At 38.8% G+C, this 288,358-nt stretch overlaps 1 protein-coding gene across 2 annotated transcripts; it reads right to left on the bottom strand.

Annotated features, from left to right (window-relative positions):
* Positions 1-73,150: 73,150 nt before the first annotated feature.
* CA10 (carbonic anhydrase 10) lies at positions 73,151-283,013 on the bottom strand. Of its 2 annotated transcripts, none has more exons than XM_056326431.1 (11): positions 282,708-283,013; positions 281,899-282,039; positions 281,553-281,640; positions 244,038-244,112; positions 200,345-200,487; positions 121,820-122,005; positions 87,252-87,347; positions 84,904-84,976; positions 77,259-77,413; positions 74,746-74,920; positions 73,151-73,899 (listed from the first exon to the last, which is right to left on the bottom strand). In XM_056326431.1, exons 3-11 carry the CDS (start codon positions 281,611-281,613, stop codon positions 73,877-73,879), a joined length of 987 nt encoding a protein of 328 aa, XP_056182406.1. In that variant the 5' UTR covers positions 281,614-281,640; positions 281,899-282,039; positions 282,708-283,013; the 3' UTR covers positions 73,151-73,876. The 2 variants fall into 2 exon arrangements, with proteins under 2 accessions (XP_056182406.1, XP_056182407.1); XM_056326432.1 differs by lacking the exon at positions 282,708-283,013 and adding an exon at positions 282,122-282,214.
* Between the last annotated feature and the right edge of the window lie 5,345 nt (positions 283,014-288,358).

Genomic DNA, 288,358 nt, shown 5'->3' with positions numbered 1-288,358 from the left:
TAATGAAGCTGAAATTTAGAGAAACTGGGTGCTTTACCTTGCTCCAGTTAATTTTGATAGCATTAACTGGCATTAAAAAATACTACATTTCTGTTGTGTCAGGGAGTTTTCAGTTGAACTTTGATGTTTTGCAGTGGTGGGCAGGACGTGGGGACCATATGTGAGCAGGAAATGCTTGCATCCCCATCAGTGTGAAAAGCTTTAAGATGAATAAAGAGTGATGAATGTTTGATGAACATTGATTTATAGTGGGGTGCACATCTTTAAGCTCAGGGTTCCACTTCACAAATCCAGTATCCAAACTAAACCTCACAGGAGAAGGCTAATTAGCATCTTGCTGTCTGTTTTTTGCAATCAGTGCTAAGTAAATATTTTTTGGATGTGGAAAGATCCCCTGTGATCTTTGTTCGTTCTTATGTGCTAGCCCATTACCTGTAAGATTGGGATCTCAATCTTTCAATTTACTTTTTTTTATTTCCACTGCCCCCACCCTCCATGTCATTTGTTAGTTTTAGTTGTTGTTTCATGCCATAGTTGTTTAAGTCTAAAGTTAAGTGAAATTAAATACAGGCTTCAGTGCCGTACCGTATACTTGTACTGACGTACAGTGTAGCCACTGGCATGTGCGCTCTCCCATCTTAGGGAAAGAAAAAAGGTACTCGGAGTTTTTATGGGAATAAGAAAAGTGACATTGGAGGTAGTTATTGTTCACAGAAATGCTGCCTTTTTCAGAAGAATTGTGTAAAGGTTTCTTATAGTTTGTCATTTCCATTTGTATAGAAGATAGGTAGTCGCTGCTCGAAAGAAGCTGTCCACCTCTTGAGTAAATAATATTTTACAAGCTTCTATAGGCTTTCTTTCCTTTTTCTTTTAAAGATTATAAAATAGTAAATACGACAGGAACAAAAAGTTAGGGCTTTGAAATCACTGGGGTGTGACAAGCTAATAATGATAGAGCCTTTGAAAAGGGCAGCACACCTGGGAGAACACTGGCATTTTCAGGGCCAGTGTAAATACAGGTTAGTAAAACAACTAAATAATGTCATTAATTTTATCACTACGAGTGTCTTTGAACACTGGCCACAGAGTGCTGCTATGTCTTCAGTCTACTTTTTCTCCATGAGGCTTCTGTTTTGAAATAGCAATGTCTTTCATTAGCAGAAGCTGTTTTTATGGTTTGTTCTTTCAGCCTTTACCAAAGCAAAACTCCCACTGAAAATCTTCACGCCAGCCTCTTAGTTTTGAATGATATGGATAAAATTAGGTCTGGTTGTTATAATGTTTTATATAAGCCCTTTAAAGATAGGTTTTACTAAATGAGTTTTTACCTAACTAAGGGTTTGTGCTTTTAAATAAGTCTTGTAAATAAAAGCTAGTTAATGCCTGAGACACCGTATCAAATGCAATCTGACTTAAAGGTCTAGAGCTGTGTTTTTGACTTAAAGGTCTAGAGATGTGCTTTCACACACATAGAAATAGGGTTAATTATTCTCTTTATACACTATTTACACATACAGTACACTCTAATATTGCAAACAACTGAAAAAAAAAAAAACAGTACTTAGAAAAGAAAAGGAGAGGAGGATTTTCTTAATTCAGTGAAAGAAATATGCACCCAGAAGAGAAGCCCAGATTCAGAGCTTACGTGGCAGTCTGGACATCAACGTGGCCAAACAAGTGCAACTTGAAGATTTTTGGTAATCTGTACATACTAATAATGTTAACATGATTACATTGGAAAGTGTAAATGAAGTGTATCAATTTCCTTTTGGACAGTGGAAAAAGATCATAAAAGTAAAAAGGTGAATAATGTTCTGATGCTTTCAATTAACACTTTTTCTCGTTTTTCACCATTAAAATTAATTGCACCAGATATCATCCATCTAGAAAATTGATTGAGCAATCATTACATATTTTTTTACTGTTGCAGGCTTCTGCTTTGTATACTTAGGCCCATTTTATGCTCACCTGTGTCCAATGCCATACTGCCTTGGAGGAGTCTTTCGTTGTTGCCTCTTCAGGGGATGGTTATTCGCTAATTAAAGAGGTTCTCTAATTTTTGACTGCAGTTGAGCAGTTCCCCTTTTCAAGGGGAGTAGGATTGCGCCATTCCACCCCAGCGCCCACAGGTACTTGCAGAAAGGGATACCGTGCCCGTACTCTATTTGCCGGTACCAGTAGTACTGCCCTCAGTACGAAGGAAGAGAGCGGAGAGTGAAGAGCGGGTGTTTAACTATTAAAAAGAATAAATCAAGAGGCTCTGCAGTCAGAGTACATCTGGCATAACCTAGCTAGGTTCTGGCTAAGGTCAAAGAAAAGTGATTACCCAGCAATACCTATGTATTAACATAAGGAATTTGGGTACACAGAGCACTGCAAGGCACCTTTAGCGTTGGGAGATCTGGGGGCTGGTGCCGTCCTGGGCACCCTCTTGTAAAATCCTCTCGGAAGAGTAAATGAAGAAAAGGAACTGTGGTATCCAAACAGAAGAACAATGAGGGTGTGAAGAAAAAAGTGCTTCTCCGTGTCACTGTTTATAGACAATTTTACGATGACAAAAAGACATTTGTAATGGTTGATGCAATGAACCTTCCTGTTGCAGTTGTGGAAGGAAGAAATATGAACTGGTTTTCAGATGAAGCTTGGTGGTTTTATAGAAGGGATAATTATGCTATGGTTGCCTGTCACGGGAGGGGTTGCAATAAGAATAAAAAGCTTGATCTGGAGTGGCGGAGGAAAAAAACCACCTAAAAGAAAACAAATTTAAAATGCCATTCTTTTTACTTGATCTCTTTTCAGTACTATTATTTTCTCATTTAAAGGCTCTTCAGAGTTTGAATTGCTCCTAATTATGCACATAATTGACTAAGGCTTTCTAGTGTCTAGAGAGGCACCTATTCAGCATGACTTGCGGAGTATTGTCTCTTGGGATAAAAATCTGCAGGAAAAAAATACTTGCATTTTATGGTGAAATTTTCTGAAGCCGGTGACGGAGTGGGACTACATTACACTTCTGTAACATTGTGCATTCAGCATTTTTGAGCTTGCCAAATTGAAGCAGAGGGAAGTTAGGGAGGCTTGTTGAAAGTAATTCTGTGAGAGGCAGAAGTAGAACTAGGAACTGTAAAACCCTATTTCTTCTGTTTATATGGAGTAATCTTCCTGCCAAAAGCCACACGTTGCTTACAAAAGCAACTGGAGTTTCATTCCCAGTTTAGCCTGCAGGCAGTGCTCCTTGGATGCTTGCTAATGTTGGGGTGAGTACTCTGAGTCTGTATTTACAAAGCATCCCCCTCTGATGCTGCAGGGTTCATGCATTTCTCAAATTAGGGCCTTTGCATGACTGTGGATCTCTCTGTAGCTCCTGGGCTGGTGATGTTGCTTGACTGTGACGCACAGGACATGGGCACACGAAGGAGAAAAGGAATGAAATTTCCCATTGCCGTGGTGTCGTGGTCTCCTGCTGTGCACATGTCTGCGTGGGACCGGAGGAGTTTATTGAAGATGAAAGAAACAGGGCCAAGATGTTTAGTTTTGAAGTGTCAGACATTCTTCTCTTGACATTTTTTCTTTAAGAAGTATGAGGAGCTGTGGGTGTCGTCAGCTGGATAATGATTGGCCATTAAACCAAAAAATTCTAATTTTGGTAGGCTTTATGAGGTTAATAAACACATATAAACTAGTAATTAGTGTGTGGATAGCACTGATGGAAGCTACTTTTGTCTAGTGAGACACATCTTAATCCTGCCAATTTGACCCTGTGACTCCCTTGATGGTCATTAAGCAGGAGACAGCACCACCTCCCCCAGGTTTGAGCTCTCTTGGGGTAGAATATCTGTGAAGACCCTGGTACCTTTTGATGGGTTTTTTTCCTGTCTGGTGTTTCTGCATTCATTTCTAGTAAGGTGATTTTGAGGCATCACCCCTGATTGACATCTCCCATCAGAAATATGGAGACTTCACTGACGCAGCTTCCCCTTCGTTTTGTGGGAACAGACTTGTGAGGCACTTCGGGTGCTGTTATTTTTTTTTTTCTTTTTGAGCATGGGCTACTGCTTCTCCATGTGAATTGTCCCCAGACAGCTGGGCTTATTCCTTCCAATTATCAATTTCATTTCTCATTCCTAATTTACATAATTTTCTTGAACTATGAATATTTTCCATTAAGTGATGGATGCATGAGAAGTTTTTAATCGCATCTCTCTCTTTATCTTTAATGTAACACTATTTAAAGAGGGTCATGCTCAATTAATTGTGGGCTGATACTCCTGAAATTTGTTTATGACATTCTTAATTTAAAGGATTTCTGGGATGTATTTACAAGTATTTTTTTAATTGTAAGATTTTTCTACCATATGTACATGTTTGCATTTCAAAATGCTCTGCATTTAAAGAAAATAAATATTGGTTTTACACACCTTGGTGCCACATGATGGCACTCGTCTGTTCCTGTTCATCTTAATGAACTTCAGAAAAACATTTCCTTTTCACTGAAAATATTCTGTTTGGAATCAGGATGTTCTATGTTGTAAAAACAGAGAAATAACCCCCAAAACAACCACTTTCCCTTCCCCATTATGTGGTTTGTGGTTTTTTTATTGTTTGGGGTTTGGTTTTTTTTGTGTTTGGTTTTTTTTCCCCTCAGACAACAGGAAGCTATTATCCTCTTTTAGAGAAATTTTGGGAAAGTCCTTTTTTTGGAACAAATAATGATCGTTTTATGGCTGCTCAGAGTATTGGAGATAATACTGTGCTACCAGAAGTAACTTCATAATGAGAAATCTGCCCAGACTCCCTTGCATGTTGATAACAGCTTAACAGCAAAGGATGTTTGTGGCATTGTCAGAGATGGTGTGAGCAATGTGGTGCCCCTAAACACGAATCTTTCAGACAGCGTAAACGAGAGGGTCAGGCTGTAAATTGAACCCGATAATAGAGGCAGTTAATTCTTTTCCTTCGATTTCTTTGTCATTTCACTTTTCTTTCTCATTTCTGCTGGCACTTATGAGTGCACTGTTTGCTCTTTCTCATTTTGTCTGCTGTATCGTGCTGTCTGCTTTCACAGTGCCATATTCTGGGTTGTTAACCCTTGTAGAAAGTACACGCGATGTTTTACTTTCACCGCCCTAGGCATCGATGGATTAGCCGTATCTCTAAGAATACATAGCCTTGAGTTAATTTGTATTTTAAGAATGGTATTTATTCTTTATAAAGAAATCTGTATCCGAGAGGAAAAATGTTTTAATTATTCCTGGGCTATGAAAGTGAAACTGGTAGCAGCCGAATCCTTTGTAATTTAATATAGTCATGACAAGGTAGTTCTAATTTAAACTAGCTAGTCAAATTCAGCATAGACCTTGGTCCTACACTAACAGTGAATTTGAACCACTATGAAGTTGCGGCAGTCAAAAAAGCTGATCAAAGAGAGCGTTACCAAGTGGTATTATGGATTCTGTGATCAGAAAAAATGAAAAAGTCATTTAAGTAATTTCAAGATTTTTGTCACTTTTGGTGATTTATAATAACCTGGCTTTCAAGCATTGCAGTTTTTCTCTTACGTCGATGTGTCACAGACCTGCAGAAACAAACTGGTCACACACACAAAAAGCCAATTAAAGTCAGTACTTTTTCTGAGGGGATATGTTACTAGTAGCAACAATAAACATCACTGACAGTACTTCTGGTTCATTAGGGAAGGCGTTTAGTTTCTGCTTTCCCCTTCAAATCAAACAAATAGTAAATAATTTGGTGCCTATTTTCCCTCCTGAGGATATTTAAAATGCTATAGAAGCACTTAAGCTGAGGTTAATCTTACCTAACTTTAGTCCAAGACAGCTGCCTAAACTCCTTCTGCATTCGATAGAGATACCGACAGCGGTAGAAGACAGCTCGTTTTATCTACCTTAGTTGCTGGATTGCATAGCCCAAGTGTCTTTATCTGAATCAAGCCCAGCTGAGCTGTCCTCCAGCGTGTAACTGCGCCAGGAGCAGTCAGTTTGACCAGCTGATGAATCTGGCTTCGAGGATGCTGTTGAGGGCACCTACGAGACAATTTAATTGCATCTTCTGTGAAATCTCTTGTAAATCTTGACACGAGAGGTTTCAATGAGTTTGTTGGAATTAAACAGACGTGACCAGGTCACAGAGATTGCACCATGTGCAGCCTCACCGGGTGCCCCCCGCAGCTGGGGGTGGTGCAGAGCCATGCTCCCTGCAAACAGCAGCTGCTAAATAACAGTCTGGATCATCAGCTGCACAAGATGTTTGTGAACAGTCTTTGCCCCGGATCACAATAACTGCCAAAATCATGTGCTGAACCGCTGTTCTGGCTTCTGCAAGAGGGGAATGAAACTTCCGAAGAAATGCATGAAATGTGAATCAACCTCTTTCTAGCCTGTCTCTGAGGTCACGCTTGGAAGGGGAGTTTCTTGTTTCTGGACCTCTGAAAACTAAAAGTTCTATCTGTGTCTTCAGGACTTCTTTTACTGTTCCTGCTGCTTGCATTAATTTTGGAATGCATCACATGTCAAAGTACTAGACATTGCTAATCCTATTTTAGTGTTTATCTTTCTTTGATAGAAGTTCTATTATTGCATTTTGAGTGTCCTTGAGAAAGGCAGCTTATGATTTGTGTAGTCCCCCAGAGGGAAACCTTAGTGTTATCTTGTTTAAACAATACTTATTGCTTGAATTGTTGATGTGTTCATCACTTAGACGAGGTAAATGCTCCAGACACTGTGTTGTCACTATTGTAATTGGGGCTGGGGATTCACCAAAGTGCGTCTCTCTTGCATTGCTGTGTTTCTGGCCCCGTGATGCTAAAAGGCTGAGATATAATTGCAAGATCTCTGTTCCTTGGGGATAAAGTAAATGTGAGGCCGGAGGGTGGTGTTTGCTCTGATTCCAGCTGTCTGCAGCCTCCAAAGCTTGATTTTACATTTTAATTATAACTTTCTACTTGCAGCCCCTGGTTTTCTTGAACTGAGAGGACCTTTCTGGATAAAGCTTTGATGGAAGAGATCTGCTTTATTTGCTTTGCAGTTTGTGTGTTTATTTTCCTTTAGGAAGGGAGTGACTGGGCAGCAGAGGGGAAGATTGTCTTTGCCTTCCCTGGGTTGTGCTGGAGGGCAGCAGGAGCAGCCCGATGCCTGGGAGCTGCCTCCTCCCTGGGGAGGGGGAGGGGCTTTGCGGGGACAGCTGGTGCTGGGAGGTGGCCCGCAGGGGTAGGGTGCTGCTTGTCCTCTCGGAGGTGGCCCAGAAGGGCAGGGTGCTGCTTGTCCTCTCGGAGGTGGCCCAGAAGGGCAGGGTGCTGCTTGTCCTCTTGGACAACTGAAAGTTTTTTTTCCCCAAAGAACTAGAGCAGCTAAGAGGAGGCTCCAAGGCCGGAGTAAGGAGCCTGCTCTGCAAGCGTGCAAGCGCGTGGCTGGGGTAGGGTGGGGAGCCCCCTTTTAATTTCATTCTCTTGGCCAGTTGATCTGAGCTCTGACTACTGTAAGAAGTTCTTTGGTTGAGGTCGCTTGAGAGCTTTAAAGATTAAAACAGCACCTCACGTTGATTTTCAAGGAATTACCACATCAGGGCTGCTTGTGCGGGGCTGGGGGCTGAGCGCAGGGGGCTGGAGCTCGGGGGCAGACCTGGGCTCCCCCCCGTCCTCTGCTGCTTTGCCTCTGTATTTCTGAGGCGCAGCTGTAGAGAGATCTGGTGGAGAATTGTGAGTGGCTCTTTTGATTACCTCTCTTACTAGCTGCCTTTCTTCATATAGCTTTTCTTCACTTTAATGTACTGCAAAGCTTTATTTATTATGATTTTTTTTTTTTTTTTTTTGCAATGGAAATTCTTTTTTCACAATGAGCCGAATTCACACCTAATGTTTTGCTGCCTTTTGTCTGCAAACAAATTCAGTCTGATCTGAAAGTTACGGAGCATTTGTGCTGTAGGAAAGAGATGCACTAATTGGGTGGGTTTGGCTGGCTCTCAAAGCTACAAACGTCACGAGGAAGATGAACACAGAGCAGCTTGCATTGCCAACCAAGCTCGATGTGCTCGTCACTTAGGAGCTTTAGAAAAAGATGAGGAAAATGGTTAGACTAAAGCTTTGTGATTCTCCTTTGTGAACTCTGTATTGACTGCTGTTCTCCAGATGTGTGCTGGGAAAAGGAGGAGGGAAGCTGAGGTCTTCTGCTCATCTTCAGCAGTGGGAGCAGGATTGTTCGGGAAGGGGAGGCTGAGAGGCAGCGAGGCAGTTACCAAAGAGAGGAGGAAAGTCTGCGTGGTGGTTTTGTGCGTGTGTGTGTGGAGTCCTTACTCTGTTTGCAATCTGCAATCTGCTTAACTGTAGATTTTGCTCCCTCCTGGTTATGAGGCAGATAAGGGGAGTGAGTCTGAAGAACTAACGCCCTCCTGGTTTGTGCTTGGGGGATTAGTGCTGATCTCAAGAGAACAAGCTCTACCTAACCTGCTGTGGTGGTTTGTGGTTGGTTTTGTTTGCGTTTGTTTGGTGGGTTTTTTTGTTTCTGTTTTTTATTTTTTATTTTTAAATAAATAACTTGTATCCCCCAAAATAATTAAACCAATGAGTCTGTTATTTGTGTCTGAACCTTGGATGGAATAATTAGGCTTTTTTCTTTCTGAAAGCACTTACATATTGATCTGTGCTGTGAGATTGTAAATACCATTCCCTGGCTGAAAGGGTTCAGTGCTATTGAAAGATGTTTCTGTTTCTCCAGTCACTCCTTTGGAAAATGAGGTGCTAAAAGAGGCTGACTGGAAGATCCCAGGATAAGGGTGAAATAGGGAAAAGTGTCTCATGGTATTTTGCTATAGCCACAGTGGTATAAGGACATAGGTGGGGAAAGGTGTGTAGGTACTGAAATTTATTAGAAGAACTGGCATATTTGGACAAAATTAGTGAAGCTCTAGAGGAAACGAGAACTGTGGAGGAACAGATCTCAGGAGAGCTAAGGAAGAAGGATAACAGGTATCTGCTGTCTGTGTGTGGCCCTCTTCATGTAATGAGTCATTAGGATATAAATGTACTATGCTTTCTGTGTATGGCCTGATGGCGCATACTAAATTAGGAATTTTAAAAAATGAGAATCTCTTGCAGATGGATAAAGTGGATGCTTTCAGAAAACACCATAGAAGGGATCAGCAAACATTGGTACCTCGAATGGTTTCCAATCTGGAGGGCAGCTTCTAGGGGAGAAGTTGTTGGGTTTGTGTGGGGTTTTTGTGTTTGTTTGTTAAACCTTTCAACTTTTACATAGGAAGCCTTAAGGCTTCCTCTCTGTTAAAACCTGTTAGTGAAATTTAAGACTGAATTACTTTTGTCCCTTTAATGAGCATTAAAGTGTTTGGGCGATTTCTTTCCCTCGCAGTTCTTACTGGGAATCCTTCCAAGCTTCTGCCTCTGGATTTTGTGGTTGTCGGAATTACAATGTATTCATATTTCATGCTGGAGATGTGCTAAACTACACAATGAGTCTGAGAGCAGGATCAAAATAGTCAGTTGGTGGCATGGATAAAATGATGTTTTGCATGATAAATTTTATAACCACAGCAGAAAAGTCTCATTTGGTTTCAGATTTGTGGTGTCTCACTTTATGAAATACCCTAAACTCATGGCAAGACATTCTATGGGTGGTAATTTAAATAAAATTGTATATTTTTTTGTGTGATTATGCTGTGTAGCAGTGTGTGAATCCCAACCAATGTATTCTGAAATGTATACATTTGAAGAGACATATTTTTAAAACACAATCTATGAGTTCATCAAATGTAGTGAATATTTAGTATTTTTTTCAATCAACAGATGCTAAATGCCACTTGAAACGGTACGTGTACATTTTCCCAGGTGAGATGAAATAAGGTTAAAGTGTCTCATTGTCGAAATTGCTAAATCCTTTTCTTGTGGTGACTTGCTAAAGGATTTCAGCTGTATTTCACATGTCATCAAATGATGACTTTAATGGTATCATTAATGATAACAACCAGAGGCAGTTCTCATGGTCTTGGGAAAGCTCCTGCCCCTGCTGCATGTGTGCTGAAGCCATGGAGCGGACATGTGGGAGCAGCTCACCTTAATCCTTTCTCACCAATATTTAGAATCATAGAATCATTTAGGTTGGAAAAGACCTTTGAGATCATCAAGCCCAACTGTTAACCCAGCACTGCCAAGGCCACCAATAAACCATGTCCCTAAGCAGCGCATCTACGCGTTTTTTAAATACCTCCAGGGGTGGTGATGCTTGGCCACCCTTTCGGTGAAGAAATGTTTCCTGCAATCCAACCTGAACCTCCCGGTGCAGCCTGAGGCCGTTCCCCCTTGTCCTGTTGCTTGTTACCTGGGAGCAGAGACTGACTCCCCCCCCCTACAGCCCCTGTCAGGCAGCTGTGGGGAGCGGTATTGTCCCCCCTGAGCCCCCTCCTCTCCAGGCTGAGCACCCCCAGCCCTCCCAGCTGCTCCCCATCAGCCTTGTGCCCCAGCCCCCTCCCCAGCCCATCTCTGAACACGCTCCAGCACCTCACCTGAGGGGCCCAAGTCCTCTGGGACCTCCCTGGTGAGCCAGGATGGCTGATATATGATGGAGAGCAGCCTGGCGAGCTCCTCCGCCAGCTCCCTCAGTGCCCTCGGGTGGGTCCATCCAGCCCCGTAGACTTGCACGTGTCTGAGCGGAGCAGCAGGTCGCTGTTTTCTCCTGGACTGTGGTGACTTCATTCTGCTCCTCGCCCCTGGCTTCCAGCTGAGGGGCTGAGTACCCAGAGGGCGACTGGTCTTGCTGGTAAAGACTGAGGCAAAGAAAGCGTGAAGTCGCTCGGCCTTTTCCCCATCCCGTGCGGCCGTGCTCCCCCCGCATCCCAGGAAGGAGGCAGGTTATCCTTGGCCCTCCTTTTGTTTCTGATGTGTTTGTGAAAATGTTTGTTGTTATGTTTTATGGCGGCGGCCAGCCCGAGACCTAGCTGGGCTTTCGCCTCTCTCATCCTCGCCCTGCGTAACCTCGTGACATGTTTGTAGCCCTGCAGAGCTGCCCGCCCCTTCTCCCAGAGGTGCCAAACTCTCCCGTCTCCCCTGAGCTCCAGCCGAAGCTCTGCTCAGCCAGGCCGGGCTGCTCCCCCGCCAGCTCGTCTGTCGGCACGTGGGGACGACCTGCCCCTGCCCGGGTAAGGCTGCTGCTGGGTGAGCGTCCGGCCGCCCCGGACCCCTTGGCCCTTCGGGGCTCCCCCCTGGGGGCTCTGTCCACCAGGCTCTTAAACAGGCCAAAGTCAGCCCTCCAGAAGTCCAAGGCTGCGGTTCTGCTGACCTCCCTCCTTACGTCTCTGAGAATCAAAACTTTTATCACCTCATGATCGCTGGGTCAGATGTCCTCTGACCACCACACCACCCACCAGTCCTTCCCTGTTAGTAAACGGCAGGCCCAGGGGGGCAGCTCCCCGGGTGGCTCGCTGAGCCGCTGTGCCTGGAAGGTCTCCCCCACACTCCAGGAACCTCCTGGGCTGGTTCCTCTCCGCTGTGCTGTATTTCCAGTGGACATCTGGTAGGTTGAAGTGCCCCATGGGCACAAGAGCTAGCAATCATGAGACTTCTCCCAGCTGCTTGCAGAATATATCATCTGTCTCTTCATCCTGGTTGGGTGGTCTGCCACAGGATCCCACGAGGATATCCACCCTGTTGGCCTCCTGCTGATCCTTACCCACAAACACTCAATCCTACTGCCACCATTCTCCAGCTCTAGGCAGCTGAAACACTCGTTGACAGGCAGAGCCACCCCACCATCTCTCCTTCCTTGCCTATCCCTTCTGAAGGGTTTGTAGCCGTCCATTGCAGCACTCCAGTCATGCGAGTTATCCCACCACGTTTCCATGATGGCAGTTATGTCATGGTCTTCCTGCTGCACGATGCCTTCCAGCTCCTCCTGCTTGTTGCCCGTGCTTCAGGCGCTGGCACAGATACACTTCAGCTGTGCTATTGATCTCGCCTCCATCCCTGGCACACCACCCCCCCCGGCTCATCTCTAACGAGCTTCATTTTATTCCTTTCCCCCTTTGAATTTCGGTGCACAGGGCTGGGGGGTTTGGTTGAGCTGCTCACTAGGACAGCACAACCTCTCGTTTTGACAGCCAAAGCCCTGAATTATCCCTTGCAGCTCAAGCAATAGCTAAAAGGTTGCCTTTTCCAAAAAGGATTCGGTTTGGAGCAGTAAACACGGAGGAGCACAGGTTTCTGTGGCCACAAGATGGCAATCACAGAGCAAACTTCCAGCTGACACTTTTCTCTGCAGGATGCATCACATAAATTAACACTGTGCTCCTTGAACTGCTAAGATACCTAGAAAAGGTATAGAATGTAGAAAAAGGTACTGTGCAATGTATATGTAAAATGTACATGTGCTTGTTTAAATGGTATTTCTTCACTAAACCCCACAAATGCATGGTGCAGTATGTAGATAGACTGTTCGCTGATTCAGGCAATTGCTGGGGTAACGTTTTCCAGTTTATCTTCATCGCTTGAGGACTGAGGCAAGTGGAAGGCAGCAGTATTATACTAATATATGTATGATGATTCCAGCATACTGTAGTTACTATGAAGCTGTTTAATGGTGGACTTTTTATTTTAGCTCTTTTACCAGAAGCTGCCCAAATTGTCTGGTTACTTTTATACTTCAGTCCTGAGGGGAAAAAAAAATAACTGTAAAAATTGGTTTGGAATGTTCCCTGTTAAACTATTTTCATGGGTCAGAGGCATGACGTGAAATATCTCTATAGAGAAAATAACGAGTTCTGCAGTACGTCACTGTTACAGGCTCCATTTTCACATCCTGCAAAATAGCTCCTCTCCTTTCTCCCCATTTCTTTTTGCTCTGTGAATGGATATGGAAGTGTTATCAAAGTTGGTTGCGGTGCTGTGTGCTGATTTTGATGAAACTATTACAGAAACAACAGTTAGTGTTAGCCTCTTCCGTAGGGATTTGAGTAGAGAGCCCACACAGTGTGATCACTGCATTAACAGACCTCTCTCTCCATCTGAGTCTGCTTCTCTTAATCCGCAAAGGTCAGGCATCACTTCGTGCGGCTGCAGAAATGAAGGCTACGTTACGGAGGACAATATCCTCTGAAGCAGAGGCATGCTGCTTCCGAGCAGGCAGCCCTTCTGCTGAGCTTGGTTGGAAATCCTGCTGCAGCCATCAGGCTTCATGCGTGTACAGAGTCTCCTGTGCTTGTGCCCATCTGTTTGGATGGCACTGCACCTGCCTGCAGGCTTGTTGTCCCTCTGGAGATGGGATCTGGTCTTTTCGTAAGCACCTTCTCATGTAACTCTGTTCCACTTGCAGTAGAAGACCCTGGTCTCCCCGAAATAGGGATGAGCAGAGCGTCTGATACTTGGTGGTTGCCCTGTGTCTCCTGCTAGAAGAAATGGTTGCAAAAAGAGTTTGGGAAAGCACAGGGACAACAGGCTGTACTTCCCCCTATCATGTCTTGAGGGAAGATAAGGGTATGAAAAAGTAACTTGGATAGACTGGGTGCCAGATTACCTTCCAGGTGTAGGGACCCCTGGGGGTCCTGATATGACTCTGAATGTTTAACAGCACAGCTTGTTGCTACTTTCTAAGATACTTACAAGGGGGTTTTATTGGGTGAATTGTTAAACGTGGAGAATAGCCCAAGTTACCTATGACACCATTAAAATACAAAGCACCTAATATGTTGTCTAGTCTGCTTTTGTCTGGTGTAAGCTCATAGGGTAGGGTAGTGAGGACGTGACCGAGAGTGTACAAATTACCTGATGCTGGACCAGGCAAAATTCAGGCAGCTGTACTTCGGAATCAAAGTAGCGAGTGAGGGTTCTCTGCTCTCAAGCACCACGTTTGTAAATATCCTCATCATCTTGTGAGTCTGGGAAAACAATTATACAAATAAACAGCAACAGGGGGAAGTCAGACTTGTTTCTCTGGTGTTTTCATTGGCTTTGAGCTTGTACTGTGATGGACCAGCACAGAGGCTGTCTAACTCCTCTCCTTTAACTGATCTCATGGCATTGCTGTTTCTGGGGTGATTAATTTATGCAAGTTTCAACTTGTGCCGGGCTAAAATCAGGAAGAATGACATTTTCTGGTTATATGTGGGACCTGTGCTAGATAGGCTAGGTAAGCTAAATATATGGATATTTTATTCAGTAATTGGAAAAAAGAATCATGTGATGTGCTTGGCTTTGAAGTCCCTGTGTGGGTCCTTTCCTTTCAGCTGATTTCAGCCTCTCCTCTCTGCAGCCAGAAACTTGCAGCGCTGTCTTCTGCTTTCCTTTCCTAGAGCTGTCAGTCGGATGTTCTGGTCCAGGTGTGTATGGAGAGTGGCCAGTAAGACTGTAGAGGAACAGGGAGGCAGACGTGGCCTCGTGGCAAGGCAGGCATGGAACAAAGAGAGTTAAGGAAGAGAAACTGGCACTCAAGAGTTAGGATAAGTGGGTGGGATGGCAAAGAGCACCTATGGACCCCGGGGAACAGTTGAATCTAACAATAAATTAGTAATGTGCAGTAAACATCAGCAGGCCAGACAAGTGTCAGTTCTAAATACTGATTTTTTTTCTGCCCCCGCAATAAAAACCCTGAACTCTGCAAAGCCTCAATATGAACAGTAATAGTGCCAGTATCTCCATCTTATTTTATAGATGTCTCATGTTTACTCTGGTAGAATAGGAGCCAAGGCATAGCATACATGAAGGTCTTGAAGGAAATAACTTTCTCTTGGTTGGAATATGGCAGGTATGGAAAGATTAGTTTTTAAAGAACTAGTCTTTTGTTTCATTGCTTTGATTAAAAGGAATTACAGGAATAAGATATTACATGAAATCCACTCAATTTTGTGGGATCCAAATTGTAGCCAAGCTAGGCAAAGTGCAAAGCTCAGATTTAAAGCTGAGTGCAGAACATTCTTTATCTGTATCTTTCACCGTAGCTGCTATCCAGAGCACATCTCTATTTTGTTTCCTTTTTGACATTGAATATAATATGGCTTGTGCTCCCTAATATAGCTGGCACAATTTCAGGCTGATATGGCTGTCCTGGCAGTGTCAAGTCTATCTTGAGCCATCAAGGCACAGTGGCTCGTTACATACTAATTTTTATCATCTCCTGCTTTATTCTGTTGGAAGCTTACAGCAGAGGTTAAAAACATCATCTGCACTGGGACTCCTCTCCAGCTGCTAAGGGCTCATTTTATCCCTGACCGTTGAAGATACTAAAGCCAGCCTGCTTCAGCTGTCACTGGCTTGAAAGGAATCCTGGTCCCTAGACATGCTACATCATTTATTCCTGTTTGTCTTTCTGATCCTGTGGACTTGAAATCCATTCGATCTCCCATTAATAGGGTTTCACCAGATGCCCAGGAAGGGTAGGGACCTGTTGGCACCAGCAAAACATCTGACCTCTGTTGGACTATCAAATTATTTTTTTTTCCACTTTATGACCGATGATTTGAAAATAAACTGCAGCTTTGTAAAGGAGAAATATACTGTTAAGTGTTTTCAAAAACTAAGGTGGTTGCTTATTAGCTCTGTTGGATTGGGTTTTCAAAGGGCTATGTGGTAAATATTTTGTATTTAGGGCTGCTTGCCTGTGTGTACTTTTTTGGGCTAAAGCCATATTATTTGTGTAATAAATTCCCTGTTTGAAGTTGATGGGAAGAGAGGCCTGAGGCTCATGCAGTAGAGCAAGCTTAGACATTACAATAAGAATGGCAATAAATGTAGCCATAAAAGGGATTTTAAATCAGCAGTCACATTTTTTTTTTCCTGCCCTGAAAACATTTTAAGTGTTTCCTCAGTCTTCTGCCAGTACTGCTGTTTATGTGGAGTTAAGGACTTTTCCTCTTCTTCAACTTGTCTATTTAAAAGATAAATGTTAAATTTTGTCTGAGAGATCCGTCGGAACTTGTTGCTTCACCGCAAGGACTTATTTACAATCGCAATTACAGTTCTCTGAAGGATCCTTGAAAAGCTTTTTTTAAATAGGAAAATTGGCCCAAATCATTTGAGGTTGCTTTGGGTATTGCACCTGTGTTTCTGTGTTAGCTTGGCTATCTTCTCTCATTGTCTATCATACAGTCTAAGGTCATGGGAGGCTAAGCTGAGCTCAGCTTCCCCAATTTCATGTCCATTGCAGTCACCAGAGCCAACAGTGTACAGCTGTGCATTGATTTTAGAAATGCAAGTATGTTTTGAAGTATTATTTAGCATCAAGAGCAGAGTTTTAGTCTGAAGCTAAATAAGATACTTATCTCCACCAAAAGACAATCAGATTAAATTTCCGTAGTTGATAACTTTGGAGAAAATCTGGTTTGCTTCCACAATGTTACGCTCCAGATGATGACTCCTAGCAATGGATGGATTCCCCCTCGTGTCCCGAGGTCTGGACCACACTTGCCAAATGGTTTTTACTTGTATGTAGGGAGAAAGCTGAAGAAAAATGGAGCTTTTCTTCAGAAGACATTAGCCCTCCATGTGAGAAATTGATCCACAGGCCACAAAACAGAGCTTCTCTACCACATTGCTGAAGTTTGGCAACTGAGCAATGTTGCCTGTGCCTGCCTTTTCCCTCATGGACTTGTAATTGCTTCATTAGTGAAAAAACTCCACCTTCAGCAGCTGCAGAAGTGATTTCTGAAATTTTCCAAAATAATCTTTCTCAGAATGGCTTAAGGGATGTATGCTTGCTATGCACATTGGTGTCAAAAGTCCAAAAGAGAAAGCTATTGTTTTGGCTTCCAGTGCTTGGACGCCTTCCCCAAGCATCCAGGAAGAATGCATAATTACACAGCTATAAATACTGAAGCTCATGTTATAAAGGTATGGGGGCTGTTCAGAAGGTGATATGCCAGCTTTGCTGGGGGACAAATGCAAACCAGGGATGGATTAAGCTGTGTTGGCAGCCAGTTCAGGGCTACAGACACTTGCTTGTTGGCAGAACTGTAGCCCTTCACTGCAGGAATACTGTCGATGTGCATCAGCTGCCATCTTGCCCTCTACCTTTCTGTTTTGTACAAATACTGTTTGATGTTTGGACACTTCAAGTTAAGGAAAAGTTTGTTGTGTTGCCTGCCACATGGACCTTTCCCAGCATAATGTGAGGGAGAAAAAAAGGCATGCCTCTGAAGGGTTATCTTTCTTGCCTACGTTTAGGTGGAGTCAAAGCAATGTAGCTGTAGGGAATGGCGTAGAATGGGACATAGTTCCTCCTCAAAGCAACAAACAGCATCTCATTAAATGCCTGCTTGCACCAGGCGAAGAAGAGAGACAAGGCAGGACCGCAGCGTGATTGATACTAGATGGACTCTTTCAGTGACTTGCAAACGAGATGGGCTGACTGTGCTGACTGGCCTGCGAGAGCATTGGTGGACGCCAACGCGGGCTGGGGGCATTATGCAGGAAGCTGATGAAATCTCTAGCATGCCCTAACAGTTACACTTAGGTCAAGTATTTCATTTGTAGCTCAGGATGCTTTTGTCTGCGTAAATGCAATTATGTAAGATTTTAATTTCTTGCCTTTGTTCACTGGTAAGGAAGATGGTCATAAAAAGTGTCCAGGCAACCAGGGTCTAGTTTCCTCGTTAACCCCTTAACCACATTTCTTCTTCATCCTACCCAACGAAAAAGGTCTTAAGAACATTTTCAACTTTAGTAAACAGGCTATCATGAGCAACCTGTTTAAATAATCTTGCACTGCACTGTAGGAGCTTCATGGATTAAGTGAGAAAGAACAACAGGATGTTGTTGGTATAACACTGGTGATAATATGGACTTTGCTTTTTCGGTTATATGTTGTTGATGTTTCCCAATATTTAAGACTTTAAAACTCTCTTTACTGAAACAAAGGTCTTCAGGACCACATTGGGAAAATCTAACATATTATCCATTTCACTTTCTTTCTGTACTAGAGGATAATGACTTTAAGCCTAGATTCAGTAAACTGCAGGGAGGATCCTCAGGTATGCAGAGCTGACGTGTGATACTATCTATTGATACGAGCACAATTCTTTTAAATCAGTCTTTAAAGTTGAGGACAATTGTGTTCTATGAAATATTAATTATGTCTGCACAGCTCAACCAAATCTCAGACTCCCGAAAGCACGTTTACATGTTTTGTTTCAATGTATAAAAGCCTCTAGCTTTCTATACTATTGAGTTGCCACTTGAAACCAGAGATTTTTTTATTGCCTCAGCATAAACTGTAGCCAGAACTTGAGTTCAGAGGACTATTTTCTAATTGTTTTCTCTTTGTGTAAAAATCCAGATGTCTCATAGTTTAAGGGCGGATTGGACAGTCTGATTAGATTTTTACCGTGTTTTTGTTCTCAGAGTAAAATCTTTTTCAGTGAACTCAGAAATCCAAACTGACCCAATGCATCGGGATATGACATCCCTAGGGTGTCAATCTGTGTAGGTGTGGCTTGGAAGTGAACTATCGTGATTGTGGCATATCTATTGAGTCCTTCTAGTAAAGGATGAGTTCAGTTTGAGAAGCATGGTCTCCTTGAGTGTTAGCTAGCATATGGTAAATGGAGATGAGATGCTGTGATTATCCAGATTCAATGCTGGATATAGCAAATTGTCAAACTTGCCCTGTGACCATGAATGAAAATAAGGGTGTGTGCATGTGGTTTTTTTACTTTCATTTTATTTAGGCTTTGCTGTAATTTTGTAAATTCAGGGAGTTCCTGTTGGTTTCTAGGAGGAAAATCTAACTCTTCAATGTAGTATCTCAACAATGGTGAGAGAAAATTTTATATTACTAAATCACAACTTCCATCAGCAATTCAAATTTTGAATTTGAACATGCTGGGATGATGTAACTAAGCGCTGTGCATTATTGTAGCAATGTTAAATAACACGTGGAGGGCAGGTGATGCTTTAGAGATTAATGGTGTAATGTGTACAGAAAGATGTGGAAGAGGAATGGAAGGTCATACTTGATATCATGAACAGAATTCATTTACAGCGAATGAAGCCTTCAGTGCAACTCTCATGAAATGTGAAAAATTGGGAAGTTTCAGCAGATTCTGTTTTAAAGTCTGAGTAATATTAGTTGACAATTACATTGTTGTAGGCAATTTAGTACTGGTCACCTCTGCCATACTGGTACAGGTCCAGCCCTTTTCTGTTATGTGTGCATATCAGTCAGGGTTACACATCTTCATAATATTTCCTCCTGTCACCAATGACCTCATTTGAAGCAGTGCTTGATTTAGGATTTGAACCTTTTGCAGTAATTCCTTCTAGTACCAACATATACCACATTTTGAACAAAATTAATATGACTTTAGTCTACAGTCATAAAATAAATCCATATGTTATTTCCATGGCTAAGGAGTAGCCTTGTAACTTCTTTCTTCCCCCCCCCCCCCCCCCCCTTCCTTTTAACAAATGTGGTTAATCAGATCGTGCCAAGACTGAAGAATGTATTTAGATAACTTTACCTATTCCTGTACTACCTGGAGGAACCATCTCAGTGGTATTAAAAGCATTATTTTTTTATTTAAAGAGTCAAGGTTGAAGCAGCGAATGTCAAATAACCTCCAACAGCTATATATCAACTGCTAAACTGATGGGCTCTGCTAGCAAAAGGGAATTAGAATGGCAACCAGTGACGATAAATATTATGTGGGATCTAGTGGGATCCCCGCTGCAGTAAAGTGGATATTGATGCTTCTAGTCAAAAGCAACAAACTTTAATGCTGCATCTTTTCTCGGTTTGGTTCTTTCTATAACTGTTTATCTGTATTTCAAACTAATAGTCAAAATAGTAGTTAGAGGAAAGCATACAAATGAAGTAATACAAGTTCTAATTAAGACATCCGTGTCAGCAGGTCAGAGATGATCACCTAGTAGAAGCACTGGGCTGAGTTACAGAAGAAGTAAACTCAAACTCTGACTTGGTAATTTTTTTCATCTGTGACCTTGAACATGTCATTTAAAGTACTTGTACATTACATGGTCTTCTGCAAGATGGGGATAACACTTTCTTTTCTTGAAGAAATGAGTGTTAGGTTATATCTGTCAGTACCTAGGAAACACTATTGCTGTTTTTGCACTGATAGCAGGTAGCCAGCTCAGAACTCGGTGCAATAACTCAACTTTTTAAAAAAAGGCAGCAGGCAGTCACAGAAATGAACTTAACTGAACCGAGGGGAAGGAGTCTGGGACTGCATCGCTTTACCGTTCCTTGGCAGTTAAGCTGATTGCAGTGGTGGGAGCCTAGCAGTGCTTGCTGTTTTCACTGAAATCCAAGCTCCTGGAACCATGGGAATCTCAGTTTTAAATAAAAGAGAAAAAAAATAATCTAATCTTCATGGCTTCGCTTATGGTTTATAAATGTGTGGAGCTGGCTATATTGAATTTGGTGTAGCAATGTGTTCTCTTGTGAAAATGTATTAAACAAAATTTGCTTATCTCTTGCTAACTGTCCTGTTTTGTTACAGCATTGGGATTTTTTTTAATGTGCATGGGATTAAAGTTATTTTAGGACCCTAAACTGTGAATTCCTTCTTAAAAACTGTCAGAAAAATGTAGCCAGCCTTTCTTTCTGTGCTGCCAGCTGAGAACTGTTTTTTTTGATAGTTTTGATATTTCCATGGAAAACAGCCCCTTCCTGCCTTGGCAGTATTGGCCAGCTTCTCAGGTGTGTGGTGATGGTAGAGCAAGGGTTTTAAATATCATCAGTCTGATCAGTCAAACTCAATTTTTCCCCAGCGGTAGGTGTGTGCTGAGAGCATTTCAAGAAACTCATCTGTTTGCCTTTGCATATCCTGTAAGTTAGAAAGCAGTTACTCTTTCCTTATTGACTGAAGGACTTTCACACACCCAGCCACCTCAACTTGTCCTACTCCTACCACACAGCAACATGAAAAAGCAGGGAAAATATCTCAGGAGCTCAGACACCTGTGATGGAGAATGAACCTACTTCAAGAGTGCTCTAAGGCTGTTGTTCTTCAGACACTTGGTGGGTACCAACCCTAGGACAGGCTGGTTAATCAGGGGTGGGGAAGGGATGCTAGCAGGCTGGAAAATGCTTCTGAACTAACCAGCTCATAATCCTCTTTATTGTCTCATGGTGATGTAAGTCAAACTTTGTGGCGCCTGAGTGCTCTAGAATTTTAGAGAAAACTGAACTAACAAACGTGGTGTGTTTGAAAAACAAATAAACAAACAAAAAAAAACACAATGAAAAGAACCCCAAACAAACCAAACATGTAACAGCATTAGACTGCACAGCACCCTGGGCTAGGGGAAGGTGCCCCTTGGAACTAGGTCTTCCAACCCAAACCATTCTGTGATTCTCCCCACACACATTAAAAAAAGATAACATTTTAGGTGTTTGTGTCTTTATACAGGAATTGTTTGTTCTTTCTCACCAAACAGAATGTGATATTGTAAGAAGAAAATGGCCAGCTACCTCTTTAAACAGCTGAGTTTATAGGTCTGGCATTCTCTGGCTGATATTACTTTTTTTTTTTTGGAGAGTGTTTTTATAGGAGGCACATCAAACTTAGTGAATGTTTCCTTTACAATAGTAACTAACAAAACCTAAGTACACCTTACAGTTCAACCAGGTGATATCACTCCAAAAGGGTCACAGTTTTTCTCAATCAAGATCTGAATTGTGGGTGTTGTTTTTGTATTTGGCTTTCTTTTGCCAATTTATTAGTAATTTTGAAACTGAACTAGTACAGGAGGCCTTTTATGCTTTTACTTTTAGGTTCAGTGGAATCACACATTCATAAATTAGTATTTTGTGTTCATAATCCATGACTTTTCTGAAAAGGCTTATAAAATTTTGAAGCATGTTGATTCAGGCAGTTTTATTTAAAACAAAAAAAATGGAATTTGATTGAAGAAGTATGCATTGTGCAAGGCTTTGTCTAGGTTGCCTGAAGTTTTATTATGCCCAGTAAAGCACCAGAACTCTGCCAATACAGGATGCCTGTGGTATGTTTTCAGCTGGGAAATCAGACACAAATCTTGTGATGGTGACCTGTGTCTAACTTCTGTTGCTCTGCACCAAAAATGTACTGCCTTATTGCTGGGATCAGGCAAGTCACCACTGTGCAGCCTGTCACAGTGTCCAGGTGGCTTTAGAGCTCTTAAAGCCTAAACCTGAGGGATGACATTCCTAACAGACTTTGATAATGACAGTAAATGCTGAGGACTACAATGCTATTAGACAAATAATCGTATAGTTTGCATTTCCTATGAGTGCCCTACTTTGGGGATCTTAATGTGCTTTAATTATGCTTTACCCCCATCATAGTAAGGGTTATGGAGCGTTATCAACCTGATTATACAAGTGAGGCTCAAAGTGGTTAAGAGGTTTGATCGGTGGTGCACAGCAAATCCAGTGAGCCATGAAAATGACTCTCTAGTTCTTGTTCCCATTTCTGTCCTCTAAAGACCACGTTTGAGTTTTTAGGTTGCAAAAATAACTCCAGAAACCTGCAAGCACAGAGATCTGCAGCTCCCTTTATACTTCTTTCAGTGTTGCCGATCAGTTCTGAAGGTAAAAGTGGTTGGAAAAATATTTTTCATACCTGCAATAAAGGAGTATTTTATCAGTAGAATTAATGCAGCTTCTTATTGTGACCATCTGTTCAAAAAATTTAAAGGGAGAATGGTACATGAAATCTGAACTCACTAAGCTTTTAATTGGGAGTGGGGGGTAATTTTCCCTGAATAAATACATATGCTGGCAGAAGCAGTGAAACTCTCTTCTCTCCCACTGTATCTCAGAATCTTTCTCCTTGTGGGTCTGTTGTGTTCTCTTTAATGAATTGTAGGTGAGGTTGGTCAGATAATTTCTGTGTGAGCAAGTTCTGCAGAAAAGGCTTCTGACAAGCTTTAGGAGCATAGTTCCTTATCTGTCTTCTTGTCTGCTGTGGCGTCTTCTTACGTTCCTTTCCCACCTCCCCCCAGTAAGGATTATCCAAAGCCACATATTTTTTTATTTATTTTGTCTATGTGCATATGTATATACACGTGAGCTGTAACCAATTTTGGAGCAGTTAGGGACTATTAGTAGTGGTGGTCTCAGCTTTTTTCCATCATTGCATGCTGTGCTGCCACTGTCCCCTGGGCACAACAAATATCAATATGAAAAATGACAACTATGCAGCTGGGAATCATCTGCATGACTTCACTCATGAGAGAAATTTATCCTTCACAGTTTGGAAGAGTTCTAATGTGCCCAATTCTGCCAGTGCTGGGCTAACTGTAAAGAAAAACTCTGTAAGAGCTGAACCTTCTGTGTTTGTAATTCATTTACTTGATTGGTTTTGATGAATATGGCAGTAATTATAAACCCTTTTACCGAGCATAGATTTGAGGCTCTCTTAAGGGGCTGTTTTAGTGGTTACTGTTGTTTTGCTAAGCTTTTATAAAAGGTATCATCACATAATAGAAATTGAGCATTTCATAAGCTTTTATAATACTGGGAAATGAGTTGGCTGGATTTCACCTAAAGGCCTTTCATTAGAAATCTGGACTAGAAACAAAAAAATATTTCAAGGATTCGTATACATTGGTAAGCTCCTGGAAAGATGAGCAATGTTACCATGGGAGCACTAAGATTATCTAAAGCTATGGCCATTGGGAAGCCCTTAATTAAGGGGGTTCTTGCTTTAAATGGTGTTTCCCAGGGCAGGAGTGACTGAGGGAAGTGGTCGGCAGGGTGGTGTGACAGAAAGCTGCACAGGTTCCCATTTGTTCCACAAACTGCCTCTCTTTGCAAAGTGGAGGTAAAGATGTCCCTTTGAACTAAGGGAGGTAACCTGTAATGAAGCTATGTGTATCCCAAACCCCAGTTCTTTTTTTTTTTTTTTTTTTTCCTGTTCCAAAATTATAGGCGCCGGTGCAAAATTCACCCATACTATGTTGTTTGCAAGTACTTAATTTTTACTATAATATGGGTGCACAAGAGCACGAGGAAACTGCACAGACATAGCTTAGCTCTAAGCAGTCCCCTATAATACCAAGGCAGAAATACGGATGTTGTAACACACACATCTTGCTGTCCTAACCCATCACGACAGAGTTCTGAAGAGTACACCCAGGGCTAACAAATAAAAACCATTGATGTATGTCTCCAAGGAGAAGGTATATAACATTTTGAATAGACTTTTCTTCTGTATTGTCAGCCCCTCCACCTACCCCGTACTGCCCTGTGGGGTTGTGTGTACCCCGAGGGCAGTGTTTTTCAGGGTTGATGACTTGAAATTGTGCTTCAAAGTGCTTAGCTGACAATTCTTGATATTAAGAAGATACTTTGAATTTCTTTCTTGTTACAGTCCACACCTCCCCCTTCCTTTATGTTGGGATCAACAGCTCAGACACATCTGGTCTTCTGTGAACACTACTGATATGACTTATTTATTTAAACTTCAATTTTTACCAAACTGTCTTGCACTAGACATTACTGTGTATTGACTCATGATATGCTTTAAACTAGAGAGTTGATTCATAGGAGCAGAAATGTTTTTGGTTTGTTTTACTGGTCATTGGTTTTTGATCGAGAGTTTGATCTGAAATGAAACTAGAAAGTGTTTTTTATATTCAAATCAAGGGGCAGGAAATAAAAGATGTTTAAATGAGAATATAGCTCTGGAAATGTGTGCATAGAACTTGACTTCTGTATTCATAACCTGCAATTGCCCTGAAGGGATTTATTAAAATTCAAAGCATGCTGATCCCAGGCTGTTTGATTTCAAACATGAAATTGGGAACTGACTTAGATTTTATTTATATATAAATATATATTTAAAACATATGCATATATATATGTATGTATATATACAAATGCAAACCCTGAGCATGAACAGAGTTTCATCTATGAGTATGTATTTATTCATTTACACTGCACCCAGTAGAATGACTTGCAGTGATGCAAAACTGCAAATCTGGAGAACAAACAACGTCCAACCAATTTTTTAATTTTGAGTGTCTTTATAGTTGTAGAGTTTATGAAGAATATGCAGATTCCTTTCAGTACGTGTAACTGATTATGAGTAATGGAGCCCTCCTCCTGATAGCTGCAAATGTGCTGTGAATTGATGGCACGTAAAAAACTATCCCATTTCAGGTAAAAACAGGCTCAGGAGATATGTTGGCTGGAAATCCAGACTTTCAGAGTTCCACACTTGCCAGTGGTGCTGATAAAGTAATGTTATCACCCACCTGTAAATCCAAAAGCCAGACTAGCTTCAAACCTTGAACATAGTCTTCTATTACTTTTCTATACTAAATTCTTCCAAATGTGTTCAGACATGTTACAGGAAGAGATTCAATCTGAATCTGTTTCTACTAATAAATGGTATACTGAAAAAAAAAAAAAAAAGATTAAAAGACCATACGTCTTGACCAAATCAGAGAATATGAAATAACATTGGTGATACTCATTCTGTTTCTTGCTGCTGCAAAAGTTACCATGCTTGCTCAATAAATCCTAAACACATAATAAACACAGTTTAAAAATTGTGGTTCACATCTTGGTGAAAATGTGGTTGAAGGGAGCTGACAGTTAATTTCATTTATATTTAGGTCTTAATGCATTTTAATTTCACTGTTTTTGTTTTCTGTTTGGAACTTCACTGTGTTCAAGGATAGTGATATTGCAGGAAAAAAGCTTTAACGGAATTATGCATTTAAAGAGGTGCTGCTAATAAGAATTAAAGAAGACAAGTTTTCTTTCATAAATTCAAGAGGGCTTAACTAGTAAAGTTCTATTCACTTATATTTATCGCATATATCTTCCTGAGTGGGTTCACCAGAACAGAGGAATCTGTGGTATTTAAACTTCTCAGTGCATGAGAAAAGTTCATACCACATCTCTTGTGGCAGAGGTGTGTAAAACTCTGCTAGAGTGGATCAAGAATTTCTTTATGCTCAGGCTAACAGCATTTCATGCTATTTTTTTTTTTTTTTACTTGATGTTAAAAATTTAGCTGACTTTAAAGTTCTGACTCTGAACAAGAAACTGTAAAATGAGCTACCATTTCCTGAACGTAGATAAAATGTATGTACAATTGGAAACTGAAGGGCAAAAATTCTGGTGGCCTGGGTTGTGTGCACATATTTACAGATAAATTATTTACCCCTCCTTAAATATAACTGTTGCTAAAAAGATTTTAAAGGCATTCAGTTCTTTGGGTCCTATTCTAGCATCTGGTTTTGTTTTCTGCTCTTTTAAAATTAAACTTGTGAAGAATCTTTTTGAGATGGGGTTATATAACCCTTTTTATGATAATTGCAAAATATTAGTGAAAAGTACTTTGTGCCAGAGGGATCCGCTCCTTGCAATAGGCTATACAGATCAAACAAGTTGTTATTAAAAACAGATTCTTGACTGATAACATCCACCATCTGGGAGCAGTGATTGCAGATACAAAATTGGATTCACCAAGGGAGGTGGCTGTGCTGCTTGATGTTGAAATAGCCTTTGATAGAATAGGAAGAAGAGCCGTTTACGGCAGATAGAATTCCATGAATTTCTTGCATGAATCCATTAAAACTCTCCGTTTATATCCTGGGGGCAGTGGGTGATAACTGAAGATTTTCCAATATCATTTCACATTGCAAATGAGGGAAAGAGTGTATATAAACATGTATTTCCCCTTCTTATGATATTTCTTTGTTTATTATTAAAGTCCTGACAGAGTAGGTTAGAACAACCACCAGATTAATGACACTGAAACAGATCTTTCTTTGTAGACACTTTTTTTTTTTTTAAGTGCTGAATACTTAGAGCTATCAGCAGATGCTGAGCAAATCTTTGTGTGCCTTATCCTTGTTTACTAAGGCTGCAGAAAGATTTTGTAAAAGAGATGAGAACTGAGGATTTTAGCATTCCTGTGCTCAGTGCTCATGCTGCTAGCCCTGAAACCATGATATTTTTCTACTGGGGACTGTGTTGAACTGCCCTTACGTGTTTGCTTTGCATTTGAATGACAAACCTCATGGCTGGAAAAACTGAAAACTTTGGTTTGTATTTTTTAAGCTGTATTTTTATAACTTGTGCAGTTTTGGTGGAGTCAAACTTTTCCACAGGCCAAAGGTTAATAAAACTTCCCCAAGAGAGGCTGAAATAGAGCCACCAAGTGCAAGCGTGTTCTCTGGATTACATTCCTTTGCATGTAGAACTTTATTTTGCCAACATACTCGGCAGGGTTTTTCCATCTCCACACTCAGAGAAAATTTTTCTGACTTTATGTAGAAATCAAGAACATCATCATTTCCTAGTTCACAACATGATCATATTTTGATGGCTGGTCACCTCCTCGAAGGCAAAAGGACAAACCAGCACTCCCAGTTCTACTGTAAAACCTCACAAATTCATTCCAGCCTTGCTCAGCTCCTGTTGAAGGGCAAGAGGATGTATAGTTGAAGGACCTGACTAATGGCTACTGTTAAATTGTAGCCTCAGCATATGGCACACAGGACCTAAACTATGGTGCAAGCAACCGTGTACAAAACTGGTATCTCAAAACTTACGCTGCAGCAGCATTAGTACCGCAGATAATTTTGCCAAGTCCTGCTGCAAATAGCTATCCATGATGATAATCCTATAACCTGCACATACAGCAATGACAGAAAATACATCCTATAGCGGGTGTTAACATTTCTCCTGAAAAAGTGCTCACATATAACTCTGATAAATGCTTTGTTAAAACCTCATAAAATAGATTCGGGTAGAATGGTCTTGTAAGCGGACAGTCAAAATGAATTTGAACAAACCAGTATGGAACTGGTTTGTCCAGGTGGTCATACTAAAACCAGAAGCACCCATGTTGGGTATTCTGAGAAATGCTGTGTGACACGGAATGGTGTACATCTGTATGCTGTGCTGGGTTTTGCAACAGTTCTGGCAGGTCCACTGCCCTGAGCTGGCAAGACTTGGTGTAAGGATCATAAAGCAGTATTAAAAAAAGGTTGTGAAAGCGTGAGACGATCTAACTTCATCACTGTCTCTCATTTATCTGGTTGGTACTATGGTGTTTATATGAACTAACATGTTACCAAGACACCTCTTGACTTGGAATATGACAATTTTGAGTGAGTTATTAGAAATCTAAAGCTGTTTGGGATGGGAAGAAGAAGGGTGGGGAGGGGGATGTGCACAAAAAAGAGGACATACTGTTTAACAGTGATTCAGTTTCCTTGAGAGTTCAGAACCCTTATATAGGACTTATGCAGCAGAGAGATAACCCAGAAATATCAAGGTATTCACTACCTGTCAATGAGGAAAAAGACTCTATAATCGCTATGTCACCTGCAGATTGGATGACACCTGTCACCTCACATTGACTAGTGTGTTTTCTCACAATTCTGGGTTGTTCAAGAATGAGATTTTCTTTATAAAGAGATTTACAAAGAAATTGCTGTTTCCAGTGAGGGATTTTTGTTGTGATTTTATTCTTTTCTTTCATAACTATAACTATATATGTATGTATATTCCTTTCTCTTCACAACTGTCATAGTATTAAAGGAAAGGAAAGAGAGCCCACTGTTTGAGAAACACTAATGTGGGATTTGAAATACCTGGATTTGACTTTTGCTGGGCCACAGACCTCTTGGATTTCCTTAAGCAAACTGCTGGGATCAGGTCACAGAGCAAAGTGGATGTTCCACAGTAATATCCAATGTTTAGGCATCCTTCTGCCTCTGCCTGGGCTCTGCCTCCGACTTGGGTGTCGTGGCTCTTGTGCGATGCATGGCAGTGTTAACTGCTTTGGGATAAGGTGTCACCTTCTACTGCTTTGCTTTATGTAAGAGCAAATAAAACCTGTAACTGCAGACATGGACGGTCTACAGCAAAGTGCGGACAATGCCCTTTTTGAGGATTAGAGTGGAAGTGAGATTTAACATCCAAACTAGTAGACACTTCCTATTATAAGCACAATAATTTAAGAAGGATGTTTTTGTTAATTGCATACTTAGTAGCATATCTGCAGTGTACCAGATCTTCTATTCCACATTAGTTTGATGAGACATCGCTGTGTAGTTCTTCACCCCATTAAAAGCAGTCTTTGAGCTCATATCATGATGATGATTTGAAGCTGTGTGGGGAAAACAAATCAATCACAGTTTACTATTCATGAGTTACAACTTGCGAAGTCCCAAACTATCATATAATGTTCTAGAGCAAAATGTGTTGCAATAATAATTCATGTTTTATTGCTCCTTCATGCTAGCAAGGTGCCCACGTCTCCCTTCAACATATAAACCTTTGATCTTGTGAAAATGGAGTTCATTTGTTTTGCCTCCCACTGCAGAAGCAAACTGCCAAACGCTCCCTGCCCAAATTCTGATTAACTGTCAGCTAAACTGTGCACAGTGAGTCTGAGAGGAAGGCAGATTTAAGGGAAAATGCTAGGGCTAGGATGTCTCCGGTCTGGGACTGGCAGCCTTGTGGGGTCACAGCAATTTTAGATGTCATTTACAGATGACTCTGGAGACCTAATATGCAAAAAGACAGTGATGTGACATGCATGCTTTTGCTAGTGATGGTTTATCAGGCTCAGCAACTTTTTGTTTCCTTGCTTGGCAGCATTTAACTACTTCATCTCTACTCCCAGTTACTTTTTTGAGTAACAATACATGCTAGCCCTTGACATGTTTACTTTTAAAGAATTCTGGCATGTAAATAATGTAGCTAGACTAGCCTTGTATGCACTTCAAATGAGTAGATCACATAGTGTTGTTGAGTGGCATGAGCTACATAAAGGCAGATTTGAAGCATGTAACTATGATAAATATTTGAAGTCATAATAGGTGATGTAACAAACATCAGAGGACAGAAGTGGAGGGGGGGGAATATTTCTGACCTTCCCCTCCCTCAATCTAGTCCTAGCTAAAATGCATGTAGGAACACTGTGTTTTCTAAAATCTGATTATTCTGCTTTTAGCTAAAAAAAATTGTGGCACAGGGGCTACGTGTTCCTTGAACACTTACTATTTCAAAACCATTGCATAGGTGCAAAGTCAAAAGCAGTTTCATCTTTAATTTCTTGCCATAATGCTATCCAAGAACATTACCGTTTTTTTTTTCTTTAAAAACATCTTAAAAATTTTATTATCAGTTCAAACAACTGATTAAAGTTAAAGACTTAGAAAATGTGAAAAAGTAAAATTAAACACATACACAAAAAACCCCCTTCCACTGTTAGGTAATTACATGGGGAAAGCCACGGTTAAAAACCTGTAATTTATGTGTCATTACAGTCAGCTGTATCTATGAGGCGGTGACAAGGACCTCTGCATACAGCTTTACTAACAGTAACTATTCAGACAAGAAGATAAATGCTGATAACTTAGTAAAACTATGTCCTATCTTCTGCTGAAATACCTTGAAAGATTTGCAAGGGAAGAACAGGCTTGTAACTGAAATAGAGTTATCCATTATTTCATTAAACCTATGGGAAACGAGAGCATTTGAGACTGCTGCCTCTCTGCTGACTTTATTAAGGCTAACCAACAGGTTAAGTCGTTATTACAAGTACTGATAGACACACAGGTACAGTAATTGCTTAAACCTCATTTCGTTAGTAAATTAGGCCAAAAATAGACTGGAGAAACCTCTGACTGGTGAGACTTGCAGAGCTGTAGTTTTAATTTTCCACAACAAGGCCCTTTAGAAACAAATTGCATGCATCGGTGACTCTTTCCTCAGCACATAATGGTAAAATGCACGTTTCTAACCCTATTAACTTGACACTTCCCAGCTCCAACGAATATACAGAACTTATGAGCAACAGAAGACATAGTATTTGGAGCCTGAGCTGTTCTGCTGTCTTTCTTATCAAAAGCAGTATAGAGGCAGGAACTGGAACTTCCCACAGATGTTCAGACCTGCCCTGTACATGCTCCTTTGTGGGCAGGTTTCACAGAGTAATAGGATAAACCTCCAGAACGGAAAAATATTTAACATTTGCATTCCATTAATTGTTTTCACAGGTCAGAATCTGCAGTCTGCTTCTCCTCTCTCATTTCTGCTGTCGTTACAAATGGTAATGGTCAAGGATAGTGCTTGTCAAAAGGTTGATAAATAAAAAAAAAAAAATTATGGGTATACAGATGTATGGTTTTAGAGAATTTCTCATTAAAATGTTACGTATGACTGAAGGTAAACAATGCCTTATTGATTGCTTCGCATCTTTGCTTTCTTTTGGAATGACTTTTCAAGGCTATAAAGCTCCACTTAAAATCAAGTTATTTGCTTAAAATTCCTGGGTGGGTATGAGTGAATAAACTGAAATTAGCAGTATGGGTCTACACAGGCTAAATTATTTCTTGTTGCATTGAAAGGGTAGTTGATAGTAACTTAATTTGCATTATTATGTAAATGTTGGAAATGATAGCTGAGGTTGGAATAATGCTTTGTTTTAATTTTTTAATGGGTAAGTTTAGAAACCCTCTTATTTAGTGTTTCCAATTTCTGTGGCTGGTTTATCAAAATCTGTCCTTTTCTAAATTTTATAAGGGGGTGGAGTGACAGGGAAGGGGTTCCAGTCAAAATTTAGCTTCTTAACCAGCAAAATTAAAAAAAAAACAAACCCAACATATTAAAATAAACAAGTTGAAAGATTTATGGTCCACCTTTCTGAAAGTTCTAGTAATCCTTCCTGTTGAGTGAGTTGGAAACACTATGGAAATATTTTAGTATTTCTGCTTCTGGTTTACTTGAGGCTAAAGTGGTGTAGATGTGTCTAAACAAGGTGAAACACATGTGGATTTCAACAGCAATGGTACCAATTTACAGATTTGTTTTTGTGTCCAGGCTGGTTTTTATTTTTTATGGTTTCCTGCTGCAAGAAAATAACTGATTAAGTGGATACAATAACATAAGGTCTTTGATTAATAAATAAATAAATTTCTTAGCTTTCAAGAAAAGATGACCAGTAATAAAAAATAAAAATTAAAATAATAAACCGCCAAACAAACAAAAAAACCCACCGGGATTGTCAATTTGTGATACAGGTCTATCCTGACTCTTGTTAGATTCTCGATGTTCACTCGTTGTCCCTAAATAACAGCAGGAGCTGGCCCCCTGACCCCCCTAAAATTCAAAGGACTTTAAAATTTCGTATCAGTTCTTTATCAATACCAACATCTAGAGACTGTGGTAACATTAGTTTCAGATATTTTCTCTTTCTGGTTCCCTGCACACTTAAGTCAACAAGAAAAATTTCTGACAGCAAAAATAAAAAAAGAGACAAGAAAAACATGTCATTAAACGTCACATTTGAAAGCGTCTTGTAGATAGAATAATTAAAATTAACAAAGACGTAGCAGGTATAGAATATTTCTAGGCTTCCTGAAGATGTGCTTTTAAGATGGAAATAAAATCGTATTTATGAGAAAACTTCCTGCAAAGCACAAGTTCTTTTTGTGTCCCATGCTATGCCTAAGACATTTTAGGCTAAGACTTTTGGGCAGGCCCAGCCCCGGCACCCTCGCTTCCCTCCCTTCCCTGCCGCTGGACATGGGTTCCTCCTGCTCACCCCTTCCGTCACGGCCTGGTGTAGCAGAAAACACCTGGTGGGAGTTTTTCTGGAGCTTTTTTTTTTTTTTTTTTTGTTTTAATTCTCTGCAGGCCACACAGCACACTGCGTGTTGTTTCAAATGTAAAATATTGGTTTGGGGATTTACATTCTTCTGGACTCATCCGTAGCAGAAATTTGTGGGTTTCACACAGATTTATTTTCAGAGGTTCGTTGTGGTGCCGCCATCTTCCTTGGTGTGAGGAAACTGCGGGAGAAATGGCGTGGCTTTGAAGCAGGTCTGTAACCCCTCCCTGTCACTAAAAGAACTGTGTTTACTCACTTGTGTTTACCCAACAACTAAATTGTGGTAACTCCAGATTAATATTGCTCTACAGTCCAATTTTTGTGAAGTAATTATAAAACTCAGTCCCCTGCGGCACGTGGGTGAAACCGTCCCTCACCAGCTCCCTCAGGCTGGAGGAGGAGGGAAAGGAGATGTGAGTAGCTGGGTTCTGTCTGTTTGTCTTTGAAACAGCAGTTTAAACCTCAAGTTGTTCAGGGTAGGAATTTTGGGTTTGGATTTCTTTTGTTTTTAATGCTTTCTGATCCTTCTTCCGTAGTTCACCTCTATTTGAATATGTCAGTTGTAGGGGCTTTGGTCTTAACGTCTTTGCCGCCTTAAAGCACCTGTGGCAGGGGCCACGCCATGTCCTGTCAGCTCCAGTACTGCTGGGGAAAAGGGTTTGTCCCCTCGTGGCAGAGCAAATCCACCTTCAGCCACGCTCAAAAAAACTGTTTAGATGTGTGTGTGGGAGCCTGTCAGGGTGGTGTGGCCCTTTTTCACTCAAAAATTATTTTTGAGGAGAGAGGTTTGCAGGGCTTTCCCCCCAGGCTGTGAGGAGAGGCTGAGTCCGCAGGCTCCTCTTGCCCCCTCTGGCCCAGCTCCCCACTTCTCTGTGTCTGGAAGTTGTCTATCTATATCTAATTTTATATACACATGAGTACACTGAATGATTTTGGTAATTTTTTTTTATGTGGGGAAAATACCCATGTGGCTGTTGCCTGGCAGCTGGTGAAGCTCAGGTGGAGGCTGTGAGGAGCTTGAGGAGGGGCTGTGGGGGGGCATTGCCTAGCAATGGCAGCCCCTCATGCTGGGCCTGCTGCGACCACTGCGGCCTCTGGGAGAATGCCTCTCTGGAGGGCCTGCAGATGGGGCTTTCAAAACTGTAAATTAAAGACCTTTGTCTATATTCTGGCCCCCACTGTCCTGGAGAAAAGTGCTTATTATTCCCTTCTCTAAAGGAAACAAAATACTGCTTTGCAATCTCCCTTCCTTTATGCAAAAACATGCCTCGATGGAGGGCAGCTCCGTCTGTCGGGTGCACATTGACATGCGGAGGTTTGGCTTTACAGATTGTATTGACATTTTGCACCAGCCTCTGCAGCTCGGCTTGCTAAAAATATCTTTGGAGACAATTCAGCAAGGAAAAACATCAACCGTGTAGAAGCATTTTATTTATTTTTAAGGTCTGAATTGCTGTTAAATTTAATCCCTCTTTCTCATTCAGTAATATGCATTATTGAGTGCTCTGTGTAATGCTGTCAAGTATCTGGGTGCTATCAGCTAATGTGTCCTATCCAACCGTGTGTCAGTCTCTTCAGACTAGGTGGGATGGTGCATTTACTGAAGCAGAAGGGAAAAATTTGAGACAACAGAGAACATTGCCATGACAAGGATCATCGCTATGTCATTAAAAGTTCTACAGCTAGATCATTCAACATTTGAGATTTCCTCTGCTGTCTCCCAAGCAGTTACTTTCAGTAGTCTTTTCATCCTGCTCCACTGTACTGGTGTGACTTTCTCTCCTTGTCCATCCCTACAATGCATAATTAGTAGTAACATCGCTCTTGTCCTGAGCCACCCCTCCTTGGCATGCTCTTATTTTCAGGTGCTTAAATGTAGGGTTTTTCTACTTCATGAGAAACTTGTGTGGAAATACAATCTTTGCTCTGGGAAAAGTTGTAGGGGGTTGTGTGTGTAGGGGGAAGCTTTAACTGAAATGTCCCAGTTCAGCCAGGACTGGCTGTGACAGATCACTAGGGGAGGCAATAATAGAAATAGGAGCTCACTGTGGAGAATCCCCTTCTGCTGGCTGACTTGTATAGTGACAACTGTAGTGACCTCTTTGTTTTTCTTTAACAAGAACCACCTGGAAGATGAACAGGTATAATCTAAGCTTTCCCCCAAATTTTTCTTGTTGCTGTTAGGTTTTCATCAGCTGTTGATGGTGGGATTCAGGGAGGTTCAAAGTCTAATAACTTATTTTATTTGGTAAATGTGAGATGCAACAGGTCATTGCATTGTATGAGGTCATTGGAAGTACCAAGTCATACTGCCTGTAATTTGGAGGGAATGGGCTTTTGCGTTCCACAATACTTGTGATATTTCTGAGCGTGCCAATTCTATTGCTTTTCTTACGTGGGAGATGCACATGCTACTCCTGATGCTGTATAGAGCAAACTGTGGACACAGCTCACACTCCATAATTCCAAGGAAATGTCTTCAGTATCAGACTACAAACAACTTATGATTGGGTCTTCTGCACTAAATCCTCCTTTGATCTATCACATTGATTTCATGAAACCTGTTCAGTCTGCCTGTTCGGTACAATATCTATTTGATTATGTGTTTTGATGTTGCAGTATACTGTTGTATCAACTATTCAGACATTTCATCCAAAGAAAATGTCTATCCCCATCTGCCGTTTGATACAAATCACTGAAGTATGTGAATTATAATTGGATGAAATATTCAGTATGATTGTTTTACCTGAAGATGCATCATAAATCATAAGTAGCCGGTAACTTATTTCCTTTTGTGCTTTGATGAAATATCCAAATAAATAAATTGCTATCTGAGGGATTGATTCAGAAGTAGCACACAGGCAAGAGTGAGCATATATTTCCCTCTTGACTTTTAAGGACAATTGGTGGTAAATGAGTAAGTTGGGGAGTTCTCTCAGTGTATATTGTGCTGGTGGAATACAAATATGTGGAGGATGTTCATCGAGCAGAAGGAAGGCTGTATGCTCGCTATATGAGAAATGTATTGCAGTACGAAGCACAAATTATGGCTATATAATGTGATTCCTACTCTTGATTACATTGGACGAATATTGTGGCCAACAGGACTCTTGATTTCAGTGAGAGCAGAACCTGACCCATGAATTGGTCTTTCAGCTTTAAGAAACTAATTCTTTAAAGAGTCTAAAAACTAGAGGTGAGAGCAGACATATTCATTACAGAGGTCTATTTTTGTGGAGTCCATTAACACAGTTGGGAGACAATGATAATGCTATTAAACGAGTACACTTGAAAAATGCTTTGGAAAATTGTCTTGTTAACAGGAACCAATGAGCTGGTAACCTGAAATTAGACCAGTGGGACTTATTACACTTTAGAGACACTTGGAGCTAGATGCAGAAGGATCAAGATTTTAAGCAAGGAAGAATACATATTTTTAAATTCTAGGTTAGATAAAGTATAATTGCATGCATCTTTTAATACATCTTAAACTGCAAAAATTATCTCTACTTCTGGAAGACCTTTCACTGTGCCATAATGAAGATAACAGTCTTGACATCAAATATTTTGCAGCCAAGCATAAAAGACCTTTGGCACTAGGTGATGTTTATGAGAGAATATTGCAGGAACTTGCTGATTTTTGTCTGTCCTTTTAACTGTTGAAAGGAAGGCTTTGCAGAAATGGTAACTCCATAGATGTTATTTCAAGGAAAGATCTGCTGTTTGCTAGTGGAACATTCTGAAAGTTTTATGTTGGTTTTTAAAAAAATAAATTCATAGGTATATGGGATCTAAAAGTTATCACTAATACTGCGCATTAGGGCAATTTAGTGCTTTACAAATTCACAGCAATACTGAAGACACATGCTGGTTTTATACAAATGTCTGTTGAAGGGCAAATCTAATAAATCTGATTTAGCTAAAACTTCTCCTGTGGAACTGCATTTCACAAATGAATGAACATGGCTTAGGACAATTGGAAAAAACCCAACAAACCAGTAATAAATAAATTATTATTATATGATTTTTAGGGTTATTGATGTTTCAGCACAATGTTAAGCCCTATGTTTCAGGTTTTGTGAGCAAAATAAACAAGTTTCCTAATTACAGAAAATAATTGATGTTAAATCACAATTTCAAACACAACAAACCTGGATAATCTGTATGGTTGTATTGATAGGTATAACATGACTGAATAATCAAGTTGTGATGCTATATGCTCAAAGCTAATTAATATTCTTATTGGCTTAATGAAACTTGCTCTTAAATAGATAAGACCTCAACATAGTTTAAATAATAGTTTTTATTTAGATATAAATTATTATTGGGGGACAAAAGTTGTAAACTGTGATATTTTGGAATGATAAAAAGTAGACAAGAAGTACGAGTAGTAAGGTTGGGTGAATGTTTTGCATTCAAGTCTGAATACCTGGCTACTCATGTGAACCGCAAAAGCAATTCCGACTAAGCTAAAAAACCCTTTGGTTTTCCTTCCTCTGAATGCTGGAAGACAAAACCCACAATGATAAGCTCAAGGCCTTTCGTAATATCTTGGCACAACATTGCATTTACTGGGACTTTGGGAAAAACAAACCTTTTTTGGACTTGTGGGAAGGAATTGCCCCTTGAAAGGAGACAGGAATGTCATTTCTTCTCGTATAGTTGCCTCATACCCTACTGTTTTAGGAATTATGCTGCATTTTTCCTTAATCTCATGAGGTAAAGCTGTAGCTCTGTTCCAAGCACAACTCCAGACTTCTGTTTAATAACATATACAGCAAATCTATAATTTAATTTATATACCTGCAAAGGTTGTTAAGAAAAATACCCGCCCCCCCCGCCATGTTAAAATTATAATAGAGCTTATGCAAATCCCGTTTCCCACCTGAAATACTGGGCACTGTTTGTTAAAACTGTTTTGTTTTTTCTTTTTCTTCTTAACACAAGGTATCAGCTGCTTATGTTTTTAATTTTGTTGTTTTAAACCAAAGTGGGAATCAAACATAATTTCAAATTGATTTGATAGTAATTTTTTCATTTAAAAAAGCAAAACAATGAAAGACGCTGAAGATATGAATACAGTAATTCTCAAAGCAGCAACCACCTGAGCCCTTACTTGAATTTTTGAACATGAAATCTTACCTGTGTGCTCTGGTAGAGTACTGGTTTGAAATTTTGTGTCTTTATTATATTAAGTAGAGTGATGATGGTGTTTTGGCTGGGGAAAGGCTATATGGCATCTCAGACTCCATCCTTCCCCTTCTGTTTGCTTATGTACATTTTAAAACCTGTTTTTTTCCTCCTTTTTTGGGGGTGGTGGTGGTAATCTTTCTCTGAAGTTGTTTCCCTGGATACTTTAGTAAGAAAGATTTCCAAATGATCTTCTTTCCATACCAAAGGGGAAATTCAGATAGTGAGCTCAGTGGTATGGCTCAAGGCCTTTTAAGTGCCACATTGTGATAAGATAGCAAGGTCCCAGGCCCCAGTAGTTTTTGACACATTGGAAGAAATAGCTTGCGGGAAGGGTCTTTTGTTAACCCTTTGTGAAACAGGAGATGGATAGAAATACTTTTTTTATGTTTTCTTACTACTTCAGCTGTGCTCCTTTAGTTATTTTGTGTTATTAGCAGTTGTGTCTTGAATGAAAGCAATTTTTCACATTAGATTTGCAAACTGTGATCTCCTTAATCTTGGGTGGCGTAAAACATATCCTCTTTTGTAGCACGATTTCTAAAGCTAAAACATTCCTGTTGTTTTAAAGGTTATCTAATTAATTGCAAATTTATTCTTTTCTCTGTGGCCAGTATGTTGTGGGAGCTTGCTTTGGGTAGTATCATTTTAGTTTGCACTAAACTGACCAAGGTGTAGAGCTATGATGAGTGATTGTGCCCTCTAAACTGTTTACTTCTTCCTTCAGATTTGAAGAACTGAGACCCTGATGTAGTCGTATCTTGCTCTAAAAAGGAACATCTACCCAATTCAATTCTTTCTTCATTAGATACCCTCACTGTTAAATTGAAAGCTTCCTTGTGACTCTTTGTGTGTTCTGTCACTATATCTACTTTACAGACTCTATTCTGCATGGCCATGAGTGGAAACTTGTTTATTTTTTTCCCTGCTTTTATAACCTTGCATTGTTTGACAAGTGTTCAGTTAGATTTATCAAACTTTAGAGGGCACAGTTTTGTGTGAAGGTAGGGAGAAGAGTTAAGCTAATCTTTGCTGTACGTAAAGCAGTTTATAAATGAAAAGTGCCCTCTGGAGCGCTGCTCTGTCTGCTTTGTTCTTGAAAAAGTATAACTAGTTCAGGGATTCTGTAAGATTCTTATTTAATTCCTGGATTTACATTGTAAGTGAGGGATGACCAAAACAAAAAAAAGGTCAAACTGGTGAAATTCAAACCTAGATTTGCAGAAGAAGATTTGGCTTTGTTATGCCTATAATTCCTGCTGCTCTGGCATGGGATGTATGCCCATGAGAGGAGTGAGGCAAAACTGAACCTCTGAAGCTTTTGAGGTTTCCCTCTACCTCAATAAGCATTTCTGATGCTCAGCCCACCTTAGATTCAGACCTTAAATGTCAGATTTTTTTGACCGCATTTAAAGAGGTGACTCATTGTGAATGCTTTATTGTATGTTGGGCTGGGGAGGACAGATAATGGAGTTTTGATAACAAAATACCAGAAGGTAGAAAAGATCTCATTATTGCAACAGTCGGAAAACGAACATATTTATTAAAGTTCTGACAACCGCGACAGTCATCCTCACCTGTAAATGTCAGTGTATTATAAACTTCCACAGCTTCCTTCTTGTCTTTCTGACTCTTGTCAGTCACTGCAATTATCACATAAATCAAAAGTCACAATATAAACTTTCTTTACTTCTCTGCTGCCATCCTTTTAAAGCTTAGCATGTAATGGAAACTGTGATTTTTTTTTTTTTCAGAAGTATTTAACGACCACTTGCTATTCAATAAGATGTTAGTGAAAGCACTGATTTTTAAACCCTACACACTGGTCTAAATGCCCAGCCACAGTAGGTTAACACTTTAGCTTGATTGCTGGTATTGCACATGGATTTTAATAAAATATTGCAAACAGGACAGTACACAATCTTGCATAACTGACCCCAAATGAAGTTGTAAAAGGGAAAAAATATGTGTGAATATGTAAAAGGAAATAAATATGTAGCAGTTATATGATGAAAGTTAAAAAAGGGGAGAAAAACGTAGGGGAAAATTTTCATCAAGAGCGTGCATTATAAAATGCTTTGTTCAAAGAAAGGAAATATATTTTCCTGAACCCAGGTAGCCTGAATAGCCGATACATTGTTTTTTTGCAGGCTTTTCCCTTTTATAAGAATAGAACCATTTTTTGGGCAATGTTCTGGAAGACAGTCTTTTCTTATTAGCAGGACAACCCATGACAATATTCCTGCTTCCTTGTTATTCAGACATTCAACATCTCATTCTGGATGGCATGCATGCTTTCCATTACTTCTTACAATATAGTGGCCTTTCAATTTCTGATTTAATTGTTTTGAATTTTCCCTCTGTCTTTTTGGTTTTAAGCACAATGTATCTTAAGATATGTAATATAGAAATTGTGGTTGACACAGCTATATGCTGAATAATACAAATGGTGGGGAGTGAAGCCAGCAAATTACCGAGGAGGGTATAAGCAACTAGCTAAACAATCAGAAAATGGATTAAGGAAGTTTTGGAGAAAAACATCCTACTTTACCAACTGTGAAGTCATGCCCTTTATTGAAGCTGGTAGCAAAGATTGCAGGGTTGTCTGTGGGGTAAGAATTTCACCTGTGAGTTGTATTCCTGAGGAACTGTTCTCCTACCAGACTGAAGTATGATGAGAAATAATCAGAATTTCATCTCTGAAGACAACTTCAAGAACTCATTGTATTCTTTGGATTTCTTGGTAACATCATTCCATCATACATTAACATGTAAATACAGAGTATCTGTGTATACATTTATAGAGTATGACTGTATATACTTCGGTATTTATGAAAGAAGAATTATGCTAATTACTGTATCTCTACCTGAATTGCTCACTGGCTGCTCACAGTTGGGGTGGGTGTGCTGGACACACACCAGAAACTCTAGTGTGTCTTTAAGTAAAAGTGGAAGTATGGTTTGGAGCAGGTAATGTGTGTTCCCCGTCTCTTCATGCCAGAGAAGTTGCAGTACTGACCTGCATTGTAGAGGTACCTGGGTGTATGCCAGAGCTACATATAGAAAGGAAGGTGTTTTTTAATAGCTAATGCTACGCTGTGAATATCACATTCCCAACATGTTCCACTCCATTCCCCAGACAACCATCCTGCACAGTTCAGAGTAATGACACTGAAGGTCCCATACTGCTAACAATGAACATATTTATTCATTCTTTGGTATAAGGCTGCTCAGTATAGGAGTAGGCAAATCCAGATGACAATTACCTAAATTAGCTGTGCAGTGAAAAATATATCCCAACAAGAAGTTGAGCTCCTCATACATGATTAGGTTATTGAGTCTGTTCCATTCCTGTAAATTAAAAGGAAACCATTATTAAGTTAGCTTGAGAGAAAGTGAGATAAAAGGTGGGATAGCTGTTGTTTAAAAATATTTTTTTCTCTTTGTCTTGTCATAGATTCTAAAGATAGATGTTTTGTTTTGAGAAGGCATTTGTTTAGTATCACTGGCCACAGTTTTCCAAAAACAAAGAAAAGGTACTCTGGCCCTATGAGTTTGATAGGTATTTACCGTGTACATAAAACGCAGATCACTAAAACATTATGTATATTCTGTGTCACATTGTGTAGCTAAAATAAACAACGCAGTTTAACTAATAGTGTGTTGTTATTTTGCCAACATCTTGTGCTTTTTAAAGTATAATCTGCATCTTATTTGTATATCTTAATGTAACAAGCAGCCAGATTCCCTGCTTTGTCATTCAGCTGCAAAATAAAATCGATGAAGACTGACAGCCTTTCACATCCAGTCAGTGGCAATTAACTTAAATGTTTTGCTGATGACTTTGTAGTCAAAATCTTTCTTACAATACGAGTTTATCTTGTCCAAATCAAGTAAATGATGGGTAAAGACTTTGACTTACGAATGATGAAATTAGGTAATATATATATATATGCTGTGAAAAGGTCTGAATTGTACTGGCATTACAGATAGTATGCGACAGACGTCACAGCATCATCACGGTCAGGATGTCACCATGGTGAAACATGGTATGATTACAATATATGTGGCTGATAAGGCTATAATTAATGCCACCTGAATATTGATACAATGTCACAATAAATCTGGCAATGAGTAGGTTCCTCCAAAAGGGTGTCTGGCTTACTCTTCATGCCAAGCTTCACTAATCATCTTTACTAGTTCCCCAGTGTATCGTTTTCTTGCACATTGTAATTTCCTGCATTAAAGTACCACATCTGAGGGCTGCTATAGTCTAGGCTGTGCTGGCATTTTCATTACAGAGCCCATTTCTCACAGGCTTGTAACTGTTCTGTAAAAAGGAAAGTGCCGCAGGCAGACACCCGGCCATTGATACCTTCAGTCTGCCTGTTCTCAGCTCAGCCATGCAGATGGTTAGAGCCTTTGACTGCCTGTGTACCCATGAGTTCGCATTACCTTTAAAGGATTGGCCCCTGTGTGTTTGGGTGGTTTCTGTGATATTTTTTTTTCTTTTTTAATAAATATTAGAATCAATTCTGACTTCTGACACAATGCCTTTCTCTTAGGTGCATGCTGTTTATGTTTTCTGGGTGTGGGGAGAAATAACACAAAGTGAATCAAAACTACCAACCAGTTACAGGAAAGCTGTATTTTCACACTGTAGCCATCCATGTTCTCACAGGTTCTTCTGTTCTTACACAGGCAAATGTATAGTTGATGAAAATAAATTTTTAGAACTATCCTAAGAAATTATCATCTTTGCTTCCTGAACAGCTATTGACACAAATGACAACAGGGTGTAAAACTGACTTAGTTTGTGTTGTAAGATGTGACTTGTGATTTCTGTTTTTTGCTTGAAATTCTAAAGCATTGGAGTAGTAATAGACTGTTGAAAATCTAGGCTTGCTTTATCCAGTTATGCTTGCACTGCCCTACTTTTCTTGCTGTTCTTTTAGTCTGTCTGCAAGCCTGAGTAGATCCATGATATCTGTGTTCTTGATGAACCATCTGGAAACTGTGAAACTTTGAGAATCTGGAAGTGCTGGAAGAATTAATTGTCTGTAATCAATCATTCTGCTAAGCTTTATGTCACTGTGCAACTGATTAATAATCCTTTGAATCAGGTTGTTCCTATGTACTTCTGGATTATTTACACCTAAAATAACAAAACCATGTTTTATGAGGCTCAGGATATGGCATCACCTAATTCAGTGGCTGACTTACCAGAAATGTGTATCTTACAGATGCACCAAATGGGCTAACAGGGCACAGATGTTTTCATATACTAGTGAAATAGAACTTAAATATGTCTTTCATGTTTTCTTTCATTCACTCTTACGGATAGAATTTTTAATGCTTACGTTTGTATGTCTAGCCCAATGACTTGATGTTGAATTCCCTATTTAGAAAGTATCAAGTAATCCTCTTCACAGTCAGTCTCTTCTAAGCCAATACACAACATATTTTTTCTCTGCTGGGGTTATTTTTATTTTCTTCTGTAAGTTAAACAAAATCTTAAGTGCTTTGAGAGGATGATTAAACAGACCGTTTTGGTAAATGATTCTGACCTTGTCATTTACTTTAAAAACAAGTTGTACATCCAGACTGTATTCTTGTTCCATTTCACTGATGATGTTCTCAATTTGTAGGCTGTGCATATGTTTGTCTTAAGATTTTCCAGCAAATTGAAAGCTGTATGTAAATAGCTGCCCGTGGAGGAAAAAGATTTTTTTTTTTTTAAAAAAAAGGTGGGGGGCAATGAATACTTGAATACTTTTGGGAAGGTGGATCAATGCCATAGATATATATAGGAACTGTAGTGGCTTTTTTTCTGTCTCCCTGGTACTTGTACATAGTATGTTAAATTGTTCGGTAGTAAAATTCCATAGATTTATACACATGCACAGACCTTCTCATATATATGTGTGTATATACACACATGCATGCAGTAATTTCCAGCTTCAGTGCTGAAATCCAGCTTCCTGAAAGTTGATTTCATGATCTTGGATGTAACTGCCAACACAACAAACACCACCACCCCAAAACACCACAATGCACCACCACATAACAACACCCTCCACTAAAAAAGTGGTTGAGTGCTTGTGTCTTCCCCAGAAATGTTTTGTTGTTTGTTCAGGGTTTTTTATTACCAAATCAGAATTGTTTCTGTAGAGGTAAGGAAGAGAAAACGTGCTCACCATATACTTTCTGCAAACTGTTCATGCTCTGAATGTTGAGCCATTTCTCTTTATAAACAGCTAAAACGTAACTTTAAATACACTAATTGTATTTTGGCTATATGCCTTGAAGTAAAATGACACATTTCCAAAATAAATGGTTTCCATCACTGCACAAACAAGTTGTTTTTGTAGCCCATTTCCAATATGATTTACCATCCAATACATCATCTGTCAATGTGGCAGTGACAGCATTTAATGAAGAATATCAAAGGGGTAAAATTTTAGCCTTTCCAGAATTTCCCAGGGTTAGTTCTTATTTATTTATGTATATTTTTATTTTTATTTTCTTCTTGAACTTACCAAAAACTAATAGATAATTTTGTGCCGAAGGGTTTGCTTGTTTCTATGTGCTATAGTCTTTTTTGTTATCACAGTGTTGACCTCAGCACATCTTACTTTTGTCATACTTGGTGGACTACTATGTGTGCTGTTCAATAACTGTCAAATACAGTAGGATCTGATTGATGAAGGAAGAACTGCTTACGAGATCCTAGTCCTAAAGAGTGTCTTCAGTGATTTAAAGCACACTTAAAACTAGGATCAAGTCTTAAATATGTGTTCTGGGACCTTAAGCAATTGATAAGAACAAGCAGTTGTACTTGGTAAAGAGGTAACATTATTAAGCTTTGTCATGTACAGGTTTTTTTTCAGTCCAAATCTGTCCTCATCTCTGCATCCCAAAATTCAGATTTTAGGGCAAAAACAGATTGCTAGACTAACCTAAAACCTGTCATAGAGCTGCTCTTTTTGTTTGTGTGGGTTTTTTTCTTCCCCCTCCTTTTTTCTGTCATTGCTACTACTGCTGTATGGAAAGAGTTGTTGGTTCTGTTTGAAAATCAGCTGGAGCTGAAATGAACATAGTTCACCTTCTCTGCAGCCACTGCAATATGCAAATCAAAATACAATAAAAATGACATATAAAGATTAATAAACTAATTTGAATAACTCTGTGATGCTTTTGATACCTAAAACATTTGAAATCATGTGGCAGTCACCATATGTAGACAAGACTATGAGAAAGGCTTTAAAACAATGCCAAAAGGATCATTGTACCTTCATAAAAAATTTTCTTTTTCTGAAATGTATATATTCAAAATGTACTTTATGAGATAGGGGCTTTTTTGGGGGGTGGGGTGGGGTGGAATTTGTTTGTTTTGTTGGTTTATTTTTTTGTGGTTAATGCAGTCTTTATTAGGCTGGCAGTGTATTTTAACTTAAAATCTACCTTTACTGTACATTAATATTGTATGTACCGCAAACATAATTATCTGTTTATGTGTGTGTATAGGCTAAACAGAAGGCTGGGTAAATTGCCATGTTCAGAATGGTTAGCAAAGCCTGTAAGCAGCCAAAGGATTCAACAAATATTTTTAACTTGTACCTGTTTTCAGTTAATCAGCGCAGAGCCAGAAGGGCTTGAGAGGTACTGCTAAAGAGTGCTTCTTCCAAAGTTGTGTAAAACGCTCTCGTTATCTCCTGTTATTGGGAAGACTGTCAGCGCTGAGTAAAACTTCTACTTCTTAAGAGCTTTTTTGTTAAGAAGCTTAAAGCAGATGCTTTCTGACTCTTCAGCAGTGTGGAAGATTGCTAGTATCGCTACCACTTGCAAGTAAACCGACAAATATCTTAGAAAATAGTTTCATTTGGGCGTTGCAGTACTTGTCCTCTGCCCCATCTGTATTTTTATTCACAGTTATATAACTGACTAGAATGTTAAAGAGAGGAGAAGTCCTCATCTGAATGAATAAATGTTCATTTAAATTCACCACTTTTTTTGGGAAGTATTAGTTGCAATTAAGGATGCTCCAAACAACTTTGCATTAAGTCATCTGGCTAGAACTTTGGAAGCAGTTGTCACTAGTATTCATTATTTTTCAAGTTCCTTAATCAATTTCGAAGACATAATTAAATCTGGTAGGGGTTTTTTTTTGGGGGGGAGGGGAGGGGCGAATCTCAGATTTCTTCAACGAGTAAACATATTATGAATTTTGGAAGCCTTACGAATAGAGAAAGGTTATTTTTTTAAACTGTGGCTGTTTTCATGTTGCTTGCTGACCAAAACTTCAGTTAAAATGAGTGAGAATTTCTTCCTGAGCCTAGAAATCCAAAGTGTCTTTCTGCATCTAGTTTTTGGTAACATATTGTTCTACAGCTAAATTATAATTTAAGTGTCATTTGATTTTAAGAATGTTGAACCATTACAAATACTCTAGCAGCTTAGAAGATTACATAGTGTATAAGCCAGCTGGCAAAATCTAAAAATGGAATATCTGTTGGGCTGGTCTTGGAAACAGCCAAGTCCCTGTCTTGTATTTGGGTGGTTTCTTAGGATTCTAATTCCTTCACAATGAAGTGCACAAGTCATTTGAATTGAAATATTTTTACATTGGGAAATGTTTTTATTTTCCATGTTGACTTCTGAATGTTTGAGATGAGGAAAAATTTCAGTAAGTGGGCTGTATTCCCCTTGTATTTTTTTTTCTCCTTCTGAAGATGTCTTTGCATATACCCCACAGTTGTTTGGTGTGCTGTTATCTATTCAGTTTTTTTCTGTTGGACAGATCTGGCAGAGCCAGCATGAACGAGACTCACTTGAATTTGTGAATGAAAGAAATCTTATATCACACAAATGAAGCCAAGCTGGGTAGTCACATTCAGCTCAGTGGAGGCACTTGGCAAGCAGATTGTGCTCAGTGGTTCAGACTGTTCAACTTTTATTCATGGCCCTGGCTCCTTGTTCACAGAAGCGATTCCTCTGAAGTCAGTAACATTACTGGTGTGTTTGCTTTATTTTGTGAAGAGGTAAATTCTCACTTCATCCCACCGCAAGAATAGAACCTTTGCTTATTTATTTGAATATGTGGGAGGGCTGGCATTGTTGCTGCTGTATATTTGTTTTATTCACTTGAATTCTTCTGTAAATCATATGTATGAGTCTAGTTATTTGTCAGTTGTAATCCAGGCAGGTCATGAGCTGCTTTTGTCTTATGGTCATGCACAATCAATAATAGAGCGAGCAACTCCTGACAATTATTAAATGAATTTTGTCATATTTCTGTTGGCAAATTGCTTGTGAACAGATGGCAAAATTTAAAGATTTAGTCAAACATCAAAGATTTTCTTATTCTGCCACCTGAAACAAACGGATCTAAAGCCAGTTGAGTAAGTGTAAATTTACTGCCAATGTGTGGTGGAATAATTTATGCTCTTTAGTCTTTTAGATGACTTGAATGCATAAATAATACCAATTTTTCAGCAAAGGAAGATTATGTGAGAGTTAGAGTTCTCTAGCAGTTAACTTTGTGGCTGTGTGTTGGTTAGTTCAGTCTGTATTTTCATGAACTTTTATTCCCATGCTTTTCAGTTGTAAAAAAATCAGGGAGTAGTCTAATCTAACTCCTTTATCTTTAATGAAAAATGCATTATTCAAGTTTTTTTAGTGTGTATATAATTTCTGTGATAACACAAGTTTGAGACTCTGAGTCATGCTTCACAGGTTGAGTGTGATGGACAGCAAGAGAAGGGTAAATAAAGCACCCTGTGCCCTAGAAGTCCTATCATGAGCAAAGATGAAGTTTTTTTTTTTTTAAATAAAATATTTAGTGAAGTGAAATATACACTAGAGTAATTAAAACCACTTTATGAACAGAATTAAAAAACCAAAGTTCTTAATAAAAACGTAACAGACATTTTACCCCAGCTCTTTTGTAAATCAATGCATATTAACCCTACTCTTTTTCAGTGTGTTTCTAGGGCATCATTCAGACATTTATTTCTTCATACACAGTCAAAATGGTGTTCAGGGATACAGATGATGCAGCTAGACATCCTCTGCTATGTGATATTTTGGTGATGATTTTCAATAAGAAGAGAAACAATTCACGTTGAGAAGCAAACATAACACTGGCAGAGGTATTGTGCTGTATAGCAGCATTGCAAGGTGTAATGTATAAATTGGCAGCAGGACCTGGGTTCTACCTGAGCTCTTCCACTCACAGCTTTACCCAGAACAATACTCTGCAAAATTCTTCAGTGAGATAATTTTAATTTGTAAGTAACTTTGTGTGGATTTTGGAGGGCGAGTTTTTTTGGTTGGTTGGTTTGATTTGGGTTTTTTTCAGGGTTTTTGTGTTTTTAATTAGTGAAGGGAGTAGAAAACTTCTGAGGAAAAAAGTGCTATTGTATGGTCAAGGGAGAAACCAAATTTAAAAACTAAACAGCTTTTTGTTCATTAAGTACATTTTTGCATTTACATGGAATTTTATCAAAGGCCATTGTCTCCATTGCTGATTTATTATTGAGTAAGGAGTCATCTCTAAGATAATCACAAACTATGTGTAGTCGTTGAGGCAAAAGTAATACATATGACAGGTGGATTTTGATGATACTAGACTTGAAACTAGAGGCTGTATTGGTAAACTAAGACACTGTTTCAGTACTAAAGGGAAAACCAATGTGGAGATATCAAGTGAGAATTATACAAAGCAGCTAATGATGTGCATTTCCATTCTCTCTTGTTCTTCTGTGGACTTTGAGGAATCTCAGTCTTTTAAAATTCTAAGATACATCTCTGACTGCATGATAAATTTGTGATTATCTAATCCAATTTATATGGTAAGAGGGTAATTTCTTTATGCTCTGCATTACAATTCTTGTCCATGATTTGGTAGTTCCCTGTGGAGGATAGGTTCTTTTATAGGGTGCTTAAATTTGATTCTAATCAAATGTAAAATCTAAAAGAACTAGGAAGCTTATAAAAAAAAATGCTTGAACACTAGCAATAACCGTATGGATTTTTTTAAAGCAAATTGTAAACAAATTGTTTTCTGCAACACCATAATGTAATAAACATAGCACTAATGATCTTGATAAACTGTAATTTATCAAGCCTTGATCATTGCATTTCAGATGATCTGCACTGTGCACAGGAAGGTTGTGAGCAGGGGATTAGCTGACTGCATGCCCTGCAATACCCAGAAACAGTCCTGGGATCTCTTTTCCAAGGCAGATTATGAAATAAGGAGAGGGCATTGGTAGGCTGAGGAAATGGAGACAAGACCTGGCCTTGTGGATCATCCAAGGGTAGGGGATCTGGGTTTGGGGGGGAGAAGGAAGCAATATGGAGGAGTAAGACAGGGTGAATGTGAGGCCTGTGTTGAAAAGATGAACTGTTTGGGGGGGAAGTTGTGGAAGTGGTCTTGCAAAATTTAAGCTGGGTATTTTGGGGGGCTTGAGACAGGTTTGTTTTTTTCTTTTTTTGGAATCAACTATTTTTAGCACAATTCAGAGACCTGTCTTCAAGTCTTGCTTGGAGTGCTATTCATATAACATATAGTCATAGAGAACTACATATACCTGATACATCTTGTGTGCAGGGAGTTTTACAAAGTTCCGATTATGTGTGTGTTAAATATAATTACATAAAACAAATGAAACCACAGAGAGAAAAAAAAAATGGAGAAAATAACACTGTTCAATTCCCAACACAAATTCAGAGTCCGTGATGAAGGCTGCAATCATTTCCTGAAGTGCCCCATCTAGCTTTTAAGTACTACAAGGGCTTTCAAAGAGGTCACTAATCCTACTGCTGTGATTCTAACATATGGTGGAAGAAAGACCCATTATAGCATTTAATATTTTAGACAAAATCATGCTTTCCAATGTTTTGAAGTTCTTGTGAAAGAGTGGTGGGGTAGGCAACTGGAGTCTAATAGTGGTGTAGCTATTTCTGTGCCTATATCTAATGTCTTTCCCGCCCTGCTGTTAACTCCTCATGCCTTTCTGTTCTCGAGTTGTGCATCCCAGCTATAGGTATAGCTATCTATCTCTTAAAATGCGCTGAATATAGGTGCAAAGTAAGCTTGCTAGTTTGTAACCTAAACATGTTCAGAACCTACTTCTCTGTGGTCATGCTATTACTAGGCATATGCCACAGGTGAATGAAAAAATGGAAAGTAAGCTTAAATACAAAACTATTTAAATGGCAAAAAGAATTTGTAATTGTGGGGAAAGACCTTTCACTGCACAGCAGGGACTAAACTTTTGCTGGCAAAGATGTGGCTCTGTCTTAGGCACTGCTCTGAAATGCTGAAAAACTTGTAGGAAAGTCAAGAAAAACCAGGTGACTTTCTGTCTGTAAATGACTTAGCACTTACATGGAGTCTTTGGTTTGAGAAGCTCAGAGCACCTGACAGATATTAGTAAAATCCCATGACCCTGCTGTGAACAGCTGTATGGCATTCTTCCCTTCTAAAAGCTGGAAGTTCCCCAGTGTAACAAATACAAGTACTTGTTGCAGTGGGCTTCTGAGCATAGAAGTATTGAGAAACTTGCAAAATGGGTAATTCTTCAGAAGTTTTGATGTTTTCCAAGAAGTCTCTTGATTTTTCTTATTATCTATTTTTACCTCACACCCCCTCCACCCTCCTCCAGTATGTTCTAGATATTTGCCAGTGATCTTTGGTTAGCAGGGAAACGGGTCAGGGAAGAATCATGTAATATTTAAAATATGCTGTCATTTGTTTGTTTACCAGTTTGTTTCAGTGCTGGTACCAGGGTGCCAGGAAGCACTAAAATAGCCCTGAAATAGCACTTGAATAATGTTTAGTATTTGCTGAAGGAAATGTAATGATACTTTGAAGGATATAATAGATTAGGACTTAATAGAAATTTTTTGCCTTTTCCTAACATTTGTTGATCTAAAAGATTCTGTCTGTCATTGGGGATTCCTTACAGGTCTTAAGCATCTTATATTTTATTTAGGTCACATTGCTCATCCTTCCTTTTTCTGTCCATGTCAATGCAGACTCTGCTGTTATTTCAGTCTGCATACCTGAGGAAGAACTAAATGCTTAGCAGCAGTCCAAAATGAGTACTCTGTTCCATTTAATCCCATCACACAGCCACCATAATTGAACAAATGAGAGTATGTACTGTTTCTGTCAAATTACTAAACCTGTGGTTTCACTAATGCCATAAGGTATTGAAGGTAGCACTTCTACTCTTTGCTTCTGTGCTCATTTTGCCCCATCCTTTGTGCCAGCAGTGGCCTTTACTTAGGAGCCAGGTTAAAACTGAGTACATACTTTTGATGGACACATTTTAATTTGGTTTTCTGATCTAACTCACGTCTCACACATACCTCTTCAGATACAAGGGTCTGAGGCAAGATTGAACATTTTTGAGGAGGGGTTAAGTGGAAAAAGGCTGTGATCAAAGTTAAAAGCTGCTTCTAACTTTAGCATTGGCTTATGCAGTTTAAGGTGTTTCCAAAATCATTGCCTTGAAACCAGAGGAGCTGAAATGGGCCAGGTCTGTCCTGTAGCTACAGTGATACTTGCATACAGGAGCAGAGTGAAAAAGATTTGAGTGATAAAAAGGGAGATCAAAAGAGAAGCCAAAGGTGCTCTGTGCATAGAACTATGAGGAGCTCTAAAAGGGTGTCTTGATGACTGTCACTGGAACATGATCCATTCCCCTTTCTCATGCTTTTTTTTGCTGTGGTAAGAAAACTTCTTGAACTACCAAGCCAATGCTTACACATATTGACTTGAAATCTAACGTGCATGTTTGTTTTAAACCACCACCTCTGACAATTCTTATTGCATACAATAGAAAACCAGACTTTGAATTATTCCTAAACATTTAAATTCTCCTTTGCTTCAACATATTTCTACTTCCCTTGTTGTATAAACTACTTTATAAATTAATTGCCTTATTAAAGTATGCAGATGTATATAAGTTTGTTGTCTTCTTGTATCTGGTTTTGCTCATAAACCACCCTAAGTATGCTGATTTAGAAACGTGGCAGATAACTTATCAAGTATGAATGAAGCTCTGTGTTTCTGTGGGACCTGTTTGGATCATAGCAGTGCAGTAGTTCATTTAAATACATTGCTACAGTGCTATCAAATTCATGCAGTGTTTGTGGATTTCTCTTGCAGCTCACGTCTCTTTTTCTTCCTGTATGTGCTAAATGTAACCTCCGGCTGTTTCAGATGAACTGAAAACGAGGCTACAAGTGTATCAGCATATGTTCCTTAAGTGATGATTGCAGACAATAGTTTGGCAATTGTCTGTACCAATGCAATTGTTTTGAAGCCAGATGGCTATCAAAAATCCTAGCAATCCATAACACTTACCGGTCTGCAAGATTTATTTTCTAGAAAATGATCATGCTATATATTTAAAAACAGAAAAATGTTGTGGGAAATATCTACGTTTATTTAGTTTGAGACATGTTGTGTGTTCCTGTATGGAGAGTCTAATGAGGCACTGTTGAGACAGATGTAGGTACAGCACACCATCCGCCTCGGTGCGGTCATGTGTGCAGACTGTTGTGTTGCACTGCTTGGTGCTCTCTGTTCATTTAAGGTGCACTGTGGGCTCTGCTATCACATGCTGCACAGAGGCTGGCTTTGTACTGGAAGAAGCTTTACGTAGATCTTGGGACGCCTGAGTTTTCACTCTTCTATTCTCCTGTGATTCTAGGTACAATCACATTTGTATAAATAACTGTGTGTAACAAAGATGGTACAAAAGTTAGCACAAAAGGTACTTTATTAGCTTTTGGAACAGCTGAACGTCAGATTAATACATAATAAGCCATTACTACCTTGCAGTAAACCAGAGAAAACTTGATATAGCCAATTGCTATAGTTACTGCATGGGGCTTTCTATTTAGTTAATAAAATATGTTGAATTTATTATTAAAGTGATTTATAAAATGTACTTATGTATGTTTAGTAAATTCTAAGGCAATATCAAATCCCCTCTTAGTAAAGAATATATATTGAAGATGTTATGGAGTTTTGAGACTTAATTCACCAATATTTTTGTGTTTAATAGCCCTGTACGACGCATTCTGTGAGTGTCAAGCGGAACAGGATTACAATGCTGAAATGAAGCAGGGTTCAAAAGTAAAATTTATTGTGGTAGTGTCTAGATGTGTCTGTGAAATTTTAGACACATTTTTTTTAGGGACCAGAAGTTTTCCAGTCTTAAGTAGCTGTTTGTTACTGTGAAGAATTCCCTTCTGAAGTAGCTAATTAAGTAATATTGCACAGTATGAATCGCAGTGTATTTCCTACAATTACTTCTTTTGACTACTAGATACATGTATTTTCCACTTAGGAAGTCTTGGGTTTGATCTTGCTGGCCAGTATGAGTTCTACAAAATCAGTGTGATGTAAAGTGATACCCCACGTGAAATTTAAATTTCTGAGAACACTTGCTCAGTGACTCATTTGTTTTTTACAGATAAATATGGTCAAATACTACGATGTTAGCAACAGTGTGATGACATAGGCATTGGGCACGTTAATTCAAGGGCATACCTTGATGTTTTTAATAAAAGAGCTTTTTTTAAGCCCCTGCCATACTGAATGCAATTATGGTTATTATTGGCTCTCCCTCAACTCAGAATTGTTAAAGCTGTGAACAAGTAACATTCAGTTTTGACTGCAGTAAGAAAAATATTTATACTTGCTGTTTATGGAGTAGATACTGTTTGTACAGATCCCAGAACAGCAGCCAGCTTCTCTCTCTTTCAGGTCACTACTTAACTAAACATTATGTGAAAGTAACAGATTATTTCCTAGAGTTTTAAGTATTTGAAAGAACTGCTGTTTATTTCCCCCCTTACATTCTCCCTTTAAGTAACTGATAAACATTTATGTTTTAGTTACAACAAAGTAACAATTTTCTCTTCAATGGAACCTTTGAGGGGGGTGACCTCCCCTATTTTAATTCAGAGAAATAAGAACTGCATGTACTTGGTATCACATAGGCTCCAAGCACTTTATAAAAGAAAAAAAAAAAAAAAAGAAGCATGTTTCTATGCTCTTGAAAGGAAATCCGATGTTTTATACTGGGGAGAGTAAAGGTGTGCAGCTGTAATCCAAGAGAAGAGTGAGTGAGCACTAAGGAAGCTCTGGGTAGCACTGTTTCCAGCAGGCTGTTTGATGCTTTGATGACATCCAGCTGCATGCCTGAGTGTATGCAGGGCGGGCATAAAGTAGCTGCTGGGGGGGGGGTGGAGGGGCTTGGTACTTCCAATTTTACTGTGGGTTTTCTGGCTAATATAAATGAAGTGATAAACCATGTTGAGCAAGTGATTTATAGCAGGTTGGAGTCCAGCAGGGTGATTATATCTAGCACTTGAGGGAAGCAGAGGGTATGGAAATAAATGTGTCAGAAATATAATTAAATGTTTTCTGCTGCTGCCGACAGATGTATAATTACAAATACCACCATCATCTCGTACCTACAGGGAGGGAACAATGAACAAGGCTACATTTGTGAACTTCTTGCTCTACAGGAATTCCCCAGCTTTTCTCTTACCTCACAATCCTGCTGGTTTTATTTTTAATTGAAAGGGAATAATAAAAGGTTTTCTCTACCACAAATACAAAGTCGGTTCATTCAAACCTAGATGTTTTTTTCGTAAAAAAGTAAACAACAAATGAAAACACCACCAACAAGCTGTCAGCTGTGGTGAAGATGTAACTTAATGTCTGTTATTTGGTTAGGGATTATTTGTCATGGCTTTAACCTGAGCAGTGAACTTGGATACTAAACTTGAAAAGCTATCCTTGCTGAATGCAAATAAGAAGTGATACTGCCCTTTTGAATACTGAATTAGAAGACAAGCTGAACAGTGACTTAAAATTAACATCTACCTGAAAGTCCAGTCCTTCAGCTCACTAATACTTGAATACTTGAAATCTTATTCCAAGGACTTTGCTACGCTATGAATGACATTTTTTTTTCCCCGGTAGTTTAGTAGTTCAGGCAGATAGCCACAGTTGATACTCTAAGTAAAGACAAGATATAGGCTTTTGGGAATGTCTGTCTTTCTGTCTTTCTCTTCACTGTCCATCATCTATGCTTGTAATTCAGCAGTCACCCAAAAATGTGAATCTGACCTGCCATTGTCCTTGAAATAAAGATCTGTGATTATACACTGTAAACTTTTGACCAAAATGTATGTTTTACATGGTTGGTTTTTTTTTTTTTTCCATTTAGCTAATGAGGACTTCAGTAAAATTGGGATCTGGTCAATGTTTATGAAGATTTAGAAAGAAGCGTTATATTTACTATTCATAATTGCTGAAGCAGCTACTACTTTAGGGAAAGCTGGAAACATCTTTCAATTATTGTTAAATCCAAAATGAAACAAAAATGCAGCACACATACCTTTGACATTTGAAAGACAATTTATGTTTCCCACTGGCATGGCACCTTGAGTTCTGCATGAACAACGATTAATTATATTTTAGATTATGGTTAATTGCGCTAAAGTTAAGGAGATACATATGTATAGATTTTATGTTAAGTGTGTTAATACCATATAGTGGAGGTTTTAAACTGGACATTGAAAGGTGAGTAGGTCTTGTGATCCTATGCTTAAATTTCTCCGTGCTTTCAGATGGAACAGGAAGGTCTGTGTTTCTCTAGCATGGACATTTTTTCTGAAAAGTGTTTGCCACTTTGTTCTGTTTTGAAAGAGAGGATAGGTGGGATAAATAAGGTGGTTTATCTAGCAGTACATGATATTTATGGTTCATCTGCTGGCTTACCTCTTTGGACACATCATTATTTTACTTCTTAAAGAGTGATTCTAAAAGGGTGCGTAGACACCCTAAACTCTTCTCTTTCATCATCTTCCCTTTGAAGAGAAGAACTAGATCCTTGCAAACTGTGTTTTATTTTCTCCAGTAATCATTTGTAGCAATACTTCACGTTTCAAAATATGCTTTTAAGGTGTCAGTTTTGCTTCAACACCTTTTGATTCACTTTGCAGCTGTATTTACTGAATCCTTCAGCAACCAAGAAATGTTGGCTGCAGTATTAATTGTGTTATTGAGTATTACCCTGTATGCTTGAGATACCAGTAAGTGTAACTTCAGTGTATTATACAGTCGGATACATTTATTGTACAAATAAAAAATACATTGAAGTTATGGCATGCTTCAGATCCTTTAGTCACAAGACACGTTACATTTAGAATGTGAAAATTATTAATCAGTCCTCATACCTTATTTATAACCTACATTGTTCAGGTATTAATACTTAATCATTATTTTTTGCTGGTGTAAGCACCATTAGAATCAATTTGTTAGGACACAACATTCCTATTACCTTTCCTATAATAAAAATATTTCTAAAATTTATAAAATACCCCACAGATTAAATAGTGAAACATGCCATCTGCACTAGGCTGATCTGCTTGGTGAGTAGGAATGTAGAATTTGAAATGTTTGGTTTTTTTCCTTACTGAAATATCAAAACTAGCTGGATTAAATCACTCATCTTTAGCATTCATTAAAATAAGTCTGTGACAGGAATTGTGTAGCTGCTGAATTAAAGCAAGACAATTAGCTGCTGCTTAATGCTTGAGAACTTAATCCTTTTTTAGAAAAAGCAAGTGAAAAACGTGTGTCCCACAGCATGTTTGGGTGTTTAAAAGAGGCAAGATAAATCATACTCTATAGTGATTCTTTCTTTCCCCCATTTACTGCTTAAATGCCTTTTATGCTTTTGTGGTGTTTGTATTTGTTCCTATAATGAAAGAGTGATTGTAGTTCAGTAATACAAAATTAATTGATAGCCTTTGCTTCTTAGAGAAATTATATGACCCACTCTAAAACAAATGGAACTGAGTAAATGTTTACCTTGAAAAAAACTGAGGAATGCTGTTCTTGATCCCCTAGATTTTTTTGCCAGGGAATCAAGGTTGCATCCCATTGGGCTCAAGTCTTAACACTAAAAAAGGTTATGGGCATCAAATCTGTGGGGGAAATTGAGGGCATGAACTATTCTGAAAGGGAATATATATGGAATCACAAGGAGAAAAAGGAGTTAAGTGCAGAAAGCAAAGAAGATTGAAGGTCAGGCTGCTGATCATGCTTTCAGAGTATGGAAAGAAAAAGATATTAGTGGCAGAGATTTGAACTTTTCCAGAGACATAAGATTTAAAAGCCTTAATTGAAACATCACTTCTTTCCTCTACACTGAGAGCATGGAAATCCTTCTCATAGATATGCATAATGTCATCAAGAAAGGAGAGATTTAGACATCAACAGCTGTAACTTTAAAGGAACCTTTTAACTTACTTTTTAAAGGCACATTAGGGTTAGCTTAGACTACAGGGGTTTTTAATCAAAAAGAAGAGATTCGGACATATGTTGATCCTAGCAAACTGCTCAGCCTGGACCCTCTCTTCCTTTCCATAATGGGATCAACTTCTGCTGCTTTACCATAATAGAGTCCACCACATGCTCCCATGTATGACACAGCTGGCAAGAGAGGAGGCCTTTAGGATGTGGGGTTTTTTGTTGTTGTCGCTTGAGGAAGCGATTTTTGGTTTTAAGAAATGTGTTCAACATGTTTTGATCAAAATGCACGCTTGTTATATTTTGGGGGAGCTCTAGCCGTTTTAGCTCTTGCTACATCCTGTTTAGCTTAAGCTGTCTAGGTTATTAATAGTAATACAGTCAACCTGAAGTCCTTTTTCAGGTAACAGTAGCATGAAACACATTTTTCAGGCTGAAAAACAAGGCCTTTAGGGGTTTTCCAGAGATGACATTTCAATGTTGGGCTGGGACAGTGTGTGAATAGAATAATTCCAGTTGAATTTAATACATTTATTCTAAAGGAACTCACAAAAAGGTATCCACTGCCATTTCTTCTAAAAAGAAAAAACAACAAACCATTGTCACCACAGCGGTATGATGGATTGGAAGTTTCTTCATAAATATCAGCAGCTGTTTATTACAAACACAGCCATCTGTGGTAGAATCTGCCTTGCATATGTGTACAAGCCTACAGTGGTTGGTTGTTAAATGGTCAGAAACGTTCCACAGCAACTCTACAGATTTTCCTTCTGACAGAAAACAATGGTGACTGTTGAAGTCACCAGAAAGTGGTAAACGCTCTCTAGAGCTGGCATTTTTTCATGTAGTCATGGAAAATTAAAATTTCAAGGAATGATTTCTTTTAGTAGGTTTATTCTCGGGTTGACAAAAGCCTACTCCATGGAAACTGCTTCGCGTCTGAACAAATTCTGTTCCACCCCTTTGTAAATAAATGGACAGAAAATGGGAAGATTTGATTGCATCTGAAGGCTTATCCCAAGTGAGATTTTTAATACTGTTAAATAATCAACTTGATTAGACATTAAGATTATTAACAAACTATGAGTGTTTTGTGGTTGTCATGACCAGTTTGGTTTCAACTAAAAAGCTATTTTGTTATTGAATTATTGCTGCTGTTCTTGAGGACTAGCCTGCCTCCTTCTCAACTGATCATCTTACCCTAGCACCTCCTTTTGCTACCTGAGTGTTCTACTGACAGATGTTCTTCAACTCTGGTAAATCTGATGTTTAGACTCTGGTTATATGTTGCAGTGATTCTTAGCCTAAAGAGCTGTTCTGGGGAAACATCACACAAACTTCTGTTTATTGACTGGTGAAAGGAAGGAGGAATGCATACTTCTTTCTTTAGAAATTCACCCATAGTAGTTTTCATTATGGTGATATCTGTGATGGGGAGTAGTAAACCAAGTGCTAAGATACAGTATTTATAATAAAAAATCATGATTTCCCTATAGCATGGATCTCCATAGAAAAGTATCTACTAAAATAATCCATTGAGTTCTCATCTTCCTAAATCCTGGGCTGAAAATCTGGGTACTAGTTGAATGCCAATGGGCCATATAAAAACAAAGCTTCATTGGAAAGGAACAGCTAATTGTACTATAACAGAAATACATTTAAATGTGTTGTCTCCGTTGAATTTATTTTCACCTTAAAGTACAAATTATCTTTCTCGTAATTTGAAAAACTTTGAATTAACTGAGGGAGAGAAAACAAATGCACAAAAGGCAACTTCTTGACAGTCTTGTCAATACACATGTTTGGAACTGACAACATGAGAAATTAGGATATCAACCTAAAAAATGAAAATCCTCGGGGCTCTGAAAACATGAGATGAAGATGATAACATTGGTATGCCAGAGTTGTGATATATGAATCCCCCTAACCATTATAGAGTAATCAGTGACTACCACATGTATGGCACTTTGTGTGTGTGTATAAAAATTATATATAAAGTTGTAATGTTTTGAGCAGCAGGGGAAAGAAGAATTGGTATCTCTCTATTCACACTGGTTCCTTATCAAATGAGCTCACAGGTGAATAAAAAAAATATATATCTCACAGATTTAAGAGAAGTTTTTAGTCAATTTTAACTTGCATAATGCTGTGAAGCACAAGGTAATAATTTAATGAGCTTTTTACAAGCATGTTCATCTTGTACTTTAGAATGGTATGCAAAACTGTGGAAAGGAACTTACTTTAGTGTGATGGATTTAAGGAACTAATTGGAAGATACAAGGAGAAGAAAATTTGCTGTTAAAGAAATGAATGTTGTAACTTTGCTTACGGTTCCCAGCTGGACTTCAGATATGCTGGCTTTGAGGGATTTTAAGAGAGGATACAACAACAAAATGACTCAGCTGTTTGTTTTAAAAACTGGACTGCTGTTGGGTTTATGTAGTGTAGTGTGAACACTCTGTGTGGGTTTATATGGAAACATTCTGTTTCACCAAGGCTCTAAGTCTTCACACAGATTCTGCAAAGTCTGCAGGTGCCTGGGGTTTGCCATCCAAGTGTGGGTGATGCAACTTAACTCAAACTGTTTCTGTCTGATCTCTATTAATTTTTGGTTTCTGCCTTTAGGACTTCTGCTTACCTCCTTCACGTGACAGTTTCAGAAAACTGAAGAAACCCTGCTTTGTGTCCAGGCGATATGGAGTTGAGGATACAATGCTGATTCATCAGGTTTCAAGTCCCCCTACTTCAACAGGTAGTGTTGCTTCTGTCAGTTTTGGAATTGGGATTCATGACACTTTGTGGTTGAATCAAGATTGCTGCTGTACCCTTTTGGTGGGAATTGGAGAGTGCTCTGTGAAGGCTATTGATTAGGTTACGATGTCTTTGCTCTTTGACCACTTCTGAAAGAAAGGCCAGGCCCCAGGATTTGACTGTCTTAAAGGGATGAGACCACAGATATCCCATGAAAATTTGAGGGAATAAAGCGACATCAGGTTTCAGGCATTCTTGTCTGTAACCCGGCCACTGTGAACACTGGGTAGTCCTAGCTTGACACACTTTTTATATTTTACTCCTAGACTCATCAAGCTCCTTCATGAATCTGTCCATCCATGATACTTTATAAATGAATATAAGCAATATCCTGGCTTTGTCTGCAGTTTCAAGTGTCAAATGAAAGAACTTGAATGAAAGTCTTGCCTGAGTCATGTCCCTTGCTGTTGGTCTGTGGAGAAGATGAGTACAGTGTTTCTGTGACTTCTTCCAAAGGGATGTGAGGGAAGGGATGGGGCAGTGCAATGCCCCAGGTATCCACTGGGAAGGTTTCAGTGATACATGATATGTCAGTATATCAGTGCCAGCAATGAAGTCCTGGATTACTTTTTATTTGTTAACAGGAGTGACAGGAGTGTATGAGATGAGATGCATTAATTTTAGCTTGTTGTTTCTTGTGCATTTGGAGGTACAGAGTATGTTTTTGTGCAGAATCTGAGGTCTTAGTGCCAGTTTTTCCCATTACTGTATTCACGTGGGCTGAGTGTTCTCTTATAGCCCCTACATCTTGCATTTCTGTATCATCTTCCGTTCTTAAGAAGCACAAAATGGTTTACCAAGTAGAGAGGATTTTTCCAGGTGGAATCAAATGCAGATATTTCTGGGGTGGTGAAGTGCATCTAGGAGAAAGGAGTACTTCAGCTAATGCTATAAGAAGGGGAAGCAACATGTTAGGACATGAAGTTCAGCCTTGAGCAGCAATAGTCATTGCGCAGCTGCTGACAGAAAATAAAACCAAAACCAATTAATGCAGTTCATGAGAGAAGGCCTTCTCAGTCTTGTCTAGGTAAAGGATGCAATAAAACCCAGAGAAACAAATAATGTCTAGGGATTTGCAGTTACTATATATAGTAGGACAGCTCCGCTTTAGAATTACATCATGCACATGCTGTAGAGCATTAATGAAGCAATTGTTTACAGCGAGGCATTTTAATAAGTATGGTACTTCATACTTTTCATTCTTCAATAAGTTTTAGTCTGCCATTTGTATGTTATCACACTTGCATATTGTGTGGTCTCTGTAAAGTCACTATCAAAAATTGATCATTGCTGAACTTGGGCCTTCAAATACATGAAAAGAATTTGGCAGCACTTGTCTCATGGCAATGGCTCTTCAGCACAGTGAAAGATGATACAGAGGTCTGAAAAAGAGATTTCTTTGTTTCATAAAACATAGGACATTCCATACATGGTTTTGTATTCCAGTTCCCTTCAGGAAGGTGTCTCCCACTTCTTAAAAATTGTGTAGACAGGAATATATCTTAAAAGTACTGCTAATTAAGCTGAATCATATCACTTATACTTCTCATTCAACACTGAATTTGCATACTTCTTCTATGCACTGTTAGACACTGCTAGTTCTTCTGTTCTCCCCATATTTTGCCCGTATTAAACAGCATCCTGAAAGGACAGTGTTCAATGTTATTAGAAGCATTTATTGTCATCTTACTCGAGTTATTCTGACCAACATGACACAAGAATAGTTACTAATGTTTTAAGTTTCATTTTACTATCCTCTTTTTTTAATCCTTAACCTTACCTTTTTGCTTTTAAAGTACCATTTTCCTTTTTTCATATTTTGTTTATCTTGTTTGTGGATTTTATGAAAGCTTGTTTTGAGCTTTGATGAAACACACTGGTATGCTTGCTTTTTTTTTTTTTGTACATTGTCTGATCTTGCTCAGCAAGCTTTTCTGTATGCTTATCTTTATGCTCAGTATGGAGAGTGAGAGGATGCAGAGAAAAATATACAAGCAGTGAAATGGGCTGGAAAGAGAAAACAACTATTTGGAGGTGCAGCCTGCGCATAGAACTTGGTGTTTGGGTGGAATTACTTTTTTGAGTAGCCCTGTACTAGCCACTGAAGTCTACCTCTGTTACATCACCTAGAAAGAGTGGTATATAATTTTCAAGCCATCTGGAAAAGTAACAGAATTATCCAAATGCTAAATGTTGTTATCTAAACAACACTGGTTGTAGTTTGATAGCTCAGTTCTTGCTGGTCAGGCAGATCTAACAATTCTTCATGGCATTGGATGGGGATTAGATTTCTCCATATCCCTGGAGGTATCATTTTAAAAAGTGATGGGAAATATTGCACTGTTCTGGTTGTGTCTGTGCTGTGAATCTATACAAAACTTTACAGGAGCTTCCGTTACTGCAGTATCTGAATTGTTTATGTGGTGGTTCTTGTATCAACGCTTCCCTATTGTGCTGAGGTTTTATCGCATTTTTGTAGGTGTGAACAGAGACATAAGAGGGGACAGTGATTTGTCACAGATTGCAAGGACAGCCTCTTGGGTGGAACAAACATCTCACAAGCCTCTGGCTGTGGGGAAGTCCCAGAAAGCTGATTACTTCTCTTGAATGTCCATATTTCCTATTGCAGTGCTGTCAGCTTCTCATTCTGCTCAGTTTGCATTATAAATAACACTACAAATGTGGAATGTTTTAAAAAGATGGCTTCTCTTGGTGAGCTCTATTCCCATGAATAATACTGATGGCTATTGAGACAAGTCAGCCCTTTCAGTTCATTTTTTTGCATAGTATATACTCTGGGTTCTTTTTTTTTCCTGGGTTTTTCTTCCATCAATATTTCCTTTTCTAAAATATTAATAATATTTGATCTTTCAGTAGCTTTTAGGTTACTTTAAAGAGGAAAATTATGAATATTTTCATGAGTGAATGTTTTGAATTAATGTTCTCCTCACCATTAAAAAGGGTAGCAGAGGTTTATGTTTGTGTATTTATCTCTGTGTTAATATAGTTCCAGCACTTATTTTGTCTGCCAGTGTTTCTAAATATCAATTAGGAAATATATTCAAAGTGAACTTGATTTCCAGTGACTGTGCATAATAAACGGACATATGCTAAACATAATTATGTCTTTTAATGCATTAAAATTCAAGAACGATTTAGGATATTTCTACAAAGCTCAGTAAAGAACTTTGGTAACCATCTACACTAATTGCTCCATATTTAATTGTACCATTAAAGGCATGGGTATTTATATTGTAACAATATAATATATATTAGGAAGAACTTGCAAAAAATGGCAAGTAATTGTAAGTTTTCTGTAACTAGTATTATTTCTATATGTATTTGTGTGGCAGCACAGTGATATCCCTATTCTTGTGGCAAGTGGAGAAGTTCCAATAAAATATCATTGATATTTGTAAATAATTATTTTCTGGAGGCATAACATGGTTACCATAGAATGGATCAGGTTTTTAGATCTTCGCATAAGCCAAATACCCTTAGACCTTTTGTTAAAATCATATAGGGGAAACTGTCACAGAAGAAAAGCTCTGTCTGACAAGTGTTGCCAGATAACCCTTGTGTGAAGTTAGTGCTTTCAAAAGCTAAAATATAGAGGAAAAGGGGTTGTTTTGTTTCCTGAATTAGCCAGGTGTAGGACCTAGATAATAGCTCTAGAGGCAGAATCTTCTAAATTTTTCTGTCCTGTTTTGCATGGATTGAAGTGAAAAGACTGATGTTCAGAAATGATACAAAGCGGGCAGCTGCAGAGGAAAATCGGGTCAGTATTGAGCCTCTCGTAACATCTGGGTTATGAGGTTATCACAATGTAGAGGAATCTGAGCTTCAGGCTATGTAGGATATAGCGGACTTCAATGTTAGCCTTCTGAATAGAGATACTTGAAACCAAATCCAGGTAGTGGCTGGTTAAAGTATTTCAAAATATTTCAAAATACATACCTTTTGTACGTACACGGTGCATTTAATGTGCAAATAGACTCAGAAAGTAGATGCTGCCACCACTACTTTTTTAAAAATAAACTTCCATAACTTGTTTTAATTATGGAAAATAGCCAGAAAGCAAAACAAAGAAAAAGCCAATTTGACATAATTCTGAATTTCAGTAGTATGTCACTAAACCATAAAACAAACAAAAGGACCTTTGTGTCTGTGTTCTTTTAAAAACCTATTCAAGGTCATGGTTTGAATAGAAAAGTAATTGGATTTGAGACACCATATGTTGTGGGATGCTTATGACATCCCTAATGAATGTTACAGGGTACTACTTCTTCCAAAGAAATGTTGACATTAGCATTGGAATGACTGTTGACATGAAAACTTCCATTAAGAGAGACACCTTGAAGTCAATCTTGTCTGATTTTTTTCCTCTTTTTTTTCTTCCCCTCATCATGATAAGATGCCCACTCCTGAAATGCAGAGGTTTTGCTTACCTTGCTAAGCTCCATCCTGTCACAATCACTCACCAGACTTTACTACCTTTTCACAATACCTTCTGATTCACAGTGACAAATCCTAGACTATAAAGCAACTAGATTCCATTGCTGCATGTCTCTTGTTAGTCATTTCACAATATTTATGGAGCTGCTTGCAGAGAACATTATTCCTGTGCTCTTTTTTGTAAATCAAATAAAGGTAAATTCTATTAAAAGAAAATATGTATTTTAAGGTTGTAAAGTTTGGGGAAGTTTCTTTGTTTTATGTTTGCCTGTTTTCTGTGGTTTTGGCTTTGAGAAGCATGAAGGTCATATGAAATATGCTACCTGCTTCCTGTAGAGTCGAACTTTGAAGAATCCTTTATGTAAGGAACCTTAGTAGAGTTTTCATAGGACATCTTCCCCTAAATGCCCCAAACAGGCAACTTTCTCATTAACTTGTGAAAACTTATTATAAAACTGCAAGTAAATAACAAATATGAGGAAAAAGAACTTGATACAGTTATTCTGAGATGTTAAAACTGAAGAGGTAATAAAACGTAAAAAAATTTCACAGCAGCCACGCAACAAATTAGAAAAAAGCAAGCTGTTGTAGTCTAAATAATCTAACCTCATTCCTGACTTTAAGACAGTCGCTTTCTTTTTCATCCACTTGTGGGTAGCAAGATCACAGACCTTTCCAAATCACAGTGCAGCATCAAGTAGGTGTAAATAGAGCACAGTTTTGTTAGTACCGAGTACAGTTTCTTTAAACTTGAACTAGGACCCAGATTTCCCATGTTTTCTGTTTACAGGGTTGTGTGCACTGCTTGTGAATGAAAATCATGCATCAAAATAGAATGTGTAGGCTGTACTTTTGCAGAAACATTTCTGTGTTGGAAACCAAAATTCATATGTGTGTATAAGCACTATGGTAAGAGGTAAAGAAGGCCAAGCTAATTTGCTTGCTCCTAATAGTTACTTTGCTTGTCCCCAGTACCTGTTTTAGGTGTGGGCAGTAGGACAGGCCAGTGGTAACTAGCTTAGGTATTTTTCTCTCTGATCTAGCTGATACTGAAATTTTTGTGATTAAAAACTAGCATGGATGTATAGAGGCATGGAAGCAAAAAGCATGCTACATATTCCTAGCGCTGTGCCCCGTTAACAGCAGTCGGTGTGATCTCTGTTCTTTTGCTTGATTTGTAGTGTAGCAACATGGTGAATCACAACCGCATATCCATATATCAGCTTTTTGATGTGTTTCTGTGGGCTATGCAGTCAGGCTGCTGGAGACTCGCTTGCTTTCTGGCTTGCAGCCTCAGGCACTGGTCTGTGCAGATGAGCCTCCTGTGAAATGTAACTCATACAAAAGCATAACAATCCCGAATGCCAGCCACAAGGGTCGCCTGGTAGCTTGCCATGTAATGGTATCAATCCTTGCTCAGAGAATTGAGCTTACAATTTGCCCTTAGCCTGAAGGTAGCCATTGTTCGCATGTGCAGTGAAAATCCAGACAGTGCTGTAACTGCTTTATGAGCAAACTTCTTTTATCTAGTTTGGAATTTTTATTTTTAAAAGATAGGGCTAATTACTCTTTACACAGTGGATGAGAAAACAGGGCTCTAAAGAACTAGTGGGAAAATATATTTCAGCCCTGGGAATAATTATTTTGCTGTGCATGGTAAGTACATGGGAGTAGAAGAATCTGAAAGACAGGTTAATAAACTAAAGAGCTGGCTGAGCTGCCAGCACATGAATGATGGGGGGGAGGAAGGAGGCAGGCGGGCTCTGAGCTGAACGCCAGCAGCAGGCCTGTACATCCACAGTGAAGCTGTACGCCATTGAAAATGTTATACATTGCCTCCCTGGAACAGTGTGATGCAAAACCAGAGTTGAATGATAAATCTTCAGCAGAAAAAACCCGTTTATTAGAAGACTGAGTGAATTTCACCGGCTTTATTTTTTTTTTTTTCTTGGCTGTATCAGTCCACCAAAAGGTAGAGTTGCATTAACATTTCAGTTCAATCATTTAGAGACCCTACAGTAAATCTTACCAAGGGTAACGACTATGTCTTCTGGCATTTCCCACGCTTACAGGAAGTATGTTCCCTATGAAGAAGTTCTGTTTGTAAGAGAAGTGACATGTAAGGAGGTGGGGGAAGAGTCAGTCCCAAAAGTTGAAAGCTGGAATTATTCTGTACCTGCTTCATCATTTGTATTCTGAATTATGCTGGGATTCATCTAGACTTTTAAGAGCCAAAGTCCTATTGGTCTGTAACTTGGGACTGATGATTTAAGATCTCAAAAGGAGATGCTTGCTTTGGTTAGTTCACAAGCTTTAAGGAGACACCACGTGGGACAATCCATCTTGTAACTGCTTATGGTATGGCAGAGTTTCAGTGATTGAGTTTCTAACACAAGCATTTCAGCTGGCCATCTGTGTTGGAGGAATGCAGACAGCATTCGGGTGAAATGTTTGTCAAAGGAGACCCATTTCTGTAAATTTTTCTGCAGCTCATAGAACACAGCTATAAATAAATGTTTAATGAATGAGGCCTCCAGTATGGCAAAACTTTGGCATGAATGTCTGAAAATGTCACTATTATTTGTATTGCTGTCAAATTTTAAATTATGCCTGAAAGAAGGCAAAAAGTTGAAATCAGCTTGCTGCTGTATTGCTGCATCATTAAGGGAAAAATTCAGGACAGAGGGGAAAGATTGATCTTTTCCACTTGTGATTCTCCTGAATTCTGTTTTCTGCTGTTACGCTTATGACTTTGTGTGTTGTCTTAACGTACCTTCATAAGATTTTAATCACATATTTGAATATTAATATGGTGTTTCCTCATCATGTTGACATATTCCCACCTCTTTACGATCACGTGTGGTTTACAATCACTCACTCATCTTGCAAGTTAAATCTGGCTGTTATCCAAGAGCGTTTTAGGCTATAAGTCTGATGCGCTAGTGTTAAAGAGGAATTAGCTTTCCCCATCAAATGGTCAACTACTTAAAAAAAAGTAATTGAGAACTATCTTGCATAGATGTATAAATGGTACTGCCTTAATCTTTTACTTTTGGTCTTTTCATCAACTTGCTGATGATGAATTTACTAGTGCTGTTGGTAGAACTTCATCCTACCTGTTGTTCCTTTTCATTATTTACACTTTGGGGGGGAAAAAATCCAACGGCTTTTTTTATAGTTTTCCCAGTACTATTTTTTTTGTGTGTCTTCCCAGGGACTCAATCATTGCACAACCAGGTGTCACAAATTTCCTGTGACTTTTTGATAGTCCTTCCTGTCATTTCCTTTTCCTTCTTTTTCCACTGTTTCATAGTTTTTAGCATGCCAACAGATTTTAGTGTTAAGAATTTTGTTCAACTGTGTGACTGCAGCCAAAGGACCCTCAGCCAAAGCGGGGTGTTTAAACAAACCTTTATGTTTGCCTCAAACTTGCATACAGAGCTGCATTTCTCAGGGAATCTTTACATTTTTATTTTCCCTGGAGAAACACCACTAAGGTGGAAGAAAAATAGCGGGAATAAACCTTGAACCATCTGCAAATGTGGAGTGCTCTGAATGCTGGCACTTGGGAGAAGTTTGGAGGTGAGGCGCTGTCAGCAACCCATTCTATGTGCCCTTGTAAGACGTAACTGCAATGCAGGTGAGTCAGGGTGCAACAATCATATTTGCAGTGGCTTGTAATTAGGTTCTTCTTCATGATTCATATTTTGATTGCCCTCTCTTTTCTTCAGCTGATCCTACATCATTGTAACTGAAATGAGGTCTGCTTTGCCTTTCAGACACCAGCTTTGCATAGATTAGGTTCCAGGTAGTCTCAACTAAAGTGTAGGTGTGCAGCAGGACAGCAAGCGAAGCAAAGCACTGAGGTATTTCTGGCAGACTGTGATTTCTTTGCAAAGCCCTAGAGACAGGTTCACAAAATCCCTCGATACAGCATTGAGAAGGCATGTCCAGAATGGTAGTCAAGGAATCAGGAAGGACATTCTGAATGTGACTCAGCATTGCTTTCCCTTGATCAGGCAAAACCACTACGGCTGCGCATCTGATATGCCATGGATGCAAACATCAGAATGTCTCAGAAAATTGAGATCCCTTTGCTGGCTGTTGGTTGTTGTCTTGTGCTGGGAATAGCCACCCAAGCCTGAAGTTCATAGCCGTAACCTTTGTTCTTGGGCAGCTATAGCATTTTGCAGCTGTAACTTTGTTACACTTGGATTTACTTTTGACTCTAGCTCTCTCTTCACTTACAGGGTGGGTACATCTGCCTAAATTAATAAACTGTGTTTGTTTTATTTTTCTTTCTATTTTTTCTAGTACTTCCAAGGATTTTTTGCTCTATTTAAATACTAAGGGTTATTTTCCCATCCTTAGAAGATTTATTATCCTGTTTTTCATTTTCTGTTCTGAGTATGTGTTTGACACATCTTCAGTTATTAGAATAGAAGCCTGACACTGCAGGGAAACAGAAAATGTTTGCCTGCTTTACGTTTCACATTATAAATGGTTCTTGTTCTTTACCATGCAAACAGGCTCCTTGAATAATTTTATGGTATGCTGTTGAGAACTGCGGTAAGCCATTTGCTAGTAAATCAGTATTTCTTACAGCAAACTCTCTATGCTTTGTCAGCCACTACATCTAGGGAATAAAATCTAATAATAATAAAAAAACCCTCACACCATCAAACATGGAGCAGTTATGGCTGATCTCCCTGAAAAATTTATACTGTTTTGAGTATAGGAACCAAACATCTGGGATTTTTTGGGTAATGTACAGCACTAAAGCTTTGAGATGTACAGTAGAATATGCAAGACATCTGCCTTTTAGCTGCATTTCTGGTATTTACAATAAAAACATACTGACCAGTTACAGTTTTCCTTTTGGTTCTTGACTTCTGGGGAAGGTTCAGCTCCTGAAATCAGTGGCTAAGGAAAGTTTTAGCTTTATTTTCAAATTGTGATGGAACTTTAATATTGCTAGTCCTGAGCACTTTAAAAAAAATAAAAAAACTAAACACCCCTCCTCCTTAATATTAAAGATTATGAGGAATACCTTAAATGTTGGAGGGGGTTTATTTGCTTTTTGGTCTTGGCCATTTGGGTGCAATTGTATCCTGCATTCCAGGTTGTCTTCACCAACTAATAGATGTAGCAGCTCTCTTTATATTATTATTTCAGTTTTTTTTTTTTAATGGCAGCTGAAATATTTTGATTCCAGCAACAGTTAATGTCAAGAGACTTACCCACTCTTGTATTTTTATGGCAGTATTGTGCTTCTGTGAGGTAGGCTCTTACTGCGTTGCTCAGAGCTACTTATAATTTTGAAAGTGAAGGCTAGTGCTGTAAGTAGCAAGGTGTGAAACCCCCAGAAAACCATAATGAGGGGAGTAAAGGCAGGGTCTGTCTGAAGCAGGAAGCAATCTGAAGTATTATCCTAATTATCCTTTGTCTTATAACAAATTTTTTGAAAGGTCCTACGGATTGAAACACCATTGGATGCAAATGATGTTGGCTGTTGGCAGCCCACTTCCACCAAGCCCCCAGTGCCTCAGGTGCCTGACACACTAATGTTATATCAACAGCAGTTATTGTTGACATTTCTTAGGGCCAAGATGTGGAACAGTTTAGGGATGCTCAGAGCAAGCAGTGCTATTCATTCGATTTGGATGATTTTCAAGCTCTTCTGACCTTTGCTGGCCAACTTACCTTTTTGATTGAGATGCTTGTCTGAGTTGGAGTTTCTGGATCAGTATAGGGGAGCGTAGCCTTACACACCTTAAGGCGTAACTTTCCCCAGCCTTGCTGGAGGTTGCCAGTGCCTTGACCTCCAGCATCAGTTTCTCAGCACCTTTTCCCTTGCCCCCTCTTCTTTCAGAGTATATACCTTACAGAAAAGTGAGAGGTTTTAAATGGTGAGAAAGGAAGTTTTTTGATTGATAGGAGTTTCATTTATAATAAAATATCCAAGCCTCTTGGCAGATCCTTGAGATGTTTGTTTGCTGGTTCAGCTTTCAAGGCTAGAGTAGAATGGTGGAAGGACAGAAATGTGTGGTATCTATAGGTACAATTATGCTGAAGGTCTTTGCTTTCTGCTTTCATCCCACAGATCCTATTTAGTTCTTATTTTCTGTATAGAAATAATTTTTCCCTTTGATTAAAGGAAAAACTGAGCTTATAAAGCTTGGCTATTACACTTTCTTGAATACTACTTGAAATAGATGCTTTTGCAGTACTGTAAATTTGATGTTTCTCATGCTTTTGATCATCAACTGAGCTTGATAAGTTTGATACCTAGTTTGATATTCTTAACCATGCTAGCAGAAGATCATATCTGAGCATTTCCTCCCACTATTAGGTTCTTAATGTCAATTATCATCATGGTATGGCAACCTGCTCCTGCCTGTGGTGTTGATTGTTCATTGAGGACTGTTGCCGGGTTTATATTCCCTGCCAGGTAACTCATGCCTGTACTGAGCCTTATCACAAGCAAAGAATCTCATAATCTGAATGGCTCTGGCAGGGATGGTATTGAGGCCACAAATTCAACTCTTTACTACAAAGTCCTGAGTACCGAGCTCCATGTGCAGCCAGGCTTCTGGTGAGTATTGTGGACAGAAAGCACTGAAGTTGGAGGGATTACTATGTGCACACGTTACTGTGCAGCGTAGACTCTGAACACTGGAAGATTGTCTGTGCCAGCTGTTTGATACTGAAACATTATCTTTTTGCTTAAAGGCTTTGTGATAAAGTGTGGCTTTCTTTGGATGCTCAGCATCTCTTGACACAGAGATACGCGTCTGATCTGAAAAACTGGAACTAGATGTATAGATTTGAGCACTACTGAAATGTGAGGGATGTGCAAGGTATTTGATACTAAGGTTTAGTTTGATCTATTTCTATTGCAATCTATTATTAAAACAAAAAACTCCACAAGTCATGGCAGGATGGAGTTCATTAGCTCAGAAGATAGAGTTGGAAATGTGGACAAGTACATTTGTGGTGTCCCGGTATGATTGTTCCATTTCCCTATTTGCAGGGCTTCTATATTGCAGCCTCACCTAATCCAAAGCACAGCATGACTCCTTCCCAAGACTAGTCCCTTCTATCGTATCTCTTCCTTCTCTTAAATCCCTTCAATCAGCCTTCAGTAAAATAGAAAATGGGTTTTATTACTTATTAAAAGTTTTATAATGGAGGCCTGGCTTATCTTCCCTACCTTCTGTCACTGACAAACTTGGATCAACAACTGTCAGATATTTGTCCAAAAATATAGATTGAAGCATTGTGGACTTTGTGCTATCAGTAACTTTACAACCTTAACAATCCTAGGAGAAGCTTCAAAAAACCCAAACCACCCAAACAAGTAGTGGAAAAAAATCCCAATGGCACAAGTTTAAGTTGTAGATCACCTATGGCAACACAAAAAATACTAAATGTGTGTGACTTGTGTTGGTTTTTTATTAGCTAGGTAAAACTAAAGGTGATAATTTTGCTTTATTTCAGCTGCAGAATTTGACAATATTAATCTACCGTGCAATACTGTGTAACATTTCTTTGGTTGTGTTGAGGATTTTTCAGATCACTGCACAGTGTTAAGCTGTTATATGGAAGTCATTTGAAATGCTCAAAATGAAATAACTCAAGGATCAGGGACTATATATGTGCTAATAGGATCCTGAGCCAGGGTCATCAGTGCAGAATCCTGCTTCAAATACAGCATTGCTGTACCACAACCCATCTAGGCCAACCTCCACTCTTTCACCAGTGGTTTCTCTGCACCTTTCCCTGAGCAATTTCTTGACAAATTTGGGTTCCTTAAGGTTTCCATTTACATTCATGTACCTACTTTGAGAGTCCATGAATGCCAGCTCATGCATGTTATCACTTTCCTGATAAATTTCCCTTTTGTGTCACAGAAGTTACGATCTATCCAAACCCCTGACAGCAACATAGACTCAAGAATTTCCTGTCTGATGCTGCCTGCATTGTTCTTTTCAGCCAAAGACAAAACAACGCGTTTGTCATGTTAAAGCTAATTGGCTTGAACATCTATAACTTCTTTACAGTGGTTCAGTTCCCTCACACTTCTTGTAGTGCCTATTTTTGCTTGGTATAAACAATTCATTAGTCAAGCATGGTACTTTTCAGCTTTGTCTTATTTTCTGTGAACCTCAACATGTTATGTGTTAGAAAGTGAGGGTTAGGAACAGAATAGCATAGATCTTCCCCCTCACCATGTAAAAACAAAGAACAATAACCCCTTAATGTGCAAGAAGGTCAAACATGCACTATGTGAACTTGTTAAACACATTTATTGAGTTCTTGACAGTAACCAAACACAGTGAATGACCATTATAAACAAGAAAAAAGGCATTCGCTTTTACTTGGTCAGCTCCTGCTTTACCTGTAAAGAAAAGATATCCCTTTCCACCACCAATTTACGGGATTGAATCTGTTTGTCTCAATAATGGATTCAGCAGGGAAAATGGCAATTTTAAAATGAGATAAGGTTCAACTGCTTTTTGCTTTTGAGCCCAGCTCCTATTAATGATAGACCATAAGTGGAGTTAAGTTATACTAGCTTTAAGTACATTCCCAATTGCCATTGACTCAAATAGGCTGTAAACAAATAAATGAAATAAAAAAAATAAAAATAAAAAAAGAAAACCACAAATAATGCAGCCACAAGTAGTAGAGGCTTATTATTTCAGAAAGGAAAAAGTAAATCAAAGCAAATTTACTAAATTAATTTGTTAAACACATTTATTGAGCTGTTAATAGTAACCAACACAACGTATGACCTGTTGTAAAACAAGAAACAGAAAATGGATCAATTCTGATTTTGGCAAATCCTACTACAGATATGTGACAGAGGGAAATATTTCAATTTCCTTTATATTCTGCAGTGATATATTTACAATACTTATCTCTCAAAGTCTGTCCCTTTTTAAATTAAATTAACAGAAAGATCATAACCTAGAAATAAGTTTCCTCTACAGTCGTCTTGTTCTGTCTTGTCAGTATCCATTAATGATAGTGAAATAATGAGAGCTTTCCAAGGATTACTTGGCACACAGAACACAACTCCACTTTGATGCTGAACCGAGCCACCTTTTTTCGTTCCTTTTTTTTTTTTATTTTTTTTTTTATTTTTTTTTAATTTGAGGGAGGGGGGGAAAGAGGAAGAATTTCATATGTACAAAGGCTGAAAAGTCTTTCTTTGTGAAGCTAAATTAGTTCAGGAAAATTGTAATCACATTTACTGTAATATTGTCTTTTTACTTTTTTTTTAATTACCACCGATCATATGAATGAATTTTTAGTTGAGTCTCCAACATGGCAGCTCTTTTCCTACAGCACGTTTGCATGTGCTGTTGTGAACCCAAAGAAAGTGAGGTTGGGTGCATTCTAGATTATGTCAACTCACAGTAGTAGCATTCCACCGAGGTTATGGGTTCTGCCTGCTCTGTCTTACTTGAGGAGCCATTCATTTACTGAAAGGAAAGAGAAACAGAACAAAAACAGTTATGCTTTAATAAACTCCAAATACGAAACTGTCTGGATTTAACACTGTATTAGGCATTTAAAATGTCTTGAAAAAACCAGGAGGTTCAGTTTCCTCCTCTTTCTGGAAAAGAATTAACTCTGACTGACTGTTTCTTTGAAATATTGCAACCCAGGCATCAGTCTTGTTGCTGAAAATGTGCTTTCTTTTCCACCCTTCGTTTGTAGTCCTTCATAACCATATTATTGGTAAGAAGGCACTTTTACACCATTATTTCAGGTAATATAGCTGTATGTGCATAGGCTAAAAGACACATAAGACACACTACAGCTCAGTTGCAAGCCCCCCGCTGTGGCAGTGTAACGCTCTGGTGTAACAGCTGGTGACTGGGTTGGTTCCTTTGTTTAACATCCATTGTGTAATACAACCCTTTCCAATCTGGGTGTTATGGTGGTGCACTGCCAAAGTGAAATTTATTCTTTTGTTTGAAATCAAGACTCACTCATCCCCCTTTTTCTTTCTGAGGTGGGTAAAACAGAGCAAAATGCACTTCGTAAGGTGAGAAGACTTTAAAATGAGGCTAGAAAAATGGAGGCCTCTCCTATCTGCTTTTAGGAAAATACCAGATGTCCCAGACTGGTTTTTTTTGTCATGCCTTTCCTACATGTTTCTGGGCAAGTTTCCTCACCCATTTCAAAAATTGACTCTTACCATTAGACCCCCAGATCTGGAGTTTCATCTGCTTTTGTTTGTATGCTTTGCCATGCACTTGGGTTTCTCAAAGAAAAGAGCTCGGTGTAAGCATAGAAAGGATTATCCTGGAGGTAGAACGTACCTCTATACTGTAGTTTCTGTGCTCTATTGTTTGGACAATCTTTTCCCTGTAAACTAAAGTTGATATTAGTTCGGATACATCGATTGTTGAGAGGCTGGACTGGTCTGAAATTGTCGCTCATGCTCAGAAATATCTGTGATGGCTGATTCTGGCTTAGCAGTCGTAAAGAATGCATCTATAGAAAATACAAAACACGAAACAAAGATTTTCAGTGCTGGTCGTTCCTGTAAGTAAACAGCATACAACACTATTAAATATACTACTTAATAAATGAAAGTAAAACAGAATTTCAGTGATTTGTAGTCAGAGGTGAGTTGAAAGTTGTAGTCAGAGGTAACTTGAGATAAAACTGTTCCTTCTGTGGTCCTCTGTTTCTGAGCCCCATTTTAAACAAAAGTAATTAGTTTTGTGCGGAGTAAATGAAAATGGTATGAGGTGTCCTTGGCCGATCAGGAAACAAATGGAATCCACAGTACTGGGTGGCAGCAGCTGGTGCAGAGAAAATGAACTTGATGAATAACAGGAGCTTATTTCCTAAGTTTTGTAGCTGTTAGTGTAGCTTCCAGTTGAAAAGACACAGTTTTGGATGACTGTACTCAAGAATCAGGTACAGCCAGTCAGGATGCAAAGGATAACTGACAGTCATGCTGCTGAAGTCATGAAATTAATGATGTTAAAAAGTGAAAGTCTCTTTCCATTGACAGGTCTGTCTTGATACTGTCTGTGCCGTCTATAGTGGTCTTATGGTAGACTCTGGCCTTCTTTTGAGGTGATTTTACAGATCAGCAGAGAGGGAATTACTGAATCATCCAGGATTTTCAGTGTACCCAGAAGTGGTTGGATGCAAACTACAAGCAGGCAGCAATTGTTCTTATGATGACTATACAACTGTGCTAAAAGCATGTTAATTGGTTCAAGTCAACCAAAACCTTTCAAACTTTGTACAGGAAACTGGAGAGACAGAGGGAAAAAAAATATCTGCCACTTGTAAATCAGAAGCACTCAAAATATTTTGGCTTATAAATTTTAAAAGATGGTATTTTCCATGGCGGTGTACAATTTAAGAGGTTTGGTTGTGGTATTTAATGCTTAAATGGGGAAATCCAGTAGCTGGGGTTTGTGTACTGAAAATCTTTAATAGCTTCCAGGGAAAATTTGAGCTGTGCATTACTTTTTCTGTCTGAGTACACAATGTAATTAGTAAGTATTCCATGAAATCAATTTGCAGCACTAATAATGGAGGATGTAACTAACCGGTAAAGCATGACAGGGAGTAAGTATCGTGAGGTTATGACCCACAGACTCCAGAAGTATTTCATTCCTTGTTTTATACATTAATGTTGCAACTAAAAATTTTGCTTGTAGGAAAACGTTCAGGTCCCCTCCTTGAAAAGTTCAGAATGTACAGCATGTTTGCCTGTGTTCAGCTGTGTCATTCTCCCAAATTACCCATTTTAGAAAAGAAACAAAGTGCTCTCTCTGCATCTAGACAAAATTGGACAGAAGGAATATCACAAAGATAAAACATCTCTCAGGCTTTTTAAAGTCATCTTATTTACAATGTTAATATGATTTTAAATCCCAAAATAATATTTAGAGTTGTTTTATGGTTCCTCATTTAATTTTTCAGGCCAGATTGCTTCTGCTGTATGCTTGGGATGGGCAGATGGTGGTTCAAGTATTCCTTTGGGATTCTAGTACACAAGAGAATAGTTTTAGCTCAGCTCGCAGCTCTGTAGAGCTGACAGAAGCTCTGGAGAAGACTGCAGTTGGTGTTAAATTTTTTGTTTTCTGATGTTAGGCCTTGGATTGTAAGCAAGCTGTATAGAATGTAGTCTTTATGATTTTTCCGCTGGTGTGTTTCCCCAACAGCATAATTTTGACTATGAAATTAATTGTGTTTGCTTTTGGATAATTTATCCTGCCCCTTTCTAACAGGGGCTTCAATTTGTCAATCTGATTTTTCTGAAGATATTTGCAGTGTCTATCCTGTCATCTTAATTCTGTGCCAGAAAGCACTAGCTGATTATTTTTCTTCCAAGGCCCTGTGTATTGGATCTCTGTCACATTAATGGGCTGCCTACATGTATTTAAATGGCCACAAGTGCCACTCACAAATTCTCTATTTCTTTCCGATCTGAGAATCATCTCTGTTATACATAATAACCTCAGTTATTTTTGTACAACACTGCTATATGGGTCTATTCACAGAATCATAGAATAATTTAGTTTGGAAAAGGCTACTGGAAACTGTTTGGTTCAAACCCTCACTGAAAGTAGGGCTCACCTCAAAGTACATACATGTGTGTATAGATACGTTGGGAGCTCTAAATAGTTAATATTTTTATTTTAGCAAAAAACTCTTCAATGCTTTTTCAAACTGTATAAATTGCAGGCAGAGATCCCTACAGCAAAACATTGAATCTAATTTTGTATGTAAAACTACAAATGCGTATGTTTAAAATATTCTTTTGTACCTATACTAGATCAAGTAATTCTTTTATTATTCTTACCTGCATCCTTGTTATGTAGACAGGTTTGTTCATTATTATCCAGCTTGCTGTTTCATAGCAGGGTGGAATTGTCATTGACCCATCATAGGTAATGAAACTAGATGTCTCTGGATAAAGTTCCTCAATATTTAGCCCCTGTAGTAAGTATGCGTCATCTGGAGAATAAAGAAGGAAAACAACTGATACAAAACAGTAGCTTCACAAAAAAAATATCCCACTTTTTTAATATATAATTCTTATTCCAGAACATCATAATCAGTTTCACAGAAATACGAAGTGTAATGACTTCACTTTTCTGAATGGTCCAGTGGTTTGGACAAGAACAAGTAACATGAGTTCACTAACCCTGCTTGGGTTGAGTTCTACTCTTAGATGCCCGTGAGTACCTTCTGTGAGTTTAGCACAAGCATTCACAGTGAAACTGAATCATGTTTAAGAACTGGAGTTCAAAGCTTCTTGAAGTTGCAGTTATTGCTTTAGATGCAGAAGTCTTTGGAGAATGTCAACTTACCATATTTTTGAGTGATTAACGATTTTTGCTCAACAAAACTTTGGGAAGGCCAAGATTGTTAAAACTTTAATTGCCCTTCTACCACAGGAGGAAGTTAAGGTTAATGCATGATAATAAAGCTGCTCAATGAAGCCTGCTGGCCTTTCATGTACACAGTGGGGGTGGATGCAGTGCAAGCTCACTCAGAATGCTAAAATCTGGGTCGAAAAGCATGCCAGTAAGCAGCTTACTAGGGGTCCCTGCTTTTATCATAAGTCTCCCGGGGAATTAATGAGGTATCCCTCTGCAACAGAATTCACTCTGTGGACATGTATCAAAGTATAATGAGATATGGTTATATCTCAAAATTCATCAACATTCCTCAGCCTTTCCTATACTGTGTGCACTATTTCCCTTGGGTAATGCTGGCCCTACAATATTTTTGGAAGTGCTGTCAAAACGTGAGCTCAGATATTCCTGACAAATCTTAGGTTGTGGAGTTCCTTAACAGGAAATACTCAGGGACATAGACACTCTACTTCTTACATGAAACTGCTATCGTGTATTTCAGAGAAAGCTGGGCTGGTTATGAGCTGTAAGATTGTGAAATCTTTTTGTGTGCTTTCACTTGCATGTAGTGTGTTCAATACTGTTTGTTTGCAGAGCAAGCACTAAAATGCAGGTGAGGAAAGCTGTGTATTTAGGCATGTTTCCCCTTTCAATACACAAGATGAACTAGCACTGATTTTAATGGAAGGCAAGGAAGATAGAAAAAATAAACAAGAAGATAGTGCTCAGACTAAAGACGAATGTTGAAGTGCATCTTTTAAATCAATATAAATAATTTAGGCATTTCTGTTGGATTCTCTGAAGTTTTTCATGTACCATTCACTCTAAGTTTAAACAGTTTTTGGTTTTGTGTGGTGGTGGCTTTTGTTTTTGTTTTTGTTTTTTTTAAGCTGATAAATGGTTTCTTAGCCATCAGGAAAAGATTGTAAATGGAACGAAGGAAAGAAATATGAACGATCAAGGAAGTGTATGAGGACTAAAAAAAGAAAAGAGTAATTTAACTTGAATTTAACATATAGCTGAAGGACAAAACTTAGATGAGCAAAATGCTTGTCTCATACTACCTAATGGAAAAAGAAAAGGACTGCAGACTACTGTCTTGGGTAACAGAAAATCAAAGAATACAGGCAAAATAAATGTGACTTTTTTTAAATTTTGACATAGTACAGTCAACACGCTACAGGCTTCTGGGGTAGCAATATTAGTGGCTATAGCATCAGGTGTATGTCAAGTCAGAGTGTAACATTTGTACCACATTGACCAGTGTCTTACAATTATTTCACATTTTAAGTGTGTGTGTTATTTTAAAAAATATAATCTTGGCATGTCCTTTCAAGTTTGTCAGAAATACAGCCATCTGCCATATTTTTGCACATCGAGCCTGGGTAACTGCCATGGCATACAGCTGGATTCTCAAGTAGGGGGGAAAGTACTATTAGTGTCTTGTAGGTGGCTGACTGTCACCTTTTTTTAACATGCTCAGCCTTCATTGGCCTATGGCCTGGGACACAGATTCTTTCTAAACCTAAAATTTTCCAGACAAAAGTGCGAAACCATTGCTATAGTATTAGAGTCAAAATGCTGCTAAATTTTAACAGCTAGAGATGACTGAATACACCTGTGTCCTATTCATTAAAAACATTATTTGCAGTGCAGTGGTAATTTTGCTAGAATTACGTGAGAAGAGAATGAATGCATTTTTTCAAGCCAGTGCCTCTTTTCAATGAGTCATCACACATTTTTCCCTTTCCCACATGAACATCCTGTTCATTATTTATGAACCATGGAGAGTGGTGTGTTAGCTCCAAATGGCACAGAGTCAGTCAGAATAGATACTTTCAAACTCTAAGGACCAAACCTGCTTTCTCGCTTCCATGCTGACTTTGGTTGGGCTAAAATGATTTAAGCAAGGTAGGATTTGCCCTGAAATGTTTACTAGGAGATGGAAAGCTAACTAAAGATTAATACAGATAAGGGATCTTGATGATATATATTGTGTGCATGCCACATTCTAGTTGACTAATTTGTATTTAGAACAGTGCACAGATTATTAACTATAGGACTACTTATCAAAAAGAAGATACAGAAACATATTTACGGCCGGCATTAGTGCAGGTAGTCATGGGGGTTTGGGAGTTGCCTCACATTGCTTTAATAGAGAATGCAATTCACTATTTTGACATGGATTTCTAACTTTTATCTGTGGATTTGCAGTGTTTAGTTATTCTCAGAACATAGTAACACTCCAGGGATGGAATATGGCATGTAACTGTGTGGGAGCAGTGTGGGGCACAGTCCTCCTACTCATTCAGGCAAGCCTGATGTATGCCTGTGCTCTCAAGATCAGGAGAGATGCTCTTCTTAGCCCTACTGATCTTCAAATTAACTCTTAGGTTACCTTGTTTGCATACTGAAGACCTAAAAAATGTGTGGCCATCTCCCCCACCAGCACCCAGCAGTGAAGTGGCTCCAAACCTGGTTCTTTGCCTCTTCCCTTGGAATATGTTTAAGGAGAGACAGCGCATTATGCCAAGTGTCAAAATTCATCAGGGGTCATTAATGGGAAACTGAAGGAAAATATCACTTCAGGAAAAGGGGAAGACAGGGGTGAATGAAAGAATGAAATACAAGAGTTTGGTCAAGTAAAAGCAGTATTTATTCTTGCTTGTATATGAAATATACTCCCACGGGAAGTCACATGACTCCCTGAGAAAAGACTACAGAATAAGCATTTAGTTATAAGCATATTTTTCTCACGAACAGCTCTGCTGTTTTCCTTTCCCCACATCTTGATAAAGTTTCTCATTCTGGAACTGAAACAGAACTGGTGGGTTTGCACTAATACTCGACTGCAACACTTTAATGTCTTGTCTTATGTTTTTTGCAAGTATGTAGTTCAAAATGGTCAAAATCACCATGTGTGATCTCTTGCCAGTAATAAACTTCCTTTAATAAACCCATTCAGTCTTTACTAGATTCTCAGCATCATTCCTATCTACAGCCCACATTCTGGTTGTCTTGACTGCTTGTGCCTTAGGGTGATTTCTGAACTCATGAACCCGTATCTATAGAAATCAGATTTCATTAGATTTCATATATATTTATAGAAAGGCCTTGACTGACGATTTTCTTAGCAAATGATGGAAATACTCTTATTTTATCCCTAGATTTGTAACAGGCATGTGGAGTCTGCTTTCACAGCAAATTCTATGTACATTCTCTTTAAAACAATAGTATTTGTAGGGAAGATACTATTTACTGAATGAAGGAATGTCCATTTGGTTTTGAAGTTCATACAGTGATAATCCAAAAAGGGAAAGTACATCTTTAACTAGATTTACAGGGTAAGGAATGTAGAGATTCTCAGCTTTTTAATCCTAAAACAGTTTCTCCATTTCCCAGCCTTCACAAGTCACTTAGACCCAGGCTGACAAGAGACTCATTTTGAATACCAGGGTTATCCCTTGGGGCCTGTTTGAGACTGCTGAGCTTTTACTGCTTATGACAGAAGGTGCAAGAGCTCAGTCCTTCAGAGAATGCACTGAAACATGAACCTTGAGAAATTAATAGTCTTATTTCCAGAATTCTGAATCTTCAGCTTTTTCGAGATGATCTCTTAAAATCAGAATAGTTTTATTCACTTGTGTGTTATGTATAACATAGCTAAAGACTGAATTTGAGGAAATTCAGAATTTTACAGCTTTTCTGCCTAGCTGAACATGTGGCAGTATTTTGGTGGAGAATGGCGAGCCCAAATTTTCATATGGAATTTTGGGAATCTAAAATGTTACTTCTTTCCAATGTTATGCAAATACTGGGTGAAAGCTAATGTAGCGTACCTGTTCTGAAAGAAAGCTAACTTATCCACTCAAATGTCATACTCAGAGGAATATTAAGGCAGTTTTTCTTTAGAGATATTCACATGGCCTCTGACTAAAGCCTGTTTGAAAAAACACTTGTTTCAATAGTTCACAGTAGATTTTTGTGCTGTGATAACAGAATAAAGTAAGCCTTTAAAATCTGCTTTAAAATTCCTTGGGGTCCACTTCACTACACTGTAGCCATTAATATCGAAGAGTAGAAATTCCCCTTTTAATGCATTTTGCCCATGGAAATTTCATGCAGCAGCAGTTAGCTCTGAATTTTGTTGCTGTTCTGCAAAAAAAAGTACTTTAGTTATGTTACTAACTGTCCTGACCCTGAACCTCAGCTTAATCATTCGCTCCACACTCCTTTTGAGCACACTGGGACTGGTCATTTTGTTGGTAGCCTGCTGAGTATTGACTTCAGGAGTGGACCCCTAAAGCACAAGCTAAAAAACTCCAGCTGCTGAAGGCAGAATAGAAATCCTCACAATCTAAGAGGTAAAATTAGTTTTCAGCAATGATGCTATAATCCATCACGTAAGACAACTGCAAAATTACTTTCAATAACACGTTCACATTCCCAATTTACACGAAAAATTCCCAGTCAATACTTGTTACTACAGTAAGTAACCCAATGCCCTGCAGAATATTGTGTGCATCGTAGCTACCAAAGATTTCATTTTAACAAATAAACTTGTTAGTGATAAACAATGGCTAAAAATTAAAAGAGTTCCGTTAATCATTGATTTTGCAGCTTATGTTATGGGCTCATCTTCATGTGAAAGTTCATTTAATAAACCCAAATTAGGTGTGATTGTAATTGCATTTTCCTTCTAAAGAGGCAAAACAACCAATGAAAGGTTGTAGGATGCTGTCAGCTCCAGACAGGAGGAGTGCCCGCTTGTAAACACAGCACACAAATGAAATATTTTGTATTGGGAGGCTATGCTTGCTTGCTGGTGTGGGTGGCAGTTGCATGCTTACTCACGCACCAAGGGAGAGATGCTGCTGGTGCCTTCCCACCCTGTGGAGCTGTATATCCCTAATCATGGCCTCTCCTCTTCTCAGAGCCACCAAAGATGCCCGATCTTTGACCCTGCTGGCCAGCCATTGTAGCATGTGGGGCCAAGGACTACAAAAAAGGCTGTGACACTCATGGAAATGCATGAGATAAAGCTGCTGTGATGGGAAAAATGAGGCAGGGGTCTTTACTTGCTCAGTGTGTGAGACCCAACAGGGCTCATTGTGTGTATGTGGTGAAAAGCCGCTTTTCAGTGGTACAGAGATCTCCTGGCTGGTCCCCAGACAGAAGCCAGGAATATGTAATCTGGGAGCCTGAAAAAGCACATACAGCCGTAATGATAATTTCCCGTTCCCAGGACGCTCCAGCAACACTGGTAGGCAAGAAGCTCTTACAGAACAGCATTGCTGTGTTTTTGCAAGAAATCAAGACAAGCAGTTTAAAAACTGGGTTAATCTCCTGCTTCTTCCTTGCAGAGAATACGACATTTCATACTGACAGGACGATCTGGAAAAAAATATTCTGAAGGGAACACTCTGTCACCTTCCTTTCTATAGGTATTGTGGAGAACAGAGTTTTATCGTAATAGAAGCCTCTTATTTGGATCAAAGATGTAACAAGATTTGTTATCTGTAAGGTCAAATTAGAGAAACATCAGGGGGAAGAAAGGTGTGTGCTATAGGAGAGGACAAGGAACCATCTACTTCAGAATGGGGTTGGATTGGCTCCGTTATTCAAAGTCTGCAAGGCTCAAAATCTTTCTAATGTTCCCTTGTTCAGGAATTAGTGGGTAAAATTCAGTGCTTTCACTTCACATTAGCCTCAAATCTACACTCTTTGTTTTTACAATCCTGGCTTTGCAGGGATGGGGAAAAGATGGAATCTTTGGAAAGAAATAAGACCGTATAATTTAGGGACATGTTAGAAATGTCTCCAAACTTTTCCATCATAAACCTGAAGTTCAGTGACTTTTTGTTGAATTTAAATGGATATTTCAGATCTCTGGAGTTTCAGATGCAAAGTTTTCCAAAATTGTTGTAGAATATATAGTACAATATACTTAATTTACAGAGAGGTAAACTGAGGCAAACCCTAGCAGAATTGTGAACCAAATCCTGGGGTCCTGACAACCAGTCTCATTTCAGTTATCATGAACCATTCTCTCCCAGCTTCTGTAAACAAAAGCAAGATTAATGAAGCTTATAAAAAATGTCAAGTCATTGTCTACAGAGTAACAAACGAAGGCTGAGTTTTACAATACTTATTTTTTCTGTTTGCTGTATACTTTCTGCAAGTTTAAGTTCTGTTATTGTTTAACTTACTTTATTAACTTAATGGCTGCTTGGAATTCAGTGAGTATTTGACAAAGTGAATAAGGTTTCCAGGAGAAGAGGTTTAATTTGTTCCATTGAGATGCATGTATTTTTTATGACTTTCTCTAAATTAGCCTAATTTTCACTGACACTTAAGCTCCAGTTTTCCACAAGTTCAATATACTAGCATGGAATTATCAGTTAAAGGCTTTCCAAATGTGAATACAACAAATATACATGCTATGTTAATGACCTCTATAAATATCCACTAAATGCAGCAATAGTTGAATAGAAATGTCATAACTTTTCTGTACAGAAAAAAAGCATTAGTGAATACTAAATCTACAGTTAATGATGCAGCATCTTGACATAACTTGATTTGGTATAATCCAGGCTGCTCCACATGTTACTTTTATTGCTAACAGTAGGCAGTTTCTCCTGAGTATTCTGTGTGAATACAGTATATATATTTATCAAACATAATTTCATTAATTTATTGCTTGTTCAAACATAAAATAGACTTTGAAGTTCAAAATTCGTTTGATGAACTGATGACCTTACTAGATTTTTTTCGGGTTGCCAAAGTTTATCATGCAGAGTGGCTGGCAATACAAACTATAATTTTTGTCCATAAGTGCCTCTTGCTTCAGTGCCCGGAGCAGCTGTGGGTGCCCCATCCCTGGCAGGGCTCAAGGTCAGGCTGGACGGGGCTGGGGGCACCCTGGGCTGGTGGGAGGGGGCCCTGTTCATGACAAGGTGGTCAGAACTAGATGATCTTTAAGGTCCCTTCAAACCCAAACCATTCTATCATTCTGTGATTGCTAAACACATTATCTGATGCTAAAAGCATACAGATGTTAGCCATAGTAAATTAAAAGAAACTTACTTTTATACGTTATTCTTGTTATGGTGTCTCTGTTAAGCATACGATTTAGAAATGGATTTGATGATTCAGATACCTACGAAAGAGAAAATGTACAATGTCAAAATCTTCTCAAAAACATTTCCTTTCTGGAAGTGTAGCTGTTCTGTGTGTGCATGCACATGCATACTCATTCTCTCTCTCCTGCCACCTCTCCAAACTGTTTCTGCCTTTTTTTCAGTGTTGCGGGAAGACGACATAATTGTTGAGATATTTTTCTAACAAAACTTGTTAAAAGTTGGTATCTAAAAATAAATCTAAAAAACCAAGGATGGCAGAATATGATGAACAGAAATGAATGCCTGAATGCAAGTGTGAGTACAGGTTTCTTCGCCCACAGCTCTGATGCAATTTGCAGGTGGTTCATGTAATTAGGGAGGATTTTCATATAGTAGTCTATTATTTTTCTGTTTATTGGGAAATACAGTTTCCTTGCAGCAGACTATTTAGATTGCAAATAAAATCTGTCTTCCCTTTGTTTTATATACAGGTATGAAATGCCAAAATTTCACCCACATGCACTCAAAAATATGTATGCATACATGTATACATACACATAAAATGTTCAGTCTACATTAACATAAGCATACCTGAAAGAGATTTAATTGTGGGCTTGGAGGCGTTGTTGTTGTGTTGGGTTTTTCTGGGGGTGGGAGGGTAGGGCAGTGGATGTACTTTATCAGCAACATAATTGTTTATTACCAATGATAATTTAATGAGAGATTTTATTGCGCTGCAAATGGCAAAATTATTATTGGTTAGCAACATAATTAGAGTCACTTTTAATGGAGATATTTTAGTAACTTTGTAGCTAGCCTTCTAATATCTTACTTAACTTCCAATTATTCTGTGACACTTTTTTTTTTATCAGACACTGGATGCTGCTGTTACACATCTAGCATTGATCCAGAATGAAATCAAGGTATTTTGAAAATGGAAAACGTCATAAAAAGTTTAATTAAGATTTAGGAAAATAAATGGACTATTAGTCAAACTGTAATCCAGCTTTGTTTGGCAGGTAGCCTTCAAGAAAGTTCAGTTCAGGTTCTTTTTTGTGGAAGATCAGATAGTTATATCTCCACTCAGAAAATTTTCTAACTACTTTGGACATTTAAAGTAGAATGCATCTTTTCATGCCAGTGAGAGAGGCCTAGAGAAATATATGGTGAGGCAGATACTAAATTTTATTGCTTGTTACAAGAGTTGAGCAACTCACTCAGCAAGTCCATGAGCGATGCACTATTTAGACAAAATTGGCATGCTGGGCATTTTGAAGGCTTGTTTCAATTTTATCCTTTTGCACCAATTCAAGTCAGATCATTTGCTTATAATAGAATACATTTTGGATGAAAAAAGTAACCTAAATATCTTTCTTAAGTATTAGACCTGTATGAAAATTGCCCTTTTACATAAAATTAGTCAATAGGCTATGTGAAATGCATGTTTTAATTCTAAGGTTAACACTTTATCAGGAAATTTATGAAATGGGATTAGAGAGTACTAAAGGGAACCGATACATATCCAATACATAAAGTCTGATGATTAAAGCGATTTATTCCAGCATAAAGCACTTACTCAGAAATATATGCTTGTTTAGACTGATGACACAGAGATCACATAATGGCAGAATATGAACAACATTTTGGGAGGAAATGCATTCTTCATATAAAATGAGAGCAAAGGTCTCTCCAACGTAAGCAGGAAGGTTTGAGTAAACTATTAAGTCTCGAGTTCAATGCTAGATTACTGTAATTCATGAACCTAACTATGCATCTTGAATGCAACAGAACGGGGCCTTCAATATGACAAAATATTCACATGTCTGGAAGATATTAAGTGTCATGCTTTTAATGTTCTTTCAGTTCTGATAGTTGAAGATGTTTTAAATAACATTGTGAGAAAGACTTATGTTGCTGCCTTTGAAACATCAGCATGTCTACAAAGAGCAAATGTGCCCTCTTTCCCAGGGCCTCAACCTATTAGGAGAGATTCACTTTTAATTGAATGAATAACATTTCATGAAGAAACACCAAATCTGCAAAATTAGTAGCTTTTGTCATAGCTACTAAAGTGTTACGAGTGATGTTTATGATGTAAGGATTTCTCCCCTGCTTTCCATTTTCCTTACGTTAAACTGTAAAAGCTTTGGAGTAGAGATTGTGTGTTCAGTTCCTAGGATGATGCTGCCTCTGGATTTCAGATCAGAGCCTCTAGGCATTGCTATAGTATAATGAGGAGTGTAATTCCTAGATTTACAGTTCATGGGAAAAGTCCATTGTCTATATGTTGTGTTGATGATACTGAATACTTACTTTCATAAATATGGAAACTACCACCAGCCCATTAGGACTTTTTGCAGCTTCTGTGACATTTGTGTACAGCTCGTGGTTATAGTGGATTAGTTGAACCTAGAAAACAAGAAGGGAAAGATTACAATTAAACAGTAGCAACTCATACCGTACACTGTTTGCAAATACTGTTTATACACTAATTGGTTTGTATTAGGATCCCATCTATGCTTAGGATATTTTGTAACAGTGCAATTTTTCAGAGGTTTGCAACATGCATGATTTTAATAATTTCAGTCACCATCTGGCTCCAACTGGCACAGCACCAGCATGTTTTCTTCTAAATTGCCAGTAAGTGAATTTACCCACATCAAGTTATGAATTGCACTGCAGGGGTTGACATAATTTCCCTGTTGCAACAGCACTTGCCATGGGCATCAAGTAATCTGTACTTTTCAGCCTCAAGCCAAACACAGAGGAGTCAAGGGTTGAAATATTTGAAGAAACATATGGGCTATGGGTTTGAAGCTGTTTAAACCAGCACTCACAGAATTCAAAATATTAATATTCAGATTTTACAAACTCGGTTACAAAAGCTCCTACAGTTAGGCACTTACTGTATTATTGTTAACCAGGTTCTCCTTAGCTCCTACAGCTTTCCTTCTGCTTTTTAGTTTTATGATTTGCTGGAACTTTTAAATTATGAAGAAACAGTTCACCTTTCTCCCTGCATATATACATGTCTTACCCAAAGCAATGGTATTTGATTTGTCTGGGATCACTGGACACTGTTACTATTTGCATTGCGATTTGTAGCCTCAATTTATTTAAAAGATGAATGACTTCAATGAACTTGTGAGGCAGTTAAGTACTTCTAAGAATTTGAAAGACTAAAGATCTCTCTTTTAGTTTTCAGATGTCAATTAGAAAAATAAGGTGGTTGTTCTGGCATTTTCAGAATTATAGCAGCTTGATATTTGTATTTAAAAATTAGGTGTGTTTTCCATGTGCTGGCATAAATCTAAAGGCTGTCCACTGAAATTTCTGGACTTACATACTATGAACAACATCAGTATTAACTTGATCTATGTCTGGTAGTCTTTTTGACTGTACAAATAGCCAAGGACTAATACTTCCAGTAAAGAAATTTCATCATAGTGTGTGTTCCATGTTTATTATTAGGAAAAAAAACCCACCCCAAAAAAACCACTGAGATGGGGTTTAGTGCCAGCATTGGTGACTTTGTCTTTTGGATGAATGCAAAGTCTGGCGCTTCAGTAGTGAAATAAAACTGCAAAGATTTTTTGCAAGAGTGACCTCCTTATATGATCTGCAGTACACAATCAAGTGACAAAGACAAAGCCTTGCTTTGCCATCCAAATATGTATGTCCACCAACACGTGTACCAGTAGTGATCTGAATTATAACAGCACCCCAATTCATGTGTAACCTATACACCATTATTATCTCAATCTATGATAAGTGAGAAATAAGTGATGCACCCGAACTCTGGGAGTGTTCAGACAGTTCTATTTCCTACACTCTGCTCTGACTGCATAATTTATCCTTCCTATAAGTAAATTACTCAGAATCAGATCTTATGAGCTTTCCTAATACAAAAATCCACCAAGCACTGTCCCTCTTCACCCCCAAAATCCCTTAGTGGTGCTGTTTTAGTGCTTAGACATTGGTGTAAAAAGCAGTAGTGGAAATTCTGAAAAGAAAGAGAATATTTGCATTGATAAGGTTAAAAGATCTTTGGCACATAGCTTTACTATTTACACCTAACAGTTCACAGACCAAAGAATACGGTACGGGTCAAAATTACTGCTATGTGTTAATTTCAGTTAGTTTTGTCCTGTCTGGATTGGGAACTATTGGTTGTCCTTTTTGCAGTTCACACAGTAAGCATTTTTTAAGGCAAGCAAACAAACCAAACTGGAACGAAAAAGTAAAAATGTCAAAGTAGGCAAAGTCATCTACTAAATTCTGACAGCTAGGAAGAGGATGAATGCAGTATGTTTCCTAAAGGTCTTGTAAAGAATTAATGAGAGCATTTACTCCACAGCACACAGAGGTTATAGGCTCATTAGTCATCACTTTGTGGTACTACTGAACTTTGATAACATCATGGTTCTGGGTACTGTGCTCTCACTGAAATTTTTAGGCTTAGTAACGTATTTTTCTTTTTATGTACAACAATTCAGTCTGGCAGACAAACTAACTTGTGAATTATCAAGAAAATAAGTGATGAAATGTGCTTTAGACTAAAATTCCCTCTGTACAAAGTCCCAGAATAACAATGACTTGGTATCATGGTTTAACCCCAGCTGGCGACTAAGTACCACGCAGCCACTCACTCACTCCCCTCTACACCCAGCAGGATGGGGAAAAGTATTGGGGAAAATGGTAAAACTCATGGGTTGATATAAGAACATTTTAATAATTGAAATAAAGTATAATAATAATTGCAATAATATTTGTAATGAAAAGAGGAGAGAAAGAGAGGAATAAAACCCAAATGGAAAAAACCTCCAACCCCAAGCAAGTGATGCTCGATACAATTGTTCTCCACATGCTGACAGATGCCCAGCCAGTCCCCAAGCAGCGATCGGAGTCCCTGGCCAGCTCCCCCCAGTTTATATCCTGACCATGACTTTCTGTGGCATGGAATATCCCCTTGGCTAGTTTGGGTCAGCTGTCCCGGCTCTGCTTCCCTCCCAGCTTCTTGTGCACTTGCTAACTGGCAGAACATGGGAAGCTTGAAAAGTCCTTGATTTAGAGTAAGCATTACTTAACACACTGATGTTTTAGTTGTTGCTATCAACGTTATTCTCGTACTGACTCCAAAACACAGCACTGTATCAGCTACTGAGAAGAAAATTATTCCAGCTGAAACCAAGACACTTAGATTAACTTAGTTTATCTAATAAACCAAAATGTCTACTACAGGAATGGGTAAAAGTAAAGACCAAGTTCTTGCACACATAGAAGCCCTGAGTCAGTGTCAAACTCATTTTCACTGATGGGACTTACGGAAATAAACCTCCTAAAGTATATATGACCACATATAGGAAAGTATGTATGACCATATATAGGATATTTGTCCCAGCCTCTCTGGAAGGAGCCCACTGTTCAGTGCAGCTCTAGTCTTGCATAACGCACTGTACTGCAATAAGAGATATGGGCCTCAGCACGTAATGCTGTCTTTATTGGAGACCTCTCTTCATGTCAGAGAGAAACACAATTCACTCTGCGCAAAACTCACACCCAGACTGCAGGCAGTCAATAGGTATTCGTGGGAATGAGTTAACAGACTTGAACTGATTAGAAATTAGAACAGTTTTTTCCTTTGGTGATATAGAAATGATCTCTCCACACTGTATTGCACAATCTTAACAATAAAAGTACTTGTCTGGGAACTGGCATTCTTTACTGTGCTTTCAAGTGGGTTTGGCTTCAAGTTTCCCATTCCTGCAGGTTTGTATGTCTCTGCCCCATTCCTCCTCTCCTTAACCCATCTCTGTTTGGTAACGAACCATCTTGGAGAGTGTGCTTGAGAGATTTTCCTTTGATATAGTTTGAAAAGATCCCCTTGCCTTCTGCATTATTGTTTCTCAAAGATCCCAGAGCCGAATGAAGACAGACCTTTTTTCTTTTAAAACCTGTCAGTTTCTCTGTGTTAGAGTTGTATCCTTCTTCCCTGCACCCAAATTAATTTTAAAGCTGTTTCCATGGCACCATGGTCAAACTCATTAGGTTTTTCTTTTTTTTTTTTTTTTAATGTAAGAAGACATCATTTTCAGAGTTTCTCACATGGAACAGACTAATTTAGAAAGCTACAAATGAATAAAGATGTCTTAGATGTAGAATATTACATGCAGGATAAAAAAATGTAATACCCTATTAAATTCCTTCTTTTGAGAATAATTTCTTTAAAGTTGCTTGAGATACCTGTAATCTTATAGTCTGTATTAATATTACTAGAGTCTCCCATGAAGGTAAAACCACACATAACTAAAATTGCTCGTATGTGAAAATCTCAGTTTTCCAAATGATGACATGGCATTAAAACCAAAGCACAACAAGAGCAAACTTGTGGTGCTGAAAGTACCCTCTGATTCTAGTTAGGGTTTCAGGGCTCAAACACTATCCAGAATCTTGTTATAAGCTATTGATTTTCTTTGGAAGATTTCCCCCTTTAAGATTAATTTGCCACCGAACAACTGATAGTTCTTTGTTTTCCTCAAGCTATGAAAGTTGTATTTTTCAGGAAGAAGAAGAGAATTAAGATTAATTACTCTCTTTTAGCTGATGAAAAAACAGAATGTGCCCTTGTTCCATCACCCAAGTATGTGCCTTGGACCAGGAGCAGACACAGCACTTTTTAGATGCCTGAGGTGGTTGTTGGTGGGAATGTCAGCAAGAGCTGACACCAGTAAGTTAGGAGTAATCTCCTCAGACTGGTAGGCTGTGTCCTTGGGGAAAAATAATATAGATAGGCTGATATGATGGCTCGTGTTCAGGCCACTGCAGGGAGAACACCTGATTCCCTTTCCCAACACATATGCATGTATGTTTATAACGGTAATAACCTGTTCTTTGCCTGTAGTTTGTTAAAGTTCAGCCCTCTACTCATAGTACTCATATTGCTTGTGCTGTTTTTCCTCTGCAATGGGTTTGGCTGTTTTTCTTGCTCCTTCACCCAGGTGAAATGTGCGTCTTCGGGCAGAGCTAGTAGCAAGATATTTTCTGTGTGGCATTTGACCAAGGTTCTTTGGCTAAGCAAAAGGAGGCAGTTTGCTGTGTTGATGGTTGTGGGTGCCAAAAATTCCAGGGACTCCTTTCAGCAATTTTTTAGCAATTTTTTAACTTAGACAAAGAGCTCTGTGAGTTACAGAGCTCTGATCTAATGTGCATGCATAACGCTTTTACAAATGTCACATCACTGTGAGATGTTCTACCATAGTGAGACATGGAGAAATATGAAACAGGGAATTTAGAGTATCACAGTACTTTACATACACATGTTTACAGAGTCCTCTTGGGAATGATGGAATACCCTTTATTCTTATTTCTAACTGTTTTAATTGAGTGAATAAACATTTTGATTTGACAGAGGATCTAAACCATGAAGTGAATGGCAGCTAGGAACAGCTAATCTGCAACTATAATATTTATATTATGGGGTGCTACTTGATAAACCGTTGGGATACCTGACTGACAGCAAGCAGAAAGCATGTTTCTAGCACAGCAGGGAATAAAAGTAAATGAAATAGCCAAAGAAGACAAGTTAAAGGTTTGTTTTGCTTCAAAGTCCTTGTAAAAAGTGACTAAGATTTTTTTAAGGAAAAAAATTGCACTTTTTTGTTGATCCAAAGTTTAATAAAAACAGCAACAGAAATGTAATTTCTGCTTGGCAGGAAAATAATTTTAATGAGTTAAAACCTACTGATATCAACACTTGATATTCCAGTGTTAAAATATAGTTGCTCTTACAGGTTTTGTAAAACCCTTTGGAAAGAGCAGTAATGTCATATCACCTGAGAGTTCTTTATGGTATTAATTTTGTGTATCTGAATAAGTATGAGAATTGAGATGTTCGCTGTTTTGTTAAATGTCACCTGGTTCTAGGATGTGTAATTTGTATGGCTGACAAATTTGTCCGATTTCTCTTAAATTAAATTAAATGAACCTCTTGCTTCATGGAGAGGTACAGCACCATCTGTGCAAACATGCACCAGGCTCCTTAGAACCCGTGGTCCCAACTGGACCAATATCCGGCAGTGATGCAGTGGAAATTTTCCTGTCTTTGGCAAGTGATGAATAACTTTTTATGATGTGTTGCTTAATAATAGGCCTAAATACCACATGGGGTATTCAAGGAAGAAAAAACCCCAAACTTATTTTTTTTCATAGTTGCTTGTCTTTTCCTGAGTTCTTATACTGACCAAACTTTGTCAACACACATGCTCAAGGAGAAGATTGTAAGTATCTTGGTGGATACTCCTGAGCTGCTCAAGGCACAAGTTACTAGTTTTCTCATGCACAGGGCACTCTACGACGAAATGTTAGGATCTGCCAAGGTAGTATTACCCTCATACTTATTAATTAATCCATAGATCTACCTCAGCAGCGCTACCACAGCAGTGAGGTACTCTTACGTTGTCGGTAAATTGGTAAAATAAATTTCACATGGCCACCTGTATTTCCAGCAGTTTACTTAATATTTTAGCAACCTATTGTGGTTTTAAGAAGATCAGCTATAAGGATTAACTTAGTTTAATATAACAAAGGAGAAATGCAAAAAATGTTTCTTTGAAATAATTTTAAATCTCTGACTCTCTTTGACGTTCTCTCTATTAAACTGAGGTCCTTTAGGCTGTTGCTGACATATGTGGTTTGTGTTTTTGGGTTTTTTTTAATGCTTTTGACAGTTATTTTGTGATTTTAAAGAAATGCCTATAAAATGCTGGTTTAATAGAAAGGCTCATCATCCACATTTATAGCAATATGCCAGTAATTGTACCCCTGATAAATAAAAGAGATTATAATTCTTTTTTACTTAAAAGAATGCAAGGAAAGAACTTGCGTTTTCTCCTGCTTCTGAGCAGACAGCTGTATAAAAGCAACAGAGAAATGCAATAATGCATCATGCTGTATAGTGGAAATGCAGTCAGGAGTTAACTATACTTGGCTTCCAAATCTACTTTACCAGAAATAATGGTACGCTAGGAATTAGCATTTAAACTGCAAGTGTTGTCTAACTCTTCATTAGACCAGTTGGTAACAAGAAATAACTTGCAATACTTCTGTTCAACAAATGGTGTTCAATGGCAAGCTTTATCCAGTTAAGCATTACTTAGCATGGTAAGCAGTTAACACTGTGTTTTATTTTCCATATATTATGACTCTTAAAAAAAAAAAAAAAGTAGCATAATCTGCCTGAGGTTTATAGTTGTTATCTCTAGATGCAGGCGTACAAATGAAAGGCGAGTGAGAGTCAAGCTTTCTGGGGCATCTGTTCTAAGGTACTCTCACTGGCTGTTTAGTAGCAATTTGAAAAGAGATTGGTGAGAATCCGATATGAAGCAGGACAGTCATTTTGGCTGCTCACTTGGTATCTCACACTGATAAGGCTAATAACAGAGCAAAACATACTTATTACTTGTTTATATGCAACCATAGCAGCTAGAAAATATGAAAAATACGACATGAATAAAGTGTAAATGATTTCAAGGTATTTCTCTTTAATATTATTATGTTCTTATTTCTTTTGTAAGTCTTTAATTCACTTGCATGTGAAAAAACGGTATTTTAGACAATATTTAAAATTTAATGTTTCTTTTAAAAATCCACAGGACTACAGTAAAAAGTACAAATTACCAGCTTATGAGATCAGATTGCATGTGCAGGTCTTGGAATTTGCTATTAGGATTTTTCACCTTTCTGCTAACACCAAAAAATTAAGTAAATGATAGGCTGAAGAAGTAGATGTGAAAGGTGATGGACTCCTGCCATCCAAATGCTGCTGCAAGTGTTGCAAGTGTCACAATCATTTGTACTGTCTTCCAGATAGTAGAAAACACAATGAAGGAAAAATCCAAATTGAGCCCCAGAGGTACAGAGATGTGTGTGATGCTGGTTGCTGTGTGACTTAGGAGAATTTTTGACAAGGCAGTCGTTTGCTGAAGCCTTCCACCACCGATCACTCTAAACATGGGGTGTTTTTGGCTGACCTGCTAGTCAACCACTCTTGTCATTCATTGTTAGCAGATGAGCAAGAGCTGGATAAACATAAATAAATGACACTCTTCTGCAATTCACTTTGTGTGAGGATCAAAATGAAGTCTTAGACTCAAATGTTTAATGTTGATTATGTCTTGGCTAATGCAAAATTTCATTGCAAGCTGTAATTTGGCACCGACCCAATCCATCATCTACAAAAGTTACATCTTAGAGAGAATAGGGGTAATGTAGGAAAAAAGGCTATTAGATGAGCCTATCATCATTTCTGGATTCGTGCAGGATTTTCTGACTAAACACTACATTTAAATTGTTTTCTCATTTTAAATACAACAGATGCTCAGGCACCATGATGATGAATTCAGTATAAACGCTCCATTTGTGAGATTCAGTTATATAACGGTGCTCTGAATTTCTGGGGGAATTCTGTATTTCTTTAGCAATCAGTCCAGAAAACAGCAGAAAATGGTTCCTGCAAGTCAGAAATGTGATGAAGTAGACGATTGATGCTATTTTGGTTGTTCACTGTGTTACCCTGAGACATCGAGTCAAAAGGACACACGTGCAAGGTCACTGAACGGTGCGACAGAGATGCATTAACATTTCGAGCCTTCTCTAACAACATGTGATGCCACTACAGCTCTCAGTCTACCTTGCCAAAGTACCATCTGTAGCTACATCTCTGTTCAAAGGGTGGGCATGATGGGCAACAGCAGACAGTGAAATATCACAGACTGATGAATAAAAGAACAAGCAAAAAAAGTGAATAGAATTCGAGCTAGTGAAAATCTAGTTGTTGATGTAGCCCTTATCCCTTTTGTCCTCATTTGACAATCTAGTAGGAAAAGGAATTGTCAAGCTTAATATACTTGATATTAACTAACAAGCAAAGAAAAGGTTAGTGTTAGGATTACAAACCAGAAGCAGAAATAAGGCAATTATCAGTTTTACCTGCTCTCTTGGATATGGAAGTGTACTCTTAAGAATATAATTTTTTTGTGGTAAAAATGAAGCATGGGATTTTAGGTTCTTAAAAGCACAATAAGGTGTATATACGAGGAAAGCACAGAGTATCATTGAGGGTGTATTTCAAGAAGCTCTTGGTGTGGCCCATCTGAGGTTTGTGGAAGTCCTTGTCCATCCCATTTGGGCAGCAACTCCTGCCTAGCTACCCGAAGGCTCTCTTTTGTTGCCTGATCTCAGCCTAGTACAGGCATCCAGTCTGTCATTACCGCTCCTGCCACAGCGCATGGCCTGGTGACCTCTCCTTCCCTGCTCCCTGCTGGCAGGTGTAGCGTGGGAGAAGAACTTGGCACCCGATGTATGGAAATTGGCTGCTATTGAGGGAGGCGGGGAAAAGGGAGGTGGTCTGCTTGCCCTTTGGGAAGGGAAAGCGGTGTGTGAATATGGAGGATGGCCATAGGCACTTGGTGAGATGAGACTTTCTGTTTTAAACCAGTGGAATTGTAAAATATTAGTAGTATATCCATGGCAACTGCAGAATAACCGGGGGATCAGGCCCAGCCAGTGTGGGTTTATGAAAGGCAGGTCCTGGCTGACTAACCTGATCTCCTTCTATGACAACGTGACCTGCTTAGTGGCTGAGAGAAAGACTGTGGATGGTGTCTACCTAGACTTTAGTAAAGCTGCTGACACCATTTGCCACAGCATTCTCCTGGAGAAACTGGCTGCTCATGGCTTGGATGGTTGTGCTCTTCACTGGATAAAAAAGTGGCTGGGCGGCCGAGCCTGAGGAGTGGTGGTGGATGGAGTCACACTCAGCTGGTGGCCAGTCACAAGTGATGTTCCCCAGGGCCCAGTGCTGGGGCCAGCCCTGTGCAATGTCATTATCAGTGATCTGGAGGAGGGGATCGAGTGCACCCTCAGGAAGTTTGCAGGTGACATCAAGCTGGGGGAGAATGTTCACGTGCTGGAGGGCAGGAGGCTCTGCAGGGGGGTCTGGACAGGCTGGACTGATGGGCCGAGGTGGTTCAACAAGGCTGAGTGCTGGGTCCTGGACTTAGGTCACAACAACCCCACACAACGCTGCAGGCTGAGGGGAAAGTGCCTGGAAAGCTGCTCGGTGGAAAAGGACCTGGAGGTGCTGGTTGACAGCCGGCTGAACATGAGCCAGCAGCATGCTGGGAATATTTAGGTTGGAAATTAGGAAAACTTCACGGAAAGGATGGTCAAGCATTGGGACAGGCTGATCAGGGAAGTGGTGGAGCTACCATCCCTGGAGGTATTTAAAAGTTGTGTAGATGTGATGCTTAGGGACATGGTTTAGTGTTGGACTTGGCAGTGCTGGGTTAACAGTTGGACTTGATGATCTTAAAGGTCTTTTCCAAATGAAACAATTCTATGATTCCTTGACACATGCTTTTCTTTCAGGAGTGTCCTTCCCCTTTAGTGATTGGGTTGCTCATCTATGACTTAAGAAAATTATGTTCAGCTCCTTCTCTGCCCTTAAGCAAATCTTCCTACCCTTTCTACCCAGCTTGCCATCTCTGATATGGGAATAGCTGCAATTCTCCATTCACAATGCTGTGAGATGCTCAGATCTAACATTAACAGTGTTGGAGAAAGCATCTAGATAATGTATGTCATGTTATGAAGTTCAATTTATGTTATTGATCCATGACAATCAGTGACACATCACCCATTAAAAGCACAAAAAGAAGCTCAGAATAGTTTTGGCAGGAGACTGTGGGACACTGGTTTCCAGCACCTTAAAGAGTGATAACAGGAAAACATTTAAAGCGTGATAAAAGAGGAGAAGAACCTGAAATAAATGTAATTGCTAGTGATTGTAGCATTAAATCTTTGAATGTAAGTTGATGGCTCAAACAGAGAAAAGTTTGAGGAAGCCCAGCTTGACTCAAAATAGCTAAAAGCATTTCTGGAATGAATGTTTTATTGAATTATTGAAGATCCTTTAGGATATTAATGCTGCAGTAGGTGAGATGATATAATACAGAGTCAAATTTTTAGAAATCATTTGAAGAATTCACACCAGGATTTCCTGTTTAAGGTGCAGAGTCAAAGACTGAGAGGAAAGAAGGAACAGATCTACCCTATAGGCAGAAAATAAGGGTGGGGTTTTTTTTTTTGTTTGTTTAAGAATATACTGGAAGCTTTTTTTAAAGCTAAGGGAAGTACAACTGCCTTTAGTTGTTTATGTAAATTGCATAAGAGTTTCACATTTGTAGTTTAAAAGGTAAGTTTGAAGCTGAGAAATAATGAGCACAGACGAAACAAGGCGACATGAATTATCTAAGAGTATGACATAGTACAGCTTAAGGCAGACAACTATTAAATTATCTTGTTTCTAAATGAGTTGACTGGCATTGCACTCAATAGGAAAGATAACTAACACTTAGAAATAACTAAGCCGGTTATCTAAAGTAAGCCTTTTAGCTCTATCTGCAGATTTGGTGAAAGCAAGTAGGATATTGGCAAACACTACTGAACAAGTGCAGTACAGCATAAATTAAAAGGGCACGAAATTGCACACAGCAGCATTTGTTTATCATAAGAACACATTCTTCTGGGTACCTTGCAAAGGGCACTGGAAACTGCCACGTGGTAAGAGCAGTTCAGTAGAGCCACACACCTGCAGATCAGTGCCATTTACAAACAAGCAGGAGAAGATGATGATGATAATCACAGAAGCCTTTCCAGTAGCCTTAATTATAATGCAGTTGGTTGAAGTTCACAGACCTAACAGTGGTTTTCTTTCTTAAGGGTATTTTTTGCAATTTCCTGTTCTGTATCATCCCTCAAGGCTGCTTCATTACACCCACAACAAATAAATGTCTTGGCTTCATGTAGACAGGAAAGGAACCTGTCCTTTTCCATTTGCTTCAGAAACTTTCTCATTACATATTTCAGCACAGTAGCAACCTTTTTCTAACTTATTGGTGACTGTTGCCCAGACTAGCTAAGCACCAACGACCTCTGTTTCAGTTTGTCTTGTCTATAGAACACGAATGCTTAGAAACAAGAAACCCTCTGAAAATCCCATCTGAACATTAGGAAGTAAAGCCGAGAGTTACCTTTGTGAATACACCTCAGAATTACACTTTTATTCACAAGTTTTTAAAGTTTGTAAGTTAAGGTCATTGAAAAATAATGAAAACCAATTGCATCTCCAAGAGAAATATGGTACCTGCCATGTCTCTGTGGGCTGTCTGAGCAGAGAGATGTAAATATTAAATAGACAAAAGGGCAAAGAAAATGAGTTACGCAGACAGCACAATTGTAAAAAAAGCGAATAGTGCTTCAGTTAGGAATTAGACGGAGGGAAGAATGAACAGAGGGTGAAGCCATGGTCACCATCTCTACCCTTAAAAGTAGATCTGCCTAATGTGATTTGAGGTTTGTGGAAGGGAGGTTCCTGAGCACAGAGTGCTTTGGGGATCCTGTATGTCAGGGTTCAAAATGTAATCCGGCTCGTTATGAATCTGGAATCTTTTAACTGGTAATTCAGCTCTTCACTGGATGGGGTGGTGAGTGCGGCAACGGCACTTCAGATCAATACCGCAAGTGTTTTAAAACATAGATGAGTCCAGAGTCCTTTTAGTACTGAAATTATACCTCTTGGACATGATGGTGGTGAAAGGGGCAGTAGTACAGTCACACTTGCAATTTGTATCAGCAGGCTATCTGCATCAGACAACAGAAGTTAAAGCTTTTTTTTCCATTATAAAATGCAGTCTGTATTCATTTGCATGTTAATTTATGTAGCTGAAATGGTGAAAATACTGGCATGGAAACACCTGAAATGCCAAACAGATATTTTCCCTTAATGAAAGCAAGCCAGGGAACATGCCATGCTCCAAAATGCTGAACTCCCGAAGAAATCTTTAGTCAATCAGACTTTCTGCAATTAGAAAAGGTGAATTTGGGTGCTGATCTAATTAGAAGTCTTTGAAATTACTTTTGTCCACATACTAAACTATTTTTTGTTGGCAGAAAGCCTGGCCTCAGTCAGCCTGTGAAAGCAGCTCCTTATTCTTGCTGGCAAAGGGCCTGGGCTTCAGAATGTTTCTGACTGCCACGCAGATTCTACACACTATTTATTTCTTGCTGCTCCCAGTTCCCACTGGAAGAGCTGTAGATCCCTAAAAATAGTAACTGAATGGGGGTCTGCAGTGGCACTTCCATGGGGAATTAATGTCTGAATGAAGTGAGGGATTGTGAAAGGTACAGCTGCAGCCTTGCAACAACCTGCTTTCAACTTGCCTCATCACAGCACTATTTCCTTGAGTGGCATTGCTGATCATCGGGGAGGAGGGGAGGCAGAGAACAGTGATGGTGCCTGCCTTCCCATCCCTGACAGCGGCCACCTCCACCTGCCGAAACACCCTTGGGAGGATGGTTGCTTTAAAGAGCGAATTGTGGGTGCTGCTATCCCCACACAGTTAGGGAGCTGTGTGCTCACAGCGTGGCTGTAAAGCTGGGCTGTGGCAAATACTGTGGTTAGCTATGAATTCATGCTAGTCTCATAAAATCATGCCAATATTTACCAGTGTTGGTGCACAGTGACTGGAATGGTATTGCTTTGTTAGATGTGCAAGAAAAGTTCTTGTAATACAAGCAATGTCTCCTGTGGGTTTTGTCTTGTTTTTCCCCCATGAAATTACTATTCACAAATTTGACCAGCTGTAGTTTCTTGTTAGTCCTAACGTTGTGCCTGCCACTTCTTCCTTTGTTTAATTTCTTTGTTATGTACGTTACCCTGTGGTATGGCTCTTGTACAGCAAAAGAGAAACCTTCTCCTAGTGCACAGATGAAATGGAGCTGAAAATTACAGTGGATAAAAATCCAGCTCTTTGAACTGTAATGTTAAGAACTCTTCAACCAAAGTAGACACCTAATTGAAGATGTTGACTCTAAATACTACTTTATTACTTTGTCAACCTTACATCATTAAACATGTATTTGATTTCATTATACTGCAGTAAACAGTTGTTGTAGTCAGATATGCTGGTTTGTAATGTCTGTAGGTAAAGCTGCATTAAACTTTAAATGCAGATAGTGCCGTCTTTATGGAGCAATAGTGTAATTATCCTGCTACCTTGCTAAAACATCTAATTATTTGTCAATGATGTGAAAACCTGAGAACTTAAATTGAGAAATTATAATAGAAATGTAGCTATTCTTTTTTTCGTTGACATTTTAACAATATCAGTTTGCTAGGCTGTTGTGAGGAATGGATCCCATATAAAATTATGGTAATGGGGACTGCATATCTAAAATGATATCTAATAAAAGATTGATTTCTGATTTTTAGTAACTAGTATATACACAAAGTATGTGTTTAGCTTTATAATTCGTTTAAATATACATGATTATGTTTTACTGAAAATTATGTGCTACTATTACTCTAGCCTTTGTAAAGCCCATTACTACAAGTTTAAATTGAGACAGACAGATAGAAAAAAGTTAAGGAAAAAGCTAGTTCTTCCTACTTAATAATAAAAAAAAAAATCATTGAACTGTGAGCTCAGTTTAAAGTCAGAATTCAGTCCCCAGTGTTCCCTGATCTCAAGAAAAGAAGTTTCTGAATTCTATTAAAAATTGCTGGTTTCTCAGCAAACAGCATGAAGAGGTTTTCCTAGGAGAAAAGCTTTAATAATTAAAATTAGTCAATACTGAAGCGCAGGAGATTATTTGATCTTGTTCAGAAAATGACACTTTCCAGAAGGGGAAAAAAAAATGCGATCTCTCTAATAAATCACTTTGTGCAGAACTGGGAGTCAAGTAGAAGAAATTTGCTGCAGAAGAAAAGAGGGCAACTCACCAGGGAAATAGGTTTGCTCAAAATAATTGTGAGTTTGAACATCAAGGTTGAGATTTTTAGGACATTTCCAGAAAAAAATCTGTAAGATTCTCAGGATGAGATGTAAAAATGCATTTGTTAGTACTTCAGGGCATTACATCTCTCAAACACATAATATAAAGTTGCTGTTGGCTCTTGTGCTCCAGTCCAAATTTCAATTTGTCTACTTTCCCCCTGTAATTTCAATAACACTCAGCTGTTTTATCAAGTCAGTCTATATTTTGTGCAGAACTGAGGATGCCCACCTTCATTTAATAGACTTGAATTTTGCTGCAATAGCCCCTGTCAACTTTGGTTACTGCCAGCAGATGAAGAGATGAAATCAAAAACATGCTAGTGGATAAATGTGCCCAGCACAGACTGGATTCCTTTCGAGCCATGCTCATTATTATGCTTTTCTATAATGATGCCTGTGCCATATCTATGACGTTTTCCTTGCCCATATTCAGACCCATATATTCCACTTCTTTTATGAAAACCTCTCCCCTGCCCTTCTCTGTCCTGTTTCTTCCTGTCACAATCTGTCATTCTTCTAATGTTAGCACTGCTATCCAGCCGTGCCATTCCTCACTATGCATTTCCTAGAGAAGCAAAATGGTCCTTAAATATACCCTAGTTTCCTTTCACAGTGGTGTTCAGAGGTTAGTGAATATATGTTTGAAATCAGACTGCTGCTTTTTCAAGGGGCCATCACTGTGGGAAAGGGCAGCACTGCTGCTCTGCTGTCTACATCATTCCAAGGATGTCACAGGTTGCTCTTGCAAGTGTTTCTGAAAGCACAGAAAAATAAGTTCAGATGCTCTGGTGGGTTAGAGTATTGCACCTTTTCTTTGTACTGTCAAACTGTGTCTGCATTCCGTGTTTTAGCTTTGATGTTCCATAATTAGAATCACTAAATTTCAAAAATTCAAAAGATCTCAAATGTTTCATTAACTTAACTGTGTTTTAAAAATATTGTACTACAGCTTGTTATCATATGAGGAGGGCAACGTTAAGTACGACCTAAATGTACAGAGTGATGCTGCAATTCAGAAGAATCGATGGCTGTGGCTGAAAAATCCCCAATGTTATGAGTTGTTTTGACTTGTTTGATTCACCCTGTTTGATCTTTCGTTGTGGCAGATCAAATGAGATAGTGAAGAGGGAGGCAAAAAAAAGACTGCATGGACAAGCAAACTAATGCAAGCAAAACCAGCTTTTCTGTTCTCATTTCCCAATTTTGGAGCCCTAAACTTTTACATTCTGTAATTTTTTAGTTAAGTTTATTCTGTGTTATCTGAAGCACTACAAAGTACCTATGCTGTTTGAATAAAGAAAAAAAAAGATGACACAAGAACTGCCTTTAACTTAGAACATAGCTGGATGAACTGCTATAGGCTAATCTGCTCATACTCTGAGTTGTGATGTTAAAGTATTTATACTTCAGATTAATGATTTGATGTCCTTACTATCTTTGATAGAACTTCTAAGTTTTTAGCAAGGAACAATAGAACAGAACTTATTTTTTAGCATCTTTCATGCCTCTGCTGTACTTTACAAGTGAAGTATTTAACACTCAGAAGTAGAGGAACACCTTGGAGTTGGGGCTTAGCATCTGGCAACCATCACAAATTCTCCTGATATCAAGGGCAGTTTCATGGGTGGAACAGGGACAAGTTATTATGCAGGCCTACAAGACCAGCAGTAGCTGGTCCCATTCCTGTGCAGCTTTATTCCCCCACCATACATATGCTGTTCTCAGCCAACTGAGTCTGGTGAATAAACAGTTTCACAATGGATGAGAATTGATCTACTTTGACAATGTAATTCCTACTACTTAAAAATACCCAGATAAAACACTCTGGTCCCTTTGGCTGAGGTTCAGTTACAGGTCACTGTTGCAGAGTAGATGAGACAATGTCACGTGAGTGATGCTATTGAATAGCTCCACTGCCACTGACTTCTGCAGTCATCTGCCTGTATTTCCCAGAAACTGCATTTCAGTGAAGTACCTTTGACCATACAGATCCATCCGCATTACAAACCCAAGCTCTAATGTCAATGCAGACAAAACTTGAGAGCAAAGCAAAGAATGAATGAGGCTGCTGCTGCCACGACAAACTCATCTGCAGTCAATGAGCCAAACGGATCGAAGACGGGGGCAACCAGCAGCTAGGGTTCTGTCAGCTCCTCAGACACACTCGTTTCCTTCTGGTTCCTCCATGGTTAATATTGAACGGGGAGAAGGGTAAAACTACTAGCAGCAATAAAAGACTAGCAATTCCACAGTACAATCTACCTAAAGAGAAGCTGTTCACATTGCTTCAGAATAGGAGGAGGAGGAAAATTTTCCATGAATCAAAACACCGAAGACAGCTTCTCAAGCAACGAAGGAAAATATTTTCACCTGGCCAACTATTTATAGCAGATTGTTCATACAAAACAGCTCAGCATTCAATTGCTGCTCGTTTGATCTCATATATATATATACATATCTGTATGCATGTAGTTAGTCTGTAGCTCTTGCTGGGCTGACTACTCAGACCAAAAACTTGAAAGCTGACGCATCACAGCATGTCACAGACTTCTGATTACAAAGGCTATGCTGTTCTTTCTCACGTTATTGGCAATAGTTTTACTTTCTTGCAGCTGGAGTTGTTCACACAGCCATACATGGCTTTTTTACTTTTACACATAGCAGCAGTGCTGTAAATTAGATTTCCAATATGAATTAAAATTAAAAGGGAAGCCTGTCGTTTTGCTGTTGTTACCACAGTGCAGTTTGTTTTGTAGAAACTAGTAAGGCTCGACTTTCCACACAGATGAATGGTGTAAGTAACGTATACAAATGAAATGTGTGCATGTTAAGGATAAATTGCTCTATTTGCTTCATTAACAGCAATTTGATAAGCAGTTATTCAGTTACAGATCTACTGATTAGAATCAATCAACATCTCAAAGTTTGAAGATGTCAAAATAATTAAATGGTTCAACAAATTTGAGACTATATATCCAAAGAAAAAATACTAAATATATTTAGAGACATTTTCAAAGATACTTACCGTACTAGCATTCTGTGAACTTTGAGGATATATCTTGTAAATTATTTTCACTGCTTCATTGACTTTTAATACTGTCAATGCTTACAGCCCTACTGCAACTCAGGAGAAAGTATTTTGAGACCTACTTAGCTTGGCATATTTATTGTACAACAGCCTTCTGTTTTTGGCATTGTTTTTTATCTGCCTCTGTGGTGGTTTGACCCCGGCTGGACACCAGGTGCCCAACAAAGCCACTCTATCACTCCCCTTCTAACCACACAGGGGAGAGAAAATATCATGAAAGGCTTGTGGGTTGAGATAAGGATGGGGAGATCACTCAGCAGTTACTGTCACGGGCAAAACAGACTCAACTTGGGGAAATTAGTTCCATTTATTACCATTCCAATCAGAAAAATTCCTTCCCCCCACCCCTCCCTTCTTCCCAGGCTTAACTTAATTCCTAATTTCTCTACCTCCTCCCCCCAAGTGGTGCAGGGAGATGGGGAATGGGGGTTACACGTTCATCATATGTTGTTTCTACTGCTCCTTCCTTCTCACACTCATCCCCTGCTCCAACGTGGGGTCCCTCCCACAGGAGACAGTTCTCCATGAACTTCTCCAACATAAGTCCTTCCCATGGGCTGCAGTTCTTCACACACTGCTCCAGCGTGGGTCCCTCCCATGGGGTGCTGTCCTTCAGGAACAGAATGCTCCACTGTGGGTCCCCCCATGGGTCCACAAGTCCTGCCAGCAAAGCTGCTCCACCATGGGCTTCCCACGGGTCACAGCCCCCTTTGGTCACCCCCTGCTCTGGTGTGGAGTCCTCCATGGGCTGCAGATGGATATTTGCTTCACCATGGACCTCCAAGGGCCAAGGGAGATGGCCTGCCTTGCCATGGGCTTCACACAGGCTGCAGGGGACTCTGCCCTGGTGCCTGGAGCCCCCCTGCCCCCTCCTGCACTGACCAGGTGTCTGCGGAGCTGCTGCTCTCACATAGTCTCACTCCTCTCTTCTGCTGGCACAGATATTTTTATTTCCATTCTTAATATGCTCTCCCAGAGGTGCTACCACAGTCACTGATGGGCTCAGCCTGGGCCAGCGGTGGGTCCATCTTGGAGCTGGGCGGCATTGGCTCTGTCAGACATGGGGGAGGCTTTTGGCATCTTCTCATAGAAGCCCCCCCTGTAGCCCTCCCCGCCCCCCCCCTCCAAAACCTTGTCATGCAAATCCTCTACAGCCTCTTTTGCTATATTTACATTACAAATTTGGAAGTTTAAAAAGTAGCTGGTAAAGAAAGAGGTTCAGGTATTGATGATAAAAGATTTTCTGGGTGGCAGAATATTGTGCATATACAATGGAAAATTCATGATGGTCCTTTAATACAGCTGGAAGTTGTACTCTGCACAGTGCAGGGTGATTAACTTTCGCTGTAGAGGTAACAATGACAAGACTTGCCTATTTAAGATATCCATCTATCACTATGAGTGATTTTTGAGAAATCAGGCAGGCAGAATTTCTGGGACTTTGAAAACACCATGAAATCTCACGTTCTGGTCCTCACTATGCCATGGTCTGTTGTCATGACTGCAGTTGACTCAGTCGCTGTCTCGGTCTACCCTTTTGTAAAACTGGCAAAATAATTACACTGCAAGGTAATTGATAGTTAATGGCAAATGTGTTAATGACCGTAAAGCATTTCACAAAAAGCATTACAAGGGGTATCATTAGTGTCTGTTGTGAGCAGCTATCAGCAGTTCTGAATATCCAAGGGGGCCGCGATGTGACTGCTTTCAAACGCTGGACATGTCTGAATTAGGGTTTTGGTTCAGGCCCAGCCCTAAGCAAAACAACAAACTAAAAGGAGACAGATGGTCTCTTCCAGCTCTTCATTGCACTTTTATTTTCCTCTTCACAAACATTAAAGGACAGATTTTCAGCTGATATAAGATGCTACAGCTAAGTAATTCTGATGGCTTTCTAGAATTCCCCATTTTTTAAATTTTATTTTAAACCATGTACATCTTTAGATTTAATAATGGTCATTCACTTTGAGTTATAAGCTGCCACTTTCGGAGCACAAAATAAGGAATACCATCTCGCAGTACACAGGTAAAATCGATCTACTTCAAGCTGCCCAAAGGTTGTTTGATGATCACAACCAAAATATTGATGAGTTTACAAGATCATTTGAAAGATGGATGGCATCACAAAACTGATGTGTTCTGTGCTGGTAAAGAAGTCTGTGTCTTTTTAAAAATTCTGTTTTCATTCTAATCACTTGGTGATTTCTGCAGTATTAGCCATTTCTAGATACTTTATTATTTGGTACATCAAATAAGAAAAAATGAATGTGAAGTTCATATATGAGATCACAGTGGAGCCAAAACATTTTAAATGTGGATGGATTTAAATACTTTACATCCTAGACATTGCATCCTGCTCTCCTTGTATTGTGGCCCAATGTATTGTGCTCCCGACAGAAACAACTGCAATGTAAACACACATCCTACCTTACTTTACATTTATTGGCAGGCCCATGGTTTCATTTATTTCAATGGGGCCGTTAATGTATACAAAGATTTGTGGGGACAGGCCTGAACGTGCTGCCTGAAAGCTCAGAATTCTAACAAAAGATTTCCAACTTTCTTTGAAGTATTTATTTCCAGTACTGAGTCTATCTAAAAAGAATGTATGTATTTTCAAATAGGCCACAGGAAAAAAGGCTTTTGGAGCTTCTGATACTGATTTTATTTTATTTTTTTTTTACCCTGTCATTTTTTCTTTCAGCATTTTCCTGGATTTCTAAAAGAAAATCCTATGAGAATGGAACAGACAGACGTTCATTAGAATATTAGAATCTGGAAAAATAAAGGTAATTTTTTTATTGCCCCCCCCCCCCCCCCCAATTAACTGCCTCAAGGAATAGCTCTACCAGTTAGGAGGAAGAACAGTCCCGCTATTGTGCCTTTTGTGACTTAGAAACAGTAGACGGGGAGGTTTTAAGCTACAAATCAAACAGTGAAAATCCTCTTAACTCAACACACCCTTGGGCTTCACACAGAATCAGGCCTTGCACTAATCATAAGCAGAACTAGTTGGGATTTTTTTTTGCTGAAACAGGGTTTTGCTGGAAAATGCTTACATGTCAAAACCAAAGTACCTCATGGAGGGAAATTGATTTCAAAGAAATTTTGCTGAAATACAAGCAGAGGCTATCAGAAATCTGCCTGATTTCCTTCCAGTTTGTCTTGTGATTTAGCCAAGAGCCTGGAGACCTGATGTCTTCATCACTCTAGTTTATCTTACAGTAATTTGTGGGTTTTCCTGTGATGTCCCTGTCCTCAGCAGGGCTGTAAGTGTGTATAAAGTTTTGTTTGTGGGTACAGGCAGATGGTCAAAGGGACAATCTAGAGCACGGGAACTTTAAAACTTCTATAGAGAACTATGCCTGAAACCACAACTCCTAGAGTTAGGCTTTAATTTGCAGCCTTGGATGTGCGTGGAAGTATTCCTGTCTGATACCTCTCTTATGGCACTAATCATGCCTAAAGCAGGAATGGTCAGGACTGGACCATTCTGCTTAAAACCACAGCAGTACCATTCTCCCAAGCTTGTCCATTAGCCACCTCACTGAAAATAGCTCAGTGACCGCCGTTCTGAAAGTAAAAATGGAACAAAATATGCCCAAATCTACCTTAGCTGGAGCAATCTTGGTGTAGTAATTTCTATTTTGCGTAAAACTGGCTCCACAGGTCAATGCCACAATACTCTTTAGAAACAATCCACAAACCCCAAAGCCACAAAGTAATTTCACAACCTGCAGAATTGGGACCAGAGCTCTGACTCTTTGATTATTAGTTTCTGTCTTTGAAGTATAGGCATGTCCTGCTAAAGGAATGTGTGGTAAACAGGGCTTTAGGTTTCACCCATGATGGATTTTTCTGCAAATACTTTATGTATTTTTAATTAGGCTTTTATTGGTAGCATATTTTTATGATATTTTATTGACCCTTCCTTGTTGTTTTTATGTGAAGAAAGCAAGTAATGAATAAAGTAATGAATACTACCTGTCTTCTCTCAAAGCACTTGACTGTACTACATTTAGTACTGTGAAGTCTTTTAACCTTTTCTGAATCAGAATTCCTTATTTCAGATGAGTATGCTAATTCATCATTTATGCATGTTACCAAAAGTTTTTTGGTCTCTCAAAAAATTAAAAAAAGAGTAAAGGTTTCTTTCTTGCTGCTTCTGGAGAATTTTAGCAGAACCCACAATTTGAAAGCCATGCTTCGCTACTGCTTTATATAAATGAATTTTAGTGCAGTGCAACATACTGCATTGATAGTTTGTTGGATTGGAGCAGCTGGAAGAAACTTCTGTCTGCCTCAGACAGGGTATTGCAAATGAACAACCTCGCCAGGGTATTTCAGACTTACGTGGTATGAAGCAAAAAAGCAGCAGGCAATGAGAATTGGGTGGCTGAGCTCCTGTAGCCATGGATGTTGTAAGATTAAGTCCTGTATAAACACAAAAAATGATGGGCCTCTTGGGACCATACCTACATGCTGTGCTTTGGACACAGACCTCAAAGTATCAGGCTGGACTGGGGATACTGTGTAGGATTGATAGCTCAGTCTTTGATCGCTTTGTGCTTAGATTGTTGGAAGAAATGGGAAAGATATTGCTAAAGGTGAAAAAAGCAAAAATTCACATAAAAAAATATGCCAAATGTATACTGTTCACATTGAATATGCCTTGAAGAATAAAAACCCCCACTTTTTTATTGATAGGAATTATGCAACTGAGACACTGTGACAGCTGTTTCTGACCAGTTCTATACTCAAGGTTAAGCAGATTAAGACTATGTTGCCAACTGGTTCTGTTATTAGCAGAATTTCCAGAGACTAGATGGCAGTAGCATGTTCATATTTTGATAAGAAAGAGTAAATAAAATTTGAGATGGTGGAAAGAGATAGGCAGTAATGGACTTGCCCCTTCTAGCTAAAATCCAGAACTCTCTTTGCTTTTGATAGAACTTTCAGAGTAATAACTTGTACATGGTCCTTTTCTAGTGTGCCTATGGCAAATAGCCAGTTAGAAAATGTTTTCATGGCTGTTAGATTAAAAAAACCCAACCTACCTACTGAAAAGTAACTGAACATGTTGAATTAATTTCTACTGAGTTTTAAATCAGCAAATCTTGGCAGGTGTGTGCAGTAATGTCCAGTTAGTTTATACAGAGATAAGAGTGCAGACAGATAGTGGTGGTGAGATATTAAAAGATAAATGGAAAGGAAGTGGACTTCGAAGGAATGTGGTTTAACCTTGTTGATTCTGATTCTCCGCAGTGTTAACACTGACGCTGTTGTGCCAGCTGTCACTCACATGCTATTTTAAAGCTAGGTAAGCCTAAGAAACTGATCTAATTGTAATAATTTTAGAAATATATGCTTATGACATGATAACAAAAACTTGTTTGCCTCCCTTTATTGTTTCTAAAATATCCTAACCTATTATCTATCACAGTTTTGTCTACCGTGAACAAGATTTAGAAGTATTTTCTTCTCAGTCTCTATTGAAAATATCAATTACCTAGATGGTTAAAATACTTTAAATTGGAGGTATTTTGTTTTGACTTCTGGGAGGCAGTGTGTGCCTGTGTCCTTTTAATTAAGGAAAGGTCTACAGTGATGGTGGAAGGTCAAGTCAGTATGCTAAATGAAAACTGTAACTCTGCAACCCCACAGTGTTCCCTGAAAATGTAATAAAAAGGCAGCTAGAATTGACATGATTTAGTTGGCTTTTTACTAAGATGCTAAAATGTCTCATAAGCAACTATTAGACATAAGGTAAGGGACAAAGACCAACCAAAGGAGTAGCTGAAGCTACAGAAATAAACTGAAGGTTAGACAGCTAACAGTAAGGGCTCACAGCTGTCACCATGTATTAGAAAAGGTAATTATTATCAGGGAGGAGGGAGACTTCTGAGCTGGAGCTCCTCCTGGGCTAATTCAGTCCTAGGAGGATGTGGTCCCTCCCACCGTTCAGGTCCCAGGTCCCAGCCACCAGGGCATCCATGTAGGACATGGAAGAGCTTTTACGCTGTCTTGGCTGCCTCCTTTGCCTGATTTGGACACGGGTACAAGCCAGGCACTCCTGCCTCTTGCAAGAGAGATCTACCAACAAGTATAGACTGTTCAAAATCAGGGTCACATTTGCTGTCTGAAGCTCTTCCGTTTGTACGTGGATGATAGCTTCCAAAGTGAATCCTCACTCTCTGGGCTACAAGGGCCATGCTTGCTCTCAGAACTTAGTTGGCTTTGACTCCATTTAGGCTTTAAACAGATTGCTGCAGTCAAGACACGCGTGGCTGTGTGAATGCTCAGCACCAAACACAAAAGTGCCTGAGGAACTTCACTGTGTTCGCTGGTGACTGATCAGTATTTTGAAAGTGTAGCATCTCACCTGTTATTAACTCTGGATTCTCCCGTTTATGATTGATTGCCAGCGCTCATCCTCCAGTGCACAGGCAGCATCACTGAAGAGAGACTGGGCTAAAAGGTTATTATGGTTTTTTGCACTCTGATGTCTGTGCATCAGATATTGATCAGATATTGATAAATACCAAATCATACAATTTTACCTCAGGCTAAAGTCCATTGCCTTCATGAGAGTTTTTTTCCAGGGTGATGTCTGCAGTAATTATTCACTGTTTTTTTATTGTTTTGGTAAATTGCACAGATAATAAAAATTCACGTATGCTTGCTTTTTCTTTTCTTTTGTGGTTGTCCATAATGGCTGCAAAAGCTTTTATATAAGAAGTTAGTCTGAGTCCTCCTTTCTCTGTAATGTTACATTAAATACATTTTTGGGAAAAGTTAAAATTCTCAAGAAGTGTAATGGAAAAATCACTACCAAGTGAAAAAAAAATAATTCAAAGTGACCATAGTTTTTCATCTGCAGAGGTAAATTACTCTTTAATTAAGGAAGAATCATCCCGTAGCAAGTAAAGGCAACCCAAGCAAATGATAATAATTTGGAATGAGGCAGAGCGAATACTTCCAAAGTGACACTGGAGGTTTAGAGTGCTGAATGTTTTAATGCCCCAGTGGTTTAAAAGAGCAAATCCTACAGCTGCTACTCTAAGCAGAAAAACTCCACCTTATTGCTTTATGATGCTGGATTTTAAAATTGAGGCACCAAAGGGATTTAGATTATAGTCAGTGACAGACTGTGCTCTCAGTACATTGACACTCTTTTCCACTTCTCCCTCCCCCCCAAAAAGAGAACAGTTGGTAACTGAAAAATAAACACGTGCAAAAATGTATTTATTATTAAAGGGATCTGTTTCACTCAGTTTCAAAGAAATTCAGTATTTATTATTTCACGCAGTAGATATTTTGCCGTGTCACATGCTGCATTAATATAAGGTTGCGATTTGTTTGGACAGGTCCTACAATTCTGCTAATGGATGGATCGTTTATAAGATTGAGCAAAGTAGTTTCCAAAGAAGGAAAGTTTTCTGATAAGGAACACCCACGTATATAGATAATGAAAAGGAAGAGGGGAAAAAAACCCAGTATTTTTGAATATTTGCCTTGAAATATTTGCCTGTACAGTTTCTTAAATTTCAGTATATAGCAGACAGTATCTATGGAGCTTGTGTCACAAAATCTCCAGGAGGTAATACATAGAAGCAAAAAACCCTGGGCCCCAGAAATGGAACTCCTTGTATCAAGCATCCAGAATTTCCTATACAGAATCCAGGAAGAATAATGTGCTTTGGTAAAGCATTGAGAAATCTAGGGAATCTGGATGCTTTCAGACTTAGGTGATAGATAAGCAAATATTTGCAAAAACATTTTTGATTCTTGCTATAACTGACTTGAGAGTAGAAGTCCTATTGCACATCAGTGGAAATAATGAAGAAAACGTCAGTGCCATGTAGCAGCTGGTACCTAACTTAACAGCCTTTCACTCATTGCTTTAAGAATGACTCCCTTAAACCTTATATATAAAATTTTCAAATACTTAAATTTTTAATAATGCTTTCTAGAAACCAATTAAGAATCTACAGAAATCAGGTGATTTCTGTATAGTTCGTTGTCTGAAATGTTAATGTATTTAATTATTCCAGAAAGACTTAATGTGATTTGTTTCAGACAATTTTACCATGTCAAAATAATCAAAATGATGGCATACTAAAATATTTCTGTAAAGGTCCTTCATTTATCTGATGTGACAGTGAACTGTAATTTTTCACCTGCAATGACTACAAAAAAACCTCAGTAATCTGATAAAGTGACAAACTGCAAGCCTAAAACAAAGATCAAAATCCTGCTTGGGTACCTGAAATTTAGTCTCAAGTTTTGTAAGTGGTTAAACACTTGTTCTAAAGCATCATTCAAACTCCAGATGGTATCTAATGAATGTTTGGGATTATAAAATTAGATGACTGTTCCTTTCAATTATATGTTATTGTTAGTCTTTCTGCTAAAAGTAAATATGTAATTTTCCCCCCATATCTTTTTCTTAGTTTGTATTCTACGAAGAGCCATAGCTGTATCCAGGTCCAATCCTGACTCCCTGTTGGTGCAATAACTAAACCTCTGTTGTTTATACACCAAGAGAAACATCCTATTACTGTTTGCTTCAAATAAAACCATTAAACTTGTGCAGTTTTATCTCTGCTATCATAAAACGCACACTTAGGTCTACAGTGTGAAGTGTAAATTCTTCCCCTTGCAAAAAAACAAGTAAAAAACCTCATTTGTATTTCCACTGGTAATCAGGTTTTAGAAAGGTGAAAAAATAACATGAATGATATTTATGATATGAGAAGCTGATTATACATGAAGTAAAATTCTTTATTGCTGATACAAAGTTCAGACATTATATAACTTGATTTGTGTAATTAACGTTTTTTCCTAGGGGAAGGATAAAACAGGCTATTTCTAGAATGCAATTTTCCTTTAAAAATGGCAGTATGACTACAACAGCACTAAATGTAAGACTATGACTGCAAGAGTACACTGGCACTGCCTAGCAATGCAGCCATTCATAGAAAAATGAATTTTACTTGCTGTGTATTTTTTCTATTTATATATTTATGATCAGTGATTTATAGCTGCTACACCTTCACTTGATTCTATAACTTCTCCTGGCTATTGAATTTTGGGTTTTGTTGTTTAACAAGCATGTATTGCCCATGACTTCAAGATGACTGTCTAGCAAAAAAACACAGGAAGGAACATAAGTTAAACGTCAACTATTCCACTTCAAAAGTGTTAAAGATGAAACTTCTCTTGAAGGTTACTAAGGATTAAGATACATTTTTAGCACATAGCTAATGTAGGAAGTTTACTGCATTTTGATGTAAAATACACCACTAAAATTTCTGTTCCATATTCCTGGAAAGCCATCTTTCGTGTGGTTTCCAGTTGAGTAGTTCAAAAGGAGAGACTTCCTTGCTACAAAACACTGACTGCATTTTAAATATTGCCCATTTGCTGCTTTCAAAATACCTGGATGCCAACATGTTATTCTGACTGGTACTTTAAAATTGTTATTACTGCTGTTGTAGCCAGGGATGTTTAGACGGTTCCATTCCTGCCTGGCTTTCCACCCATTTTCAGCTTTTGCTTTCAAGGAATCACTCGTTGTCATCTCCTGTCTGTAATTCATATAAGTGTACATAATGCTGAAAATCTCACACCAAAACCCCCCTACAAAAATCTAATGGAACATGAAAGCAAGTAAATGGAATTTGGCACAGCAATTAGTTTGCATATTATCTTCAGACCTTGTTTCTTATCCATCGACAAAGTAACAGTTAAATATGTATAGCTCAGATGCTTTGAATTCTTTAAGAAATGTAAGTACAGAAGGGTCAGAACAAAATAACATGAGACATCTGGGAATTAAAACGTAGCATTCAGTTTTTCAGTATTAGATTTTGAAAAATTATTTGCAGTAGCTCATGAAACCTGCAGAATTTTTTATATTTTGTAGCTTGTTCCTTTATATAGTCCTGTGTAGCAGCTGGGGGATAAGTTTATTTCTTCAGTTGCTATGTGCCCCAAACTTTTCTGTCCTTATTCCCATTGAAACTATTCAGGTTCAGGTGGAAAGCTGGTGCTGAGCTGGCTTGCAGAAGTGCAGGAACGTAACTGCATTGCAAGGTACTTGCACTCCACAGAGCTGAGAGGCATCGTGTGCCTCTTCCTCTGAGAGCAGAGAGCAGCCACAGATGATGTACCGGTACATGTGTCAAAGGCTTGTTTAAATGTTGCACTTTGACGGGGAGCATGAGGGATGTTCAGGTTTTCTGCTTTGCTCGGGAGACTCAGAGCATTTTGATCTCCCCCTCTAGCTTCTGCCTGCTCTCAGCTACAGTCCTGGAAGGGAGGCCACAGTCCGGCAGTTTAACAGGCTGCGTAATCTAAATTATACGTTTGCACAGACTATGGTTAATTATTGTGTATTACTTCATGCAGTGGTTCTGGAACAGTATGATCCATACCTGACAGAAAAATATACCATAAATTCAAGCATTACCTTTTATTTTCCCACTCCATTTATAGTGTCTTATTGTTACCTCTGTTTTATTGCTGGTTTCAGGTACAGTAAGTGTTGTATTAGCCTTAGCACCTTAATGACTCTTTAGTCAATAAAACTTTTGCTTAGAATCTGCACTTATAATTTCATTTTTCTTTGGGAAGTATTTTGGGAATATTTACAAATGTTTTTGATAAGTTTCGCTTTAAAAAATAGCATGGGTTTCCAAGCATGCCTCCCTGCAAGCTTTGCTGTCTAGATTACCTCTGCAGTGTTCTTCCTCGGATCATACTTTTTCTTTTTTTCCTATGGACCATGCTTTTAAATCCAAAGGGCTCTGCTGACCGGAGGGACACCCATTTCATATCCACAAAGTTTTACAGGGGAGACAGACCAGACAGCCTGCTACTAAAACACATCTCTGCTGAAGAGCCTAATTTCTTTATAAAGTCACTAGAGAGTGGAAAGGAATTTCCATTGGATGATTCAGAGCTCTTAAATTAGCAGAGGACAGTCAGGTGTGAGTATCCCTCAATCTGCGTTAATATATTGTTCAATCCTATTTTGTGTTATATTAACCAGCAATAAAACCCCATTTAACTGTAAATATAAAATTGATTTTGGTTTAGAAAAACACAATAAGCGTGTGATGATGAGTAAGTGTCTTTTGGATTCTAACTCTGCTTTTTGTGGATATGAATATTTTACAAAATTTCGGGTGACACCACTTGTAATCTTTAGGATGGACAGAGGTGCATTCTTGTAACTAATGCACATGTTCATTTCCCACTGATTTTGAATTACTCATGTGAACAGTCTCCTTATCCTGTAGTGATGACAATACCACCACCTCTTCCTGATTTATATTCTGTTCCTATAGCAATTTAATTCATTATCCCATTGACTTTCTCCTCTGAAGCTGAACATTAATCTGAAGGTTATAGAGATTTTACTAAACCACCCTTCCATTAGACATGTGTTCTCTCATCTGGTACTTTCCTCAGAGGCTTATTTTTCAACATTAATAAGCACCGGAGTACAGTAAACTTATCTTCTGGCTGAAATACTTAAAAATGACCGGCATCATTTCCAATAAAGTCTCCAAAATGTAATACAGATGGCCTGTGGCAACTGACAGATCTGAATTTCAAACTTCCTTCTGCAAGCCGTTGGCAGGAGTGCCAGTGTTCTGAGGCATAGTAGGGGCTGCTTAGAGCTAGGTCTGCTTTGGTGTTGCAACCACCTGTAAGGACGCGGTTACGAAGGAGCACGAGTGTCCTGTCCTCCCTGCTCAGTGGCATCACTAGCTGATTTAATGCTCCCTTCCTCAGGAAGGACTATGTGCTAGCAAAATCTGATGTGAAGCCATGCTGGACTCACAAATCCTCACAGCAATGAGGCTTCCTATAGAGAACAAACCAGAAATCAGACCTGGGAGAGGAATCTAAATATTGGGTAAGTGTAGGGAACTGTGTGGAGAAAACAGGAGGGTTTGTGCAGAACTGACCCATAGGTTAGAAAGGTAGGCAAAGCCTCGAGCCAAATGGCACGTGGGAGGCGCAACTGAATGGTCACCTTCTAGGGGATGAAATTCCGTGGAAGAAGACAGGGGCCTTATCAAATAAAAGGAGATGTAAATGGCTTGTAACAAGCAATGCGATATAGTGTTGGCCTGTACTTGCTGTTTGTTGTGACATGTTAATTGGCCACGACTTGTTCTGCTTTGCCAACGTAACTGAAGTCATAGCACATATACCGTACTACAATACTTTATTCCAATAAAGGTTTTTTTTGTTTGGGTTTTTTTGGGTTTTTTTTGTTGTTGTTTGTTTGTTTGCTTTGGGTTTTTTTGGTTGTTTGTTTTTTGAGTTGTTGCGGTTTTGGTTTGTTTGGTTTTTTTTGGTTTTGTTTTTTTTTATATAGAGAATACCAACATTAGGGTTTTTGGGGAGGCTGTTTGGAACCACACAGGTAAGTCAAAGGTGCACAGAAGGTCTCAGTGACAGAGCTGCATTTCTGATTTAACAATTCAGACTAATTCTGCAGCAGGCTGGATTAAATTATTCCAGCTGGCTGGATGCTTCTCATAGGCTGTCTGTCCGACAGTCCTGCTTCTAAAAATATCAGAAGTTGGATTTGCAACACTGATCCCTGTGATAAGTAATCCTTTACTATCACCAGAAGTTACCCACTCACATTGAATATGACTGCAGTTAAGAGAAATTGCAGTAGTAGGAGAAGGCTGATGTTTCAGAATTTCCATCTTCCCCCTTTGATTCCCATTTTCTTGAATTTTATTTGGTTTTCTTAGTGGCTTTTAGCAGCAGCAAAAATAAATGTCAGTTCCAAGCTATGTGTATAGCTTGCAATATGTATTCATTTATCTAGATACTCTTCTGCCTTTTATTTTACTTCTTATGTAGTGGATGAAGTAATTGTGTGTTTATAATCTCTGTCAGAAGAAGAAACATGGTTTTTTATGTGTTGTGGGCTATGGTCTGTTGTTTGAAAGTCTCCAGTTGCTGAGTTTGTGAAAAGTGCATAACCCCAAATAATTAAGCTCCTTGACTTTCTGCCTTTACATTGATAAGGCTACTATAGTGCACAGCCATAAAGTCGTTGGAGGTCTTGGCAGCACATTTTTCATTATTCTGCTTGGGGGGAAAAAAAAAAAAAAAAAGGTATGGGTTTTTATGACTTTGTCACATGGTAAAGTTAACAGGTCCCATTTCCACCATGGACTTTTTGGAAGTTGTTACCTTTTTATTTTAACAAGGTAGACAGAGCTAGAACAGCAGCACTCTGGTAAATTCTGCTGTAGTTTGTACTGCTGCTGTCTGAAAGGAAGATCGTCTTTCTTATTAAATTATATGGACTCTGAAGCATTAAAACCTGTTTTGCATAGTGACATTAGGCAGCAGACACAATTGATTGGTGTCTTAGTTGGGGACTTTGCTTGACCCAAGATTTTCTTTTAATCATTGTAATACAGTAGGATGCTTATGCAAAGAGCAGGGAATTAAACACACTTAAGTATGTATCGGAGGGACAAGTAAATGCTTGATGTATTTATTTAAGTATTCCAATGCCTGCCTTTCTTGCTATGTTAGCAGTGCCAAACATATTGATGATAATCTGATACACAGTTTTAAAGCCCTTACACTCAAACTACTTAAGCATGAGTTCAGTTATTCTGCCTACTAAAGTGATAATTAGGGGCTGAAAGGTAACCAGATTATTGTAGAGATCTCTCTTGACAGCCTTTAACACCTAGTTAAATGTTAAAGTCTGTAAATTACAAGCCTCTTAGTATCATTCAGACCACAGTATATTTTGAAATAATTTGCTGTTTCTAGATTGGTTTTCATGCCATGGTGCCACTCCCATGCTGTCTAGCCTGCTCTGTGTGCCTGCCCACTTGCATAACATCTTCACTAGGCAAAAATAAGTCGCTAAGAACAAACTGCTTGCTTAGTAAGGCTGTTAGGTGGGATTTCCAGATGCGTAAAGAACATTGCAGCTGATTCAAGATACATTGGGGCTGTTTAAAAGCTTCTGCCTTGTCCGCACTTGGATTTAATTTAGATTTGTTTGAGCCAATCTGATAGTTTCCCAGTGCTGTGAGGGAGAGGCATTGCTCCTTCCCCTGACTCCTCCCCAGGTTCTCCTTGTCCCTCTGCAATGTGCTGACTTGAACATGCCTTGGAGACCTCAGTGAAAATGAAGGGTCAGATCTGGGTGGGAGTGGAGGGAAGAAGGAGCAGGAATTATCCAATTGTGATCTACTGGAATAGTTTGCACTTCTTGGGTGACTTCATCCTTGGGTATTGTTTCCATAGGAAAAAAGAGGTTTCAATGTAAAACCTGTAGTGATTTTGTCCGACACAAATAAGAACAGCAGTAACAAGGCAGTGTCATGGGAGTTAGTGTGCAATTAGCAGTCAAACAGTGTAATCCTGCAATGATTTTTCTCTAGTTGCCTACAATGGCTAAAGCCTAAGCCAGCAAATATTCGTTGCTATTCTTACCTGCACTAGCTAAATTAAACTAATGCACTTATACAGTTATTTTTCTTTATCCCATCTCCTCTGACAGCATTAGCCAAAGCAGAAGTGAACAGTAATTAGCAGCAACAGTCTTGAAAGCATACGTTACATTATAAAGACATGCACTCTATCATAAAGTCAGCTAGCTTGTTTACAGTTTTCTTACTATAGTTGCTGGGAGCTGTAGACATTACATTTTCCAGAGCTGAGAGCTTATCGAGAATCACTTACTTATACAGACAGCACTTGTACAGGTGGATATATATTCCAAGAACACCGTCAGCTGCCATCCTTCACTGAAAATGTGCAGCCATGCTATTCAGCACGATTGATTTGAATCTGTGCTTGTAATTTGGAAACAGTATGTGTTCTGTAAATAAGACTTAATGGTGCAGATGCAGGTTCAGATTAGTAATTAATACTTGATCTTATTGGAACTTACCTGTCCAAAACAACTATCTGAAACTTTGAAAAACACATTCTCAAAGGCCAGAATTCATCCCACCACCTGAAAAGGAGGGGTCTAGTCTAAGGTATTTGGCCTGTTGTTTGTCTCTGCTCTGTCGTCAAGGGAGATGCATCTCCACAGAGTGATTTGTCCTGTCCTACAAGATGCATCTCTGGCCCTCAGGAATGATCATCCTCTGAAGATGCTAATCTCTTTCTATTCACTGTAGGAGGCATTCAGATAACTAGATGAATCCTGCATATGTGCATGACTGACTGACAGCAGTTTCCACTTAGCTAGGTTTGCTGCTTTTATTGAGGAAAAACTGAAGGTCTCTGTTAGCAAATACCAGACATTACCAGTACTTCAATACCACTTTCAAAACCAGGGAGCTTAGTTAGTTAGTATTGCAGAACAATGCTCTATGTTTTTACCTTTTGTTGCAGTCTATGACTGATGAATTTATAGCTTAAAACCTCTTAAAAATGATGCTGATACATCATATCAAGTGCAACGGTATGCTTCAACCAGATTTTTGCTTTGTTCTTCAGTCAACTTGCTTTTGTTTGAATATTGCTCTTCTGTAAATTGGAATAGCAAAGCAAGGACCTTATTTACTACAGCATTCTTAACTTTCAGCTTGTAAAGGAGTAATACATCATATGTTCACTTATCACAGAATTTAACGAAGGCAACCAGCAGTCAAATGTGTAAGACATGAATAATTTCATAAAAAAGCTGGCATTATTATACATCTATGTATCTTATAAAACAAAGCAAATTATTACCATCAATTATAATACCATCATTTGACAACTCTGCAATTAATTTCCTACTCTTAAATAACTGCTGTTGCACAGTGCCAAAGAAAATGCCATGCATTAACTGACTCATCACCAGAGTCTGTGATAGATAGTACAGATGGTAATTTGATTATTCATCTCCAAGAAAATAAATGCTTTATTATGAAAACCTATTCATTTAGGTCTTCTGAAAGAATGATGACAGGGATAACTAGAGTGTCTTTAAAAATAATCCCTACAGGAATATACAGTTATTCTGAAGCATTATTTCATTTGTTAAGGTTTGTGGAGTAGAGTTGCGTGCTAGATAGTTCACAGACATGTCACAAAGCTGAAGAAAGTCTACAGAACCCACGCATCTTTTCTATGTAAAAAAGTTCCTACGTATGAAAAATGGAAAGGCTCTGCTTTGTCTACTAGAAAGTCTGAAAAATTTACTATACATCTTGAAAAACTACTCCATATACAAGACTAAAATATTTATGCAGCAAGAGTAATGGGCCATCCTGCAATAGCTAGCAGGATCATGAAATGATGGTCTTTCCTGGGACTATTACAGACATGTATTTAAAATACAAAGCGAGTACCAATTCTGCCATGGTTCACTTGTGGATTTAACTTTATTTCTTGAGGAGACCAACAGACTTCTGTAGAACCATCTCTAAAATTAAGTATCACCTTATTTTCACATGATTCAAAGACAGAATGATACTCAATGTAAAGTGTTACACACCAGTAAGTAGCAAAAGTAGCACTTTCACAAGAATTTGAAGCACTTTCAGTATTACTTTGTGGTTAATCTTGTATTTGCATTTACTAGAGATATAAAAGACCTATCAAAAGATACTCCATTACTTTGTAAGTAGCGCATATGAGAATATAGGCTTGCATATGCATACAATAAATACAACAGTTTCATTTTTAGATATGTCACACAATTTTCAGTGCATAAGGGAAAAAAAAAAAAAAAAAAAAGCAAGTCCCCAATTTTCAGAATCGATAAAGGGAAACAATTTTTATGAGTGCAAATTAGTTTGTAATTTGTAATACTAAAAAAGTACTCAGGCAGGAACGGAAAGCAAGTAATTCATACTGGTTCATTTGTAACTCCAAGTATGTTGACATACCTCCCCAGAGAAAGCCTGTCCATTGAGTAGGTGCTCTGATCCCTGGCTGTCTTCACTTCCAAAATGTAACCGGATTTCCTCTAAGCGGTGACTATACGTCATCGGTCCTCCAGAGATGTTGACCAAATGCTCTTTGTCTAATCGTAGAGATACATGTCTCCCTGTATTATACATTGTCCCACTGACCTAAACAAAATGGGGGGGGGGGGGAAAAAAGCATTTTTTTCAAAATAATCTGTAAATCCTGGAAAGTAGTTATACATACTTCAAGATTTTGCTCTTTACACATCTTCATTTAAATGTAGCAAGACATCTTATTGTTGTGAGATGATATACACAACCTGAGGTTATGCTTCAACTTCTGCTTTGAATCTTTTACACTATATTCAAATATTTTGCTAAATCCATATGTACATATTTTAGCCAGGGGCACATGGTTAATACAGTGAATAGTAATATTACACTTCTAAGCAGGCTTTTAAATATTTTTTTATGCAAGGTCTGAATAATGGCTTCATTACACAATTTCTGCACTGAAAATGGGAACATTTCAGCTGACATAAATTATTTAAATACACTTGAACAAATCTGAAATTTAAGTCTTTTTTCCTTCTTTTAATATTTACAACAAAGTTATCCAAAACTAAAGGTGCTGCAAAAAGCAGAGATATAATTATTCATAAATAGGGAGCCCTACTCCTACTGGAGCCGCAGGTAAAGAAATTCATTGTTGTCCTCTGGAAGTCTCTTTGTTTTCTTATGAATATTTTATGTTTACAACTGCCGGATATTTTAGCCATAGTAGTACAGAATTAATTACAATTCGATCATGTATATCTCTCTAGTTCCTACTACACCTCACATAGCTATAATGCTCTTAAAGATTCATCTTTATTTTTAAAAAGACTGGATGTTGTGCTTCATTTGCAAACTGATTTACAGCTGCTGTAAGGAAAAAGAAAATAATTGTGGAAATTTTTCATATGGAATATAATTCTGTCATGATTTCCACTGTCACAGGAAAAGTTCCAAGAGCAAGAGATTCCCTAATTTATGCCATTAGAAAGTGAAATATGCCAGTTTGAATTAAAGCAGAACTGTGATTTATTTAAAAACATTCTGCATGGATACAAATGGTACACTTGAATAATATTCATTTCCTTTAAGAAGAGGAAGCGTAGCAATAATATGCTTTGTTGCACTTCAATTTAAAATTAAAGACATGACTATTATGTATTATATCCTATACTACATCAGTGCTATAGTAATTAACATTGCTGCAGTGTCATTTTATCTGTAATACTAATTACTGAGTTTAAATGACCTGTTTTCTTGCACAGTATGTTGTAAAAAGTTACACTGAACAGACTGTGCAATAGAACTAAATGGATGAGATTAAACAGCCTTTGATTGTTGCTTTTTAAAAAAACTTTGATACAGATGTTCCATTTTTTGTGTTTATTCCAATTCAAAATAAGCAGTAATAAATTTCTTATGAAAAGTAATAAACACAAATAATCTTATTCATTGCAAATAAAACACAATGATCTTATTTATAAATGCTGCTTAGTTTTTCTGCTTGACTTTGCATGCATCATAATTAAATACCAAGTTCAGTTTAATAGGTGGAAGGTCAGTTTATTGAATTCGGTTTCAGTACACTGCATGTGAATGACATAAAATTGCTAATCATAAGTAACAAATGTAGATTAAAAACAAATAGGGGAAAATGGTTTAATGCCTCTTACATTTGGAAACTCATGCTTCACTGAACACAGTTAAATTTAGCAACTATGCAAAATATTCAGAATCCATTTTCTGACTTAAATTGGTACAAACCTCAAATTAGGTTACCATTATTTTCTCTCTCAAGGTAAAAGTGACCCAAATAACCCCTAATATGAATCAAATAACTCTCTGCAGAGCAGAGAGGGGAAATTATAAGAGGCAAATTTATGAACAGGAGTAACATTTGTCTTTCTCATTTCTCCCCTCATAAAAATGCAGTGCTTGTAATGAGGCTGCATCGACTGTTCTAAAACAGAATTTCCCCACATAACTGCAGACGAAGAATACAAGTAGTGCAAGGAAGGATCTGACATGCCTCATTTCTGACCTGCAGGGAGGGAGGAACACTTCAAGGGAGACTCTAAAAATCTCCTCCATGGACACACAGACTTGTCACCACGTAGGACAAAATCCAAGAATTTCCATATAAAAAATGCAAGACCTTGCCCTTTCATCTGCCTTCTTAGGTTTAAATGAAGCACTACTATTCTTGTTGTCAGTGTGTGCCCAGGGGAAGAGTAGCTGCATATACTAGTCCAGATGCAGGACCAAACTGCACCCTCAGAACATGCCCAAGCCCATTTCTTTTCTCGAGTGTCAACAGACACCACCATTACTGGCAGCTTTTAATGGGCACTTCTTTCATGGGCATTTGCTTACTACAAGAAGAACAGAAGTGTCTTATATTTGCCAGCTACTCAGATTATATCTGAATGAAAAATCAAAATATTTAGGAACATTTTTTAAAAATATATTTCTGGAGACTTTCTGACTTGTATGGTAGGCTGTGCTTAATTGTGGGAAGTACCACCATAATGCTATGTAAAATTGTTTATTGCAGTTCAGGATACTGTCTGTTTTATATACAACCCCCAAATTTTATCACCTTTAAAAGCGTGCATTTCAAATATAACCATTTACAGTTGTTAGGACACAGTCACATAAACACAATTCCTTTCTCTTTGTGAGCTCAAAGTGCACAAATGCATTATATTCAGTAGGAAAGTGTCATGCAAAAAACAATGCAAGAAAAAAAGAAGTTTGTCTTCCATTGTTTTCAGCAGAAAACAACACATTGTCTTTTCACTATGCAGTTTCAACTGCTACTGGAGAAAAAGAAGGTTCCAATCTTATACACTATGTGAACCTACCGATAAAAGAAAGATTTTCCATATTTTACGGTACTGAGCCTTTAAAGTAATGGTGCACCCTCATTTTAGAAGATCAAACTGAGTCAGTTTTGTTGAAAGCAGTTGCATGTGGTCTTGTAAAAAGCTGCAGGCACAGAAGTGAACAAGGAGGTATTTCCTGTATTTTGTACGTTCTCCTACAGCAGTATGAAGACTGGGGTACCGTCTGGGAAAGACATTGACTCTGCCTGGTACTGTCAGCAATATCTACTACTCCAGAAAGCATTGCATTTATTTTTTATAGCATTCTGTGGACTGGATAAAATGTTATAGGGTAGTTTAAAAGGATAATAGAAAAGATCTGTTAATATCTATATAACTATTTTCCTAATATGTCAGACTAATCTTTGGTGCTAAGTCCTTCATAGTGATGGCCTTTGTGTTGCTTCTTGCTCTGCTATCTAGTAACCTTTTGGTTCTGTAAGTTATATAAAGATGTAAACACAGCAAACAAACTTGGGGAAAAAAGAGCACTAGATCCTATTTTTCAGAAGGATCAATATTCACATTTATCTTATGCACTAGAAATGAGACTGCAGTAAAGAAAATATATATTAAAATGTCAGTAAGACCCTGTCTGAGAAAACAGCGAAGACCAACATTGTCAAAGTTAATGATCATATCACACTCTCAGTTGATCCCGTTTTCCTCATGCACTAAGAAACATTTCCAAACAGGTTATTTTACCTGTGGCAAAATCCCCACGTAGAACAGAGCATGTTGATGGGCTTCAACCTTAATTGCAGAACAGTTCAACTTTGGTAGACTTTAATTAAATTATTAACATATTCCTGATGTAGTTATTTTCTATTTAATCTCACTACTTCTAATTCTTGCTTCACAGAGCTTTGTGCACATAATTCCCCAGCAGCATTATTCTCTCTTTATCTTGATGCAAGACAGCCACACAGGCGCACGCTGCTAATATATTCTATACTACGTTTCTAAGTAAGATCTGAATACTCATGTGGTATCCGTGTATAACTTGCTGGCCCTGTGATCACAAAAAAGCCCCAATTCTGCGCTTTGAAAGGTGGAACACAAGCAATGTCAATACAAATGCATCCCTAATAAACACAAACTCTTTGATGCATGTTTATCTTGAAACTCTGCAGACTTTCATGACCATTAGGAAAAAGAATCCCAACACATTTTTTTGCCTAATGATGTTCTTTAACCCTGCAGCTGTGGAAGTATTTTTGTTGTGTCCTAGTTAACTGTACGTATTGTTCCCTTCATCTTTTCTTCCACAACTAGTCCTGAACTAAATATTTTTCAGAACTTTGTGGCCTACATCTTCACATTACAGTGTGTGTTAAAATAGCCTTCAAAACCCTAAGCAGGAGAAGTGACGGAAAAAGAAGCCTGTTTCAGGGCAAAGCCATGCTAGAAATGTGCGCAGGGGATGCAAAAGGAAAGGAGAGGGAGCTGAGGTGGCTTCTTTGCCTTTCAATCCCACGCTTACGTTAGCAGTTCACTTGCATCTTTCTTCAAAGGGTAGCACAGGCCCTCTGCTTTCTGAGGGCCTTCACAACGTAATGAAATAGTGCATTGTGGATTTATTCAGGTAAGAGTGGTCTGAAGATTAGTTCCAAGATCATTTTTAAATTTGTATCGGTCTCTACCAGTAGAGCAGCACTGAATGTAAGGAAGCAAGAAAATCAATTGTGTATGGCTGCCTGCTGTGGTGTCCTTGGATCTTATCTGCAATATTAGATGTTCCTTTCTTTAGGATGAAAATAGATACAGTCGGAAGAAGGCCTAGTACTGTGTAGGGAAGCAAATCACCAAGGGCTGAAAAGTGTTTTGAAGGTGTCGTAGTGCCCCAGTTTTATGTCCTGCAATAACCAAGTTTCGATTATCTGCCACCTGGCTTCCGTATTTCCCTCCTGGAGCCCGATGTTGCAGCAGAGCAGGAAAGCAGCTCTGCTGGCTCAGCGAGCGGTGGGCTTTCCTCCCCCGTTAGCAGCGCCTGAACTGCTCATGCCACATACTTTGTCATTACCTTTGCTTTCTGCCATTCAGTATCAATGCAGCAGCAGGCAGTGGCTGGCCTAGGGAGCACAGCACGGATCCTGTAATGCGCCGCAGGGCTTCTGCTCAGCTCTTCTCCTTAGCAGCTTCATGGAAGCACCTGGTGCTCCGTGGAAACACTAAAACATGGACACTAATACTAAACTGAGCATCTGCCATCTGTGGGTCTCAAGAGTTTTTTTTTAAATGCTAAAATAAGTCTGCAATTGTTTTTTGTCTCACTAGGGTAAGTCAACATTAATACCAGGTGGTTTTGTTTTCTTCTTGACACTTGGGACAGGTTTGTCCTACGCAAAATTCCACTCTGTAGCTCAGGTCACCTGAACCTGAGTTCCTAAGTGCAGTGATAAACTCAATCATGTTTTTCTGAGTCCTTCAAGCAAGTTCCTTTCATTTAATGTTCTTTTTGGTAGTTGTTCATAGAATCTTGACCAGACCATATTATGTGATACGAAGTACCATTCTCATTGATTTAAACGGATTGTACTGTAGTAAGTACCTTGTACCTCTCATGTGCAAAGCAACGACTTCACAGTTTGAACACAGAGTTTACACAGACCTCAGGGCAAGTCTGTGATTTGAAATCTGACTTTAGGGACAGTGACAAAGCATTGCACCAAACTAGAATTTCAAATGTAACCTACTAAGGCACGCTGCTTTGCTTTCTACAGCAGAATTACATTCCCTTAATTCAAAGCAGTGGCTATAGAAAAACATTTATTTTCTTAATATTGTGCTTATGGCATCCAGTTAGTTTTACAAGTACTTTTATGCTGCTGGCTCGATTTTCTGGCTGCTGTTAGAGTGGACCCAAGCTGGAACATAGAAGGATTTTAGTTTTCTTCTTAGTTACTCAACAGTTATTTAAAAAGGTTATTCTTGTTCTTTAAAGTCTTCTCTTAAAGAGGAGAGTGATATAATCAAATAGAAGACAATTGTTCTATAGATTTTCCAAACTTTTGAGAGCTCTGTCCTTGTCCTGAAGTTTTCTGTGTGTATATACACAGACGCATGCACAGACCTAAGAATTTTTTAAATTGTTTTTAAACAACTGCTATCTGCAGATCATTCAGTTTTATTTAAGTGCTTTTGATGAATACTTGTACATTTGCATAGTTAGTTTTCATAATAATTTTTGCTTGCCTTTACCTTGATGCTTAATCATTTTATGCAACAGTATGTAAAGAAATTATGGGAATGCTGCTAGTACAACATAATTTTCAAAATCATGCTTCCAATAAATGGCATGCTTCTTAACCTTGTAAGTTATGGTCTTCTATAGATTTGCCTATAAGCGTCTCGGGGCCTTAGGCACAGACACACATTCAAAATATTTCATGTTTTATTTTTGAAGGCAATGTTAAGGCAGATTCCAGCTGTGCGTCCTGCAAGCTTTCCTTGCTGCCAGCAGAGAGCACTGCTGACCCATCCCAGGCAGCTTCCACCTTTATTCCATGGGGACTTCCACAGCCAGGAAGAAAATAAAAACTAATCTTTTTTGTGTGACACGACTGTAATCCGTGGCTTTAGTTTCAGAAGTGGTGGTGTCAGCTGTAGGACTCTCAGAATTGTGGGCTCTGTTGCAATAAGCAGGTTTCTTGTCTACAACAGAGTGCTGGCGGGATGCAGGCTCAGCAGGTTGCTTGGAGGCCATCGGATAAGCAAAATATCCTGACTGCCTTTCTGGCAAGAATCCAATAGATCTTATGTTATGTTTATTAAAAAAAAAAATGGAAGGGAGGGAAATAAAGATAAGGAAATACCAGAGTTTTGATACAGTGCCACTCACTGGGAGGGAACTGCAATATAATTGCTGAGCTTTTGAAGAACAACAGGCATCATCATCAATATTTGATTAAAAAAGGCCTGCGTGAAAAATGTAAAATATAAGAGAGAAGTGTAAAGACTAAAATAATCTTTTCATCTTCTTAGTTGAAAAGTTTTAAAAAGGATATGATGTTAATGAGTCCAATTAACCCATTTACCTGCCTAATGTAATGTGTTATGTATCAGCATATGGCACGACACACTTTTTTTTGCTTTTTAGAGCACCATTTTCAGTAAGCATCTTTCCCATTCACTGCTGCGCAGTTTTGCCTGTTTACTTCCTTTAAGTGACTGATCTGTAAAAAACTTGGAGCAAACCTCATAAATTAAATATTCAGGCTTACTGGCTAATGAGCACAATATGTCAATTTTCAGTGATCAAAATAATGTGCTTCAATAATGTATACACCATTCTGTAACAAAAATATAATTTTAATAGAGGACCCGCAGGGTCATGGTTAGTCTGAGATAATTATATGCCACAGGATGTGAACGAATGAAACTGCTCCTAGGACATCGGTAATAGCCCACAGAGTCTATATACCACATGCTGCCTTTTAAGGGATAATAAAGTGCTTTATTGTATTTCCACTACTCTGTTAATGCAGTGATTTTTGCTTGTTAGTAACTATGGAGCCTAAAGCAGATGCAGCCAAATTTATGGTGTTGACAGCGTTAATAATTGCTGGGCACGCTGACTCTAGCTTTACAGTAAATTCATGCTCAACCACAGGTAAATCATACAAAGTAGGTGAACTTCATCCCAGAGCTTTCATTGGATTTTTTAAATTAAAATCAAATTATTGAAATAGACAAGCAGAAAAATTGGCTTCTGCGACTGGATAAGGGATCGGCTTGCACCAATGCTGGCTGAAGGCTGGAGGGACCACAAGGATTTGAAGAGGGGGATATGTCTTGCTGCCAAGAGCTTCCTGCATGGAGGGATCCATTACGTGCTGTTTGGGTTGGAAAAAAGAAATACTGAAGAACTGAAGAAGGGAAAGCAGCCTGGATCTCCATGTTCACCGCTTCTGTTATGTAGTAGTATCTTGAAACCTACAGGCTAAATATTTGCAGGCAAACTGAAGTATGGAAAAGGAATGTGTGAAAAGAAGTTATGTGGCAATGTGACCTCAAGGGACTTCCCATACAGCAAGAACCATGCAGCACGCAGTTACCCAGCAGATAAGGCAACAATAATCACAGTCACCTTCAGCCCAGTTAAATGGTGAAGGGATTATGAGACATTCTAAGTTATTTGTGATTGTATGTAGAATGGGGCAGAGACTCCATACTGAGATCACTGTCAGCTTTTGGGTTTTTTTTAAATAAATAGTATTAAGGCTTAAACAGCAGACATGGATGTGTCTGCACTGTGGTAGATTCTGGGGTGACTTTGGTTTGTTAGCAGAGAACTCAAGTTCATTGTGAGGAGCCTGTGCCGTGTTAGTGTTTAAAAAGGATCTTTCAGGGTGTTCTACACGAGACTTACACCGTCCAGTTGCAGAACTAGACTCAGCAATTCGCAATCCTGTGTGTCTACAGCCACCTTTTACCACTGATGGCAAGTCTCGCACTGTGCTGTGACACAGTTGCAAGCAATGTATGAAAGAGGGAAAACTTACATTTGCGTGCTCCTTTTAGTTTATTAACCTTATTTAGAATTAGGCTAAGTCAATAAGTAATTGAGAGAATAACTGAGGCTTGGAGAACTCATTACCCTAATTTAGTCTAGCAATCTGTACCAAGATTTTAGTTTGAAGAATCTGCACTAAAAACTGTGTTAGGGATAATTTTTGTCTCTGATAAAGGCATGTCAAAGGAGCTGCCTTTTTAAAATCTAAAGGCTTACATAAATTTTCAAAAGGTTGTAAATGGTACAGAAGCCTACAAACTTGTGAGAAATCCAGATAAATGAAAAATTACTCTTTCAATTTTTTATGTGGGTTTAAAATGTAAAATTGAATATATTAAAATCCTGAGGGTCTAATTGAGTCATTTTTTAGTGAGTGATACTGAGATGCACTGACCTTTGGTAGCTGCCTGGATTTCAGAGCTCTTCTTTCAGAGAGCTCTTTGGTTGAAATGCCAGAGTTTTTTACAATGGAATCCAGATCAGATGGAATTTATAGGACGTATACTGAAATCAGCATGTTTCACTTTCCTTATGTTTTTCCATATAGCAAGAGAGACTTTAGGCATTAGTTGCTCAATATCTCATATGATCAGTTGCATACTAATAGATGTATTCAAACTTTCTAATATCTTTATTTTGCTTGTACATTTTCTTCAATATTTTTGTTCCCAATGCAGCTTTTAAAAGAAACTTCCCTGCTGAACAGATGAGATACAGTATCTTCCTGGGATACTGGGAAGTATCTTTCAAGCTAAGTACTCAAGTAACAGTGTGGTGTTGTGTAGATTATTAATATACTCACAACTTTATTTACCTCCATCTATATATCTTTAGATGTATATACATGTATCTATATATGTGCGTACATATATACATACACAGAAATAAAATCTTTTCTTTTTTACTAACGGCTGTGAATAGAAATTGGAAGGAAAATGTCCTCACACACAAGCCTAAATTAGTAAGTCAGCAAAACCTTCTTGCTGTTGTGCATCCAGAACATCAGGTTGCTGCCTGAAGGACAGAGGAGCATACAGCTTTCTGAGCAGGGTGAAGGACGCCTGTTCAAAGTTCATCTGTTTTGCACAGCAATAAAACACACTGTTATTAAGGTTAACGATACAATTTTACAGGAGCCAGAAAACCCCATTTGTTGTAGATCTTTATTTCTCTAGTTCTTTTGCTTCCAGGAAGTTCTAAATTTCTACACCTATTAAGTTTTCATAAACCCTCTAAAATAATGAACTGCTGCTTTTTGAAATCCTCTGGCCACTCTAGCCATGGAGTTCCAAGAAGGAGCAACGTACTGAACACTGCTCGAGGGAAACTGTAGTGTCTGCGTTGTGGTGTAGCTGGAGAAGCATGGTAATAGTAAGTCAGTGGAAATGTGGAGAATCTATAAAGCTCAGCTTTTTAGCCATGAAAGGGACAAAAGTTTTATCAGCTTTTTTAGCAGAACTGTAACAAGTTTTTGAAAGTAGTATATTTCACAATATCAAGCTGCTTCCCAAATCACTGCCAAGGAAAAAAATGCATTGTTATTGCAAAATAATTTCCTGAGCCCTGTATCTCTGGAGGTAAACTAGTATTTAGATAACTTGAAATTTGACCTCAATAAAATTCATTATGTGTCAAGGCAAATCCTTTGTGGCATGCAAAAATCATGAGCTATTCTGCCTAGTAGCATATTTCACTGGTGCTTTTTTGAGCAGCAGAAGAGAGCTGTTGTGTCCTGGCCTGCTTTTTCTAGTTCTTTAAAGAAGGTGAATAAATTAGCCTTTCCAGTTACAAATATGACTGCTCCTGTTTAACAGGGGATTGTTTTACTTTTTTCGTTTTATCTGCCTCAAAAGGATTTGTATACCTTTTTATGTTGAGAAAACAGTGGAACTGCAGTAGAGGTAGAAATAAAAGAAAAACAAACAAACAAGCCCTATCCTGAACTTATCTTTGCTTTTCCTGACATTTCACTCTCTTCCAAAACTCTTTTTTTTCCCCTGATAATACACTTTAAAAATCCACAAACCCACTTTTTTTTTTTTTTTTAAATAAAAGCTCTCTAAAAGCATCAGTTCTAGCTTAACTAGAGGAATCTTCTCTGTGTCCCAATATGCCTCTAATTCAAATGTGCCTGTGAGCCAATGTGCACGTTGAATGGAAGACTGGGAAACTTGGGCTACAGCATGAACTTGAGCTCCAGGCTAAATGACAGCATAAAGACAGACCTTGCCCCTCCTGATGTTTCCAGACTTGCTGTTAAGTGTGCACATCATCAGTCCAGTGGATGTGCACACTGAACCCTCTCAACCAGAAAGCTTCCTAAAACTTCACTTATGAGCGCTCTTCTGCTAAAACTTGGTCAAGAGATGTTGTGTGTATTCTGTTGGGGTTTTTTGCTGGTTGGTTGTTTTTTTCCCCCACTCCATGCTACCTGCTGTGTTTATAGATTGCATGGCTATGTGGGAAGAGCTGTTTCTTTTTTTGGTATTCTAATCTGTACAGCTCCATGTATACTGGAGTTGTGTAAATGAGAATTTTTACAAGTAATCAAAATGACACAAAGCTCTGAATACCAAGAAGCACTATTTTCCTCTTGCATCATTCCCAAGCATGTTTATTCCATACAGAGTGAAAAGACACTTTTCCACTAGCTCAAATCAGGAAGAAATGGTGAGAAACTATTCTGAAAAAGGCTATTAGAAAAACTGATTTTCTATCATGCCAATTTACCACCAGTTCCCTTCTGTTTTGCTTGGTCACCGTGCTTACCAAAATATGGATGTATCTGGCTTTGCAGAAAAGTCCATAAGGAAAAGAGAAAGATGTTAAGGGATAAAGTTAGCTCAGGATCAGCATATGACGAAGCGCTTTTCCAATAGGGATACAATTTAGACTTGATAGGATCTTAGCTTTCCAGGCATAAAAGACAAGTTCATTTTTAACAAGTGTTTTATCATATATATTCTAAAGAGTTTCAAGGATGTTTAAGTTGTTGAAACAATAATGTTGACAAGTCCACCTTTATTATCTTCCCAGGAAGAATCTTTAAAAATAGTAGTTGATATTCGGTTATGGATCAGCACTCCCATTTATTAGTAATTGCTTTTCCTCCTATTTTTTATACCCTTTTCCTTCTCCGTGGCATGCCAGCTGGAGGCTGAATGCTCCCAAATGCCTGTGATGTGGTACCTTTCCCAACTCTAGGTGTTTGCACACGCACTTGAGTGTTCACATTCCCATTTGTGATGAATTATAGCTGGGAAGTTGAAAGGTACTGAGCATTTTATTTACAGTGTAAAGACAGCCTTGCGCTCTTTATCCTGGAGGAAGATGAGTTTTAGCGTTCATTCTCACACTCAGATTTGCTGCTCTTGCCTGCAGTAGAGGAAAATACTTTAAATGTGCTTATGTTCTTACTAACTAGATAGAACTTAGGCAGAGGTTGAACAGGAGCTTTCAAAAATTAACTCTTGCAGATCAGAATATGTATTTCCTACATGACGTTCATGAAAATTTCAGCACGCTTAGTATTTTTAACAATTTTAAATGCACAGATTCTGAAAAATGGTTCTGCCCCTGAGCTACTGAAATCTGTGAGAAGTACCGGCTTTTAATATGTTATTTGTGGCTGACACAGTCTAAAGTAAAGATAGGAAATGCTTTCAGGCCTTCACTTACCGAAAAATACCCACTCCCTGATGTAATTGAAAGATTTGTAAGTCTATTGTGGCTTATGCCTTATTATTTTCCTACCAACTACTTCTGAAGTCTCGATGATGCCTAATAAACAAGTCCTTTAATCATCTTTAAAATGACAAACCTGTTGATAAATTGAATTTTCTCCAACAAGATATTGCTATATTGATTTTAGTACTCCATTTTTAATAAGCAGAGACCGTTCAGAATTGCTTGCTATGACAGTCTTGAAAGTAGGGCATCAACTGACTTGGCAAATAGCTGAATTTATAAGGGAAGTTTTTGCTAGAACTTTAATCCGTTATCCTTCTATTGTTGACATTCATTTGCAATAAGGACACTGGGCCAAATCTGCTGCATATAAAAACCAGACAGGCATGACTTCCTAAAATTTTCTGTGGTAGATTTCCTCTTTTCAGAGGTGATTTCAGTCACCAAACTGAATTATGCATACAGCCTTAATGACAACTTCCATCGCTAAGTACGGGCATGTTGCTGAGTGAAGGGCTGGAGCTGTTTAATGGGAGCTTGGGTGAGCACCAGCAGTGAATGTGCAGGAGTTTCTAGAGGCAAGCTAGGATAGCAAGGCTGCAGAAAGGCAATGCTTTCTTTCATAAGCCGGAGTTGACCCACCAGGGCAAGGGAAGAAGGATGATACTTTTCTTAATTGCAGCGTTTCCAACAACTGGTTTCTTCACGTATAGCAGAATAACTTAAGTGCCTTCACCATTTAACAGGCAGAGATGTTCCTACCTCTGGTCTAAATCATTTTGCTAAGGAGATACGGTACACACAATGCTTCCAGATAACATTGCGGCTAATTACATTACTCAGAGAGGAAAGGTGACAGAAACCCAGTGGCTAGGGTATGTAACATTTTAAAAGATGCCTGTAACTGCAAAAGTCTACCTACTGAAAAAGGCTTATGTACCTGAATGACTACTTAGATTCCCCTTTGGTTAAATGGGCAGAAGGTTTATATGATGATAGCATGTCTGGTACTAAAGCACGCAAATACAATGGAAACAACACACAATTTGTGCACACATTAGACTAACAAAATACATGTAGGGGCAAATATCCTAAAATATTTCCATCTGAAACTGAAAAACTATTTTTGATATTCCAGCTTCCACCTCAGCAGTGACTGTAGCTTGTGTATTGAAATTGTGTTTTTGTATATATGAAAATCCATTCTGGGACTAAAAGCATGTACATAATTATCCAAATACGTAGATGCCTATTTGCATGTCTTATTAGTGATGTGCTGCAATGCCAGCTCTTTATACAAAAGCATTCCTTTTTTTTTCACTTTTCCTACCAACTTATGCTTTCCTAGCACAAAAAAAGACTTGCAACATAAATTTAGAGAATAAAGCATAACAGAACCACCCAGGGATTACTGAACAAAATGTGATATATACAAGCTGACAATTGACAAAGTAGTAATAGATATTGAGTAAAAACCTGAATAAAAATATTATGGCCAAATCACCTTTAAGGGTTTTTAGGTTTCCAGTTTAAATACTGTGGCTTGTTGTCTTTTTCATTTATATACTAAAAAAAAAAAAATTAATACTCCTAAATCCCTGTCTTTCATTCCTTGTATGTCTTGTCACACAAAAGCAAACCAAAATCACACCAACAGCTGCCAAGATAAAAATTCTACACTCTAGGCTGGTGTTCCTCAAACTCTGGGCCCTGATGCCATCCCACTGAAATGAGGAGGCACAAAGTGACAAATGCCAGTAATTTAATTCCCCCTAGATGTGAGACTGCCAATGACCTTCACTAGCTGGCAGCAGCTGAGCCCCTTTGAGGCAGTGGAGTCCATTGTAATGACCTGCAGACACACGAAGACTGATGAACCAGAAGTGGTCTACACACGCTTAAAGTCTGAGAAATACTGATCTAGGTCAACTTTTTCCACATCTAGGCACCTTAGCAGACATGACCTCGTTCTCAGAAGTGCTGAATAAACAGAATTCTGTAAGTCATTACATTTCAACGAAGAGGGTTGCTTTTAATAATCCTAGTTAACTCCTAAATACATCCCTTAGGCTATCAGGAAAATGTTAATCCTAATGTTTTCATGTGCAATTGTGTAAACTGATTTTTTTCCCTTCATCTTTCAGTGATTTGATTAGTTTCGTCTCTTTTTTACTGTCCTCTATATATGGGCAGTCAGCACAGTTATAGTTGTAAGTCTGCTTTTCCTATAGTACCTGCTTCTGTGTACCTCTGCAGTTAAATACAAGTGGGAAGGTTCCTAGGGGCTTCTGCTCTTCTGAGTAAAACCATTGTCTGCTCTGCATCTCTATTCTTCCTGATGTTTGCAGAACAACTTCTGAACGCTTTCTGCAATTTGCTGTCTGAAAGATACCTAAATCCTGAAAAAAGCATGTAGCACAAGAATGCGTGTGTTCTTCCCGACTGAAAATGCTCAGTAAATGTTCAGCTTTTCATTTCCACAGTGCAGTGCTTCATCCAAGCTAGTGAACATATTTTTCTCCTGATCAAGGCTGTGGGACAGTTTAGAAATTCTTATCTAAATGTGCATCTGGTAGTGCTGTAAGAGCATATGACACAGGAACAATTCAAAACACATCGTCAGCACTGACCTACCTTCACTTCTGAGTCTGAAAGGATGAACATACCATTCTGCATCTCTACTGTTGTTACAGCCTGATTATTATCCTATAGGAATCAGCAGAAGCAAAATCAGGTGATAGTTGTCCAGATAGTTGTAAATTTTACTAACTCCTTATTAAAAAACCTCCCTATCTCTGTGGAAAATTCCTATTTGCCCGTAGGGAAATCTAGAAGCTTCTCTAGAAAGCACTGAAAAAAGCACATTATGGTCCTTGTATAGGATCCCGAAACTGTTTTGCTACAGAAGTTTATAGGGACAGAATTCTCTAACATACTGTTTCAAATGTCCCAAACTGAGAGACCTCAGTTTCTGCTACACGATATCTGTATGAAGGAGGGCATTAAAAAAGGTCAGTAGAAAAGATTAATATTTGTCTTATTAAGCATATAGAGTTTCACCATTCAGCATGCACTGCTGACTGACTGTCTTACATCTGTATTTATGTTAGTAGAAGAGGCCTATCCATTTATTTTCTGTACTCACATCATCAATTACAAGACGCTAAGCCATTAACTAGTAAGGAAAAAACCCCCACCTTTTGATTATAATTGGATAACCGATATGTTACAAATATAAAATATCTACCTGCAGTATTTTTGTTCTTATTCCCAAAATGTGCTCCCTACCCTAGTCACCAGGTACTCGGAAGTCCTTCTGCCCCTGCCCCAGCAATGCTATATGCAAAGTCTAACTCTGGGATAAATGCACATACAAAACAGCACCAGCTATGGCAAAGAGATTGAGCAAACCCTTGTAAAGCACAGAACAAAGCATGGACTAAAATCCTGGATGACTGGACCAACTTCACATACTTTTAATGAATATTTTAGCTGAATATATCAGCCCAGACGGAATAATCCTGTGGTATCCCAGCACAAGGCTGCAGTAATAGCTAACCTACCAACATGCTGTTTCTAGCAAATCAGAGACCTAAGGCTTAATCTACATCATCTAGAAAGCATGTGTGCAGAAAATGTGTAATGCCAGATCTTCCTATGAAAAAGAAGATTAAGGCTGAAAAAGGATTAGAAATTAATTAAGGAGCTTCTTCATGTTTCCTGATATCCTTCTGATCTGTGACCTGCCTATCTTCAGGGTTTCTGCTACTGATGCAGTTGTTAGCGATAGTTCGAATCACAAACACTACAAAGGATTATCATTACGCTTTAGGAAGAGCTGTAGCTTGGTGGCATGGGGTTTATTTCCCAGTTCCACACTTTCAGATCTATTGCAAGGATCAGTGGGAGAACCACAGACTAGAAGCTCAACTTCCAGGGCTCACTACTAGGAGCAAGCCGCCCTTTGATGGTGGGCAGATGTGGGAAAGGGGTCAGAACCGTGAACTGGCTAATGGAACAATGGGGAGATACCAGCTCCTCTCTGATCAAGCTCTTCCGTTTCCCAGAGTTAAGCAAAATTGATCCAGGGCTCAGCTTTGCCAGCAGGACAGCGATGGGATGGTTTGGCAGCCTACGGCATAGATACACCATACAACAGCAACAAGTTAGATGCTAACGTGAAAAACATTACATCTTGGGAAGTTGCATTCAAGCTTTGCAGTGTGCTCACTGAAAGTTTTAAACCTAAGTGCTCCACTTACAGATTAAGAGTATGCAGCAGGGAAGAATTAATTCTGATTGATACTAATTAATTCGAGTTACTATTAATCATTTTGAAATTAATTACAGTATTCACTATGCAGACCGTTTCTCACTTATGATATGGGGTGTTTCCATTTTCTGGACCTTGATTATACTCTAAAATTCAACCTTCACCCCAGCAAGGGAGAACAATTATTATTTTGTTTGGAATTCACATCTTAATTTCCACACAAATGGAATTAATATGGCATGACTGTATGAGATATTCTATAAACAGGAGCCTCATCTCTTTTGTGAATATACAGCTATAAGCAGGTTCTGACGTAGAGAGTATCATATGCACTGACAGCATTTATGAAAGCAAGTGGCGATAAAAGAGCAGTAAACAACTTTTAGAGAAAGATTAGACAGTTTGGTTTCAAATTAAAACTCTAGAATTGAGCATGGAAAAGCTGGCTTGTCAAGCAGAAAGATTTTTACCGATTGTGTGTATTCTAGCACAAACACCACTCTCCTGAAGCCCCCCTAAACTCATGACATTGTCAAATTAGACAAAAATGAAGCCTTGAATATTAAATGGTTGCTTCTAAAAACGTTAATGGTATCTGAAAATTACTGTTATTATTATGTGATGCGACATGATTCAACATGAATTGAGACAAAATCAAAGCATTCATTTCTTGTTACAAAATTTTAATATATGAGTAATTCCATACAGCTGTCATGCTCAGCTCTGCGGTATTTAGTACATTCCTTTTTTCCAGCACAAATTCACAGCAGGAGGAGCCTATTCTCTCTTGCATACATCTTAGGAGTTGCTTCAATATCCATTTGCAGCTGCAGGTTACCACATTTCCATATTGCTATGGGCTGGTTTAACAGAGCTGAGAATTTCTTCTGTTCTAACTTCTCTGTCACAGAGTCTGGGGGATAAAGCAGGACGCTTCTTTGCATCCACACTGACACTCTCAGCAGATCCCACAAGCCCTTCATTCTCTCTTCCCTCTGCGTAACTCACTGTGACTAATAGGTGCAGACCACCGTCTCCAGCCGAACCTCAACACTGAAGCCTTCAGGCTGGGTTTTCACAAGCTATCAGCCCCAGACTTACTCTGCTTCCACTTAAACTGCAGCGTTGCAGTGAAACAAAATTCGATCAGTGGTGAGATGTCTGCGCTGCCTTATGTCCTCAGCTGCAGAACCTGGAGCTGCTGCTGACAAGAGGCAGTCCTACAGCCAGAAACAATATGATCCCACTGGCAGCTAATTGGCCCTAGTGAGCTAATACTAGAAAGCTGTTTAAAAACTGTCTTTGTTGAAACCTGTGCAGCCATGGATTCATACCGTCTCTGACATGCAAGAGGTCTGTTTTCAAACTACTGTCAAGTTACGTTATTTTCGCTGAGCGCCCCAATATATGAGGTATTCACAATCTGTGCAATATGCTGCACTGATAACTAGTGAATTTCCTCTTTATTGTTTTAAAGCAAAATCCTATTTTCAGCAAAAGCTGTCATTTCACAGAATCCACAGACTTCCAAAAAGACAAACCTTTGCTTGCTACTAAAAATATACGGGAAAGGGTAACTTCAGGGAATATCTAACAGTGCCTGAAAAATACAGGAAGGGACTCAAATCTGGTATCGGTATCACATTGAAATTCCAGTGAACTTCTTACTATGGAAAATACAGTTAGCAGCTGTTCTTCTTTGTCTTCTGACAGTAAATTAGTAATAATTGTGTGGCATGTGTGTGCAAATATTTATTTATCATTAGCTTTATGATTATCTTTCTTTTTTCTTACCGCCACAGCTATTCAGCCTCACTAAGTCTTCTAACAATTACATAAAGATGCCATTTGGGAACTCTAAACTGTATGTTTTCTCCATACGTGGCACACCCAGCCTCCTGTTCTCACATATACATATAGATAACTGCATCAAATTATCTTGTATTTCATGCAGTAAACCAGATTCTAAGAATTACCATATAAACATCAGGTGAAATATATCACAGCTTAAAAGGGCCTCATTAAAATGTATTTATCAAATAACTTTTGCCAACTGGAATGGACTCAAGGAGGCTTCTTGCCATTTATTTACATGGAGCCTGGTGTTCTTTTTATCGATGTCAATGGAAACTGAGTGATTCTTCTCTCATGTTGGACTTATTGTAGTATAAATCTACTGGCTTCAGTATAGCTACTCCTGATTTACGCTGCTGTGAGAAGAGAATCAGATCTAGAGTTTATAGCTGAGAATTTGTAAGTGACCATTGAAAAGATAAAATATTTGATATGCACAGGGAAGGATGCCTTGCGAAGATAAGTAGTCATTCTTTATGTATAGTTCACTTGGTTTTCTGCTTTGAATATCCAGTCAATGATCATTTACAGCAGAGTGCATATAAATCAGGCTTATGAGCTATTAAATCAGGTTTACGGTAAATTTTCAACTTGCCCTAACTAACATAGCTGAAAAATGGTGGGTATATTTACTTGTCCAAGTCAAGTGGCTACTCACTCCTTTTTAGTACATGTGCACACAAGATATGAATTTTTGCCTAAAAACTGTGGAGGGCACCTGGTGATTTGGTCCACATACCTAGAGTTTTATGTGAAAAAATATTTCATTGCATCCAAATGTTTTGCTTTTAAGATTCAAAACTCCTTGGTAATTTTTTTTTTTAATTTTAGATGAAATGACAAACTGTCTCCTAGCAGTATAGCAGATTGCAGGATTATTGGCAAATGAAGAGTTTTGCAGATCTATGCAATGTTTACAAATTCGCAACAAGCGAAGTAACATGCAGGTTATCCTGTAATAAAATTCCAGGTTTTAGACTCAAAACCATAGCAAGATCAGCTCGATTTAGGCTATTTCTACTGGGAAAGAGGCACCACCCTATCCCAAATTCTTGTGAATTTTTTGGCTCTCAGTAAGGCTTAAGTTCTTATTTGGTTTTGACAGAAAGACTTCTTCAGTTAGGCTGAAATGCCATCATGCCATCTCAGTAACAAAAGGCCACGTCCAGCAGCTAGCAGTGACTGGAGGTACCCTGTCTGTGGGCAACAGGAACATCAGCAAAGTTCCCGATAGAGTGCTCTTTGTAGGACATCACAAAATGCACAACTTAATGCCCTGAATGTACCCCTTTGTGAGCCGAGGAGATGACAAGTCTTGATCTGTTGCCTGGGTGACGGGGTCCTGATCTGAGTTACATTTGAATGCTAGACCTTTGTATTTAGAGTTTCAGAAAGTGCTATACATGCGAATAAATGTATATGTCAGTGAAGATGTAGCACAGCTATTGTTCATAGCTTAAGATGTGTAATTTTACATAACCATGTGTATGAACAGCACGATACAGTTAAGTTAGCTTCATATGGGGAGAAATCTGTAACGAGTGGGAAGGGTGCACCAGGTGGGGTAAGGTATGCATGGGAAACAACTCAGCCAGGCATCATTTAATGAAAACTCTTGGCACGGCAATCTTGTTCACAGTTTGATTTCCCTTTGCCTAATACTCCTCTGCCTTCTGTGCCCTGCCAAATTTAGAGCTCTTAAAAAACACTTTTCTCTTTCCATTTTGTTTCTTGTGGGCTCCCACCATTTTTGTATTCCTAAAATATAACATACATATATGTGTGTGTGTGTATCTGAGAAAGACTTGGTTATTTTTAAAACAATTTAATTAAATTGCTACGAGTTTTTATCTGGAAACTATGTAGTAGTTTACATGGATTTATTTTTAATTGATAGAGAAACAAAATACAAGGCAGATAGATTGTGGGTTAAGAGAGGCCATTTCTATGTAACAAAACTGATTTACTGTTAAATAAACCGGTACAAACTGCAGTATAGACTGGACCTTCAGATGTGGAGTTCTGCCAGCATCAGTGGGAGCTGGGGAAGTTTCAAGCCAGGTCTTTTTCACTCAAATGATGACAGCAGAGGCACATATAATTTATTTTATTTATCAAGGGAGATTTTAAGAGGCCTGATCACTCAGAAAATGCAGGCCCTTGTCCTCAGCTGTACTGAATAAAATGAGCCTTCACTGAGCTGGAGCATCATAGTATAGATGGCTGGAGATTCCCCCCAAATGACCACAAACCTTTCAAAAGCTGGCAGCTCACAACACGCTGCTCTCTAAGGCAGAACATTTGTGTTTGGATTCCCAGATGGTCCTTCCCTACCCGTTCTCTTATTCAGGGTATATTTGGAACTGCCAGCAATATTCACAAGACAGCTATCTCTCCAACAATAGAGACAGTGCTACTGGGCTAGCTTTTCAAGTCCTGGGAGACATCATAACAGCATCTCTGTCTTGCCTTGTTCCAGGCAGCTGAATAGAGGAATATAGCGGAAAAAACAGTCAAAGAATCAGAATTTTACTACCCAGTGAATGGCTTTAGTCACCCCGTGTAGCATGGTATGCATTCTCAGAGACCTTAAGGGTACTACCTCTGTTCCTAAACACTCGTGTGATGTCAGTAACCAGAATACCTAACAAGCTATTGCACCTTCAAGCATATTAATAAGTTAAGGTGACATGCTCTGTGTTTGAAAGACTCCCCTCCAGCTAATGTGAGGGAAGAATTCACTAATGATCTGAGCAGTTGCAATGTCATGATTTTAATAAGGTTCATATGGCTAAAAACTTAAATATATGCTTAAAACAGCCACGTAGGAATGCATGTAATAGCAGTGGTGTGGGGCAGAACTAAAGGATTTTAAGGAAACACTGCTGTTTTGCACGGTGCAGAGGGGAAGCCTCTAAGATCACCCTGTGCACCAACACGTAGCTTTCGGGGCACTTGTCCACTGGAGTCTCAGCTGCTGAAGTCCAGCCCAGCTTCCCCCCCCCCCCCCCCCCCAATCCCAGCAGGGAAAAAAACCTGGAAGGTGGTCCCTCTCCTGTTTCTGGAGGAATGCTTCCCTTCCTGCCCATCTCCAGTGTCTGTAGAATATCCTCCTAATGTGTGCTGGGCTGACAGTGACAGATAGGACCATCGACCATAACAATTATTTGGATCAATTTTTTCCCCAATAGTAAAATGACACTGCAGAAGAAAAGACCTTTGGTAGATAATTTAAAATTGAAATGAGGCTAATTTCTTTTATGCTACAGAACTTGTATAGAATAGTCAGGTACATCTGACAATTTACAAAGATACCGGTTTTTGCTTATGCACTCCCTAGGCAGCAACTTATAATAATCTAGAAAATACTCTGGAAGTGTCTAAGCAACAGAAGAGAACTTGAAAACATTTACTATACAACTAACTGCATTAGAATAATCAAATTTCCCTAAATCAAGAGGAAGAATTAAATTAATGGAGCAATAGTTTGACAAGTTTGGCTTCAGTTAGTAGACATAAGCAAAATCATTACTTAAGCATATTGTTAATTATGTTTAAATCAAGAATAAATTGAGTGATAGCTGTTAATTAGGCTTGTGTGCACAAGAAAATAAGCAATAACATTACAGCAGGCTATAAGTATCTAAGTGTGTTTGCACAATAGTTTTATCCACATGAGATGTGGGTGAGGGAAGCGGGGGCGCACGTGACTGTGGGTGCAGGCAGGCTGGGAAGCGGGCACCTCGCCTGCTTTGTTTCAGGTCGAAGTTGTTTTATTGTTTAATATAGATGAATGAACAGAGGCTCCGGTTCTGCTGTCAGTTCACTCTGGGCCACTGATTTACCCATTTTTCAATTAGACATGCCACTGAGACCACAAAGAGAAGAGTCACGATCTTTATGAAGTGCAGCCCTCACACATACTGCTACAGCCACAGCCAAGGGTCTCAGTTCCACAGAGCTGATGGCCCAGTAAATGGGAGGAGGGGTGGGTCATGAGGGGGTAGAATCTCCTGAGTATGTTGGACCCTTAAACATGTTGCATCCTGCAGACTCATATAAGGCCACGTAGGTGTTCAGATGGCATTAAAGTTCTCGATAAAGGAAAACTATTTGGGTCTGAAGAAATATAGATCAACTCATATGAAGTATCTTTGTATCCCTGGCTTATTTTCTAACCTCTAAGTCACCCACAAAAGCACTCGTGTCCACGTACATAGGTGGTCAGAAACAGTCTTGGAAATGAAAGACGAACTTACATTAACTGATTGATTCTGTGAACAAAGTCGAACCACAGTGCTATTTATATATACAGACTTCGTAATTCAGCAGTTTAGCTAAAAGGACAGAATGGTACATGTGAGCTTGGCATGCTGTGACATCGGCGTAATCAGGTAGACATCAGCTGACCTAAATCTGCATGTCAGCATCACTGTACTTACAGTGGTCAGGACAGCTCTGCAGCTAACGTCATCTGTGAAAAAGGTCTTAAGAATTTTGCATTTGAATTGTTAAAATTTCAGCCTGGGCTGACTCTTAGTCTGTGTAACAGTAAATCAAAAAGTTACACACTTTTGTACCTTCCTATGTCGTTTTACCAAATCCGGTGCAGTGGAATTTCACTCATGGTAAGGGATAATAGTCCTTCCATTGCCAGTTACAAAAATGCTTTCTGATGCTTCCTGAACAGTTCTCCAGTAAGTTATAATTCAGAAAGTTGGAGTACAATTTGACTGCACAAAATGAACCAAGCTTAAATACATGAATGGGCTGGTATTAGCCTTGGCAATGCACCCATGGTAAAAATTACCTCCTTCGACAGAGAGCGAGTTTGTTCAGCCAACACGCAGCATTAGACCTAAAATCCCAAACCTTCCTCACAGTGAACTTCACTGAATGTGCACAGTAATGCAGAAGTGCAATTGCACATGACTGCCAGGTCCTTCCTATCTGCAGGCTATTCATGAGACGTAACTTAGAATGGGAGACAGGACCAGCAGCATGATTTGGAAAGTAGTGATATTTAGTTACTCTAAGCCAGTGCTTGAATTTATTTCCAAAGCCAAAGGTTCCTGAGACTCTCTGCTTTTAGAGCAGTCATGCTCAAACCACACATAAAAATCAGACCAAGGGGAAAAAATGCAAGATATGGCAAGTATGGGGGCCCCATTTAAGAATTATTTGTTTTTCCAAGGTGCAAACAATTTCATAAAAATGGAATCTAAAGCACTTATTTATACTAATATTTCAAGCAGATATTGGATCAATCCTACAGAATATTTTCTGCACTGTACTGTTAAACAAAGGGACCCAAAAGTCTCAGGTGATCAAACATATTGATTGAAATGGCTTCTTTTCTGTGCCATAAAAAACTACTACACAGAGAACCTTTTTTGTATGTGGACAGGCAGATGAGTAAACGGGCTATTCAGAAACAGTTCGGTCTTCTAAAAGAAAGCTCAGAAACTTCAGTTCCCACCGGTCAGTGGGACATAAAAATTCTTAACGTTTCTAAAAACTAGGTCATCAATCTACAGTAGAAGAGATCTTACTCCATACAATAACAAAAATATTAATCACACACAAACTGGAGTGGTTACTGTAGGAAAACAAAATGTTGACAATCATGCATTAAAATTCTCACACATTATAGTGCATGAATGCACTTTTTACATTCTTCTGATAAAAAGTATTTCTTAATGCCTGCAGTTCTTATTATTTTTGTTGCTTCCCATTACATTATAAGGGTAGAAGATAATTAAAGGTTATCATTAAATTGCACAAGTTACAATTTAAAGAAAATGTCAGTCAGTATTAAAGTGGTTTAAAAACTGAATAGACGTTGATAACTAAATTATTATATGGAAACAGTGTTTCTGTGGAGAAAAGACAGCTTCCTCCTCCCCAGCCTCATTAGGCACACGCTCCATGTTACTTGTGACTTCTTTTCGCACAGTCTCATTTCTGACCTTTCTTTGTCAAGTGCTCATTGAAGGTGAGGTTTGCATTTATCTACCTGCTGGGCTCCATCTGCTTCTCAAAAAGCTCAGACCTAGACATCCTTCTAGTCGCAAGCCTGACAGACACTGTCAGTTTTTGCATGCACTTTGTTATTTATTGCAAGCAGTAGCAGCCTGTAACTATTAAAATAGTCAGGACAAGCGACCAGATTTGAGTGTACCACTCAAACTCTTTCATGTGACAGAGTTCAGATGCTGGAACTGTAACTTAGCCTTAGTGTCCACTTCCCTGTCTCGCTGACAGCACGGCAGGTCCCAGTTAATGTTTATGCCTTTTCCAGTATGCGGACATTACCTGTGCTCTGATCAGTTTTGAGAGATAGCCAATGAGGGCTGCATTTTCAGAAGGGTTTTGAACGCAGGAACTCAAACTGAGAGCAACAGAAGCTACTGGGGGTTCAAAAAGTGTGATGGTTCCTGTATTTGTTAATTGGGAATGGAGCTACTTTGAAAATCCAATCAAAAAACCAATGCACCCAAAATACATGTTGTTATCTGTTACAGTAAGACTGCTAAAGATAACACTCGGAAATTCAAAGGGCTCACCTACATATTAACCTAAGAAAAAATAAGACACATTTAAGCAGCTATCACTTATTCTGTTGATTTTTTGGCTACTCTAAAGTATTCAAAACTCCCAAGAAACAATAATGAGAGTGGTTTAAGAAATACATGGATTGATGCTTCTTTTAACATATGACTTTTACTGTTTTCATATCATATTTCATTTTTCCCCATATATCTATTGAGAATAAGCACTTCTCTTAAAATACTGAAGGCTACATTTTGTATACAGACCAAACTGCAGGACGTGCAGCAATTACATGGAATTGGGAAGCCCTGTTATAGCAGGCTCGTGCACTGAGGCAGGGAACAAAAAAACCCCCAAAATTCCAGTCTGTACTCCAGCTATTACTAGGAAAGTTTCTCCATAAAATAGAACACAACTTTAAAATAAAAATGTGATCAAGGATGTGACTAATAACCTCTAACATTCAAAGCACAACTTCAATAAGCAGTAAAGTGAGGCAAAAACATTTAAACCCAAGCGTAGCTCTCTTTTCCCCTGTAAAGAACCAAGCTCAGCAAAACTAAATTAACTACACATGAGAAAAGAAAGGAATATCAAGATTGGAGGAAAAAGTAGTCATAAACTGTAACATCTACTTAAAGTCAAATGTGAGGAAACAAAATTTTGGTTTGAATGTATTCAGTGTAAATGTGAATGTCTCTTAAAGAGATCAGAAGGAAAGTAGAATCTTGATTAAATTGTGTTAATTAATGGTAATGGGTGGCTCTCTTCAGGAAGAAAACAACTACAGTTAAACAATGGAGTTCAATTAGTAATTACTATCCAAGGTTTATAAACATCATGCTGTCTTGGAAATGCAGATTCATGGATTCTGATCCCTGTTACCTTAAGGTAAATACACAGTAACTGCAGCAAAATTACATGGACTCAGGCAGGCATGACTGAAAGTAGAATTTGGCTGTAATCTATTACTGGTAATTCCCACTGAGTTGATTGTGCTATTTCAAGCTTAATCAATGATGTGCTAAGAGGAGAGCCCTATAAAAATGTCAGTGCAAACAAAAAGAAAATCAGGATGATTTCCCCAGTGCTGATGGAATTCCTGATGCTCCAGATGCTGCTCTGCTAAGCAGCTAAAGACTTTTCTTTACTACATGTAAAGGAATTTCTAAAGAACAAATATTTTGCTACAAACTTCACAAACTGCACAAGATGGCAGGCATTTCGAAGGCACTTCCCAGGGTGGTCTCTCGCCCAGGAAAGTCATAGTTTTCCACCTATTTGTTTCAAATTGCACAACACCTAAGTATAATAATAGTATTTGGAGGAATGTTTCCAATAGATGTGCTAACCGCACACCATTTCTTTGTGCTGCTGCACGCTGCCTGCTGGAGAGCTTACATCAAGCTCAAAAGGAAAGTGGTTGAAATAACAGGAGCTTGAAACCGAGGGCACATCTATACTACAAACTGTAGCATCGTGCTCAGACATCACTGAGGGGGGGTAGTGAAAACTGCCCAGCCACAGCAGCAAGTATCTATGAAGTATCTATGCATTTCCAAGACAGCATGATGTTTATAAACCTTGGATAGTAATTACTAATTGAACTCCATAGTTTAACTGTAGTTGTTTTCTTCCTGAACTATCTATGTGAAGGTTATTTTTAAATGTTGTTTCAATTCATATTTTATCTATGGGATAAAGTTAAAATCCAAGGCAAGGCACCAATCTACACAACCCAGATAAAATGTCAGCAATAGATTTATGATGGCTAAGAATGAGAAATTGAAATACTTCAGAAGTTATTCTGCTCTCTTTCTCAGAATGTGTCTGAAACATATGTCTAGCTATAGAGTAGCTTCTCCTAACTGAAAGACCTTGAGTGAGAAGACGTGCTGTCCCAAATATCAGTAGTTTTGGATTGCTGGAGGGAGGATCTTACTGTGAGAGGTGTTTTCAGATGTCTCTGAAACCCCCTGCACAACTGCACATATCCTCATCCTTACTTTTGCCTACACACATGCAGTAATGTTAGATTTTTTAATTTCTGCTATCATGTTGGGTGGTTCCCCAGATGCAAACTACATCTCAGTAAATAGAGATGAGGAGAAGACTTGCTTTGAAAGCACACTCTGGAAATAAACTGAAACTCTGAAGTAGATGTACATTTAAAAACTCCAGCTGATTTTTATAGGACTGGGCTGTGAAAACACATATTTTTTTTGCTGAAAGTATTGACCTGCTGCTTATAGGTATTAGAAAGTCTAGCCGATGCTAGCATGGCAGCTACAGGTGATTATACTGTTACCAATGGGTTATTAAATCTCCTTGAAATCAATGCCTCATCTCCCGGAAATGGATTAAAAAAGCTGGGGAGGTACAGAAACACCCAAGGGAATTATACAGAAGCCATCCCATATTTTCTAAAAATCTAATTAACTGTAAAGTAATTTCACTCCACTGAGACCATAATAGCAGAGACGTAAGAGAAGGAGCATTAATTTGCTTTCGTGCCTATTGATTTCTGGAATGTAACTGAAAGAGGCAGGTATTTTTAGTCCATCTTAAAAAAAAATAGTTTGTAAGTGAAGCTTTTTCAGTGCTCAGAGAGAAAATCTAAACAACATTTAAATGTCTTGTTTTGCTGCATGCTCTACTCATACTGTGGAGTTTCATCAGTAAGTCGGAATAGTTAACAGCTCTAAAAATGGGCTGGTCTGTGCTTTGGACTTTTCCTTCTGATCCATCAGGAATATTGACTTTACACCCCCACCCACCTTCCCACTACTATAGTGCTAGACTGATCGAAGGGAGCTCTGCAGGCTTGCCAGGTCACCTACGGAGGCATGCGGGAGTGCGTTTCGCTCTTCATCGCTCCGTCTTTTCTTTTCAGTTAAACTGTCACTATTTTGCAAGGAACACTGAAAACATCTGCCAGCGCTAGTACCGGTGGGAAGGCCTTTCCACCCCGACCAGCCGCCTGTCTGTTTGACAAGGATGTTCCAGCACCCGCACAGCAGCCTGGCGGAGGGGAAATTCCAGGAGCACTGAGGCACGGCTTGTGCTGGCCACTGCCGCCGCCGCTGAGTGCTGACACATCCTTTCTTGCAGGGAACGGCTGCCACGGGGTAGCAGGCTCTACTGAATTTTACATGAACCTGTCAATATAGTACATAACGTTACAATTTTGGTGCTCCTCAGCAACTGAAATCAGCAAGACATCACCTCATAATTTACCGTAACAATAATACCTTATCTGGTATTATCTAAAATGTGCTCTTGTTTATGCCCTGTTGGTTTTGTTTCCAGAATGTTTCATATACATACAACAGGAACATTGTTGCTGTACCTGAGCCTGCTCCTGGTAACAGAGCAGCAAGATTGATTTGAACAGCGGTGTTCTGGCTTTCCCCGTGTCTAAGGACATGTGTAAAGGCACAAAGTTCAAAGAATGGAATCCTAGTCTCAAAATAAACACAAAATCCCTATTGATTTCATTCTGGGATTTAAAAGCTAGAAAGATGTAATGATAAAGCACAACATGAAAGAGGACTTAGTCTGGGCCAGTGCATCTTTTTCAAGACTTGAACCAGAAACAGGTTGTAGTTTAGGCTCCATGGAAGAATGGGACAGATGCTTAAAAGTTAAGAGATGGCTTGACTGGACCAGCAGGTCAGTTTTCAGACAAAGCCCCTAGTGTGAGGGATGTGGTGTTTCTGAAACATCATGTAATGATGATTCAAAGCAGATATTTCATTAAAAATATATTTTGCAGAAAGTAGGAAAGTTACTTCTGATCTTTTCTGAATCAGGATTACAAATACAATTGAACGAGAAGATTTTACCAAGTTTTAACCATCTTTCTTTTGGTTTGACCACATCTAGTAACGCATCAGTTGAGCATTTCCTCTTCAAACAAAATGAGCTTTGCAACTCGGTGTCATACTATCCTTGGTTGTACTGCAACTGTAATTCCAGAAGAAAAATTCTGGTTTGGTTATTTCAAAAGTCACCTTCTCTCTGTTACATTAATCTGCCAAAGTCCAACTGCTGCAGTTAAACTCACTCCCACAATTTATCTCACACATGCACACAAACACACAGAGTCTCTCTCTCTGTGTCACACACACTACTCCAGCTGGCTTATTTCTGGAAAGTAATAGATCTTCCTTCACACCTAAATCTGTGTTTTAATTTTAGTTCACTCTCTTCAAAACCAGAAGCCTGCATTCTCCGTAACCCTAATTTTTGTTCCATCTGCATCTAAACTGCAAGGTAGATATTCAGTGTTATGATAAAGTGAAGCACTTAAGGAAAAATTCATATCAAAAGTCTTGTTTCTCAGAAGTAAAAGCTAATACGCAGTTTTGGGAAAAACATTACAGTTGCAATCCTGTGCACCTAATGTGACTATTTATCATTGTTGGGCACTTCTGACTGGATGATTCAAGATTTAGTTCATAGTTTCAAGACATTTACAAGAAGATAAAGGAGAAAACATTTGGTAAAAGATGATCCCATACGTTATAAATAATGACTTCTGCGGTGTCACCATAAAATATCTTATAATAATGAACCAAGGTGAATAATTCACACAATTTTCTATTGGCCTGAAAAATTAGATTATTTTTTAGGAGCTAAGTGAACAATAAATTCCAGTTCCAAATGAGCAGCACTGCAGATAGTTTGCAACCCTTATGCAAATACCCACATGAGTAAGGGAAATAAAGGCCAACAAAGTGAACACTGCTATACTCCACTCACATATAGTATGTCAAAGCAATATGACCACAGAAGTCACTGGCAGGGTATGCTCCACCAGTTTAATAATTTTTAAAGGCTTTTACAATAATTTTCAAATGCCCCTAAAGTGGTCTGTCCTTTCTGTTAGAATTATAATTACTATTCCAATGACAACTTAGAGCACTGCAATCAACTGGTTTGCTCGTGCGTTCTAAACTTCTGCTTCATTTTTCCATAGAGGGTTATTTTCCTCACAGAGCGGTTGCTGCCCTAAGTCGTTCAATAAATTTGAAGATTTGTTACTGCATTCAGTAGCAAATACATTATTGTAAAATACACTGTAGGTGCAACTAAATAAAGGTAAAGGCTGAAACTCTCCCTTTTTATTGTAAGCAAGAATGACACGGTATATGGAAAGCTCAGAGGTTAATACACTAATAAAAGCAAAGTCAACCCCAGTGATTTGGTCTGATACATTGTCTATTAGGTCTGTGTAACTCTATCCAGAAATAAATACCCTATTTGTTGGAATAACGAGTATTTATAGCAGTGTCCTTGTGACTTGTTATATACAAACATGAAACTGCCCTATGAAAGACAAACAAGGAACCTAAAGAAGGAAAATTCCTGTCTGTTTAAATAACCTTCATATTCATAACCATTCACGCACTCCAAATGTGGAAAAGAAGCCTACATACAATAAAATGTCAGTCTACAAAATTAAAGGAAATAATTTTTAAGCATTATCTGTTCATTGTTCAGGAAACTTCATTTTAGCCTGCTGCATTCTGGAATTATGACCTTCAGTCTTTAGCACTGGAGAAAACCTAATATTCACTAAGCAGGCATAAAGCATACATTAACTTTGGTTCCCTGTCACGCACCCTCCAGCCACTCAGTGTATCTAAAAGTTTCCAGTGCACAGGGATGCAGGCTTAGTCCCCAGGGATATTAAATATTACTTATGACTTAAGCAGATAAAATGCTTTCTAATAGTGAATAATTTCAGTCACTAAACATTGAGATACAAGGACCAAATCAGTACAGGAAAACTAGTCTGGGAAGATCAGTTCTTCTGATGCCTCCAAAGATCTTGTGTTTGGGTTACTACTCAGATCTCATGTACATTGTCCAGCCCAAATTTTAGGCATAAAACATATGACAAACTTCTGTGAAATGGTGTAATTTATTATTGAAAGATAAGTTTAATACTTTTAATATGGACATGCAAATTGAGGCTGCTTTGGGCATTCTAGGGCGGGAAATCCTTGCAATTCTGCTTTACATATGTTGAGCTTTCATCTTTCTTTCAACTGTAGGAGTGATTGTGTATATTGTCCAGGTAAAGAATCTTGCTTCTAGTTTCATCACTTGACTTCACAGATTGCACTAGCTGTACTGATAGTACCAAAACAACTGTAATATGTTTTTCCAAATAAAGAACGTGTTTCAAAAACATGCTGGTGCAAACATGTGCCCGGTGCTACAGGGTTTACACCAAAATTCCTTTGTGATGTTACTGTACATCAGGTGCTACTTTGACAGAATTAATTTATGCCACATCATTGTGAAGAATTCAAGAATAGGTATCAAAATATTTATTATTCTTTTAACCTCTTCTGATAGCACAGAATACAGATTATTCTGTGTTCAACTGAAACAATAAAAAAATGGAATTACAGAAAACCACTTGGAGTTTAAACTTGCGTAACTATTCTGTCATGATGGAGAACCCCTTAATACCACTGAGCAAGGGACAAGAAAGATTATTACAGCTGGATTACCAACTGTGTTAGTTAACATTGCTGGTACAAAAGCAGTTCTTGGTCACCGAGTTGGCATGCCAACTCCACTTCAACTTGTAAAATGGGCTTTTTCAGCCAGGAAAAGAGGTATTGATGCCAAATAATTTCATAGGGTCCTTAGGAATGTCATTCTTCCTTGTGGCTTTGGAATCTCTCTGCTGCAACGTGGTTGGAGCTGCAGCTGCTCCCAGTGCCTGGGGAGCCAGGTGCAAGACTGCCATCTGCTACTGGGGGGGACAAGAGGCTCCTTTGCTTTCTCTTCTCAGTAGCACAGAAAACAGGTTTTTATTCTTAATATTTATCTGGTTTCTATGTAGCTGCAAAATATACCTACCTGACTCTTCGTGTTTGAGGTCTGCTTAGCTTTGCATCGTAGATTGGCTGGAGGAGGGATAGAGACAGTCAGAATTTCATTTGTGCAACCAAGCCGCTCACCAAAGTGCATGTCAGTATACGGCAGCAGTTGAGCCGAGCACAAACCAGGAGGTGTAAATACCACGCACACCGTGGCCTCCAGCAACAGCGAAGCCATTTAATGACCAGCACGTAAAGCTGCACACTATGAGCTCTCAAATTCCAATGTTGCATCAATTACTCGGTCAGTAAGTAGTATTTGGGTTAGTAAGAATATCAGCTAACTGACCATGAACTTTGATTGGGATGCAAACCCCTTCCATAGGGCCTACCTATGGCTCTTTATACATTTTTATACAACTTTATTAACTCTCCCTCTTCTGAAGCCGTCATTACTAACATCTTATTTTGACATGTAAACTTGTATCCATGTTTAGGTTTCCTGCTAAAAAAGGAGTCTCATTTCCTCAGCACTAGGCCAGAAAACTTTGCAAGTTTCCTTTGAAAATGAAAAGCAGAAGTGGTTTGCTTGAGATACATTCTCTAGATCTTGGCTTGGCTACAGAAACAATTCCAGGAGAAACAGCCTCCTCCCCCCCTGAATCTAACACTTGACAGTAGGAAAATAATTCAGTACAAACAGAAGCTTTGTAACCACCAGGAATGAAATCCTGGCTTCACTGAAGAAAAAAGAGACTTCTGCCATCGATGTCATTGCAGCCAAATTTTCTTTCCAGGTCATTTGAATCCATGTCTCACAGCTGGTTGCCCAGTTCTAGAAGCACCACAGAATGTTTTTTGGCAGTTGGATGCTACTGGAATACCCAGCGTCTGCCTGCTACTTTGGCCAGTGAATTTCATCACGGCAGAGCTGGTATCACACAGAATCAGGCTGCAGTCTGCCAGCACGGAGAAACTGCCCGTCCAGAAGAGGACCTTTCCAGGTTCATGTGCTTTACCAATCTGTAGTTACGGCTGTTTGTGCCTGGAGTCCCAGTCCAGCGGCAGCTCGTTCTGTTGATGAACACAGCATCTGTGTGATGCACAGCTCCTCTAAGGAACCACCGCTTTGTTATTTAAATAATAGTAAAGGTAAACACAACTGCTCACAACTCTTATTATTTACTGACCCCAGGCATAAAAGAAAGAATGTTTTCTGTGAACATGGTAGGAGATTACCGCAGGGTTTATGTGGAACATTTCTACAATCACCAAGTGATTTTTTGTTATCTTTTTCAGGAAGAGAAGTGGTTAGTGTTAACCCAAAAAAGTCAGTAAGCCTTCTGTTGCTTTTAGTTCTTTAAGGTGTTGGAACTATTAACCATTTTTACAGATACTAAAACTGAGTTTTTCACATGATCCCAAGGAAGTTAGATATCATTGAACTTCAGGAGGGATTTGGCATCCAAATTTAAAAAAAAATCTAGCTAAAACACATGAATTTTTGTGACTTGGAAGTCTTGTGAAATAGAGGCATCTCTTTTATCCTAAGAATATAATGATATCCTAGATGCACAAAATTATGAAGCATCAGGACAGATCCGATAACTTCAGTAGATGTTCCACAAACTATAAGGAATATTTCCAACACATTGTTTCTCCTGCAGTATTTTCTCTTTTTGGACTTCTTTACATCTCATTCACAAACCTTTTTTCGTACTGATATCTTATCCTTCTTCGCATGAGAAAAAACCCCACCCTGACCTGTGTGCAGTGACTAACACTAAACCTTTCCAATCACTTTACAGACGTTCAGTAGTTTAATTCCCTTTATCATCATTGCTGGTCATTAAAACCACTGTCCTATTGTTCTGCAACAAAAAGTACATTCAGGCTATTCATGCGTGCACAGATACTATTTGCTAGAATGTTCACCCTGTTATTTCCCTGTATAGAATACTACGAGGAATAAAAATAGTTCCAATAGTCTGTAGCCCAAAACCTTAAAAGAGATGTAAGAAAATGTGTGTGTGGGATCAAGCTACCAACGCAAGAGTCTGGAATGACTGTGGGCTTTGAATCAATGGATTTTTTGTTGCTACCTCTCAAGTTCAGAAGCTTTTTCACACTGCGAAGTGTTTTCCTTTAATTAAGTTAGGACAGGTTTTGTATTTTTTGGAAAACTCTCAGAAAACAGGATTTGGAAAGATCTCTTGAGTTTTCATGTTAGGAAGTTTATCAAAATAAATTTTTTCTTTATATCCATTTTGTTTGGTAAGTTATTGTGGATGACCTTGCCGAATCACATATTTTCTACTCCATACTTTGCAAAAGAAATAACCATTTATTGTAGAAAGAATATAATGTTTAATGTAGTTGGATTCAGTGCTGCTCTGGCCCTTTCCCTTCTCATTCACTCTTTTGCCTACAATTTCTCTGTAGACCTGTATAGACCTGATTAATAAGCATAAAGAAAAGGAAACAGAAAAGCACCTTGTCAAAATCTGAAGTTACTGCTTACAGCCTAGCTTTGGCTGCCAAATACATGAGGTGCTGCTGGAGAGTCCTTGAAATCCATCAGGATTTCTGCAACCATTACTGAGTTTAGACAGTTTAGATGAGTTTAGACACTACAGTGATAGGTGGCTGCGGAGCTACAAATAGAGTGCTGTGCCAGGAGAATTGTTTCTGTTCATTTAGCCATCATTGACTCAAGATTTGGACACTGAAAGGAGCAAGCTCCTCAGCTGCCATTGAATTTCAATTAGAAAATGGTACCCAGCTCCCCCAGGGACTTTTGACCCTAACTCAGTCTAAATTGTTCAGACCAAAGCCAATGAGTGGTCAACTGCGCATCAGCTGCTCTGGAAAGCTCTAAGCACCTCTCGGAGTTCTCAAGTACATTTCAATGTACTCCTTCGCGTGGACCTGTGCAGAGGCAGAATCAGCTGCCTGTATTTACTGAGCTCCCTGAAGGAATTTGTGAATGAACTGCATTAAGAGGCTGCTGATGCCTTGTGGGAAATCTCTGAAACACATTTTGGTTGGAATTGATTCTTTATGTGCCCTGTAGCATATTTTCTCTGTCTCTTTTCTTTTGCACTGGAATCCTTATGAGAAAAGTTGTTGTCTTTTTTGGGGCAAGATTTCCATTACTGTCTCATCTCAGACTGAATTTCCATGTTTAAGTATATTCTGTTTGAAGCAGCAATTAATGCAAGCTCTATTCCCCAGAAAGAAGAGGTTGGATTTTTTTTTCTCAGGGAGGATGAATGGGAAGTATGGGAGGCTTGCATCTGCTTAAAAGTTCTGTTCGCTTACCTGACGAGGGTGCAAGAGAGACATAAGAGAATGAGCAGAAATCGGTTCCCTGCCTTGTAGATCCTAGATAGGAATTTTCTAATGAGGAATTTCAGTATTTCCCAGGATGACTTAAGAGGGTCTGAAAGTAAGGCTGTATACTGCAGTATTGAAATATGACATAAAATTGACATTATTTAATTTATTTTAGGGTTTTTTTTACAACACAGATAGCATAGCACAGTAAGTGCATTAGACATTTTGGGATTCTACCATCTCGCATTTCACTGCTGTCATCTCAGTTTATCAGCAAAACAATATTTTAATAAGAACGAGCCAAGAATATTGGATGGGATCCAGGTCCCTAAATGAATTTTTCCTCTTTCATCTGACTACAAATGCTATGGATGTGGCCAGACAAGCTATGTCTTCAATTACACATAAGCAAGCCTATATTCTTTAGATTATATTCTGAATTACTGTCAGAAAATATTAGTCCTCCTCAGTGTAAGGTGGCGGAGGAGTCATGTGCACGCAGCCCATGGCAGTGTTTATGCACCGTGACAGAGAAGAAGTTGGGGCACCGGTCTGACAGTCACGGGCACACAGGCTCGGCCAGCTCTCCACAAGTGCTGTTCAGGAAAACTAAATCATTGATGCTGTAATTAAAGTTAATACAGAATCAGGAAGATACACTTAAATCAGGACTAAACCCTTACCACTTAAAACTTCATTTTAGAGGTGAAACACTTAATAATAAGGATAGAATGACACAGAGGACTACAATTTCTTAAAGTTTTGGTGTTAAGGGTAACAATGACCGCTGAAGAAAATAATGGCAATCGCCGTACAAAGTCAGATATGTGCGTATATTTTGGAACATGACATTTTATAGCTGGAGCAAAATCTTCCCTTGCACAAAATACACAAAAGAATTATGATAACTTTTAAATGATGGAAATTTTAAGATTAAATTCCAGTCTTAAATGCAGTAGATAATACCAGTGATTTGGGACTGCGTGTAATTAAAAGGAAAAAGATCTTCACTTTCACTGATAGCTGTTAGAGAAAATCCCAGGTGGTAGCAAGAATAACAGCATTTGGCACTTTGTAACTGTGAAGTCTAATAAAGAACTGCTTTATCTTGTATTTACTACAGAGTTTCATAAAGCTGAACTGAAAGCTCTAGTAGCTTTATGTTTGTTCAAAAATACCACATGATATTTAAAGGTGTGTTACTAGGACTAAGCTGCTCCTGTTGCCTAATGCTGCACAATAGCTCCCACTGGAGCTACTATTGAAAAAAGACCATTTTCTAAAATAAATGAAGAAAAAATGCATAAAAACCATTAAAGCATATGAAGCTAAACCGTTTCCGTTGTTGGAGTATTACCTGTATAGCTGATTGCCCAAGCAGTTAAAGATTTATGCCTTCATTTTGAAGTTGCTTAGTACCTTAAGTGTTACTGTGTGTTTAATAACGAACGCCTAAAGCCACTGGGGGACCTATTTGCACAGCTACCGCAGTGATTTTTACCCCATCCTGGTTTTACAAGGAATTTCAGTGTTGCAAGCACATGCTGTTCAGATAGACTGAAGTGCAGGAGTGCCAAGTTCAGAAAACTCTTATTTTCCAACAGGTACATATAATCCCTATTTAGCCAGTGATTTCCGTTTTCACTGAGCTTTTACGCTGAAAATATTTACCGTTTTCGAACCATTACTTTGCAAGAGTGTAAATGATAATTTTGAATCATTCATCTGCAATTAATTCAAGCTTTTAATTTCAGTTTTTTAAAAGGTTACTGGTCTCCAGTGACCATAAATATTAATTCGATTTTTTACATACATATCTGAGCCTTTTCAAAACATGGCAAGTGTAAGGACCTCATCACCTATAATCAACACTCAAGAATAAAAAAGTGGTCCTGAGAATGTACTAATAATTTAATCTTTTTAAAGTATTTTTTCATTAATAGAAAGACAGATTGTAGAAACAAAAATACGGATGCAAAATTAAAAATTACTGTAAAAAGGACAGAGAAAGGGGATGAAGAGGGTGAAAAAGGACAGAGTGGAAGCAGGGTGACCTGAGTCACAATTCCAGCCACCCGTGGACGGCTCCACGCTGCCTATGGCCACCCCGTACCCGTTACTTGCTGTAAACAGCTGCTTGGTGTGTTTTGTATACTCGGGCCTCTTTTTCACCTTTCAGATGTTTGGGGTTTGTTGCAGCTTCCTTCAGTATGTGCAGTACTTCTTGTAGTGAAGACAAAGTCCTGGGCTGTGTGACGGGACTGCTCTGCGCTCCTCTCTGCTTGCTCCAGTCATTGTTGAGCACCTTGGGAGCAATTCCTTGCTGTACTCTTGATATACGTGCCAAACAATTGTGAACTCTCCAGTCAGCACTAGATCTTCAAATGGCCTGTGCTGTGGCTGGTATATTCAAACTCCGTCCTGCTTTCACCTGTATGAGTTAGCCGAAGCTTCTCTGTCTGGGCCAAGAAGGTCCATCCATTCCCTACGTGACTGCTGTCTGCACAGCTGAGGACCAGAAGTGCTGCCCAGCTCAGTGGTTCGCTGAACAAACTTTGTAATTCTGGACAAGTCCAGATCTGGTGCAAATTCAAAAATTCTGTCACTTCTTGATACCTTCCTCCTCTCTCTGGAAGCAGTAATTAACAAGGTAGAACAGTGAAGATCTCCCTTTGCATGAACAGCGGTTGCTTTACCCTCCTTATAATTATTTTGAAACGGTATTAACAGTTCTGCAGTGTTCTCCTACCACGTGGCCATTTCTTTGTCTCCAGTGACATTATTACAGATTTTCACCCAAAAACTGGAGTGTAAAATTTTGGAAATGTTTTAGTGCCTTTGAAACATAGCTTCATTCTCAAAAATACCTGCGAGGTACATGCAGCTAGGGCTGATGGATTCACCCAAACCAGCCAAGTACCTGCTCGTGTTTTTTATCGCTTATGTATCGCTTCGATAAAGCACATCAGACTGTTGTCAGGCAAATCCTCCCGCATCCTCACCTTCTGCTGGCTCCAGACTGCACATACAGTGGAACATAGTCAAGACCAGCATAGCTGCACTAAACTCAGAAAAATTACACCAGCAATTATGTCTGTCCTTTCAGTCTGCTTTTTACTACCTTTTAATGTGATTCATGTTTCTATTTTGTTTTTACATCTTGAGGTATATTCTTTTTCATGACTGATTTAGTCTTCTATTTTAGAAAAATATAATGGCAACATGATTCTTAAGGTTATAGAAAACTACGCACAGTGACAAGCCAGAAACATGAGGCCAGAAAGCAAACATCTGAAATTACTATCTCACTTTTGAGTCCTGAGTATTACCTTCAGTCAGAAGCACTAAGGCAAGGAACCAGTGGCTTCTATTTTTCAAATAAGTGTCTTGGAGAAGGTCTTCACAGAAGAATAATTTACAAATTTTTTACTGATTATTTATGATAAATGTTTAGTGACTTTTATCTCAGCAGCAAATTCACTCTACCAGTTACTGTGGCACAATGTAAAATAATATTACAGTTTGCTGACATTAATTTATCTTGATTATTCTAATGATTTTATATTTTTATTGGTACACTGGATTGCAAAAAATGCAGTATAATTTAATTTTTACCATCATATGTGGAGAAACCACTGGAGGCATTAAACTGATGAAAGAAGAGTTATGCTAATATCACAAAAAAGGATGCAAAAATGATTTATGTTACATTCTTCTCCCATTTGCAGTTCATTAAGTCACTGTCTTCTTGTAATGACCAAGTGAAAATTAAAGTACTTCAGAGAAGAACTATAGGTTCAAGCATCATTAGAGGAAGAGAAATGGGTTCTTTGATGAACTTGACTGCAGAAATCTATAGAGCACAACTTAATCAGACTGCACATTGATCTTTGATGCTAGAAGGCAGGCCTAAGATGGAACAAATCTTTTTAATGCATATTTTTCCTTTAAAAAGTAGCATATGATGCATGAGAATGATTTATATTTAATGTACTTCAAGTTTATAAGGTATAATGGTACACTGCCCTTTCTTTTTTACTCACTGCAAACTGAAATTTAGAAAAAGTAGGTACCTGTAAGGTTAGGTATTCCCTTATATATTCTATATTACGTAGGATCTATGACTTTGGGAAACAGCATGTTGTTTCTTAACTAATGAACTCCCAATTCACTCAAAACACATAATTTACACTCCTTTGAAACAAAAGCCATGAGTTACAGTCAGTAGATAGCTGTAGATGGTAAAAATATCTTCAACTTATTAACTGTCTCTCCTCGAAAAAGATTTTGTTAACAACTTAATCAGATGGTAGATTGAATTCCATTCAGATATTTGCAATGCCTCTGATTTTGTAAAGTTACTGCAAGTCTGTAATCTGAAGAATTTGGTCCTCTGGAAAGAATACTACGGGGTTGCATGCCACACTGCGGTGCAGTGTAGTAGTGATTCTGCTCCAACAACTCTCTTGGTGTTCAGGAGAAAAATGCCTAACTTCTAAATTCCTAAAGGAATATGGAAAGTTAGAATGTAAATGTAAAAGGTTAAAAGGCTTTTTCCCCTACTGAAAGAACAAAGATTAATACTCCTCTTCCCAAAATGATCATAAAACTTTTTACAATAATAGGCCATAACATATCATAGAATCATAGAATGGTTTGTGTTGGAAGAGACCTTAAAGATCACCCAGTTGCACCCCCCACCACGGGCAGGGCCCCCTCCCACCAGCCCAGGGTGCCCCCAGCCCCGTCCAGCCTGGCCTTGAGCCCTGCCAGGGATGGGGCACCCACAGCTGCTCCGGGCAGCCCGTGCCAGCGCCTCAGCACCCTCACAGGGAAGGATTTCTTTCCAATATCTAATCTAAACCTATCCTCCTCCAGTTTAAAACCAGTACCCCTTGTCCTATTGCTACAGGCCCTACTAAATAACACAGGGGTTTATATATACTTTCTTCCAGAAGGAAACTTTAGTACTATTCATATATAAATCAGTTATCTTCTAGGGCTGTATTTCACATCTTCCGCTTGTCTGTTCCATTTCCAAAAATAAGATGTGCTAAACCAGCAATAACAGATTTTAATGTGTTTAAATTTCTTTTGAAGTTCAGAGGTTAACCCACCCTGAAAATGTTGTCACTACTCTAGTTCACTATTTTTTTTAATTTTTTATTGGGTGTCAGCGTAGACATGGCAGTGGGAACCAAATGCATTGCTCCTATACGTCACTGTAAAACACGTGTACCAGGACAAGACAGAGCTTTCTGAGCCTCCAGTAGTTTGTTCCAATTATGTGTCATGCTCAAGAATCTTCCTTGAGTTGTCATCTCAGAGGAAAAGCCCTCCAGTAGATCAATTAATTTCTAAAGGATATTCTTCCTTTCCTCCCATTAAACTATTATTGCTAGTCAGACAAACACACAGGAAATTAAATAACTGCTTCTGAAATTACCAACTCCTTTTTCGCTTTCAACTTCTCCAATTCCCCCTATTTCATTCGCTGCTGAACACGCCTGTTTGACAGAGCAATCCCTTCTCAGCGTAAACCAATACAGTCACGGCAACAAAGCTGCTAGGTATTAAATACAGGATGATGGAGATAATTTTTAATCAGGTTAATGTGCTTCAATTACTATAAATTAGATTTCATTTCTCTAAGCAATCAAACAGTATTATTTGGGCTATTTAAAACACAAACTCTTTCAATAGTCCAAGTCATTTAGAAAACAGATATATCAACAAAAGTACGTCATTGTTCTTGATGTGCCAGTCACTTTATGCATTGAGTAGCATTTTTCTGAGAAAATTGGTCTTACAAACCCCATGAAATTGAATTTTAATGCTCATCAATAACAAGCCTCCTAAAATGGTAAAGAAACAAAGATCCAGCATGAACAAACAGCGAAAGTGACCTACTCATGAAAAATAAAGTTCTTACAACGGTAAGTACTGCCTGGGAGCCATCCCTCTTCTATGTTTCCAGTGGATTAAGAACTGTCAGCAGCACACTGCCACCAAGTCCTCTGGTTAGATTCTCTTGGCTGGATCTTTGCACCAGTGCAACCTCTTTAATTTTATCTGAGTTCAGCAAATGCACTCCACAGGACAGATTTTTATGCCAGCAAAGGCACATTCAATGAGCAAAGTGGTTTTATCTAGAATCATCTCAACAGCTGCAATTTCAGACAACACGAAAACACTCTGAAAAGGACATTACTGATCTGCCAGTGACACATTTTGCCCCCAAAATTCCCTACACTTAATCTTTTTTGTTCGAATTAGATGTTGAAAATAGATATTTTTCCCCCTTCAAAATGGATATCCAGAACTTGCCTAAATATAAAACTAACTAAGCCTGCCCTTAATCTCAAGCAAGGGGTCACATAACAGACATGAAAAACAAACCCCGTGTGTGATGAGTTTGTGTGATAGAGGGCATAACAAACACCTTACTACAGTTTAATACAAAAATCAAATGGAAAGCTTTTGTATCTAGATAATGCAAAGTCTTGATCTGCGGCAAGCAAGATCTTGTTTTCTAGCTAAGGCAATGATAAGCCTAGGTTTTATGCACTTACTTTCATTTTGTAGATGAAAACAATGGATAAGCACTCTGAAGGTACAGAAAAAAGGATCCCCAGCAGCTTTCCTAACTGTTCTGGACTTACACGTATTTGGCACAGTGTGCTGTTAACTGAACCTTTGGAATACAAATGGGATGGGAGCAGAGAAGACTTAAAGCTCTTGCAACATTTAAACCCAAATATGTGTAAAATAAAAGTGCGGAGATGGACATGAAGTGATTTATAAACTGAGAAATTACTCTTAAATTGCTTAATTTTTGCCTGGATTCTGATAATCAGTAGTGTTGTCCTTGGTTCTCATCTTCTTCCCAACTCCTCTCTTGGTTTGTGGGAATAAAGTAAAAGATTATATGAAAATCCCTCCATTTACAGTATGTCTGAGGATGTGAAAACTTCTGAGATCTCCTGCTTGCTGTGTAAGCCTCCTCAGATTAAGTGAATTTCCAAGAGGCAGACACGGTCAGCACAGACACGGCAGTATAGCAGTTTTGGAACTCTGCTATTAGGAGATTGTATGGATGGTCCTTGCCTTTGGTGGATGTCAGTACTGTTGGTACTAGTGTTGATAGCTGGATTAGAGAAACTGAGTTAGCCGGCATGACAGGGTCACTGAGGTGAATACAAGAAGAAAATATTCAGGAGACCCAACAAGAAAATCTGGCAAGCTGAACATACATTTTTATTTTCACTTTGGCAATGATGCATGGAGGAGTATCTACAGTATTTAATATCCAGGCAGAAGAGCATGTGAAATCAATAGATAGATTGTAAGAGTATATCATGGACCTCTTGTATGTTCTCTGTCAAGTATGTTTAAATATTAAACCCGTCACTATCTTGGGAGAACTGTATCTCTGCCGCACAAGCCCTCCCTGTGATTCTATGATTCTATTTCGCTGCTGCAAGTGACAATGACAAAGCTTCCCACTATCCTTCTGCCTCCTTCCATCATCGTGGCCTCTTTGTATCTCTCTGTAACACTTCTGACTACTGTTTTGTTAACAGATTTTCTGAATATTATTCATGACCAACTGAATTTGAAAGAATACAATATTTGTATTGCATAATAAAAGAGAGGATAATTTTTATAGGTCTTATATGTTAGGTAATCAGCTTCACAGATGATCAAAGATTAACTTTAAATGGATGCTGCTAAGAAAGATCTTCAGTCTTAAATCAGCTTTTCTGCTTTAAACCTTTCTCTTTAATCCTTAGCTTCAAGTAATTTTATAAATAGATAAAATTGGAAAATCTTTTAAACTACAGAAGTATAATATAATCGGATGAGCCTCAGTGCTATCTTTTCTTTGCTTGAGATAACTGTAAGAAAACATAAGTGGTTTGTCCTCTTATAAGCAGCACTGTACATCAGCAGTGACACAAAATTATTAATAAACAAAACCTGGATCACTTTTAACAACAAACTAAATCAACATAAGTCCTTTTTCCCAGTTACATAATATTTCAGAGTTGTTTCTATGTTAGGCTTTAAACCAAGCTGTACAGTAACACCAGCACCGACCAGTACACGTGTGCCACCCAGGGAGCCATTTCGGCTGCAGCGTCCCCGGCTGCATTGCTGCTGCGCCGCACAGCACTGGTGTGCACGCAGCTGGCCCCAAGGCTGGAAGGTGGTACAGCGAAGATAACCGGCTGCAACAATTACCTTGCATGCAGCCTACATGCTCCTGCACTTCTACAAGTATCAGCCAGATGAAGGCTGAAAGATCGTTTTTCTCAGAAGAGGGTTTGACTTGTTTGGTTTTTTCAGTTTATTCAGATGTTAGGGCTCAGAGTCATCTTGCCTTATTTTTGCTATTTAATACCAAATTATCTTGCTTTAGACTAATAGTCTGGTCTACCACTGTATTTGGAGGACAGCGACAGGTGCCTACGAAGTATAATTTGTTCACCTATCTTTTACGATGATAGAGTAGGATGAATCGTAATTCTGGAAATGCCCATCTCTGCATTGATGTAGCCTAAGTGAAACTTGATGGTTACAGTTACAGGAGATTAATCCCACTTGACGAATCAGATCATTTACTCAGTTGCACTAGAATAAATCTAGAGTACTTTGAACTGCATTGCTCAGTTTATGCTGTGTGACCCACGCCAATTCAAACCTTAGAACGCTTCCATCAACTTGAAATATACAACTTAATAAGAAAAGTTTAAAACCAGCTTTTATTTGAAAACATTTCTTGAGGTGCTTGCCAATTTGTGCAGTTTCATATTCACAATAATGAATAAAAAAGGCAATAACAGTAAATTGCTATCATGTCCGTGAAAAAAATCCATATAAAATGAGGGAAACTGGGTGTAAGAAGTGTTGTTAAACGAAAAAGAGTAACTAGGATTTGGAAAATATTCCATGCCAGTTTTAATTACTTTTAGCTTTGCTGACAGCAAGGTAAGAAAAAGGTAAACAATTTTCACATTAAAACGTGATCTCTAAACCCACAGTATTCTTGTCTATTGAATTGGTAGACCTGATTTTACCGACATTTAAAATGCGTTTGCAGTGATCTCAGGCCACTAGTTTCAATGCAGTTACTCCTGATTTGTACAAGTGTAAGTGAGAATACAGTCCTACGGTCTTCTTTGTTTTGACAATATGCATATTTTTCCATGCAATTTAAATAATCAAATCCCCTTTCCTCCTTATGTATCGGTCACATCTCATGAAGACAGTGAATTCTTTACAACTCCAGTAAACAGCAGAAAAGGCATTTAGAAGAAAAACTACACATAATCATTAAAAAGACAGAGCATAAAAAACCACCAGAGCTGCAGGGCAGCAGTAATATTCACAGACAAACTCTACATTTGTATTCAGCAATAAACTAAAAGCAGATAGAAAGTGTCACAGCCCGTGCTATGTAGGCTAGACCTGCAAAAAACAGACTTGAAAGAAATGCATATAGATGGTTATGAACTGTTTTTGAAATGTCATTAATAAAAACAAAAATTGCTCTGAAAAATGCTATAGAGCCCACTTAAACATTTTAGGTTAAAACGTTCAAGATGAACATTACAAGACCTATGTTGCTAGGAAGAATGAATAAAGTGGGGTTGAGAGAAATTTCTAATGGAAAATTAAATGCATTCTGTTGTGTCTAATGGACACTGGCGTGTACCAGTGTGTTTATAAAGACTTCTCAGCTTGCAGCAACCATTGATTGGTACAATGAGACAGCAACTAATTATTTTGACTGAGTATTTCTAACCTCATGTAATAACAAAGTTAAGGAGCATCACTGATAAGAAAGCAAAGGAACAGGGGCTTCCTGCCAAGGCTATATTGACTTTCATATTCCCTCTGAGTGCTCTGGGTACGCCAGGAAAAAAGATCGGTTTGCGAGGCTTCTTTGGGATAGTTCCTCATAGAACGCTTTGTCCAGCTCAGTTTTGAGACTCTCAACTAAGAAGAGCACCTCCTGTTTCATATGGGGGACTTCTTCATAGTCTAGAAGCTTGCACTATTGGAAAGATTTTCCTGATACTCAACTTCAATCTTCTATTGATTTCTGCCTGTAACTCTAGTTATATGGTACTTATGGCTCAGCAGTGTAATCCAGGATGACAGTCTTAAAGTCTTTCCTTTTATAATTTTACTGACTTCTTATAATTAGCAACCTGCAAAATTCTCTAAGGAGATACTCAAGTTGCCTATCAGAAAAGACAAGACATTTCAGTGCCTTGGGATTGTTACCCGAGGCAATAACCTGTTAGATATTACCCTTTGAGTAAGGGTACGCTGACAGGCACAGGAGCTGCCATCCCACTTTTATAACTCTGCCCATGGGTAGCATGATTTTTTTGTTGTAATACACATCTAGGGCTACATTGGGCTCTGGTTCCCCTTTTCAGAGCCATGGGTGAACACTGTAGAAACCAAGCCACTAATCACCAGTACTTGGAGCCACTGAGATGGCTCTGAGCAGACAAGTAACACTTAATTTGACATAAACCCGAATCAGCATTTGAATCAAACTCGGGTGCTCAGAAAGTTTTAAATCCCCCCTCACAGCTTTTAACATGGGCATTTTTCTTTATCTTGTACTATCTATCTAGTGTCAGCAGATGCAGTCCACAGAAACAATAAAGGTGCCATGGCAGCTAGTTTAATTTATTACTGGTGTTTCAATCTCATCTTGATGGTGTAGAATATGTAGGACTATAAGGAAATACAAACAAAAGCAGAATGGTAGTAATTACTCATTCTGCTGGCAAGGTATACAAGTCAGGCATTAAAAATGAACAGAGCTGTAAAGATTCTTTTGCAAAACCAGTATGTTTTCCTGAAGTTCTGCATTATCAGGAATACACTTACACTAGCTGGTTTTGCTGGGGACTAAGCAAGCCTACGCCATGTCACGTTTGTCTCACTGACCCTTTGTGCGCCGCTCCCATCCTTATCCTTTCCTTGAACAACAAAGTATTCCTTAATAGAAACCTAAATTAATTATTAATGCTAGCATTTATATTAGTAAATAAAAATGGAAATCTGGTCTCCTCTTCTCAGACCTAATGTTTTTAGCCTAACACTAAACCTGTGGTACTCCAGCACTTTATTCATTAAAGTTTAATATGGTTCCAGTGCATGTTTCAAGCATTCTTTACTCAGGCATACTAAAAAGCAAGTAAGACAGCTAAGTTAAAAAAAAAGTCCCATAAAAATCCAGTTCTTGTTAAACTAAGAGCAAAGGAAAATGTCAGTGAAGATGAGCTATACTTTTTGCTTATTAAAGCCAGACAGAGCTGCACTGTAACCCATTTAGACTTTGGCCTGTTTGATTCAGACCATTTGGGTTGGGGCCAATTTTAAGTCACAATGGAAGCCTGAAAGAGAAAAATCTACACATTCATCCAGACAAAATATTGTCACTCTGTTTTCCAAGCTCCTAACCTGTGTGCTTCATCAGCAGTTTATTTCCTACTGGATCTTCTCAACACTGCAGTTATTCTCCACTGTAAAACTTTATGGCCAGGTTTGCGGCTGCCAGCCCATCGAGCCGGAGCCCCAAGCAGGGCTCCCCTCCCAGCCTGCGCATGCTCCTACCAATGCGTCTCCTTCCCTTTCCCGTTCGCCCCACAGAAAAGCACCAGCATCAGGCATCAATGCTCGTCAGGGCAATAAACAGTATTGCTGCTTTGATGCTTACGTTTTACAACTCGGTGGAGCAGGTGCAACCTGGAAACAATGCTGCTTTATCTCGGGAAGTTAAGAGTGCTTGCTGGCTTTTAGTTTTGTTATCTCAACTAATTTGCTTCAGAGATGCAGGATGAAACAGAAGGAGCAGGCAGAGCTGAGAAATATTTGACTCTATTTTAACCCTCCTAAGAAAGTAGATTATCCTAGTTTGGGAATTTCTGATAAGGATCCAAGATGAGTATCTCAAAAGGTCCTCCCATCAAAAAGCCCAACTGTTCATAACGTTTCAGGCTCAGAAGAAACTGAAGGACAGGCCCAGTGTTTGTTACTTGTGAGTGGGAATTGGGAAAAATCACATGAAAACAGTTTTGGATGGCTTTTTCTCATGTGTTTCCCTTTTTTAGCCATGACTCCAAAAGAGACAATGTGACCCTTAGATTTTATTCAGCCTTACCAAGATATGTCCGGGTTGTTTCCTGGTGAGAACCCTCCCAAAATATCAAGCTGAAACTTCTGGTTTTACACTCTGTCTTAAGAGAAGTTATGGGAATCAAATTAGGACAAGAAGCAGCATGTCTAAGGAGCCTGACTGCATGAGTATTTGCAAAAACTGCCCAAATATTACTTCTGTAAATCTTAATTATACAGTCCTTGAACCTTTTTTTTTTTTTTTTTTTTTTAATTTTTGATGATGTGTTTGTGGTCTCCACAAAGCAGCTGCTCACTATTTGTGTTTCTGTCTGTCTAGGGACTGCTAACATAGATTGGGCACCACCACTACTGAGCCAGGTGCTATGAAATATGCAAAGCTGTTTCCCAAGGAGACTGCTTCCATTATCCTGTTTTTTTTTAAAACAACTGTTAAAATCCTTCCTGTAGCTGTCTGCCATCTCAGCTCACTCTGGAAATGCATTTCTTGAAGTGATGCTTGAGACTGCTTTAAGGAATGCTCGCAGCGTACAGATGAGCACGAAGAACAGCGGGCAAAGGTCACAGGAATGAAAATTGTATTTTTACTTCTAGCCGTATAAAACTGGAGTAATCTTATTGCCTTTACGGGATGCACTAATGTGTGTAACATTGGACTCTCTAGTGCTTTTGGTACTCAGCTGTACTCCCCTTTCCTTCTTGAACACATCAGACCAGATTCTGATATCAGCAACACTGCTGATGAGAGTATCGTGACTTCACAGCACTGCAAAAACTGAGATCATGATTAAGTTCCCTTCTTTTTAATTATTTCAGGTACTCTGTGAATATATACAGAAGCTACACCTATACAAATGCATAGGAGAGCATCCTAATATATACTGAAAAATACCAGAATGGGCTAGCTTTCTGAGGAAGTAGTGATAAAGAAAATACATATAAATGATTCTATGGGCAGATCGGATAGGTAAGTGTAAGTAGCTTTTTCAAACCAGTTATTAGAAATGCAGGCTTTCTTTGTAAACACCTGCTTGGACATTTGAAGAACATATCACAAAAAGTCTGATACAAATTTAGATGAAACTGGAAGGGCTACAAGGGAATGAGAGTTCACATAGGCAACACACATCCATCTCCACTGAGAATTATTTGCATAGTAGGCCACCGGATGAATCAGACCGTTGACATTTTTGTGTGCAGAATTCCAATTAATTCTGGTCTTCATGGAGGAAATACTTGTTTTTAAAATTGACAAAAGAAAGAATATTTAGCTGATGCCTGTCAGGTGCGTGGCAAACCCAAGGATGACACACCCATGGCTTCAGCCCATCAGTACCCCTCCAGACAAAGGCAGCTGCTGTTTCATTATTCTAAGATTTTCCATAACTACCTGGCAAGTTTTATGGTGCCAAACGTATATAGTGGTATTTCTTATTTTTCCAACTAGCTCTGAAAAGTTCCCGGTAATCTTGATTTCTCCCCTTTCTTTTTTGTTGTCCATTGTGTTCCCCCCTCTGCCATTACCACTTGTAATGTGGTAGCTGCGTAGTGTGCAAAGTCATGGTTTTACTTCTCGGGTTTTGTACAGGACTGTCATGACAAACTGCTCAAGAAGACAGGGATTTGCCACTACTGTCTCAGCCCCTGGCTTTTGAGTTGTTACAGTGGTGCCTCCCTTTTCCTATATAAATATGAGAAACAGTATTGGCTTGGTTGGATTATAAGGAGCTGTTCATGCAGGTAAAAAGGGATCCCTTCATCAGGACAGTTCTTACAGCTGATTACGATGGGCTCAGCTGCTATGGCAAGATGTCTGAAGAAGTGCTTCAGAACACGGTGGTAGTAAGAAATGTACCTTGAATGTCCATCTATTCAGGTGGGAGATGTACTATTAGCACTAGATTCTTTTGTATTGTGTTACATTCTCAGATGTGAGACCTGGTAATTTCCTGTGTGGACACGGACTGAGAACTGGATGTAAGGTTTACAAGTGGGTCATACTCGCTAACTTATTTACCAGTACCTGTGCTGGTCTGCTCTGGCAGCAGGAAGTTCCAGTCCCCTGAGGTGGCTGAACATGATTACAGAGCAGCAGCTGTCTTCCAGTTCTCAAAAGGAACGGAGACAAGGGTCAGTCTCTTGTAAAGTGTTGGTGCTGGGTCTGTAAGCTTCACTGAAAACAGATGAAATGAAGGAAAAAAGAACAATTGTCCTGCAGATGGGTTTTCACTTGAGCTTCACCTAATGTTTCTTCACACAGCGAAAGATGCGGTCCCAATGCAGCCTGAATGTAAGGGGTGGGTAACAGTCCTGTTTTCCCAAATCTATTTCTACTGCTGCTTTTCCGTAATCTCCCCTCTATTTTTCATATAATCTCCTTCACATTTTCCTGCTTTCAAGGCCAGGATTCTAAAAACTGAATTGCTGATTAGGCAATAGTTTGCCTTTTCCAGGTTTGTCTTGTGTCTTTAGCCTCGACCCAAGGTGAAGACAGCAAAAACAGCCCCTGCAGTGAATTTTTAAAGTGCATGTCACTGCACCTGGCATACGGTCTACACTTTTAAGTGCTGGAGTGCTTTTGGATTGCATAACGACAACTTTCTGCAAAGGCTCCACGCAAGTGCAGGTGGAGCATGATACGTATATAAAAGTTGTATAAAGGGCTGCTCTGCTAGTCAGGCTTCTGCCTTGGGCGACAGCTGCCAGCGCAGCTCTCCATACAGCCAGCAGCCACTTCCAGTAAGCCCTTGCTCTTTTGTCGGCATGCGTGGCCACTTACAATAGCTTTCTCTGTAGTTATCTGAAAACCCATCCTGTCTTCCCTGTTTGTCTGCGTTTCCCTGCACTGTATCTGTTCTCTGTATTTCTTCATAACCTTCTCGTATGAAATGTAAACACTTCCTCGCCATTCTTCTCTTTCTTTTATGGTTCCACGTTCTCTAGTCTGGAACATGTCTCTTCTTGAACAACATATTTATTATTGACATAGTTTTCACCGTATTTGATACAGAAAACTCTGAATCTGTCTTGTTATGAGATCACAGTAACAACACAGCTATTTTTAAATGGGATAAAGTGGATATGTGGGAATGTGCATCAGGTTCACTGATTTTAAACTGGAATATTAGAGAAAAGTATAAAAAGGACAGACTATGCTGTTCTGGAAACACCTGTAGTTCCACGAAGGCACATCTGTAAGTATCCCTCTGATTAGCAAATCAGTCAATTGCCTACCAAAAAGAAGCCGAGCATAAAGCAACCCAGACGGTGGTAGGATGAACAGAGAAGTGGAACAGGTTCTTGTGGGAATACTCTAAACCCATAGATTCCTGGCATTCAAGACAGCTGTGAGAATATAGGTTTGGTTTGTGAGTGTTCAACAAAGCTGAGGTCTGTCAGCTCGGCAATATGACATGTTTAGCCCGAGCACTTCTCAACATATCTGCACTGGGAATTTTTTAGCATTTTATTAATTCAGTGAACAATGTAAACTTACAGTGTCAAACTGTAGTTATGTATCCCTGGATTTACATCAGTAAATGTCTATACTTCAGGGATTTCAAATAGGCTTAACTCATATTATGGGTTTTGTTGGTTTTTTTTCTAATTAGTCATGTAAGGCTTGGATTTTAAACAGTTTTCCCCTGAATTTAAGAGATGTGAAATGGTTCCAACTCATTATGAACCTGAAGTACAGTCAGCATACTTTCATTTTGGAATGAAGCATCGGCCAGAAATATCCCACTGTTTCTTCTGAAATATTTACGCTCTCTGGACAGCACAACTATTGATTTCTTAATCCTGTTAAAAAGAGGGTAGTGGCACAAAAGGCATGATATGTGGAAACATGTTGTTTCACAAGTCAGCAAAGATGCTTAGTTTGTGTCAAATTATCTGTGGATATACTGCAGGAAAATTTCATTTTTTCTGAACATCTGCAATACTGAGCAAAGCATCTGATTAAATTGTATTCATAGCTAACTATAAGATGGTTTTGGGTCATGTCCTGGTATTTCATTATTCACTTGAAAAATTCATTGAAATGAATGCAATAATCTGTATAAGGAAGAAAATGTGGTTTGGGCCTTATATATGTCTTCTGCAAATCTAAATATGCTAGAGTTAATTGAGTTTAAATTAATGTTGGACCCACCCTTTCAAAATCTACTCAGAGGAGTAGTTCTCCTAACACATATTACCAGTGATGCCAAGTGTGTGTGTGGGAACCATAGGAAAAACAAAACAGAAAATCCATACATTTTCCAGAAATTTCAAGAGCACACAGAAATTGTTGCCCTGACCATGAACAACTGCTAGCTTCTTTAACTTCCTAGACATGTAAACAAGTTACCGTTTTGAGAACTGCTTATGTTTCAGTGACCTTCATTGTTCTGAAATCATAGGTGTTTAAAAAGAGTATTTATCAGTCATTTTCCAAACACAGGGCCCAATCCTAGAAACATTCAGGCAGGGAGAAAGGCTCGTGGGATGATTTATCACACTTGCAAATCTGAAGCAACAAGCCTCTTCTCTATTGCCCAACTTATTATTTTTCATAGCATGAAAAAAGCACATTTTGATAGGTATAAACATCCACCTCATCCAGGTGGGAGTGGAAGATGAGGCCCATCAGAGAAAAGGTAACACACAATTCCTGTATTTGAAAGGGATATGGCTTTCTCCTGATAGAATAAGGGGTGACAAGATTTCCTTGCAAAAGTTCCAAGTCGGTTCTAATGCAGTAACGTAAGAAACAGTTTCTGCCATTTACCTTCTGCGGGATGCAAATTAACTCAAAATCCACTGCACTTAGCCTGTGAAGTGAAGAAAGGAGGGAAGATAAAACAAAGGAGAAGAACAGCCTTGACTCCTGCAGTGAAGCACAAACGCTCCTCCAATTAAGCTATACACTGCATTTCCTCTAACAATTCATCAAGCTGCTCTGGGCTTCAGAAAAAAAATTGTGCCACCTCTCAAAAGCCAGGCTGTGTGTTTCACAGGCACCTTTCGGTCCCTAGCACCTAGAGAACGCTATGAAGACTCACGTACAATGAATGAAGTAATGCCAGTATAAAGTACAACAATCCCATCCACTGAAAGGCTTGCGGTGGGATGCTGGGCTGTGTGCGTAAGCCCCTTCTTACCTCCTGCTCCATCTGTGGTGCAGGTTTCATCCCTCTGCTGACACGTCCCGGTGCAGAGACACATCAACGCTGATAACCCTACAGCTACGTCTCTTTTAGTTCAAGTCCCCAGCTCCGGTCCAGGCACGCTGCCTGCGATGTCAGCTGTCACACCAGCATTTGGCAACATTTTGACGGTGACAATTCCGCTAAGATGGGCTCTGACATTTATCCGTCGAGGAGGCTTCACAAGAAAGCTGTAAAGCCCTTGGTGAGTTTTAAAATCTATCTACCTACACCGCAAGCAATTAATACTTAATCAACATAATCTGCTTGTAAAATAGGTAAGTACTGTCATTTGCACTTCCCATAATCCAGCCTAAACCACTTCCAGTGCTTTTAGATGCCAACTAAGCAGCTCTGAAAAAGCCGTGCTGAGTCTGGGAGAGAGAATTCCTTCCTAGGGAAGCAGACAGGTTTCTTTTCACCTTTAAGTTGCTGGCTGCAAAATGCTTTGAAATTTATGCTCTTGGGTCAGGGTAGGTACCGAATGCAGTCTGCTGTGCTTGCTCCCTCTGTTCTCCAACATGTATAGGAAAATCTGGGTCAAACTAAATGTAAAATGCACTTTTCCAAATTACACACCACAAAAACAAGTGAAACTCCCACTTGCATCAAAAGAAGTTACGTTCACCTAAGCAAACCCGTAATTTGGTCCCTCCATTCCCAGGTATTAATCTCTTAAGCAGCATCTTTTCAGAGAAAAATACTGGTTTGGAAAGCTGACAAAATAATAAAAATGCATGGGAAACTCACAGTCAATATCAAACATATTTGGAAATATTCATTTCTCTCTAGTTCACAATCAGGCAGCTTATTTACATAAAAAGTGTAAAATGAGCAATGGACAAATACAGGTTAAATAAAATAGAGAATAAAAAACAATTTAAACCATACAGCATATTCCTAACCACTTCAAAATCATATAAAGTAGAACTGTGTGATGAATCACCACAAGATTCCCATTTAAAAGAATGGATTTTTTTCCTATCTTCCCATGAAACTGACTTTATTCCTCTGAAAGTGCTTTAATGAACTCTATAAACTATTTGCTTGGCAGAAAACTATATAAAAATGAATCACCAACGGTATAGAAAAGGGAAAAGAATATCGTAACATATGCAAAATAACAAAATGAACACACTTGCTGCTCCAGTAGCACATACACAAATGGGACAAGGGTTGCTGGTACCGCGCCACCTCAGACGGCTCTGGGAAGCTTTACAAGTATGTTCCTACGGTGTCACCAGTCTGCTGGAAAGGTGGGCAGAGCAGCTTTGGTGACACTAACACACTTCTGAGAGAGATGAACAATGAGCTACTGGGGATATCGCTCATTATAATTAACATGGAAGAGCAGTTAATGGTCTGGCCAAAGTGCAATGAATGGAAATAACGGGGAAAAAACCCCAAACCCCAAGTGCTATACCGACCAAAATATGTTGTTTTGAAGGAATTTATTCTAAGATGCAAGTTTCTGAGAAAGTAGAAAATATTCATGGGAAAAAGGCTTGCTTTTCATCGATGACCTTGAATGTCACTGCTGGTTACCCCTGGCAACAGCCAAAGAACAGCTGGGTTTCAATAAAAGGAAAATGCAAGCAAGAGCAAAGACCAATGTTGCCAGTGAGTTTAATTATCCACTTTCATGTTTGTATTAGTAATTGCTTTCTGGGGTGCCGTGTTTTTTTAATGTTTAATCCATATGAATGGTAATGCCCTGTGCTACTGTTGTGCCTTATGCATGGCTGAGCGTCTTTTTTTTCAGAACAAACATGGAACTTCGCAGCCACCGAGGGAGGTTTTGGCAATACCGGCCCCCTCGCCACGCCGCTGCGCGCTGCCTCTGTGGGGGGCTGCCCACCCCACCGGGCTGTCAGTTGCCTTGTCTCAGGTCCCAGCTCCATCCATCTACTGGCCAGCACAGGTAGGAGGGAAGCAGAGCATCTTTACTTGAGAGAAGGCATTCCTGTACACCAGGAAAGCCACGCCAGGACCGATACCTGGCTGGGTAAGCAGGGTGGCTGTTTCAAGGTCACTACCTGCCTATTGTGCTTCCCTTTTTTTGCCCTCAAGAAAGAATCAAATTAACGATCCCATTTCCTGGCAAACTTAGAAACTCTATTAATTTTACTGATTCATCCTAATACAGTGATCACTGCCAAGAATTTATTTCAGTGTTTGGTGTGCGGTGAAGCTAATGTAATTTGAAAATTATAACATTGTAAGATATGTAGTGACACAGGATTGATTAAAAACGCAATTTAAATGAATCACATGCTTGCTCCGCTGGAAAGATTAGTTATGGCCAGTAGAAAAGAAAGAGATGAGACTGGAAACAGCAGGGGCGTGGGTTTGAAGCAACTGAGCTTCCCCACATTGGCTTGTCACTGCTAATCCAGCCTGTAGCACATACTGTGAAGCCTTTAAATCACTGTGCATGTTTGGGTGAAGACATTTTACATGGATATGATCCGAATAACATCTAAAGAAGGTGTTCAACCGATTTGTAATAAAATCTATCTCTTCCCATCACTAATTCTACACAGTGACAAAGCCCACAAACATCTTGGTGATATGCAGTCTTAAAATTAATCAGCTTTAAGGAAAGCTGGAATTGTTTGTCCTAAACAAGTCAGTCATGTGATGAAAAGGAAACAGGTGTAAGATGCAAGAGTCAGGGAAGAGATTCTACTTTGGGTTTTTGTTTTATCTGAAAAGCCAGCCATCTCATCTGTTGCATTCATTCTCCTTTAGGAAACATTAAGCTGCACAGATGGTGAAACCTAGTAATCTCTGCTACCAGCTGCAGAGTGGAATTTTTAATGAAATGGGAATTTGAAGGTTTTCACAGAAAGCACTAGAATCACTCCTATTATTTCCCGTGCTGCCCAAATTACTTTGACTGTTATTTGACATCTACTGTACTGTAAATATAACAGCCGCATAGATTCGGTCATAGCCCAAACACAATCATTTCAGAACAGCCTTTGTTGTTTGCAAAAGCCAGATGCTGAAAGCATTTTAGTCAAAGAGAAATAAGTCATCCACCTTCAGCACATCTACCTCGGAAAGGCTGAGAAATTATAACCTCTTATTTGGAAACTTTATTTTACTTTTCTCTGAGATTTAAAATAGCTTCAGCATGTTTGCAAACTAAAGTGAAGCCAGAGATTAAACATAAAATAAGATTCGTAAAGAAAGACGACAGCGAGAAAGCACATAGTCAATACCAGTTTTTCATCCTTGTGATGTAAAGATTTTGGCTTAAGAATGTACTCCAGCACAGTCTGGACAGGGAAAAAAAAAAAAAAAAAAAAAGGCCTGATTTCCAAAGAGAATTATAAAGTAATGGTTTGGAGTAGCAATCCTAATCAATACTAACTAAATCAACCTAAACCTAGAACCAAGTATATGAATTAACAGTTTGAAAGTTGTAGTAACATAGAGAGATGAATTTTACCTTGAAATTAAGGTTAATTGTGATTTCTTTATAAGCTTATAACACCTTGGAGAATAGCAGTAAGCTCTATTAAAGAATTCCTCTAGTACTTATTTTTATAATATACTAGCTTTACAGTGCAATTAATCAGATTCACCGAAGTGAAGAGGATTTTACGCATGTGTGCAGGACAGGTGTTGGTCTCTACAATGAAAGCTTATGAATTTGCCTGTCTGATGTGTGTATTTCACCACAGCTTCCCCACTAAGCAAGTTTCCCTGCAGGGACTGCAGTGCTGCAGCCTACTGTAGGAATAGGTAATATAGTTAAGACAGAGGTTTGCATCTGGATTGCAAATAGAACACACAAAATGTACATATAAAAGCAACCACAAATGCCAGATTATTCTTGTGTAAATTTAGTTTGCAAACGTTCTGAATGAGCCATAATTCCAATAAGATAAAATCCTCTGATAACACCCAGGTAAGACAAAACTTTCTTCATTTGTGAGATGCAGGAGCATGGAGAAAGAAGAAAAGACAGATAAAGAGAAAGAAATCATAAACCATACCCAGACATACTTTGCTTATTATTTTTTAATATTTTAATTTATTTTCAAATAAAATTTACTTCTTATTTTTTTCTAAAAATAATTTAAATGCCTTTTTTTTTTTTTTTTTTTTTTTAAGAATGTATACCTAGGCTCCATTTCTGGTCATTTATTTAGGGCTTCTAAACTATTGGTGCATGCTTGAAGTAGAACAGAGTTCTAAATTGTTTCATATCGAGGAAGGGTAATGTGGAACGTCTGCTTGTGGGAGCAGAGATCCAGGCTCTGCTCCTGCCTCACCATCACAGTTACCTCAGATATTGCAGCTAAACCACTGAGCTTGTGGGAATAAAACCTTATCTTGCCTTTCTGTGTCACAAAATGGGTAAATTCAGACACGGGCGAGAGCCAGTATTGCTCATTTGACTTCAGTGGGGATGAAACCATTTATGCCAGACCTCATTTGTTCCTAGCAGTCCAGACAGAGATGAACAGGCACCGTGAGGTGGTTTGGGAATTAGACAAATTCAGGCCTAAACTCTGAACTCTTTGCTGCATTAGTATGAATACAATCATATTGTACAGCATGGTAAATACGATGATGTAAGTTAGTAAATAAGGCATTTATCCCTGGAGACTAGGGACTTGTGTTTTACCTGCGTTTGCCTGGTTAATCTGGTCAGAACCAAAAGGCCAGAAGTTCACAAAATAACCTAAGGGTAAAGTAAATAGTTTTGAAATAAATCAAGTAAATGATTTGTGTTATATGTGTGCAGCCTCCATGGCAAAGGTGCCATCAAAGTGTTGGGTCAAATCAATCAGTTAAAGTGCTATAAAATATGAATGCAGAGGGAATAGATGGGATCTTGATGTGAATAATAAAATAGTCTATAAACTACCTGAAATAAATCAATCTTCCTTTCATGCAGCAAATACAAAATGCAGTATATTTCATATTAACTGTGGCTGAAGTGAAAATATATTCAGATGAAGATACAATATTAGAAGTCTATTTAATCTAGTGGAGGACAACACTGCCTTAAGTGATCATTCACTTCACAGACGTCTAGGGCTCAGCGTTTTAAAACTAATTCAGTCCTTAAGATGCAAATAAACACTTGAAGTGAGTTTGAAAGACACAGACTCATGCTGGTACTAAGTTCTGTTGATGAAAATGGGTCAGAACATCTGTAAATCTTCATTAAGTATGTAACTACGTTAAAAATATGGTCCCAGAACTCTTACAAAGTTTCCTCTGAAGATTCTGTACTGGAAATGGCTTTATGTTTCAGAAAAAAAGTTTTAATGGAATAGCTTTATTTCTCTTGAAACATTCTTTAGCATGGTATTCATCCCTATAGTGCAGAAAATAACAGAATTCATCTTTTTAATTAAAATGAGCAACAAACATTTTGATGGGAGGTGCAATAGGGGGAAAAAGCCCTTCCAAATCTATTTCAACCAAAAAACTCCCACTGAAAGCATCTGGCTTTTCTGACTACTCATCAGGAAAGCATTCTTTTAGTTATACGTAATCTACGAGTCAAATTCGTGCATGAAAAATGTTACAGCTTTGGCAAAAATGGAGAAAATCCATTTACAAAATCAGTCTTATTAAACTCAAAACAATTTTCAAATTACAAAATGTAAGTATCCTATTCTATTTCCCTCAAACCAGTTCTCCGTATTATTCTGAGTATATTTGGAAGTATGCAATAAACACAAAAAGCTACCTGAGTATGTTTACTTCATATTCATTATGGAGACTGACAAGACAGCAGTAAATGGAGAACGGAGTATGAGGATTAACCTTTGTGAGAAACAATCCAAATCAGTCTGTGAGAGCTTCTTCCCTAACTTGAAATGGGAACAAACAACTCGTATTCCTTTTAGAGGGAGATGAGAGTTCTAAAAGAAAGTCAGTATGTTTACTATCATTAGCCTTAATTCCTGTTCCAAATGTGACAGTCGAAATCCTCAGCACATCTTCAAATGACACCTGTCTTCCCAGGAAATCCACAGAAATACTGTCAGTTATATTTTTCCACATTCAGGGACTGACGTCTCTTTCTGCACTTCATCTTTTCTGCCCTGCGCAGACACAACATGTGCATGTTTTCCCCAAATGGTACAGCACAATCTGTGGATGAGCAGTTACCTTTGAATGTATTCCAGCGACTGTAGATGAAACACATTTTTCCTATGTGTGTCTTTCCTTATGATACCACTGTCTGCTCTGAGTTTGCCTTCTCAAGGAGTCATCAGAAAACACTGTACTCCTCTGCATGCAGTATTACAGATTCTCCAGGGGCTGCCATGAACGCTCCTGCTGGCTCTCAGTGAGGCTAAGGAATGTCACCTCTCCCTGTTTAGCCAAGTGATTTGCGATTTGGCCTGGATAAATGTAACAGGTCACAATGGATAAAGATATTCAAGGATAGATTTGTGTTTCAGTAATACTGGTGCAAATCCAGATTTATACTGGATTTATATTTATCTGAGACAAGAATGTAATGTACACAGGGATTTTTTTTACAACACTATTGGAATGGTTTTGTATGCATAAATGAGTAAATATTAGTTTCCCTAAAACACATCGTTCTTTTAGAAATTATTAAAGGACAACATGAAAAAAAACCCCAACCCTCAGTCAACTACTACTTGGAATTGCTAACCAGATTTTTTCCTGACTGTTGCTTTATCTGATGAATTCTGTTTTTACAGCATATGGCTTCCATCTAAGCTAGTTACGAACTTGTATTATTCCTTTCATATTTTCTTTTCATAGAAGATACAGCTTCAAGGTCTCATTTATAAATGAAAAAGTCTGTGCTGTAATTCTCAGCAATAAACAGCAAAAATGTTGTCTTTGTGAACCACTGCAAAATATTAAATATTCTTTCCTTAGACTGTAAGTTTCCTTGCATCCATATTCATAGAAAATTACAGTCTTCCGTGAGGGTTATTGACCTATGACTTATTTTTCTGTCATGTAGTTTGTGTCAGCAGTTAACTATAGTATCACTTAAGTGTCTAACTTGCACAAATAGCTACGGTGTGTTATCTAACTACTATTATGTGTGCCAGTAAGCTGAGGCTGAAAAATTGCAAATGCAGTTTTATACACTGCATTTGATAGGAAGCCCCACAGAAATCTGCGAGAGTTTATCAAACAGCCCTCTGTTGGAATAATAAAGAGTCTCATCACATTTTAAAGAAAAGACTCTTGACAATCATGTGGTTTAGTAAATTATAATTGCTAAAAAAGGCTGTTCAGTTTTAGATAACTCATCATTAGAAAAGCAGTGCTATTTGTGTAACAGAGATTCCCTAGCATTAAAAATGTTGTAACTCATAATACTCCCGCTTCTAACCTCCGTAAAGTGGCTAAACGTTTCAGCCTCAAGCATGCTTGTTAAGAAAACTCTGAAGTGCTGGTGAAAGTAGAGGTGATGATATTGTTGAAAAGAAAAAAAAAAACCACACACACACAAAAAAGTCACGAAACATAGACAAATGCAGTAGCAGCAAGAACAAAAAAACCAGCTGGGAATGAAGGGGGCCTCTTGTGGGGTGGGCAGAGGAGGGAAGGACTATCATCAAGAACCTCCGTAGTGATTTGAAGAAGGACATTTTGCTGCTTTTATCCCAAGCAATTACACTGGAACTATCTCCCGTTACACCCTATGTGAACAATGAAAGCCACCCACGCCATTAAAAACGAGAAGGAAGGATCTATTTGGTGAAATGAAGGCAGCGCTACAAAACTTCCCAGTCCTTGCCAGACAAGGCAAAGAAAAGCTTTTATTTAATGTTGTGGCTTGTTGAGCACAGCTTCTCTTTGTGACGTGTTACTGTGCTTACAATAAACAGCTTTTGGGGTTTTCAAATACTTCAGCTTTGCTTCAGTGTGTTTAATCACCTGCAAAAGCTGTTTATTGCCTTGTATACTTCCCCCATCATGAACATTATCCTTTAAGTATAAGGCTTTATGGTGAGTCTAAGCAGGCCAAATGATGCAAGGGTACAAGGCGCTATAAAAGCTGTGTGCAAGCACTGATGAAATAAATCCATATGAGGACTACAGACCATGAAAGTAGAAAGATAAGCTATAGTAATGCAGTGCAATGATTTCACAGGCACTCAGCTTATCCTTTAAAATGCACCCTTGTTTGTTGAGAGCCACGCTGGTGATCTCATATGCAACTATCAAACAAAGATGTATGCATTCAAAGAGAGCTATGAGGGCTCATGATAGACAAAGCCAGAAAAGCTAACAAAGGGCATTTTTGTGTACTTTACTTCTGAAGGTTTCAGCTAAGGTGCTTTAAAACAGCCGCAAACATAATTAAAAAAAAGAACATTGAGAGAGTATTTAAATGAGAAAATGTGGTATTACATAGAGAACTTCCTTTATCAATAGAGGAGGGCTACGCAGACTTGTAAAGAACCTTTTCTAAAAGGATATCAAGACCAGGAAAAATTAATCAAAGGCTTTTTAATATAAAAGAGTATTTTTTCCTCCTGCGACAGGCAGAGATAGAAAGACGGTTAAATTAAATTCAGAGATCTTTAAAGGGTTTTTTTGCAGGTATTTTTGCTTTGGTTAAGAACATAATAATAGCAAGACATGCAGCAACTGTGTTGCTACTGAGTTTGGTAACACAGATAGAAAATGGTGGCCAGCATAACCTCAAACAAAGCAATGACAGCGACACATGGCTCTATTTCAAAAAAAGTCTCGTCTCACTAGAATTCCTGACTCCTCTGTGGCCATTTTTTACAGAGAAGACAGAAAAAGCCCTGGTGTATTAAAAAATGGAAAGATAAATCTGACATAAATTGTACATTGGAGGCAAAAGCTTTGGGCCAAATACCTTTTCTTCTCTTTAATGTCCTGAAATATTTCCAAGCAGAAGGCATTTTACAGCTATTGACAAGCAGTTTGCCAATTCTTACTCAGTAGAAATTACGAATTTACTACTCCCTTGTGTGGTTTTTAAAAATTTTATTTTCCTTTTGTTTAGAACTTTGGCTGTTAAGTGACTTTTCAATGCCAGGAAAACCTTAACTTCTATCTTATTTTTTTAATGAGGCTTTTGTTGTATTTTGTGTATTTCTATTCCCCCCCCCCCCTCCAAAATCATTAAATTACTGTACTCATTTCTGTAATAATTTTTTAATTTACAGTGATTTTTCAAGCCCACACTCAATGAGTTCTACTGTAGAAACATATATTCAACAGTTAAGGCTACAACTTCACTATGTTGCACTCTTTATTATGCATTAAGCTATCTTCAATCTCAAATGTGTTTAGCAAAATCAGGTTTTCTACACCCTAGAAGTATTTATACTACTTAACATATCTACCGATTCCTCAGCTAGCACCAAATATTGCTTGTTACCCCCTTCCCAACAGTTTCCTTTGATTGCCAAAAGCAACTCCATTGAATGCAATGAGATTCTATGTTAAATTAAGCAAAATTTGGTTAATGAAAAAGTATTAACACTTAGGCCAATGAGCTCTGTTGGATCCTCAGCTTCAAAAGGTCATGATGAAACTCAAACCCATACAAAAGAGACCTCATGCGTTCTGAATTAAAACTTGCTTGCAATCATGAACAGGCCAGAATAAAAATCCTACTGGCCTCTATAAAGTCAGTGCTGCTTCAGAAATTCAGGCAGAGAGAAAGCAAAAGGACTAAATCTTGCTATTTCAAGTAAAATATCACCACAGATTCTTTGTAGAAAAACGGTGAAACATTTTGTAGGTAGGTAGGGCTCCTTGAGAAAACTTTATTTGGACAATCGTGTCATAAAAAACATAATTTCAATGTGTTCTTAACTTTTAGGGATGCTCAGCAAGTAACAGCCAAAGCCATGAACCCTTAATTCATGTTTATGTTGTGTGAAGTTGCAAAAATAGTTAAATAATCCTGTTTTTTTAAGAAAAAGATTATTTTGAGTATATTCAATGCAATTTCACTGCGCTTAGAAGATGATCAGTTGAATCAGTAAACTAAAACTGGTAACGTTGAAGGAAGTAGTGTTGTAGATGCTAAATAACTGATGTAACTGCAAAGTCAGTAAGGGTTTCCATAAATTCCAATCTATTATGAAAAAAAAATTTCTAGTAAATGCTTTACCCTTTCATCTCATCAAATCCATTGAAAATTTATCTAGCTACCTTTAATTTACAATGCATTTCCTCTGAGGTGCGAAAGACAGTCTGAACTGCTTTATATTCAAGAAATAAGGGGGGAAATTTGTTTCATTAAACTGCAGGCATCTAAAAGCTACTTTTTCCTTACCCAAAAAAGCCGGCATTTCCTCAGGCTATTCTTAGGTGCCTTTGTTAAAGCAGAGAGAAGTTAGGATTAAAGCAGCCAGAATCTGTTCAAAAGATAGATTCAGCGCAATGTTGGTTGACAGCTTTCTGGAGTTTTCTAGTCCAGTCTCCTGCTCTACACAGCACTACTGTCAGTCCTGCATAAAGCAAGCCATGGCTTCGAGTCTTTCTCATGGATTTTGTGTTGAAAAGGAAAAAGCGGGTGTACCTCGCACATAGTCCGTGTTCAGACATGTCTCACTAACTTCAGTTTAACAAAGGACGGTTCTTAACCTTTTTCCCATGCCCTCTGCATGCATTTGTGAAAGTACGCGTAGATGCACACACAACTACATGAAGGAAGGTGCTGTATTTTTGTTGTTAAGGAAATTCCATAAGCAGCCACAAGTCCTTTGCCCTCAGTGACTCACCTGTCCTGAAGTCACCAAAAAGCAGGACCAGTGGCAGTTCATTTGAGCAAAACTAACTGGGATTGTAATGTACCCACAAGACTCAACTTACGTATTACAACTGTCAACTTTCAGTCACAGCTGACCTACTTTAGATGGAAAAGTTTTTTCCTGCGCTTTTAAAAAATCCATGAGCAGCACATCTTGAAAAGCTAACCAACAAGTGCTTAGCTAGTTTATACTTGTTGGCTAGCTATACTGAACTTCCTCTCCTTTCTTAGAAGTCATACTAGTAACGTCATATTTGTTACTGTATCTTGCTAGCAAATGAATTAAATTTACCACTTAACCAAGCATGAAATTATGTTTTCAATAATAATTCAATAAAAGCTGCATAAGCTGGGAACAATTACATATCTCATTGAAGAATCCAGTATCACCAAAGGTGTCCATTTCAGTCATTAAATAAAGTGTGATTGCCCATCTATAGTGTATCAAGACAGAAAGCTGATAGCCCAGTTAGCTTCAATGAGCCAACAGAGGATGCAGGTCGTAAAGCTTATTGATTGGGCTCAAAATACCATAAAAAGCTAATGAAATGTAACTTTCATTTTGCAAAAAATTGCAAAATATATCTCCTTAATGCTTTGTGGACTCTTGCTACCATGGCAAATCTTGAGATGAGAACTATCCTTCTCATTTCGGAATTGCTGTTGCAGTTTCCCTGTTGTCTGCAGGCAGTTTCTGCCTGCTCTAGTTGGGTGCTGGTCCCTGTGCTCTCTGCAATAGTATCATTCTTTTTCATAACATGTGATGCGCAGAACTCCTCTCTCTTGCTGTCATCTCATGCTATTAAAAACCAATTGCGGTCAGACTAACAGTAATATTTATAAAGTTTGTTGTAATAATTCGACATACTCAATATTTCATCTAGCACAGCTGGTTTATTCTCCCATTACATACACCAGATGCTCTAATATTGTGCCTAATTTATGCATGCAGTGTTCAGTTAAAGGCTGCTGCATACTTCTGCACTGTGCAGCACCAGCTTACAGCTCCACAGCACAGCTCGCTCTCCCCAGTAATCACCTCTATGCTGCTCACAGGAAAACGGCAGTCCCAAACCTTCTAAAGGTAACAGATGGTATCTGGCAGAGGCAGGAAGAAAAGTTAAAGTGCTGGCGTGCATTTTGTTCCTCCCAGTAGTTCCTCTTTTTAGGAATCTCTTTAACATATAGCTCACTGCACAGCCCTTTACTCGTATGCTTAGTTATGCAGGGCACAACGGTGCACTAAAAAAGGACCATCAGTACTAGACAAAGGATTTTAGATGTTGAAATGGATATGTGGTTTTACAGCTAAAGGGCTTTCAGGAAAAGAGAAGCGTAAGTGAAAGAGAGGATATGAGCAAAATCCATTGGCCAAAATGATACTTAATCCTTTCAATGAGATAATCAGAGAGCCCAGAACTGAGGAAAGAGACTGGATTGAGAATACCTCATTGTTAACGGCATTATCAGAGGTCTGAAAATGAAAGAGGTTTTTATCCAAAGAATGATGGAGATGCAAGTGAAATACTCCCTGACTTGTGATGCTTTCTGGGTTCTTACCTAATGCCTTGTAGAGGTTTTCATTAGCACGGCCTTCGATGAACAAATATATTTTTGGGTCCCTGCTGAAGACTATATTCACAACTGTGTTTCTGATTTTATATTTTTTGCTTAGTTTGCAGGGGACGAGCGGCAATTGTTATCAGTCCAGGCATCAACACATACAGGAGAGTCATCGAGAATGAAGGATTTGGCCTTTCATGAGGAGATTATGCCTTCACTTGCAGCGGTGAGCATTCAGCATGAAACTGGTCTAAGACTTCTTCCTGCTAAATAATTTCTCCCCTTCCCTTGAACTGTTTTGGGAGAGTAGAACAGGAGGTGATAAAGCAGCTGGACACATATAAATATCTTGGTGATATTTGCAGTGATACTCTAATGGGAACTGAGTAAACCTTCAACTTCAAACAGTATTTAAAGAACATGACATTTGGAATAATATCAGTCCACTCAAATATCCTGAGCTGTTTAGGCAGAAGCTTCCCCCAACCCTGGAGGTGAGTGCAGAGATGCCCACCATGGCTGGCTGAGCTCCAAACCAGCTGTGCAGGACCAAGTCAGATACCTTGTGCTCATACTTTAAGCTGAACCCCTCTGCTTGTTCTCTGAGCTGGCTTTGGTACTTTTGAGCAGATTCTCTTGTAGCGCACCTCTGGCCTGTGAGACTTGCCACATAGCTGTAGGAGGATGTGAGCTGTGACCTTGCTCGGTACAGGTACCGTAGTCCTTACACGTGTCCTTGCACTGCAGCTGGCAATGGTTCCCAGAGCGCTTTCTGATGCTTAGCGCCCTAACTGGAGTTTATCACGATAGGAACAAAACAGCATTCTATTTCTATTCAAAAGCTGCTGGATCTTCTAAAGAGAGTTCTAAAAGAATGAAAACTCCTTGGGTGAGACACTCCTTTGGGTACATTGTTAAGATTTTTATCCAAGTGATGTTACATTCCTATTAATTTATTAACATTGTTTTGCTTATAATGTTCAGTTCTTACTGCTGTACTCCCTGAAAGATACTGAAAATGATACATTTCTGCTGGAGAAAACAGCAGCCAAAAACTGATGTGCAACACAGTGATGCTAAAAGTGGCAATCTACAGGATATACAGTTTCTTTCTTTAATATACATCTACTTGTGAAGTTCCTTGTTTGGTACATAAGTACTTAGCTTTGATAGCTCCTCGCTGCACAGGCACACACTGCTTGCAATAAGATGCCTATGACAAAAGATACTGCAAATAGTTTATTATAATAGTAACAAACTGGTTGTTGACCTGTTTCCTACTTTCCCTGCACTAACTCCAGTATCTGCTGGCCAGTTTCACCCAACTTTGATGAAGAAGAAATCTCAGTGTTTTGTGAAAAATGGGTAGAAGAAAGGCCCAAACCAATTTTGTACTGAGGAACAGGCTGGTAAAACTCAGATATTATAGACTGTTGTTATCATCAATCAACTGGGCAATGAGGAGGTGCATTTGCAGGCAAGCTGGCACAAAGGAACTTGGAAATAACCACAGCGTTTTCTGCATTTGCCTTCTAACGGAGGGGCTCTGTGGAGCAGTGGAGAAGTGATAATGGGGGACAGAGGCTGTACAGAAGTTAAAATGAGACTCTGCAGGAAACCAAGCTGCACTATTTCTTCATGTTAACAGAAGACTTGTCACAAAGAGGCCTCCCAAAAGGTCAAACAAGATACAAAAATAATTTATAACCAATATGTAGACACCCCAAAGTCCGAGGACCTTTGGGTTACGGTAAATGGGTAAGTAGACGGCACAAAACTGCATGATAATAGAGGACCATTCCATCTGAAATCTGATCATAGATGCTGGCATACATCCCTGTGCTTCAAAACAATATCCTTCTGTAAATATACATATATATATATACATCTATATAAAAGGAATGTGGTGTAAGCACTATAAAAAGCCTCCATCCATCTAGTCTTGGGTACCTAATAACTTACTTGCATCGTGAAGATTTCAAATAGACAAGATAAAGTGCCAAAGTTGTAGGCCTAAAGTTGAGATTTAGAGGCATGGATTTACTGTTGGGTGGCTGATGAGTCCAAGAATCTCTCCAGTATCACTGCCTTCTGTCCACGCCAAATCCATCTTGGTAGTGAGGTTCTGGGTGCAGAATTTCTCTCTCCAGCATTCAAATCTGTCCTTGGGCAACATCAAACCCAGAGACCTGTTTCACGGTGTGTCTGTGCTTCTAACTGAGCAATACCTAGTAAATAGCCTTGTATGTGCCAAACAGGGATTTACATCCTAACCCATCTTCAGGCTATTGAAACCATGGCAGCATGTCATTTTTAGTAACACACTGAAAGAAAAGATCATGAATTTATATTTTGCATCAAAAGCTTAAGTCACTCAAAAGTAGCTATTAACGTCCATCATATAAATAATATGCTTTACAAAACTAAACACAAAAATACATTTATTTGGAAAGGCTGTGATGAAATTAAAAGTACATTTGTGTGATTGAAAATAATTCACATTTTAATCCTTTTTTTTTTCCAAAGGCTTCTTTGCTGAGTACATTTGCATGCTATTTTCGGTAGAGGTCTTAAATAGTCCTAGATGAAATAGGACTAGACTAAATACTTAGTTAAGTTTAAATACTTAGTTAAGGAAAGTATCTTCAAAGGAGCTTTTCAGTGCCACCTCAGCGCAGCTGTGCTGCCCTTGGCATAGCCCTGGAAGATGCTGTGATTTAAAGTCATATCTGTGATATACTTTGCACTGTTGTGTGGCAGGGAATGGAGGACTGCAGAACGTGAGTACAGGGATTTAATACTATCAGTAGCAAATTATGATGTTGATATGCTGCTTCCAGCTGCTGGCTAGGGCACAGAAGAAAGGATATGGGAGTAAGGGGTATACCCATTCCTTTTTACTGCACATCCAAGGGAAGTAAAGAAACACAATTTGTCCTTATTAACCCTTGCCCACTCCTTCCCCTTCCTACTCACCCTTGATATATACCTCAAATATATCCATGTGGCAACATGCCATGCAAGTTATGTATTCAATGCAACGCCCTCTTCTGCTGTACAGCTTCCCTGAGACAGGTGGCACTGAGTTGTTAAAATAAATAGGAGTGCAGTATGCAGTACATTTTTTTTCTGAGCAGTATGTCACAGGTTAGAGATTAGCACTACTTGTATTTATATGATGTAAGTTTTCACCTTGATCCAGAAGTGGCTTTGAGATAGACTTTGTGCATTCATAACACTGAAATAAAGTCATCTTTCTTGAGCAGAATTATCTCTTAATACTCACTTCAGGTGCTCCAACTGCCTTGTGAAACAATCTCTTCAGGATGTATCAGCACCCGTAGGCAGTTCCTTCAGATGGTTTCAAGTTACGATGCAAGTTATACAGATTTAAGCTCAAGATAACTTTACAGAAGCCACCCCTTTCCCTATTCACAGTATTATTCAGAGCTGGAGCTGATGCAACAGAGACAAAACATAAATTCAAAAAATCAACAGTTTGACTTTCCTTACAAATGATGCTGTTTCTTCAAACTGATGCTTTAATCAAATGCCTTTCTGTTACTCACGAGGGGATTGGGCACCCGCAGTCAGTCTGCAGGTGACACCAAGCCGGGGGGAATGTTGATCTGCAGGGGGGGCTGGGCAGGCTGGACCGATGGGCTGAGGCCACTGGGGTTCAACGGGGCTCGGTGCCGGGTCCTGCCCTTGGGGCACAACAGCCCCACACAGGCCACAGGCCCGGGGAAGAGCCTGGAAAGCTGCCTGGCAGGAACGGACCTGGGGGTGTTGACCGACGGCTGAACATGAGCCAGCGGTGTGCCCAGGTGGCCAAGAAGGCCAGCAGCATCCTGGCTTGTATCCGAAACAGCGTGGCACACAAGGGCAGTGATTGTCCCCTGCACACTGGTGTGGCCGCAACCCAAACCCTGTGTGCAGTTTTGGGACCCTCGCTACAAGAGGGATGTAGAGAGGCTGGAGCGTGTCCAGAGAAGGGCAACGGGGCTGGTGAAGGGTCTGGAGAGCAAGTCTTACAAGGAGCGGCTGAGAGAACGGGTGGTGTTTCGCCAAGAGAAAGGGAGGCTCAGGAGAGACCTTATTGCTCTCTGCAACTGCCTGAAATGAGCAGTGAGGCAGGTGTAGGCAGGTGTTGGTCTCTTCTCCCAAGTTACAAGTTACAGGACAAGAGGAAACACTGGTATTTTTGGTAGTCAGGTTTAATTTCCCTCTCTTATTTCTGTTTAAAAGCTAAAATTTCCATTGTCAGACCTACATTGATAGTTTGGGTCTGTTTCTTGTTCAGGGACACAAGCAATAACTCAATAAAGAAGCTGGAGGTAAAACCGTTCAGTTGTAATTGCTTTCGGTGGAAAGTTACATAAAACAAACAATAGTTACAGGTTCAAACAGGTACCTAAGTGACACAGAGGGCTACCACCCAGCCAAGCAATACTACTATGACCTATGATTTTCTGTCACTTTGTGTACAGGAACAACATATCCCAAATAAAAAAAGGGTACATGCAAAAGGATTATTTTCTCTTTCCAATTTCCTTGCAAGGCCTGCAATCCCATGTAATATATGCCGTCCCTTACATTAAGAACAGTTTCTTACCCCCAGTTTATGTACATTTTCCTCCTCTGCTCCGGAACCACCTACTGATGGTTTTCCTCAGCCTGTTGAGTGATACACATCTTAAATACCCCCGCTGCTTTACCATCCAGATCCCAGTTTGATGAGGAGCTGCTGATCCACAGATTTGTTTTTGATTATTAGATACAGTTCATTGACCACTGCTTCAGTTTTTTTCCTGTAAGCTCCTTTCTAGCATCTAATCCTAAAAGACGTAGATTATTTCTCCTGTCTATAAGCAAGCCGTGCCTGCTTCAATCTTCAACAATCAGAGATTAACAGGACCAGGAGGGAAAACAATGAACTTGCACTTCTCTCTAACACCATACTGCTACTCAGAATTCTGAATGGCACATTTGACTGCCACAGCAATTTGTATTTCACCCTGGCAGCAGCGTTGTTTATCCTCATCTTTTCTAGCTTACAGCAGGATTGACATGTGTCTATCTATTATAAAGCACCTACTTCAGCAGCAAGACAGGCAGAAATCTGTGCCAAATATATTGTGATTTCTTGATTACATTCAGTGTAAAACAATACAGGGACATGTGATTAAGAGAAATGTTATCTGTCATGCTGGAGACACAAAGCCAAAACAAAAGTTTCACAAGCACCAGATTTCCAATTACTTTGGGCTTAACACTCCAGCCACAAGGCAGGTTTACTTAACCTTAACTTTCTTAATTGTTATGTGAATGAACTGATGATAAGTCAGGGTGGATTTTCATTTATTTCCTGAATGTTTTCACTTACTTGGGGTTGCTGCAACCCCATGACAAATCAGTCTCCAGGCCATAGCTTTAATCATTTTGGACGAAACTGAGAGTTGCGTAAAAAAATGAAGAGAAACTTTTCCCCAGGTTCCTGAACGGCTGCATCAGGTGCCTGTTGCTCAGGCCCTGGGTCTCAGCACTCAAACTTCACAGCTGCCACCAGCAGGCCACGTGCAATCCGGATGCCTGCCGTCTGTACAACTACACAGAGAACTTTCTGGAAGAAAGCTTACCTTTCTTCCACTAACACATCTTCAGCCAAAATGCGTCTCCTGCCTAGATGGGCAGCAGACACCTAGTGTACATTATAAAATCTCCTCTCTTCACGTATAAACTGGTCTCCTAATCTACACTATGTTACAGCATTCCAGAGCAATTTTTAAGTCATCTTCAGGAAAAATATCTTGGCTATAAATACATACTTGATGGATGCAGGACATAAAGGCTGATCGGTTAACAGTCTTGCCACCGACTTAATTGATGAAGAACCAAACCACAGCCGACACACGGTTAGTGTTAGAAGCCCTATTTACTATGCAAGATACACCTGCCAGCTAGGAAGCTGTAAAGCTCAAATGTTTACTCTCACATAGGAGAATAAACTAATACTGAAATAAAAAGACCTGAACTTTTTGAATTGTTGATAAGTAATTATTTACTTACCATTTCAAAATAATTTCAAGATGGACTTATATTGATTACAAAAAGAAAAAAGCAAATGTCTTGGATGCTGTGTAAATTATTCTTAAATGCTGAAAGAAACTGTTGCAATGCTGTTTTTAAACACAGGTAATGTTAGCTACTATAGCTACGTAGCTATTTAGGGTTCTGACTATGTCACCTTCCTAAAGGACTGGTAACTGAACATAACAGGTACCTAACATCTGCTTTCTGAAAAGAAAAAAAGTCTCCAATATGCACAACCAGCGATCATAAAAACTGCTTTACAAATTGCAGCCTTTTGCCATTGAACTGAGAGCACGCAACTGTAAAATGTTGAGGCCAGGATTTACCAGGAAGAGAAGAGTGTGAATTCTCATTAGTTCTGGTCAGCATGGCAAATCTTTTGCCCCAGATGAACTGGTGGCAGCTGAACAATAGCATTATATGTGCTACCTTCTTCCCCAGATAGCTTGGCTTTGATAGTATGATTCAACTTCCATGTACAAAATAACATGGAACATCCCCATCCATTAAAGCAGGGTCTCACTTAAAAATGTTTCTTTGATATTGTGCCAAAATTACCCCATTTCAAGAAAATGTTATCGTATTTTACTAAGTTTCAGTATATCATACTTATTTTATTTTTGTCACAAAAACCACCAAAAAACCACACACCAGAAAAAAAAAAAAAAAAAAAAAAAAGAACCAAAGAATGAATCATCTGAGACCAGGAAATGTGTTTTAATAATGCTAAAACAGAAAATTATATTCCATTTAAAGCATATGGTGTTAGAAGACTTGCACACCTTTACTACGACAGCAGGATGAGTGCGAGAGAAAACAGAGTATCTTCAGTCTTTTCACATCAGTGGTTATAGCCTCAAGTACAGAATCAAGTACAAAGACAAGATATATGTTACTTTTACTTCTGCAAGGCTTGAAATAAACATTTAGGTTTATAAATAGACCTAAGTGCAGGATGAAATAAACCCAAATAAGATACTACAAAAACCATGAACAATGTATATTAGAAGATAGAAAAAGTGCATTAAGAACAAAGTTGGTATTTTTGAAAATTCCTTTGAATATATCAAACTATTTAGTAGTTGGAGGCCAGCTGCTACTCTAATCGTTTTTAAATGTACATTATTAGGAACCGAAAAGAGGAAAACACTATTGAAATAAGCAACTGAGTAAGGAAAAAAGCAAGCAATGGACAAGACCTTTGGCTAGGGTCAGCTAGCCCAGCTTCAATGATACCACAGACTCTTTTAACATTCTAATGGATCTGCTGCCCAACGTCTGTAACAGCAGATCCGCTGGATGTTTCAAGTCACATCCCTTTGAATGCGTTCCCAGGGTTAGCACACCTGCCTTTGCAAGGATACCATGAGTTGCTTTTAATTACTACACAACTGCAGCTGAGATATAGTTTAACATAGAATTAGAAAGGTATTGCTGCCAAAATGAGAGCATATCCTGAACTCTAAACCAGGGTACAATAGAGCTTGTGTGGTAAGCCCGCTGAATCACTTCTTGCCAGATCTAGGATCTCCTAGGAAGTTTCCCATGGCAGACAAGTGAGCTTGTTTTATGACACTAGACAAGGTTAAACGTCAAGCAGAGTAGTTATACTGGAGCAAAACCCCCTTGATACTATGCAGAAGCTGTAGAAACGCATTACTGTGCCTGCTCGGGACTCCTTCATGACTTCATGGGTGTTCTACTATCACAGATAATCAGAAATTCAAACCACAAGTTGCACATCTGAGTCCCCACATATTCCCAAGTGGTTCAGTCTCAAGAAAGGATCATTGCAGTGATAAGGAAACAGATGTCCCAGTATAGAGACAGACCAAGACCCCGAATGTATGTTTTTCCCCATATATCACCCATTAACAGCAAGGTTTGCAAGTACCTCTGCAATAATACTTAGCAATTTTTCCTGTTCTGAAATCAATGACAAGGATGAATAAACAGGTTACCTTAACCTGCTGGTTTCATTTTATGTTCATTTACTAACACATCTGAGAACATGTAATACTGTTGAAGTGTTAGAAATGCTGAACAATTATTTAAGCAACAGCACTATATTTCAGTTTTTCTTCATTAAAGTTTTTGATATTTGCATCAGACTTTTGACTTTCTAAAGCCACTCTAAATCAAAACATATTATTAAGCCCTCTAAAAATTCATCTCAAGTCAGTTTACAGATGACATTGATGTCTTACTGCTATCTATTCCTCCTGGACCATTTCTAACAATTCATTTTTTACATTCCTGCAGTGCTGAAATATGGTTCACACCAGTATCTGTCCTTTTAGTAATCACCAAAGCAAAGCTTGGCAGTTGTCATATATTGCACTCTTGAGAAAAATGCTAGTAATACTCTGAATTGATTGAACAGCATGGAATCAGAACTAGCTGGCAGAGAAACCATTTAACTGATTTCAATTCATAAATCTCTTTTCTCCTATCCCATTTTAGTTTAGAAACTGCTAAATATTGCCATTATCTCATGATGCACAGAGTGAGCCAATTATTTATAAAGATACTAATTTAAATAATATGTGATCGCATTCATTAATGCCCCATATGAGAAGGCAGACTTATGGATCTTACTGAGTAACTTTCCTTTATGCAGACTGAGCTAGGGAATGTTTGTAACAGTCCTGGCTGGCACAGATCGATTTATTTCCCCAGAGGTCAGCATCAGGCACCATGTCCTTCCTTGTCTTCAAAATAAAGTGATTTTAAACAGAACTTTACCTACTTTAAACCACAATTTAAGTCCCTGAACATGACCTAAGATGATTAGTAAGACATAGCATTGCTTATGTGACAAAGTTTAATTAATTGGCAGGGATGCACTTAGTGTCTAAACCACTGCTACTGTTAAGTAACATGCTGTTACTTAACATGTTTCTAGGAGAAAAAAACCCAACTAAGTATGGCCAAGAACTGTAATTCAGTCTTAAAGAATCTCAGAAATAGGGCTCGTGAAATTAAGTCTACAGAGAATCAGGAGATCAAAGGCAGATGGGCTACAGGTAAGTCAGGGGACAAATTCTGGGGGACCAAAGGGAAGAGCTCTTGGAGGAGACAGCCAGCACTGGCGAAAGCAGGATGAAATCCAGCAGGGGACTAGCTCCGTGGGAAGTGAGGTGGTTTGTTCTTGCACTGCTGTGCTCCATGGCAGTCTGTAAAACCTGCTTTGGAGACTGAAACCCATAGTGCTTGCTGCCCAATCGTCACTAGACTACACTGGGTTGTTGAAAAATATTATTCTGTTGTCCTGTTGCTGATTGCCTGGGTGCTTATGTGAATCCAAAGAAAAAAAGCAGAGAAAGTAAAGCGGTGTTTGTGACAGAGTGGAGAGGCATGATTAGCATATTAATAAGGGTTTGTATTGTTTATTAAAAAGGGCTGTTTATCTGAAATGGGCTGCATGTTAAATTCACTAAGATGGATAATCAAGAGACAAAGCTGGGCCTGAGAGAGAACTGAAACTTGGGGAGTTTCCTCGAAAGCAGCATTTCTTCTGGGGAATTTATCTGCATGTAAATTCATTAAGTATTTTGTGCTGAGATTCTGGATCTTGAAATCCAATTATCTGATTCAATGATATTCAGTCTTCAGGACCTGAAAAGCCACTTTCTCAGGAAACGGAGAGGCACACATACCAAATAACACAGCACGATTCAGAATAACATCTGATGATGCTTGAATTTTAAATCTCATGACCGACGCTGCACTGCAATCATTGGACAGCACATAAAGCGATATATTATTGCTCACTGGAACTTTTATTGTGAAAAATTGGATCAGAGAGATATAAATATTTGGCAAATTGCATTGCCATCCCATTTGCTCCTGAATGGAAGGGGAAGAATTTTCTTCTCAACCTCGGATCAGAAGTAACTCTTAAGTCACCTGCCATGTAACAAGCCACAGACTGTACTTCTTGCCCCTTGCAGGTGGGGTAGGAAGACAGCGATGTCCTTCATACTCTCACTTCAGACCATTACTTTTCTTCAGGAACAAGAAAATTATTATGTTATTCCCATGTGGTCTAAAAAATTGTAGGAAAGACTCAATCTGGTTTACTAAAATGCCTGCCATTACTAATAATGAAATAAACCATTCTCTCTAATGGAATTGGCTAGAAAGGTATCTACTTAAGATGGACTCTTTAGACATAAATTCTGTAATGGAGTGGTTTAGAACAGTTTTGGTCTACTGAGGTGGATGTTGAGAACTAAACAGGTAACTGGTTTACAGAAATTCAGCAATGCTCTCCACCTCCAAAAAGGCAGGCCCAAGAGAAACGAGTTGGTAGGGAATGAAAGAGTTAAGAGCATATATTAAATCAGTGATCATATCACCCAGGTATGCGTTATGTGCATTCCTCTAGACTGGTCTTGGATACTGGTCCTGTGGTGAACCCCTTCTGTTCCTTCTTAAGTGAATTTCAAAAGCGAAGCACAAAAAGTAGAAATGTTTTTTTTTTTAAAAATAAATATTTGCGTTTTCAAATGCAAATAAAACTGACTTTAATAGCAAAATAATTCATTAAAAATTTGAAGTTACTGTTCCAAGGCTAACTGTACTAAACATTTCCTTTCACCTAGCTCTCTCTTAAGCCTTGATTCTCCTCCCAGCTCCCTTTTCAAAAGGTGTGTAATTTTGACAGTGTGCAACTAGCTGTCTCTCTTGTTCACCTGCATGTAAGCTAGCTTATTATAACTTTTATTTGAATCCACATCAAATCCCTTTTTTATTTATTCATCATTTTTCTTAGGATCAGTTGCATAAAATCCTTTTGTGTACAGCATAATCACGGTTAAGTCTTGCCTAAAAAATTCCCAGGCTGTTACATCAATTGGTTCATTGCCCTGAAAACGGAGGTGCTTTGGTCCACATGAAACACACCTCCATTTTTAACATATAAATAACATTACCAAAAAAGTAACACAAATATACCACCTGCCAACTCAAATCCTCACTGAAGCCATAACTACCAGCAAAGATTTTTTTTTTTTTAAGGCATTAAAATTGCAATCTTTTCCTCAAAGGAGAATTTTGATTCAACTATTTTAGAAACCTCTTTAAAACAGACTGTATCACAACTAGAACAAATCCTGTTCTTGCAACATGACAGGCAGCCATCGCTGTTTGACAGCAGCAGGATAATATTTGTGAGTGTGGTAAGACCAACTCATTACTGACACAGCATCTCCCACGGTATCGGTGCCTACAATATTTTATTAATAATCATACATTTGCTTCACCCTGAGTGGGTTCAAAAAAAAAGTTGAATTCTCAGAATTGCTAAACAAGTTAAATATTCTGAAACTCCTGGCTTCGACTCCCTGACATCTTACATGTGATTTTATTCCTGACTTTCGTATCACGTCATACTGTAATTTATAAATAATCTGAAATATGTCAGCCTTTACACAAATAGCAGAGTCAAACCCCTTCTTTTTTGTATCATAATGAAAAACCTCAATGCATTTCTGCTTAAAAAGCAAAATGTATGTATTACCCTGAAATCTGGGCCATAGTTGGAAGCATTACTGTCCTCCAGTAACAGTATCACCATTTTATCATTTCTGTGATAAAGCTTACATCGATTCTGATGTATGTGCACATGTACCACCAGAACCTCAGCAGGAAGTACAGAGCAAACTCCTAACATCTCATGCTGTTTCCAGCAGAAATCTCATTTGTCAAGACAACCGGAGAAGGTAAGTCATTTTGGAATCATCTTTTGTTAAGAGTCTGTGCTTGTTCTGATACTGTAAATCACAATGCCTTTTCATCTGCATTGTTCTGCATTACAGATTGAACTAAAGAGAACTGCCTGCATGGAATAAGCAACAAAATCTTTAAAATACCCTTTTAAGCACCCTCACATAAGGGAAGCAACACAAATCCATCATGAACTAATGACTATTTCCAAGAGCGCCAACAGGTCCAAGGTGCTATATCTATAAAATAATTTTAGAACTGAAAAGTATCAGCCCTTTAGTAGGATAAACTGAACTGATAACTTAGCTATCTGAGGATTTTCCTTAAGCTTCCATACTGTGAATACATTCCTTAGTGAAAGAAAAATCATAAAGCTTAATCATTAGCATCAGTTTGGTATTTGCAAAGCTTTGAAATTACTATCTCTCTTTGAATTTCTTTTCAAATTTCAAATTTGAAATTTCTTTTGGTGCTGCACTCAAAAATTTGTCGGAACTCCTGATTTTTAGTAAGTATAATTATTTTAGTAAACATAAATGGGAAGAACGAGTTAGCACCTAACCTTGGCAATGCAGAAACTACTTTTAAGAACCAGGTATGTAAAATGTCCCTAACTAATCTAATGATATGGGCATGAGATTATTAAAAGTGAAATGTTTGGGATCCAAATCTGCTTTCATTATTTGTATTTGTTAACTTTCTACATTTTTCCACTGTATACATGCATAACATTTTCAGTTCTGCTTCTAAGTGCTAGGTCAGCAAGCACAAATGCACATACTTGGGTGTTTTTCAAATCCATAGTCATAAATTATTTCTTGTGAATTATGTTGACTTACAATGCTTCCGCATCTGAGATGCAAAACCTCATAGGAACATTACTGAACTCAAGGTTTTTACTACAATAAAATAATATCCTTGTCCAAATTTTAGCTCCTAACTCAGATATAGTACAGAAAAGTGAGAATATAATCACTGATTACCACCTATCAGCAGTATTTCTATATGTACACACACTTTAGAGAACAATCTCCACCTCTTTGCAAAGCACCATTTTGTCAAGATTATTTCCTGCTTCCACCTTTAATCTACACGGACTACCCTAGAAGCTGAGGTTATCTAGCTCAGAATGACTTATACCTCGTCTTATTAAGATATACTTTCAAAATCTGAGTAAACAAGAAAAGTTTTCTATATACATAATTTAAAAAATATTGTTGGTCAGAAATGGTTGTTAATAAACTAGTCAGCTGTGGCAGTCACTTTCCAACAAGAAATTATGGTGATTTTAGATGAGTAAGATAGTCTTTGCTAACCTCTCATTTTCATCTGATACAATATCCTTGGAGATTTACTTATGATCTACTAAAATAAATGTTGCCATTCCGTTTTCTAGTTAATATATGTGAGGACATATCCAATAAGAAAAATCCTACAATGAGTGCCAATATGCTCTAGATAACACAGAAACTAGATTACTTTTTGAACACATCTGTCTGCCTCTCCCATGCTTAGATATGTATCTCACAGTTCCTTTTATTTCATAACATAAAGAAGCTCATTCATCCCTTCCTACCCCTTAATGTGATGGCACTGCAATGTTATCCTGATTTAGATGACTAAATGAAGGTCTTGGCCAATCTTAAACAAAATAGCACCTTTAAAATGCCACTCAGGATGAACACCTAATTTAATTATAAATGTGGAGTTTCCAAGTGAGATGCTAATCTTCCAGACAGCAGAGTTTCAAGTAACAGTTAATATGAAAATATAAATACAAGTTAGAAGACACCTAAAAATGTACAGTTGTTATCTCTCCAGCAGTGATGGAATTGCGTGATACGCAAAGCACTAGGTTGTTATTCAGCCTCAGAGTTTAGGGAGATAAAAATGTAAATGCTTTAGAAATATAAATTATAGCAAATGTTTGTAAGTCTAATAACATCTTTTTTTTTTTTTTTTTTTAATAGGAGAACATGATAGAACACATACCTTTCTTCCCCCTGTGTTTATGCGAAGAGGAGTTAAGAAGGGATCAAAAATCATATGGCTGGTTTCAATATTGACAGGTGACTGTCTTTTCCCAACAGAGCAAAGATTCCAAGCTGAGTTCACCAAACCCCAAAAGGAGGGAACTGCAAAATATAAAAAAGGGCAAGTTTAAGAAAAGTCTGGAAAGACTACAAAGAAATACATGTAAGGCAGATAGCCAGATAATTAAACTTGTCGTATTGTCTGCACACACAAGCCAAAACTGAAATCAGGCAAATTCAACCAGCACTTGAAATTTAAAACTTCACGTACGGAGACCAAAACTTAATTGTTTCATGTAGTTTTGTATCAGGAAAGAAGGTTGTGGTTTTTTTCTCTTTTTAAAGTACCCAGATGCAATTATAAATAGTTCCTTTGCTGTTAGTATTATAGAATATTTACTGAGCATTAAGAATGTGACTCATTAGCCCTTACACTAATTATGCAACCATTCAATATGTTCTCAGACCAAACCCATTCCATTCTACTCAGTTTTTTTAAGTCTTCATATTTAGAACAATTCATTAAAACCCACAGAATTATTATAAAAGAAGCTCACACATTACCATCCCAGAGAACAGGCCTGCTCTCTAGACAGTTTCTTCTAATTTCTGTTACATTCACCCAAACCTTTATTTAGTCAATGTTTTGATCTAAAAAATAAATCTCATTGGAAAAGCCATACTGGTGGTGAAGAAGGATAATTCCTTCCCTCTACACGCAATGGCTTGGAACATGGAGGACCCCCTGATTTTTGACAGGCTCAGTTACTTTCTGCACCCCTAATTAGAAAAAAAAATGCGGTGACTATGTACTGCTCCTTATCAGATAACTGCAGGCTGATGGTCATAATGCATCCCATCTGCAATTTATAGACAAGATCAACCTGAACTTCTCTGTGGGTGCTGAAAAAATTTCTGACTAAATTAGTAAAGAGCAACTAACAAGATACGGGAAAGACACATTTAGATTTCTTGTGCATACTTTGTCCCTGTCTAAAGTACATAAGGCAACTTTGACTTTATCAGAATTATTCTGCAGTTTTATGTAGCAGGTGGAAATTTCACAGATGCTAATATTGATGCCTTTTTTGGCTTTATTTTTTTTCTTTTTACATGTTGTTAAAAGTTTTCATAACTTTGGAGCCTCAAACCATTCTTCTAAACTACAAACTGTGTGGAGCAAATTCCACACAGCCAGACTGGGGGAAGGAACACGTGGCTGAGTTCTTGTGGCAGGAGCACAGGTGATTTGCCCAGAGGGTGGAGTTAAAACAACTCCCCAGCTGCTTATAAAAAGCTTTTTGGTTGCTGTTAGCTAGTTGTGTGCAGGATTTTGCAGTGGGAATGCTTGCTTCTGTTTGTTGGTTTGGTTTTTTGGTTTTTTTTTTTTTTTTTTTGTTTTGGCTACTCTAGTGGGAGCTACACAGAGGTTTGGCAGAGTTTGAACCTCATGTTTGTAGTAGACTTAACCTGCTGGGAAGATATTCCTTGGAGGGGAGACAGACAGACAGAAAGTATCTTTTGAGTAGGGCAGTCTTAGGAAAATGGCTCGTCTTGGTAAGTGTTTTCCTATCATGTTCTGCAGAACAGCTCAGTTCTTTTTGCCCTCAAAGTTTGAGTATGCTTAGGTGTAAAACTTTGGTTGAGTTAACATATAGCTTCCTGTAACTTTTGTATAAAACTAGGGCTTTTCTTAAGCTATTGCTTGTACAGCAAAACTTCTGTATGAGTGTCTACACAGAAGTGATGGAAAATGATTTGCGGTTGTTGAATATCTGTCTATTCCAGTAATTCCTCAGCTATTTTCCACAGAAGTTACCTTTATTACAAAATACCTGAAAACTCAGTTTTCAGCTGAAGCTTCTTTCTTTGTGCCAGCCTGTCTGTGCATGTGCAGGTGAACTCAAACAGCTCTGAAGGGATTCAAGTGGTTCAGCCATAGCTGGCATGTTACAGCTAGCAAAGTTTAAAGTTTCCTTGCATATAGTTTTGAAGTGAACATGCATTACTAATACCTTAATTTCACTAATGACGTATCTTTCTTAGCACCTGACAGACAATCAAATCAGATCACATGCAAAGTCCAAAACTGCTCTTAGTATGTCCTGCATGAAATACTTAAGGAGGGATGATGGTGTAATGCTCTACTCTATGGCTCTGGGAAAGCAAAGACCAGGGAACAGCACCCAAAATAGCTAGAATTGCAGACGCCCCCATCAAATTATGTCATTAAGCTTTCCTTTGTGTAATAAACCCTGTGTGCAACCACTCCACAGAAGGTCAGATGGAAAGCCTCTAAAATAAGCAAAGCTTTGTGTGATCAGAAAATGAGTAGGCAGTAGCCTTAAAAATTTATTTGGCTCCTCTGTTTACCCTACCAGTCAATTCCTGCTTCCACTGGAGACTAACAAGACTACAGAAGTTCCCAGAGTCTGCTAAATGATAGCATTAATGCTTTGAAATTGAATAAAACATATGTACTGCAATCCAAAATAAAATGGAGCACACTTAACTATTTGTGCTCTTTCCACAAGAGAAATACCACAGGATTTCACTTCAGTTTTTGTCAGAAAGGGAATTCCTATTTATGCAGAGACCTGAAATAGTTTAAGTTAATTGAGATAGCCTGGTTCTCTTGATAAATCCCCCTGTGTTGTTGTTCTTAAAAAATAAATTAGTGATGAAACTGTAGAGCTGTAAGTTCAAGAGGGAAAATATTAGAAGGGAAATCTGTTGCTTGAATGGCTACTAGTATTACTAAAAAAGTCTTCTGGGCAGAAATACTCTTGGTCTTCCTCAGCAAGCTTTTAGGAAAAATAAGTAAAGAAACTAGACACAGTAAGTGCAATAAAATGGCAAGCTAAACAGGTCAGTCCATTATTTTTGACTTCACATTACTTAAAGAATTTATGCTGTAACTGGGATTGTTCCAGAAAAGCTGAAGTGGAAAAGAACTGCTATGAGACAATGTTTTATAATGTTATTTCTGTTTTTGACAAGGAAACAGTCCATTCTATGCAATACCCGTCACACCAGCCTATCGCCGAAAAGTCAGGAAGGTGGAGCTCCAGTATGGTGATGCTGAGCTGCAAAGGTTACACTTGTCACCCAAACATGTAAGTCTGATGCAATCATTTCCTTTCTAAACGCTTAGGAAGCTTCTGCTTGAGAATCTCTAATAAGTGCTTGCTGCTAGCTGTTAGGTAGGATTCTGCAAAAAGAAAGTGCAGGAATTGTAAACTCACCCCAGTGATCAGAATTACTTTGCTTATGCTTCAGCTGAAGGTTGGTTAAGGATGACTGACCTAAAACTGCACACCTAAGTTAACTAGTGGATGGGGTTATTATGCAATATTAATGTCTGATTACATCTAATTAAAGTAATTAGTACTGCTTAGGTGCTCAAAGTAATACAGAAGTATTCAGAACTGTAATGGAAAAAGTCCAAGGAGGCTTCATGTAGGAAACCAAAGCTTAAATTAAAAACTGAATTAACTGTTGAGTCTAAAGAAATTAGTGTATGAGTCTAGGAAAACATACGGAAATGTTCACTGTTCTATTATTCCAGCTTAGCTAACAGACAAGCTTCTATTAGGGGTTAAGTCATTAACGAAACAGTATCTCCTTCACCATTATGTTGTCTTTCCATAAAAATCTAGTCATGAATGAGTGGGAACATGCTGTACCTCTGTGTGCGGACCCCTGAAGCATTTTAGATGGCAGCCTGGCTCCTGCCCGCTACAGGAGCTACTCTTACAAGCTAGTTCGCATGCAGCCCACATACTAGTTTACAATCTCATTTAACAAGGTTCTCTGGCTACTGGCTATTCTGCCAAAGGTTTCTGTATACTGATCATGTCACCTCTGCCTTCATTTCCCTAAATTTATACCACCTGAGAGCTGATTTCTTGCAAATATGTTACATAGACATAAGGTGATAAGTTTTTGTCTCATCAGTGTTATGCCTTCAACATTCTCAGAAATACAATTGAATAAATTCAGAGTTTTTCCTCTGTATGTTGGCATGCTATGGACAACAGATTTTTTTTTTGCATTTGTGTTATGTGGTGAGGGGGATTACTTATATTTTATACCTACGCAAACACCTCTGACATCCTTATTCAGCCTGTATCTTATTGCAGCTGTTCTTTCTTTCAATTTACTGGGAAGAATTTATATTGAGGTATATGAAGGTGCTCTGGTATCAGCATGACACAATAGAATGAGGGATTCTGATGGCTTTTACCAAACCTATGCATAACAACAGTGAAATAATAGCAGCTAGAACAATAAAGCAAGGATTGAATGCTATTGTCCTAGCAATAAGTACCCAGGATTTGTGTAAAAAATACAAGCCTCCCCTCTCCAGAGAAAAGCAATGAGTGAACACTGTCCCGTAAGATGCCCTTCTGTAGGTACAGCAAACTCGCAGATAAGCATAATGGTGCTGTCTACAGTGGGTGTTGATGGACGTGTAACAGTCTGCATCCATGTTGTGAGAGGAGGCAGTAGTTATTTTCTATAAAATTAGATAAAATTAGGGCTTTTCTTAGGCTATATATAAATATATACATAAAGTCATAACATCTTCATTACTTGATCTTAGGGAGAAAAATTATGCTGGACTCAAAGGTTTAGGTCATGGAAGGGTTGTGGACAGTTAAGCAGTGTCTCCTAATCACCTGTCTGGTTGTCAAGGGCTGATTTATAAAAATGGTTCTCAGGGTTCTACCCCATGCTCTGTTTCTGCGTCTTGTTCTTGGCAAAGTCATAAAAAGTTTGTTGCTAGAATTTCTCCAAGGCATTTTCTGAATCCTTGTGAGTCCCTGTGATGCAGTGACCGAAACAGTTTGGTCTATTTGAGAACAGCTGCATTACGTGGGGTGGGGTGGCTCTGTGCTTCCCAGCACATCTGGCTCTGCGTGCAGAGCGCTCCTGGGGCTGGTCCTGTAGCAAAGCTGCCCTGGGCTGTGCCTGGCTGCTACGTTCAGGGCTGTGTTCTCCATTCCAAAATGACTGAGAAAGACCAGAAGGCAGTGCCCCACCTGGTGAAGGGTAACCCCCTTAGTGATCAACTTGCCAGTCTAGGGACGACTTAAAGATACTTGCATTCACTTGGAAATGTGCCTGTAATTGCAGAGTGGCTCTGCAAGGCTTCTACACCAAAATAATTTTTTTCTAAGCCATAAAACATGAGAATTTATTTTAAAAAAAATCCTGTCCCTCTCCCTGCTTTTCTCTTTATTTAAGGCTCCAATTTCTGCTTTTTGCAATGATGAATCACTGCAGGAGACATTCTTAGGTGGTTTTCACGTTTTCAAAGAATCCTAAGTTTCCCCCTCTCCCTGTTCTATCCTCCTGCTCATACTTTTGCAATACCTTCTTAGGTTCTCTCATCCTCAACTCACAGCTTACTTCTGTTAAGCTAACTTTTATGAAGTGTTTAACCTTAGCAACACACATGATTTATTACTGCTTTGGGAACAAAAGCAAAAGGCAGGCAGGTTTCATGCATGGTAGGCAAATGATTTCTGTCACTGGGAAGTTTAATATCCAGGAAATATCCCCATATTTCTCAGTATGGCTTCCAAGTTCAGGGAAAATCACAGCAGAATTTCTGTTATGTTCCTTGTGTTGTCTCATGTAAGTAGATGAGATAGTATAGCAGCAAATCAAAGAGTAAGGTGTTTGGGAGAAAAGCATGTTATAAAAGCTGTCATCCTCGGAACTAGGTACAAATGGAGACTGTCTTCCTGTCTATCTTGTGTCTTGCTGATCTGATGATCATGCTGCTTACACTGGGCACTTGGATTAAGTAGGACATTAAAATAGTGTTAGCTATACAAACCTTTCGCTCGGGTAACAACCTCTGTTTTAGGTCTGAGCAATGCAGGGACTCTGGTTTAGGAGTAACTATGGAAGCAACGCTTTGTATAATGGGTATCATGCTACACTGAGTTAAGCATCTTTTATATGAAAAGCATTCACAGTTGATTTTTGTTCAACTCCTGAATGGTGAAATGGACACTGGAACTGCCAGATTATAAACAAAGTTTATAATACTTAGTGTTTAAGGTGTTACATGTTTATTCTGAGCCTTTGCTTAAATAGGGCTAAGAAGCCAGCAAGCTTCAACAGAAAAATAAAGGGGGTGGCTATAAGTAAGAGAGCATCCCTCAAAAAATGCTGTCCAAATAAGAAAACTGAAAAAGATTATAAACTCTGACAAGTAAAATATAAAATTAAAATAAGTCAAGCCAAAAGAAGATGCTGAAGACCGATGTTCTGAAGGCATAAAAGCCACTAATAACTTCTTTCAAGTGTATGAGAGGCAAGGATCCTGCCTGAGTCTGTAAGGCCAGCTGATGATCAAGTTGTAAAAGGAGCACATGAAAGATTATGTAGCAGCAAGTTCTTTTCCTTATTGCTTACAAAGGTGCCTAGGGATGTTCCCACACAGGAGCTTCTTTTGGGGAATGAATCTGAGAAACTGTCTCAAGAGCAAGCATCAGAAAAATTACTTTCAGTATAAATTGATAAAATGAAAAAATTCATTGGTGTCAGTCAGAACTCTAGGATGAATACACAGTGACTTGAATTGCCAGAATCCTTACTTAAAATCGGCATCAGTCTCGGAGAGATAAAACAGTATCAAATCTGATCCAGTTTTTATGGTGCTTATTTTAATCGGTGCTTATTTTTCTCAAGGTATCTGCTGCTGGTCACTGTCAGTAACAGGGGATGGAGTCTAGCCAAGTAAAGTTATTTGTGTTGCACTGCTCTAAGACTGCAACTTCCTCTTTGAAGTTCGCTCAACTTTCAAAAGCACAGATTTTCTTAATTTAAGTTAGAGTTCATGAGTTTAAATAAAAGGAGTCAATTTATTTATGCAGCAGATCGTTGTTTATATATTTAAGCTTTAACATCAGCCCTGGCAATAGCATAAAATACAGAGTGTATTTGTGCAGCAATTATTCTTGCCCTGTGTAATTACTGGTCCCTCAGATAAAATCTCAAGCTACTTTATTGAAGCTGGGAATTGAAACCACAGAGAGAATCAGCTATCTATGTACATCAATAAAGCAGTCCATTAATTATTTCCACCTACTCGAAGAAAATTACCATACTAATGCCTCTGGATAACCACATGACCTGCTCTGCTTCTACATAAAAGCCAAACGTAAAGTCATAAAGGCTTTGAGAGATAAATCAGGGACACCAAAGAAATGACAGAGTATAGAATGGCATTCATGTAAGTAATTGGTCACAGAAATCTCCAGACTGCAGTAACATTAGACAGTACCACAATGGTTTCAAATTTGCGAACTGAGAGTATTCTGTTTTCTTTTTAAGAACCCGAAAGTTGATAGCTGAAATATATCCTCAAGAGTAAGACAGCATTACCATTATTCAAAAGATGGTAAAAAAATATTAAATTTTTTCATCAATAAATCTTGAAACATATCCAAAAAATGAAAATTTTGAAGCACTCGAACAGCATCATATTTCATGCCGGTCTGTTCAAATGTCATCTTACCTCTGCATGAAGGAGTCTCAATGACAGGAAAGGTTCAACAACCGCACTGGCTAAATGAGAGAGAACAGAAAACTGGAAGGGGGAAATGAGGATTTAAGATTCTGGGAAGATACTTGCTTTTAAAAGGTGTTAATTTTCTGCTGTGCCTTTAATAGAGACATTCTGCAATAGCCTCTTCAAGTTGCCTTTTAAATTATAGCTGCCTATTTCTGCCTAACTAAATGTTTTCTTCGATTAAGAGTATTACCTGCAAAAAAAGTATTTAGTAATCACCATCAGTGACTTCTAACCTTGCAAAGCTTTTATTTATTTCCATCTGCATGTTTGGGATACCAGTGTAGAAAACACTACCGCTTCTTTCATTACATTGATTAAACCAGACTAATCCACTTTTATAAATTATGTGAATCTTATGGTAAAGGGCAGTTACAACACTATGGGACCAGATTGTTGACTCACCATAGTGTGGCAGAGAAAACACATATGTTAAAACTATCCAATCAAATACTACTTTGAGGTTTCCCAAAAATATACACCAGCTGCTTAAAAGGTACTTAAAGATGCTTTTTGTATTATCTCTTCTTTTTGCATTATTTATATGGTGGGAGTAGTAAGTGGTGTGTATCTATAGGCAGAGGTATATCCAGGACCAAAACTAAGCAACCTCAGTAACAAACTTCTAGGGCCACTGTTACTACTATTCTGAAAATACAACGTACTTCTCCTTCTCTCCAATCAAAAGGATGTACGGTCTTGGGGAAAACTGTGTAATGTTAGTGAAGTTCCCGCTGCTGAAAGGTTTAGTATAACTACATCAAGAAATAGAAATGCAAACGGATTCAAGGACAGTTTGGTTTAAAGATTAAAAAGAAACCAGGATGCTTAGCGGAGTTGGCACAAGTTGCTCATTAGAATGTCAGTCTTGGGTAAAAGGAATCCTTGGTAAAAGAGCAAAAAATGAAAGACGGGAGGAAGGCAACACCCTTTCCCTCTGTTCTCAACACAAGGCACTGAGCATACATGTGGACTGGATCGGTGCCAGTGTTTGCTGTTCAGTCAAGCATTGGGCTCCCTTATTATGTCTGCCAGTGCCTGGGATGCTTGTATGACTAACTAGCTGCATCAATTACTTGCCACTCAGCTGGCAGTTTCTAATCAAGTCTGGTCAGTCCTTCAGTCATCAATCACTGCCAGGGTTCAACAGATTCTCCTTGAAGCAGGCACAGAACAAGGTGGCAATCGCAGCTGAGCAAGTTTGCTTGACACTCATTGTAATTTGGGGGGTGGAAAAAAGGGAGAACTTCCCTGGATTTAAATGTAGGCTGAAAGGGAAAAAGATTAAATGCAAAAAAGCTGCAATGGTCTTTCTGCCCTTTAAATAGGGCTTCACACTGAAATGCAGGAAACCCAGGTTTTGAGCTATTGTATGATCTCTAAAAGTAACCCTTCCTCTTCATGTTTCTTAATCTTTCCTTTTTCTGTTTGTGCTGTGGTTCACGCTGTAAAACTGGGGACTTTGGCTGTTACTATTTAAATGAGGGACTGTTCTGAGGCAGGATGAGTGAGATCTACGGTTTTAAAGAAGATCCAGGAGAAAAGCGAAGAAAGCTTCACACAGATGGAATTGGAACAGAGGAGAAAGTTGTTCAGAGAAAAGTAATTTGGAATGTATTGGTTTAGGGAAAGGGGAAAGACTGCTTATCTAGAAGATAACTTGAGGTCTGTTCTCTAGATTCAGCTTTATTTTAATGTCATCCTTTTGCTGAGAAACATAAATGAAAGAAGGAATATTAAAAAATTACAGAAGACAGCATATTTCTACCAAAAGAGCTCTTTCCGGATATTCCAGTGCCTCACAGCATACTGTTACTAAACCAAACATAACCCTCAGGCAGTAAGTTGGAATCTAACTATTTCTTGCCAAATTTGGTGTCTCTGTCTGTTAGCGCTTCCTTCATTAGGTGGAATATAATGAACATCACAGTCTGAAGGTACAGGGCACTAAGGGATTCAGTTTGGAGAAGGCAGGCACTGAGGCATAAGGGCTATGTGTAAGGAGTATCCAGTAAGGGTTAACCAGTCCCATTCTCCAAAACATTTGTGTCTGCTGTGACAGGTGCCTCTTGAGAATTACTTGAAGCTACATACTGCTTTGGTTTCCCACAAGACTCTTACAGCTAATGACAGCAAGTAATGCAGAAATGTCCTGGCCCTGCTGACTTGCAAAGACAAGTGAGGAGCAAGCGCGGAATTCACTACTGAGTGCTGCAGTTCATATCTGCAGTGACAGTTCAAGACAGAAACACTTCTGTTCTGTGCTCTGGTATTTTCTAGAGTAATCAGATTTCTCTGACCCCATTCCACAGGGCTCTGGCCTTGCCCAGGGATGCTGCTTCCACAGAAAGATAACCAAACCCCTGTAAGTTTGATTGTTCTTGGAAAGGCTAGAAGTCCTTAGGACAGCTGACTAGATGCACTTACAGGCTAGAAGAAAAGCTGTCTGGGCAATACTGATCTCTCAGAAGTCAAACACGGTGCTGCCAAACCACAACTCTGAACCGATGCGTTACTACAAAACATTTTGGAATGGAAAGAAACGATGGCCTCTCCTCAGCTGCTACGTCAAACTATTCAGCTAATTGCTGTCCAGTGACTGATCTTTCATGGAGCGATCTACTGCTTTTTCTAACAGCAGTTACACTCTGAATATCTGGTATTTCTGTTGAGGAAGATCCTAACTGCTTCTGCGATAACATGATGTACACATGGCACGTGGCACAGACTCTGCAGATAGGCTGCAGCTGGGCACAGAAGCCAGCTTCTTCACTATGTAGGAAAACCTGCATGTTTAGGGAGAATCTAGCTTTCTTGTACAGCATGATTGATTTGAAATACTCCTGGGATGTTTCTGCTACCCTGTGTGTGCAACAGGCAGAAGCAGAAAAGGCTTAGCAGGCCCTCTGGCTCAGGATGAACTTGGTTGCGTGAGAGTCCCAATAACGAAGGATCTTCTAGTGGAGTCTCACTTGCTGTCTTTTCCCTTTCTCCTAAATAAGTGTTTATCTCACTGGCCTCTACAATGTTTGACAAACTCTTTACACAGTAATTGCTGCCTGAGATGTAAGGGGATAGCTGAGTGTGAGGGTATTCTTTTAGTTCATGCCACATTATCAGATTTCTGTATTCTGTGTGCACACTGTGGAACAAATACACTGCATAGGAACAACAGATTTCTACCCAACAAATTCCTGCATCAACAACCAGCTGAATGTCAGGTGGTAACTAGTATAATCAGTGTAAGGCTGATCATTTTTGGCCTAATTTTCAGAAATGCTGAATGCATTCTCTGAATTCTGTGGAGCTGGGTGAAAATAAGAGAAGAAAGGATTCACTTTTTCTTGAAAAACTGGGCCACTTAAAATCTGAAAATTCTATCAGTGTGGTGTCTAGTCCAGAAAAATCTTGTACAAACAACATATACTGAATAGCTTGTTAAAGAGGAAACAAACTGCACTGGTGCAAGACTATCTGTAAATCTCCAGCAAACTAGAGAAGAAACAAAATTATTCCTCTTCAAGTGGCTAAAACATAACAGGAGATGGCTCTCCTGCCATTTGTTATACACCTCATCCCTTTCCAACCTGCTTCTGCTTGTTAGAGCTTCTCAAGTGGCTTTGTCCATGGTCCTACGAGCTTTTGTAGCAAATGCAAGGCAAACTACATGCTTCCTGAAGTGTTTGCATACCTATTACTCCAAGTTTTATGTTTTAATATCCTTTATGAAACTGCCATTATTAGGAACTCCTCTACCACTGGCTTAATTGCCATGTGTTGCTCAAATATGCTGCAATTTTTTTAATGGCAAGGTCTTATTTCAAACCTCTCAGTCCATTAATGCTTTCAGTTTTGAATTCTGCTGTGAATCTGAACTTCCATTCAACCTTGCTGGTCTGGCTGAGGCTGCTTTTGGACAGTGATAGAGCACATGAAACTGTTGAGTTCTGCTGTCAGTAAGGAAACATTTTGCAAATCTGTTGGTTTTCAGAAGGTTGTGAAGGTCCTTAAATACTCACCTAAACGTGTATTTAATGGTACCAGTAAGTGTTTTCTCATTTGCTGAGGTTTCTGTATTTGCAGTCAAATACAGATAAATGCTCTGCAGCACTCCCAACAGACAGGCTGGCTGGGAAGGTTCTCAAGCTGGTTTTTATGTAAACAAACAAACAAAACCCAAACCCTTCCAATTCCCCCCAAAAACAGAAGAGAGGGAATAAAGGAAGCAAATTCTTGGGCATTGCCTGGGAATGGAGAAAGGGAGGAGACTGGATGCTGGGCTGGGGAATACATATGGAGAGGACTCGACGAAGCAGGGCAGAGAGGGGCAGCAGGCAGCGTGGGGCAGAGGCAGGGTGCACACTGATGGATCCACTGCCCTTCTACATACTTTATGAAATAAGATAGCCTGCAAAGTTCAGCAGCTACAGATTCAGCCTGTAGGGGCTGAAATTTATGTTGAACTTAACACAGAATACAGATTGTGAGCTCTACTCCTTTCCTTTCACTGTCTAAATTTTAAATCTACTCTCTGCAAAAAATAGCTAAACCTGTATGTTTCTTATTTAGTTACATTACAGCTACTAGGTCTTTGGAGCCAAGAAATCAAAGCATGGGAGACCAAGACATGCATGAGTTTTCTTAATGCTTGAATTTATTTAAGAAAAGGCCTTGTCAAGTGCCACAATATATTAGTAGAGTGGCAAGTTAAACCCTGTCAAGGTATTGTCATAATTATTCCATTTCAAATTAGCCACCAGAGGGCCGATCATTTGTTCTTAAAGGGTTGGCATGTGGTGCCAGGGATCTGAAACGGGCAGTACCTGATCAGTGCCTCCCCTGAGCTCAGTGTCTTCGATCTCCTTGTAAGTGGCTCTTTGGATGGATGGGGAGAACAGGCCTGGGATTACACAAACAAGGAGCCGGTGAGGGATGAGGATGGAGGCTGTGCTGTCAGGAGACCAGTAGTTACAGAACTGAGCATCAGGTCAGAAAGCAGACCTGCAGGACAGGCTGTTCAGTGATTACTTGAAAACAGCTCAAGGAGACTGTTAGCATAAGCCAAAGTGCCAGAGCAGTATGGATACTCTGAAAAGGGCAGGGAAAGGAACTGTCTTCTCTCGGTGTTGTAGGGTGACACTGTCATACTCTTGTGTGACTGATATACTGCTGTTGCTGTTCCTAATCTGATCATGCCTGATCTCACTGTTAACACATACATGTAAAGACACAGAGAGAACCCCCTCCAAACTGCTCCGGAAGCTTCTGACTGCAGGCAAACACTCAATTCAGTCTAACAATTGAATTGTAGGATCAAATTTGCTCTGAATGCATCAACAAGGATAGGCCCAAGTAATGGGCAAGGAGCGGATGCTCCCTCTTGATGCAAGATAGGGTTTGGAGATGTGCTGCTCTGCTGTCATCAGTGCATGGAAATGGAAGAGCAGTGCCTTGATGTAGAAAGCCAACAGCAGTAACTGAGTTCTGAATGTCAGGTGTGTGCTCATGGTCAGATCAAATAGCCACTGCAAGGAGAACCCTCTATTCTTTCCAACTAGCAACCACAAGCAATGACTGAAAAGCAGTTTAGCATAGCAATAATCTTTCCAGAACCCTTTCTTAGCTGTTTTCTTATGGTATGGGTGCGTATGCATCTTCCATGCTCATGTCAATCACAGGGCACTACAAAAAATGCTGCTCATCTGACCAGTGCTGACAGGTGGCATAAGTCTGTAAGGCAATAACCATGTGACGTTTTCTTTCTGTGGCTCATAATGACTTAATTCAGCTTGTGAAAAATGTCAGCAGCAAGCACACTATGGGAGAAATACAGCAGTGCATGAGTGCCATCCAATCTGCAAAGTAACTGTTACACCTTGAAGAGCATCATAGCAACACCCAATACATTTAGAAAAGCAGTGCAGGGACTACTCAGAGGTGCAGTGCACAGAACGCAGAACTGTAAAACCTTGCACAGGCACAAAGACCATCGTCTACTTCCCAGCGTATCATGGGGAGAACAGAGGGCCCATAGCTCTAGAACACCCCTGACAGCCTGTTTCTCTCTGCCAGAGATTGTAACAGCTCAGAAGGAATGAGCATCAATTGCTTCCAAGGGAGTTGTGTAAAAGATAATGTATGTTGCCTTTTTGGCAGCAAAGATTCACTGGAAGATAGTGCCTTGGAGGCTTTATTACTTGTGACCTTCACACAGAACCGAATAAGTCTTATTTTCTGAATAATTTCAGCCTGTGGGTACGGCATTTGATGGTCTTTCTAGCAGCAGCAGAATAAAATCACACCTTGCTTGAGAAAAAGAGGCTTAGGAAGAAAAGTGTTGAATGGTTACATCCAGACAGAGTAGAAAATTTACGGCCATGCACATGGAAAAGGCTGCAAAGATGACTAAAAGGTACCTTCCTATGGATCCAAGCTCTAAATCAACTCTCAAATTTATTACGAATATAATTATCAAATACACCAGGCAATCCAAAAAAACATTGCCTAGAGGCAAAATCTGTAGTCTCACAATCACTGAAAATAGTAGTTTAAGTTGACCTCTGCGTCACAGGCTTCCTCGTATTTTCAGAAATCAAAATACTAACAGAGCAGTCCTGGAAACAGGATTAACTCAGCTAGTTAATCGTAATTCCTTAGGCTTTGGAACTACCAGCTCTTAACCTTTCCTAGCTAATTGTTTTACAAAGAAAAAAAATCTTCTCACTTAAGTTCCCACTTGATTTTTCAGTTTTAATTTAATTAGTTGAATGAACATTTCAACTGCATGCATGGAAAGTAAATACTCTCTGACCCAACATAGCAACTGTACCTGTCAAAAGGTCATTTAGAACTGTACCAGGCTGGTTCCATACATTGGTCAGTATCTTCCATCGGTGCACCAGTCTGTGCTTAACACCATCAAAAAAATAAAGTACTCCTTGTTAAACACAAATTGTAGTAGCTGATCTGAATAAGTTTAGTGTTAGTTGACATGATCTCAGTTTGCACTCTCAGTGAAAAAGTGAACACAAACTGTGTTATTCATGACCATCATGCTTATTTTCCTATGATGGCCTCATGTGTTTTAGGTATATGGCAATGTGCTTTAGTATTACTTACCCACTTCTAGTAGTAGTAGTACCCAGAAGGCTTAGTAAGTACAGATTAGCTATCTTTAGTGTTCTTGCTTCTGTTTAAACTTCCTTTAATGCAAAGCTACCGAGGTTATTCAGTAATCATAAGCCAAATTACAACTGCCCTGTACAAATACCCACTTGCTACGGATGAAGTTTACTCTCGTTTTTCCAGTATGACCTGACCAAATAAAGAAAAGTAACACCAGGCTTATAATCAAAACTTCAAAACTATATTTTTTCCTGGTTTGCATCACGAGGTTTCTGCACTGTCTTAGGGAGACAGGAAATGGAGTGATTTCTTGAGCCTTGATGGGACAAATAAGAGTTGTTGCTTCCTTTTTTTTCTTTTAAGAAAAGCTTTCTGTCTTGATCTCACAGCAATAATGTAATGATTTTTCTATCTGAGCTTTAATAAAAGTATTTCAAGAATAAACAAAAAATCATTCTACTGTGCTTTTAAAACAGCTGTAGAAATTTTGCTGAACTGTAGCGGTACATGTTAAAATAAAAATTCTTTTAGCAGGAGAGCTACAGTGGTTTACCAACTATAAGCTATATGCAGTGGCTAAACTTACTACAGTCTGCGTGCCTTTCTTCTTTAACAGAAAAGACTGAATATATTGAAGGAAAATGGAAAGTGCTTATTTCAGAAATATTTTCTAAGTAAAGAGTTGAACATGAATCAAAAGACGTTAGCAAAACAACAAAAAAAATTCTCATGGCTAGTGTTAGCAACACTGTCCTAAAGTCTTAACTGTACTACCCAGAATTACCTTGCTTATTTAGTAGTGGTGCAAGAGAAACAGGGCAGAGTCTGAGTCTCCCAGTTAGGCAATTGTCACTGGAAGCTTCACCTCCATCAATAGTGATGCTTTTTCTTTGTTCTGCACTATTAGCTGTTGTCAGCTAGGGTAACGGATATATCTATTATGCTGCCAAAGGAAACCAGCAGAGCAATATAATGACAATTCCTGGACCACTTATAACCAGCCTACTACCTAATATACAAGAGAAGTATTAATTTATTTTCTGTACCATTAACTGTGGCCAATTTAATAAGAAAATGGTCTCTATACATCATTTCTTGGGACCTGGCCCAGTGATTTGCTACTCAGTTTTAGGATGTGAAGTAATACGTTATGCTATTTTTGCATATGAGGTATTTCAGAACCATAACAATGCCTGGTGTTCTTTTTATTCCATCAATTTGCTATGATTGTGATTTTTAGCAGTAATCACTCTTTTGAAACCTCAGTGTGATGTTTTCAGTGGCAACACATCCTAAGTTTGAAAATCTTAACAGCTTCAAAAGGAAACAATTTGAGCACTGAATATTCCCTAACAAGAAAGTAGCAGCTAACAACAGTAAATTATCTGGTCTTGCAGAAAACAGTTTGAATCTTGGTGATTCAAAATGGATGCCTTTTAAATTTTTTTGGGTGTGAAAATATCCAGGTTTAGATTATTTGAGGTTCCCTCCTGTTTGTGTGTGTGTGTACCTTTCACCTTTCGTTTCCTCAGAGAAGTCATAGTTATCAAGTTATTTTCTTTTCTGGCTGAAACATTTTTATTCAAGTACAATTCATGCTTACAGTTAAGTGCTTCCATGAATTACAGATACATTCTGAATGCACATCACTTGCCAAAAGATACTAAATAATCCATGTCTGTCTTCAGATTTATGATTAATGTCTTTTACAATCCCTGAAATTTCCCCTTTAACTTCTACTTGTTGGCATGTTTCATGTATGTCCTGTTTTTGCTATGTAGCATCTAAAATCGAAATGGACACATCCTTTTAGGAAGAGGGGATATTTACACGCGGCTGAGGAAGACTCTCTATTTTTGTTCATACAGCTGTGTGCCTATTTTCAGTTTCTTTTCCTTCAAAAAAAATACACCAATCAAAAATATACAATTTGCAGGACAAAAAAACTCCAAAAACTGTAACCTCTGGGGAATTTCTTCTCTGATACCATCTGACGGTTCTTGCTGCCATCATTGGTGGAAGGATTTTTGTGATAAATTTTAAATCAAAAGTTCTTACGAAATGTTGTCTGGATGAAGTAGTTCAGATGGACTACCTAATGTACAAATCCACAGCAGTCATCACGGACCTGCCTGGCTATCTCCAAACTTGCCAATGATTATAGGGTTTCAGTGCTATAAATTTCTTGGAAAAAGTAGGAAGCACAGTTTTTGCAGCCTGGTGAGGTTTCTTTAAGATCGTTTCCCCTCAGGTAACACTTCTTGTAACTCCTTAGAAGTCTGAAAACACTCTCTAATTTGTTAAGCAGATGAACCTCATTTTCTGCAGTCAAAACAAACATACTGCTTCTAAGGCAACTGCTACTCTCCATAGGCTGAAGATGCACTAAGCTCACATTTAAAACAGGTGTCAACAGTATTAAAAACCCAACACATTCTGATGGACTCAATCTTCCTCCTGGGAACTATTCATTATGTGTTTGTTGGAGGTGGCTCTTTAACACATGCATTACCTATCTACTACTTCTAACTACTCATGATTTGCACTTCCTGGTAAAATCATGTTGGTCCCCCTATAATGGAGTAGAAGGTGCTTTTCCTCAAATCTGCTCCTAGAAATTTTATTTGCACTCTCACAAAACCAGCTGGACATTAAATCCTAGACCCTGGGAAAATTCACTTGGGTATTGCAAAGCAAATGGACACTCAACGAATGAGAAAATCACCTAATGAGGACACCCAAACCTAGGAGAAAATAATTTTCATTTCAGAGATCTGATAAGAACTTCTACTAGATTTGTGTCACAATGTGCTTTTAAGTAACATACAAGATTTAGGATGATTCCTGCAACTTGCTAGCCTGTATATAAAAAAAATCCAACTTAACTTGAGATATGCAGGATACTCATTTTTTAAGCTGAATATTCTTTTTGTAGTACTTTAAGATTCATAAAAATTTGATTGTAACAAACAGCCTGTTAGGCAAGATTTGGTGTGTTACCTGGAGGATGGATGAATGCAGATACCTTGTCTAATTCTGTCTGCTCTCATACTTACATACTCACCTCTTTCCTAACTCAGCTGTGCTATCTAAATACCCTTAAAAAGATATTTGAATGTTATTCTTTACAGTTAAGCAGTATCTGACAGGATGCTCTGAGGCTAACATTTAGTAACACTCTCACAGGGAAAATTCTCAAGAAGGAAGCGTAGAAACTCATAAATACATTTAGCTTCTCAATCTGCATGCACATCCCTGTATTTTGTCTTGAATTAATTTTAATTAAATTGAAATGGCAGAGTTTCTCAAAAGTTTTTAAATTCTTTTTTTTTTCCTAGTTCTCGTTATCCCTTTTACATTACCAGCTCTAAATTTTAAAGAAATCCTAATAAATTGTGCATTAGAAAACAAATTCCACAGATCCTGCACTTGGCAATGACTGTTCAGGACACTGTACAGGAGCAGGTGGAACTGGGAACAATGAATAGATTTAAAATTAAGTAAGCTTCTTTTCAGTCTGAACCAGGTGATGTCAACATTTTGGGCTTAGGCTTAATATAAAACAAGACATAAAATTAAGGCAGCTTCCCTGAAATATTGCTGTAAGATAAAAGCACCCTAGAGCCAAATACCTGCCACAGCTTTTAAGAAAGCTAATTATACGAACCTTCACAAGCATGTTTTGAATTACCAGTTTTACAGTTTGCCAGGACTTTTCCAGAAGGAAAAGAAATTGTGATTTCAAATTCCTCTGCTTTGAATCTCTGAATCTGGGTGTATCTGAATTTGGGAAATGTTGACAGAATGTGTCATTTTCACCTGCCCATTGTTCGGTGTATAAATAATGCTAGTTAAAAACCACCAATGCTGGCTTGCACCTTGTCCTTTAACACTTCCATGCAAACTATCAGTTCTTCACATTAAAGATACATTTACTTTTTTCAAAAGACGTTCAATCTGACTCCTAATTCTACAGCCCTTGACTTCATAGCCAGAATAAACTTTTAAACAGTAATTGAGTCATCTTTTGATGAACTGAAAGGGAGAGAAAAGTATGATGTTGCCAACAGCATGCTGTTTGCTCAGCAGTAAAGTTTATGGAGTACTGCTTTATTCAGACAAATTATTAGGTTCAGAACAGGTGGTAGGTGGATGACACACAGTCATGATGTCCAGAAAATCCATATCCATTATCTAGCAGAATCTTCTAGCCTCGAGATCTGTGAATTTACAGCTGACTTTGGAGCTATGGCCGACAGTGACATTCAGCATGGAGTCTATGTTAGCTCCCCCTGTGCGGGGCATAAAACTCACAAGTAGAAAAGATTGGCAGAAGGATCTATTCCTCTTTTTATAACTTAAAACTTCTGACACACCGGGGTGGGGTGTTGACAATGTTACTGTTAGGAGTACAGATGGGGAAATGAGATAGTTTTCTACATGTCCCCTCACTACAAGCACCCTATTTTCTTTTGTTACAGTGAATTGCGTGAGCTACTTACTCTTACCTTTTCACACTAAGTGTACCAAGATCATTCGTAAGCCAAGAATGAAGTATTTGCTGCAGCTTTTTACATCGTTGACAAACATAGCCACTGCTGAAAAACATCCTGGTGCAGTCCATTCATAACTGAGTCTTTTTGTTTCCATTTTGAAGTACTACTTGTACTACTGCTTCTCACATCATGTATTGTCTGCTAATTTTTCTGACCCATCTTTTATTTTGAATGTCACCAACAGTGTATGAACTTTAGAGTTTGAATTAGAAACTGGTTCTTTCTCTGTTGATTTTAGTGCTTAAAACGGCTGAAAGCCTGCGTGCCTCTTTGTTACTCTAAAACAAAGTACAGACACTGTATTTTTTCCTTCAGATCTTTATTTTTTATATTTCAAATGGAAGGCAAAAGGATGAAGAATGATTTAAACTTTTATCAGCAGATTCAAACTATTTTTTTTCAATGTGGACATAGCTCATTTTATGCTCCTTCAAGAGATTAACTTTGTACACCTACAAAGTATTTGCACAGTGCTGAACCCCTGAAAATCTGCCAACCTTACAGAGGTTCTGATAATGACAGCAAGTATTTCCTGATGCAGTATCAACTCAGCATTCCATTTTCTGCTGTTAAAATGCCTATCAAAAACATGGTAAAGGAGGAATACTAACTGTAAGAAAAAGTTTCCAAACTGGTGAGGCAGTGACTTTATAAAAAAGATAAAAAAGTTAGGGTTTGGTTCTTCACTATTTTAAGTTTTTTAAATGTATCCAACTTAGCCTTAAAATCTAATATATTTTTTGCAGAACTGTCTAAATCCTCAAATGGCACTACTTGGCAAACATATTGCAGAAATATTGTTCCTCCTTACACAGTACTTAATAGACTGTTCTGAGAAATTCTGGTTGCTGTCTCTTGTTTTTATGTATTGTGCTGCACTTTATAATCCTCACTTGTCCTCAAGAGACTTGATGCCAGATTCAGTACTAGCGCTCCCAACAGAATGACACCACTTCAAATTCAGCCTCTGCTGGTTTCGCTTCATGAATCGAGAAACTGAATGGTTAAGACATCTTTTATTTCCTTGGATTTCACATACTCCAGATGACAGGAATAATTTCCAAAAGGCAAAGTAAAGGGTAGAAACTATTCAGGTAGAATCCAGTCGAGTATGACTTCCTACTGCCTTTCTGTCCCCCAATACATACTTCAGAATGTTCTACAGTTCTAAATTCCTTTTAAACAAAATTTCCCTCAAACTCATGTTGTGGGCTCCTGAAACTCAGGCCTTGCTGTATATAAAAACTGTATTCCTCTGACATCTTCATTTCTTTTTTTTCTGTTAAGATTAAAAAGAAATACATAAAAAAGCATCCTCTTTATGTTTTCTCTATCATGTCATTTATTCTGATTCTTCTGACAGCTTGTAGTGCTTCTAGAGCTTATGTTTCAAAGAACTTTTCAGCAGTTCAATCTCTTTTTGGGTGCCACAGTCTGGCCTCAATTCACCCAGCTGAAACATGGCCAAGTGTTTTGAGGAGCAGCAGAGATTTATTTCCGAAGAGTTAAAGGCGGAATAAGCAGCATCAGGCTGCCTTCCCCTTCAGCAGTTCTGTAATGTTGGGCTTAGCTCTTCTGAAGTTTTTTAGATGAGGCTGGCCACAGGTTGCACTGAATGTGATATAATACCAAAGCATCGTTTTCTCAGCTTCTGCTGAGGCAGCCTCATCAGCTTCTGAGAATCAAATCCCTCAAAGGCAGAGAGAAAAGTATTTTGGAAACCATCACTATCCCTTCTCTCTTCCTGGAGTGAGAGAAAACACCTGGAGTACTAGCAGCAGCAGCAAATGGCACAGTCAGGGTTGCTCACTGTAACTGAGGGCAAGATCCTTGTTACACCTAGAAAAGCACAGACCACAATAGAAATGTTCTTCAGAACCAAAGCAGAAATTAATTTAGCATCCTTATTCTCTGACTAATGGAAATTCCTCTGTGGCAATCTATGCATCTGCTTAAAATGAATATTAAAAAAAAATACCATGTGTTTGAAAGCACATGGATATACCATTTATTGTTATTGCTCAACAACTTGAATGATCCTGAAGATGTCATCAAGAAAGCGATAAGGAACTTAACTTGTCCTACCATGATATGCTAATTAAACTGTTTAGTGTAGAGATCAGCAAAAATAAGGAATTAGCAAATAATGATGCGAGCATAGGATGATTTGTAATATCAGCACATTGATGCACTGGGCTCAGATACTGTAATTTGATTGGCAGTGCTTTATTAAGTTTTGGCAGCGTTTAAGTAGACTGGGAGTGCTGTTATGAAGCTCAAGCACATTAATCCAAGCTCCAGCTCTCGTTAATACAGATGAGTGAAGGCAGTTAATTGAATTATGTATGAAGTACTGCTGATTAAATATTTCACTCCTTGCTATAGAATTAACTCTGCTTTATTAACAGTCACCGTTGTCTCTAATACTGAATGTCATAGGGACCTTTTCTCAGTCATCCACTTCCACTTTTTTTTAACCATCTGTTAAGGTTGCTTATGTATGTACCCATCTATTCCTACTTGTACTGGCCTTTGAAAGAAATACTTTTGCTTTTCCTAAAAGTTGGTGTGATACTGAAAAACTTCTATTCCCTTATAAGAAAGGCTTCAATGAAACTTCTCAATTTTTCTCATTGACAATAGAAAAAGATTCTGCAGATTACACAAAAGCATACTTTTGACTGATGCCATCCTGAGATGAAATATAACATTAACTGACTATTTTCATTTTACTTTGTTTCTGATTTCAACTTCCTACTTTTTTTCTGCTATTCTAAGTATTGTACATAAAACAGGGACACACTGTTAATGAAGGAGAGAAAGGAAAAAAATCCAGACACAGAATCTCAGGTTACAAAGAAAATGTAAAGCCAGGCTTTAGAAAATAAACTATTATCCTTTCAGGAACTCTACTGAACAACTACAAGGACTACTGTCCTCACCAGTTGGCAGGTGTTTACAATTAATCTCAGACACCTGAAAGAGATCTCTGTTATTTAGCTGTTCAAAGGCAACATGGCAAAAGCTAATTAGGATAGTGGCAATGGTTTAACAAGAACACCAACAGCCTCTACACTGTCAAGACACAAAGGTTACTCCTGGACCATGATGTCGTGAGGCCGGATCTCAGCAGTCTTTCATGCTTTGCTAAAGAACACTATGAGTTGTCAAAAGATATTGAAATGATGTTCACTGAAGTTTGGTACTAACGTACATATTAACATGGAATACAGTATGCAAAATGTATCAAGTTGCAAGCTTCTATATTTACAAATAATAAATATTTTTAAAGTATGTAATGCTGGAGGTCTGACAAAGAACTACAGTTTCATTTTCAGTGCAGAGGACACACAGCCCTTCCATGACCAGCCTTGAAATATTCTAAGAATAAGCTTTCCAGTGATGCTCCTACTCCTGGTCGTATGTAAAAAGTTTTTGGTGAAATGAAGCCCTGTAGTGCACAAGTGACATTGACACAACACAGAAAATATATTTGAACAGTAGCAGAGATCAAGGATGAGTTTTAATACATATCAAAACACAGAAATGCAACATTTTAACTATTCCATATTGCTTTGCAATCCATTTGTTTCATAAAGACAATGGAGGAACAGTCTTTTTCCAGTGTCTTCAGAGAACAGAAAGCCCAGAGCAAGTACCTTTGTACAGATCTATTACGATACTTCTTTTATTTCCATTACTTGCACTTGTGTGTCAGTTTCTTATAATTAAGGTGATATTATAACTGGAAACAGTGAAGGAAATGTTTATAAAACACTGTTTAATGAAAATGAATCAGATATTTCTTAATTCAAACTGCAAGAATACCATCAGTTAGGATCCAGAGGGTACAGCAAGGCCTTCAGTTAAGGTCGTTCACTGCTTTGACATGATTTTTCCCTTGGCATTCTTTTAATTATGATGTTGTAAAACAATTTCAAGAATGCAAATACTGTGTTTGGAATCCTGTTTCATGACACAAGTTTACATTTTGATATTGAGATGTCTTTTCCAAAAGAACTATAATGATATCAGTGATCTGCATGTACAGTTATGAATAATGGAAACGGTTTGTGGATGGAGCACTGAACTCCCAGAACCAGAAAGTTTTAATTCCATCTTATTTACCTAAGAAGTCTTGCATGATTTGTATCATACCTGCACAGAACTGATATATTAGTTTGAAGAGAGTCTTCTCTCATGTGGGGATAAGACTTAGCCTTGTGTTAGGACTGCTGGAAAGACTTAGGGGAGGCAGGTAAAACCAGTTGAATCCGATCTGAGCTAGGGGTATGTTTCTCTTAACTCACAGTGAAATGCAGATAACAATGTCCAGATGCAAGTCTTTCAAAAAACCAGAGGGGTGTCCATCATATTAGCTAGTTACAAGACGAAATTAATCTTGAGTTTTCTTCTACTCAAATATGATGGTGCCATAGCCAGCCTAAAATGAAAATTCATCTTTCACAGCACTGTGAAAGACAAAGTTCCTTAGTGAACAGACAATAGGAGGCCCCACTCTGAAAACACTGGTTCTTTCTGTATTTTGAAGGATGGGTTCAAGGAACCCAGAGCAAAGACCAAAGGCAAATATACAGAAACTAGAGCTAGAAAACTATTAGTCTTTCAAGTTAGAATCTGAGTCACTTTGCCATTGCAAAGTTGATTTCTTTTGCTTTGGTAGATATTTTGAGGAGAGCAGGGTTCCCTGAAGACAGAAGAGACTGGATAATGCAATAAATTCACCTTGGAAAGCCCAATTGCTGTTGCTTGGGGATGAAGACTTTCAACACCAAGAACCATTGGCTAAGCCCATGTGAAAATGGAAGAAATGGTTACCAAGAAAGGCTGGAAGAGTGCACGTCCATAGAAGGTCCAGCTGGAATTTTGAACTGGCTATGAAAATACTGACTTCAGAGTCACAGACTGAGGAATGGATGAGGAGGAGGATGATAGCCACCTGTGGAGGAAGCTTTGCCTGTTTCTCATGGGTTCCAAAGATCATGAAGTGCTGTTGAGGATGCCAGCTGGCCTGCTGAGGCTTCTCTGTTCCATCAAACAATCTGGGAAGCCTGCCCATGACATCATAGCATATATCCCCAAACAAGTACCACTTGATATTTCTTCACTCTGAAAGCTGATAAGCAGCAGATTTTCTTTCCAAAGCTCAGACTTCTGGGGCTTCTCTTGACTAGTTGTGTTCAGGCATGGCAGGGTGAGTCTCAGGAGAGCTGCTGACAGTTGTACTACAAGTCTTTACTTAGGGCTTGGTGCCTTTTCTCCATTTTTTTGGCTTGCTTCCGTGCACACTTCCACATGACCCATCCCAAAGACTATGGCTGAAGAATATCTACTAGATTTATATTTTCCAGATCCTAGAATTTCTTTAGTATTGTGAGGACAGGTGATGGTTTCTCATGTTAACTGCTACCCTTCTGTTCTCTCAATCAAATAGGAATGCTTCTCCAGTAGAGAAAGAGCTTCTCCAGTTCTTTCTTCCTCCTTGAAGAGAGACCTGAACCTTGAGCCTCACTATCTGTTGTTTAATCTTTTAGTCACATTTAGTACTGCTGATTCTCACTGAACTAACCAGATATGAACTAGCTCATAACTCAGCTGAATGTGATTCCCCGGCCCCCCCCCCCCCCCCCCTTTTTCTCCTTTGAAGAAAGTTACTGGAAAAGACTTATTAATGTAAACCAGCAGAGGGCCCTGGTGTAGGCAGCTAGGCTTTAATTAGTTGATTAGGTGCAACATCCACAAATCAGTTTCAACAAAACCAAGTGGCAAGAAACCAGACACGAGGAGCTGTAGTATCTTGTGATGAGGCCATGACAGCGCAAAAATACTACTGAGAATATGATTCCAGTGACATGTAATATATACAGGCTTCCATTGCTGGTTCCTTAAATACCTCAACAATCCTTAAGTACTTCCAATACTGTATCTCGTTATTATGTGCACTGAATGGCAATGCCATGCAGAGCTGAGAAAGAAAAAGGTATCTGAAAACCTCAAACATGCAGGAAGCTAGTTACTGGTTTTGGACAGAGATGCTTTGGGATGCTTTTAAAACTAGGAATTTTTATTTCATTTCATTTAGACATTTCTAATCAGCTTGATAATGGAGATTAAAATGGAAGCTACATACCAGTGTTATGTAATTATACATAATGTGCACCTACAGACAAAAGGGTAGTCATTTTTACTGATCAGTTTTATTTTTATAACTCGTATTACTATCATTTTGGTTGTGGAAGAATCCAAAAGCAATTCCCCACACCCAGATTATTCCCCACACCCTTTATACTAGGGTAAATCTGAAGTAATAATTGTGAGAAGAGACGGTTCCACAGAGCCTAAATTTAGAATGAGAAATACCTACAGAACACTGTGAACTCAGTAGGTGATTCATTTCCTGTTGAAGATGATTCCTAAAAGCTCAAGTATCTCCAGAAGGTCACTCCCACCTTCAGAAAACATACACAACAACTTATTTTTAGAGTTCTGTAGAAATGCCTTGCCCACACAGTAAATTGGACATATGTTCTTGGATTTAGCTGCCAGTTTTGTGAAAGTTAAAAAATTCTGAGCTTACTGTTTTTCCTAAATAAAATTTTCCATTTATTTCAGTCAAAGCAAAAACCAATTTTGCATGAAACTATTGCTCACGGACCTAGCAATCAGAGTTAAGTCTGCTGTTGACATTCTTACATTTCATTGTGGGTTGCTGGTCCTCCTACAAGTACCTTCCTAACTTTAGATAGAGCAGCTGGAAAGGATGTTGGATTAAGCGCATGCTAACTCGCATTGCTAAATCAGACTGAAAATGGTAACTCTCCTCCTTTCCATTGCCACCCTTTGCACGACACAGATATGCTGTTCCTCTATCCAAAACATCCTATTCTTCCTTTGCTGATTAGCCCTAGCAGCTCTCTATTGTGACTGCACAGGAACACTGCAATGCTTGTTAGGTTAGAAATGAAAGAATCGAACCACCAAACTCCTATGATCTTCTATCAAATTAATTACTTGCAGTAGATTCAATACTAGAAAGGCATACAAAATTTCTCGTAGTTGGGATGTATTTTTGTAGGTGAAAGTAGAATTTGGCTGGTTTGTTGTTTGAGGGTTCACATATTCATGCTGTGTTTGAAACTTAAAATCAGCTCAGATCCCCAGTTCAGCTGAAACTGATTTTCTGAATCACTGAAATCACTGAGAACACTGGTTTGGATACAATACTCTAGATCATTTGCAAATGGCAATGTACAAGCTATTAAAATAATAATGAGTATTCTGAAGGTACGTGAAGATAACTAGATCTGTGCATCACTTACAGCCAGGTATTCAAGCACAATGAAACTACAAAAAGGAACAGAGTAACAATTCTTTAGAAATAATGAGAAACAGGGTAAAAGTGCCAAAGAGATGTTAGCAGTTTCCAATACAACCCATCTTTTTGCATCTAAAAATAAGACAATAGGCTTTTTCCAATATTGGTTGGCAGATAATAATGTAAAACTATATATTATGATCCTGATTTCCTGTGGCTTATTTCTAGAAATACAATTTTCCAAAGCCCAAATCCTTTCAGCAAAATATTCACATAAAATGTAAAATGTTAAAAACCATAAAAGAACGCATAAAGTGACTGCCTCTTGACAAGACAGTGCTAGAAAAAAAGGTTGTGTGATCCAATGGTTGTCTCAATTCCTAAAAGCAATACATAAAAAAAACCCCAAAACAAACAAAAACAAACCTGAAATTATTTGTGCATCTTCATGCAAAGATCTCAGCATTCAAGGAGCACCTTCTCCATCTCCACACACCATAAAAACCCACTGAATTATGCTTTGTCTTGTAGTATAATTTTCATCCGCTGTTCTTCAACTGCTAGATTGATTTCTACCATAGATGTATTATTTCCTGCTATTGTTACACAGCTCACGTAAGGAAAGCTGTAGATAAACATTTTGTATATCAAACATTTGAGTGTTAAATGTTAAAAATGTTAAAACTCTCTATAGATATAGGTGTAGATACACACATGCATGTGTCTGTCTGCACCCCAAATAGAGTGCTGCATAATAAAGAAGATGGTTCTGAAAACCCTGCTTGAAAAAAAAAAAACCAAAACACCAAACAATCAAACACCACCCAACCCAAAATCAGGAACCTAGTATCATCGTGAATAGAACAATGTTAGAGGCTAGTGAAATGTAATATTGTGATGTTCTTCTCCGGTCTTTGGTATTTTGGTTTGCAGTACACAGGAGCTGGGTCTATTTAGAGGTTTTGGTTGTGTTAGAGGGAGGAAGAACAAGAAGCAGAATTTGATCACTTACTAGTGCAATGCCTAAAGATCCAGCTATTTCTGCTTATTCTTTGGACCAGGCAGGTTTGTGGAGCTCTACCAGGTGGCTGAATGCCTCTGCTGAAGCAGTGGGACTCCCAGCATGAGAAATCTAACTAAGCTCATGAAAAGGCTAAAGTTTCATCATTTCTGTTAAGCTTATAGTGAATTCAGACTCCAACAAAGAACAAATTTGAGCATTAGCTCAGACAGCCAATGAGGAGATGTAAATATATTTGGGATTAAGTCTATTCATAATATGAAATTATCTATATATTTACCATACTTTCATGCGAAGTATGGCAGGGAGAGAATATAAAATAAACTTGTTCTGTGAGAACATTACCCATAGCCATTCAGAGGTGAGGCACAGTATCCTCTTGGGGTCACTGAAACTATCTATCGCTAGGTGAAGAGGCAAGTTAGGGAGTGAAAACAGCTATCAAATTTAGAGATTCTCTGAATAAGGACACTTGAATGTGGTTCTATTTGTTAAGCTTCTGCTGTAAAAGGAAAGTACTTCACTAAAATATGAATTTCCCTGTATTTTTAGCACTGCAATGCTGAGGACCCCTGTGAAGTGTAAGACATTTTTAAAAGTCACATCAGTAAAAACATTATCTCATAGAAAAATATGTATGGTGCTAGACTGCCCAATGCACTGTTTCTGACAGCAGATTCTGGCTATAAAAGCAAATATATCAAGCTACAGCACAGGCCATTTGGAGGCAAAGTGGAGCTTTCCTTTACTGACTCAAAACAAGATGGAAGTTCTTGTGCCAGTCCTTTTGCCTTTAGTACAGAAAAGCACGACAAAAATGTTCATTTACTCTCTCTATCTAGGGATAGTAAATGGCAGGGCTTTTGACAACCATTCTGCCTATAAAAGCATATAAAATCATATAGAATACAAAGAACCCAGTACCCCCCTTCTACAGCCCAATCCCAGAAACATAATGTTTACAGACAAGTCACATTACAAGATTTAGAGCACTGTTTCTCTACAGTAGCAGATGTTAGACAGATGATTATATTCTGTAGTTTAATACAGTTTGGGAATGCGACTGTAGGTGTGTGATTGGTAAGCAAAAATACATCTTTATAACACTTGTGAAAATATTTTCTTATTAAAGCCAGCTATCATCATTCCAACAGCTTTGTATTTAAGAGCCTGCAATGAAGAATCCCCTCTTCTCCAATTACGAACAGCACACTCCACAAAATTCTCACTGTAAATATATGGCCCAGCAACAGTATTATGTACTAAGCAGTTGAAGGTGTTTTTATGTACATTATGCATGAAAACCAATGCAAACTCATGTTGCAGAACAAGGTCAAGCAGGAAATTGAAAATTAAATGCTTGTATCTCAGTAACAGCTTCCTGAAGGGCACATTAGAAACAGTTTACCAGAAATCTTCCCAGAAGCAAGCAAGATACAAGCACATCTTTTATTTGAACCCGCTTCTTCTGCCTATACTGCTCTAATGCCATTTTAACTTTCTCTGGATTTCTGTACAATATGTGCTAGGGTTTGGGAGATGGTGGGTTAGCTAATACATCAGTTATTTATCCCGCTTTCAACCCCAGAGAGGACAGAGAACACTCTTGCAGGGACTAAAGTTCATATTTAAAGATGATTTAGATACTTTGCAACTTCACAGTCAGAGTTATGATGGTCTTCAGGCACTAAGTGATACAGCACGTGCCTCTTGGGATCTTCTCATCTTCTTGCCCAAGCAAGTTGGATGCCCAATTCCCAGAGCCTTTTGGAAGAAACTGTGTATCTTATTATGCACTTAGCTCCTTTTCCTTGGCCAGTCGTTTGCATTTTAAAGCACTTAAGTAGAGTTTGTAGATCTGGCCATCAATCTTCAAAAGCCACTGGGACTTAGACTGCTAAACCAGTTCTGAAAGTGAAAATGGTTAGGAAAAAAGAGTAGTATTGTTTATGAAACTGAGTAACTTTTTTTTTTTTTCATTCAGTATTTATACTATTCATATTCTGGAGCTCCTTCATGTCTCTGTCTTTACAATCTTCGCGGTGTTTTAGGTAGCGTCTTGATGCAAAAACAATGCAAATGTAAAGTGCTTGTTTTAAATAACAGATACAAATAAATACTCATGACTTGATGTAGCAAGCTGGGAGAATTTCTATGCTATCTTCTACAAATACTACTTTCAGCTCTGCATCCTTCCTTAAGTGTGTATTTGTGCCTGCCCAAGTGTACTGTGGTTGTGAAAAGAGTAGTTACAGAATTGGCAACAAAGGAGAAACCCCGGTAAGACAGACAGAAACCTGAACATCATTAATACAGAAGCTTCACATCTTTTGATTGTGTACTTTTGCCACTTTAATTAGTACTTTTCCTTTGGTCTTTTCCAGAGTTCCATTGTGGTTACACTGAGTTAAAGGTATAGGAAGAGAATCATATCTCTGCGCACAACTCTATCTCATTTCACATCTCAACAAATATGCAACTTTTCATCTTTTTTCCCTCTCATTTTTTTTTTTTTAACTTAGACTATGCATAGAAATTGTGAGAAAAATAATGTAAAATAAGTTGGGATGCAGTATTTAAAATTCTATCTAAAAATGAATTTGCACTGGACAGCCTTCTTAAACAGGAAATTAAATCCAAGCAGTCGACAGTGAGAATAATGTGACTATAGTCCTGAGACAGAGCCCATTCAAGTCAAGTGGAAGGGTTTCCATGGATTTCACCAGGCTCCAAGTGAGGCATCATCTTCTTACTACTATGCTATCTAGAACTAAAAAGCCACAAGTCCTGCCACAATGCAATAAGCCCATAAACATGAAATTACAATGAGCAATAACATCTTGAGAGACTAGTTTCTCTATTACTTTAATTTATACTCCTGTTAACCAATTTTAAATGCACATTAAAATACAGGGTAATTCTAAAGATGTCAGTATGTGGATAACAGGGCCTGCCAAGGTGATGCAATGTAAGTGTTTCAGCCATATCCTATTAGACTTCAGTCATTTATTTCTCCCTTATTTTAAGAAAGCCTAATGTAAGCCTAGGAAGAAAAGCCATTTAAAGATGCCCAACTGCTGGATAGCAAAAGCAAAATGGAATCAGAACTCCTGGGAAATAGCCTGACATGCACTAGTGAATGGGTATTCTGTAGCCATGGTCTATGTAGCCTAGTTTGAAAATACAGAAAGGTTGACTACATTATCTGAGACGTTTTCTCCTATGTCATGTGCTGTATTCCCTGAGTGATATGGAACAGATAAAACCTGCAGTTCTAAATGAGGACTAAAGCTGGGAAATAGCTATCATTCCTATCGGCATGTTGGAGAAGGGCAGCTGGCCCATGATGTGGCTTGAACTGCATCTGACTGAGATTTGAAGCAGCAGCTCCTCTCAGAACTGAACATCGTATGCATTCCATACCTGTTAGTGCTGTGGTAACACTAGCACAATCCCAGGTACCAACGTTTATCCCTCCTTCCACTCAGCCCCTCGCCTCCATGAGAAACAAAGGATACAGTATTACAGCATGATATCCTCAAAAAGCACCTTATTAATGCGATTGCAGTGTAAACACTCTAAGAGATGGAGGCTACGCTGCACAGCTGTGTAAATAAGTAATTTCACTCCAGTTAAGGAAGTTGGAAAGAGATGGTGTTAAAACCATCGTAAAAGGAATACAGTCTTGTAAATATTGATTACTTTTTTTAAAAAGAATCAGTTTCTGATTCCCTTATTCAAGGGATGTAGCACTTGTCTCAGCAAGCAAATCCCACTGTTTTCAGTGGGACCTATTTTCAGACAAAAGTAATAACCTAGGATTTTCAAAACTGGCAGTGGCTGGCTTTTGTAGGGACTACTTCAGCCAGACTTGCTTTCTAATTATTCTAGTGTAGAAACAAAGAAACACCTGGATTTCAGAGACATTACTAAACCTGATGTGACCGAAGTATTTCTTGTAAGCAAGGAAGAAAAATTTCATCTCCTCACAATCAGATTGAAATGTCAGTGCTTAAATGATAGAGCATCTCAGCCCTTGGGTTTGTTTTTTAAACCGACACGCAGTGGCTGTGCAATTGTCCATTACTTGGCCGGCATATATCCACCCTTCTTCCTTCCCACTTCTGAAGTTATAACATAGTATGAGATAATGCCAAAATTTTACTACAAATAATCATGTAACATGCTTCAGCTCTGTTAAAATGAGCCTTTGAAATGGAAAATCTGGTAATGCACATGAAGCAGGTACGCCAAGTGCACAGTGCCCATCCTGTTGCCTACTGTTGCTTCTCTGTTGGGGCAGCTGTACCACTTCATTTTAGTCTGCCAAAAGACATGGGTTTCTCCAAAGGATCTGCAGAACATCTTTTTCCTTTTTTAATCAACAGCATAGGGACACTAGGCACGACAGCTTGATGACGCAGGTGTCTAAACTGGTTGTTTAATTCTCTCCCAGCCTCTCTGCTGTTGCCTTGAACTCACCTTATCCATCTTTCTTTGCCCTGTATTTTATTTAATATTATTAGAATGCCCTCTCTGTGTAAAGACCTTCCTCACCTAAGCCTCCATAACTGAAGCTCCTAGATATTCAACACAGAAAAAAAATACGTTAGGGGGAGGTCATAAAAAGGTCCTAGAGAACCACCTCTGTTTGGGGGTGGAACACCTATCATGCTGTGTGCTCTGGCATCAAGTGACCAACTTCCAGTGCAACGTGGTTATTTTGTGCCACATACTTCAGTATTTTTCTCTTTTGACCGGATAATGAAAGGCTGTAGGCTGTGATGTTGTCTACATGCACTTGTGAATTATAGCAGTGCCATTTGCACAGCTGTAGTTAACGACCTGTCAGGTTTCCCATTATGATGTTATGCTGTTATTTTCAGGGTTTATGTCCTGACTATAAAGTTGGTGACTGCTTGGTCTGGAAACACTAATGCATTTTTGTATATTTTATAAATACAAAATGAAAAAGTGCCCTAATATAAAACCACTCTATTCAGAAAGGGAAAAGTGACAATTTTAAGTAATATTTTCAGTAGCAGAAAAAAACAATCAATAACATTCAGGAAGCTCCCTTCTTTGACTGGAGTCATTAACTATAATGCTCTGAGCAGGGTCAGCAGGTAGCTGGAAATGCATTAAGCAGGTGACTGTATTTTATGGTGAGCTCCTTTGTAAGAGATAGCAAACCTTTCAGTGACCACAAATAGTATGCGCCCTGAAATACCATGGTGGGTTGATATGATAGTTGTATTTTAATGTGTGTATGTAACACCAGTAAAACTTCTCCAAACAATAATTCCATGTACTTGTAGCCAGGCAGACACAGCATAAGATGAGCATGGATTTTGCTCCTGAGTGTGTTCAATGGATAAAAGTTCAGTTGTGAATTCACTGAACCACGTTAAATTGGTGTTAAAAGAGGAGGAAATTTTTACTGAGTACAAATGAGCGGTTTCAAACTATCTAGTCACTAGCAATCCCCTAACTGAAGAGCCTAAGTAATCCTGTACACAAACACACATGGCACTTTCAGAAATAAAGTTCTTGCAGGCTACTGAATAAATACTATGATAAAACAATCCTTCGATTTTGTGTTTACAATTTAAATCATAGCAGTCTATGAGGAAAGTACTTGTATATTATATGATGTGTTTACCTTTAGGTAACGGCCTTTTTTCCTTTTCTTTTTGACTTTTTTCTCCATTAGGCAGGGCACAGGATTTGACAGGGAAGTTCCTTGTGAGTAACAGTTAAAATTTCCTTGACAAACAATAAGCAGAGTTACTCTGTGTAACCATACACAGAACAGTGGTGTAATCTTACTTCACAGGAGTTTATCTTAACCGCAGATAAAGGTGTAGCTGCAGTGACCATATCCTCCTTTGCATGAAGTGGCAAATTCTACCCTAATGACACTAAATTGTACTAATGAGATGTACGAATTGAAAACCGCATGCTTTATTTATAAAAAGTCCTCTGTGGTGCTGGGTTCATCACCAATGTAACAGGTATAATCTCCCTTAAGTGACTATAATATCCCGATGTAAATAGTCTCAGTGAAATAAGAGGTGGATTCCTAACTGATAATTGCAAACTGTAATTGTAGTACTCTTAAAATACAATTCTCTTCATCAAAGCATTTTACAAGAGTATTTTTTCGTAAGTGGGATAATGACAGGAGGAGTGGTGAGGCAACCTTTTAGTGTCAATTATCTCAATTTCCACGCTATACTGCAATCCCTTGCAGTTCTATCTCATCTCATACAGATTTATGGGAAAAGTACCTAAGCAAACATAGACCAAAGCATTGTAATCCTTCTCTGATAAAGTCAAATTACATGCCACTAATGAAGAACGTTATTAGCACAGAAAAATACCATTCCTTGTTATTCTCAGTGACTTCTTTCACCACAGGACACTTATTTTACACTATACAATGAAAATCTATAAAGAAAGGTGGTGGGTTATTTTGTTTTTTTTAACGTAGGGAATGATAACTGCTACTATCCTTCTTGTACAAAAACACATGCATACACACAAAGTACTACTACTACTACTACATGGTAATTAATAGCCAAAGCTCCAAGTCCCCTCCTTACACAATCAACCATGGCAGATGCCATTACTCACTTTCAATTTGGATTATTAGCTTAGAAAAGTTCCTTGGGTGTCTGAGCAGCCACTAATTCTTTTATCAGATTTCCTTGTGCTTCAGTTCTACCCCTCTAAGATATGGATGCCATCAAAATGTCTACTGCCAAAGGGTGACAAGAACTACTAAGATATTATGTGAAGATTAGCCTGTCAAGGCATAAGATAAGATACAACTTCCTAAATATACCATTACATATACTCAGCTGCACCAATACACAGGAGCCTTGCTGTCTGGCATGTAGAACTATTCTGAATAATCCTTCAAAATAAGGATTTACAAGCTTTCAGTTATTAATGACTTAGTCACAGACCACTCAACTGCTCTTATACTTAGCTTGTCAAGATTGTGATAAACTCTTTCCTGTATATACCAGTACCTATATGTGGAATTCATTCCTTTTCTTTTAGGTCACAGTGGATATCATAAGAAAAGAAAGCTTCCTAATACTAGCCTTACGTTTTTATTGCAACCCCCAAATTTCTGTTGATACATCTAAGGTCCTGCACAGGACTGATCCTTCTTTTTTTAAACAAAAGCTTAAGAGGATGTGTTTATCATGGAATGATGAACCCTTGAATGATCACAGAGGTGGGCTTGCTGGTTTTTCACTTTTAACAAGTTCAAAGTGGGCTGGGTAAATATTTTAAAAAAATAAATTGCATTAAATGTTCAGAAAGAGCAGTTACTTAACCAACAGTAACTGCAGGTCTTCAAGATTCTGTAATGATTGTAGACTCCACAGTGTGTAGGACAGCAGATGTTTTGAATACTGCTTCCTGTTCTGTTCGAGGATAAAAATGCCCGAATAGTAACCACCATCTCTTAAACTTCCTCCCAGCCAGAAGCCATCACCATGCAGGTTGTGGTAGCCCTACCAGCTACAGCTGTGTCAAAGAATTAGTGGTATTTAATTGTTCTTCCTTCTTATAACCCATACTAGTATCACTGCAAGGTACATAGCAAACACTTCAGGACAGTGGGAAAGAGGATTTTCAGCTTCATCAAAAACTGGACCACTGCTATCCCTAAAATTGGCATCTAACCTAACAGCAAAGTGTGAGGTACAGTAATGGACAAGGATCTGAAGATTACTGCCTTAAAGGTCTTCTGTATTAGCCCATTCCAAAAGTAGTGGAGGGATACTGCTTGTGTCCTAGCAGGGGGAACCTGTGGGTTCAGCAGGAGAGGTACTAGACAGCTGGTAACACAGCAAGATCCAACGTGCCATCCAATGCAGGATTTGTTACTGGCGGAAGGCTTGACCTTTGCAGTGCCTGACTGGGGCTAGAAATAGACAGGAAGACAACCTGAATCATTTGGTCCTGTCAGTAAAACGAAGCAAAGTCCAAGATACATCTGTTACATGCAGTTTGTCTTCTGTGGATATTAATCATAACTTAGGAGGAAAAAACAGACCCAAGAAAGATAATTAGGCTGTTAAGGGAAAAGGGATCTGAGACCACTTTAACAAAGAACTGTGGTCCAACCACAAGTCTGGCAAGGTTTAAAATTTCAGATTTTCAGAATTCTCTACTGTGGTTAGCTCACCTTGCTTGCCCTCTAAAATTGTTCTGCTTTGTTGAAGGAGTGAAGGAAGCTTAAGGGAGAAAAAAGTATTCTGAGATCTCTTTCCAAAATGGTTGCAGCTACAGGCCGTATGTAACACAGTAACTTTGTTTGAAAGGCCCTTGTAAAACTGACTGCATGGGTAGGTATTTGAAGGGGTGGGAAGGACTAGATGGTAACTTTTTGAGTTCTATGCTCAAATGGTGACAAAGCAGCTGTAAAGGATGATCCCCAGTCCTGGGCTCCTTAGTCAAGTGAGAAGGGGGCTGTGGAACCAAATCACAGTGCTACCAGGTGTTATGAAGGGGACAAGGTCCATACTGCAGGCAGGAAACAGAGCTGCTGGCTTCTGAGTGTATTCCCTGGAGGCCTTCTGCCAGGACACCTCCTCTGGTCAGACTGCCTGGAGAACCACACTGCATAGTGTCCCATGGTCCCGTACACCTTCCTCTGCACTGACTCAAAGTTTTGTTACAGTCTTCTTTCACTGCTAAACAGAACTAATGGAGAAAGTGATAAAAAGCTGGAGCTATTTCCTTCTGGTTAAGACGTATTCTACCTATTGCTATCTAGTATAGAGCATCTACAGACAGTTGGTTCTCTCTGACTGTCTGTTAAGTGTGAGCTTAGATTACTCACCACTGGAACATTAAAGATACACAGGTGATAACCAGAGGAAGGACACTGACACAACTAGGCTTAACAGTCTCTATCACAGCTTTTACAATGCAATGTGGACAAGATAATGCAACTACCTGCTGACCCCATGAACTCCTGTTTTACTGCCCTTCCTCCTTTTTGTTCCTCCCTTTTATTCCCTTTCGAAAGGGAGTTTTGATAAACCTCTCACTGCCCATCACCTTTGCATCTCTGGATAAGACACCATTCAGAAAGGTGTAGCGGCAGTTTTTCTTCCTGGCTTGACAACTCACCATAGTTAGTAATTCAGGAAACAGTCTCACAGAAAGCTTCCAGGGAGATCTCCAAGTAATTAAAAGCTAGGTAGAAACTAGGAACCAATTAGAAGAAATTTTCCTGTGCATATTGGGAATCCATTGCAGAAGTGGGGTGTAGCTTAAAAAAAAATAAAAAAAAAAAATCAGCAAATTGCTAGTTAACGCAGCCATCCTTGTTCGTACCTTTTTCTAAAGGCTAGTCACTGGCAAAAGAAATGGCCCAACTGAAATTACAGCAAACTGGGCTGTCCTATCGGTTGAACTGGTTTATGCCTTTGAAGCTCATTTTGCACTTATAGATAGATGAGAGTTCAGGATTTAGCTTGATTGGCAACCTCAGAGAAGGACTGCTACCAAAGCATTTAAGACAAAGCCCTTAAACCTGCTTAATTACTAAGAGCTGCTGGACAGATGAAAGACCACTGGACCACAGCCAGATGAATGACCACCTTGTATATTCTCACCTGAACTTGCTAAGAATGTGCCCATTACACAAGCAAGATGCCTCTAGTGTACATCCTAGAAACCTAGTGTCATTAAATTGACACTTTTATTCAGTACCCACTTGTAGCATTTTCTTAAATGAATAAATTAATCCCAATTCTCACACAGAGATCTTCACAGTCAATGTCAACTTTGATTCTTCTGCCCCCACTATGATTGCTGTTGAAAGAGAACATTACAGATCAGCACTGAAACACAGTTATCTTGCATTATTTTTCCACCTATTTGTGAAAGCGAGCAGATTCACATTTGTATTTAAATCAGATAAATTCATAAAACAACTAATAGTGTTTAAATTTGCTCAAAGATTTGCATGATCTGAACTTCAGAGACACAGACTGAGATTTTAAATACACTTGCTATGAATAAGTATGGCATGGTGGTTTGGTTTTATCACTGACTTCCCAATGGACATTCATCTCCCACTTAAATCCACATCAGAGGAACATCAGAGGCTTTGTGAGGAAAATATAATCCATGAAATCATTAATCTGGAAAACTCAGCTTTCATTCATTGTACCCATAAAACTCTTTTAATAAGACCAATTGTTGACTAAACCTGGAGACCCAAATTGTATCACATGGAACTGTACTTCCTTGTGAAGGTACAATATCATGTAGAACCGCAAAAATATCCTCATATGCTAAATTCTACTTTTTTTCATATTTAAATTCAGGGACAAATCAACCTTTGAGGTGTGACTCACCCTCTAACCAGCCTCTCTACATTTTTATGGAAGATTCAAAATTACAGACTCATTCCGATAGTCTCATTAAGTACAGCACTACTACTACTGTGAGAGTGTCTCAAACTTGGTAATTTGGTTACAATTCAGATAAGGATGAGCAAGTGTTGCCATACTTGTATTAGAACTGAGGCAATCAAATGTCTCCCCTTAATAGCGTTCCTTTCTTCCAAATTAACACCAGTCAACTCATCTGTTTCTTGCTATTTTAAAATAATGAATTATATCAACTATTATTGAAAGTGAGACAATGATTTTACATTTTAATTATATTTAATGCCCATGCAAAAATATGAAAAGATCTAGTTGCCTTTTTAGTTACATGATTTGTAAACAGTCACTTTTTGCAGCATTGCCAAAGAAAGTAAGAAACCAACAAAAGATCTGGTACAAAATATATTTCCTTCAAGCTATCTTTAACTGACAACCAAAGCTGAAATATTATAAATTCTAATCTAAGGTCAAATCAATAAGTGAATGATTTCCAGAATCTATGCTCTATCACCCTGAAGAAATGAAGTGTTCCGATATATTGCTTTCTAAAAGAAAAACTGCTATTATTGTTCCAACAAATAATTACATATGGCTGGTTAATTCTTCACCAGACTGAATGATTTTGAAGAGTGTGTGGAGACTGTTTAAAACCCTGCTATAGCTCAGACAGCACCACTGTTTTCACTGACAAGAAAAATGCACCAGACAGTGAGTGATGCAGCAGCCTCCTGAAGTCCCAAAATAAGACTAGAAGAAATATTATAGTTAGTACAAAAGTAAGCAAGGCAGGAGAAGTAATCAGCAGGTTTATGGTTTGTATTATTCAGGCAGCCAAACTAAGTGATCACCCGTCTCAATGCATGAAATAGACCCCTGTGTGCTTGGAGAATGGCATAATACAAGAGCTTTGCGGAAAGTGTAAGACGCGTTTGGGTTTGAAGTTTCGTATCTCTCAGTTTCAGGCCATGGACAAAAAATTCATGGTTCTTACAGAAACCTGCCCATCAGAGGTCATTTTTGAACATGAATATAAAGAAATGTGTAGTTTAAAGGAAATCTTGAAGTGTACACAGGAGAAAATAGGGACACTTGAACTGCCTGTGTGGGCCATAAGAAAAGCACATGGTGACAGCAGGAAGTTTAAAATCAGATTTTGGCACTCGTGACCAAGACCGTCAATCAAGTTTCTTTTTCCTTGCAAACCATTACCAAATTCATGCATTTCCTCCTTGGAGGAAGTTTCTCAGTGCTTCACAGACACTGCTCATGTTGCTTTTGTCAGTGTAGCTTTGCCAGCTGGTCTATGTTAGGGCATAATCCTATCAGCATGATCCTTGCAAAAGGCAGGAGCAGCATTATCAATTTCTAGCAGTCTTTTCCCTTTTACAGTAAAATGAGTTGTGAAAGGAATGATGAACAGGGGATTTCTCATCTCAGAATCTCAGGGAAACAGAGCCTTTGATTTGGTAATCTGTAGGCCAATAATGAATCATAGTGGATGTAGATCTTTATCTGGAATTAAATTTTACAACCTTTATATAAGGAAGGAGAAGAACATTATCTGCTCCTTCAGCAAAGTTCACTCATTATTTGGTAGAGATGGATTTCCTCCTCTTAGTGAAGATTAGCACTATCACCTTGTAAAGTAACTTTAGACTTGTTAGAGTCATGAAGACAGTGTCTCCCCCAGGCAAGATACTTACACCATCGTACTAATATGCAGTCCAAAGTTTCAGTAACAGCATGGAGTTTTGACAAGTGAATTCTGTGATCACAAATTAGATTTAACCACCTTTAAATTTTATGCTTACCAAAGCCCACTTTATGACGCTATGAAAAAAACAGGAGCATTATGAAGAGAATCAATACAATCACACACACAAGAGTATCAAAGGTTATACACATCTATTTGAAGTAAAAGAAATGGTACAGAATAGTTTGAAACATTATTGCCTTTGCCACCCTGAAAAATGCTTGCGCTACTTTAATGACACAACATATTCGGTCACAGCACAACTCAGTCAAACAAAAGATGAAAAAGGCTATTGAAATGTATTTTAACTCATCATGAACTACTTTGATATTGCATACCAGAAAAAAGTCTATGTAGTGAAGTATGTAACAATATAGATTATTTGATTATTATGCAAATCACTATGCATAAAGAAAAGTATTCATTCTTCATCCTTGAACATTCCCTGAAGTTTAATTTGGAACCTAATTTGCATTCAATTAACATTTTAAAGCACTACTTACTTTCTACTTTGTTTGCCTACATGATTTAAATCGTAAGAGCAATTCTTTGCTTTTAGAAAAGGTGAGAGATGAGAGAGTGTTTTGTGCATCAGCAGTACATACACAGACCCAGCGACTGATGATGAACCTTCCTGCACTTCACAGCTCTGCACCCTCGCTTGCAAGGCTTGGCATTAAGACAGACCTGAGCCACAGTTACTGTAGGTTGAGAACCTGTCAGTCACCACTGCTCTCTCCTCTGTTGCACAGTGCAAAGGAAGTTGGGGAAGACAGTGTGATGGTTCTTGCACCTCATCTCTGCCTATATCCTCTCCTACCTGTGAGATACACATTAGCAATTGCAGGCAATTGTAAATTGGTTTACAGTGGAAAAAACCTGTCCAGATTATATTAGAAAGGGATTTAAATAATTCTTCTAAAATCTATCCCTGAGAATAGGGAGTTTAGGATTTGTGGAATGTGGTGAAGTATGGTTTGATTTTAAGAACTGCTCAAAGACAAATTTGCACAGGATCCAGAGCATTTGTTAGAACTTGACTTAAATGCATCCAAAACAGGGTATTAAGCAGAAAAACTTATGAATGACATATTCTAACCTAGGCATATTGTGATTGCTCCCAAATGCATTCTTAAGCAACTATACATGAAAGAAGTGATGGTTCGAAGAAAGACAATGACTTTGTGTTGAAGTAGGCTAAAAGTATCCACACAGTTAAAGCCGTGACAGATGAACTCTAGCAACTCATCCTGGAGTGTTTTACAATGCTATTACCCCCAATTAGTCACCTCTGTGCTGGCCATTGCTCCCCCAAGCAGCTAATGAGCTGTATTGATGTCTGTGATATAGCTTAGATGCCAGTTTTGAACTGCAGTGACAAAGTCTTGGACAAATATTCCTTTCTAATATCTTTGGGGGTGGTAACTTCCAGCCCAGGGACAGGACAAACAGCTGTGGAAAGGAAACATCTTGGCAGATGGCCACAGCTCTTTGCTTCAGTGCACCTCAGTCAGCAACTTCAGCTATAGCTCCTCAGACTGCCCTCACAGCTATCGCCTCCAAGGTGCTAATTAGCATCTCATGCAAGATCTGATATGTGACTGCTTACACTATGGATAAACTTATTATGCACTAATATATCCTTTGTGATGTGTTAGCCTGAGATGATAACCATAAAATGCATCCTTGAAATGCTTTAAATATGGTTTTCAAAGACTCCAAAATCTAGGTGCTGATGAAAAAAAATTAGTTGTTTGTTCTGTAAAAATTCATGGGATTTCTCTCTTCTGCTAAGTTTTACAGGCTGCAGAGTTGAATCTGAAAGAAACATGACAACCTGCAAGAAAGGTGCCCCCAAATTACCCTTGCTTTCTTCTTGGCTGCTTCAGTGAGCTGTTCATAACTGTCCTTCTGGACCAATTCTTGAGGATGTTGTGGTAGGTTAGCAGGACATTCAACAAGCATGAGTAATTCAGGGTTCTCTCACAAAGGAGGTGTCCCTCCACACTAAGCTAAAAGCCTTCCTTCTTGAAAGCTGAGTCATGAATGTTTTCTCCTTAATCTTCTAAGGATGTTCCCAAAGCAAATTTCTCACTGTATTAAAACCAGAATACCACAAGCATTACCTGATCACATATGTTTCTTTACATGCTGACAAATTATTTTTCTCAATAACTTTATGCGGAAATAATCAGAAAGCCTGTTAAACAAATACCTTCTACTGGGCATCTACCTGGGTTATGCAGATCAGGAAGGCTGAAATTTCTTGAAAGCAGGTGATTATGTTCTCCAGTTTTTTCCTCCACTATCAACATTAGGAACTAAATATGCGTAACAATACACTGCACTGTCTTTAACAGCCCAAACCGATCTCAAGCAAATCTGAAAAGCTACTTTATTCTACATCAATATGTAATTAAGTTCTAGGCTTGTAGATGTTGATTTTCATATGTGCTTTTCACAAGAATTTTAGTGCCAGAAACTTGTGGGTTGAAATATTTAATCTCATTTGCGCTTGTATTCCTATCAAGATAATCAGCATTTTGGATATTTTGAATAACTGTCAGATGGTAAATGCTGTCACAACAATGAAAAATATCTGATGATCGATCAAATTTAAGATTCGTGGGAATAGTTTGTACAATGGCCAAGCAGTATTTTCTAGTACATCAAAGAAATAAAGATCATGTAGCAATTTTCATGGTGCATTCATGATAGAACTTGAGGCACTATTTTAGCTTATAACATATAGCTAGTATACATAAATTAATGCATATTCATCTCAATTGCACTGAAAACATACTGAACAAAATTATCACTGAATGTTTCTGTGTATATTGAATGAAGAATGCACTGTCAAATCAGCTCTACAACTGAACAGAAAATGGAGGTTGCTGAAGTTTCCTGACTCCTAAGTGGAAACACCTAGTCAAATGGAGCAGCGAAGACCCTGCTCCAGACAGAAAGTAAGTTTGTTTGAAAGAAAGAATAATATAATATACAGAAAGGGAGCACAAAAGATCAGGTGTCAAATGTAAGTCAAAAACAAAATACAAAAATGTCAGTCAAAGAACTACTAGCGTGTCAGGCAGCTTAAATCCTGAAATGTGTTAAGAGAGATCCAGAGCTAAAAACAATCTAAGGCCTGCTCAGAGCACTTGTTACTAAAGGACTATACAGCATTAGGGGAACCAATACACATATTTTGGAGGAGTTCTGCAATACTGACCAATGCCATGCTACTGCTAGCCTGAATTTCACTTTTGCCTATCAAATTCAGCTGGTGTTGCTTATTTAGATCCTTTTAGCTGCCTATTGATTATTTACCATTTACTAAATCTTACTAAAGCCAAGTTAGGATTTAATCTTTTTTCACTCTCTATTTCTTGTTTCTAAAACAAAAATTAGTGAAACTGGCATGTTAGGTTCATGTTTCAATTAGGTTCCTTTCCTAATATACTCTTTGCAGAAATGGGATTATCTAGAAGTGCTGCATCAGAGAAGTAAATTAATCCAGTTAACAATCCTGCTTTTGAGTCCTCCCTTTATCTTTCCTATACACAGAACATATATTCACAAAGTAGCATCATATTAGTTTTACTGACAGAAACCAGGAATGTCATCAAAGCGATTTCTTTCCTGGAAAACAGCCATGGTCTTTGGATGATGTATTGACAAAAACCTTTATACACTTCACTAGAATATGATGTTGAGTACTTGTGCACTTCAAATCTTTGCAATGGATAAAAAACCATAAACCCCAAAAATCTCCCCCAAACCCAACTAGATTTAATTTCAGTGAAAAAATATTTAATAAAACTAAGTTTTTAAAATTACGCTTACCTGGAACAAAGCTTCCCTGGACCACCTCCTTATAAGCCCACCAGCCTTCATGGATTTTTGGTGAATTTTGTTGAGCTAGAAAGAAATAATAAAAGAAACCATAAAATTAAGGCAAGGCACAGGAAATATTTAATTATATAAACTTTGGAAACTCTAAACAGGGTATCAAGTCCTACAGAAGAGCTATTCCTCAAGTTCCCAAGTAATGTTTGTTCAATTTATTGAATTATGCTACACATCTATCCTAGAGGACGTTGTCCCTGTTTCTCATACAGTTAAACATGTTTGCCTTCTGAAGAACTGATCACTGAACTTAAAAATTCAGGTGGAAAATGAGGATCTACAGCACTACTGATGGTTTCTGTGCCACCCACAAATTCAGTACAGGATAAAAATGCGGAGAAAAAGAGCATGCTCATATACAGTAGCCAATAACTGAGTCCAAGTTGGTGGACTGAAAAGTAGTTCCTCCCCTTCTCTTCCAAAGCTCTCCAATAATCTCTCATTTTCAATGGAAAGAAGTGACAGAGTGATCCACAGGCAATAGCTGTGTCTTTAACTGCTTCTCCTCTCATCCCATATGCTCCGAGTTCCAAAACCATAACAGAAAGGCACAGCCCATAGCTTCACAGATATTCTATTATGCTAGAATACTAAGGCAGAAATGTAAGTTTTTTTCTGGTATCTTCTCTGTCTGCAGCGTAGCACTCACTACTTATGCCTCACCACAGTCATCCTGGTAGCCAGGCAAGATACTTGCTTCTGTTACACGTAAGTGACATGCAGCTCCCATAGAGTTGCATTTGATACCAAAGTGCAGTTACACAATGCAAGGTTTCTTTGGCCAGTATTCTGAAGGCTGCAACAATAAGTCTTTGCTTTGGGTAAGGTTTGGCCCTGATGAGATTTGCCCGTGATGTTGCTTAAATGACTTTACATTCCTGAAAAGCCAAGAGCAGAAAGGTCTTGATCAGTCAGTTTGCTACTCATAGGGTCGTTACTTTTCTTTGTCTTGGAGGAAATCAGAACTGGAGCAAATTTTGTGGTCAAAATGTAAAATCTCTGTTAATCTGAAATACTTTCAAAGGGCATACAGACACACAGCAAGACAAATGTGCTCCATAAGATAGCTGATATGCAAATATGTTCTGCCTTCACTTGTATTTTGCTTGATGTTTTCATATTTAGAACAACTCTCACTGAGCTACAGAAGGCTCAGCTACCTTGTGTATCATTTAACTTAAATTCTGGGTTGGTTTTGTTTTTTAAGATACTTTCAGTCTCTTCCAGTAGGTCCAAGAATATTTTAACATAAATATGCAGCTACAGAAGATGCTGGATTTAGCAGCTTTCTGTTGCCATTTCATTGCTAGATCACATATATACAAAAGACACAATTACCCTGGGAAAAGTTCCAGCAATATAATAAAAATTGTTGTCATTAAAAATTACAAAGAGGATGCGACATTCAGACTAAAAAAGATACAAGATGAGGACCATTACATACTGTTCTATCAGTTGCAAAACAATATTTATGATTTAACTGACTGTAAATTTCAGAAACAAAAGAAAAGCTATAGTTAATTAAATGGACTGACAGAAGGACCAACACTCTGCTTTACCAGAAATCCAGACACACTAGTGGAACGGTGTATGTGCGGATGCAGATTTCTCTTTGCAGTATTGATGCTCATTCCATTAATTGAATGGTGACTTCATTTTCAGGTTTAACTGAAAGGACTAGTCCACTGTGCACTCTTTACAGTTTGCAGATGACATTATCTTCATTTGTTTAGCTTTTTTATCATTGCCTAGAGCACTCAAACTGTGTATGGCTTTGTTGTGCTGGACTGCACTATACAAACATTTGGAAAATGGCAAATCCCAACCCACAATCAAAATATCTGAGTAGCAAAATATTCAAATCAAGTCTGAACTGCAGTTTTTTGGATCTCAGCACTGGTTTACGCAGGTTGCTTTTATGCCTCCCTGCTTTGCAACAGAAGTTCTTAAAGATTTCAGGATGCTTCAGCAATAGGAGAGGATACCAGTAAGTGAATCCCCCAAAAGCACAGCAATCATTCTTCTACTTCAAATTTCCCAGAAAATTACATTGCATTAAAGTGCATCTTGTAGTAACGTACACAGCTAAAGGTTGTTCAGCCAACCAGCGGTAGGCTGCATTTTGTAAGTGGGTGAAAAAATATTGTATGTAGATAGAGACAAGTTAAGAAGATTTCAGGGAGTATGGCTATTATTAAATGCAACTGCTTACTGTCAGCATTCATAGAAACATATACAATCAAAACATGTTTTGCTTTTGCCCACTCTGTGGCCAATCTAAATGACACATGCCAGGTCCAGAAGAAAAATGTAATCTATTATTCAGAGTCTAAATTAAACCAAAATCAAAATATGCTGGCTCTGCAAGCTCTGCTTCAGTGTGTTGCCTCAACACTTAGTAAAGCTAATTCCAAAAGGAATATCAGGAAAACTAAGATTTTGTCATATTTTTTCAAATCTGCTGCATTCGTATGGAACAGACTGCATGAGATGAGCAAGAAATTAGATTATCAAAGCTTTGTACTTAATAATTGGATGCCTGTGCAATTGCTTCAGCTGTCAGAGAAGAGCATGACCTGGCATTATTTTGCACATTCCACAGATATCAGATTCTTATCTCTTCAATACACATGAAAATGAAACACATAAAAAGGAATACAATAAGCAAAATAAGATGTACTATGGCCATATAAAATATCTAAGATAGGGCAAGAGCAATTCTGGGAGTACTGCTGATTTACAGAAAACTGAGGCCACTGAGGAAATGAAGAGGAAAGGCAGGTGGTTGTTGTGAGAGAGCAGCTAGGGAGACAGGCCCCAGTGCCACACTCTTTCTTGAACCCTGAAACCTTAGTGGGTTTTACCAGTACAGGCAGAACATCCTGCAAAATAGTGCACACAGAGTGACTGAACACAGATTTCCACTCTGTTGTACATATGAAATCTAGCTTTGTGCCAAAGATTTACTCTGATGGATCCTACAGGGACTTTGCTTAGAAAGGAAAAAGAATTATAAAGCTCTCATTTCTCTGAATGCAGAAGGAAGAGGTCTGGTAAGGCCAGGGAGGAAAATTTGTCTTCCAAAAACTTCTCCTGAACTATTATTCCAATCTATGTTATGACGTGGGCAAGAGGTCTTACTAAAGGAGAAAAAGGATTTCTCTATTTTTGAACCATAATCAGACCTGTACCTGGATTAGTAACGGAAGAAGGAAGTATAAAATTAGAAAGAACAGACATACGGACAATCCTTGCTGGGAATCCTATCTGGGACACTTACACCTGATGCACATGCAACACAGGGTCTCTACAATTGGTTTATCAATGCCCATCTGACAGAATGGCACTGTGCCTGGGTAAACAGGTTCAACCTTATGGCCAGGAATTGTTGCCAAGGAAAAGGACTCTTCATATGTGCCACCTCATCACACTGAAAATAGCAAAATTCTCTCAGCATCCTTCTTATTTCGGTTAAACTACTGTACCTCTAATTGAAATTCTGCCGCTTGAGGATCACAAAAAGAAATGTGTGCTTGCTGTGTGGATTTGGATACTCCTATATTCCCACCAGAACACTGCAGCTCCTTTTTTTGGCATGACATGACACATAAGATACTGAGGAGACAAAAGGTCTAGAAAGCAATTCTGTATTCCTAAAGAGGGTTAAATATCTTTAAAATAAATATGTAAAAAATAATTTCTGATACCTCAGAGCCTTCTCTTTCACTGCTAAAAACAACCTAGGAGTAATGCCTTTTTCTTCCAAGAAACATTGCTGCTTCTGCAAGGCATCAAAATAAAGCAGGCCCATCTGAACAGACACTTTGCTGTTAGGAGCAGGTAACCTGCACAATTAGCTCTGCAACAGCAATTTTTAGCATCAGCACTGTATTCTGTCATTAGTAGGGACAGTCCAAAATGCCACACTTGTCCAAAGTGCTAGAGGATATTGAATGACCTCTATTTGCTACAGGGTTCTTCCCCTCGGTACTGAAATCACTAGTATCTGAGATTAGTAGCTCTGCTGATATAACACCATTATGTCAGATCTCTTTCAATGCAGCTGCTGTAGAGGAGACAGGATATTTATTTGGAGCTGATATGACATGTGTTGCTTTCATTTTGTCAGATTATTGTAGGTATGTCTCATTGTGTAGCATAAAATTACAGGCCAAGTTCTGCACAGTTGCGCATTTTTGTTTCCTAGTGACTCTTCACGTATAGAGAAACAGCACTGCAGAGGATCATTAAAATGTAGAGCGAATGCAAACAGCAAAAGGTGCCAATGCCCCATAAAGTCAGCAGTTAACTATATCTAGCTTAGAGGTTAAAACGAGTAACCTTATGTTTCAAAGGGAAGCTGCTGCTCAGTCAGTAGAACTATTTTAAAATCATTAGATAACACTGTATCAGATAGCAGGTACCACCATGCAGATGCTGACTTATTTATATACAATCTTCAGCACAAAGAGGTCTTCATCTTGTTGGAATGCTAATGCTAACATAATATAAAATACTGTAATTAATACAAAATACCCCTCAGTGAATAGGCTTATTTGCAAGATATAGACAAGTCATTCTACAACTACTTATTTACTTTCTATACTTAAACAAAAGATATAAAGGCTTGTATCTGATGTCGTGGTTTACGTCATTCACATCGAAGCACAAGCCAAGAGTAGAACCCTGCCAGATCAGAATTCTCCATTCACTTTACTGCCATTTCACACAGATAAGAAATACTAGGCATGGACAATCAGGCTCACAGCAGTTAAGAAAAAAATCTTTTTTCATCTGAATTTTATTGATCTGAGCTCTTCTGATTGCTATATTAATCACTCTGCATGCTTATCCCTATTTAACTAATGTTCTAAGTCTTACTTGTGATAACCTGGCTAGTATTGCCTTGGCATTAAATACATGACAATGTTTTTATCACTGTTACCCCTTCTGCATAGTTACGAGATTAGAAAGAAAACCAGCTGCAACTACGAGCCATTAGTTTCATACTAAACTTAGTGCACGGCATTAATTCATTGCTAATACTTTGATATGAAACTCACATAAAAAAATGGCATGGTGTCTAGTACAAGAGAAATAAATCCTCAGATCTGCTATTACAATGGTGAACACTGAAAATTAAAGGATATATTTATAAGGCATTAGATGCTGGTGTGATCTTCACTTACATCCACCCTTTGTGTTCCACAGTCTGTTGTCTTTATAGGCCTTATCCTGGTTCTCTCCCAGCTAGCATGAGCTATTGCTTAGCTATGTAATAGTATTTGATTTTCCATTCAGAGTTCCATAGTTCACTCTGAGTAGCTTCATCACTCTTAAGGTACCTTCTTCAGTCATGGACAAGTAATCCAAGATGGCTGTGCCTTATGGCAGAAATTAAAATTAGAGGAATCTTCTTGTAGTGTTTCAGAAGAAAATTAGCCCTACAGAGAACAGTGCAGGGTGTTGTGTTTGTTTTTTTTTTTTAAAAAAAAAAAGCTGTAAAAAAAAGTTTATTCTTTTTTTGCTGAACTCCATTTCCAGAATCTTAGGGAATGTACATACTTTGTATTTATTTTAAATATCCCTAATTACTACATTTTATATGGGTATTTTGCACACTGTTAAACCCAAGGATGCCTGAACTTTGGAGGGAACACTGACTTAATCTAAAAAATCAGCTTCAAGATCTTCAGTCATACAAGTACCAGCTTTGGGCTCACACCAACAAATGCCTCAAAGCAAACGGAATACACATGTATAAAGCAAATCTGACAGCACGGGAACTAAGCAGATGCAATTAGCTAAAGATTCAGCCCTCTATAATTAATGCTCAGTTTGCTTAAAACAAGTCTGTACATAATTGCAGCTATTATTTAAGATGGTTTTCTTTTAATATAAAAAGTCTGCATAACCTAACACCACACACTTCAGGCATTATATAAAGCGTCATTTTTAAGTGAAGAGTTACAGGACAACAAAGGTTAGTCTGCTTATGAATATTGCAGCCTACATTGTATATATACGTCACCATACAATGAGGGAGGAAAAAGAAAACAAAGGATTATAAAGGGATCAATAAATGCTTTCATCGGCTATACCAGATTTTTTTTTATATAATGTTTTGCTCAGAAAACATGCAAATGCTCTTTCATTAAGTTGATACTTTCCAATTCCATAAATCCTTCTTCCATCATCCCCATGTGTAAAAGCTCTCACTGCTGCTGTGAATTCCAAACAGTATTCAACAGAAGCAAAACTGACGTGACCTGTTTTTATCACATCTGAGGGCAAAAGTAAGGCACTGTCATGGGAACTCTGCTACAGCACAGACACTTGACTACTCTGTATTTTCTATTTAACGTAATTTTTTCTTCTGGTAAGATTCCAATTAAAAACCTAGGCCAAAGGATGATATTTCATACAAGCAGATGCATATGTATGCAGCTAGTAGTGACAAACAATGTAGCGTAACATTACAACACAGCTAACCACTGCATCTACTGTCCCTGTGTAGCTGGCTTTTGAGGAGAGCCACCAAGTGTCCACAGTCACTAAATGCTGCTTGAAGAACCATAAACTAAAACGTTTACCAGTATTTAAGCCCATATTAGGATGCACAGCCTGCTCACAGCACTCTCACACGAGAACTCTGCAAGACTTCAGGAGTATCTAACAATAGCTCAGTTTGCAGGAAGTAAAAAGTGCGTATAAGGCTCAGCTCTGTTCAGCAGCGAGAAGGATCTTTTGCAGATTTTATTCTCATCCCTTTCAGTCACACGTATTTGTGAACCTTTTCAATAGGAATTTCAAATCTTAAAAGCCAAGGGACAGCCATTCTAGAGACCACTACACAGAACTGGCAGGAAGGACTGCAGAACATCAGTTCTTCTTCTGCTGTCAATCTTGCAGCTGACTGGGCACTTTCATTATCTACCTGCAAAAACAGGCTTGTAATACCAGTTATCATCCCATTGTTCAAGAAAGGGTAGAAATATAATTTGTTAACAAACTTCCTTGCTTTCTGACCTCTGAATACTATCAAAACAGTTTAAATATGCTTATGTGTACACAGGAACCATTCCCAATAGTGTTTATGAAGAACGTGAGATGAACATGCTAGGTAATGGCATGCTATGTCATGCTGTTAAAGGAAGCTGTATAAATACAAGGGTTTGGGTGCTGTGTCTGAACTTGCAATAAGCTATTTTCCCTAAAGCACATATGCCCGATCATGCAACTATTATTTAAGTTCTAACATAAATGAACAAAACCACAGGTTGTATCTAAAGCTTTTAGTCAGAAAAAGTTAAAACCATTTTTACTCACTTTTCTCTGAGCACCTAAGCACGCCGATGTAAATGATGGATTGCACTGCAGGATTAATTACTTTATGTCATCGCACTCAATTTAACATGGAACTCTGCATACTGTTCCTAACTCAATTTGTAGAATATCCAACATTCCCGTAAAGCGGCTGTCCTTTTAATGTGACCAACACATATGTACAAGAGTTAGACCACATAGCATGTTTGCCCTCTCCAAGTATTTTTTGCCTAAGGTGGCTGGAATGCTAAGGCAGTGTTACATTTAATGTTACTTGCTTCAATTTTTAAAGTAATATTTTTTGGTAATTTTTCTTCAGCAAATTTTATTTCTGAAACAACTGAGAGACAGGGAACCTCTATATAGCTCTCTGTGTTGTCTGGGAAAGATGAGCAGCTTTCCTTGATATGAAAGAATGCTTAGGGTTCTACCTACAAATTACTATCAACTAGGGAGCTGAGCAGCTTTCCTTGATATGAAAGAATGCTTAAGGTTCTACCTACAAATTACTATCAACTAGGGACATGAGCCTCTGTTTCCCCAGACCCCATACAAATCTATGGGATTCAAATTACTTTTGAAGGTGGTACAGTTCTTTTCCTCCTCTGGCACAAGAGTCAAAATTGCATCAAAGCTGAAGTACTGCAAAATATCAAAACAATTAATTACTGGAGGAGAAAAATACATAGCTGTATTGGAGCAATGAGAACATAACACTGATTGCAAGCAGTGTGGGAAATTCAGAGGGTAACCTTTCACCTCAGTCACTGATGGCATGCTTAGGGTTTCACGTATCCTAAACCACGTTAACACAATTTGGCTGTCTCAATGTTTTCCAGAGTCTCTGACAGCAGTGTCAGCACACACAAGAGCCTACTCTGTGTTGTGTTAGATGGGGTAGTTCCTCTCCAGCAAGTTGTTTAATCATGTCTAGATACAAAGTCTGAAATGTTTTATAAAATAACGCAGTAAGAAGTAAGATATCTTGTGATAAACTTCAGAATAGCTCTCGCACTGCATGCCCTCCACTCCCATTAATTTCAATGTGGTTTGGGGACACTCAGTAACTCAAAGAAATGGCCTCAATATCCTTGAGCCTTTAAAGTTCAATACATTATTAATGTTAAATTAATAGGGCTTCCTTTAAAAGGAAACCACTAAGTTCCTTCCTCAGAAGCACATATGATATTGACATCTCATCGGGTTTCTGACCCTGGCTGCTCTCTGTACTCTCTAAACAGAAAGTTACAGTCAGTAATAGTACAAACAGTTGGGGACTGTCCTGTTAGCTGCCACAGACAGACCTTTCTTTTCTTTTCCCAAATCTTTGGCTCCAGGAAACAGAAATTATTTCTCCAGCAGTCTTCCCATGAGGGAGCTGTGCCCAGAATTTAAGTATTCATCACTGCTTAGGCAAACTCAAGGGGAAAAAATAAAGGTCTTCCAATTAACCTCAAGACTAATGGCATGGCATCAATATTAGGTGCTTGATCCTACAAAATACACAGCAGCCTCAAATCCCACAGAGTTCTACAGCCGACAAAAACTTGCAGTCCACAACGTGATATGGAAATATTCTGAAGAGCTACATCATATGCAGAGAATTCATAATGCTTAAGTGATACTATCATGAGCACTTTCCACGGTCTTAATAAAGGGGCATACCTGAAAAAGAGGGAAGAAGACTGCCTTCAGTCTCCCTTGAAAACTCAGCAGAACTACCAACAGCAATCTGTACGTCTCGTACATATGTTACTCCAACTTCAGCCAACACTAAATGATGCATGTTCCTGAGGTAGGAAGAGTCATTTTCTCCTGCCTAACATACTTACATATAAATAAAAACAATTGCAACAAGCAACATGAAGTCATTCAAAAGCTAATGGCAGAGAGAAGACAAAATTATTTTAATTATACTCAATTGGATTCAGAGACCTAGATTTCTAGTCTCCTGGGGTTGGCAGTCAGGGCACTAATCCAGATCATGTCACAGCTCACTGGACTACCTAAATCCTCGGCACTTAAACCTTACGTCCTGGTGCTTTCTGAGATGACAAAGTACAAAAAATGTTTTTCTGGCCATATAATAACAACATTGCTACCATCAAGAAGAAATCTAATGTCAGTGGATAAGCCAAGATATGGATCCATTCCAGGCAGTGGCATCATGACAGAAAATTGAACCCATCACAATGTGGCTTTATTGCAATTGCTCTTTACCATTGCCACTGCAGTTTATCAGTTTCTTAGCAATAGTTGTTTCTTGGTTACTAGACATTTCTTAAGAGAATGGGGGGGAAAAACCAACTTTGTAGCTAATTTTTCTGAACTGATAAGTGACAGCTTTTCTTCCAGTAAGTAGCAGTATTTTCAGTCATGTTAACAAGATTGTGATGTATTTTTCAACAGAAAGCATTGTTTCTGACTAAATCAGATCTTGACTTGCCCAAAATAATGTTTCTACATCATGTGGATTTTCAAAAGAGCCCAGACTTTGATCTATTCCATAAACAGTACAGGGGTTTTCCTTCACTCACATTGTTGGGAAAACTGTGGAAAATAGAGTGTATTACTGGAGGCAAGAAAAAGGACTAAAGAAGGATATCTGCCTCTGAGATAGTTGGGGCAAGTTAGAGCAACTCCCAACAAAAAATGATTAAGAGTCCCCATATCCAAGCAGAGACTCTGGCCCTGCATCATAAGAAGCTATCTAAGGTTGCAAACTGTCATTATACTTACCCACTATGTCATTAATGAGCCCCAAATAATTTAATAAAATGAAGTGCACAGCTCAGAATCCTATTACTATTAAACATGATCATTGTTTATCACCAGCATTAACTTAATTTGCATAAATTTAATTAAATTTATATTAAATTAAATATTAATTAAATTTATATTAAAATAAATTAGGCAGATTAGGAAAGTAGAAAAGAAAATACAGCAGTCTTATTGACACCTCAATCCATTTATGTCCCCATAACCCAAATGATGAAGAGTCAATCCCTATGATAAAAATGGAGTACATATATTTCACTACTACCTGTTTACCCTAAGTAACAATCAATGTCAAGGTGAAAGGTTATCCAAACCTGGGAAATGTGAAGAAAAGCAGCTTTTTTTTCAGGCTTTTAAAATCACAGATGGGAAATAATTGTAGAAAAGTTGAACTGCAGTGGAGGAACTGAGGAACAGCAAGAGAGAAAAATCATTCTAGTCAGATCAGCTGTCAGGGTAAGACAAGTCAGATAAGAAAAGAATGTACTTATTCATCTCAGTTGCCAGCCATGTTGTATGATATCGATGTTCCAGTTCATTAATTACTGCTTAAATATTACAGTGATGACAGGCGTGTAAATACCTGAACATAGACCTTCTACTGATTTTTTCTGGACTATTTTCAATAGACATCCCTAAAAATTTTATTAGTTCGGAAGCGTTTTTTGTTCATCCCACTTGCCAGGTGAAGATGGGGAAGAATTTCTCCACCCCACCGCACACCCTCCCTTTATCATGCTTCCAATGTTGACAAGAGACAAATCACTCTCCATACCTCCCCCCACCATTTCTGCTTCCCTGCAGTTCTGTGGAATATCCCTCAGAGATTACTTCTATCATCCATCTGTCCATAGTTGTGTTTATCTACTGATCCTGGAAGAAGTCATACCCTTCCCCCTCTTTGGACTGATTCCTGAGACAGCAGTGCTGTTCTGGCACTCTGCTGCTATTCTGTGATTCCTATCCCAACCAACAATATTCTTGGCTAGAACTGATGCAGCTCTGTCTTCCTTGGGTGACTGCAGAGACCAGTTTATCCTTCTGCACCCTACTAAATTTCTTGGCTTCTTGGTCCTTGCAAAGGTGTCCCCTATCCGTCCTCCTCACCCACTTCTGTAGCCATTAGTCAAAAGCAGTGATATGGATATGCTTCTTTCCTCTCTCTCATTTAGTTTTCAAGTTAAGATGGAAGATATTTCACACTGGCTGTGATGCATGTACTTGCTTCATTTTGCTGTTCTAGAATTTTAATCACTTTTTAAATTATTGATGCAGAAATCCCAGGTAGAAATAAAAAAACACCTTCACTTGGGTATCTGTTATTCATAGCTTGCTCCCCCTGTCTTCTCAGAGATGAGACTTTGGACACAGATAAAAGAAAAATTTAAAAACCACCAAAGGTAAGAATTTAAAAAATGTATTTAGTTCAAGGAAACCGTATGGAGAAATATGCCATTGCAAAGATTTCATCAGGGATTTCCTAGCTTTCCTTCTTTTCATCTGTGTGGTCCTGTTTCTTCCAAGTCAAAATCCACAGAAGTTTCAGACAGTCTTTTATTCTTGCTGGAAGCAAGAGGGAAGAATATTATTTTTTTTTTTTAGTAAGGGTAAAACCAACTCAGGACTGGAAATCTAAGTTGTAGATTTTAAATGTGTATGTTCCCCTTTATCAGTCTGGCCTATCTAAAGCAGAGATATCTGATAGTTTGAAAACCAGACAGCATTGCACCTGTTACTCACATTTCTTCCGTATTTTATTCATATTTACCTCTATTCTAAAGTCTTCTAAAGGCCTACTTCTCTTCTAAATCTTTTTATTGTTCAATGTTCCATCTTTGGCCAAGACATTGACTGGAAGAATTAAAAGAAATTGTAGGAGCTGTGACAGGCCTGCCTCCTGCACCCTCTATGGGGCAGAACTTGTGGAGACAAGCTGCAGACAGGCTCGCTCCAGCAGCTTAGCCATAAAGACTAGCTGCCTGCCACTGCCGTGTGAACCCCTGAACGGGACAGCAGTACAGACAAACCTGTCCATCAGTAATACTCATTGCCTACCTCATTTAATTTATAAAAAGGCTAAACTGTTGTCCATCTCTTGGTATGTATAGATACTCAACTTAAGAACAGAACCACAGTGCAATACTACAAAGTAACATACTCCAGCAGCAGTAAGTCCAAGAGCCCCAGTATGCTAGCTTTCAAAATAACAGAAATAGAGGGAAATGTCCTTGAATTCAGGCCAATTCTGGGAAGCTTTGTTTCTTTCAGTTAAGATTCTTATTGCATTCAATTTTGATCAGTGAATGCTTCAAAGAACAATTCAGGGTAACTCTGGCAAATTCATTGCTGTGCAGCTGTCTGAAGAACACACTACACACCCTGGAGACACAGACATCCCATACCTGATTATCCACAAATAAAAGCCTGCTGAGTCTCCCACACATGCTGAGCACTGCAGATGGGAACAGAGAACAGTGGGATATGCAGACCTATAGATCTATTCCATAAATACAGCATCTAACAAAAATCACATCCTCCTCTCCTGTACCTGCCTCCTTCTCTGTATTTCAGCCTTTGCCACTTAAGCCTTTGATTTATGTATGCAGAAAGGATTGCAGGTACAGATGGAAAAGGCATGGCCAACCAGACTGCCCCCTTCAAAGCATCTGCAGCCCTGAAAGGAAACTATCAGCCACATCCTGCTGACAACTGACTTGTCATGTCCTTTACTATGGTTTGCCATACATGGCATATATATCCAAGCAGATATATATCTGCTCCTCAGCCATACTAGCTACAGTACACAGCACCAGACTAACTTGGCTCTACGGCTGCAGGATCAGACCTGGTTTGTGTCTGGGTGGTGAGGAACACAAGTAGGTAAGTAATGGGTGGAAAGGCATGCAGAAGTCAGTGACCACACTGATGGGAGGAGTCCAGCTCTGTAGGAAGTCAGTTACTTCCAGTCCTTTGATCTTCCCACTGGAACACACTGAATTTTATGCATAACATCTCAGCTATTCCATAAACTCTACATTTGAAATAACCGCCTGAGTGCTAGACAAACTAGTTAGGAGATTCAGTAGTATTTTGTTTTTTTTTAAAATGGGGAATACTGAAATTAACCTAAAGCCAACAAACCTTTGTTTGTGTCCAAAAAATATTAAGAAAGTTGGACATTAGTCTCATAGATGCTAGAATTGTCACAGTAGTAGCCAGGAGAAACTGATTGAATTCTGCATATTTTAGTTCTCCCCTTCGCATAAATGCCTGCCTAGCTCTCCATGAAAGTCTACACTAACCACCAGGGAAACCCAGTGAGGTCTGATGAATAATGCACACAAATCAAAGTCCACTATCTCCGGCTTGGTGACCATCCAATTATGCAATAAGCAATCCTACTGACTCTGTAAACTTGATTTTGAAACCCGTTAGATGCTTAGGGTCAAAACTGGATGATGGAAACTGGATGCATGGAAAGGATCTTAGACCACGGTCCTCTATCCAGATTTCAACTTCACACCAGGCCAGGTTTTCTGTGACTGGCATGCTACAATGCCAGGTTCTCACTCAGCTACACAGGGAACTAAGCTCAGTACCAGAAAATGCCAACTTAGTTTACGTTAGTCAGGCTGATCCCCACCCTGCCACACATGCTTGGACTTGATTCAGCCACATACCTAAAAGGAATCATGTGTTTTCTTAAATCCTTATGGTACTGTGTATGTGGCATCTGCTTGTTTTTTCCTCAACACAACTTTGTGCAGCAATATGTTGGTAAGACTGCTCTTTGTTTATTTTTTTTTTTGTACTTTTTGCAGCAGCAAAAAGTTGTAGAGGTCATATGCCAGAAAAAATACAAAATACAGACGATAATCTCTATTCAAGAACTTGAGAGACTCTATTATTTAGCTGGAGAACAAACAGTTTAACCATGGCTGCACCTGCTTCAAACTATTGTACTGATCTTCAGACTTTAGGCCAAATCTTTTCTGTATGTGTTTCTCTTTTGCTGTGTTTGACCATGTCCTGCATTCACCTCCTGGTTCTCTAATTCATGCATGTTTATTGTCTTCTTACTGGTATGCCACCATACATAAGGAGCTTGAGTCTTTAACTCTAAGTAATGCAAGCATTTCATGTAACTCAGGAGTTTTCTTGTACAAGACAGTATTAGTAAGATTTAACAAGACTGATGCAGCATTCTGCAGAACACAACATTTTGATAAATGATGCTCTCATAGCAGCTTACACTGGGCACATTCTAAAACATTTGAACTGACAGAAATTATTCCGATGATTTCAAACACACACTGAATATGGTTCCAGAACAAACACGAGTCTTTTGTGACCCGTCTGTATCATAGTCTTTCTTTTTGAGTAAGAATTTCTTTAACTGTGATCTTCGCAACTGCAACCCAAGGCAGATATGAAGCATGTGGTACTGGACTTGTACTATTGTTACACAGCTCAGCTGGTTCAATATGGGGCTATGCCACCACCAGGTTCACCCAATGGTGATAATAATTACTTTAAAAACACTCGCCATTTGTTCTCATCATTTTCTGCCATTAGAAAGCAGCCTGAGTGTGTGGGACATGCCAGGACATTAAACAAAACAACCACTTCCAATATTAAAGAAGTAAGAAAGGTCTGTTTACTCCCCCAGAACCAGAAGACTACTCAAGCAAAAATAATCAATTTTGGGTTCACACTTTCTTAAAATATGCTTATATGCTTCTCTTCAAAGACAATGGAATAATTCTCAATGTTTATCCTAGCAGTCGTAGCACAACATTTATTCTAACAGTCTTTGTAGGGATAACAGTAGATATGAGTTGAAAGGAGTTCTACACCATTCCCTCTCCCCCACCAGAGAAACAGCTGATAGTAAAAGAAGAAATTTTCTCTCCTTTGTGTGGTATTTAATTAATTCAATTGGAAAACTTTTTTGTGAATTTAGCGTAAGTAAAATGACACTTTGGTATGACTGGCATTTAGCAAACTTTATCTTTACCATATAAAGACATCAAAACTTTCTGTCCTTTAACTCTTTTTGCAGCTATTCTACATCAAAGAGTAAAACAAAAAAATCATGTAAGGTTTTGTGGGCCACCAAGCTACATTACTACATATTAAAACATACAAAAACTCAAAAGGCAAGGCATTCCATTTTGGAAATTTGGAATTTGGAAATAATCTGAAAGTGCTCACTAATCACTTTCCATCATACACCTTTAAAGAATTTTCAATACACAGTTATAGACTTGCCACAGATCAGAGGCTAAGTACACATTAAAATGTTAGGCATTAACCATTCTGTTGCTATTAAACACAGTGGTAGTCCACACATAACACTTGTAATTTGAGTGCCAAGGTGATCCAGAAGCTTAGCAAATTTTAACTGTCTCAAGAAGCACAATTCTGAAATCATGTCACCCCTGATCTCAAGTGCCAGTCTTTCTCTTCTCCCCTGAACAACTTTTCTTTCATTCCAAGTTTCAAAAAAATTACAAAGAAATGCTAAAGACAGACTAAGGAAAATACTGAACCCTAAATTCCAAATGCCTGCTTAAACAATAGCATCACATTCCTTCCATCTGCATTCAGCCACATTCTTGAATTTAGTGTGGCATCATGTGCACAGATGCTGTGATGAAATGGAGTTGACAGTACTAAGTGACATGAGGGTCATACACTGGCCTATTTCCTTAGGACAATTATCACCCTGAACAGGCATTTTGTATTAAAGTTCATGCTTCATCATCTAACACCCTCTACCCTTCTCCGTGGCACTGCTTCCTAAAGAAGTCAGAGTCCTGTCTGCAAACCTAGAGGCTCCATCAATTCATGTGAAGTCAGTCAGTAGAAACTAGTACAGTACTAGTCAGGTTACCGTCACAACTGTAAACAACTTCAGCCATAAATCAATTTAAGTGAGGTCAGTATCCACTTAAAATGTTAACGCAGACATTTGCATTGGGTTTAAGTAATGCAATAAAAAACTGGCATAATTTACACTATTTCAACTTTGAGTATCAACTAGCTGTAAGGTGCCCTGCTTCATATAAATCTGCATTACAAACAAGACGAGATTTGGACCTGGAAGCCTCAAGACCCTCAAGGCAGCTTTTTCATTGCTTAATAGTTTGTCTGGGCAATTATCTCTGTGAAATGCAGTGCAAAGCCCTGATATTCTGATTTGGCAGTGAGCTATGAGTCAGCCGTCTTTGACCTACCCAAAGAGGGTTCTACACACTGAGCGGCAGCATCTCTTTATTTCTGTTTAACAATGGAAAACATTTTGAGATAGCTGAGTAAAAAGTACTATAGAAATAGAAAGTACTGTTTAAATAAATGACATTTCTCTAGGCTTTGAATTAAGAACCACAGTCACTCCTAATGGATTACAACATGACATATTTTACTTACCTCCTACACATGCTTGTGTATAAAAGGCTAACATAGAAATTCTTTAATAGTCTTCCATGCATTAGAAGAGTTAGATGGTCTATGATCATCAATACACAGATTAAGAAGCACTTTAGGGGCTGGATGAAGCCAGCCACCTCATTACATATGGCCCACAGTCACATTAGCATCATCCTGTAGTAACACAACAAAGTAAGATTAATTTTAATGCTTGCTCTTTCCCTTCAGAAAGATATCAAAAGATCTGTCTGGACTTTAGGAAGGAACCCAGAGCTGCACCTAACAGTTATGTAAGATCCTAATGGTTCTTAGGTTAGATAAGCTATAGAAATTCAGGTGAGGCCAACACTTGGCAGTAGAAACTGGAGTAAAAGGAGGGGACTGGTTTTGCTTTATGCTTTCCTTAAGATGACTATTTAAGTGGTTTTTTTCCCCTCAACCTAACACTCAGGACTGCGATAAAGAGAACAGGCTGCTGCTTAGACCCTCAGTGCAGAAGAAAACCCTCAGACATTAATTTAAGACAACCAGACAGCGCCATGACCACTTCAGCCAGTCTTCCTAGCACTTCGAAGGTAAAACTATCACAGATTTTTAGCACATGATTCAAACTCCCCAAAAGTTTGGTTCCTGAAGAGGCAGTGTCCCTCTTCTATAAATGTGCACATTAATGCCAGAGTCAGAGAAAGATATTCTCTACCTTTTATTTGTCAGTTTCTAGCCCCAGTGTACAATTTTTAGAGCACTTAAACTTGCCAAGCATTTGATACATACAAAACATTTCTCCCATTGACCTGTTTTTAGCTGTAACTGCTCAGCACTTCTGCAAATCAGGCCTTGGGGGAAAGAAGAAACATACAATTAGTGACCACCCTTGAAAAGTTTGATTAAAATGTGTTGCCAAGCAACACAAATTCTGGCAGAGACAGTGATAAAATTCTGATCTCTAGAGAAGCCTTAAATTCCTTCGTGACTATCTTTTCCTCTTGCTGCAATTCCCTCCTTTACTCACTGTGTCCCATAACCTCTGTAATAAAATAAGAATGTGCTAAATTAGTGTCTTTTCCCACACAACCCTTGCACAGGCAATCAAATTTCTGTTATTTCTAAAGTGTTAAGATAACTTTATATTGTGAGTGTGTATGAATTCCTCGCTTACCTCTCCCACACTCTTATTTTTTAATAAAACAAAAAAATTCTGACAAATGGCATCATTCTTGTACCTACCAAAGTGATAACAAGGTTAGGGTTTTTCTCCCCTTTTTCCCCCATACCTAACTGGCTCTCAGACCTTATTTTCTCTTTTCTTTCTCTGCCACCACCATTCCATAGCACCTCATTTGGACACAATCTCCTCCGCACCAACTGTCCGCTCTTCCTCCCACCCCAGCACCTAGCACAGCTGTCTTCACCCAGCCAGCCAGTTCGTTATAGCAGATACCAAAATCCAGCCCAAAGCACTTCATTTGATAAAGATGTAGGCTTTGTAACGTATTTCAAGCTTATCAAGGGAAGCTGTTTCTCTCAGAAGCTGAGTCCATTTTTATCACACTTATATATGCAAATATATGTATGTGTGTGATGTGGTATACATCTGTGTACAAATGTGCATAATATTTGCAACCATAATAAATGTGAATGTAATTTGTATGAAAGAACAACAGCAAATCAGATCAAACAATCTGGGAAGAACCTGGTAGATGAAACATCAGTGCCTCCTTTAAAAGCAGGCTACTGAAAAGCTTCTGGGAGTAGGTTTAGAGGATATAACTGGGGAAGTGAGTACCTGGAGCAGCAGTTGCAGCAGTAAAAAGAAACTTGAGAAAAGGGGCAAGCACTCCACTCAGCAAGGACAGAACGAAGGCTGCAGGTATTGAGCTGAGCCCCTACTTTTTAGCAATGTTCCCAAAAGAAAGTAATTCCAGTGGGGGAAGACTGTGAAGCAATGGTTAAGCTCTGAGCTTCTCACACCCATAGACACTTCTTGTTCCAGATCTTTCACACTCTTCACCTTTCTCCAGCAAGGATTCTCAGAGCTGCTCCATTCCCCATTGTCCCATACCCTGGATGCGAGGGAAACAAGTCTGTGAACTACTGATCTGCAGCAATAGTCAGCAACAAAACTGTTGGAAAAAAGAATACAAAAACAGGCAGCACAGACAGATCCTTCATCTAAAACCTTCCAGCCATTACAGCTAGAGGTTTAAGAATCTCCTGAGCCAGAGGTTCCACTGTATTAGCCTGGGAATAAGAATAATAATAAAGCCTTCTCATACTTGCTTCAAGTTTCCTTACTACCTGCAGAGCAAAATAGGGCCCACAGCTCTCATCTCTAGGAAGACAGCCTACAGCTAGTGCAAGTCAGATGTATATTTAGCAAGATCAGTGGAGCTGTGCTGACTTACTGTGCACAACATCACTAGGTTGGAGCAGCATCCAAAAGCTCCAATTAGGAGGACAGCTCCATCCTGACAGGCACTAGATAAATACCTACAGTCATGCATGCCCTATCCCAGGGAGACAGGCCAGACTGCCTTCATATGGTTCTAATTGGGCTCTCCTTGAAACTGATCCTGAATCTGCAACATCTGCAGAATGTAGCTGTTTGTTTACTCTGCTGAACTGGAACATGAGAATTACTTTAGCCTATCCCTTGTGAAATGCAGGCCTTGCCAATATACCAAAGTATAGAACTCCAAGTCTAATGATAAGGTATAAAACATACCTCTATCCTCCAGGCTCTAAGTATTTGAGAGGCTCATCAATTTCTGTCTGTCATAAAAAAACCTGATCTCAGCCCTGTAGGCTCAATAAATAGGACATTCATAGTTCAGACATCTTTCACTGCCTATAGAAAGTTGCTAGAACCATCCAGCTTTTTCAGGTGAAATTTTGACCTTCCTCTTCTTTTGGGGAGGAAATTAGGGGGAGAAAAAAGAAGAGATGGTGTATCTCCATCTTCCTTTTTCTCCTGCATCAGAAAGAAATTGACATTTTGCTGGTGGCCACTGGTAGTTAATCTGCTCTTGAGTCAGCCCTTTCTGATATAGCCTTTCCTTATGCTTTTTTCATTGTGATATTTACATGTTATTCTAAACAGCTTGTATAAGCGTCTTCAACAACGCAGAAATGCTAAGCACCTAAACATGATACGAGATCCATACTGTCATTTATGTTGTAACTAATCAACTCTCTAAGAGGGATCATTAAGCTGATCATAAACATCTTTAAAAAAAGGTTTTGAGGCTGATAAAAGAACAAAAGCAAAGTCCAAGTCCCAAGTTCAAATGATGTATAAATTCCATCCTGTAAATAACAAGTATAGCATTCCTTTGGGAGTAGTGGGAACTAAAACTAACTGTTGCCCTTCTGCAGGAACAGCTATGTTTAGGTAATGCACAAGGGAAAGGAGGACACATGAAAGACTTACAATATTTCAGCATCACCAGAGTTTAACCTGGGAAGGCTTTTACTGGAAAGCTTCCAACTCTGCCAGCTCTTTGTTACATAGTGGATTTTATTCCATAGCTGAAGACCTTCAAAATAACAAAACCATGCACAGGAAAAGCAGATTGACTTTTTGGCAGGAAGTCAATGTGCAAATACTAATGAAATAATCTCAGTAAGCAGTCAGAGTCCTCAAAGGTCAACAGCTACGTAGTGAAGAACTTCAGCATTTAAGTTATTAACAATTTTGTCTTCAAGCATTCTGACAGTTTCTGTGCTCTGTTAAGGGCCTAAAAAAAATAATATCAAGACTTGATGACTGAAAGTCAAGCTCTCTCTATTTCTATTCTGTGATTCTTCAGACAAGAAGACTGTATTATTCCTGTGGATGCTACTAACCCAATTCCTATCTATTTAGGACTAGAACCAAAAACAATTCAGAAAGTGGATTGTCATCAGTTCTCTTTCTCATTTGTTTCTGGCAAAGTGTGCTATGAAACACCCAGTCTCAGTGCTGTCTTCCTCTGCTAGCACCTTCCCTGTTAGTCTGTATCCTCATTCTTTTACCTATTCCTCCACTCTTCTTTTACTCCATCCCTCAAAACTAAATACTCTTAATCCCCCTTACTGGTCTACTCCTGTCCTTTTTTTCTCCTAACTCCAAACTAAAGGAATGTGTGCAAGCAATGACAGAGGGCAAAGAGAAGAAGAAAATTATCCTCAGGAAAAAGAATGAATGACCTCAAACTGCCTAAGCTTTGAAATACCTTAGATGGGTCACTTGCTGTCCCTGCAGTCTGGTTTTGCTAGAGTGAAACTTAGTGGGGATACCTTCAGCAGTTTTAATGGGATCAGAAGCAAGACTTGTAGGAGAATTAAGCACAGCTTAACTCTTCCAGTTACTCAGTGAAGCAGCCTCGGTTCTCATTTGTACCTCTTTAAATTACAGAGCACAGATAAATGTACTATATCTTGTGTCGTTATGGATCAGGATCAGTCCCTACTGTGCTACTGACAAATATAGTAGCATTGCTGGCATGTTGATAATTATCACAGTGACAAATTTTCATGCTTAGGGACACCACTCTTATAATCGTACATGAAAGAGCATTTTGTCCCACTCTTGACTGTCCCACTCTTCATTTTCTTAAGTTGGGAACTTAAAAAATCTCTTTATTTTCTTGATGCTACTTTAAATGGCCCCTTCCTTCTGCAAATTGACATGAGTATAACTTTGCCTCTTGTAAATCACAAGGAAAAGATGTGCATGTAAGGTAGGCAGTCTTCTTGTCTATGCTCAGAAATTGTACCGGATAAATTTAAACTGGGTTTACTAGGTTCACTTTAGCCTCTTCCAAATAAACAAACTAAATTAATACAAATCAGGTTGATTTTCTCTTGGGAGTGTCTACACAGCTTTCTGTAGAAACTAATTTATTTAAAATCACTTTTTATTTAGACTTCATCTTTAGAACTTGAAATATCCCTAGCCAAGAGAAAACCAGAATCACAAATACAAAATACTAGGAGAGATTACTGAATTTCCACTCCTCACAGTGCTGATTTAGACCAGCTCAAACACAGAAGAGTTGAAGTGTTTCTTTCTGTAAAAATGGTAGGGGTAGATCTCATTTCCACTTAATGTACTATCCACATTTTTAGCTTCCTTATCCCTAACACAGGCCAACTGTGAAAGAAATGTGAACTAAATTCTAACCTTCCACGAACCATGGAATCAACAACTTAACCTTTCTGATCCAGCATTTTACTAAAGAAAAGAAAAGCTTAAGAGAAACAAGATGGGAGCACCCTATTTCTGGCTATATTGATGTGTTTGGGATTGCTAGTCCGATCCCATCAGTTCCAAATCAGAGCAATAAAGAGACAGAAATGAGAATTCTTATCTGCTACTTGGATTTCTGCATCTCTCACCACCACTTTGAAACATATGGAAATTGAATTCCACACTGGCACAACGCCCTTTTGACTCACACATTGAAGCGCTGCCTCTTCAGACAAAGATACATTCAAGTTGTGAAAGCCTAAAAGTAACATCTATACATCTAATCTATTTTAAAAGTGTCATCACTGCAGACAGGACAAAAAGAAGAGCTAAGTATTATAGAGAAAGTGGTCTTAAGGAAAAGCAAAGGCACCTCAGGTGACACACGTAAACGGAGGTGAGAAATTAAGTGTTACAGATATATAGGTTTAATGTCCAGCATTAAGACATTTATATAAAAGGAAAGAGCTGTTGACTATGACACTATCAAAGCACAAATATGGCAAGTATGAAAGAAACAGACACCTGGACTTGGCTAAATTAGAAATATTTCACCAATGTATTTGTAACTCCACTACTGTAGCACGTAAAATACACTGATAGTGAAAACTGCTCATGAATACCACAGTAAGTTCCAAGCTTTTAAGCGCTTACTGCAGTAACATGGTCTGTTTCCCAACATCTTTGCAGTCCTTGGAGAGGTGTAGATGCAGATTTAATGAGCAATGCCTACCATCTGTTAATATTGCCTTTAAGAGCAACTGAGAAAAAAACAGCAATACCAAGAGTGCAAGAGATGGCAGGAGCTTTAAAAAAACGGACCATCAATAATAGGGTTCTCTGTGTACGACTGCCATAAACACAAATCCCCCCAAATAAGCAGACCACATGTTTATTTTTGCAACTGTTAAAATACTTAAGTCTCTCTCAAACCTGGATTAGAACCATGCAATAAACATACAGGTTAACAGAGCCAGTGGGTATATTCTGATCAAAAGCCAAACTCACCGAAATGATGCATCCTAGGACCTGATCCTGCAGTACCCATGCTCTGGGTCAGTTCCTTTCTCTAACAAACTAGAACAGATCTTTTGAGTTACGCTGATTTACATAAATACAGGATCTGACTGCTTATTAGTTTACACTCAAGCCAAGTGGATAAAAACTGCTATCATTCTAATAGAGTAGTATTTCTCACTTACATCAGTGGGGTTAGAAATAACTACTTTGGATGCTAGACAGTGGACAGTCAAGCCCTTTGTCCCAAAAGTGCCTAAACAGAGAAACCTAAGCCTGCCAGCATAATACATTTGCAGCTACTAGCCAGGGCAATTCAACTGAACTCTCTATTGCCATTTAGTAGGCAGTCACAAATGCATTACAGGGATACAGAGGAACTACCTGGTGTCTCTCCACTCAACAAATGCTTCATTTGTTTGCAGCGTGGGCCCAATCAGTTAGGAAGAAATGCTCCATGGTGGGCCTAAGTGCTAGCTAAAGATCAGGGTACTGTTTTCCACCCTATCGTGGGCCTATAATTTAGACCCAGATCTAAATCACTTGCAATGTGGTTGAAGCTTCAAAGCCTGTCTATGAAGGTGCAAACATTTACTCCCTTATGCTGTGAGTTCAATTAGTGTCTACTTCTCACAAATTAGTCTCCCATAGAACATATCCTGAGGACAGGACTTGTGTTGAGCCGGTCTCAAGTTTTCTAAATAAGAAAGAGGTCACTTTTTCTTTCAGTCTCACAATAACTATTCTCATTGATCTGTTCACCTTAGTAAGGGTGACTTGTTTTCACTTAGATGGTGAACTCCAACTATCTTTTAGATAAGGACTGTATTTCCTAATAGCTGGCAGCACAGTAACTTCATCTTTTTCATCCAGACATATATGTTTCAGTTTACATTAATAGTTTCTTCTTCTTCAAGAAAGCTTTTAGAAATTGCCAAAAATCCATTTAAATGCTTTGGGTTAACTTCCACAGTCCCAGTTTTATTTGAACACAATATTACATCTGGAGGGAAAGAAGTAAGTGGAGGTCCATAGTTTGCATGAGTTATCTTTGGCCTACTTTATCCTACATAGCTTTGCAACAAGAACAGATGTAAAAGCTCCTTGCAGACCTTAATCAAGACATACTATTACTGAGATAACCAGAAGGCAAAAGAATAAGCCAAGATACCAGGGTTAGGAAAAAGAGATGGTTGCATGAAATAAAGGGTTTATTTTGATCACTAGAATTCCCTGGCAGAGTCTGACTTTATAATTGACTTATGTTACCTTGCTGTACGTTAGTATAAACATGTCAAATACATTTATAGTAATATAGTAATCACAACATTTTGTGACATACTGAACCTTTAAATTGGAAATGCATTATTTTTCAATGATTTTAGTAGGTTATTAATTTATAAAATTACAAATACAGCTTACTCCCCTTTCCCAAGCAGATTAATGCAAGTGCAGTTAAAATGCAAAAGCGTACTTTCCAATGACTCTTCTGCATCTTCTGCAGTGAAAACAAAAGCAAAAAATTTCTGCTTATTTTCAGGATATGACAGGAATCAAAACCACAACCAAAGCAAGACATAATTAGATGATAATTCAAGCGTGCTTCCTATTAAAAAGGTAATCACACTGCAGTTTCAACAAACACCAAAACCTAGCTGTCTACAGCTAAACTGTTGTCATTATTTATTCAATCAAAACAAACTTCTTCTGTATGTCATGTAGACATTGCGTATGTCCACACCAATCTGGCAGGCACCAGGTGCTCGACTCCTTTCATCAAAGGAAAAAAAAATTAAAAGACTGTATTTTACATCCTTCTAGAATTAAAAATCAAGTCCTTTTTTAAAATTACCTTTTGGAACGGAGTATTACACAAAATTACAAACACCTGAAAGCCAAAACAATTCCAATTTGCAACCTTAAGCACAGGCATGGTAAACAGGGCCCAAAACACATACGTGAGAGGCTCCATCCCTCTCCTTGTCTAATGTAAAGCTATCCACTCAGATTAAATACCCCCAGAACTGTCCCAGCCACAATTACAGTCTGATTTCTTCCACATGCTACGCCCTCTCCCCTAACTCCTGCTTCTCCCACACTGTATTGATGGAACCTGTCAATTCTCTTCATGCACCTTGTTTACAGATCCCTACTGAAACCCAAACCTCTACACTGTTGTGCCCAAAGTTTCCTCATGTCTCAGAGAGGAACTGTTTCCTCATTTCTTTCCTCTTTTTTTTTTTTTTTTTTTTTTTTTTGTACCTTGTTTTTCACCTGGGGAAAACTTCTTACACTTGTACATAAATAAAGTACAGAAATTGTGCCTAATTTCTAGATCTCTGGGAAGAGTCCTGAGCCCTGATACTCCAAATACTGCACTAGTTTAGAACATAAAATTTCTCAAAAGCTTGAGCAGCCATTTTGCTTTTGGTCACATCTTCAAATGTCAGTAAAACCCACCTAAGGGGACAACCACCACTGTTAATGGCAGACAGAATGAAAGGAGATCGCAGCTGTTGTGACAGTTAGGGACAGTGGCCACCATTTGTAACAATGAAATAAAAATAAGATTTAACTTCCGTTGTTTGCATTTGATCTTCCAGTAATGCCAGGACATATCTAAACATAGTAAAGGTTTCTTTATCCACAGTCATTTAAAATTATACACACTTTTACTGTGCTATAGAATAGTATAAATAAAAAAGTATAAAGTTCACTTCCATTCAAGAACAGCCAAGATCACTGTCTGAAAGAGCAATAAATAATAGGATACTGCTAACACCAAATGTCAAGAAAGGTAGTTAAAACCATTACAAATCCATATCTCTCAGTAATTTAACAATCTATAGGTTCAGTCAATTTAAAAGATCTAGGAACAGGGGTTTAGTGGATTAGTAACACCAGACCATTAATCTCTGCAGCCTCAATTTTAATCCAGCAATAACCAAAGTGATTGAAAATCATTCTGACCACATGACTAGTAAAGCTCCTAAGCACGGTTCTCTCACATACCTGAATCCCAGCAGCAGAGGTCAAAGTATGTTTCTAATGTTTCTATTTACCAAGAGACCTCTGCTTAAATACTTAACTACACTCAATGCCAACATTTTTGGCGGAGTAATTCCACTGCACACTACCTCTGTGAACTAGAGCTGATGTGAAGATTTTATTTTAGACTTTATTTCAGTCTGTATTAGCAAAGCTTACTTTTTTCCCTGGCAAAACATCCAAAACAAAGTTGTGTAAAACAAGTACTTTTTTGTTTCTACATTATTTTAAATAAATGTGTAGGAATTGATGAGTGTCATTCCAAGCAAATGCCAGGAGATTATTTCTGTACAGTTTATATAATATCAGTGAAAATTATATCCAAAACATTTCAGAGTTTTAAAAATAATGCAATAGTATTATGTCATATACTTTTGTTTCTATATAAAAAATGCTCTATTTCAAAGATTTTAAGAGCTGGAGTATTCTGTGACTAGAATCAATTCTTAGGTGTCCAGTAATGTGATGATATTATGTGATCCAGACACACTTCATCATTTGGTCCCTCACAACAGCAATCAGGTTATCAGTAAGGAAGACATTGAAAGGGAGATCTGCTAAGTATTTAAAAAAATAAAACCACGGTAGACACAGAAAGTCCCAATTACACAGAGTAAGGAACTAAAAATGGGAGAGCTATAAGCATGAATTATGAGAGTTACTTGCTCCTCTTTGTGAAGCATCAAGCAGAGTCAAAGCAGGACAATGGCTGGAGGAAAGGAAGAAGGTTTACAGCCTCTGTGGCCTTTGGTAGATATAGCCCAAATACGTAAATACAATGCAAATGTATTGTAGAGCTTTGTCTGGTCATTTTTATAAATAGTGCAATACTTATGTACACTTTCTGGCTCATGGTAGAAATTTATTCATAGTATCATATATGAACTCTTACCTCATTTAAAATGTGGGGAATTTTTCCACTGATACATACTGAATATGCTACCCCCTTCTCTCAGCAGTAGGGAGGACATGTTTGGCTTATTTTGGTCCCAGACAGAGGGACAGATAGAAGCTCAAGTGTTTTTATACCCCCCACAAGACGTTTCCTATATCAGTCTGAATAAACTCTGCTTATGCAATCTAGACTGTGCCAGCACCGCCTGGCAGAGTGGGTCTTCCCTCATGACACAGCACAGCTGTGCCACTGTCCCTCCACCAGCCATGCCATGCAGCCCCACAGCCCGTCTGTATACAGCATGTCCTCTCTATAGCACAGTTTGAGGTCTGATCAAAATAAAATTAAAATTTGTGCTGAAAAAAAAAAATGGAACAGATGTTCACAAGGGAAAATCATTGTGATTACCACTTATCTCTTGCTATTTCACTTTTTAGGTTTTGGGGTTTGTTTAGGTTTGTCCAGGGCAAATCTGTTTACTATAGTGAAAAATGGTGTCCATTTCATTCTGGGCATCCATAATGTGAGAATTAACAAATTACAATCCAGGTTATTTTAAGTCTCATTGCACAGTTTCTCTTGCTATGTTAGTCATACTAGAAAAGTCTGTATCTTCATTTTACTACACAAAGAACTGATATGATTTTACCTGGATAAAAATCTGTTTTCTACACAACTGTATAATTTCATCAGAGATTATGAAAATTTCTGCTCATCTTAGCTGGGCTTTTCCAAAGATTTTGTATTATTCATCTATTATACCACTGCTACTCCTTGCTTCAGCAAAGCACTTCAGCACATCCTTAATCTAAGTTGTTTTATACAATTACGTATTAAGACTCAGATACAGAAGAACATTTAAGCATGCCTTTTAAGTTTTGCATTTATCTGAATCTGTGTATTAATATATCACAATAAAATCTTAAAGAGGATGACTGTTTTTAGCTTGCAAGTATGAAAACATACTTATGCTAGCTAATAAAAATAAATCATGTTATTTATTACTCTGTTTTGCATCCTGTTCCATAGTGAGTTAAATACCTGTGACTCTAGAGCAAAGGCACAACTACAGACTGGCAAAGATGAATTGTTAACAACTTACAGAGAGTGCCGGGGGGCTACTGAAGATAAAAATTATGCATCTGCAGATAACTTTAAATCCCACTTGCAATTACTAACTGCCACATAGTACCCTCAGGATTATCTGGGCAAACGAGAGGAGATGTGGAGTCCTTGTAGATTACTTTGTTTTCCAACAGGCACAAAAAAATACTGTAACAATAAGATATCGCTTATAAATACGAATGCGAAGAAAATAAAACCACAAATGGTGAAGCCAGGTGAATATATTGGAAAATAAAAAGTAGGAGCTACAGACATCATGGGTAAAATGTCCTGGGGTGAGGATTTCACCCCCCAAATAAATTTGCATATATGTACACAGCATATCCAACTGCATCAGTATGTAAAGGGACCTGTTGGTCTGTTGAGAGAGCAAATTTCAAAGAGAAAATTTAGGGCCAAAACCTCTGGTGCCCTTAATTTTCTCTTGTTGCCTACATCTGCACCAAGTGGATGAGAAACATGAGGCAGGCAAAGTGCTGCACTTCGAGGAACCTATTTGTTAAAAACAAATTTGTTAGTCACAATAAAACCATAAAGAGGCCAAGTGAATGAGTGTTCATAATTTAAGCAGAATTTACGTAACACATGTTTATGGAGGAACCTTGTGTGGGTCAGAATTTTACCTTAGTATAACACCAACTCCTGGAAACCAATTTCAGGTAAAATTCTTAAATATACCATAATTATACCTCATGATAATTTCACTGCTATTACCATGAAGAGAAAAAATACCTCATAATACACAGGCAGTGAGAGGAGGGGGCCAGCCCCTGAGAAGACACACCAGGCCCCACCAGGAGACCCTTCACTTCTGGGGAAGCCGCGCAAGTTTAAACACTGAGGATAAATCTAGCTGAAGCCATCCGCACAAAGTCAGGAGGCAAGGGGGCAGATATGACCGCACACTCGCTGCTCATCTGGGCTTCAAGTTTGAGAGGTTTTACAAGGTCATTTTTATGTTTCTTGGGGCCTGACTGCCAGGTTCCATCATCCACTGAATTTGCTGAGCATGCCCAGCTGTAGCCGCCCCCTCTCCAGTCAGAAACCAAAAGGCAGCGGTAGCATGTAGCTCACTGAAACCATTCTCAGATATTTCTAGAAGTTTGCAAGGACGGTCACCTTCCTGCAGGGCACAGCCTCTCTGCCCACCAACATGAGGAAGGCAAGGAGGCAGCTCTGCAGCCACGCTGGTTAGTCCCGTCAGCGAGTGAGGAGCAGCAGGGCACAGGGCTGAGGCCGGCTGACAGGGGTTGAGGTCGAAGGCACCTCAGAGCTGCTGACATGGCTTCTCACCGTTCTCTCCACAGCCTGACCCAAAGCTACGTGGCTGTGCAGGACCCGCGTTGACAAGGTTGAAGCAGCTGGAGCCCAAGGTGGGGGATGAGGCTGCAGAGCCTGCGGGGTCATCCCAGGGCCCATCACTGCCTTCCCTCCTCAGCCTGGCGCCATGGAGGCCTCGCGCTCCCTCATGCTGGTGAGTTGCTGTCTGCGAGGTGATTCAGTGTCATACCCTGACCAGAAACAAGGTATAAGGATAATCCTAGTGTTGCAAGGCAGAAGTGAGGGTGAAAATGGACTGTAATTACTTAAATTGCTGCTGTGTGACCTTTCACATATTTTACCTCAGTTTCTCTGTGAAACTGTGGCCAACACTATATAATCCCTGCAAACTATTCCAAGGTCTGCCACCAACATTCGTTTTTTCTTCTTTTTGACTGCAATATAATGCAGAGCTCTTCTCATTCAAACCATTCATTCTTAGAAAAATCTAGACTGCACATTCCCATTCAGAGAAATCTCCTGTCAGTAGCTGTTCACACACTCCCAAGCAGCAGGATTAGGAGCAGCACAGGATCAAACGTGTTTTCTCTACAGCAGCAGCAGCCCTTCCCTTGCATAACTGCAGCTTTCCACATGGCAAATAACGCACCTCAGCTGCAAATTATATGACATTCCACCTATACATGAAGAAATAGCTCATTCTCCATACAACTTCATTTTTAGGGAACACTACTATTGTTATCCTTTTCTGCCAGCAAGCATGAATCTTCAGCACTACTTTTTTCCTAAAGAGTTTCTTTTCTCTGCCACAACGCCAAATGCAAACTAATGCTCTTTCTAGAAGCCCAAGTATGTCACCTTGCCAAATAAAATGTAACTGTGTCAGTAGCAATCCTTCCTGACCTGCTTCTTCAGCTATCCGACTGCCATCCTACCAGGAGCACAGCTATCAGTCAGGGGGAGGACATGGTCATTCCAACATCACTTCAAATGGTGCCATTTTCTGTAGTCACATATGAAAAAACCTTTCTCTGTTACTCGTTATCTTTTTCTTTTAACATTAATAAGGCAAATTCTGTCAGAGTCCTGCTGTGCTAGTCTTTCTACCCATGGCAGAACAGAAAACCTCTATTCTGATGACTCTTCTTGAAGCAGAACAGGGATTAAAGTAGTTAACAGTAGGAAAGAACTTAAATTGGAAACAACCCACAAAACTGACAAGATGATGTTTTTTCAAAAACCATGTTTCCCTCTAAATCCATCTACTCAAATGCTACTTCCAAAAGCTGGAGATGTCAACACATTTAGAGGGGAAAAAAAGGATAACGTTGCTTAGCTTCCTCCTCCATGCCTGTGCTTAGAAGCAACTTTGGACCAGTCAGTGCACAACTCTTAGCTGTTTCATACTTAAAAGCCAGATAACAAACATACAGTATTCTGAGCTTGACGAAGTTAAGCACTAATGATAAAGGGACAAAGAAAGAATGTCAAAATGAGAGATATTATGTCTATACTTATCTTAGTATCTTGTTAAAAAAGTACATTCTAATTAGTTATTTGTGAATTACAGGTACTGTGATATTTTCCTGGCAATAATATTACAAAAGATAAAACTGTCAGGCATTTAGGTTTAATATTAATTTTACTACAGAAATTCAAATGTTACAGATACATAAATTTACACCAGAAATGTTTTCATGTGGAAAAATACACCAAGGAATAAAAGTGTTTATATTCTTTAGTTCTGACCATTGCTTTCAGTACACTATGTACGTGGGAACTGATCACCTTCCATTCCTCCAGATGAAGAAAAGAAAATTAAATACTTTAGGGGCTATAATCCTGGATAGGCTGTACCTAGCACTCCACAGGAGCACAGAGACCTGCCATCTAAAGCTGTTCTCATTGTCAAGCTTTAAGTTTTTGCAATTTTTAAGGCCCAAATCTCATTAACACTAAAGCCATTTATAACATTTTCAGAGCTCCAAGGTCTTTTAAGGTGGGTGTAAATATAGCTTTCCTTATGCCTTCTTACCTCAACTGTCAACTGCTAAGCACTGCATGAAAATGTTTCCCATACTGACAAATAAGAAATTTACATTTATAAGCACCCATGTGCCTATAAGGCCCCCAAATACTTGTCTACATCACCAGGAAGGCTACTATACTACACAGAATATAGGTCTAAAATGTTTCAGTCCTCAATTTTTATGACAGTAATAACTTGCTATTTTATCTTCAAAAAATTCCATTAAAAGACCCTTGACAGCTTTTTAACCATCAGTGGTTAAACAGCAATAAAATATTCTACTACTTTGAATTCAACTGTAAACAGGTTAGGCTGCAAATTCTCCTAAATTCCAGATTATCACCCTTTTCAAAAATTTATTTCCTATTTATTTACCCTTAATGTTTCATTTTATATATCACAGCGGAATTTTTTGCTAACTGATACTCCCCACTGTATGGGCAGGCATTTTTGCACTTTCTGATGGCATTTCTATTTTCTGTTCCTTCCTATATGATGTTACTAAAGATAAAAAGAAGATAGGAGCAAAATAACACTTATCTCAGTATGTCAGTGTTGTCCATAACTAACTGTCATCTAGTTTTGTCTGCTGCTTGAGCTGGTAATGAGATAATGATAAAACAGTTTTATATAGTCTTCTATTAACAGTCCAGATGGGCCAATCATCCACTTCAGTCTTTGCCATGTTAAGTTTAGCCATAAACAATCAGGAAAGATGAAAACAGCAGTTCCCTCCTCAGCTAAATTACAACCTTTCAACCAAGAAAGCAGGTGATACTTTGACCAATAGCAACTAATAAGCAAAACAACCTTTTAGCGTAAGCAGGAATCCCTTGTTCATTGGTATACAAGGAATATTCATAATGCAAATGAAAGCCATTTCAGTCCTTGCTGAATTAAAAATCTAGCTGTTGTAGATTGAAATCTAGCTGTTGCAGATTTAAGAACTAAAACCTTTCCGAGAATATCAAGGGCAAAACCTCTCTATAACATCAGTTGTATCTCAAAGATTTACAGAATACCTTAAATTCCTATCTTAAATAAGAATACATTAAATACCCTAAATTAGACTTAAATTGAGAGCAATTATTTGAGTTGGGGTTTTATTCCTATTTTTAATTTCTTCTTGGACCCTTGGTATCTAGTTCAATCGCATTAACAATGAGGCAACTCAACAAGGTGAAGAGGTCCCTTTGAAAACTGGGTATCTTCATAACCGAGATTTGGAAAAAAAAAAGCAGCAATTACTGGTTTCTTTCCATCAGTTTATTGGATGGAAAATAGCTCGGCACAATATGTGCAAAACTATTCATAAACGTTCCCTTCTACTACCTTTACATAAACTAAAAATATGTGTGTTGTTTTGGCACTTTAGCGCATAACTGGTCACGCTGTAGCTGTAAAACTAACAATAAAAATAGAATGATGAAAAATACAGGACACACACACATTAAAAAAAAAAAAGAGTAAAGCAGACATTTATAGGAGACTACAAGGCTATTTCCATAGAATTTCAAAGCATAAACATCTTCACACCTTTTGCAAAGGCAGCAACATCTCCAAGGTGAGAAACCATTCAAGTGCTAAGGAACTGAGAGTCTTTAGATCCAACATATGGCCTCCATCCTTTGTATGAATGTGAACAGGAGGATTGAATTCACGTGGATTTTCAGTAACATCAACAAACCCCGTGCAGGCATGAAGGTTGGCCCACACACATGAAGCTGTGGAGATGGGACAAAGCAGGAAAGAATACTACAATGGATTGGATGCCAAAAGCTCTTAGCTACCAGATGCACTAGGCCGCATGTCATACCTTCTTATATGCCCAGTGATTACTTTCTCTCATATATATTTATCTGTGCTATGAATAATTTCTTTCCCTAGGATATCACATTTCTTACTTAAAAGTGCCAGAAAAAGCTACTTCTGTGACACTATTTTAGAATAATTAACTTGGTTTCAACATTATTGTCCAAACATAGCAATGAACTATTCGTTGTTAGTTGCTAATGGACATTAGAGTCTAGATGCTCTTCTCTTCTGCAAAACTACTGTAGCTTGAATTATCTCAGGTTGTACAATGCTAAGACAAGAAGAGTTATCAGACCTTACAGACCATCATTCAACAGGTAATTCAAGCCCTGGCATAATTTAGAGTTCCTGTAGGATAACTCTGTGTTATGCCAAGTAATAAGAGCTCAGAGACCACAGAAGCAGCAAGACAGAAAATGAAGTGCAACTGCACTCCAAATACACCCTTAGTCCTCAATGCCAAGAGATGCTACATTAGATGCTCAATACACAGTGGAATTCCCTGATAGAAAGGATTTTTTTTATACCATCTTAGTTGTTCATGATACATGATTTATGATCCCTGAGTGCTGCCAAACAGGCCAAAGAAGTTACATCATAAAAGGGATCTGCCCCTACGTGACTCGAGGATGACAGCAAAGGATGAAAATACTTCCAAATAATGAGAGTGCTGTAGGGATTGCATGAATTTCATCCATATTAATTCCTGCAAGCCAAACAATAAGAGGTAATATATCAATTCATAGGAAGCCACAAAGATGTTGAATATGCAGGTTTTATACATCATTTTGTTGATGGATTAACAGAAAATGTACATAGAAACCTTCTTAATCGATGCCCATGACAGTAGCATTTTCTTCTTTAAATGAAGTATCCTGCAAAGGTTTGAAAACAGCATCCTGGGTTGGTTTTTTTTTTCTTGAAATTGATTGTTAATACCTAGAATCGCAAAAAAATTGCTCATGGTTTATACAAATGACTATGCAAGCAAAGGTGGCAGCCATTATGGGATCAACAACATCCTATCTGAGAACACTGATGCTAATTAAATCTTTGGTGGTATTATTATTAGCCAGGAAGGAAATTCTAGACATCATACCAACTATTATACTCTTTCTATATAAACAGCATAATCCCCATACCATGATTATCTCTGTCTTTAAAGTAACAACCACCAGAGAGGTCTTATTCCAGCATCCTATCTACAGGACACCTTCACTTCCACTACCCTGTGTTCCTTCAGTGCTGTAGTATCATTAAAAAGAACAAACCCTCAAAAGTCATAATACAAATCACAACTGTTTTTCCTCAGAGACTACAATTCAAAGGAATAAATATGCATCATGACTTTGAAAGAAAGAGAGGCCTTTAATTTCTTTCTAAAGAACAGAAACTGTTTTGTGGTCCTTCAATCTGTTCTTACTTCACATTTCCATTTGCACAAAGAAACTAGATTCTCCCTTTAAACAAGCAATTTCAAGTAGAAAAAGCCTTAATTCAGTATGCCAAGAAAACAAAAATATTCAGACTATGAAGTTCCACAGATAAATTATTTCCCAAACACAAGGGCCAGTAATTAAAAAAAAAATAAATCTATTCCTAAATCTTAGTATCATTTCTTCCAAACCAAGCAATCGATCATACATACAGGTAATTGACTGATAAAAAATACTAGCTATTAAATATTTTGAAAATAGATATACCTCTTTCTAATAGATAAAATTACTTTCCATATAAAAAGTCTCACAAAAATACATGCATGAGAGACACTAAAAAGCCAACTGTATAACTTTATTTATTTTAAATAAGAACACAGCCTAAGTGCTGTATTTGTCATAATTTACATAAAAACACATAGCAAAAGAAAATGTGACATATAATATTGAACCTATGTTTAATAAGTTTACTAATAATGATAAACTAACTTCATAGTTTATTCATTTCAGTGACTGACATCATCCCTTTGAATAGGAGCCCTTAACAGGCCCTAATCCAAATAACCAGTGGAATTAGTAGGAGGGCCATTACAGGTTTAAATAAGACACTGAATCGAGTGTTTGCTAATGTTCAGGAAAGATCCATGCACAGAAAACCAATCTTGTATCTTTGTTGCTGAAACAACTGATTTAATAAGAAAGGGGAAAAAAAACAAACCAAAACAAAACAATACTACCACACTCCTTAATTCACAATTCTGTCAATTGCAGCAGTGTGCTCAGCTAATGGGGTTTTCCAGTAACATGTTGAATGAATGACCAGTGCTGGCGCTAAAAATACAGTTTCTGGAATCCAGTGTTGAGGCAAAACTTAACAGGCTTCAATACACCTTCTCTTACTTATCCAGACATCCCAGCTAGATAATATGCTACAGAACATAGTGTAAAAAGGTTGACAGAGGAAAGATACAAAGTATTAGTGACAGTAAAATATCTACAGATCTTAATCCTTTTTACCAAGATGACAAATACTAAGGCTTCCTGAAAAAAATAAAAATCCCTTGGAAGAAAAAAAGAGAAGAAAGACTAAAGAATGCAGACATTCTCTAAGTGGTTAAAATTATTTGAAACGACAGCTTTAACCATGCAGCAAAGGCATCCCACCATTCACTTATTCACTTTATTCCCCCCCAAAAAGGCACAAAAAAGAGAAAACAGAGACGGATATCAGTCTGTTCTTAGTGCTAGAGGGAGATGGAGAGCGAGGAGAGCCCCTGCAGGACTGATCCTAGTATCGGTTTCCAAAGCCTGGGTTCCTATGTCTGAAGATGAGGAAAGGCGGGGGTGGAAGATAAGGAAACACTGGCAGCTAAATGTGTGGCATAAGGACCTGCACAGAATGGGACAGCTTCTTTCTGTCTCAGGATATTACTGTCAGAATGGCCAAGAAAGCGATGAGCTTCATTTTTCCATTCTCACTGTGGTACTTTAAGAAGTGCCTAATTTGAAGAGAACTGGACAGGTGGCATATCACGCTGAGCTAAATTGATAAGTGTGAGATTTAAATGACAAGAGACAGCAGGTTTTGCTGTTCTAAAGACTGAGAGAGTGAATTATTCTGATGGTACCAATGGGCACAAGTGGAAGGTCAGCCTGGGGAGCTGCCAGTATCACCCGGGTGCCTGGTAGCAGATGGTGCCAGTCTGTGGGGATAAAAGAAGGACTGACGTACCCCATGGGCTGACAGCAACACCATTTTTTCAGGAATAAAAAATCTGCAGGCAGGTGCAGACAAATGAAATTAACATAGATGCTGCCACCCCAAATGTTAGGGTAAGTGTCGCCAGTCCGAGGGCTGTAAGGGTGGATCTGTCTGGAAGCGCTGCAGAAGGCGCAGTGGGGGCAGGCACTGCCAGGGTGAGATGCTGCAGGTGCTGCTGGCTGGGGGCTGTGGCTGGGAGACAGTCCAGGCCAACCTCTGCATGGTCCCAAGGGAGCTTTAGAGCTCCCTCTTCCTAAGCACCTCCAGGCTGGACACTGAGATGCCCACCAGGACACCCTGCCTCCCCCCAGCAGTGCCATGCCTTGCCTGTGCTGCTTGCGTTCCCATTTCCGGACTTACGCAATGACTTGAGGGCAGAAGCTGCCTGCAGAGAAGTGGAACAGCAGGAGATGCAGGCAGCCTGGATCCCCATGGGGCTCCCTGAAGTGTCCCAAACTAGAAAACTGGCCACCTCCCCACTCCTGCCTCCTGCAACATAATTATTCCAGCATGACTGACATGACAAATTAACAAGGCAGACAGGGCTTTTGCAGTAGAAGGGAGTGTTTTCCCCAAGAATAAATTGTTTCAATCCTTTATGCTAGACACCTGGCTGTGCCTATTCATTAATTGGACAAGCTCTGGTGACAACTGAAATTACCAGACTTCTACATACTGGAGGGGAGAGAGATCTTTGCAAGCTTAAAATAAGGCGGCTAAGGCTGGAATCCCAGCCACCAAGGAGTTCTTTGAATGGAACGATTATTTTTTTTTTTTAATTCAGAGCACGGCCATAGTAAAGGTCCTTTTAAAAGCAGAGGCACATTATTCACTGTTATTTCTCCCTTTGCAGACCCTGAACCATGGCACCAGAACATGACAACTCTGCCAATGAACCGCAAACCTTTTAAGATCTGTAGATGAGCCAAGTTTAAGAACTTCAGGAGCTATGAAATTCCAGGATTACTGCAATTTTGCAATTAATTATCACAATCAGGTACATTAGGAATTATAAGCATCTCCTTAATCAGTACACTGTTGTTATTTATTGCAAATAATCATAATTACTACACAGGTATCGGAAGGGGGGGGGGGGGGATGATGTTTTATTTCTGTCACGACCCACTCGCAATACATCGTTCACATATTTTTCAACTACTGTTTTGGTTGGGGTTTGACAGTACTTCTTGTCCCTTATTAAGGGGAAGCCTGGGAACCCTCTAGGGTATTTCTCACACACCCCTCCCCCCCCCCCCCCTTTCTGTGCTAGCTGTGTACCTGAAATGCAGACGATGAAATTCGCTTGCAGAAGAAAAAGCACCTCCCAAACAATTTCCATCCTCCGATTCTCATGCCAAGTGCATCCCTCGGCGAAAAAAAATAACAAAGATCAATATCGCAGTTTGAACGATCCCAGCAAATTTCCTTTCGGACTTGCAGACTGTATTCCCCAGATGTGCTGACAACACATGTCCGAGCTCTCTCTCTGCACGGCTCAAGCGAGATCCCTTCCCTTCCTTCGCCCTCCAAAAAACACCACGAAGACAACTGCCAGCACCGGGCTCTTCCTCCACGACTGAGAAAAAAATCCACCAGATTTCCCAACAAGACATAGACAACAAACCCCAACTGATCCGGTCCGGAGAGTCTCTATTCCAGGGTAGCCAGATGCAAGTTCCCCCCAAACTCTGCACGTCTCAGCGGGGCAGTGCCAGCATGCCGGGGGGAGGGAGGCGGCGGAGGGAGGGGGGTTCCTCTCCTGCTGCTACAAAATGAGCGGAAAGAGATTAACACCCGCTGCAACGCATCCCCACACCCCCCCACACCCCCCCCGCATGCTACCGCACCTCCACGGCGCGGAGCACGTAGCAGCCGGCTCCCCCCAGCCCTGCCGGGGTTCTGCAATGGCCGGCGCGGCGGCTTTCCGCCAGGCGACTGCAGGGGTCGTTCTTGCCCCGCGCACGGAGCTGCCCTTCCCCGGCCGGGATGGCCCCGGCGCCGCCGCCCCCCGCGGCCACCTCCGCACCGGCGGCCCCGCAGCGCGGAAACGCCCTGGGCGAGGGATGCGTGTGTGTCAGTGTTACACTGGGGGTCTGGGTCCGTCCGTCCGTCCACCCCCTCCCCATCTGAACTGCACAAGTACAGTCTGCAAGCAGCCGCGGATTGCGTGCATCGCCGGCCGGTTTCGCTGAAGATGCCAACGTTTTAAAACTTATTTCAACAAGAAAGAAAAGACAAACAAGCCCAAACTTCTCGCGGGTTTGATGGTAGGAAGGACGAGAGGCTACAGCCAAGAGTTAGCCAAGTACCTGCGCTGCAGTGTGTGTCTAATTGCACCCCCCCATCCACAATACTTCTGCGTACATTCCCCCCACCCCAACTAAAAAAAAAAAAAAGCAACCAGTATCAGTTTTGGGGCAATCTCTTACTTACCCCCAAATCCTCCTGCTTTTTATTTTTTTCAGCTCATCGGATTTGCCACTCCTGCCTGCAGTCCCAAAAACAAATCGAGGCCAAGCTCCCAGCCGCCTGCTGCAGCCACCTACCACCACCTCAGCTGCCAGGAGGTACCATAGCTCGCTGGCTTCCCCCCGCTCCTCCCCTAAGCCCCACTATTTTGCCATTTCCCCGAGCCGGGGGCTGTGTTGCGGGGGGCCGCGGGCCGCGGGCGGCAGCGCCGGGCACAGCGGGGACTCGGCGCGGCGGCGCGCACGGCGCGGGCCGGCGGGGGAGCGCTCCGCCGCGGAGGCGGTGCCTGAGCGGGCGGCGGCGGGGCCGCACCGCGGCAGAGGGGGCTGCGGCTGGGACCGGGCCGCCGGCAGCGGGCAGGAGGAAAGCGTTAAAAAAAACAACCCAACAACCTGCCTCCCGCGCGGCCGCCTCGGCTCTCTGTCTTCTCAGGCACATTCCAGAAGGTGCTGCTCACTTTGTTTAAAATATTGGTCCGATTTTAACCGCCCCCCCGCCACCACCACCACCACCACCACCCCCCAAAAGAAAAAAAAACAAACGCAAAAGAATAAAAAGGAGGTGCACCTGGCGCGGGGGGAGGTTGGGTTTCCCGTTCTGCGGAAAGGGAAGCTGGGCGCAGGAAGGCAGCGTTGGCAGAGTGCAGGGGCTGCGGGCTGGGGAGCGGCGCGGCGCGGGGAGGTGGGCAGGGGTTGCCCCGGGCCGTGGCGCCCTGCGAGGTGGCTCGGTCTGTCATGACAGAAGGGAGGGGGCTGGGGTTTTGGGCTGCAAACGAGAATCCTGGCTCAGGGCAGGTGTGAAAAGGTGATCCTGCAACTGCTTCGACTGCGGATGCTTTCATTGATCAGTGTAAGGCAGAGGGAAGGGGGAGGGAGAGAGATGCTCTGGGTTTCAAACTGGTATCCCAGCTCTTGGCAAGTATGCAGAGGTCATATTACAAATACTCCAGCGGGGGATGCATGCATAATAGATCTAACATAGTTTGGTTTATAAACAGCTCTCCAGCCCAGGGCATACTTGTAAAATGCACCTTTGTCTAGATTCCAGCAAAATGAGGATGCCTGGATCTCTAAATGGGGAAGGAGAGGATCTTTAAGAGAAGAAACCACAGGCTAGGTTGTTATTTTCATCAGCTCTGAGAAATGTGTAGGTGTCATAGGTTTCAAGTCATCCTGATGGTATTTAATTGTGGTAGATCAGAGTGCTTCAAAGCAACTGGATGGGACAAAAATCATCACTATTTGAAAGGAAGAACTGGACTGCAGGCACTTAGTAGTCAATGTGATTCTTGTATTCATTTTGCTAGTTTTCCGGGTACTGTAAGTGCTCTTTGCACTGCAGCAGTCTCTGCTGATGTTTCCTCCATCTCTTCTCATGGGTTATAGACTCAGGATTTTAACAAACAGATAATTGCCATCATCTGCCCAGCGAGAACAGCAAGGCTGGAGATGAGGCACAGTCGTGCAAGGCTTTAGGGACAAATGACTTAATTCCCATATTTTTTAATGGATTTTCATTAAACAGTGGGGCTGTGCAGCAAGAGGGATTTTTTTCCTTGATAGGATTGCGGAATGCTGAGCGTCATTTGAATGCTTAAGTTTAGGCAATTGAGAATTATCCCTCTTGGGCAAAATGAAATGCATAGGATTTAGGGAACTAAGGCAGCCTGTGGGTGAGTAGGCATTTATCAAGTACGACATTATATAGATACACCTTTGGTCACTGAATGAATTGTCCAGAAGCACCAGGCTAGTACAGATTTTTAACAAGGCTGAAATATGATTTGCATCTGATTCTTGAAAAGTTAATGAAATAAGGACTGCAGGGAGTTGTCCTGAGTCATTCCTTTAAGATCACGTCATCAAATGAAGGCTCAGATTACCACAAGAACCCGAGACCTTGGTTGTTGAGTGTTCTGTTTTCAGTGTCATGCAAAATAACATATGCAATTCTCTTCTTTACGCCTTTTTTAAAATCCAACTTAATATCTCCTACTCTGGTAGTATAGAAAGCATGAGTGGCATCTTCTACCTGTAGTCTAGATGTGTGTAAGCACACTTTAGGAAATGTTTAGTAAATGTTTCCATTGATAGTTACTAAACTGCTCTCCTCAAATAGATGAACACTTTCAATAGGTTTGTCTGTAAACTCTCTTTTGGGCTTTCCCAACTAATTTCTTAAAACAACATCTCAATTGGGAACATAAAAAAACCAGAAAGAGACCTTATCTTTTATATTTACACAGGCATCCTTGTTCCTAAACAAGTCTCCTTGTAATTATGTCATTACATGTGGGAAAATAAATGTCTCAAGCAAGTGAGATGACCTGCCATAAAAGGGTGTGTTGTCCATTAAGTCATCAAAGAATTGAACTGGTGACAAGAGAGAACGCCAAATCCCAAGCGGCAAGCTCATGTTTAATTCCTATTTATGTCAGTGGAACTTCAGCATGAGTTTAATGGCAGGAGAAAAATAGGTAGTTGGTGTTGGCTGCTAGCAGATAGCCAAGACACCCAAATATATCAATTTTTGTGCATCTTTTTAGTGTGGTATGTTTATTGTCCTCATGCAAACCTTATACTCCTTTCAGTGACCTAGACTGAAAAATCTATGAAGGATCAAAGGCAAACCGAAAGTTTTTTTACCTGGAAAATACAGTAGTGAGCTCAGAAACACACATTATTTATTTTTTTAAAAAAATAGACAAATAGTAATGAGTTTATTCTGCTATTATTTATGTGCTGTGATGTTATTTGACTGGCAGTAGCCTTACAGCTTGGTTTGGAAGTCATTATGGCCATATTGGCTGCTGCAACTCCACAGGAAAGCTTAGTTCAATAAAGTTGAATGGATGTCAATATGAGCTTGTTCCAAAGCCCACTGAAATCAATTGGAATATTTCTGCAGACTTCGACAAGTTTTGGATCAGGCTTTCACTGTAGAATTTGGCACAGTATATTTGATCTCAAGGGAAATGGTTTAATATAGTAAGGTGTATTTGGGGTAGAAGCAGAACATAACTCTCCTGGGTACATTGGTGGTACATTCAAAACAGACAAAGATGCTGGCTGCAGCATCAATTTTTTATGATATGAGTTTCTATTCAAAACTCCTTCTTTAACTCACTAAATTGAAGTAGGTTGATATTTGCAGCATTTATTTGAGTTCCATTCATATTTATACAGTTGGCTAAACTTCTTCAATTTAACCTTGCCAACCTTTAAGCTGTACTGAAGTCATTGGACTACTTATGTGCCTAGAGGTAAAAATGACTGCAGAGTGGTTTAAGAGTATCTATCATATTAATTGCACCTGGACACCTAGGTTCTTCAGGCCAGATTTATACAGGAAGACTTTTTGTTTTAGCTATGCAAACAGAGTTCAAAAAGTACCTAGAAAATCCACACATTTAAAGTTTTTTATAACAACATAACACATTCCAGTTCAGTAAAGCAGAATTAAGGTTTGTACCTTCTCAGTGGAGCCAGCATTTTGACTCATTTGACTCAAAATTAGCTTGGATCAGTAAAGATCAGTTGTAAAAACTGTTCTGAATGGGCAACTTCTGAGCAAAATGGGTTGAACTGTGGATCACCCTGTGTCGGTGGAAGAGGTTGCTGCCATTCATCACTACTGTGCTGCTGAAGGTTCCTACTGATCTGGTACAGCAGCTTGCCTGTGTGCTCCCTAGCTCATTTCTGTCAAAATAAGTCAGATCAGCAAAGGCCTGCTATTGAAGTTGTCTGCAGCTTCTGGCATGTTTCCAGCAATTAAGCTGGCAGAGCTGGAACAGTTCCTGCTCTTACTTGTTTTCCCCTGTCCCCAGGGCTGCTGGCCCCATGGCAGGGATGATGGAAGGACTTGTGAGTCAGCTTCTGAATTGCCACTGGGAACAGCCCAGGTTGTAAGCATGAACCAAAATCAATGTTAGATCAAACTCAAAGAAAGGGCCAATGCTGCAGTTCACTCGGGTGGAAGAAAGCTCAAGGGTCTCCAAATCCAAATGGGGATTTGAAGATTGAATGTTTGTTTATGCCTGAATTCAGTCCTCATAGTCATGTGTCTCATTTTTAACTTTCAGGAAGCCCCGCTCAAATTACAAAGATGCTTAAGTACCCTCTTGGTTCAGAGCTTAAGCAAGTTAATATTAGAAAGCCACTAGCAACAGGCAAGTTGCCGAAAATATAACTATAAATACCGAGCAATAATACTGCCACTTCATTTCGACCGCTCCTGTTCCATATATTGTTAGTGCCATGCTTTCTTGTATTTTCTGAGAATATCTTCAGTGCTTATAAATAGTGCTGACCACACTAAGGAAACTGATCAAAAATTTAACATATCATTGTAAAAATACAGCTTCTAAGAATCCATCAGTGCAATGGACATTAAGGTAATTCGTTTCTTGTATTGATGTTTTTTATCAAAACTGAGCTAGAATTTACATTTTACCGGTAGAGATAATGATGCAATTTATTTGAAGTTAAAAACACTCCTAACAAAGGAACAAGGAAAATGACTGGCAGTTAACTGTTAAGTCAGTCAATGTGGTTTTCCCATGAGTCAGTCTATTCATTATCATAAAGACTTATTTTCAGTTCAAATCCCTTTTTCATGTCTGAACTCCAGCAAACAGTGTTAAGACATCAAGTATTTGTGAAATAACATTCTTCTAATTCAAAAAGACATATGTAAACTGAAGTGATTTAGTTTTTCTGGAAGTGAGAAATTAGTCACAAAAGTGTTTAAAACATCATGCTATCTTGCAGTTCCTCAATAAACCTCAGCAGGTTCTTTGGGAGTCTTTTCTGCTTTGCACTCACAGAATTAGATTCTTTTTAGTACCTGTATAGGGTGGAAAAACTGATTTTTTTTGCCTAGTGTCAAAGTCACCATATAAAATTTGCTTCAGGTGGTGTAGTGATTGCAGTTCTTGTAATGTTCTTATTTTCCACCACCAGGGAGTATATTAGTGAACGTGCCTGTTAAAAATTATTAAAAAGATAAAAGAACAGGATTTGGAGGGGGATTGTTTTTGTAATAACTGACTGCAGTGTAGTCCAAGAGTCCAAGATGATGAGAAAGGACATTCTTGAAAGTCAGCTTTTGGTTCAGTTCAGAGACTGTGGACTGATGAAGTTGTGCCAGACTCCTGGGGTTCCTGCAGGGAACCTGCATGCTGGCAGACAGGGGTATTTGGTCTGTATCGACACCTCTTCTGTGTCTCCTTTCCACTTTAGCCTAACACACATGGGCTGGTTATAGCACACTGCTTGCAACTGGACCTTGCCCCAGATTCAGAATCCATGCAAGACCAATTCTGACACGTTCAAGGCAACTTTGCTCGGTACAAGGGAGACAAAGTTGCTGTCATGTACCTCAGCATGCCACCCTGTGTTTCTGGCTATTTCTAAAGCCACCTGCAGTAGCTACAAAGCAGAAAATGTAGCTTCCTGCTTTCTGGTTTTCTGCCTCCATCCTTCTCTCTTGCAAGTTTGAATTAATTAGGAGATCAAAAGCAATATATATTTTTTGATACTGAGGAATCTTTGTCATCTCAATCTAAAAGAAAAGAACACACATCTTGAAAATTAGTTTGATATGGATCTTACTGG

The sequence above is a fragment of the Falco biarmicus genome, chromosome 1 (assembly GCF_023638135.1).
Source record: "Falco biarmicus isolate bFalBia1 chromosome 1, bFalBia1.pri, whole genome shotgun sequence".
NCBI lineage: Eukaryota > Metazoa > Chordata > Aves > Falconiformes > Falconidae > Falco > Falco biarmicus.
Note: the sequence above shows the minus strand (reverse complement) of the source record. Positions and strands in the feature narration are given on the sequence as shown.

Coding starts and splice junctions, on each gene's coding strand:
- CA10 (XM_056326431.1), bottom strand. CDS start 281,613: ATGGAAATTGTTTGGGAGGTGCTTTTTCTTCTGCAAGCGAATTTCATC. Junction 200,488..244,037: donor CCAGGGAAGCTTTGTTCCAG/GTAAGCGTAATT, acceptor TATATTTTGCAG/TTCCCTCCTTTTGGGGTTTG. Junction 84,977..87,251: donor TAGTTTCCATATTTATGAAA/GTAAGTATTCAG, acceptor TCTCTTTCGTAG/GTATCTGAATCATCAAATCC.